The 215,539-nt window shown below is 39.2% G+C and overlaps 2 protein-coding genes and 1 long non-coding RNA gene across 3 annotated transcripts; 1 reads left to right on the top strand and 2 right to left on the bottom strand.

Annotated features, from left to right (window-relative positions):
• Positions 1 to 13,534: 13,534 nt before the first annotated feature.
• On the bottom strand, positions 13,535 to 37,863 carry sim1a (SIM bHLH transcription factor 1a). The gene is made up of 12 exons (XM_067602506.1): positions 37,776 to 37,863; positions 37,116 to 37,574; positions 31,635 to 31,717; positions 30,139 to 30,228; positions 29,945 to 30,053; positions 29,760 to 29,845; positions 28,442 to 28,641; positions 28,092 to 28,198; positions 27,547 to 27,694; positions 21,778 to 21,943; positions 18,044 to 18,455; positions 13,535 to 17,636 (listed from the first exon to the last, which is right to left on the bottom strand). Exons 2-12 carry the CDS (start codon positions 37,288 to 37,290, stop codon positions 16,918 to 16,920), a joined length of 2,295 nt encoding a protein of 764 aa, XP_067458607.1. The 5' UTR covers positions 37,291 to 37,574; positions 37,776 to 37,863; the 3' UTR covers positions 13,535 to 16,917.
• Positions 37,864 to 41,868: 4,005 nt separating this feature from the next.
• ascc3 (activating signal cointegrator 1 complex subunit 3) lies at positions 41,869 to 215,249 on the bottom strand. Its single transcript, XM_067602507.1, has 42 exons — positions 215,164 to 215,249; positions 214,313 to 214,453; positions 209,968 to 210,118; positions 200,353 to 200,930; positions 192,713 to 192,830; positions 180,623 to 180,824; positions 179,879 to 180,014; positions 177,768 to 177,893; positions 155,680 to 155,883; positions 153,023 to 153,163; positions 135,860 to 136,024; positions 121,537 to 121,713; positions 120,794 to 120,865; positions 115,898 to 116,032; positions 101,627 to 101,818; positions 99,671 to 99,895; positions 98,001 to 98,120; positions 97,651 to 97,815; positions 96,152 to 96,238; positions 94,686 to 94,862; positions 91,927 to 92,152; positions 90,451 to 90,605; positions 86,477 to 86,575; positions 85,995 to 86,163; positions 84,124 to 84,344; positions 83,361 to 83,446; positions 82,974 to 83,140; positions 81,073 to 81,218; positions 78,264 to 78,384; positions 76,433 to 76,575; positions 72,893 to 73,030; positions 71,362 to 71,482; positions 70,905 to 71,037; positions 70,541 to 70,666; positions 65,489 to 65,600; positions 65,263 to 65,397; positions 59,160 to 59,384; positions 48,261 to 48,412; positions 47,977 to 48,127; positions 46,057 to 46,263; positions 43,999 to 44,174; positions 41,869 to 43,703 (listed from the first exon to the last, which is right to left on the bottom strand). Exons 2-42 carry the CDS (start codon positions 214,400 to 214,402, stop codon positions 43,556 to 43,558), a joined length of 6,618 nt encoding a protein of 2,205 aa, XP_067458608.1. The 5' UTR covers positions 214,403 to 214,453; positions 215,164 to 215,249; the 3' UTR covers positions 41,869 to 43,555.
• On the top strand, positions 50,042 to 50,825 carry LOC137191982 (uncharacterized). The gene is made up of 2 exons (XR_010930475.1): positions 50,042 to 50,134; positions 50,366 to 50,825. It is a non-coding gene; the product is annotated as an uncharacterized lncRNA (long non-coding RNA).
• Positions 215,250 to 215,539: the final 290 nt, after the last annotated feature.

Raw genomic sequence — 215,539 nt, forward strand, 5'->3', positions numbered from 1 at the left:
TCGATATTGTCAAGAGACCTCAAAATGAAAGAAGTAACAGCTCAAACTCTACTTTTCAGTTTTAGAAGGTCTCACAATATAGGAGACATTGCTACATTGAGCATGTTGCCCCTTAAACCAAAGATCACCTGGTTTCCTGATTCACCTCTGGGCAATTTACAAATGTCGTAATTGTGTGCACTGTGATAATACAAGCAACAACAGTTTTCTTTCTCCCTAAAACATTTCAAATGAATGGCTTCATATGCTCAGATGCTGCTGTGCCATGGCTTATGTATGCCAAACACAGAGAGTTTTGAACTTATGTATTGCAGAACATAAGGCAGCTATTTGGCATATGAAAGCAAACCACAGATCAGTCGCCTGATTACAATTTACAACCATTGAACATGTTCAGACTTAAGCAGAGATATTATTAGATAAACACACTACACACTATGGAACCCAAAGCCTTGAAAGTTGATTTTCTTTTTCTTGATGATTTTCCTCATTCCTATGAATTACTTGAAAAATCAGAGAACAAGCTGTCAAAGTAGACAATAAAGAGAACAACACTCACATGAAGCCATCCGCCATTGTTGTTATTGTTGTTGTGTTTCTTCTTCTTCATCTTCTTCCAATGAAATGCCGCACTACTGCCACCATCTGCTATGACAGTGTTTCTGCAAAGTTCAATTTTTCCCCGTACACACTACAATGAAGATTTACACACTCTGGAGGCTGTTTTGGAGAAGGTCTCGTTACAAGGGAGAAAAACATTGTTTCAGTCTGAACAGAGGGCCAAAACATTACTGTGTTGGTTCCTCAGTGGGACGTCTACTCTAGATTATGTAGGGTTGAAGGATATATGAGCTCTGCTTGCTTCATAGTGTAAATAGAATTTTGTAAGATCTTATTAATTGTAATTGTCTTTTTTTACATCGGCTTACTTGCACATCCAGTTGTCCCGGAAGCTTTATATACTGTAAATGATTTGGTTTAGTCTTTAATCTGCGAAAAAGTTTGCACTGCATAACTGCTCCTGTCTTCTAGTTTTGCAGTTTTGAGCAAATTTTCTGTTTCAGTTTTTCTTTGTCTCCATCTTCACTTAATTATCATCAAATTGCAAAGTTATCATAATTAGTTATATTATAATCATTATACGGAAATTATGAACCAGGAGAATAAGAATCATCCTTTGATGACCATGAATATCTACAGCAAATTTTATGGGAATCTGCTCAGTGACTGTTGACACTCTGTATCTTTTGCTGGACCAAAGTGTTGGGTGGACAGACTGGAAGCGAGAAGGGACAAACACTTTGTATTTTGACTGGATCAAGGGGAGAAAGTATGGATTCCTGAAATGTACAAATCGTTAAGACTTGGGACTCACAGATGTTACTACAATAATCTATTGCTGGTAAGAGTTTGTATGTGTGCTGATTGTCTGTTGCTAATGGATGGTGGAGAGAAAGGACTGAGTAGCTGGCTGGCTTGTCCCCATGAGAACCACCTGCTTCAGAGAATGTTAAAGTGTAATCCAGCCTGCCTCTCCAAGGCCTCACAAAGAAAGCAGTGTGGAGTAATCTCCAGTGCCTAATCTCTAACCTTAATCACTGCGACATGGTGGAAAAAAAAGGCCTCAGTCTTTTTGAACAAGCACCGCCAAATGGTGTGTGCAATTAATCTCCAATTCAGCCACACAAAACAGCCAATTTGTATGTTAAAGAAGGATGTTGGAGGAGGTAGAGAGGGGCAGTTGCAGACATTAAGGTCTGGATGTAACGTATGTGGTCTCCTTCGACAGCAATCTGCTGCCTGGTGAATAGTGGTGTTTTGATGGTGTGCCATGTGGTAGGACGTAAACGGGGTATGAGGCCTTTTTGGAGGTTTTTGATAAAGGCAGAGGGGCAGACAGAGCAGGGCGGAGGCTGAGAGTTTGGGGCGGGTACATGGAGAGGTCACAGGTCAGAAGAAGACATGAGGCACGATAGCTTCCCCTTTGTCCCCCATTATCTCCCTAAACACACAACTTGTCCCAGAACACTGCTGTTACACACTGCCATGGTGGTCCCAACAGCAGACAGTTGGCCTAGAGGCTCTTACTGTGGTCAGTCACATACAGTATTCTATCTATTTTCAAATAACAACATAACATATACAAAGTTAATCACAAGACTTTGTATTACTAAACCACAGAGAAAACTGTCACCTCTAACTAATGCTGGATTTTGCCCATGAATTTACAAAGGTTGTGCTTTTTGGTCAGTTTTAATTTCTAACGGACTGGAGAACAGAATGTTTTTATGTTATGTTGTAGTATCAACTCTATAATTTTAAAGAAAACTGTGGAACCTGGATATATGTTGAAACTATAGTCATGTAGACCCACTAGGCAGGTTCATTAAAGTTTTAACGCTCCTCTTCGTTCAGATATTGTCTTTTTTGATCATACTTAGTACAATCTATGCTTGCATGCATGATAGTCTCCTCAGCCATCTGGAAAAAAATATGTGCATATATCGGTATCAACATCAGCAGTCGGCCACAGTGAGTTGGAAATATAGGCATATTGGATATCGGCAAAATATCCAATATCGTGCATCCTTAATATCTACTTGATTTGACTCATTTGGACACTGAAGCTTCATATTAGCTTCAAATTAAACTTTTAAATACATTTTTGCATAGAAGGAGGTCTGTAGATTTTGTCCCCCATCACTTACATTGTAACTACATTATGAAGGGATCTTCTAATGGTCAGTACGAACAGGAAGAATGATTACAACAATGATTGTTGCAATGTTCATATGTTAGACTTGAAAAATTGTGAACCCATTTTTTAATGACAAATGATGTAAGCCCAGAACCATCACACAACTGGAAGAAAAAGCTTTTGTTTTTCAGTGGAGAAGACAAAGTGGTGCCCCCACCTTAACATCAGCATGCATGAACGTTGGTCAGTGTGCCACTTAGCAGACAGAAAACAATCACAGCAGAGATCTCCAGACTAGATGGGTTGTGGAAAATGTCATTTCCCAGTAATTGCTCAGCAATTGTGGAGCAGTATGAGCCTGATTTGCCGCTGTATCAATCAAACTGGAAGACTACCACAACATAGAAATATACATTGAAATTTACAGACACTAATATTATGGCATTTCTCCTTATACTTAGCTTTGACTTGATGGTGCTCTTCTTTGCTTTGTGGGTATCGGTTGCAGATGCCAACCAAAGGCTCTTTCTGTCTTTTGAGCACATATTATTGTCTTGACTTAAAACTATGGATGTTACATGGCTGATATTCTCAAGCAGTCATGTTCTAACTCACCCCAATCAATCACTTCTAATCAAATCTATTACTCAAATGAATCTACACCACTCAGGTAAAAGACCAAAGCAGTGAACAACAGCGAGTTCTATGAACAGAGGAACAGATCAGTGAGAAACAAGGCATTAGTGTGCGTGCTCATGCATCTGTGTATATGTCTTCTGGGTAAATATTTAAATTGTGAAAGTTAACTATGTTTGAAAAAATTATTATTTGATGAATTAGTATACAAGTTGTTTATTGAGTCTCCATAATCACATGACTCTAAAAATATTATTCTGTGTCAAGATGTAATTCTGCTGCTCTAACTGTGTCATTGAAAAATGTTTTTAAATAGGAGTGGACCAAATATGCTGGGGGTAAACCCAGTGTACTTATATACCCAGTTGTTAAAGTCAACATCAGTATAGTCATTCACCTTGTTTCAGAGACTTAATGAGAAGACTGGTACACTCTCATGTCTGAGCATTAAGTATGGTGCAGGAATCTCAATACAATTAGCCTAACTTAGCATAAAGACTGGAAGCAGGAGGAAACAGCTAGACCCTAAAACCACTTATTGTCAACTTAACATTTCTGTTTGTGTGCTAATTAAACCAACACTAACAAGATACAATGTCTTAATTAGTGAGCTCTAGCTGCGCCACCGCCCCCCCCCCCCCCCCCCCCCATTTTTTTTTCCTGCGAGCCACGCTAATAGCCTCCTGGCAGCTCTGTTCTCTGTAGTTTTGGCCAACCTTTCTATCTGTGAGTTAACAGTAACATTGTTCTCATCAGGTTAATAGCTAAGATGTGGAAACTCTGAAGTCCAAGTTCAATTTTATCTCCAAACAATGGAGCATGGCTTTATTTTAGTCAGAGCACTGGAGTCAAACCCATTCATTCATCTTCATTCAGCTGCTTGGCCACCAGCTGACTAGTAATGTCCAATCATATTAATACAGGTAGATGAAAACCACTGAAACCTGACACTTGACACTCACTGTTCTTCTACTGATACACTCACACTAACACCATTTGCTGCTGCAGCTCCCTCCTTGAGTATGTGCATGTGCTTAGATTCTCACAGAGCTCCCTCAAAGTACAGAGCCCTTTCCACCAAATCTCTATAACCATAAATGTTCAATTCCTTGATGAAAATACCTCCAAACCAAAAGGTGGTTTAGATAATCTGGCTAAACTGTTGTCCTGTTTTCAACATGTCTGATCATCTGACAGCTTGAGTTTCTTAACCCATCTTACCTCTTTTTAGTAATGTCACCCTGTTCCCAGGTCTCAGACAATAAAGGGGCCCTTAAAGTTATATTTACATTGAGTGTTACTCACCAAATGCACTGTGGGTATCCTTGAAGTCTAACAAATGTGTTGAATGCATTTCCTTCCTCATAAAACATTAGAAAAGCTGATTTTAAAAAAATATTTTAAATGCTTTAAATCCTGCATTATTTACTGGCTTGCAGTCTTCATCTTCCTTGCCTTTGTTGGCGTAGTGCTGCTTTTCTTGGTGCATTACAGTCACCTGTAGATCAGTGGAATAATGTGAAACCATTGGCAGGACTGTGTATCATACCAACTGTGTATCACCAAAGTATATGTGTAAGTGCATCCTCTTCTTGCATGCATGAGACAAACAAAACATGGACCCGCTCATAAAACTCTGCTCCATAGTGCTACAAGAGGTCAGAAACTAATCTATCATAATGATTGAAATGGTGGAACATACCTTTAAAAAGTAAGACCCAAGTTATAAGAACTTGTAATTATCTTGTCAGTGATGACTGCATATTCTCCTTTGTTACAGCCTATTAGTGACACCATTCAGGTGACAGTAAGTAATATGATTGGCTGTTGACTCACATGAGGTAATTAAAGTGTACGTGTTGTTAGGCTGGCCAAATGGCATGGACATTAAGGTCTTACATCAGATAAAAATATCACCATGTGTTTGGTAGTCAGCTGTGTGTCATTCTAAGCGTGTGTGTCTATTGCCTTGTCTGTCTTCCATGGTAAACATACTTCCTTTGAGTCTGCTGACCACTGAAACACAGTGGAGCCAGACATTAGCACGTTCTGAGCGCACAGCCGGACTCTCCTCCAGGACTCGTAAAGATGCAGCCCAGGACAGGCTTTTCATTCCTCTTTCTGCCTTTAGCCCGGCTTTGATGAGGGGAATCAGAGATAAAGCTGTCTTTAGTCGGAGAAAACAGAGACACACATGCAGCAGGGAGGAGGAGGAGAGAAGGTGTTCTGTTTCAGGATTCACAGGAATTAGTGGTGAAAGGTTGTGAAAATAACACCAAGGCCCAAGCTGTGCGTGAAATTGTGAACAGAGGGATTAATGGGACTGTAAAAAGAGCATTAGAGCCTACCCCCACCCCCCAGACACTTCACAGAGTGTGGGACAACACACCGCTGTACAGGCTCTCTGCTAGTGTGTGTGTGTGTGTGTGTGTGTGTGTGTGTGTGTGTGTGTGTGTGTGTGAGAGTGTGTGTGTGTGTGTGTGTGTGTGTGTGTGTGTGTGTGTGTGTGTGTGTGTGTGTGTGTGTGAAAGATGGATAGAGACCATCTCCTCTTACTCCAGGATGACTTTAATGAGAAAAACAGGAAAAAAGCATCAAGTATTATCACTGTGTTTGAAGAAGTGATCTGAGATAAAACAATAGTGATACAACTTCTAACCAGCTCTTTTTATCTTTGGTGTTCTCTTTAGTGTCTGCTATAGAGATGATTTTGAATTGTATTTGTTTCCAGGTTCTTTTAGCACAAATAGAAAAGGTTTTATGGAAAAATCAGTGATAACCACTAGGCATAGACTAATATGCATACATTATTTGGATATGATAATGTGCTTTGAACACATACAAACATCCAGATTTTTTGCAGTAAGTTCTCTTGACACCTGCTTGACAAAATGTGCCACAAATATCATACGACTTTTTCTTAGAGTCAACTCAGCCACAATAACAACACTTGTATAATCAGCAGAGCTCACTCTTTACAGTGGTGTCAGTGGATATTGGATGTACATCAAGGATAAACGTCCATAAAGATAAAAATTTAGACATCATAGAAAAAGGGTGCTTCTCATAACTTCAGATCTTGTCTCAAAATCATCAGATTCAGTATCTGAAGTAATCCAGGGTATTGTAGCCAAAGCAGCGTGTCTTTCTATTATTCAGATCTGCTACAATGTAGACAAATAGACTAAAAACACACACAGGTGTACTTAGGTTTAAGTTTAAAATTCAGACAACTTCAATAATTTTTTTATCAGTTTTCATCAGGTGTGTTGTTCAGTGCAGGATAAAGCTTTACTGATGGTGATGTTTTTATCTCATGATCCAATATTGAAAAATGTGTGTATTTTAATTTGGTTGTTCTTTTGTCTTAACTGATATGGTCCCAGTAGGCAGACAATGGATAAAATGTTGCCAAAATCAAAGCACAGATGAGGATTTATACTTAAAGAACTGAACACTGAACACTGTGAAGCATGATAAACAGAATATATTCTTGTGTTCTCTGCTCTCAACTAGCAGGCAGATATACAGTACCTACAGATACAGTATGTGTTCTGCATTCTCTGAGGTATTGCATTCTGGTCAACATTGCTGTGTTTGTGTTGTTTAACCTTTTTCTCAGCAGGCGCATCAAGCTCAACTGTGTTGATTGCAGTGACATTTTCTGACATTTGAGCATATGGACACACATCTCGAATGGGATGGGAAATACCGAGTGTGGAACGAGAATCGAGATAATCCAAAAAACTAACACTGAAGTCTGTTGTCTGCTTTTCAGGGATCAATACCACAGACACGCTGCTCTTTCCACAGCTGAGCTCCAGGTGCAGACAGAAAGATGCTTTAAACGCCAATAGAGCAGCAACTCAGCAACTCAGAATCTGGCTGCTCAGACACATGGGCTTTCCATTGGTCATATGGCTGTACTATGCAAAAAGTTATTCTATCTATAGATCTAAGTAATTCTATCTAACTATCTATTATATATATATATATATATATATATATATATATATATATATATATATATACCGAGTGTGGAACGAGAATATCAAAAAGATATTCCGTCATTTGGTGTTTTGATGATGGTGGTGGAGAGCGCTGTCTAACACACACAATATCAATACAAAGTAGAGGACATTGATGGACTTGAAGCAATTATCTTTCATTCTCATCGCAAAATATGGACATTAAAATTACAATGATATACTGATGTCAAAATCTTCCTAGTAGCACCTTTAATGTGTAGAAATTGCAGGAATTTTGCAAAATTTCAAGAACTGGAGGGACTGAACAGTGGCAAGTTACCTGAAAATTGTAATTAATTATGGATTGCTTTACTCATTACTCAGCAGCAAAAGTTAAGTGTTACATGACTTGTCACTTTTGTTACTCAGCCATCAGCTCTGTTTAAATGACCTTTTAACAGTTAAAAATCCTCCACACCCACATGCTGCATCTTTTGTGTTTGACATGTAGAAACAGAACATGAGATGTTTGTCGTTTAATTAGCAGGCAGGATACAGTTTGGAAGGATTTACTAACCATCCAACAGCTAGCGTTAGCATAGCCTCAGTGACTGCACACAGCACTCGAGAAGTCCTGACCTCAGCTGCACAATTCACACACCCTCCAATTCTGAACTAAACTAGTGTAAGGTGACTCCTTAATGTAGTGATACCCGTGGTTAATGTTAACAGGCCAACTAAGCTACAACACAACTTTGGAATTACTGAAAATCATATTTCTCCTCTTCCAGAGTGTCTGTCAGCTGATCACAGAGACCACACTGATATCAACCTTCCATTAAACCCAGTAAGACAGTGAGCATGCTGACCCACAAGATAGCATTACTGGGATTAGTAACTGTAATGTGATTACTGAATTTCAAATTGTAATCCCTTACATTACTTGTTACTGAAAAAAGTAATTATATCACTGTAACGTGTTACAAAGTAATGCGTTGCTGCCCAACACTGGTAATCATATATCATTAAATATGATTACAGCTGCATTATATGGTGTTAACAATAATTCATTCATTGTGTATACACCAGTTACAGATGTTTCACTGAAGAAGTTATAATTATTGAGTTAAAGTTGTTGATAATGTCATGCATCACGTCTGTGTGTGATGTATTTTGGCAGTTAGGCTTCTCTTATTCAGTTTATGCCACAGGCCACCCCCGTGAATGAATGAAGACTGTTTAAGAATCCTGCTTGTGAAGGTTCGTTATGAAGGAATTAATTGTGAGCTCCCGAGTAAAAACTCAATAGCCACACTTTTTAGATCAGTTTTGTAAGATGATTCTTTAATTTTAGGGGTGAAAAAGGGTAATGGTGAGTAATGGTAAGATAATGATGAAGTAATGAGGAATAACTAGTAACTTCTCAGTATGATGTATCATTACTTAAGGGGCAAATAGTAAGCTTTTTTTTCAGTTTTATGCTCAGCAGCTGATTATGAGTTGATCATGCATGACTCATTATAGATTCACAGATATCTAGAAGTCAACATTATCATTTTTCATTAGCACAGTATCTCCAAGTCTGTACACAATTTATTCATCATCATTTTGTCTTCAGTTCAGTTATTCAGGAATAATTTATTAGCAAGTCATAGATTATAAAGTCTTTTCTGATTTGTTCCTTGTACATTATTTGGTAACTACTCAGTATTTTGTGTACTGTATTGTAGGGTGTTAACAGATGTTGATGTGTAAATTCTCAAAAATGCTTTTCTAAAAATATACTTGACAGATATCAAGAGACAGCAGAAGGACACAGGATAAGAACTTGGTAGTATTTGTCTATTTCCCTGAGCCTTTTAATTTAGATATGTAAAGAACTGCTGGTTAAGATTTGTTTTACACTTAAACTGAACTGGTTTGGGTCATGGTTAAATAAGAAAATCTTTGCTGAAAACAATCACTCAATGTGTCTGCTTTGAGTTTGGGGTGGAACTCGGGTCACCAGAGTTCAAGGCAGAAGTATCTGTCCATCACCCTCCGCAGACCTCCACACTCTTACTTTCCACTGTGCTGTTTAGAAGCTGCCTGACTGTCTAATCCAATCCTGCTGGGGAAACCTATTTCACACAATGTTTGCATTTGATGACGTCATGCTCATTTCACAAAGTTCCCTGAGCCCAGGCTGCTGTTACATGCTTGTTAGGTGAGCGTCTTGATCTGAAAAGCATCTGTAAATGATTTGTCAGTGAGATGGCCCACACTTATGGACATGAATGGGAAGCCAGAGAGAAAGGCTTGCAAAACAAATGAGTGCAAAAGTTAACCTCATGGAGCCTCCATTAAACATGCACTGCTACCTCTAACTGCAGAAAGGGTGGGGGGGGACAGGGGGAGCCGAGGGGTGAGGGAGGTGCTGGGAGCAGAGAAAAGAGGGAAGCAAAAGATTGATCTTACATCAATTTCAGGAAACACTCAGACACGTTAATCCAATTAGAACAACCAGTGGTTGTTAGCGACCACCGTTTTGGACTTGAAATGAACAACATCCCTCAGGCTAAAGTGGTTCACCTATTCTGTGCAACAAAGACATTGGTCACTGCTTTACAGTGTTGATGAAGGCCTGACAAGGCAAAAATGATGCCTGTTTTAAAGCACTAGTCATGCAGAGAGTTTTGAGGTTATTTAAAAGTTTATTGGTGTTTGAGATATTTATTATTGAGTTTTTTGCCTCCATGTTAATATAACAGAGGTGAATAGAGTGTATGGTGCTCACAGCACTGGAAAATGACCTTTGAAAAATGTAGCAGCAGTGTGTCTAGAATGAATGTCACTGGATAATCCACAGACTTCACTGTTTTTATTGAAAATACTTTATAGAAATGAAAAAATACAGAAACTGTTCACGGGGAGGTCTGTAGATTATCACACTAAAGGGGACACTGTTTCTGGAAAGCAACAGAGAAGCCTTTAAGGGACAACTAATAGGAGGCATTTAGTATTATTAGTTTGAGTTTTAGTTTCAGTCTTAATATTTCTGGCCGTAATATTTCATATTTTTTATGGTGACGATAAGGTGCAAATCACAGCAACATTAGACAAAATATCCCTGACATGCTTTCCAATTAGCTAACGTGGCTCCTCGAATTTAATTCACCAAATGAGACATGCTCACTTACTCCAGCATCATTTTGAGGAGGTGACAATTCATCATGACACAAAGCATGTCAACTGTCAAACATGTAGAAATAATTAAGTAACAGTAACAGTTGAACAGAACAGCTGCTCCAATCATATAGATCATATATCTAATGCAGCGTCTTGCCATCACAGAATGTGACTAATAGAAATAACACAAATAGTTAGAATCATAGAATAGTTAATTATGAAAATCCTTTTGGTTTATGAAGACAGTTATAAAGTTCTAAGAGTGTTTCCATGATTCATTCATGACTCAAATTCTACACACATGTAAATATGTTTATTTTATTTATAAATATGATGATGTTAGAGCAGATGTTGGTGCATTCCTGCTTCCACATGTACTGTAGTTTGATTAATCTACCGTGTTACAATCAATATCAACAACACCAACATCAACTGGCCAATCAGTACACAGAAGCATTATTAGCTAAATGAAAAGCATCTTGTCTTGCTTGTGACGCTTGTGAAAAGCATCTTGTGTTATGTAGGGGTAATGTTAGGTCAGATCAGTTGACGTCAGCTCTGACCCTCCATTCTCCTCCTCGACCCAGGCCTGCAAACACAAGTGAGATGAAAAAGGTGACAGTTTTGATTGACACTGTTTTTTCCTCGACACTTCTCTCCTTCTCTCTGCGGCGCTTGAGGACATCTGGCAGGGAAACCCCACTGACCTCATCATGTGGTGTTGTGTTGTTCACCAGTGCCCATAACAACCATATAGTCCATAAAGAATAACCATAACGACAGAAAAAGTAGTTAAGCCAGAGTAGCCGCCATGTGTTCCTGGGAGCGAGTGTGATACAATTAGTGTTTTTCTGTAGTGAGGTGTGACGTCAACCCTTACATTGGAGATGGTTTGAACATGGATGTATTAAAGACCCCTCCAATTAAAGTCAAGTTTTTGACCTTGTTGACATGTCCATGTGGTGTTTTTCATATGCTACAAGACATATCAGGAGCAAAGAAGCTGTCAACACCATGGCTGAGCATTTCTACTTTGATACTGCAGTGTACTAAGGACAGTCTCAAAAACACAGATTCAGTCAGGCAGGATTTCCTACGTCACAAATCTAAGGAACCAGTCATTTATAATTAAAGATAATTATATGCAGAGTCTACCTCCTCAGGTTTTCACCAACAGCTGATTCCGATCTGCATGGAAGAGTAATAACCTGTCAAGTTGAAAATCCAAGTCGGACATATTGCTGTTGAGCTAATTTTCCATCAGGAGAAAAACACAACAGTTCCTTATCTCCCGATTAACATTCAGTCAGATCAGATCTATTTTGTCATCCAGTGAGTGAACACTGACCAGAAAGAGTGATGGAATGGCTTGCCTGGTCATTTGCCTGGACACGGGCCAGTCTGTTAGCTCGGCTAACTGCTGTCATGTTATCTGCACACTTACTCACGATAAGAGTCCTTAACACTCTTTACACCATAACCAGGAGCCAGAGAAGCCGCAGCACTGCTCTGTGACTCCATGAATATATTTGCATATTTATAGATTATGGAATTTCTAATGAGGGAGAAGGAATAGATGTCATTTTAAGGATTTTAAAGTGGTGATTATACTAAACCATATCAGACACACTGCAAATTTGTCCCAGTGGCCACTTGTGGTACTGCAAGTACAGTCCCAAAAAGCATTCCCTCCATAGACATCTGTAAAACTGTTGACACGACACCTCAAACTGCAAGCACAGTAAATTATTACTGGTTGTATCATACATTTTTAAACTATGAAAAACCTTTTCTGAATAATTTCGAGTAAAATTAATTTATGTTCACAGTTAATATTCTCATAAAAATACATTGAGATTGAGCATCAATCAAATCAGTGAAGTGCAGAGCTCTTAGTAAAATTGTAAAGACAACATGATCAATTTTAAAGTATCAAGTATATATTTTATACAGTGTACCAGCATCAGGCAAGGGAATAATACAGTGGGTGTGACTTTACATTTGTTTTTTATTAAGCCACTCCCCCTGAAAATGTCTTTGTATTTCCTGGTCGAATACATAATCTCAGATGTAAACAGCACTACCAGCACCAGATTTTTTTTCATAATACCAGGCTCATATCAGCAACACATTGTACTGGCCTAACCCTATAACCTTTCTAGGCTGCCTTGCTGTTGACACTGCTTCTTGCTGCCCTGCTGGTTTCTTAGCAACATGTTTGTACCTAATGGGCAGAGTTATATCAGCCTCGATGGCAGTGAGTGAAAAACCTGCTGGAGAGGACAGACGCTGCTAAAAGAAGTGCTAAAGTGTGGAATAACTAGCAGTATGAAAGGCTTTTAATATGGAGGTAAGAGGGAGCCTCCGAGGCTGAGGCCTGGGAAGAGTTCAGCAGCAGAGCAGACTGAGATGACTAAAGCAAACAGTAAATGTCCATCAGGCTGGAGAGAAGACAGGGCCACATCTCTGACCCCCACACACCACAGAAATCTTCAGGCTTAATGGGAGATTCTGCCATATCGATTTCCATCAGCGCTCTTTATTTGCCAGTGCAGCCACACCTAACCTGTGCAAATTTTAGTGTGCTTTCAGCCTGACAAAAAAATAAAGTGGAAATCTAAAATTCATCAAATTGAGTCCCAACCAGACTGCTGTATTGGAAATATGTAGAGCTGCTGTTTCTTGCAAAAGAAGTGCATGTGAATTTCTTGTTTTCATATGAGAAAAATTCACTTTCACATTTAAAAGTATATTTCATGTGTTAATGTATTGTGATTTGTCAAAAAAAGTGAATTTTTCATGTGAAATGGTGTTCCCCATTTCATAAACAAAAATGTGTTTGATATAAAAAGCATGTATGAAATTCATGGGAAATGTTGAAAAAATTTCAAGTGATGACGTGAGGAACTGATGTTTTCAAGTGTGATGTCTTACATTTATTATGTGAATTAATTACACCTGAAATACCTCAAATGCATGTTGTTTGATTGTACTATTTGAAACATTAGACGTCTTAAACAAACACATGACCCATCTCTGCAAAATGATTTTTATTTTGTCTTCTTTTAGAATTTGCCTCAGTCAAAAACACACTCAATATACAAGCACTTAGACTGGATTTGATTGCAGCTATATTTCAAAATCATAAAGAAACATTTACTCAATAAATACAGTTTTGCCCATGTGCTTAAATGTGGTGGGATTTTCCTTTTCTGAGCATATTTACAGGACACCATAAATAACTTTAAGAGATGGAGCACATTTCAGCCTTTGACAAAACAAAACAAAATCCAAACTTGTATAAATATAGGTTCATCTAAGGACTGAAGAGGACATAAAGAAGAAAATCCAAGAGAAAAATTAAATCCTGTTGTACAAACATGCCCACATAACAATAATTAGCATTTGCTTCAGGGATCCATCATAATGAATGCAATTAAGCTGTCTTACCCGGCATTCTAACAGGTCAAATTGCATATGGTGACAAGTGTCAGTCTTCCTGCGATCACTCAGAAATGATTACAACACCTATCAGGATGTAAAAAGTACAGTCTGTCAGTTCCTATGAGAAAACGCTTCTAATGAACAGAATGTTGTAGAAAATATATTAGGTCCTTTTGTTATCCTGTCAATCATCATTTCCCCTCCACCATGATCACTGAACATGTTCTGAAGCAGCAGACATCATGTGCCACCCATTAAAATATTTCCAACAATCCAATTAGTATCCATGGTTCTCACTGTACAATCATATTAACCATGTACGCATGAGAGTCATGAATGTAACTGTGTTTGTCTTTACTGAATGTACTTTCCTGCAAGATACCAAAACAGAGAGATAAGAAAACATCAGAAGAATGGCTTTGCATATTAGTTTGTGAAGTTTCAAATGTCATACTCTTCATTTCACTGTAAGAGGTTTCATCTGCATCACTACAAAGTGCACCACACCCGACCCTGTCATTTCACCTCATCCAAATGCATTGAAAAACAAGGAGACCTCTCCACAAAAACTCCATCTCTTATAGTGCAAAAGGTTACACAGCTCAGTAAAACCAAAAGTGATGGAATAGTTGGACACCTGGAAGAGAGGCAGTCAGGGATGGATGTTAAAGCAGACCTGCAGCCATTTTCTACTCTGACCTGTTTTCCAGATTTTTCCATCATACTGATTGATCAAAATTCACTTGAGTGTGACTTGTAGTGTGTTTTGCTTTCCCTGTTGTAGCCCTGAAATTCAACTGACCAATGGACACTCTGAAAATCAAACCAATAAACACTCAGTCTATGATAAGACGCTGGCAGAAAAAGGATGTGCTGTACTGTACAGTTTTACTGCTGTTTTAAATGTTTTTCTCGATCACTTTCTGTTTTCTGTTTGCCTGAGAGCTGTAACAGCAGTCATGAAGAGATGCTGGTCAAACGTACATCTGTCTAACTACTAGTGTCATATCATTAGGTATCTTTCCATCAACATTTTTTATGTACATTTTGAGTTTTCACATAAACACTTTTTGCACACTTTTTCCAATGTGGAGAGATGACTAAAATGTTTCCAGCAACATTTTCGTATTCTTCTTCTAAACCTCTTTTTTCTGTGAAGTGTGCTCATACGAGTGGTCCAACTTGTTGTAATTTGCTCGTTTCAGCCTGATGAATGTCACCTGTTCATGAGGGTGTGAAAGTTCTAATCAACACACCTAAAATTGCCATATAAGGCTCTGTTTGTAGGCAAGTTTCATTCACAAAATGTTCCCAAAGAGTAAAAAGAAGAATTTCACACTGCAGAACTTCATGTCCTTTTGTCAGAAATCAGACAAAAAAAATGACAAGTTTATTGTTGTCAGTAGCCTAGTTGAAATGTTAATAGAAAAGAGGTCAATGACATGTTATCAGAGCAGCGCTGTATGTGACGTTAATTGTTTAAAAAAATGTCTTTCTAATGCAAAGTCCTCCATGACTAATATGAGAGGTGGTCATGTGACAGTCACAGAGATATAAGAGGAGAGAATATTATAGCCTACAGTAGGAGATGTTACAGCAGCAGCAGCAGTAGCGAGTGCTCCATCTGTGTGTCTACACAGGAGGCGTTCAGGTACAGTGTTGAGTGTAGGTACCCACGTTTTGGAAGTGCAATACAGTCCAATACACAATGACTGAGTGCGTAAAACTGAGGAAAATAGACTTGAAGCCTGAAAATATACTTTGAGTCATGGTTACGTACATATAGCGTGCATGACACACACGCTGTTACATGGGCTGTGTTGACAGCTGTATTAATTAACATGTATACTCATGCTGAAAAACACAGCTGAGAAGCTTTCAGTGCAGACACAGTGTAAGCCAGCTGTTTACAACTACTACTGAAATGTAGAAGCTTCTGTGCTGAAATATGACAATAAAAATCATCATACCTAAAAAATATCTCAGTAAATTGGCAACCATGGTGACGATGACATGGTGAACAGATATCATATTTCAGCTTATTAAGGCATTAAGATTTCAGGTCAAACTAGTGTGTTTAGCCCCGTGAAGAAAGTCAGACTGTCTGTTCATGAGTTGTATGACAGGTCACTTAAGACGTGACATTAAGAACGAATATATTCATATGAGTGGTTCTTGCATGATGCTCATTGTATTTGCATGTTGCTGCTGACCATCCTGACATGTTTCTGCTCTGCCAGGAAGAATGAAACATAAAGAATTCAAATGGAAGCTGACATAAAGAATACACAGTACAGGTCTTTAAGGGTTCACTCGGTTCTTAGTACTCAAGACCATGTCGGGTTGAGGTCCAAAATATGTTAAATTTAATCAGATGTGTGTAAATATATCTAATACCTAAGTGGTTCCAAGCAGACTTTCTATCAGCTACTCCTGACTCTCTGGTTAACTGATGGAGCATCATGCTGCTACCAGTGTCTTTCTATTTGGGTCTGTTTGGGTCAACCACATTTCAGAACAGATCTAATTTTCCTTGGGGCTATTCAGATCAGGTCTGACTATTTTTTGGATCGGGTCTCACTTCTTTGAAAATGAATCTATGAATTGGTCCAATTCAGATCAGTCCAAATTTTGGATCTGTGAAGAACTCTACTACACAATGCATGTGGACAGAGTTACAGAGACAAATATATAATCAAAGTCATATAAATGTAGTCTGTGGCATGTTGTGGTTCTCTCAACAATATTCACTTGGCACTCGCTCAGAGAAACATGCAGTGATTAGCATATTCTTTTGCCGACTTTGTAAAAACTGAAGTTTGAGAAGGATGGATGTGTAGCTGAACTGCAGCTCTGTACCGAAGCAACAAATGAGACTCTAATCACAATTGATCAGTATGATGGAAAAATAAGCTAAGAGGATCCAGAATGACATGGCGACATGTTATACAGGGCTAACCAGCTCAGGCTTTGTGACTCCAGTCCCAGTATGTTACATGACTGTTAGCTGCCATTAGTGATAATGACAGAGGTGCCTTTGTGTCCGGGGGTCTGTTCTGCCGGTATGCGGAGGTGAGGGGTCATATCGTAGTGGGTGGGGCCGGTGCTGGTAGAGGTGCAGTAACCCCGGAGGCTCTCTGGGTCATAGAGGTGCTCCAGAGCGTAGCCTGTCAGGGAGTAGGCTGTATGCTTGTCCAAGTAGGGCCGCGGGTGGGTGTGGGCGGGGTAGAGGGCGGGGGCTGGGGTGGGGGGAGCCGAGCATGTGCCCGGCCGACTGAAAGGGTGGTGTAAAGGCAAAGACAGTGGGGACAGGTCTGTCTGGAGGTAGTCTTTGGGTTTGTGGAGGCGCTCAGACCCTGGACTGCTGAGCCTGGATAGGGGGGCGGGGCTAGGCGCAGGGCTGATCACCTGACTCAAACCTCGACACACCACGGTCTGTAGCGGCAGGGGCCCTTGAGTGTACTCAGGAGTAAAGCACAGACCAGGGCCCTTAGGCAGTCCATTGGCTGGCCCCAGAGGGCCATCTGGAGGACCCTTGCGCAGCTGAAGTCGACTTTCTTCCTCCTTTATCATCTGCTGTGTGGCTCGGATCAGTGTCTCAATTTTGCTGGGTTCCTGCGGGCTGGAGCGGTAGTGGTCGGCTCGGTATCGATCCCCTGAGTCACTGGCTGAGCCAGCATCTGGAGAGCTGACCACACTGTCCTCGTCCCAGTGGCCCCGGCCTGCAGGACACACAATGACACCAGTCAGTGCAGAGAAAACTATTAATTAATTAATATTAATACTAAACATTAATACTATGTCTGTCTGCCTTCGCTCCCATAGGTTTCTAAAAATTTTGGCAGGAAAAAAGAGAAAACAGGCTAAAAGCTCATGCTAATATTACATGGCACTACAGATGCTCATAATGCATTAAGTGTAAGTGTTAATTGACTGCCATGGATTGAGGCAACATTACCAGTCAACAGCTCCAGTCTTAAAAGAAGCATCTTGAATGAAGCTTTCAGAGGTAGAAAAATACTGGCTCTGAAAACTAGCTGCAGGCAGGTTCAGTCTAAAACTACCAAGACATAAACTCCCCATAAGGGTCGGTATCTGCACTAGATGTGGCCCAGGTGTTAGTCCTCACCATTGTAGCTGTGGATGGCTGTGATGTGTGGCATGCTGCTCTCATAGCCCTCGTGGTTCTCCAAGGAGCCCTTACTTAAGGGCAGGATGGACCGGGTGCTACCCCACCATGTGTCCCTGCCTGGAGGAGGTGCTCCTAGAAAATACCGCCCTGCCTCACATCGACCCCTCTCACAGCTCTGACCATGAGCATGCGTGTGGAGGTGTGCATGGCTGTCGCTGGTGGTGTGATGCTGCTCTTCAGACAGACTGTAGCAGAGTGGGCGATTATCAGTGAACTGCTTGTACACACACGAGGCATCCAGGCCTTCACTCTGCTCCATCAGCAGAGGGGAGGCTGAGCCAGTGAGGGGGCTGCCCCCCCAGGGACTGTCCTGGTCCGACTCTGACCGCTCTGTCTGGAAACTAGAATACTGTAGCATGAAAGACAAAAAAAAAAAAGAAGAGACAATAAAGAGCCTTTAAATGAGGTGGCACAGCCTCTGGGAGCCATACTTGAGATCCTCAGCTTCAGTCAATAGTGACAATGAAAAGATGACCACATTTCTGAATGTTTGACATTTACATCTTATTAACCGCAGGCAGAGGCAAACCAAGCCGCTAAATGTGAGCATCTCTGTTTAGTTTTTCTCTGTTTAGTTTTTTAGGTATATATGGATCATATAAAAAGACAATAAATAAAAAAAAAAATAGGGTGCAGTTCAGAGTCTCAGATCTTCGGGAACTCTGGTTTTTGATTCAAATCATACAGTAAGTCAGCTTCTCCAGCAGCATCAGGGCAACAATCTGTGCCAGCCACATTTCAGCAGAGCAATGTACTCCATAAAAATAATATAATATATTTCTTAGTCAAAAAATAAAGAATAGTTAACAAACATGATGAATCTGCATTTAGAATAACCTCAGTCAATGAATGTATGTCTCTCATCACACGACCAAAACAGATTAATTAAAGTTCCTCTGTGACACTTATATTTGTAACAAAGGTTTAAAAAAACATTTTCTGGAGTAAAACATTTTCTGTGAAAAAATTAAAAATTTTGTTCATGCACACTAATAGAAGAGCATTTGGGGAAGACCCCACTCACATATTTCAGACCATTCTACTGGACCAAATCATGTTTCCATAAAGAGTCATGAAGACTGGCTTGCATGTGCTAATATGGCATATATATCTGAAATTTTGCCTTTGAGTTTTTCAGCAGAGATAAGTAATTTTTCAATTTTTGCATGCTGTAGGTGTAATTTACTCCTTCAATTGAAAATGCTTAAAATGTCATAATTGAAGAAACATCACTGTTTGAGAATCTGAAATCAATTCTGATTAATTCAAAGGATTTTACAGAATCTTTATAAGCAAAGCAAAGTCCAATTAAATAAGCCAGTATTCCTGATCTAAAATGGGGAATCTGGATTAAGAGCAGTAGAGGACCACAAAGAAATGGTACTGGGAGTGTTTAGATATTTCCCAACGTCTCTCCAAACCAAGAGTGTATTGTATCTAATTGTATCATTGATTGAGGACTTTAGTTGATTGGTATTGTAAATTAATGGAAGCATTTTCAGTGGTCTCGGATGACATGTGAAGGACTCCAAGCCAATCCATAGAGAATCATGTCTCTTCAAGAGGCAGCTAATCATATTTTTGATTTGAGCTGACCAGTAGTAACATTGTAAATCAGACAGGGATGTCCCTACTAACTCCCTTGGCTTGATGAGCTTGGAAAATTTCACTTTTTGTTACTCCAGATATCATGCGAGATATGGGTATTTAATGACATAAAAAAGGAATTTGTTTGATAGCATGGGAGATGCAGGAAAAAATAGGCAAGGAAATATATTCATCTTTGTGACATTAATTCTTTGGGTCATCCATCCTGCTAAATCCTCCTTGATTTATTTTGTTAGTGGAGCATAGTTTGAATGAATGTATGAAATAAATTGTTAAAATCTGGAATTATGAAGATGATATATGAAAAGGAGATTTCAGTGGTAAATCCAATGGAATGTTGAAAGGAAGTGCCAAGATTTATCTAAGTTAATTTTATAACCAGAAAGATTGCTGAATATGGCAATTAATATAAGACCACAGGAACTTTTGTAAGTACAAAAGAATATTGTCAGTGTACAGTATAAAGAAATGCAATGATGTTAATCCCCCAGCTTTATTCCAGAAATGTCATGATTACTCCTGACAGACTCAGTTCCTGCAGCCTCTGTGTACTGAAAATCTCTCAGACAACAGGCCATTTGTATCGACTCAGGCAGAGGGGTCACAGTATAATGACTTTATTACATTAATAAAATTAGTACCCTGGTTAAATTTTTCTAAAACTGCAAATAAAGAGAACCACTCCACGTGGTCAAACGCCTTTTCAGCATCCAATGAAACAATCAAGGCAGGGTTTATAAGTATTAAGGTAATGTATTATGTTAAGAGCCCTGCAACCATTATCTGTATCTAATCTTTTTGACGCAGTGGCCACAGATGAAATTCCAAGTCATGTGACACACTTGGGTCCAGAGAGGTTTTTTCCTCATACACAGTCATTACAACAGAAACACCTGTAAAACAATTAACACATACACTGCAAAAATACTATTTGTATTATTGCAATTTGAGTGATAAAGTCTGACAAACATTTAAAAGTTAAGAGCCATTTCAATATATTTTTTTCATTTGTTTCATATCTCTAATGCGCAAGTGAAAAATGCAGAAGCCTGAGGAACTTTTTTGGTTAATGTGGATAAGCAATAAGCAACTTTAGTTGGAATGAATGTTGCACTATCTTAAAACAAATTATCGATTTCTTTTTATTAACACTCATTATCTTATTTTCGTAGGTCTGGCCTTCTTTTCTATTGGTATTTATCGGTAATTGCTGAGATCTGGAAATTACTAAAAAGAAACCTTGGACATGAGAAAGAAACATAAGAAACTGTAGTTGTGCAAGCACACAGTTTTCCTGAGCAATGAAGGATTATTACCAACATTTCTGGTGTGCTCTATTTTGTTTTTACCACCAAATAAAATTGATCCATCCATTCCCTGCTGCTTGTCTGAGTACAGGTCCCAGTAGTCCAGACATTTTTCTTCATAGTCACATCCTCCAGCTCAAACTAAGGAATCCTGAGGTGTGCCCAGACCAGATGGGATATATAATCCCTCCAGTGGATTTTGTGTCCACCCAGGGGTCCAGGAGACATTCTAATCAGATGTCAAAACTACCTCAACTGACTCCTTTCAATGTGATAGAGCAGCCATTCTACTTCCAGATGTCTCCTCATCCTGTCCCTCAAGGGAGAGTGAATGAAAACCGTTCCAGCTGCTTGTATCCATGATCTCATTCTTTAGGTCATTGTTTAAATAAAGTGGTTTAGATAATTGTTGGTTTCTTTGCAACCTGTCTGACTGCTCGTGTTTTTTTTTTCCCACCCCATCGTATTCTGTAGCAATTTCTTGTTCCCAGATCTCAGCACTTAACTTGGTGAGTACAACGTAACTGAAAGACATGACCAGAAGAGAACCTGAGGAACCACTGTATGCATCAAAATGAACACCTGAATGAGCAAGAACATTAAGAGTCATGAGTTGACTTCTTACCAGGAAATGCTACCTTAATATGAAGCTCCCATGAGATTGAGACTGCTGTACTAAATATTAAAGTGTTAGTGTCACTTATGTTTGTGTGATTTGGAGCTCAGTGACATTCCAGTAAGACATTCAGTCCTCACCTGTGTGTAGGGCGAGAGTCTAGCTTTGGTTTTGGGCCGGGATAATCTGCTCTTGGGGGTTCTGCAGTTCTCTGTCAGGCTGCTGGCTGTGCTGCTGCTGTAGGGAAAAGAGGCCTTGGTCGTGACCTGGTCCAGAGAAAGCTGGAGGCCTTTATACTCCGTCTCCCTAAAGACACAAGCATACATTCCATGTGGTGTATTCGCAGCAATGTTGTAGATATTTTGCATTTGCATGTCATAGATTTAATACGGAACATAATTTCACTGGGAGAGATCCCAGTCCTCTGGAAAGGAAAGCAGTGGTTCCCAAATTGGGTCCAAAACAAGTTGTAAATTACTTGCACCAAGCTGTGCAACAAAAGAAGTATGCCTATACTATTTGAATCTGGGGTTACAGTACGTAACCAACATTGTGTCCATTACTCCCACCCACATTAGCTTTGGGCCAATAGAAACTCTGATATGATTGTGGCACATCACATCAATTTGTCACAAATCACTCAACTTCACGCAGGGTGCAACAAATTGTTCCTGCTGCTGCTAAGCCCAAACTAGCTAAAATGAGAAAATATGATGGCAGTTATATCAAGTTTGTTTTTACTGAAAACAGTGACGGGAGACCAAAATGCATCATGTGTCTTCAGTTGCTAGCAAACAAAGCCATGAAGCCAGCCAAGCTAAAACAACATCTGATTACAAAGTACCCAGAATATGAGGGCAAAACAAAAGAATTTTTCGTTCACAAGAGCGAGGAATACACCCACCAAAAAACACGGATGGTGGCCCTGGCCACTACTTCAGAGAAAGCACAGAGGGCTTCTTATTTGGTGACTCAACGGATTGTTAAAAGTAAGAAGAAACAGAAAGCTGTACCTCTCTCAAATGACACCATGAGGAGGAGAACTGAAGAACTCTCGGATGACATTCAGTCACAGCTACAGGATAGATTGTGTTCCTGTGAGCAATTTTCTATTCAGTTGGACGAATCAACAGACATTGCCAGTGTGGCTCAGTTGATTGTTTCGGTTTGCTATCCATGGGAGGGGAATATTTTGGAGGAGTTTCTGTTCTGCAAAGAGGTGCCTGGAGGACAATGTGTCAGTATAAATACTGTCAAGTTGAATCTAAATGCAATTTGAATAAAATGATCCTCTGGTCAAAAGTATATAAATGGTATTAACATGATTCAAATTGAAACGTGTTTCTGTTAATCACTATGAAACGGTCTGAATATTTAGGTTGAAAAGTTTTAGAATAGTTCCAATGGCACGTAAGAATACAAATAGTAGTAAGTATATACTTAATCAGTGTTACAATTATGAGGGGGTCCTTGGAAAAAATTCTGTTCTGTAAGGGGTCCCTGGTTTCAAAAAGTTTGAGAACCCCTGTATTAAAGAACACAAACAGCACATGTGTACCTGCGTGTTTGGTTTTTCTGTCGGTGCAAAAAGCCATTAACATCTGTTTAGCAATTAGAGCCTCATCATGGTGCTGAGAGGGCCAGCATGTGCAGGGAGATGTGTGTTTGTGTGTGAGAGCATGAATGTTTGGAGGGATGGGGTGTGCTAAGAGGGCTGGAACGGCTGTTGGGATGCTTGTTTTACCAGAAGGATTGCAGCAAGGCCTTCAACAAACACTCTACAGAGGGAAAGCTGTCCAATCAAATACACAGGGAGATTAAAGGCTATGTCTGGCTAAATCAGGCCCGTAGGAGAAGCTTGGACGTCTCTCTACTGGGAAATGGGAATTGATTTCTCACTAAAGTGCTCCACGGATCTTGCCATGGATGATGAATCAAGTTTGAGACGACAGAAAACCTGGACAGGGTTTACTTGAGACAAATAGTGATCCATCCTCCCGTCTCTACACAAACACATACAACACACACAAATTCATATATACAAGCAGAAGCATTTCACAGGATTTGCAATCAGTTACAGATGCAGAGTCCTAAAACATTGTATTTATCATGTACTGTCACTGTTATTAAAACGTTGGCAGACCAGTATTTATAACTTGCCTTTGTTAGCCATGTTGGCATTTTGTCAAATGTCAAATCACTCCAGCGTGGAGTTTTACATAGATGTATTTAAAATGTCATGGTTGATTAAGGTGAACTTTACACACATTTGTAAGCATTAACTCAACAGCTGCCTTATATTCTTTGTATTTCATTGATGGCTATTGTCATCTATTGTATTTTTATCTTATGAATACTGATATACAGACGGATGACCAATTAAAGGTTAAACTTGAATAGAGGTGTAGAGAAACATAACAAATACAGATACTGACATGAGGGCTCAATGAATGGTTTGATGAGTATGAAAATGATGTGCATCATATGCCATGGCCTTCACAGTCACCAGATCTCAACCCAGCTGAACACTTATGTCAGACTCTGGAGTGACGTGACAGCTCTCTCCACCATCCTCATCAAAACAATCTATGATGAGGAGCACTGAAGCTGTTCTGGAGTCTACTAACACACTTGATTTATCTTCAATTTGTCACCTATCTGTATGCGGTTGATGCTAGAGTAATTCAGTACCCTATTTACACTTCAACTATTACTACTTGACTATTGACTACATAAACAGCATCACAGCAATATACACTAGAGTCATTTATATAAGACACCTGCTGAATACACATTGGGGTTACATGCTGGTAATTGAGATCCAGATATTTCCTGGGAATTCTGAAGGCAAAGGCCAAAACATCCATGTGTAAATGGACTGTTGCTATAGAGTAAAAACAGAAAGGGATATGGAAGAAGAAAGTTGTGAGTGCTCACTTTGCTTATTTGTGAATTCAATGAACTAGCACTCTAAAGGACCAGAGGTAACGACTAGAGTCCAGACCTTTCTTTGTTTTGTCCATGCATACGTGGAGTAATTTTAGCTCACTAAATGTGTCAAAATGTAGATACATCAATGAAAGTCTTTGTATGGGGCAGCAATGTTGTGTTAAAGGATTTCAACAGAGTGTTGGTGTGTATGTGTAAGACAGCAGAGAAACGAGTTTGCTCTGAGCCCGAGTAGAGCGCAGCAGGACTTATCAAACCAACAGCGTAACTGTTGTGAGAGACAGACAAGTAAAACATATGGTAACGTGCTTTTGCTGTAGACATGCTTTTATTCAAAGCATTGCAAAATCACTGTCAGGTTGTTGTAGCAGTGGCAGGTCCACAGGCCCGGGACAGCAGGTGCAGAGGTTATCAGAGCTGAACACACAGTGGGAGTTCACATGCAGGTGAAGTGCCCTTATCACCTATGTTATCCACGGCTGTATACACTAAAGCTACCGGGCAAGCCAACTCTGCTCTTGATAACAACACTTGACAAAAGCTTACCTCCTGACTACCTCAAACTGTCTGTCTTTTGTTCTACGTATGACACAAAAAGGGAGCCTATTGTCTCATTTCCAACATCACAGTGTGGCTCGGAGCATGCAGTGCTTATTGCATCTCAAAAAGATTTACAAAAGCAGAGCAAGGAGAAAGGGAGAGAAATAAGCTTGATTCCTGTCACAGCAAGCTGGAGCCCATAAACGCTCATCAAGTTTACAGCCTATTAATTAAAAGGCCATAAACACAAAGCCATTATGGATTTGATGTAGGAGGTAGAGGAAATGTGTGTCAAGCTGTTCTCTGCCTATGCATGCAGCCAGCCGCGCCTGCTTAATGGAGGGTTTAATAGGCTTTATTCATTCGTGTACATCTGTGAAATACACACATCAGGGGTAATAAAATAATGGGATAACAGGCAAGTAAATGGTGTCCCTCACTCACTTATAAGAGTATGACTCATAGCAGGTAGAGTCTCTGCCATGATTATAGTTTGATTTTATTGGAAAGTAGTGAAAAGTAACAGCTTTAATGAGGATTTTAGAGGCAACCTAGTGCTGTTAGACTGTTTGTGTAGGATAAAGGTCGACAAATGCAATCCCAGCCCTTTCTCTGTTTATAAGGTCTGCAGGCAGAGCTGCCAGTCTTAGATAAACTCTACCAGGTGACTGACGCCGCCACGGCGAGGCCGCCGCAGGTAGCAGCCAACACATGAGCACACTTGGCAAACTTTGCAACAAAGGGCTCAGACAAGCTGACATAACTGGCATACAAGAAAGCCGATACAGTGATAGAACAGGAATGTCTCCTACCATCAAAGGTAGAAAGAACAGGAAAGTTCTGGTGTTCCTTAAAGAAATCAGATTCACATTTCCTTTGTCTCTAACTCTCTAACCCCAACAATAAAGACAAAAAAAGAGAATATGACTTAAACTTTCTTCATTGCCAGATTCTGCAAACCAGGCTTCAACAAACACATGTCATATTGCCAATTAACCTTCAGTTAATTGCTTCACAGCAACTGTTTGCGTAAATCTCAAGTACCAATACTCATTATCTTATCAAAGCAGAGAATGACAGCACAACAGAGATCACAGCTACACTTCTCTGCCCTGGAGACGTCACGCCAAACCATCTGACTGACACCTGCCAGCTGTCTTCCAATCTATATGTATCACCACAGATCTTTAAAGTAGTAATCCATAACATTTTCATAGACATAAATGTTTGGTTTTTTTTGCTTCTTTGTATCAATAAATGATATACAATTCAATTGATTCAACCTTTAGTGTATTTGTACAGGGTTTTTACATCTGTTTGCAGTTTGGATTAAAAAGAGGAAAACTCAAGCATAAGCACTTGAATTCCTGGAATGTGTCTATGAGTTACTGTGGTCTGGATGATCAGCAGTGGGTGTTACATTAGCAATCATCCATCCATAAATTCCCTAAACCACTTGGGGTACGTCAGCAGTCTTTATTTGTTTTTGAAATGTGCAGTTACACCCTGTCTACACCGTCTACACTGGACATGTTTCAGACATGTTTTTGAGTTGTCCACCTGCTGGAATTGACATCCATTTTAACCAATGTATATATTTCTACACCTGCCGCTCATACTTCATTTGTGTCTAACATGTGTTGCCTAAAGCATACACTTTCAAGAGGTCGTTTTTTTAATTTTAATTTTTTTTAATGCTGGTGTTATTTTGTATTTTTCTTACTGTGAACAAATCCACTGAAAAAACTAAACCCAACAATGTGTTCAGTCTGTCTCTCAATACTCTCTGACTTCCCTATCCTGTCTGTCAACCCCAAATACAAGACATAAATCTGAGTGGGTCACAAATATATACTTTCACTTTTTCCACTTTCATGTTTGTATTCTATCAAGACACTTTTGTATAATTTACTAGTCAAAGTCAAATATATTATTATAGTTTTTGAAACACTGAATTACCACAGATGGATTTTGGAGATGAACACTATCACAAAGTGGTAATTATGGTAACTTTTTTATGACATGAAAGCACCATTAGCTACACAGCAGAAGTAAAAACAACATCTCTAGCCAGTTCGCATTTTACTGATGATACTGCTACTTGTGTCACAAACTGGCAGTTAGTATAACTATCATTTGCAGTATTACTATGGCTGACAGTTAAAGTCATTGAAATATAGCAATAAACCAAAAGGAAAACATGTCTGTCACACTTCTGACCACACTGTTTGATTAATATATGATCTTTGGGAAATTAAGTTCAATGACATCACAGCACTGACCACTTAACATCAAGACACAAACATAACAGTTTGTTTCAAGTCAACCTTTTGGATCTCTGTTTGGTGGTCAGATTCATCAGCGTATTGATAACATAAAGGTAACCCTGGTAGCATTTAGGAGTAGAGAAGGATACTCACGTGAGAACATAGTTAACACTGACGATGCAGTGAGGTCTGGAGGAACGGCTGTTGTGTACTATGGTTGCATAACTCTGAACCCAGACCCAGCCACCATGTTTGGCCAAGAATCGGTAGTACTTAGTGGTGACCTGACCTTTCACCAGCACTACAAGACCGAGAGATGGGGAAACAATAAAAGCAAATGATTACTGGGAGAAAGAACATGTAAAACAAATGAAGCATATACTAAATTACATTATCAATTCAAAACTATAGCAGCAACTTACAGCGAAAGAAGATTTTAAATTTGGACATAACATAACATACATTAGCATGGCATAACATGGCATGACATTACATGACAACATTACATAAAATACCATAACATAACATGACAAAAATTAAGATTACATAATATAACATAGCATAACATGACATGATGTAGTAACATAGCATAACATATCCTGTTGTACTGTGTGTGTGTGTGTGTGTGTGTGTGTGTGTGTGTGTGTGTGTGTGTGGAGAGAGAGAGTTTGTAGGAAGTTAAAACAAACCTAACTCACACAAGTGATGTGCACAGCGCAGGTGGAAGGAGTCACAGCTGTGAACATGATGATAGAGAGTCTTCTCAATTAGATCCTGAGGCTCATAGCCTGTCAGCTCTGCAACCCTGAGCAACACACACACACACACACACACACACACACACATTCTCAGTGGTCATTAAGCCATCCCATACTTACACATAAACAAGCACACACGCACACACATACAAAACCACACACAAAATACTGCATGTACAGAGTAAATATGTGGAATAACTCACACCCATACAAACACATACTGCGCTGCATATAAATGCATATGAACTGTGTCCAGGTGAATACAGAACAGTGTGTCATACACAACGTACCGTGAGTCGAGGAAGATGAGCTTCATGTCCAGGCTGGCTCTGAACATGAACATGTTGCTGTGCAGTTTGATCTCAGTCACTGCACTGGGTGGTAAAGAGTGACCAACGGCCACCAGCCCGACGTTCTGATAGCAGCCGTCAAACGGAGACATGTCCAGGCTGTACTGACGGATCTTCAGGTAGCCACTACAGTGAATCACCTGGGCCAAGAGTTCAAAGATGGACATGGACAGTGTGAAGACACATCCTTTTATTTTCTAATACCCTATTGAGGGTGATGGGGTCAGGAGAAGTCAGGTAAACATGTCTGGTGGAGTCAAATATGCCTCATATTTGTGACACATTGCCAATTGTGTCACTTTGGCCAAAATATTCTGGTTGTGACTTTTAGACAGTGTGAGATACATTTTCTTGTCACTCTTTGACAATGGAATTTGAGCAGTGTATGTCAGTGCATGTAATGTAAGTTCTAGAATTTTCAACCACATCACACGGCTTCATCAATAGATGGAACAGCTGAACCTTTAAGCCCACATGGATAAGAAGTCCTATAAGTGCTTTGAATAATGGAAAGCTTGAACAGCTACATGTCCATGACAACTGAGCAAACTCAATCTGGTGCTGAAGATGATATAGCCTTTGTGATACAATTGAAGTCTCCAGAATAGACAAGTAAGTGGACCATGAATTGAGAATTGAGTTTGGCAACTATTACCGCTTGCATGGTAAAGAATCAAGTTCCATTTTCTGTTGTGTCTGTGGTCCTAGTCAGCAACACTTTAATCCAGAACAACATACTGACCAGACTGACATGATATTAGCCATGGATATTCAATGTCCCCAGAGGATAACTCATAAGGATTTGGGTGACCCCCAACCTTTCAGCTAGTGCCACCATTAGGCTAAAAATTCCACTTTTGTAGAAGAAATATAACAGATCAAAACCCTTGTTGCCATGAAATTTAATCACAATGCTAGCAACATCAAGACAAAATTTAAACTTTGTACACAACATTGCACATAATCTAATAAACAGATAGTTGAAATTTGCTGAGCAGATTCATGCTTGCTGAAGATGAACCCTTTGAATTTTGATGTTCCCATGAACTTAAACACTTTAACTACTTCTGCTAAGGTCAAGTTCAATCATCAGAAATCTATTTGTAAAACACACCAAAAAAATCACATTTGAGACCAATGTTTCTTGTAAACGGCTACTCTGATGATGAAGAATACTATAAGGCTTCTGATATTGACTTTTATGTTGTTGTTGTTGTTTTTTGATTTATTGCTCTGACTTGACATTCTGACTCCCCACCTTGTAACCTCCACAGGTGAGACCAGCGTTTCTTTTAGCAAGGACACATTTCATTCTCAGAAAGAAGGAGCGTTCCATCTCATATTCTGCAAAGAAAAACAGACAAAAAAATTATTTACTTCTGCTGTTAGATGATTCCATGTCATACGTCAAATACAGCACAACATATGTGGGTCACTGATTACCTTGGACGAAGTGTGAATGGTACGGCTGGTGTGCAGTGAGGACAGCTGTCATTTCATCGTGGTCTGCTGGATGGATGTATTCATAAATGCTGTTTCCCGTCAACTCTACCTGTTGAAATGAACATTCATCTCAGCACTGTGACACATCAGGCCCAACATACCAGAACAGGTCACATGAAGTTTGTCAAACCAACCTGTGACAGGCCCAAGTGGACTGAGGCCGTCTCTGATATGTACATTATTTTCCCGTCTGGAGCAACCACAAAAATGAAGCCGTCTAATGTCTGAAACAAACAAAGAAGTTACAATAATAAATATCAACAACAGGCCAAAATGATTGGCCTTGCAATAAATTATGTAATACCACTGTCTTTAGTGCACTCCAATGGACAGTGTGTGTATATGCACTATTAGTGTCTCATTATTATGACTGTATATAATTAGACTATAAATAAATGTGCAGATCTACTGTAAGAGCAGACATTGATTGATTGGTGTCAACATCAACTCAGGAAATAATAACCAATGTTGCATGTGCTTTTAAAAGAACAATATAATTATACACTCAGCTGCCAGTTTATTAGGTCCAATTCACTAAAACTAATGCAGACTAATACAACAGCCTTGCGGTAAATCCTACGTTCATAAAGGTTTGAATGCTCCGTTTTTGTTGAAACTGTTTTAGGGAGCTGTTGATTCAAGTCTCATTTAAGGTTGTAGTTTGTGCTGCTCTTGAATTATGTTGAAAAGTGTTTCAGAATTTGTCCATCCATTCATTTCAATGAAATCTGAACATCATGACCTTTATGAGGGTGGGATTTATTGCAGGTCTGTTGTGTTGCACTGCATTCATTTTAGCTAGCTATACTTGATGAACTAACTGTGTGTAAGTGTACAAGTGAGTGTGTAGGTATACATTTATTACTAGCGGCCTATTTGTATTGTTAATTGATAAGAAAAATGAAAAATGATAATGATGCTAATAATAATGATCACAAGGAACCGTGCTGATAATAAAAATTCTCAATGTCTTAAGTCATTCATTATTTAACAAGCAGGTTATTTTCATAGCTGCTAGCTTGTAGCTCTGTTTGGATAGGTCTGCCTAGCTAACTTGTAGCCATGCTCTGTTGTCCTGCTAGCACTGGATAGTATACAGTCCTGTTTGTCCAACCAGTAGACCTGCTTAATCATTCTAAACCCTTGTAGGCCATCCTGTCACCCTATTTGGCTTCTCTGTTCGACAGCTTGTAGCTCTGTGGTCCTCTTTTGCTACTCTGCAACTCTGACGAGCCTGTGGAACTGATTGGCTATCAAAAAGCTCTGTTTGGCTCCTTCTGTGCCTGTCTGAGCAGTACTAGCCAGCCTGTAGCCATGCAGCCCTGCTCCATTGTGTTGTTGCTGATGTGAGAGGGGCTGCAGGACAGACTGAGGCTCTGTGCGTGACCAGGAATGTGTTCAGCTCATTTCACTCTTCAAGCACAAGAATGAAGGCAGCAGGAGGCAGACGGCAGCAGCCACTAAGCCACACATACTGTCTACCTATGGCTGAATAATAATAATAATAATAATAATAATAATAATAATAATAAACAGTTGACATGACATTATGACATCTCAAACAGTAATTTGCAAAAATGTCTGCCATTGCTTTTGAGGTGTGAATATTAATAACAGCAGTAATGAGTACCTGTAAGAGGTGGGAGCCTAATTCCTGGCTGACCCCATCCAGAGAACTGCTGCGGCTCACATGACCCCAGGACTCCCCGAGGCCTGGTAAACAAATCACACACATGAAGCAAAAATATATTAATAATTAAATGAAAGCTATTTTCATTTTACATTAGGAGCAGAAGGGAGATAATACGTTTAAAACCTTGTGCTTTAGACCAAGAGGATGTAATCCTCCAAACTTCATTCTCATACAAACATCATTCATTTATAGGTGCATTATTATTAGAAGTGAAAAGGCTTTAATTGCAGTAAGTGTGAGAACAAATAACGGTAACAATAATGTCTGTGTCACTTAAGCTGGTTTTAAACAGTCTTATCTCTACAGGCTGTTTTATTCCTCTATCCTTCAGCACACGTTAGTTAGTGAATAGCCTTTCATTATAAAGACTGTATGCACACATGTCACTGCATTATATGATCAGAAAAAAAAGAAATATGCCGACAACACTGAAAATATAGGACTGAATGAGAGTATTTACTTCAATAAACTACAACTGTTCACACATCAGTATCTGCAGCGAACATTTTCGGTGAATTGAAGGGTTCAGTGGTTTACAGTCAGGACTGTAAGGGATCATTAAACTGCAACATTCACCATCCTAAGTCTAAAATCAACACAGTGAAAACTCCTACAATGTGTTAAGCTTCCGGCCTGCAGCTCTAAAAATACACCAAAGCTAAAAATAGACTCGGAGTGAACTGATTTCTATATCGAATTCTCATCATGGTAAATGTTGTAGCGAGGAAATATTTTCATAAACCCTTCACAACAGTCGTAAAAATAACACGTCGGATCGCATGAGGCACAAAACCCAAAGCGGACAGAGCAAACAGCAGAGTGTGCAGCAGCGCTGCGCATTGAAATGCAAATCCCGCTCTGCAGAGTAAACAGGCGGCATGCAGGGATCACAGCGCTGCGCCGCATCCATTCACTGTTTGCACTAAACACACAATCACACCACTCCCCAAAAAATACCCACAGCTTCAAAAAAGAAAAAAAAATCACTGGCTTCCACTTCATATTAAAGATACATAAAGATGAAGAAGAGCATTTGAATAGTGATTGAAGCAGAGTGATGAAATGAGCGCGTGGATCTCTTCTTCGTGGCTCCTCAGTCAAACACTGAACTCAGGAGGTTTGATCGTGTCGTCTATTCATGTTTCAGTTTGTCCTTCTGATTTCAAACTTTAATTTAAAGATAAAATATTTACAAACAACTTTTTCTACAACACATATTACATAGAATAATAACTCTGAATTGCTAGAAGGAGATAAAGAAGTGAAGTTAATTAGCGAAAGACGAACTGTAATATTATTTACAGAAGATATTATTATTTACATGCTCAGCTGATTCTACAAACGAAATAAAACTATCAACTGAAAAAGCTACAAAATGACGCATTTGCAGTAAGAAATATGGCGACAAAACAAGAGAGAAGAGTAGAAAGGCAGCACGTGCTTCACAGTAATGACGCGCTTCAATAAGCACGTGCTGATACTGTGCCTGTATGATGTGATTATTGTGTGTGTGGCAGCATGAATAAAGCAGATGCGGTTGAGTGTGAATCGTGTGTGGCATTTGAATCAGTGTGATCCAAACAGCTCAGCTCACTTCAGCTGATCAACACAGCTGGACGTCACTGTCAGGTTAGACTCAAGACTTGATGTCAAAAATGATTTTAATGTTATTCTATGTATTTATTATTGGTTTTTTTTATAATATACATAAACTTTAGTTTTTTATTTTATTGTATTTTTTAATTATTCGAGCAGCGCATCTCACAGTGTTGGACTGAGATTCCTGATAAACAGACGTGTGAGCCGCATCAGCAGTTATGAGGAAACGAGCTGTAAAGCTTTCCTTCCCGGTTAGTTTCACGTCAGTACAGACAGCGCTGTGAGTGTTAGTATGAGTGTTATGTGTTATGTATTATGTGTGTGTTGTATTCATACCTGTATGTTTCTGTGAAAACAAATCACCCTCGAGACAATAAAGACTATATCTAATATCCGCACTCACAACAAGAGAAATGAAGCAGCTTTTTCCCTCCTCTCATCTCTTTAATAATCTTATGACCCATCAGATTTATAAGTTTGTGAACCAAAAAATATATATATATTTCAAATATTACAAAACCAATAGGCCTATATCTTATATCAAAGTATTATGAAATATTAAAAATAAAACCAGAAATCGCCAGAAATTCATTAAAGGCCTCGTGTTTAAATATATAAATATTTAAATATTTAGAAAGCAAACACAATGAATTTTGTGTTTGATAAATATGTTTGATAAATTCCACATTCAATAATTTTGATTTCGATCGCAATGATTAAAATAATTCATCACTCAAACATTTATTGATTTAATGAGCAGAAGCAGAACTGGAAGCTCTGATGGCAAATAAACAAATTCATCTGCAGACTCAGAACCAGACCTGAAACTGATCACACAGCGTCGCCTCAAGCGTCATGTTTCATCAACATCATCATCATCTAACAACAACAATAATAATAATAATAATAATAATAATAATAATAATAATAATAATAATAATAATAGGGCTATATCGGATTAATAATCACAATAATAATCTCTAGTCTACATTTCGGGGAGCAGCGCGTGCAGTCACAGTTCTGTTTGCAGTTTGAAGTGTTTAAAATGTGACTCAGCCAATCAGAGCTGAGCAAATGAAATTCCGCGTGCGCAATAATAAACAACACAGTACAGTAAAAAAGTCACAGGCATAAGAACTAAATATGTATAAATAAATATTACACATCACATTAAACTGTTGAGTCCACGCGGATGAAAAATCTTTAAACTGCCAGAAAAGACAACGGAGCTGAAAACACCGGATGTGCTGAGGATCACGGGATGCGGTAGAAAGGCCCGGGAAAAGACACTAAGTGTAAACAACATTATAAATTATTATTTATTTTAATTGATTATTTTGCTCCTCATAACTTGCTTTGCTACAGCTTAGTTATGACTGAGCAGTGTTTTGTTTCAAGCTATAAATAAACTATAACATGAATTGTTTTAGAAAAAAAATTATATGTATTTTTATATGTATTTTTTATTGCTGTTTAAATCTCTTTCAGAGCTTCGGTGGAGAGAATTCATCAAGATATTTGTGGTGTGGGGTGTCATGTAATTTAAGCCAGTATGGACAACATGGCTGAGGTCAAAGGTCATGCTTCTGACCACTCTGAGTGCCATAAATAAAAGAGACCCCCCCACCAACCCCCCGAAGTCACAAAAAAAAAAAGAGAGAGAGAGAGAAGAAATGCTTTGTTGCACCCCTAAAACTAAGAGCAGGTTTTGCTTTTCTTCTCCCCACTTATGCAAAATCACTAAAGCCCTCTCAGATGGGCTCCTTCATGACTAAATCATCACATGTGGCTGCTGCTGAGTGTATATGTGGGTCCTTGGAGTGAAAAGGTGTGAGCAGCCTCAGTGAAGAGGTCCAGCCTTTAAAACAGCAGCAGTGATTTAATGGAGAAAACACAACACGCCTGGAAAGGACAGAGGAGTAAAAAGCCTGCAGGCTGCGTGAGGAAGATTGTCCCTTTACATTATTCACAGAGCTTCCCAACATGTGTACGTTACCACACATGTGAAGCAGCACCGTATGACAGCCAGACATCTCGCACTCATGCAGGAAATGCAGAATATAGATGACTGCTGTTACTGAGGACTGATACAGTCCACTGAAAGCACAATGTATAACAACTGATTTGGTATATTCGTGCAAAATACAGTCATGTGCATCAACATCTCTCTGCAACTTTATGAAGCTTTAACATGAAATATATATTGACAATGTGAGCTGAGCCTCCAGCCTTTCATCCTTCCTTCTCATCTCACAACAAATATTTCAAGCTCATGTTGTAGTTTTTTTTGGGATTTCCTGGTTAAATAATAAACATATTCTTTAACCAATCACTATTTTGTTTTATGCAACATTTACAGCATAATTGATCATAATAATTTTCTCTCACTTTTTAGTCGTAGGATCCATATAATCATTTTAGAATAATTCAATCATTTGGATTCTTCTCAGCTGATTGTCCAGTATAATAACATTTATTTATGCAACATATTATATGTAGTTCAAACATTTTTGTCTTCTCTTCTCCTCTAAGATGATTTTTATGTAATTTTAATAAAAAGATTTAATCAGCAATATAACCTAAACTAGATAACAACAGCCTGAATGCGCACTAACACACGGATCACTGTCAGATAATGTCAGGCTTCTTCTCTCCAGTCTGCTGCTTTTATTCAGTGACTGAAGAGTATTTGAATATATGTAAGTAAAGTATAAAGTGTAATATTCCTGCAGATCTGTTCAAAGCGCGCGCACACACACACATACACTGTTAAAGCTCTACTTTCACTGTGTTTGCTGCTCTGCTGTTCTAGATCTCTTTTGCAGCACGTGAATCCATTGATGGAAATGATCAATATTAGCTGGATTTATCCGCGCGGCTCTCAGAGTGTAAAAACACAGTTTTCCCTCCAGGTTCTTTGTCTCTCCACCTTCCCTTCACAACAGCCTCCTTTACTGTTACAAGGAGCTCCATATGTTGAGGGATCAGACGTGCAGATCATACTAATATCCGCGGCTCTGCAGCAGTCACGCAGGATGGAGGCTCATCACAGCTAATCTGCTGGCAGGGGCCGCCAGGGGCCCCGGAGAGAAACCACATCACTGACAGGGACAGACAGGAGGCTTCCGCTGCTGACTCCACACACTCATTCACTCAATATTCATTCCGCACAAATGTCATTTTCACTGATCATATCAAGAATATTTGACTGTGTTTTAACGTCAAAGCGATGAGGAAGATGAATATTATGTGATGAAGGCAGATGCGACACAGCGACTGAAACTATGTAAATAAATGATTTGAAATGTGCGCACTAGTCTCCCTTTCCTTTATTTTACGGTCAATTTATTTTCAGTTTTTATATAATAAACTGTGAGAATAACAACTAATAACACGCACGCGATAATAAGACGAGAAAATCTTTTATACGGGAAATGAAGCCGATTTTATTTTTCGCGGTAAATCAGTCAAATATTTGAAAACGCGGTTTAAGAGATTTTTCGCTCTTTTAAATGTATGAAAAAAAAACTTGAAGTTTTAAATTTCTACCCAGGAAATCAAATTTAATTTGCAAAAAAGGAAAACTAAAATTAAAATAGCTTTGTAAATTTAAATATTAATATTATTTTTTAAAAAAAATTGAATTATTAAAAAATCTGAAAGGAAAAATCTAACCGGTTAATAATAATAATAATATTAATAATAGTAACAACAACAATAAAATAATAATAATAGTATAGCATTGTGATAATGATGAATTATGATGAACTTATTTGCTGGCGTATATTATCAGACTATCTTCATCAGTGTGAATCTCACCTTCAGGAAAGACTATTCTCATTTTCAGGTAGCTTGTTGTGAGTCGGATGATGGAGGCTTTATCCAGCTGGGAGGTGATGGCGGAGGGCAGCGGCAACAGTTTGGCCAGTTCATAAAACTCACTGTTCTCCTTTTCCCGCCGAGTCCGGGCAGCATTTTTAGATTTCTCCTTCATGTTGTCTGTTGTTGTCCGGCCGCGGTCAGTCAGTGCAGGTGTCTCATCGCCTCCTCATGGACATGGAAGCAGCGTGTGTGTGTCTCCTCTGCTCGGCCTAAAATCCACAACTGCAGGAAAACATTCCCATATTTCCAGGCGGCTGTGACGCGCAGGACGCGGCTGGATCCTGGATTTGTGGGGGTTTAGCTGCTGTTTCCAGCCCATTAAAGGGCTCCCCGCACAGCCGGACCCATCATACCTGATGTTACAGGAAACTATGGAACCGCTGGAGACATTCGGCCCTATAGGATGAAAAATGAACCGGACAGAGTTTGATTTATATTCTAGTTTGGTGAAGGCATCACCGCGTCTGCCTATAAAAAAACATATTGATTCGCTAGCTAACATAAAACTAAAACACTTGTTTGAATCTTTCAAAAGAAATGTAGCGGCTGTAATTAATTCACATTTAACTACAAATCTCTATTTGCTTCTTTGCTTACCTCAGCGCAGATACAAGCGACAGTGAGCTAAACTAAAGCCTGTTGGGCTTGAAAGTGTCAAGACAGAATCTCCAAAAAGCCCCGCATATCTTCCACCCTGAGATTTCACAGCAGCGCATCCAGACCCCTCAATGCCGCAGGCTAGACCCGCCCACACGAGCCAACTCTGCTCCTATTGGACGATCGGATACTCCGTCTATGTACCCATTGGATACCCTGTACAATGACGAGCTCCCTGAGGAACGGGGATTGGCTGGTGAAAATGTTCACCTCTGGCCCAAACTGGATTGAAAAATCCCACAAACCCGTCACTCCGTTTACTTATAGAGAAAGCTCCTTTTTAATATTAATTTCTACATTATTGATCGCTTATCAGCTAAATGACGTATTTACTAAACTGAAGTGCATGTGAGACTTTGGAGCAGCCTCTCCTTCATTCTGTATTTGGCCTATAGCATGGTTGACTTTAATACACTTTCAGTTTTCCAAATTTGTAGGCTTGTTTTTGCCACATAGCACGACAAAAACAAAAAAACAAAAAACAAACAAACAAACAAGCAGAAAAAAACAGGCCTACTACACTTGTTGCTGGTGTGAAGCAGCGTGTTTTAATAAGCTATCAGAATCAGAAGAATCATCTTTATTAGACAAGTATGTTTACGTAAACAAGGACCCCAGTGTACTTACACACAATAATAAAACACAACAATCTTCAGAAATATACACATACACACATGCATTATATACTGTGGACTGTAAACAGGATACAAATAGTACAAAGCAGTGAAGAGTGCTGAGATAAATATGAAATGATAGAACAGTGACATGTTACTTTATATACATACAGTAGAAACGTGTATTTGTACGGTGCTGAATTCAACAGTAGATTCTAACGACTTGTTGAAATTAAGAAATAAGAGTTTATCGGTTATAAATGAGAGATTTTTGCAGATTTTGGAGTAGTTTGTTGTACATACAGCAGCGTGTAGGGAACATACACACAGTCCTTCACACGCTGCTCAGCACTGCTGATGACTATGGTGTTTAGTGTGTAGCTACTTACATACTCAAGGCGATGTTTATATGTTTATACTGACTTTACAGCTAATATTCAGTTCGACATTAGTTTTAAACCTGTGTGAAATGAAAAGTGAAATATTATGCATATTCTAAAGAGTTGTTTATCTCATCAGCTGAAGCAGGACGCATGAAGACCTTCATGTTCTGTACACAGAAGTAAACAAATGTTACATCTGAATTTCTTGGCAATATGTTCAGAAACATCTACAGTATATTATCATCACATAAGAGAATATAATAATATATTATTTATTGTGCTCATTATGACAACATGTAGCTACAGGTCTACAGGTCAGTATCATATTCATATTTTCAGTGTTTTTCTAAAGCGACCTTCAGACTGTACATTTTAAATCAAGTTTGTAAATCAAGGAATTCACACTGTATTACATTTCACATGGACCATAATTCACCATATTATTGAAATGTGTATGTATATAATTCTATTTTTTTTTTTTTTTTAGAGCAAATTGTTTTCATGCTGATACAAAGTAAGCTTAAATTCCAGGCTGCTGTCTTTTCTCTTCCAGCCCGCGCAGCGCAGGATGGAGATGGCAGAGCTCTCCCTGCCTGTGCTGCAGTCAGTGCGGCAGCTCGGTAATGGGATCCAGCCTGCGGTGAGAAAATCATCCGGGATGCTGCAGGCGCACGGAATGGTTGACGCTGGTTTAACCTTCGCTTCAACTCTAAATTTACTGGTAATTAGACTGAGTCTGTGGAAAATATGATGATCGAAAAATACTCCATATGATTAAGTTCCCAAGCAGTCAGGACGGACTGCTTGGGGTCACAACAAGCTGTTTATATTGTTAAGAGATCGAGTCTTCACTGCCTTTTTCTTAATATTATAGATACACATATAAGAACACACATCCTCACTGCAGTTATCTTCACGTGTTTCTGAGATGCCTGAGGCTGAGAATGATGTTTCATCAAAGTAGTTAGGCCGAAATGAAAAGTAAATAAATTCCTTCAGGATCACAACACCTGACATCATATTTGGATTTTCATGAACCAATAATTTAATTGATGATGATGATGATGATGTAATCCCAAGGCTGGACTTTCCAAAGGGCAAAGCAGGCAACTGCCCTGCAGCAGATGAACCCACTAGAGACCCTGTATCCCTGATCCCGACACACACATTTCCTTCCTAGTGCATTTTGTCCAGAGTCCCAAAAATCTAACTCATGCAGCTAGACCAGAATGCTGCCTTGCCACTTTTGGGGCCCCTGAGGGTCTAAGGGCCAAAGGGCTTTGCCTGGTTTGCAAATCCAGAGGGCCCACAATCTCCAGTCTTAATGTGTGTCAACTAGTTTTTACTAATTTAATTACACTGTTTTTGGGGAAATATGCACTACTAAACCTTACAGAACATAATCATCATAAATAACAACATTTTTATTTCAATTGAAAGTTAAAAGATGGGTTCACAGTTTTTCAAGTGTGTCTTAAAACAACAGTCAGGTGTCCATATAAACACCTCGCTGTAATCATTCATCTTGTTCATACTGACTATTAAAAGATCCTTCAAATTTGCTTTCAATGGAAGTGATTGGGGGACAAAATCCAGTGTGTCCACACAGTCATTTAAAAGTAGATGTGAAGCTTATATGAGTCTTCATCAGTCTGAGTTAGTCATATCAAGTAGATATCTGACACATTTAGTCTTTTTAGCATCAAATTCCCTCTTTGTGTTTCCTCAGTTAGTGTTTCCCTGTTGAGTTGTGGTGGAAGTATAGTAACAAAAAGAGGAACTTTGGCTCTAAAAAGACTGTAACGTCTCTGTGTTAAATCCCAGTACCCTCATTAATTCAGTTTGTGTTGCCTATGTCTAAATGAATGTGTTTAATTACCAAACAGTAAACCTGCTAGAAGGCAGTATTCCAGTTTAGAAAACATGTATCAAGTGTACATTGAGTGGGAGAAGTGGGGGTTTAATAGAGGCCCCCAGCAGGTTCATGTATTAGAGGTTTCCCTCTGTGCAGATGGGACATCCTGCCATACTGAACTCAGCTAGAGTCATTTGATTGGTCTGGGTTTAACTCTGTTTACACTGCCTGGTGCACATGACAATGTTTTACTCTTTATCTGCTTATCAGGGATGTAGCCAGGATTAGAATTTATTCTCCCCCAGTGCATCCAACCAAAGACAACCAAAACTACAGCAACCACAACACCAAAAAAGTGTCACTTTTGTGAGGAGGGATAAATCTTTTCTGTAAACTTTATCTCTCAACATTATGATCTACATGCTATTTCATTTCATTCAAGTTTTAAAATTTGAATTCTGAATTATTAAATTAAATGATTAAAAAAATTCAGTTTGAATTTTTTAATGTTTTATTTTAGCCAAAATAAAATAATGACCATATGTGTTTGTAAAGCTCTTCCTGGGGGCGTTCACATCGAAAATTACTGCTTCAAAAAAAAAAAAAAAAAAAAAAAAAAAGCCCAGGGCTGAGTTGGTGTGGGCGTGCTGTTTGAGTAGAAATACACCCCTGAGAGGTTATCGGACACCAGACCTCTGACCAGAGGTTTGTAAAACCATGACAGGATTTTACAACCCTGGAAAGTTATCACAGTGACAGTCGTCCTCCATCTGGACCACTGCCACGCAAACAGTGGAATTATCCTCTTCCTATTACAAAGTCATCTTCCAGAAATGTGCGCTTGTATGGATTGATTGGTTGAGAAAGTATGTTGCTGGATGACGTAGCATTGCATTGTGGGAAAAGCTGAGCCAGGTTGGACTTTTTTGCTGAGTTTTTTTTTTGCTGGAGCTCTCTGAATTATGGTTTATTTTCTGCACACAGTGCTACTGACAGTCTGCAAGACGCAGGTAGCTCACCTCTGACATAGCCAATGTTTTATGGTCGGTCTTGCCGATGAAGATTCTCAGTCATTTAGGTCAAATGATATATATGTGGTGAGAGGCAGAAAGGCAGAACCTCAGTCAGACAAAAATGGACAAATAGCTCAGCTGTGCAGCCAGAAGAAGGATCAGGATCAGTTCAAGTGAAGTCATGTTTTTATTTGGGAGATGATCTACACATTCAAAAGATTTATAAGCAGTAGACGAATCAGATGATACACATTTCAAAATTCCAACCATTGCACATTTGTGTTCTCAAAAACTCAAGTGGGAACACTCATCTGTTCCGTCATGCAGTTTGGTTCTGCTGCCTCATGTTTGTTTGGTCACATTTCTCTACATACTGCCTCAGTGACTGAAGTGTCTGATCAACTTCTGGAGGTAGTTTTCAGTTGAAGACACATCTGAGAAACTGAGGAAGATTTCTACAAAGGAGGAGGAGGAGGAGATTTATTTGATGAAACAGATGTGACAGTTTGGCGATCCTGGGTGAAGACGCATGTTTCACACACCTGCACTGAAATCTACTCCAGGAGATGACATAGACTGTCCCCCCAAACAACCAACAACACACTGAGTGTTTTATCTTTGGATCAATGTCTCAATTAAGATTTTATAACGGAATCAGACTCTAAATATGTTGAATCCACCAAACCCATTCCACCCATATAACCCTTTTTTCCCATAAGGCCATTTAGTCTTAGTCCATGAATGTCTTTGGTGTGTTTCTGTCTCTTTTTTTCAAGAGTCTGTTTCTGTTTACTGCTGTCTTTTTAAAGAAAAGTCTGTTTCCATTCATCAGTTTGTGGTCATATAAACAAAGGCTAAACAACAGGTAACATCCTCATTGAGTCACATGGAGCATTTCATTGCAGCTGTGTTGTCAGTGAGGTTGAAAGTGTAAAGCATGATGCATTCTGGCCACATCTCAACACTCTGTTGTCATGAAACAATGTGCAGCAGTAGTATGGACTGACACTGAAGTACTGCCTAAAAGCAACTGCATGAAAGGTTTATGATTGTTGAAGTTCATCCATTATATTGTCAACTTTTTCTTACTCTTTTGTGGGAAACTTAGCGTACCGTCTTCTTTGTTAGTCTCACACATGAATTCTTCACATACTATAGCAGCACATGATGCATGAGTGAGATTTAATTATTTATTTTTGAGTAATTGTTTTGTTGTGAGTCTAGTTTGCTATGACAGGTTACAGTAGCATACAGATAGTAGTGGCTGCTCTGCTGGTTAATGTCTGTCACACTTCAAGGTAGTAGCTGAAGCTGTACCTCCTACCCACAATGCAACATAGCGTCATTCCTGACCTTAATGCTTCAGAGGGAGTGCTTGTCAGATCGTCTAACAGAGTCTGAAACACACTTTCACACAGTTGGATCTGGGATAAGGTGGTTTCAGACAGATCCACTAGGTGATTGGCCAAGTGTTTTCATTTGACACGACATCAGGAAGGCAGTGGGACGCAGCCAGGTAGAGGTTAAGACAGTAGACAGTAGTGAACTAAAACATTCAAATCATGTTATTGTTTTTGCTTTAATAGACCAGAATGCAATGCAGTTATAAAATAGAAGTTTTAAGCAGGGAGAGAAAGTCACTGCAAAATGATGGAAATGACTAAATAAAGCAAAAGTAGACCAGGCAAGGTGAGAAAAAGAAGAATGCAACAAGCATCACAGATCAGTGACATGTAACAGAGCGAGTTCTTCTGGAACACAGTCACTGTGTGTCAGATTCATCACACTCATCTGCTGATCACTGATCTGTTCTGCTGCTGCTGCTGTCTGTGATGATGATGATGATGACGAGGCCTCAGCTGAGGGACAGCTCAGTCATTGAATCGAACACTTCTGTGTTGACCTGGGCAGCGATGCTGGCAGGTCTGACGTTCAGGTGGATGTCGTACTGTTGGTCCAGACCCAGGTAGCTGTCACTCATCAGGTAGAGTGTGTAGATACACCTGAAAGCACAGTGTTCACAGATCAGGAGGCATAAAACTGACTGAGATTTCTGTTTGTAACAGACCAGTAGGAACCACGTCACTGCCTGCAAACTTGTCATAAAATGTGAAATGAAGGTGAAAGTGTTTGACTATAAAGATGTGAGATCTATCTATCAGGATAATGAGTTCAACCAGTCTGAGCTGAAACTGGCCCGCTGGTGTTTCCTCTCACTCTGTATAAATCCACAGTGAGTGTTAGGAGAGCTTGTGTTTATGTAGGACTTATTTCTTTCCTTCTGGGACGGTTTCTTACTTTCCAGTCTTCTCTGGTGTGTAGAAGGCCAGGGACACGGCTGAGTGGTTGTGCACGTATCCCACTCGTTTGACAGCCAGCAGCGCTCTGTGATCCACCTCACCCATGACCAGGAACCAGCCTTCATCTTTCACCTTGGGGAACCTGGGAGCCTGAGCCTTACTGTCCTGCCTCCTCTGAAACACACAGACACACTATGTACAGTTACAGTGAACATGATCCCAGCTGACGTGCATTAAAGTGATTTCTGGATGACACAGTAATGCTGTGCAACATTACACAGCTGATGAAGCAATGTGATTCATAAAAAAGTGTGTGGTTTTATGGTACATCACTGTATCATAGTTGTTATTTGTTTAAACTCAATAATAACTGACTGATTCATAGAAATGCTCCTCTCTACTGAGGACAGTATATCTTTCAGAACTGCATCTGAGGTGAACATACAAAGCAACCTGAACAAAGAATTCTATTTTTATTTCACGGAGGAGCAGTGCATGGAATGTTGTCAAATTCTTGCTCCAGTTTAACTTCTCCAAAGGTCTAAACTGGTTGATGTTTGATGACAGCACATATTTGCGAGTCAAAGTTCACCAAAGTTTAATTTGAACATAGCACTCCACTCAGAGATTTAAGAGAATAATGGCCTTCTCTGCAAACTGTATGCAAGTCTGATGTGAAAGCCAGGTCACAAGGCTGCTACTGTGGCTATAGAATACATTTAAATTTGGGAAACAGTTTCCCAAAGGCAGTGAACTGGGCGAGCACAAGGTAAACGCGTTGAAACATCTGTGAGAGAAGCAGACTCAGTTTTTTCGAAAATTTATGAAGCTCGGTCACAATGGCATCATATCAGGTGGCTGGAACACTGCTCATACTAAAAAGCTGTACAGTGAAGGGGAATTTGTGAAGAAGTGCCTCAGAGATGTTGTTGCTGTCTTCACTCCTGAAAATGACAATTTGAAGTGTTCTGTGTCAGACCTGCAGCTGTCACAGCACACCGCTGAACACAGAATATGGGATATTAACAACTCAACTGAAACATAGTTATATATGAGTCTTGTGACATTCAAGATAAGCCACAGTTGGCGATATTTGTACGGTCTGTGTTAGAAGACTGCACAATTAAGGAAGGAGGAGCTGCTCGACATCGTGTCGGAAAAAACTAGACAGATTTGGGGTTTCTGGTCGACATGCTGCATCATCTGAACAAACTGAATCTAGTCTGAATCTCTTTAAAGGGATGCACCTGGTGCAAAGTGTTTTCACATTTGTCAGCAAACTCAAGCTCTTCCAGACCCATCTTCAAAAGGGAGAGCTCACACATTTTCCCTCCTTGTTGAAGGCGAGTGGAGAAGCAGCTGAGGTCTCATAAGGGAGCGCTGCATGCTACGCAACACAGGTTGAAAATCTGCAGCTGCAGAGTTTTGAGGACAGATTCTGCAACCTGAAGCGAAAGCAGCCACAGTGGCATTCCTCATCAACCCTTTCACTGCTGAATTGGATTGTTTGAAAGCCCCCTTTAGAGGCAAATGAAGCAACATCCCAGTTGGAGATGACTGAACTTTCTGCGGATGAAAGAATTATATGTGATTTGAGAGAAGGAACCACAGAGTTTTGGAAAATTACATCCACAGACAGACATTCCAGTGTTAAACAGGCTGCACTCAAGCTAATGTCAATGTTTATATCAACTTACGTCTGTGAATCCGTTTTTTTCTACACTGAAACAAGTCAAATCAGAACATCGCTCTGCTCTTACAGACACGAGTAAAAGAGCTGTTCTGAGTGGCCACAACTGAGTACAAGCCAGACCTGAAAAGGATTATGGGAAACACAGACTGCCAAGAGTCCCACTGAGTAAACCAAGGTAAGAAAAGAGCTATGAAAACTGTTTGGCAATGTATTATGTCATTAGGCCTATAAGTCAGTAGTGTAGTGTGCATGGTGTGGGTTTTTTTTGGCTTTTTATGCTCGACTGGTTGGCCACCCCTGCATTATAATGATACATTACAGTCACTTGATAGAGTGTTGGACTGTCTAAATAGCCATACTGACCCTCTGCTGGCCCGTGTTGATGCGTCTCAGTGACACCTGCAGAACGTACTCCTGGTCAGCATGGACGTCCAGCCAGCTGCTATCCTCCCTCAGGTTGGCTCCTGCTGCGGGCAAGGGGCGCTCCGTCTGCTCCTGGCTCTCCTCCCACCAGCCCTTCACGCTCATCCCGACCTCCAGCACTGGGAGATGACTCAGGAAGGACCACGCCTGACCAGGGAGGAAGAAGAAGAAGATCACAGATAGAGTCCAGACTCAAGACTCAAGTATTAAAGCATTTTTTTTCAGTTAGGACTGTATGTATCATTCAAATGAGCTTTTTTAGTAATATATGTTATGAAACAGAAGAATAACTATCCAACTTCTTCTGATAGAATGACAAAGCTGCAACAGCTGTCTCCAATACAATACAAGTTTCTAATACAACAGAGAAGCTGACACACTATAGTAACAAGTAAACCCATCTGACTTCACTGTAACTGCAGCACTTGCACTAAATCACTTGGAATTACTTATGGATATACTTTACCTTGTTGCATGAATGACCAATTATGTAAAACTTTTAAGTGTATGGATCAAATTCTTAAGGTTTGTTTATTGTTTGCATGTCTGGTGTTAAAAAATGTGTACAAATAAAGTTTATACGAGTCACAATTAAATGTGATTGTGTCCAGAAATGCATCTCTTATTGTGTTTATTATTCATTGTGTAATATGTTAAGACTGTCTCTATGTTGTGCTATTGACACTCAGTCTTCCCATGCTGTATTGAAAACAAATTACACAAGCTCTGGTCACATGGCCATTAAAGTAACATGAAGTAAAGTGATAAAGGGCCTGTTACAGTATCATGTAACAGTTATTTTAAAAAGTGGCAGGTGATTTTATTGGCTGGTAGAATTCAGAGGTTGTATTCATAAAACACATTAAACCTAAAAGTAGCTCTTCACTCATCAAGTTAGGAAAAACTCATAGATGTTTGATGTAATTCACAAAGCATGCTGGTAGTGAAACCAACTCTTCAGCTTTTAAGGCCATTTAGCTACGATATGATATTTTGTGCATATGGCCTCTGGATTTTCAAGTACAACTGTGTCAAATTAAAAATTTAATGTCCCACTTAGCACATAAATCTCAAAGCTGTAGTAATGAGATGTCAGCCCATTCCTCCAAGTTTCTCATATCACAGGCTGCTGATTGATAAAAGCTTGATTCCTGTGTTTTCATGGAGAATTGAACATTTATTTCAAACGGCTGCCCAAAAGCTCCACCACTAGAAGTGCATAAGATATATAAAAAAGATAAGGCAGGGAGAGTGACTGAAAAAACACACAGGTGAAAGAGGATGTGTGTGTGCATGTGTGTGTGCATGTGCGTTTGTATGGCAGTGTATTGAGAGCTGGGAAGAGAAAAGCCTCTCTGATTTCCCCGGCAAAAGCTATTTATGTGAGGATTACTCTGCCTGAGCAAGTCAGACAGGAACGCTGCTGCACATCTAATTATTTAATTAGAGAGGCCGCCACACTGAGGGAGGGGGGGGCAAGGGTGGTGGGGGTGTAAAGGTGCGAAAGGAGGGAAGCAGGGATACTGATTGGGTGAAGCCACAGGGCCTGCTGTCGTGCCCGGACACTCTCATTACTGCTGCAATTAGCACTTAAATTGGAGCTGTAAACCCTATCAATGGAGCTGTAATTGGGGATCCTGGAGGTATCTGGGACCGCAGTGGCAAGACTGCTCACGGCACGTCACTGATAAAAGTGTGTGTGAGAGATAGTGTGTGTGATTCGCATGCACTAAATGTGGGAACAGGCGTTTATGATCTTGTTTTTGTGGTTTCCTTTATTTCCGTAGTAAATCGACATACTCAAGGATGGACACTCATATTACCAATGTGCTCCTGTTCTGATAATATTTGTCATCTTACCTGGGAAATCTGACTCGATTGAAACTCTTGGCCGACTATAGCAGCAAAAAGGCTTTCCTTTCCGTTGCAAGCAGCTATCAGCTCAGGAAGTCCTTCGATTGGCCCGTTATAGCCTCCTGTGTTGCCCCTCCCCTTCCTGTTTGCCCATTTCCTATGGCGTGATGAGATGAGAGAGAGAAGTGGGAGATTCTGATTCATGAGGCAGCATCAAAACAAATCCTACCCCACGCTTCCTGCCATCTTGTGAGGATTGTGTGGACATTATAGCTGTACCAGTTGCTTACCTGAACAGATAGAGGTCCTGTTGCTCTACGTGTGGCAGTGTCAGTAATGAGGAGTCATGCAGCCAGCGGCCTTGGACAATCATCTGCACCAGGTTGCAGATACTGAGAGCTGTAACGAGCCAGCCCTCATTGGCAGCTACATCCAACATGGCCTTAGGATCAAATAGAAAAGAGTAAAATTAGTAAAATTAAAGCGACGCTTGTAATGATTTCTATGTGATCTCAACCTAAATCATCACGTAGGACCCTACTATTTGCCAAAAATAAAATTCCAAAATCATTAGTTGCAACCATGCTCCATACAGAAACCTGAGACTAAATGCCTCTGGTTGTGGGATCAGTTTCTGATGGTCACACTCCAGGGCAGGGTGGAAAGCCTGCCATCATAGCCTCTTCTCAGTTGTATCCTGCTGCCTCCTTGATTTCCCTCCAAGAATATTGTATCTTTTAGAAAACATTGTGTTGACTTGATAAATCATACAAATGGGGATAATGGCACACACTTTCTCACAGTTTTTTATATGATGCTGCACTTGGTTTTAAACACTAAAAGTGATATAATTAGAGAGCTTGAGTGAGAAATTCAAACCCTGCCTTCTTTTACAACTCTGTTTAGCTGATCAATCTCTGCATAAAGCAGGCATGACTGTTTTGGAAAGTTGCCCTCTGATTCTGCTGTCAGAAAAGGGGACACTGTTAGACAATCCCATAAGCACACTGAGGCCTTAACACTGCTGCAAGTGGCACCCGTTCAAATGCTGCAAGAACCTTACCTCACTGTCAGTTAGGCAAAATGCTTTTCAACTGTTCAGTTTTGTTTATGATGTCAGGGGCCATGCTCACAAAACACTTTAAGGCCATTTAGGGCAAAGATCTACATTTAATGGAGGTGTAACTTACTGAAGTTAGGCAAACAATGCATTCAAGTAAGGAAACTCGAAACAAAACTGGAAACAAAAAAAACAAACAAAAAAAAAATCCAAATATGAGTATGGTGATAATGTGTATCTGATGCAGGTTGCGACAGTGAAACTGGGAAATAAAGAGTTTTGCGTCTACGACAGGTGGATCAAATCAAAAAGTGGCTAATGCAATGGCAACATCGGGCCAATTGGTTTAGCTTTTGTTGCCTTAGTAGGTTTGGCTGAGGTGGATCTAATATTCAGACACCTTAAGAAAATGAGAAAGTGAAATAATAAGGAGGAGAAAAGTTAAAAAATTAAAATATAGAGCATGACATTTCCTAGCCAGCACTCAGCTGATTTCCTGCACTGTGATTTTCCCCTTCACCCATCAATGAGGTTTGAGGTTGCTGAACACAGCTCCTCTTGAACAAACTTCATTAATCTAAAAGTCATTTCCTGAGAGTAACTATGACTAAAAGCGGCTGTGAGTACACAGGCAAGGCCTAGCAAAGGTAATCAAAATGCTAATTCAGTACAAATTAAGGGAGTGATTTACATTTCACAGTAGCTGCTTGAGGAAATTGATGACAGAATATGGCTGCAGTCACAGGAGTGCTTGGGCCCAACAGCAATACGCGTAATTGATGAGAATCACAGCATGTTAACTCATATGAAAGGGGATAAGTGTCTAGAGATGGGACCTTTGTGATGAGACTGAAGCAAAAGTGGAGAGCTATTTGAATGCCAAAGTAAGTGTATAAATGACCATGTTTTAAAGGAAAAGACACAAAGATGGTTCTCTTTCAAACCTCGTTCGGTATCTCACTACTGGGGAAGTGCCTTCTGGTGTGACCAAACATGGAAGCTCCAATACCACCATGTCTGTTGGGAGACAGACCAATCATCTTGAGTTGCATGGGCCAGCCCGTCCTGTTTTGCAATGCAAGGTAGTCTGAGAAAGGACTCAAGGTAGTCACCAATTGTGGATAGCTGGTGTCAGGTTTTGTATTTCTTTCTGTTAAGAAAGGTTAATTTATTATTGGTTCAGGTGGGTGGTGTTGTGTTGGCTGACTTCTACCTGATTCTGACTGCTTACAGAACAAGCTAGCACATTGAGGTTACTGCATAAGTCTGTAAGTGTGGCTTTTTCGGAGATATGTGTCGTTATGGACATTACTCTCTGTGTGTCTAGAGGTTCAGTTCAGGGCTGTGGTGGGGTGGAGATTGCTGTGGCTAAATTTCTCCAGCCTGCTGGACCAGGATAAGCAGGTCATAATGGATTCCCCGTTTGACTCGTCATGGGCTAAGGACTTATTTGGGTAGGCTGTTACCTCTATGCAGCAGGCTAGAGACCTGAGGAAGAAGCAAGGGGATGCCTTCGATCCTTGCCTTTCCCGCAAGACAACAAGCAATGGAAGTGAGAGGGTGCAGCGAGAGCTTCATAAGCCCCTAATTCCAGACACCTGAGCAGCCAACAACCCACCAGCATGGTGCCCAGGGCCAAAAGCACTGGGGCAAAAAGTCTTCTGCCACCCTTGCTGCTACTTCCGCTGCCAGGTCGCAGAGCACAAAATTAACTTTTGTCCTGCAACTGTCCCAAATTGTACTTTCAACTTTCATTCTACATAATAAATATAGTTTAATAACTTTGCTTCAGTAATTTGCATCACTTCATTGACTCAAGACTCAACTGAAACCCAGACCTTAAATACAAACTAAACTTATCAGACAATGAGAAACAGGTGACAAGACACTAGGGCAGGATGGGAGCTGATAGGCTGGGAAGACACTGGGAGCAGGGCAGGGCTGAAGAGACTGATCTAGGGCGGGTGTGGGGAAAACACAGCGCATGGCAGGGCTAATGAGGGTAATGCAAGGCAGGTGAGAGGAAGAGCACATGAACACAGAAGGAATGAAGGAACACAGGAGGGGAACAGAGCAAACAGAAAACCAAAACCCAGAAAACACAACCAGACTCAAGAAGGCCCCAAATGCAAACAAAACATACTGAGCCACTGCACAGAGCCAAATGGGCTGCAAGATAACTAGGACATGCAAACCTATACTGAATCATGTGAAGGCAAAAGCACTACTCCAGCTCTGCATGCTAAAATGTACACAAACTCAATGTCAGGACAACGGTTAACTGCAATAAGCAATAATATCTCAAGGGGTCCTTCAATACAATACTATCCTATCTATCTATCTTCCACTCAGTGCAGACTTAACATCACAGGGAAAAAGCTGAGGGTCTCTGGTGGACTAGTGGAGAAAGGCAGCTAGGGACACAGGGACTGCGAACAGAAAACTTAACAGGCTCAATAACCATGAAGAAGAACTGACATCAGTAGACACACAGAGTGAACACAGGAACCCAAAAGAACAAAAACACAAAGAGTCCAAAAACAACAGAAAGTCCTGGCAAGATGTGACACCTTGGAGTGTGGTGACTTAAAGTTTCTCTCTAAAACCTATCTTGTTACTGGCACTGACATCAACCAAATGGTTTAGTGAATTACATGCATTGTCTGTGCACGCATCCTGCTTGCAGTTTTCCCCTGATTATGGGAAGGTGATGTTGTGTCTAAACCCTGCTTTTGTGCCTAAAGTTAGCGAGTCTTCCTCTAGCTTCCCCACATTGGAGCTGCTTGCCTTTCATCCACCACCTTTTGCAGAGGAGAGTGAGAGGCAGCTTAATTCACTCTGTCCCATAAGAGCCTTATGCATCTATTTGGACAGTACTAAGGAATTTAATTAGAGGAACCAGCTTTGGGCCCCTTCTCACAGAGGGAGGGCTCTGACTCGCCAGCGCCTGTCACACTGGGTGGTGGAGGCTATAATTCTGGCTTATGAGAGTTGTGGACTGCAGCCCCCTTAGAGCCTGCGGGCTCATTCCACCAGGGGCATGGCCACCTCATGGGCCCTGTTCAGGGGCATTTCTGTGAATGACATCTGTGCCGCTGATAGTTGGGCATCCCCACACACATTTATTCAGTTTTACTGCCTGGACATGATGGCAACTTCACTGGCACACTCAGTCCTGAGTGTAGGTTCATGTTAACTGTGTGCAGGCCCATGGGGAGGGCTTGTGGTGTCGACTCTTCTGGGTTGAAGTGATATGGGCTTTGGAGCATGCAATTTGAGAGTGGGCCACATCTCCCATATTGAGATACAGAGCAAGGTTTGAAATAGGACTTTTGGTTATCAAGGTAACCCCAGTTTAGGAAGAGGCTGGTCCCTGCTACTCAAGATGACTGTTCTGTTTCCCGATAGACGTGGTAGTATTGGAGCTTCAGGATTGGTCACACCAGAAGGAGCTTCCCCCATAGTGAGATACCTCACTCGGTTTTCAGAGAACTGGGGTCACCCTGGTAACCAAAAGTTATATGGGCAGTCTCCTCCTTGTAACCAGCACCTTTAATGACCTTTAGTGTAGTTAAGTTGGGCAGGGTATCTTATATTGCTGTGTGTTCATACCCAAGTGGGCAGCATCATCTCTGATCACATGGTGTATCCAAATCATCACTGATGGTGCTCTCTCTCTATCTTGGTCTGTTTGGATCTGGTCTGTTCTGGTCAGTAAGGTCTCATTATCCTCAAGTCGATTTGGATCCAGGCCTGCCTGTGCTCAGGTTCCTGTTGGACTGAGTGTCTCTTTTTTAAAATGAATGAATGCACATCAGGTCTGGGTTGGCTTTGGCATGGGGTCTGTTTCAGACTGGGTCTAAAATTTTGGACCCATGAAGACCTATACCTCCGTAGTCTTGACAAAAACGTAGTTGTATATATTTTGTGTGTATTCGTCCCACGTTGTCCTCTTTCTTCTTGTGGTTTCATATTCTAAATGTTTTTGATGTTTACTCTTTGTACACAGTACATTCTTACTGTGTGCATTTACAGATCATAGACTGTGACAAAAATAAAAGTTTCTAGAGGTACTGTGGGATTGATGGATTGGTCCACTACCTCCCACTGACATCTAAGTCTGCGTGATACAGATTATGCAGCAGTCTGAAGAATGACTGGACAGAACTGAACATGTAGAGGAGTGACTGAGTTTTTTGTCATCTTAGCCAGACCAGGATGCTTCCTGCTCCTTTTCCGGTAATGCTTCAATGGATGAGCAGTCCAGATAAATGGGGCCATTCTGGAGTTGGCAGACAACACATCCAAGTTGAGAAACTCAAACTTCAGCCAGTTATGATGTGGCTGGTGACATTTAGCATGAAAAAAAATTGCAGAATTGTCTGCCTTACAAACTAAATTCTTTAAAAGGCGTGGATTCAAAAAGGTGCTCAAACAAACCTTATTAAGGTTAGTCACACCAGCATTTCCTGCAGATTTGTATGTTGTCATGTATTCATGCTGTGAACCTACAGTTCTATCTCATCCTGGGGGGAGAGACCTGGAGGCTGTGCAGAATATCTCAATAAACTGAAGTCATTGGACTCATCTCAAAAAAAAAAAAAAATTCTACCATGCCTTCTTTGTGACATGGCTGGCTACTTCATCCTGTTGGAAGTATCCATTTGAAAAAGAATAATTCTTTCTAAGAGGAGAGGATCTTGTCCGTTAAAATGTTTTCTGCTCTGTCAGACTTTTATATTCACTTTATGTGTACTGTACTGTATATATCAATAAAAAATATACTTAATTTGATAAAAACCACCATAAAGACACTGAAGGTGAGAGCCATTCCAGTAAACGGTAGCAGCAGGACACCAAAGAAGTAACCACATCCATGAGCCATGCAGTATCACTCCCAGATACACAGCATGGAAAATCACAAGCACATGTACCTATTCACACACACAAACACACACCCCAAGCTGTGGACAATGGTTTACAGACGTTCAGACATGGTCCTAACTTCAAACAATACACCTAAAGAAACTAAATAAACATCAGCTATCACTTCACACCTTAGGCAAAAAATTATATGAAAAGACAATCTTTGTTAGACACTTTACTTTTATGACTTTGGATGAATGTTTACATAGTTGTAGTCCATACTAATGACCTTGTGATAACTTGACCAGGTGCTGCGATGAACACTGAGAAGCAGACCAGTGTGGCTGCCAGACAATGAGAAACCTGGTTGTTAGATCTGACCTCTGAGCATCATGTTATTTATGAGATGGATCGGCAAGTTCAACTACAAATCACCTACTAATGTTTAACATTCCCCTTATTCTCTGTTTCATCTATGGCACAGCATTGCCTCCCACGATGTGCTCTCCTTACAGCACATAATCTAAATGTGTTACTAATGTATTCCTCTTCAACCATTTATATGATTTTGCCATTGTTAAATAACAATACACTTTTATTTGAATTGAAAGTTAAAGGACAGGTTCACAATTTTTCAAGTTTGTCTTGAAACAACACTCAGGTGTCCATATGAACAGTTTTTAGCATCAAATTCCCTCTTTGTGTTTCCTCGGACAGTGTTTCCCTGTTGAGCTGTGGTGGAAGTATAGTAACAAAAAGAGGAACTTTGGGATTAAAAAGACTGTAATATTGAAAGATATCTACTTGATTTGACTCATTTGGACGCTGAAGCTTCATATTAGCTTCAGATAAACTTTTAAATACATTCTTACACAGAAGGACAGTGAATTTTGTTCCCCATCCCCTTTATTGTAAGTGCATTATGGAGGGACCTTCAAACTTATAAAAACTGTGAACCTGGAGTACCATGGTAGCTGAATGGTTACAGTGCATGCCACATAACCACAATGTCCCTGGTTGGAATCCACCTGCGGACCTTTGTTGCATGTCATACCCCTCTCTCTCCCCCTTGTTTCCTGTCTGCTTCATTGCTGTCAACTGTTGAAAAAAGGCAAAAAATGCCCAAAAACATATATACAGTTGTGCTCATAAGTTTACATATCCTGGTAGAATTTGTGAAATATTGGCGACTTTTTTGGAAAATATGGCTGATTACGCTGAAAACTTTTGTTTTATTTAGGGATAGTGGTCAGGTGAAGCCATTTATTTTCACATAATTGTGTTTGCCCTTTTTAAATCATAATGATAACTACAATCATCAAGTTGACACACACAGGTTCAAATGGCTTTGAAGGGTAAGTTTCCACACTTGTGACTTGTCTGATTATAATTAGTATCTGTGTATAAATAGTCAATGAGTTTTTTAGCTCTTGAGAGACCCCTGCACATTTCATCCGAGGCTGCTCTGACTGTACTGGATACTGAGCCATGGGGAAAGCAAAAAAACTGTCAAGGACCTCCGAGAAAAGGGAATTGAACTTTATAAATCAGGAAAAGGATATAAAAAGATATCCAAAGATTTGAAAATGCATATCAGTAGTGTTCAAACTCTGATAAAGAAGTGGAAAATTAAGGGTTTTGTTGATACCAAGTCACAGACAGGTAGAACAACAAAGATTTCAGCCACAAGTGCCAGGAAAATTCTTCAGATTGCAAAGAAAAACCCACATGCAACTTCAGCTGACAGTTGCAGTTTCAAGATGCACAATAAGGAGGTACTTGAACAAAAATGGGCTGCGCTGTCAAGTTGCCAGAAAATAGCCATTACTGTGCCAACGCCACAAAACACCCAGCTTACAATATGCCAAACAGCACCTAGACAAGCCTCAAAACTTCTGGAACAAAGTTATTTGGAGTGATGAGACCAAAAATGAGTTTTATGGTCACAACTATAGACACTAGGAATGATACTCATCTTGCAGATTCTGCTAGGGTATGTAAACTTATGAGCACAACTATATATAAAAAATTGTGAACCCATCTTTTAAGTTTGATTTTATACCTCTGAACCTGTGCTAATATTGTGTTAAAACATGTTATCTCTTGTGTCAAAATGTCTCTCTGAAAGCAAAATATGTCTATGTATGTAACAAGTGATGTCACTAATTACTTCTGCCAATGAGTAAATTGTTAAGTAGCATTAATTCATAAAAGTAATTTGGGCCAATGACGTTGACTTGAAAGGTTCATTTTGCATTAGTTATATCTTAACACAACATTTACTGATCGCAGCTATGGCAAAGGATCAGAAGCATTGAGGCTGTTATCAGTTAGCAAAAACATTAGGAATCACTGACTGTATATAAATATGGACGACGTGATGTGACGTGACGTGGACTTCCTACTGCTATGCAAAAGTGAAGCCAAAATATCTCCTTTCCAGGAGCTGCCATCTTGCTTGTGTGACGTCATTTGGAGCCAGAGTCTACGCAGTAGAGTCAGGCGGTGGGATGATGGCCTGCGGGACACGCCCCTTCAGCAGTCCTGCCACCTGACGGAGGTTTAAGAGTGGCTGTCACAGCTGTCAATCATGACGCCACACCCCCTTTTTATATTGTCAAATAACTAATTAAAAACAAACTTATCAGAAAAATGAGCACTTGGACAAACATCAGCGTGAGAAAAACTACCTAAAATGACAGAAACCATCTTTGGGAAAAATTTAATTGATGTGTACTTTGATTTTTTTAGTTTGGCTCATGTCCCATCCACTAACATGGAGAGGGCGGGATTTATGACCTATACTGCAGCCAGCCACCAGGGGGCGATTGAGATGGTTCAGTCTAGTTGATCTGGTTAAATCCCTGGTTACCATGGTAACAAGTGTAGCAAGTGTGGTTTGATAGAATTGCAAAGTGGGAGGGGCAGCTGGTTCTGGAAGTGTTTGTCTTCCATTCCGCAGTTCTTTAAATAATAAACTTGATGTTACAAACTACAATGTAACAGGGACTGTCAAGGATAATGTTTTTATATTTTACTTTTATTACAGTTTTTATTATTTTATTTATAATCATTTTAATTTTTTCAACTTTGTTTATAAGAAATCAAATTTTATCTATCATTTTGGTGGATGGGTCTAAATATAGACCTGCTGACAAAAAACAGGTATGGCCAACTAACAAACAGGTTTTGTCAATGTTTTTTGGGTCATTATGTTCTAAATAACAGAGTTTTCTTTTTGGGAGACAAATGTCAGTGTTCTGGTACAATAGTTGATCCTGAGAAGTGTATGAAGTGTTTTGGTTGCATTACAGCATTTTGGATGTAAGATTAACTGAGCAGAGCTGCATGCTGGTAAAGAGAAAAAGTTTTTAAAAATTGTTAATTTGTTTTTTAAAGGATTGTGATGAAGATATATGGTGAGTGGGACATTTTTTGGTATAAAAATAATCTTGTCAGTACTGTCTGGTGGACAAAGTATGTAATAGAGACTTATAAACATATCTTTGACATTTCTTATCGGCCTACAGATGCGCAAATTGTGAAATTTTACAAAAAATATTGGTATATTGATATATAAACTAGGCCAGTATATCCATCAGGCTACAAAACAAAACTTTAAACAAATTATCTCACTTGTGGAGCTGATCAGTTATGTGCGACTGTTTATTCAGACAGAATGTGAAGCGATGCAATGCAATTACATACAAAGTCAATGCCAAAATGTGAGTAGACACAAATTTGCTCGGGGCGGCATGAAATGACACAAGTAGACATAAATTTGTGTTCGCCAAGTTGAAAATGTTTAAACTTTAGCTAAAAATCTGCATGTATCACAGGGCTTAATGAATGTATTTCAAAAACTTACAGAGAGGAGAGGGAAAAAGGGAGAGGAACTGGAGGGAAATAACAGAAAGAACCAGAGTCTCTGGTGAGTTCTGAGTTCAGTCAGAGGCTGAACTGAACACAAACACACACAAACTCTCCCACAGACATGGTCAGTGCATCCATTGCTAGCCAACTTAAAGCAAATGAACAGTAATGTATTTTGGCTGTTTGGGGCGAATTAACACAAGTGATCCAGTGGCCAAACCATAGACTGTAAAAAATAATGGATGTAACCACCATGACATCACCCATAGGCTTGTTGACTCCCGTTTTGAAGCATTGTATTTGACCGTCACCATCTTGGATTTTTGGAGCCAGAAGTGACCATATTTGAACGAGAGGGTGGAGCTGACCCTAATGCTAGCTGCTAGCTTGGTTAGCACAGTGCATTTACAGTCTATGGTTAACTGCGATAATGCTAATGCTAGTTCTCGTAAGCAAAAAACAGGCTTAAAACCATTAAAACAAAATGTACTTACCAGAATAAAAATGAACATCCGACTCCTTAGAGGGTCTTTTAGTACAACCAAACATTGAACAAGACTTTTTTAGGGGACCAAAATGTTACAGTTAACTTTCATACACACTGAAATAGCGACAGCTACGGCTATGCCTATATTCTGTGAATCTGGGGTTACGCTATGGTCACGTTACCTAACCAATGTTGTCGCTGTGGCAGCAACTTGCCTGTGATGGCACCCACCTGTCACTCAAAGTGGCTATGCCTTTAATTATGCATAACTTTAAGCTTTAATAAAATTTAAATGGGTGAGTTATATAAAAATTCACCCCCTGTATGGTTGTCATGAAAGGGGAAATTAGCTATAGAGACCAAAACCATTTTTTGTACCAGGCTGTAAACATGTTTATTTCTGCTGTAAAGTTGGGCATTTTAACATGGGGGTCTATGGGGACTGACTCACTTTTGGAGCCACCCTCAAGTGGCCATTTGAGGAACTGCAGTTTTTGGCACTTCCGCATTGGCTTCATTTTTCAGCCATGGAGGTTGCCGCTTGGGTCATACGCATGAATGACACAAGGCGAAAACTGTCTTCTTTCTGAACACACCTTAAGGACATAGCTTGGTTGAAGGTGGAGACATGATGTTTTGGCCCTGCTTGCAAGCACAATCAAATTTCATGGGTTAGCACTACAAAGCGTTGTACACCGGGACAGTGGAAAAGGGTAATTTGTGAAATTCCTATTTCCTGATGAAGTCCATTCTAATCTACAGCTATGGCACAACTGTTCCTAAAGTAGAATCATTATCATTTGTCTTCTTGTGTTGATACAGTGATAACTCACAGATTCATTAACCAGTTATCACATTAATATCTGCAGTGCTGTATCTTGACAGCTGCCCAGTGAAGCTCACCTGACAGATTCGGATGGCATTGTCCAGAACCGTCTTGGTATCAGTGGTGTAGTCGCTGCATGGCAGCTGGGCGTGGCTGAAGTGGGCCTGTAGCAGCAGGTGGGTCTTGGTGTGGGCGCTGTCGTAGGAGTGGGGGTTGACCTGCAGGGGGAGCTGCTGAGCCAGCTGGCTGTTCAGCTGGTCCTCGTTGTGTCTGACGGGCAGCTCGGCGTATTCCTCCGCATCCTGAGAGACAGAGATCAAAAGTGAAACAGGAAGTCTGAAGCATAGTGCCGTCAGACCTTTTTAATCCAAGCATCTGTACAGCTGCATTTACCTCCCCGTGCTCTCTGGTTTTCCCTACATGGAAAACCAGCTGTCCCCCTTCTTCACCAAAGACTGCGGGAGAATGTTTTCAGCAGGCCTGCTGACCTACAAACCCTGCACATCTGCTTATAAAAATCTACCAAGGGATGAAACAATATTTTGAGTTCTTTAAATTCTTTGAAGTAAATTTTCTAGAATGCCAGATATTGAATGAGAATGATGCAGTGATATACACTGGGTAGGTAAAATGATAATAATGGGCCATCCCTCTCCTCTTTGTGCTGAGGTTGTGTGTTCAGTCTTGTTTGTAGTTGTTTTACAGAGAGATGCGCAGACACGCATGGCTCCTCTCCCCTAATTCACTCCAGTTCAACTATGGTTAATGTAGTCCCATCAACAGGCTGTGCTGGGGGCATTTGTCACAGTCACACCCCCCTCCCCTGGCTGGGACTGTTAAGGCTTCATCCATCACTGGCCAAAGCCAGTGTTTTAAAAGCCAGGACCTGAAAAAGGACCTGAACAGGGTGGGGGCTGAGGTGAGGGATAGGAATAGGAATCATCTCTGAATGATTTATTTTTCAGTGCCGCTGTGTCTGCATATGGATGTGATGGAGAAAAAGACTATAGATCTTTAGGCAGACATCATAACCAACAACTCCACACCATTTCACTCCCCTCTAGTAGTAACATTTACAGAGACAGAAGAGGGGGGATCTGATGGAAGCTTTGAAGCAGTAATTGCAGAGAGAAAAGCTAAGCAAACAAAACAAGAAGCAGGAACACACAGCTGAGACCCACTGTGGGGGTCAGGTCCACAGTACAACTGCTACAGAAATAAATGTGTTCTAGTCTTACAAAATTATATACATATATACACATATATATACATAAAATTATATATATATATATATATATATATATATATATATATATATATATATATATATATATATATATACACACATACATATATATATATATATATATATATATATATATATGTGTGTGTGTGTGGAAAAAGACAGGACACTGGCTTGCCGCTATTTAGAAAAAGCTCTTCATTCTCTTTTTTACTTTTTTGCTCTTGTTTGTTAGTATTGAGAGTCAATTAAATGATAGACAGAAAATTGACAGACACCACTCAATCAATCCTTCAAGTCATTACTAAGCAAAAATGCATGACAGTTTCTGGCTCCTGCTCTTCTAATGTTTGGATTCAATAGTTTTCTGTCTCATATGACTGTAAATGAAATACCATTGGGTTTTGGACTGTTGATCAGACAAAAAAAACACAAACTGGTGATGAGCATGTTTCACACAGCATTTGCTGCCTTTAATGTAATAAGTTCCCAGTCAGATTCAAACCAAGGACATTGTGATTACATGGTCAGTGCCTTAAACCTCTTGGGACCCTGTTTCACAATTATCTGAGATTTTATAGACTTAAAGATTAACTGATTAATCAAAGAAGTAATAAAAATAATTGATAGTTTCAGCTGTGTTTTAATCATAGTTGTATTCAGTGTAGTTGTAAGAAATTGCTGAGATCAGAGAACAGGGTGACACTTCACTTCACTGGAGTCTGACGGGGCAGGAAAGACAATTTTACCATGTGACTTTGTTTTCCCCTCCAAATAAGGGGGTGTTTCCAACCTGTCAGATCATTCCATGTTTAATACCCAGACCATGCCAGGTTTCTTCTTTTGATGTACTGTATGTAAGCAAGTTTGTATATAACAACACATTTGACTGTCTTCTTTGACAATGTTTTTCTTTGGTGCAGTCTGACATCACTATGAGAAAACTGCCTTCTTCAGAAGCAGAGGACACATACAGCAGGATAGTAAACAGAGACAAAGACAGGCTGAGTGGTGTGTAGTGCTCAGAGAGAAAAACAAGTGTGTAAGGAGGGAGATGGTGGTGTAGCGAGGTGTGGGTGTTGCTCATTAGTGGCCACGCTGCAGCAATTAGGGGGAACTGGAGGAGCATGCCAGTGCTTTGTAGCTAACAGAGGTGGAGTGGATGGGGCGGCAGGGTTACTGGCCTATTGTAGTGCAGCTTGTTGGGGGGGAGGCAGCCAGGCATGGCATGCTTTGGTCTGCTTCCAACTACATGTGTGCAAAGGAGAGTGATGTTAACTGCCTCAGAGTATCCTCCCCTCCATATGTTAGCATCATTATTGAAGTCAGGTTCAACCACTGAACACACTGACTGGACTTACTACCTTATGGTAAAAATATTAACATGATAATAATGTAATACAAAAAAAGGCTCAATAACATCTAAAAATACCCAAGTAATCATTTAACCACATTGTGAAATTATTTCTTCATGGCATAAAAAGCTGTCTTAATGAATCATTAAGCCTTTTGTGGATTATTTTTCTCCAAACACTATAATATTCTGCCAGTGGTGTGAAATAAAGCCTACTGCAGTTTTTTTAATTTCCACTGGGGCAAACATTCAAAGGATAAGGCTTGCTTTATGTTAGCAAATCCAAAGCCTGATATTTCTTATTCCCCTGTGCCATAGGGCTCCACTGTTGTCCTAAAACTATTAAAAATAAATCAGTGATCTACACTGTTGCATTGGGTGACATGTTCCCTCATTACCACGGACACACACGCTATAGTTTATTTTAAAATCAATCCCACACACACTATCCTGCTGCTGGAAACACTCAGTGCACCAAATGTGTAAAATCCACCTCTGAAAATAGTCCTCAACATAGATACTATTTCCTCCTGTTTGAGTAACAACTAAAAACTATGGTGACCAGCTGTTTTTTTAAACATTAAACTATGTTTTTGAGGCATTTCTAAAGATTGACATTTTTATAGGAACTAATGTGTTGGAGCTGAGATATACGCTCAGATGGATCAACACATTGTTGGTCATGGTCTTTTTATGGGATTTTTTAAAACTCTGCCATGGTTTTGAATAACAGAAAATCTTTTTAATTTGTTTGAAAGTTTTATTTTGTCTTTTGGCATTTTTACTTTAAATGCAGTAGTGACAGTGTAAGAGACAGACCAGAGAAAGGGGTATGGCATGTAACAAAGGTCCTTGAGTGGGATCAAACCGGGCATGTTGAAGTTATGAGATATGAGATGCACCTTAACCACCAGGAAGCCTGAAGTTTTTTTTATCTTTAATCTGCAACTGGATCCAGATCTGTATCAGAATGTTAACATTGACATGTGGCATTTATTAAAGGTAAGCACAGGCTTTTGCGATATCCTGCTTACTAACAAAAATAGGACATTATAGTAACTCAACTTGCCGATCTGCACCGAGAAGATGACTTCAAACAAGTTTATTTTTCACTTAATTTATTTGTTATAATATTATTTGTTATAAAATCTGATTTTAGAACTCAATGGTAAACTTCCTAACTTGATATATTTTTTTGTTGAATTTTTTGTTTATGAATCATAACAGGCAAATACACTCTATAAGCCCACTGAAAGCAGTAGTAAGAATGAGTTTTCTTGACACAGTATGTCATCGCCCCCCTTCAATGAAAGGTGTGAAACCACTATGTCTTGTGTTGACCCCACCAATCAGGAGCCGGGAGTGTGGATGACCTCACCGCTGGGACGCACAAGGTCAATCGGTAAATGGGAGAGGGCGACAGATCACACTAAACCCCCATACTGAGAAGAGTTAATGAAGCTCAGACAAAGGTGCTAATTTGAGAGGAGGGAGTAAAGCATGTGAGTGTATACTTTTGTGCGTCTGTGTGTGTGTGCACTAATGTACCTTGATGTGCCAAAAAGAGAAGAATATCACAAAATATGTTACTGATCACAGATTCTTAGTGGAAAAGTTGCAAGAATACTGTGTCATGCCTTTCAAACAGCAAAGATTTCCAGCTTGCCAGATACTGGGGCCAAAAAAGATGCTAAAGTGTGTACTGGCTCAAAACAATTTATTTAACAACAAATTCTTGTTTATATCCAACAAAATAAATATTTAGAGCACTGTACTAAAATAAGTGCAGTCTTATTATTTTATTTGCACTTACAACTAATTTTCCTTACAGACATTTAATTGGAAACAAATTTGAGGAAAACAGTTCTGTTTAATTTGTCTGACTCTCACTTAGCACACATGCACCTGTGCATGCACATAGCAAAAAGACTTCCCACACCCTGAGCTAAAGTGAAAGAAAGTGTACTGAAACAGCCTGCAGGTCTGACTGTGTATAGGTGTGTCTCAAAATACAACAGTATGAATGGCAGACTCTGTAGCTTGAAAATTTAACCAGAAAATAATGTGCAGAGTCTGATCCAAGTCAACTTTGGCTCAAATCTTCTGATCTGGTCCTGTCCTATCTTGTTTCAGTTTGCAGGGCTTTAGTGTGTGTCCTCATGCTCTGCAGAGACTATTACTACAGTGCATTCCTTAGATCATTATTCTATTTTCTGTCACTGACCTTACGTGAATCAGAAGTCTTGCCTTTGCTTGGAGGCACCAAAGCTTAAATAATCCAACTCTTCTCAGCTTGGTCATAATGTAGATTTAGACCAGGCAGGACTTTTGCCACCTCAGTAACATCACAGCAACAGACAGCACCCAAGCTTGATTATCAATTTCTAAATGAAAGCATCAAGCACAATGTGCATAGCTGATGATTAGTGTTACTTAAATTAGATCTTAATTAGTAGATGACTTACACCCCATCATGCAGGTAAGCCAATTTTGGTATTCTGAGAGTCTTACAAGTAATAGGGTCTCTTACTAGAGACAAAGAGGTCAATAACATCAAAAAGTCCAGTTCACGGGAGCATGAATGTGTTCACAAGATGTAACAGAAGTACGTTTATTAGATTTTGAGACATCTTAGTAAAAGGTATTGGCTCCCATACGTTTTCCCAAAAGATATTTTTGGAGTAATGTACTTATGTACCTGTACATATTTTCATCAAATATTAAGCTTCAGCGAGAGAGCAGAGGTGCTGTGTGAAAGAGAAAAGAACAAGACGAGATGTGTCACAATCTGTGTGATTCAGTTCAACAGGTGACATGAGTGTGACTGGTTGATTGATCACTTTGTATGTTTGCTTTGTGGTAATAAATCAGAGCAGCACATCGCAATGCTGCAAAAAAAGGAAGTCTCATGAGTTTTGAAAAGTTGTGAAAAGTAGTAACAAATCAGTCACAATCAGGTGGGGATGTGTGAGGAAAAAGTCAATGCATAAGCAGAAGAGTGCACAATGTGGTGAAGGTCAAACACCACGTCCAAGGTTTGATAGTCACACTAGTCTGCATGGAGCCTCATGATGTTTTATCTTTGTTTTCTTACTTGTGACTTTTGAGCAGTTGGAGTTGGTTCATCATCTGCTTTACATCTACTAGACAATCTTTATGAAACTGTAGTAAAACAACATCTATTCAGCCTTCATCACACCTCCCAGTGAGGGAACCGCTATTGAAAGTGGTCGTTTTGGCGTGATCATGGCATGAGATGAAAGGTCACAAGGTCAACACACACATAAGACCTATCTTCATCTTCACCATAAATATCCACAGAAACTGGATAGTTTACTGTGGATATTCATGGTGAAGGCACGGATATTTGCTGACACCAAATATTGATTTCATCTAGGTTTCTTCTGTTTACTCAACTTTGTATGAAGTTAACTGATAAATAAAAACTATTCATGGCATTATTTTTGAAAGCATCTGTGTGAGCTTCTGCACAGTACTGTATAAAAACTTTGTCATTGATAAGGTGCACTTATTAAGTGGTGACAGAGCAAAGGTGTCCGTATGTCCACAGTGTGAAACTCACCGTCAGGATGGAGAGCAGCTCATGGATGGGCAACTCAGCCCTCAGTCGCTCTTTAAACATGCGGATAGTCTGGTGTTTCAGGTAGTAATATGAGGCGATGCGGCCGTAAGTCAGTGGCTCAATGGTTGAATCATCCTACAGCATCAATAGAAACAACAAATTAACTTGATTTCACGTTAGTCATTTTACAGACTACATAACTGCTTGAAAAAAAAACTACACACACCTCTTTTATCTCCATGCAGTAAGAGCACTCCAGGTCACGCAGGCTTCTCTCCACCAGGTTGGACAGGTATTTATTGATGGACTCGTGGCTGATGTCTTCTAGGCTGTAATAACTACAAAAGCATAAGACCAAAGGTGTGATTAAAGAAAAGACAATAATAGGAGACAGAGGGAAGTCCATTTGACATTTTGTGCATTTTTTCTGTTAAACTGAGTACTTATTTTGTTGTCTACGCTTCATGGTTGAATCATTGCATTGCTTTTATCTCCTTCTCTCAACAACCTTTGGAAAGGAAGGGATAAATACTGTTGGACATATTTAAGATGTGCTGAGTGATGAAAAGCTAAATCCAGCAGATTGGTTACTACAGCGGAGTCCAGATAGCCAGAAGCCAAGCTGGGTATATTTTCAACTGCTGAAGTAAATCAGTTGGTATGAGCCCACACTGCCACATGTTGTGCATGTAAACAGTTTCATTGACTGGAGTTTCCTTGACTGAGGTTTTCTCTCCTTAGTTATGTGACACTGATGAAGGTTTAACATTAATTGATTGAATCACATGTGCTTATATGACCATCTGATAGACAACACATAAAAAAATGGTAGAAAATATTAATATTAGGAATTTCTACTGGTGAGAATCCTGTACGCACTTTTGTGCTACAGAAGAAAAGGTCCAGCTGAATGGAAAATGGCCAGCCCTCACCAGCAAATGATTCCCAGGTTAGACTATTATTACCTGAAGTAAGACAACCAGTGGCCAAAATGGGTTCCATGCTCAGCTCTGTTTCGTAAGAGTTACCACATGAGGCTCAGCAGAAGTGTAATCAAAGACAATCTTCATTAGCTCATAATGCCAATATTTGTGCATGGTGTGTGAGAGCCAAATAAAAGAGCAAAGGAAACCTGGCATTGCTTTATTAAAAGCTGATAGAAACAGATGCTAAACTCTTGAAGGTATGTTTGCTAGAGGGAATAACCTGTGTACATTTGAATGGGAGAAATATAAAATATGTTTTGGCGAAACTGTTGAACTATTGAACTGTGGTTATCTGGGTCCGGGTAGCAGCAGGCTAGGTAAGGTACCCTAAAAGTTCTTTTCCCTAGCCATGCCCTCCAGCTCCTCCAAGGGGGTCCCAAGAAGTTCCCTGGCCAGATGGGATTTATAATCACTCAGTATGCTCTGGATGTGCCTTGTGGTCTCCTCCTGGTTGGATGTACTTGGAATACTTCCACAGATATGCATCCATGGCTAAACCTGATCAGAAACCCGAACCAGCTGACTCCTTTCAATGACAAGGAGCAGAAGTTCTACTGTGAGCTGCCTTTGGATGTCTGAGCTTATCACTCTGGCTGCATTCGAAACCACCTACTATACTAGCAGTGCATACTGATTTGGCCAAATTGTAGCATGTAGTGTGCAGTATGCAAACAAAAGCAAAATCTGCAGTATGCCAAAAATACCCAGATGTCATGCTGATTTGGAAAAAATGTATGATGAAACTACAGATTAATGCATTTTAAGATTTATCAGACACCAAACCACTAACCAACCAAGTGTGCGCTGGAGCTAACAGGTTGATGAAGCCATCATCATACGCAAAAAGCAGAGACCAAACCTGACGCCACTGTACTTGGCACTCAACCGAATGGCTCTGAGGGACACTGTCATAATCCTTCTCCAACACCACAAGACACATGTAGACTGGATTGCAAGACTGGATGCATCATTGCAAGGCTAAAGAGTTGGTCCACTGTTCAATGACCTGGTTGAACTAGACACTATTTTTATTTAATGCTGTGTTGTCCATTGATCACAACATTCTGGTCTTCTGTCCAAACACAGATTGAGAAATTTCTTGGCATTAAAATAATAATGGATCCAAAACAATGTATTCTTTTTGCTAGCTTCTCATCTGGCCAAAATGCTAAATTGTTGAAATATCAGGTTGTATACTGCGCTCCTTTTAATCTTGCATGCTTGGCTCCATTCATGTCCATCAAACTATCAATGTGGTAAGAAACTACTATCCAGTTTTCCCTATGAGAGATTATCCCATGTATTACAAGAAACTTAAGATGAGTTTGAGAAAGAATTGTCTCCCCTTAGCATTTTGATTGTGAGTGATCTGTAATAATCTTTATTGGAAAAGACTGAGGTTATTGAGCTTACTAAGCATACTATACTTTGTTAAACTGTGCTTGTGTTCTAGTATTTCTCTCTGTTTTTCTGTGGGAAACTTTTGTAGGCTCCCTCTTGTTTTGTGATGGCTGGATGGGAGGAAGCATATGAAAAGTTGCTTTCTGTTTTGAATGTATAAAGCCAGGGGGATCAACCAACATTAGCCACGGCCATTGACTGAACATTCTGAAAACAAACTGTACCCAAGAAGAGCTTAAAGTTGTAGAGAAAAGTACAAAAATGAATCATGGAAAGGATGAATACCAATAAGTCAGTTAACAGGTGGAGGAGGAATATTAGATGGAGGTTATTTTAAAGTTGTCTTCATAATGCATGCAAAATTGCCCACTTCGCATATTACATTAACCCAAATGATATCTTCATCATCATCATACAAAATCATTTATCGTGCAGCTGGGAGCAGGTTGGAGGAAATCACATTCACACTGCCGTACTGGAGCAGCAGTTGAGGCGGGTGATGGCCATATTTAATGTGTGTTTAATGTTAAGTATTTCTTTCATTCCCATTGCTCCACATGTTAACAGCGTGCAGTCCTGAGCGCTGAATGTGTTTATTACTGAACACATTTTACAGGTCTTTACCGGTGGCATGGCCTGTCTGATTAAGTCATGGCCATTAGCATCATCACTATTAGGCTCCTGATGGCGCAGGGAGTCGGCCTGCAGACATTTACGATACCCATGGGACCCCGTGTGTGTGTGTATCTGTGTATGTGTGTGTGGGTGGGGGGGATCAAAGCCTGAGAGAAGTAATGATAGATTAGCTGTTCAGATATAAAACACAGCTGCATGGAGACAATGGTGTCAGGGGATTTGCACATTCATATGCAACATTTAAGACATTCAGTATTCTTGCATGTAACATGAAGCTGAATTTAAGGGTGCTGATATTAAACAACTGTTGTTTAAAGAGCATGCAATAAAGGCAAAATATGTTGGTCACACTGCAACCAAATTCTGTTTTGATTTATTAAAATGTCTGTGGGTTTAAATGCATATAATGTAATACAAAGAATACGGTCAGTCCCATCTACTTATGTGAATGGGATCATTGTATGTTATTTTCGTTTCTTGCTTTATGGTTAAGTCTTACCTAATGTACAGAATCTCTTAAAACCACTACAGTTACATCAAAATAAGACTGAAGCAATAAAACAAAGGGGACTTATACGTCCAGGGGTATCTTATGGTGTTGCTGTGGTCCATCTGGTCCAAGTATAACAAAAATGAGAGTTCTGTTTGCATGTAAGTTAAGCGCATTCTTAGTGAGGGTGTCCTTTGACACTGATTTGCTGATTGATATCACAATGGACAGAATCTCTGGGTGCAACTGTGGAGTGGAGAGTGTCCAGTTTTGACATTTAGTAAATGTAAGTCGATTGATCTAATAATACTTCTGAACTTTTGCCTAAGTACATTTTTGAATGCAGGACTTTTAATATAGTCTTGTTAGTGTGGTATTATTAGTTCAAAGATTTAAGTACTTTATCTACCACCACCACTACCAATATTCTCAATTAGAGAAAGAGTGAAAATAAAGTGCGAAGGAGGCCCCATGACTGAGTTTGCCTAGGGCCCCCAAATCACTAAATCCACCCCTGATGACAGTGACCCGTCCACATATGTTCCAACCCTCACCTACAAGCATGAGGTTTGAGGAGTGACCATTGATACTAGTGGCTGAAATGAGTGTCTTTTGCAGGGTGTCTGGGCACATTTTTAAATGCAGGGTGAAGAGTTCAGACATAAAACCACTCCTGATATGTTGAAGTGGTTCAGGCATCTGATCAGGATACCTCTTAGACACCTCCACCTCCATGTGGAGGTATTCCAGGTACATCTAAATTGGAGGAGGAGAGCCTGGGCCAGACCCAGAACAAACTTGAAGGATTATACTGTAATGTCCCATTTGACCTGGGAATGCCTTCATTTAGTGCAGGAGGAAGTAGAGAAGGGTGGGCATAGGATAAGTAGAAGAAAATGGATGGATGGATGTAGATTTAATTTGATGTAATTTTCATGACTTTTAAGGACCTGCAGATAATGAAGATTATTGTAAAGTACTGTACATATGTTGTCATGTTGTAAAAAGCTCACATTACAAGTATGGACATTCATTAGCAGTCAGTACTGACTCAGTGATTGAGTAATAGCACTATTGTTAAAAAGAATAAAAATACAGTACTAATTCTACTACTACTAATACTACTGGTGATATTACTTCCACTAATAAGCTTGTAATGGTAGCAGTAGAGGCACTAGTGTTCTTTTCGTGGGTCACAGCACTGTTAGAGAGATTTAAACTATTTTGTTAAATTATAGGAAGAGATGGAAAGGTTAGTAGAGATGCAGTAGGGGGATAATATCAAAGGTCCTGGTCCAAATTCAAAACCAGGATGTTGTGTTTACATGGTCTGTATTAACCAAAAGATAATCAGAAATGTTGTTTGAGACTTTTCCACAATACAGTCCTGGTGGAATACCAAATGCGTGTCATTGTTTTGATGAAAATGGTCAGACACTGAATATAGGCATAAAGTCTTAGCTTTAATCCCAAATGATCAGTATCAAGTTACAGAGACCTGTATTGGTAGAATCCTACAGCCAGGCCGCAGTCATGAGCTGAATGGTAAATGTGCGCTGACAGCCGTGTAAATACCAACAGGCTGGAATGTTCTGGAATGGTCTCTGTCTACACAGCAGATGTTTGACTGAAGCACTGCTCTCCTCTAACCAGGTTGTGACAATCAGCCAAGAATGTGTGTGTCTATGTGTATTTGCTTTAGTTTTGCTCTGCATGAACTGCTGTTCTTGTTAATGATGTGAGGTGTGAGCAGGTTTTTCCTGACCTGGGGTTCATCACCAGTCGTCTGAAGAAGTAAGTCCAGGTGATGTAGTCCATTGCGTCCTGCTTGGACGCGATGGTTCCTGCAGCAATCTCAGCATTCAGATGGTCTGACAGCACGCTGAGGAGGCTGAGGATACAACATACAATCATCACAGACTACCTTACACAGAGAGGAGATGAGCATGTTTGTGGACTAGATTGATGTAGAACAGGTGGGATTTGTCATTATTTACAGCCTACAGGTGGGTGTACCCATGTTTGTTTAATGCTCAGTAAATATTCTTGCTTGTAAAGGCAGCAAGATCCTCAGTCTTTTATACAATGCTGTGAGAATATAAACAAGACAGCAGGCATGTGACTGTTACCTGGACTCAACAGGGAAAGGCTCGTAGAGGAACTTCTTGTAGAAATCCTTCTTGATGTCGTGGACGAGGATGACTGCTTTGCCCTGGTCATCAAACTGAGGTCGACCTGCTCGCCCCATCATCTGCAGAACATCTACACACACAGCACATAAACACAGTAAAGAGAACTGCATCTTGACTCAATGCTCCATATTCATGAAATAACCTATAAATACAGGGTGACTTTTTGTTGTCACCAATTCTGTTCCAGGATTTGAATCAGAATCCAAAATTTAACTACAGCTTTTTTAAAATTATTGTTCCTTGCTGCCTTGTGGCCTTGCTTCTGGCACCAGTATAAATAAGTCTTTCCCTCAGTGTATTTACAAAGTTTAACTGTTGCTTAAAATACACGATTATAATGTAAACTTTTGTTATGTGATGGTAGGTTAACAACCTACAGGACTGGGCTGTGTACCTGTAATGGGGTAGTCCACGTAGCGCCTGGATTTTCCATCATAGTATTCAGTTCCCTTGACAACCACCAGGTGAGCAGGGAAGTTCACCCCCCAGGCCAGAGTACTGGTGGCAATCAAAACCTGAGAAAACAGGCAAGAAACAACATACATTTGGATAAACTTGGTACATATTAAATGAACGAAAAATATACGAGAACTGAAATTTATATGGAATGAAAATATCAAAATGTATTAAGTTATGTGTAGTTTAAGAGTAAAGCAAGTGTTGAGTGTTGTAACATGGGTATTATGTAAATGTATACACAGTCCATCTACCAATCTATCAAGAGTGTGCTTATGTCTGCTTAAGAATTTACCATTATGTGCTACTGCAGGTGAACACATCTTTAGAGGGAAGTTATTATACAAATATTTCAAGGAATTTTACGTTTTTCTCTCAGGTTAATAGCATTGACATTGACATGATGAAGCTGAGTTGGTCAATCACGGTGAATGACGGGGTGGTTAGAGAAATACATATGGGAACTAAAATAGTGCACTCAGTGGAGCACAGATCTCCACCAGGTATGTTTGGGGGCCTATTCTCAGTTTTCTTTAAGATGCATAGAATAGTGTAATGGTGTTGTAAGAGAGCATCCTTCTGGGTTTGCCTAACTGTATAAACTTAATAAGGAACCAATAAATGGAACGATCAGTCCAAACTTCTAAATTTAAACATGTTTATTTATTTAGAACATTTTGTTATAACACACACCACACAATAAAACCCCTCCCTACCTCCCTCTGCCCTCCCAAACAAAGAAGAGTCGAATCTCACTCAATTGTCTCTTCCAGCTCCCTTACAGCAAAGATGGCAGCGAAGCTAACAAAGACAGGGATTTATTCATCTGGTATCATGTTTAACTTTAATGGATCATAACATATTGGCTATGGGATTAATCTCCAGATGCTCTGGTTCAAGATGAGACCAAACTTTTCTAAGGATGTCAGTTTTTGAGCCACGACAAAGGCCAAAATGTGGCCTGGAACAGACTAGGTAGCCTTGTTTTTAGCCCAGCCGATTGCTGGACATGCCTTTTGCTCACTTGCTCACATGCTTGGTTAAGAGGAGTGAAGAGTCAGTAGTCAATGGCAGTATAAAACGCGTTATAAAATAGGTTTTTAAACAACTGTGAATCCCTGCAACCACAAGAGATCCTTGAGAATAAAGTCATAAAAAAAAATGTAAGGCTGACGGGTCTGGTAGTATGTGAGATTAGCTGCAGACACACACAGACACATGGACACACACAACGTGTGATCATGTATTTACTTTTGTGTATTTTGTTGAAGTGATACAAATTTAAATATCCAAATAAAATTACATTTGTTTCGAGACCAAGGAAAGGATGTTAAGAGCTATCCACAAAAAACTGTACTGATCATTTTTGAAATAAAGTGTAAATTGCACAACATTGATATTACTAATATCAAGGGTACTCAGCATTTTCTAGACAGAAGTCAAGCCTGGTGTACAGGGTGAGGTCGTACCTGGATCTTGCAGTTGACAAACAGCTCCTCCACAGTCTTTCTGTCTCTCTCGTGCAGGCCGGCGTGATGCATGCCGATCCCGAAGGCCAGTGTTAGCTTCAGGTTGGAGTCCCTTACCGTGGCAATGATCGCTTCGATCTACAGGCAATCCAAAGCACAGACAATTACAAATCTGTGTCAGTCACAGATCAACTTACAAACTGATTGAATGCTGAGGACAGATCTGCCAAACCATGCCACTGTAAACTATACATATCAGAGGCGCTAAAGGTAGAATTACTTAAAAATAGTGAGCTGCATGAGTTGCCCATTGTACAAACCAAATCAGCTCAGATCAGCTTAAGATATGTATGATTTCAGATTACCACAGAGATCCATCAGCCCCCAAACACTTGGTTCATCATGTTAAAAATGTCAGCCACACCATCAAATATGTATCTATCTACTACACTGTAACAGTAACAGTGTTGTCAATCACCTCTGCCATTTTGCCACCATGCTTATGTCTCTTTGTAAGCCAGAAAGGTAAAAACAAGAGCATGGGACTGACTTGAGATGCAGTTGCCATGTTTTGTCAGTATGCTAAGGAAAGACACAATACCAGACACAGTACAGTATGGTTTGCCCATTACTGTTTTTTCCAGGACAATACTAATATTCCTGGAAAATGATGATAGCAGAAACTAACTTTTCCAAAACTAGAGGTAACGAGTGATTTATCATCAAATGTAAACTTGTCAGGGTGCAAAACTCAACAAAAACAGGTTACATACAGTAGCATCTGCCCACGGCACACCCACAGCCACATGTTATTCAATTGCAGACATGTGGCTGAGTTGCACAGTTCTCCTCTGGTATCAGTAGGACGGTGCATCTTGTCTTGTACTATACAGATCTAACATCTTTCAGCCAACACAAACAGCTTCTGGATTGAAGGATAAAAAAAAAGTGTAACCTGAGCTTTGCCAGAGAAAACATGGCTAGAGGTTGAAGTCAGTGGAGCAGAGCTGCACTAAAGGAGTAGACAGAGATGTTCACAACGCTGACGTCTGGTCTAAATATTTTTCTTCTTTGGATTTCAAAAAATATATCCTTTGAAGCTACAGACTGGAAAAAGACTCTTAAAAATGTTTAAAATGTTGTTTTGTCACACAGGACACATGAAACATCTGTGTTTTGAATTTCATTTTTCTAAATCTTTCAGTTCAGCAGTAAATTTAAGTCTTAAACACAACTATAGTACCTGAGCAAGAGTAACCATTTCAAACAGCATAAAATGCAATGTGTCCTTCAAATACTCAAACTAATCAATTCACAAACAGGATATGAGGTAATTCAAGAGAATGGAAAGGGAGAGTGAAGATCCAGCCCAGAGAGCAGGAGCAGGGGGGGGTTTCAGGCAGCAGCAGAGGGAAGAAAGAGCTGTCAGGTCAGAGAGGGGATTCGGGGCAGTGGGTGACCCCCGGTGAGAGTTAAGCAGCTATCACCAGAAGCCTGTCAGTCAAACAGCAGGGAGCTGAGCTGCTACACGGGCCAGCGCAGAAGAAGCAGCAGGCGGCCGCATACATCAGCGGAACACACACAGAGGCCGGGGACGCTCTGCGCACACATAAAGAAACTGGGCCTATGTTATAAGGCTGTACATATTTGCATTGAGGCAGGGTATCTGCAGGCTTCAGGAAAGCAAATTCAGGACGCTGGAACAGTTGTCCATGTGTCATTTTTAAACCTGAATGTATCATGGTAAAATGAATAACGCTCCAGGTACAATTACAGTAAACAGATGGTAATGATTGAAATGATGGTCAGGAAGTGATTTTTTCCACTGGCTTTTCACTATTTCTGCCAAATCATAGACAAGATTAGGTATCATTTCCAACAAAAGATCAGGCCTCAACCTGTATGGAGCTACAAAACAAGAACCTTTTGTGTCATAGAGCAATATAGAAGATTTATTACCACATTGGACACAGTGAACAGCTCAGTGATGCTTTGCCAAAATGACAGTTTTCTTATGTCTCAAATATACTGATCAACTTAAACTGAATTTAAGACAGATTCAACCTTTGCTTATTTAGTGTTAAACAGGTAATTAAAATGCATGTTGGCACTAGACTGGTGCATGACAAATCAGTTCTAGTAGTTGCTGGTTTTTGGACGTTTTTTTTGTATTTTTCTGGGTATTTTATTTTATTATTACCAAGTCGACAGTAGAGAATGGACAGGAAATGAGGGGGGAGAGAGATGAAGATGACATGACATGACATGCAACAAAGGTCAAAATTGGGATGCCATGAGTGCCACCTTTTACCCTTAAAGAACCCCCATTTCTAGCTGGTCTTTAGCTTGCATGCAGAATAGTTCCGAGCTCTGTAGTACTGTAAGTTTAAGTGTTTTTAAAACTGTATAAGATGGCAAAGACAAACAAACTCGCAAAACTGAAATATGTTTGAGCTGGTCTTGGTCCAATTATGATGTGGTGTGGATGCATCCTATTTTGCAGGCTTACTCCCATGAGAATCAAAATGAGTGCTATTGGTTGCCGCCCCTATACATCAAAGGACCTTCAAAGTTGGAAATTATAAGTTGAAACTCTCTGAACTCCTCTATGTTGTGCTGCTGGGCCCCTTTTTCACTGTGAGTCTCTGCAACTGGTGTCAGCATGTGTACTGATGGCAAATCCACAATGACTGGCATCCTGACACTTCTCTGGTCTTGGAGTCTGTATGTGTGAGCAAGGTGTTACGCAAATATAAAATATATAAGTAATATATAATATATAAAAATATAAAATACAGTCTAATGGCAGACAAGAGTATATATACCTGATGTAGACTCTACTAGTGCTGGTTGAAATTGTATTCAACACTGATAACCTTGTATCTGACAGATTCAACAATGAATTCTGCTTTATTTTCAATCCCATTAATAAAGGGCACATGAATGATTAAAGATGGAAGGTAATGTTTTATGTGGCTGGGCGTCTTTTACACTTTCAATAAAAATAACAGAGCTGACATTAAAGTATTATAAAATGTTCTTTACTCTCAAATCCGCATGCACACACACACACATGCAAACAGACATGGGAACAAACGGAATAAACAGTCCATTAGCGGATGAATAATTTGTGTGATTCCTTTGTGCCATGTTGCTGTTCTCTATCTGTGTGTGTGTGTGTGTGCGTGTGTCGACATGCATGTTGAGGTGATTACAGTCCATGCTCTGTCAGGCCTGGAGCCATTTGCTCCCATCTCATCTTGAACTGATCCTAAAGTATGCAGAGACAATATAATGGAGGATGACACAGGCTTTTCCGGCAAAGTTGGGTTGAATTCCATCTGTAATTACGCTTAAACCAGCACTTACACAGAGATACGGAGGGAGAGCAAAAGGGGCGGTCGTGAAAATACACAAGACGTGGTGGACGTGCATTAGAATGAAAAGCAATCACACAGCTACTGTACATGAAGGTGGATTTTCTCATTTCTGCTGTGGACAACTGTTACATTTTGCAGTAGCTGCTGTGTGTTAGCGTACCTCTCTCTCATCTTGATGTAGCCACTGTTTGGGGTTGTCCTCTGTGGCCAGGTAAGCAATGAGGTCCAGGGCGGTCAGTCGAGTTTGGCGTCGGGATGAGACAAAGATCAGCACTGGCTTGGCTGGGGAGTGGCTGCGTATTGCTGGGAAGATAAGTTCAAAATATATACATTCTTTTATTCTGTATATGTTATTTTTTTGAGAAGTTTTTGAGAGGTAAGACAAATGTTAACATAACTGTTGTTAAATTATTTTGCCATGCTGCAATGATGCATGAAGCTAGTGTTAAACATTGCTCTTTACTGTGAAAAAAACAAAAAAACAGACAAAACACACATACTCACACACACAAACACACATGACCACAATTATTTGCACCTACAATATGACACATCACACGGTGTAGTTAATGGGTTTTCTCTGTCTGATATCCATTCAGTACTATCAATTAAATGGAAATTAGGTTTATTTCTATGGAGAAACTGTAACAAAACAAAAAAAGAAAAAAAAGGAAAGAAAGAAAGTAGCGTGTGCAAAACGTTCGTATACCCCTAGTGTGATCATGTGTGTCGGTGAGACATTTGTGATCAACATTTCATATCTTATGCTGGTCAGATCTCATATTAAGGTTGTTGCTCGATTTCTGAAAAGTTAGTACTGTTTTAAATTGTAGTAATTTTGCAGTTCTCAACAAAATCATCTCACTTGATTGCAGAATGTAGTATGTACTCAAATCTACACTTGTTTAAATGTGCATAAAACATGTATATTGTTTGTACAATACGTGGAAGTTGAGCAGTACCTTTATAGGGTTTTTTCCTGTCTTTATTCAAGAGTGTGGTCTTTTCAATTTGAGGACATGATTTCTTGATTTCACATTCAGATTTTGTTATTCTTTCCCTCAAATCCTTCCCTCGCTCTCAAATAGCCTCTGCTTGTGCTTAGACTTGCTCTGCTTTTGCTCTAACTGTATGCTTACATTCAGATATATTGTTGCTTGCACAGATTTCCTGCTCCAGCTTCAGCCCTTCTCCTCACACTCAGGCTGCTTCTGTGCACTTGTGAAACGTCTGCTCTCAAATTTCTACTCTGCTCTTGGATTTTTTTGTGCAACAACCCTGTCAAAATTCCCCAACCGACAGAATGCCAGGTGTTGTGTTGACCAATGAAATGATCCCTGCCTCCTTGCGGGCACGTTCTCTTTACTTTTCAGTGTCCCATATGGGCGGTTACTCTTTAATCGGGTTCATCCACTCCCACCCTCCAGGGCTTTATTAAATGTACTTCCCTTGCTTTCTTTATGACTTTTGGAATAAAAGGACAGTTATATATATACCAGTGTCCGTACTTTTTCTTTTACTATAATAGCTACATATAATAGTAGCTGTATAGCACACCCATCGGTGTGATAGAGGAGAAACTCAGGAGCTGGAGTCTAGCAGATTGCCGAAGTCAAGGACCTCAAGTAAGTTTTTTACTTTAATGGTGCTATTACTTCCTTCAAATTGAATTGGTTAAGACATATTTGTGGCACAAGAATATATCCATAATATGTTTGGCTTTCAAGTGTTTTCTTTCAATAATAAATGGTAAACAGCATTTAAAGAAAAGGAAAACACTTTGATATAACTACACAATATAAAACCTTAATGTGTTAGCTAGCGTTAGTTGCTTTTGCTGTTGGTACTTGTCCCATTCCTAAACACTGAAATACAGATGAAAAAAAGAAACATTGGCATCCATTTTGTTGTTAGTTGCCTAGCAACAGTGTTTATGTAATGTACAACACTGGAAAACCAAACATAATATCATGGATGATATATCCATATACCTTGGAAGGTGGGCTTATTCATGGTGGCCATGCGGGGGCAGTAGTGCTGTCCTGGGAAACCCTGGATGTGAACCTCCAGCGGGACGGGCCGAACAGAAGGACGGAAGTTAAACAAACCCACCTGTTACACAGACACGAGGGGAGGAGGGGAGAAAGAGAAAAAAAAAGGAGAAGAGATTTAATGTGTGCAGCTGGCAACATGAAGCCCCATCTGGCTGTAATGTGAACTGTCTGTCACTGTCACTGAGGCGCTGAGCAGCAGCCCACTGCATGGTGGACTATATGGTGTTCAAACTGTGCCACGTCCACTGTGTTTAATGTGTGGTGATGTCGTGCAGCAGTGTCTGAATAGCATTGGAAGCAAAGTGTGCTATAGGATGTTGTGATGAGTGTGTTGCATTGTTTAGCGTGTACTATGTTCAGATGTCTTAAAAGCCTGGATAATGGATTGGGCAGCTACAAATCTAATGGCTCAGTCAAAACAGCAGCCAGCCAGTCAGATTTATGGATGGCAGACAGCCAATCCAGTTTGCCAACACTCCGTAAAGCTTTGGCAGCAGAGAAAAAGTTAAGCTACAATATTCTGAAATGTGTCTGTGATGATAAAAAATATGATTAATACCTAGAGAGGTTACTATAATTTGATAATATATTGGTGTTGCCAAAAGACCAAAACAGGAACAAAGAATCATTGTAATTTGAGGGGTAATCACTGTATATCGGAACGAGAGTAAAAGTGTAAAGCCCTGCTAGGAGCACCTACAGGCTGCAATCTCCATAACAACCCACAATGATAACCTACTGGATGGACTGAACAACACAATAAAGATTTTATCATTAGTAGTGGGACTGTGCATTTTGTCCTGAGGGTGGCACTAGGGATCATTACATGTCTTAATTAAAATAAGCACATTTTGGCACTTGCATAAGTTCAAGTGTCCTGTATGGAAAAGGGTTCATCTGCTAATATTTCTAGTGTACAAGCGGATATTTTAGTCTAAGGAGTGACCAAAAACATATGGAAACTTCTTCTGAGGACCGTGAATAAACACCCACAGTAAATTTCATGGACATCTGGCTGCTAGGTCACCAAGACACCTTGAAATGGACCCGAGTGGTAAATTTTGACCAGTGGTTAAGGGGCAGGGGCTCAGCAAAATCATTAGCAAATGAGGAAACACCCTTCCCAAACTTCACAGAAGTCTGGCCAGCAGTAGGGCTGGCTGTTAAAACTTGGTACCTTAATAGTACCCACTGATACGCTTCAGTGCTACCTTGTCTTAAAAAAACCAAAACATTCAGTACCACACTGGTTCTATATCAGTAAAAATTATTCTTAAGGTTGTTTCATCTGTTTGTATCAAAGAAACCAGAAAGCGAGTAGAAAACATGGTTTTAGTGTGATTTGTGGTTGCATGTTTGGTCTTGCTCTCTTCCACTCTGTGTAGGTGCCTGTTTCTGCACAACAACCAGCAGAGCAGAAGCCACAGCAGAGAGAACTAAATATTTTAAAGTGTGGTTGTATTTTACACAACCCAACGACAAAGCTTGTTACCCTAATTGAAACAAAATCCACCACTATGGGAGGCACCTGTTGAAAAGCAGAACATATATTTGAAGAAATGTGCAGTCTTGGACTGCTGTGCTCATAGTCAACTTGTTTTCCCATTTACTTCAACAGCCTGTGTTCTATACAGCCACACTGAGCTTGTTGAAGCTAACCTTGTGTAATTGTTTAGCCTAAACATCCATGTATCTTAAGATATGTCTAATTCCAACCCCTTCTTCCTACATATTTGACACAAGGTTACAATAACATAATCTATTATTTACTCTAAGTTGGCGAAGGCTCTCGAAACAGTGCTGTTCAAAAACTGTATTTTGTTATCTAAAAACACAGAGGGTCAGGTATTGTTTGGCACCAGTATTACAAAATAAATAATATCCAGCCCTAGCCAGTATTACTCAAGATAACTCGCTCTGTGTTAGGCTGGCTATTGGATTCAAATGAGAAATATGTGAGCAAAATAATAAATTATTATTTTTTAACCTATTTCCAACATCTGTTTGGTCATGGTCATATATTAAATAGTGAACGTAGACAACTTTGATCCTAAAATACTGGTTAAAATGAAAATAATGAGTGCCCTCGTAACCAGAAAGCAATTTTCATACATGTTGTAAAGAATGAGGAATATAAAAGAATGTAACAATAATCTAGTCTTTACTGCAGTACTCTGCTTTGATACAGTTTTTTCACATTGGCAAACTGACACTGCTCATATGAGCCTTCACTGAGGTGTTTTGGCTTTCAGTATAAGAACATATCACATCATTTCAGTCAATCTTCTTTGTATCATTTTGATGTTCATCTCTGCTTCAAACTGACAGGCCAGCTCATCCACCCGCAACGCTCCAGTCATTCCTGGTGATTAGAACCTAAGCATGGCATCCAGACACAGACTGCAGGCGATTATGGAGATAAACTACGACAGTCACTCCAGGCCAAAAGTATCTGTTTATCTTAATTGCTATTATTATATACATTCAATCAAATTTGAAGAGGCAGGCAACAAATGAACCATAAAGACATGGAGCTAGACAAAGACTGTGGTTTCTGGCTGGCGGGGTTCTTGGTATACAAAGACATTCTGACTATTCCTGAAACAAGAGGGCTTATGAAGATGATCCCTCTATCTGACCAAAGAACAGAGGGCCAGGAAGTAAGAGGAACACACTGACATTGCATTTTCTTTAAGCCATGTTCTGATATTCGGGAGTAAAAGAACTACTGTTATGTGTTTCTGACCTGTGCGATTCCCAGCCAGTCTGCGAGGTCTCGAGCGTTGGCCAGAGCAGTGGACAGCCCGACTACTCGAACACTCTTAGACGTGTGGGAGGAGATGAAGTTGGTCCTGGACACAATGACCTCCAACACAGGACCTCTGTCCTCCCCTGGAATTACACACAATGGTACAGTCCAGTCAGAATGTTTATATGCAACAAACAGGAAGTGTTGCAGTTAGGTTTTTAGTGCCTTCAGAGCAGAAGCTGCAATTAGGTTATGGGTTATGAGTATAAATACAGTATAAACTATAGCAATATTAGGCTTTGACCATCTAACCTGAAGTTCACATCAGACTCAAGATGTCAGCAGTGTGTAAGCGCTTTAATCAACACCAACTCTAACCTCCACACTGCATTCACAGCGCTTTTAATTGACTGATCCTATTTACTGCAGCTTTTCATGCCCATAGTGAAACCAGAGAGCTCACAGAGAAATTGAGGGACTGTATCATAGTAGATATAATTAATATGTTTAAAAATTGTAGAAGTAGATTTGTGTAAATTCACTGGATGCTTGTGTTGCTTCACCAAAAACAACAGTGGATTTTTTTTGTTTTTTGAGTGTAAAAGACATGATGGGTCTCATCGTGATGCATGTGGAATCAAGATGCTTTCAGACAGCAAGCGGTTGCTGCTGCTGCTGAGTCCATTGTTTTCAGTGTAAACACAATGGCTGATGTGCTGCTGAGGTCATCAGTGGCTGCAACGGTAAGGAGAAGGAGGTCAGCTGTCGCTGTTGTGAGCATGCTCAGCTCTTTGCCACTGCTGTTGGAGTTTATGATGGTTTACCCTTTTCAACTAGCTGCCATGACTCGCTGTGTAACCATGGCAACCACAGAAACTACAGTGTGGGAAACTATACAGGAGCTGATTTTACTGGTATCTGAGTTTCCTGAATGATACACCTTTTCACCAGCAGAGACCAGACAGATTAATAAAGAGAAACAGTCCTGGAGCTACATCAGCTTCACAGTCTGATGATCTGGTCTGGGACAATTAACATTTATGATAGAAGTTACCAATACATACTATGTATTGCTGGCCATTTCCTCTATTTTAAGCTACAACCCGCTCTATTCACAGTATGATGAGATTGTACTAGGTGGGTACAGGTGGTAGCCTACAGGCTGGTAGGGTCATAGGTAGCTGGGAGGCATGACGGCAGCATTGTGTCCTGCTGCCGCCAATTGAAAACACAGAACATTGTGGGGCAGCAGCTGCGGTGGCAACTGCTCACTGTCAGAGAGCACATTCAGTGTTGATTGATACTTCTGTAAAAATGGAAGCCTGGAAATTTCTAATAGACGTTAAAAATGCTCCAGAGACCATTCATGAGCACTAGCAGTGTGGACTGCCCTTAATTATCTGTAACATTCTGTAACATTATACAGTCGACAGTGTTTTTATCTAATACATGAGATTTTGTGTCACAAACCGATAACAAAGTGACTAATTCTCTACACAGTTGAAGAAATTCTTCATGTTTGCTCTTCTCAATAGTGACATAAAAGTAGCTGCAGGAAGCTTGTAACAACAAAAATCATTTTTATAGTCTCTCACTGCAATCATTAATTTCATTGTTCAAAATGTACTTTTTTTTGAAGAAAAAGTCAAAAGATTAAAGGGATTTGGAAGATTATTAGCACATTATCCACCAGCAGCTTCAATCTAAGAAAAAAAAATTAAATTAAAAAAATTATCAAACGGTAGTTGTTACACATAGTGATTTTTTAATTAGGTTTATTTATGGATCTGCAAAACATACCAATCAAAATGAGAACACATTTCAAATTGGTCCTAAGAATAGAAGAGGTTGTGTATCCCATTTATACACACTGCTGTAGGTGTGTTGTGGTCACTTACCCAGCAGGTGGATCTCATCGATGATGAGGATGGCTACTTTCTGAACGTAGCTCCTGTTCTGCCAGCTTCTGCTCACTCCGTCCCACTTCTCTGGTGTGGTGACTATGAGGTCAGCCTGCGCTATAGCTCTCATATCTGGAGTCACGTCACCTGTCAGTTCCACCACTCTACACACAGATAAACATGAAGACAACAAACACCTCAGCCTGCACATGTCTGTCATATTTTCTTAATTTACATCATTTCATTTGCATTTTGGTAAGGAATTACAATAGTACCTTAGTAAAGATTTTCATGTGTAAACTCAGTGTACAGCAGTTCATCCCAACTAACAACCAACTGCCATCAACTAGCTAGTGAACGTAAAGAGTGTTTGTCTCCACTCACTTCCTTCCCAGTTTCTCCTCAATCCTGATCTTCCAGTCCTCGATCCTCTCTCTGACCAGAGCCTTCAGTGGGGCGATATACACCACCTGAACACACAGGGACAAAAGGAACTTATAAAACATATACTGTCATCTAAAGAAAGGAAACACTGCCAAGTTTCCCTAGGTTTGATGTAAAATTGTATTACTTTTCAATAGCTTTCCATATTGTAAGTATATTAGAGCACCTCTACGGCTCTATTAACTGTGCTTTTTTTAAAAAAAGGTTCTTGAATCATGCAGAGAAAATGTTTCTGTGGTTAGTTCAGTATACAGTCAAGAAAAAACTCAATGGTACTCCACTCTCAATGGTAATGCTTGAAGGTACATAATGTTAAATGACTACTTCTATTGATTGTGTATGATGTGTGTTCTATTATGAGTGAGTCCCTATTTTAACACCGCAGGTATCTAGAAAAGCTTATGCAACAAAAACAAAACATTTGTTAACAATAACTTATTTTACTCTCATCAATCTACACCAATGACACAAATGTCTGCAACATCAGTTCAGGATACAGCCTCACAACTTTGTATTTCTTCATTTACCCTTACATATTTACACATAATTGCTGATCAAAACATAATCTACAGTTTAGTATTACGGGTCAAATTTCTGGTGGTTCTCAGTTTCCAATGTCAGCAGCTTTTAATAATAATGTTAACCAACAGGAAAAACAGGAGCAAGTCAGTGCATTCAGTTGGAGCAGGCCTGCTAGTCTAACCTTAGAGCCTGGATACTTGTTGAAGACTCGGAACATGGCCATCTCTGCTGCGATGGTTTTTCCAGAGCCTGTTGGCGCCCCCAGCAGGACATTGGTGTCAGTGTGATACAGCGTGTGGAAGATCTGTGTCTGGATGGGGTTGAAATGAGTGAACTTGTACAGGCTCTCGTACTCCCGGTTACCCAGAGCTGTCACCGGCAACGGCTGCAGGTCCAGCAGCTCTGAGAAGGAAAGAATAATGGGAAAGATGAAACTGGATCAGTGGTCAGACGACTAAGCATTTTATATTTACAGTTATGCTGTCTCTCTTCTCAAATGCAACATATATCCCATGTTTAAGCACTCTGAAGAAGAGTATTCTGGACTTGCTGTGTTCTCCTGTTCTTCATGTGTCTCCATTTAACATCAAACGTCAGATTTATTTTTTTACATACTGTATACATGATAAAACTTGACAAACTGAGACTTTTATATAAGTGGCTGTTTTGTTAATAATCAAATGATGCTTTTCCATCAGTCTGTGATATGATCTGGTCTGTGCTGTGGGGTTTTTCCCTGATAGCTGCTGTAATTGTGCTCTTGCTGAGGGGAAATGTGGTTAGAAATAATATACCAGTTCATTTCTTACAGTCTGGAAGGAGTGAATGAAAGGAGTATGGGAGGATTACATGTGTTTGTTCTCCAGTCTACATGGGGTTTTGATGTCTCGTGAAGCTTGCACACAGCTAAGCCATTTTGTTGTGGTGAGCCGCTGTTTCAAGTTGACTGGAAGTTATTGTTAGTGTATTTTTAAAGAATACTTTTGCTTGTGCCAACTTTACATGTTGGTAAAAGAAAATTGCATATAGTAAAGCCTCCTGTGTTATATAAAAAAGATGCCTAATCCATCAGTCTATGGAAAGCCTACTCAATATCTGTGCTAGTTTAGTTTAGCTCATTTATACTACAATGAAAATTTATACTACAATGAAAATGTCTCATGTGACAAAGAAGTCACGTCAGTTTGTATTGACATCTCAACAACAGCCGGTTACTATGGCATCCAGAGTTTTGTCTGTCTGCAAGCTAGTTGCAAGTCTAATTTCAATAATATCATTTTTTGTTTTGTTTTGTTTTTTTTCCTTCTTCTCTTGCAGATGGGAACACAACAAAATTGTGAATTACAGTCATCACCTGATTCTTTCTGCTGATGCTGATTAACCTCCAGTCTGTCTCAGTCCATCATTATCTATATGTTTTTGTATGAACCTGTTTAGCTCCACCAACTTGTTTCACCATAAAAGCCATCCTGCTGATTCGCTGGGAGAAAGCTTTTAATGTGAAGCAGCAGCAACAGGAAATCTTCAGTTTGCATCAGCAGTAACTCTCTCATATGACTGAAAGCAATTAGTAAACATTAAAATGAAGGCTGTTGTCAGCAAGCGCAAACAGGAACGCAGGAGTGAAACTAAACTCCAAACCACAGAGATTCAATTAGAAGCTACAGAAACAGAGATTCTAGTCTCCAGCACAGCCATGAGGGGGAGAAAGTCATGGGTTAACGGTGATGCCAAGAAGGACAGTCATCTCCTGCTGTGAGGATGCTGTGTGATTACAGTGGACTACACTGGGCCTGTGGACATGTGGCTCCAAAGTAAATAAATGTGCAGACAGGGAAAAACAAAAAAAGAAGGACTGGAATAGTCGGCAGTAGTCAGTGTGGCTCTTAACAATGAACTGCAGCAACTGGAATCTTACAGCTGGAAACATTCAACTGTGTCAAACAATCGTGTTGGTGTTATTCTAACAGACTTAGTGTCAAGTTAAGTGTAAAGCTGTAAATTTCTGCTATCACAACACAACTTGTGAGACCTGAGTGTGAGAGTGTGTACCAGTGTGTGGGGGGTGTCTCTCAGGTAAAATGAGGTTCTGGAAGTTGATGATGCAGACGGCCTCGGCCCCAAGCCAGCGGTCAGAAACAGCCTTGATGTAATACTGGGAGGGCAACGGCTCAAAGATGGGGATGGTGAACACAATGTGCTGAGGCTCTCCTGTTACCACCTGGAGGGAGGAACACACACACACATCAATCACAGATCAATCATAATGCTCTCTTTGGGGGATATTTACTAAGGTTTAGTTGCTCTCTTCTAGGCACTAAAGAAGTAATACACCAGGAACATGTATTTTAAGGTGTTTCTGTTCAGAACTGTGGCTGGGCTCATTTACATATTTAGTCTTAGTTATTACTTCACTAAGCTGAAAAATTGTGGTGATGCAGTGATATTTTGTGACAGGCTTAGTAAAGGTTTGGGCTCTGCTTTATTGGGTTGTAAAGGAAACAGTCTAGTAATAGTGGTACCATGAAACCAACCTGTTTCTTCTGCAGGAGGAAGTACTCAGAGTGATAGATGTGATCATTGATGGGATCCTCCACCCATAACCACCATGGCTCACCCACTGACCCATGGACCTGAACCATGGAGGGAAAAAAATGTTTCAATTAGACATTTTTTAAAGCTACACACTATCTTATATTAACAATGGAAGTTGCTCGTAGGCCACTCTCGTCCACCTTGTTTCCAGCAGCAGCAACAGCAGCAGCAGGCAACTGTTTTCAGTGAAAAGGCTCTGATAAACACACGGTACAATGTACATTACCTGCTCAGCACCAAATGGTTTGTTGGTGGAGACCAAACCAGAGCTAAAAAAAATACCATTGGACTTACATTCTTCAGGTGGGTAGAAACATGACTCAAAATGAATGAACGTTGCTCTGTATGCTAGATGTGTAAATAAGCAACTGTTTGCTAACACATTAGCCATAACAACTTTATAATGATGGTATGCCAGATGATGTTTTAAACATACACTTGCAGTAGTGTTTAATTCATGAGAAGATGATTAATTTTCAGGGAAAAACAAACAGACAAGAAAACACACACAAACATGAGCAGATGTTCATTATATATACAATATAATAGAAGGTCAGCAATAAATTCTACAGTTGTGAAACTCATAATGTAAAATTTTGCTAATACTGTGTGAGAGTTGACTGTTGGGCCAATATGAGTTTGTGTCGTAGTGGTACTAGATTCCATTATATTGTTTGGCTTTTATTTTATTTCTACTTACTAGTGGTGTTACTAGTGACTTTAAAGGACAGGTTCACCATTTATCAAGTGTGTCTTAAAACAACAGTCAGGTGTCTGTATGAACAGTGAAAGAGGTTTTCCTCATTATAATCATTCCTCCTGTTCATACTGCCTATTAAAAGATTCCCTTCAAATGTGCTTTCAATGTAAGTGAGGGGGCCAAAATCCACAGTGTGTTTTTGATCACCGTCATGCTTTAGACAGCATTCAAAATGTTTAAAATACATGTTAGAAGATCAAATGGTGTTGAAAGACCAGTATGTCTTGAATACAGTTTTAAGGAACACATTTCAATGCTCACCTGACTGTTGTTTTAAGACCGACTTAAAAAATTCTGAACCTGTCCTTTAAATCATAAATATTCCAGAAATCACAAATGTCAACTGACTAATCAATACACTCAACAAATGCACAAATACTAAGACAGTTTGGCTAGGACATGATATTTTTGAGTCTAAAAAAATGAAAATATTTTGTTCACATTTGCTGGTTTTGATGTGGCATCAGAATGTGACGTGAGAAGGGTAACTATTTTAAGTACTGCATACTGCTGCAAAATATGAGCAGAATATTAGCTTTTCAATACCATAAACAAAATACTGGTTTTCAAATCTGCTATCAGTTTAAGTGTTTAATAAACAATACTGCAGGGGAATGGTGAAAAGCTTTGTACAAGTTTCATAATGAGCGAGTGTGGTCTTGTTTCCTGGGTGCCATCGGGGAGGCGGCTCATGTGTCAGTACATGTGTCCTGGCTCTGCAGCTGGATCAGGGCTAAGCCAGCCCGTGTTCCATTACCACTCTCCCATGATTAGAGCATGCATCGCTAATCGGACATAAACATTCATCTTCATATTCAGCCATGCTACAATGCGCTTCCTATTCCGGTCAGATTCCATGACAAACTCTGGACGAAGCTTCCCCTGATCCCCTCTGGCCTCTCTGCTCACTGAGGTGGGACATGCTGGCGAGGCCTAGAGGCATTCTGGATCTCAAGGACATATGGAGATTCCATGGCCATCAGAAAAACAAGGTGGGAGGAGCAGCTCTTCTTTTCTCCATTCTGAAAATGTAACCATGGCTGTATTGGTTTAGTCAATAAGTAGCATTAGTGTGAATGAGGGGGTGCTGCTCTAGAGATGTGTGTAGGAAGAGACATAACGCCAAATTCAAAAGTCCAGTCTTCCCTGGACTTTCTGACTTGCAATTCCACAGGAGAGAAAAAAAATTCATTAAAGGATTCTTTTCATTAAAGGAATAGTCCACTGAAAATCTTTGAGTAACCCCCCCTGTAGGCTTGAGGGTGGCTCTGAAACATTTGTAGCTTTCCCCTTTGTGGAGCACAGCAGCTGTCAGCTTGGATTCACGGCATAATCCACCTCTTCACTGCTGATCAGTGTGGTCGACATGTTCCAAACAAATGCTCCCTCGCCAATAAGTGGCTAAATATGCTGTTGCTTTTGTATTGCTTTTAGTCATTATTCAATCTTTTGACAAAATCTATACAAATGTCTTTTTTATATCACCTATTAACAAATTATTAGTAGTTTCAACCAAACTTGATTTTGTGTCCTTGAATAATTTTATTGCTGATCCTTCTCTACTTATATATTTACCCTCTGATTTTTGCTTCATCTTAAAATACTCTTTTAACTTCATCAGTCATCTACCCTTTAGATTTTAGTGGGGCTTCACACAGTTCATTGCATGTTGGATTTGATGATGAGTGATTGAAGCTCATCCTATTACTGTTCAAGTTCACAGTTTTCACTGAGCACTTAAATCACTATCCGGTCATGTTAAACCACTCACCTCCACTGTAGCTACTACTTGACTACATTCAAGACCTCTTGACCTCCTCTGACCCCCAGTGTGATGGGATACCTTCATTCTAAACCTTGCATCTTACACAGAATGTATGTATACTACTCCTGTAAGGACCTGTTCACCCAAATCACACAAAGAAGAGGGGTCTGGTTATCCAGACAGTTTGGCTTGATTTGTCCAGGTTTTGAGATATCAATATAATGAAGGTGAATGGAATTTCATTTACGGTTCTCAAAGTAAGGAAAAGTAATTCCAATGATCTCAATGTGAAATGTTTGTATTGGAACAACTTTCTGCCAAAAATAGCCCAGATAAACGATACTACTATTTCTATTATACACAAAAAAAGGAGCAAGAAACTGTGTGAAAATACTTGTGGGACTTTGTACACACAAACACTGAGGGCTGTTTCGCCAGTAGCTTGTGACTTGAGACAACAGAGTTTGTGCAGTGGGATTCACACTTCCACTTATTAATCTGTCTCTGTCAGCAAGAGAAGCAGGAAAAGCACAGCACAGCCCACCCTGCTGACACACTGCAGCACACTAACACACGATCACATCTGTTCCAGCCTTCAAGGCAACACACAGGTGCGCTGAAACACAGCAGCTCTGCTTCACTGTTGGCTTGGACATGTGTTGCTGAGTATATGCAGTCTAAACTGAAATAGAGCCGCACTGAGTCCCATGCTGATAAATAACTTATCAGTTTTTTAATCAATCACTGTAACTGAATGTGATTTCAGTGCTACCTCAAAGTCTCCCTAGTACATCAACTGCCTTCACACTGTCTTTGGCAAAAACTGATAATACAACAATGTGATTCGTTGTTGTTTATTACAATATGTGTTTTAATTGGAGGTACCTGTATATCTTGCAATTATAAGTTATTATACACTGTATAATTATAAAAACTTCCCTATTTATACCGTATAATCATTCAAATACAACAGCTCATACAACTGTAAACTATCAGTTGAGAAACCCAAATGTATGTTCTATCAAAATAATTCATTTTCATACTATGACATTTTTTGTGAAATAATCTGTTAAAAGCCAACAGCTCCAAAATTCCCAAATATCTGAGCATATGGTTCATATTTTTGACTCAACTGTGTAAAGCTTAAAAACATCAATAATTTGAGGGTGCTGCTGTGTGCTGGCAACAAATCAAGGAATGTATCTTTTAGTAATAGTGAACAACTGGTAGACTGACAAATGTCTCTGCAGAATGCAACATAATAAACATCCTGAAGACTGACATATACATTCCATTCAAGTTTATCATTTCAAGCTATTTCAAATACACAGAGAAGCACAGCAGCGGTGTGGCTCCTCCTCACAGTACAGTAGGTCATCCATGTTTACCTGGTCATTCCAGCGAAAGTCAGACGTGACGATAAGACGGACGCGTAGGACGGTGCGTGTGATTGGCTGGATGCTGGCCTCCATTGTGATCGCAGGGATCTGGTGGACACACTGTTTGACTGTCAACCCAATGTTTACATGGTGCAGCATGTGACCTGGGAACAACACACTTGGCGTTAACAATTCTTGTGTCACAAATACAACTCATTTGAATGTATAGAGATTAATATCAATTCCCAAATAAAAGCCAATATTCAAATAATGGCTGCCACAAACAAATAAATGTAATTCCCTAATATAGGCCAGGGGGGGCATTGAAATACCTTTATTGACTCACATGTTAAATTCAGTGTAATGCACATTTCCACAGAGTCATGTTATACTCACAAATCTGCTGCTCTCAGTTTCTATTTTTAACCAAATACAGTTTTTATTAACTACTCATGTCCAAATGCTTCTACTTTGCAGTCTTTTTGATCACTGATAAGTTTCTGTAAATGGAACTCAACACTCTCTCCAGCTGTTTCACATTTACAAAAATACTAGGAGAGAAAAGCATTATTAATGAGGTGTTGGAGGGCTTTTAATCTGTGCTTATTTGACAGTAACTTAAAAGGAAAATTATGCTATATTTCAAACTGGTGTATTTCTCATAAATATGGCCATTATGACTCTATAAGTCGTGCTAACTTTGAAATGATTAAGGTCAAATAATATTTATCTGGAAAGCTGTAGGAGACTCACACAGCTTGCCCTGATGTACACTGTTCTGCATGAGTCCTTGTTTCCCAGAATCTCTACGAGGGAAGTGGCAAGTGCAAAGTTAGCATGAGCCATATTCAAAATGGCCATATTTATGGGAAACACACCAGGATGAAATACACCAGAATTTGCTTTAACACCAAAGAAAAAAATGTCAAATTTAGTGAATGACAAGAATATTTCAGTTAAGAAGAGAAACTCGGAGCAGCAGAGAGACTTGCTGGAGAGTTTTTAATGTGAAACATCTGTGCATGAAGTATCAAGTTTCTTTGACAGTAACTTAGTGGAAGAATATTGGTGACTGAAAACTGCATTTAGAGAAATGAGTGTTGCACTGATGGAATTAGTTCTGTGGAAATGCACTTAATTTATCAAGACAACATTATCAATGCAGGAAGTGTTGAGTTTGCAAGAATAGAAAACAACAGAAGCAGATCAGAGATCAGAGAGGTCTCTTACTAAAATATGATTAAATATACTTAAACATACTGTTTTAATATATTTTAAAACAGGAACAATTTGAAATAAAAGTCTGATATAAGACTCTCTGCAGCTAAGGTACATAACGGCACTGGCCACAACTACTACTGCTGCTGAGAATTTATGGTAAACTTACACCTGACATTTGGGTGTTTTATGTGCATATTTTAACATGGTTTATTTCTACTACACTGAAATACACTATCAGTGTAGCAAGGATCTAGTTGTCTTTACCGATCTCGTCCTTTCTCATTTCCTTGAGTTTGTCCACAGTGAGCTTCTTCTCCTCCAAACGGTTCAGAACAATATGGCTCAGGTTGGGGAACTGGCGGAGAGGGTGGGCAAAGCCCCACAGCCGCTTGTCAATCACCTTACAGAGCGTGAGCAGTCGGTAGGTCATGGTTGGCCACCGCTTCCTCAGAGCAATCTCAAACAAAGCCCGGACGATCCGAGCAGCATTCTGCGAAAAGAGGCAGGACAAAGAAGCTGATTCACCATTACAGAACCCCAGCGCTACACATATTACTGGTGCATTTCTAGACTATTTCACTTTTCCCAATATATTTTTGCCTTTTTATCAGAGAGTAAGTGTTAAGAGACAGGAAACATAAAAATGAGGGGAGAGAGGGATATGACATGCAACATGGGTCCCCCAGCCAGAATTGAACCGTGGATGTTGCAGTTATGTGGTATGTGCCAAGGCACCCCACAGCCAGTGTTTTTAACGTCAAACTTTAAAGTTAGAATAAAATAAGTGAAACACATTTGTACTGCAGCAGAAGTCATTTGAAACAGCTGGATGGAACATCATGCTGTATACTGGTGATTAATCATGTGTGATCAAGAGGAGGTCTGGCTGGGTTTAGACATTCAGGTTGGCCACAGCTGTGCACTGATGGATTGCTCATGTCAGTCCTGGAGGAGAGGTCAGGTGGCAGTGTTGTTCGCTGATAGACTGCTCAAGCCTGGTCAGGCTGTGATTGTTTTGGTCAGGTGTTAATATGATCTGATTGTCTGGTGTGGTCTGAACGCACTCTGGTGGTGGATTATTGAAATCTGGCTGTGATCACTGGGTGAGACTGAGCAGTCTGGCTGGACACAGGAAGGGCTGACGTCCAGGCAGAGCAGACTGAAAAAGATTCCTGTTAATTCTTGTTCACACTTCTCTGCATCATATTAAAATACTGCCTCTACCTGCCTGCTACTATCAAGTAGTGCTGGTGCCCATCTGTTAAACATTACAACCAACTGCTACTGGCATTGCTACCTCTACTTTCTTTTAACTCCAACTTGTAAGCACTTAAACTATCCCTCTATTTTACACTGCTAATCTAACTGCAAACTAGGCAGAGTAGCTCAGACATCTTTTTTTCACATTTGTGTTGCCAAACTTCTCCTGCGGTGGTTGGGCACACTGACAATGGGACCCCTACAAGGATGATGGGGAGCTTCCAGGCCTTGCCATGACCAATCAGATGATCAGACAGGCTGTAAACAAGCCAAGGTTTATCCAGATTAGCTAGTTTGGGTAATTACTTCCTTGTTCACCTATGTTTTCTGTTCCAACTAAATTTGATTAACCTGGAGGTTTGTTTACATCTTGTCTGATCATCTGACTCTGTTGTTCAACATGAATGATGACCAACAAAAATAGAACTGTGGATTTCACTTTAAATTCTCATTTCTCCTCTACAGTCGCCATCGCAGACTTCCCAGCAGACACTCACCTGATATGAGACCTATTTAGTGCACAGAGGGAATCTGCCTGAACCATTCCACTGTTAAGTTTTTGACTACTATGGAGTCAATTACTGAGGAAAATTATGAATTTTGGATAAAAACTCATAATAGGAAGAGAGGGAGAAGCTTTAGAATGTGGAGCAATTGTAAAATAAGTGTATCTGTATGTGTCATTTTAGCTTGCAAACTCAAGTTGGATAAAAAAGGTGACAAATCTGAAAACGGCTTTGTGTCGGATTTTACACAGAAAACAGTAGGTGAGGGTGTTTTGATGAACTGGACGGGTAGGGTTGTATACATCAACCGCAGGCGCTAGCATGGCTAACTGGCTAACTACAGCAGTCCAGTTGATTCATAGTTGATTTATACAGCATTTTATCAACCATTTTACTGTCATTAACATCTATTACTGTAATGCACTTACCAAGCAGCATCTCTTGTTCTCTGCTGCTTGTATTATTTTGCTGTGCGGTTATAAAACAACAATATTAACAAACAATATTTTCCGAATTAGAAGTCAATCCCATCCTCTTTCCCAAATGGACATTGGAGAGCTTTGAAATTTTGCGAGTCAAAGTACAATCAGATTGAACTCCAGAGGCCAATCGATTCATGACTGGAAACAAATGTGTCTTGCAACTATCCACAGACAAATGAATGTGAAGTGAAATCCAGACTAATTGCATCATAAGGACGAGGTAATGGTACTGTAACTCAGTTAAACGGCAACATTTAAAGTTACAGCAACCGAAAACAGTTGCACTCGTGGTCAAACAGGATCCTGCATCAAGTGTAGATGTATCTGATTTGCCCAGACTGAGCTAAATACTGAGCTATCTTATTCCTTCCTTCCTCAAGAGCATGGGAGTTGCTGTGGTTGGCTGAACACCCAGACTCTTCAGAAAGGGTTGGTCAGTTAACTTGTATGTTTATTTATAAAATTTTATTTCAGCGCTCACTGGTACCAAGACGTACCGTATTTTTTCAAAAATAATTCAAGCATTCATTCATAATCTATTAGACAGTCTGAATATCTTCATCTTCCTTGTTCTCCATGTTCCAGTAGTGTGGCTAAATTTTCATTTAGATACAAAGGCACCATTTTGTCACACTCAAACCAATCGGCATCTACCACGGCTCGAAGCTGAAGCCAATGTGGTATTTGTTGTGGGGTTCAGAGCCTCTATTAGATGTATAACTTAACATTTATCTATCCATCGCTGTCCATGTGTGCATGTTGTTTCTGTCCTCACCTGCGCCACATAAGACAGGTCTGAGATGAGAGAGAAGCTGTCAACCTCTCCTCGGCCGATGTATGTCTGCAGCAGAATGTTGACCTTGCCGTAGCCGTTCTCCACCCCGCCTGCAGCAGGCAGCTCACAGTAGTTACACAGCAACTGATCCAGCTCCTCCATCTCCTCATCACGTACCTGAAACATATATCAGACACATGATAACTTATTGTTTTCATGTCATATTTTCAGTTTTTAGTTAATAATTACCATTGATACCAGTTAAAAGGCAGGCCCAATTTAGGGCACTTTTAAGGGCTGATAGATATTTTAGACCTAGACAGAGCAGATGTAGGAATGCTGGCATTTCCTGACTTAACAGAAACATGAAGTTGTGTGACATCTGCATAGCAGTGAAAAGCAATGTTATGATGATGCACATGATTTGGCCAAATGAAAGCAGTACATGCAAAATAAAGGGGACCTAAAACACAGCCTTGAGATATTCCACTATTCAGAAAGGCAGAAGATATAAAATTACCCATAGCAAGAGTAGACTGTATGCTATGAAGGTAACAAATAAACCGTGTCTGCAACTTAAACAGTGTTTCTTGGGTAACAGATTAAGATATACTGTATCAAAAGCAGAACTTAAGTCAAGTAAAATCAGAGCAGACCAGTTCACCAGACCATTGGTTATTCGTTGAGCAGTGTCAGTGCTATGCTTTGTTTGAAAGCTGAATGGAACTTTTCATGTAAGCAGTTATTTATATACAAGATTTTCTAAAATCTTTGTTTGAAGCAAAGATTAAGAAATCAGTTTATAATTGGCTAAGCCCTACCCGTCTTTGTTACTGTTGCTATGCCTGTCCAGCTTTGCACTCCAGCACTGTGCATATGCAGGCATAGGGTGGCAGATTTACTTTTATTTATAAATGTATTTATTCTCAGTTATTTTTGAAAAAGCAAGTCCTTGGTATCTGACAGAAGCAGACAAAAGCAGGCGTCCTATTTGTTAATCAGCTAACACTGATTTTCAAAAGGGAAACTGATGAAAGGCAAACTTTTACTTACTAAATTAGTTAGCAATTTCAACTCTAAGAGTTTGTGGCTGGCTAACTTATTTTTAAGAACAAAGTAAAATATTTTTAAAAATGCACTTAATGACGACATACATGATATTATGCTAAAAAACCTACAGCCTCCAGACCTCAGGCAAAACGTCAGCATTCTCACCATGATCCATATAGAATACATGGAAATAAAGCAGCAGCATTGTTCTTGTATTACAGGTGAGCTACTCAGCCCAGTATGATCAGAATAGATAGAGATTGTTATGTTGTTTAAACGTGGCTCTGCTGTGATGCTTACAACACATTTGGACAAGACATACAAAGGATAGATTTAAGCTATTGTTAGATTTTCAGACTAGATGTTGATATGATGTTGACAGCCTTAGCAGTAGATTATGTTTGATGCCCTCTCACCTTGAGCTGTTCAAACTCCTCTGCCTTAGACACAATACTGAGGATGTCCGCTTCTGTTCGCTGGGAGTTGAAAAGTTCATTGAACGTCTTCACAGGTGGAGGGAGAAGAAATATAAGTGGTTAATGTAAAAAAGTTTTGATAATGACAAGTCGTTCTGTCTCATACAGTGATACATGTTAAATAGGGTGTAAATGCACAAGAATTTAGCACTATAACTCAGATACATGTGGCAACACACATAAGGTGATCACATTTATAAGGTTACAGTGTGATAAAAGAACTACATGGAAAAATACACTTACATCCATATCCACAGTATTTAACCACATACTAGTCTAACCAACAGGAGAAGGTCAGTATGAGAGATTTTGATCCAAGCAAACTTAATCTATAATACAGCTACTTCTGATCCAATTTTATCTGCATCAGACACAGTACATCTGAGTAACACTGCATGAGGAGCAGTGTCATAGATACCAATCATTCGTTTTTCCTCATAAGGGTTAGAATGGATGACATTCAAAATAATTAATAATCATAATTCTGGGTCTGTTAGTCCCAGACTGTTAGTGGGAGTACCAGCCCAGAAGGGTCTACTGACCAAACCTTAATGAATGCTTTGATATCATCATGTAGAGTGTAGGTCAGTTTCTCCAAAGGTAATATTATTAACACTCCATACAATGATCCATCTTAAACAATCAAAAAATTGAGAATGGTCTTTCTTGACAGTTTTGCATTATGTATATTTTTTGCATCATCCATATTTGTCGCTGATATATATGGAAGGGCTGAAAACTTTAAATCTTATGCAATCAAGGTGATCACTATATATTTGACTTTTCTCCAAAATGCCTGTATCCTTGCACATTTCCAAAACATGTGTGCATACGTACCAATTTCTGTGCTACATCTAATACTTCCTCTAAATAACAGTCTATATTGCAACCTGTGTAGTCATTTAAATGAATAGTGAGTGATCCTATCTATTATCTTCTATATGATGTACTGCAAGAGTCTGCCATTGTCTTCTATAATGTAACCTGTATCATCAGCAAATTGTAAACAGAGGAGAGAAAGGAATCTATCTGGCATTGCCTGTGTAAGAATTTCCTGCTTGTATGATTTTTGGAATAAAATGTTGTATTTGTAAGTAGAGATTGCTGTAATGAATACATATTCTTCGTGCTTCTTTCTCACAGAGTTTGACAAGCTCCTGTAATCCCCTTTCCTGCAATAATTGGATTCTGAACTGGCTTTTCTCTATTATGTTGAGAGACTTTCAACACTACACAGATTAGCCAGTGTGACATACAGTATACTGTTATGTTACCTATTGTAATAAAACATCACTCATAGTGGAACTGGGAGTTAGTTTTTAAAAGTCTTGACATTTTAAGTATAACTTAAGTATCAGCTTAGAATAATGTTTATGGGTCTAACACTGAGAAACTCCGGCTGAATAAGTGTTCCAGTGATGTGGTGCAACCCTGCCTACCTCTATGGTGTTGTATCTGATGTAGAAGTGGCTAGAGGTCCTGCCCAGGTCAGTGGAGGCAAAGTAGCCAGTGCGCTCCTCAAAGCGGATCATCCTGGCCTTGTCCAACTTCCTGCCTGACTCCACCACCAGCTCCTTCCTGTACAGCTCTAAAGAGGGATCCATCTGAAAAATTTGATATCTTTTGTTTGAATCCACAAATTACATTCAACCACACAGGATTCAAATGTTTATTATGTATTTGTTTCTACTGTTACAAATGTACACACTCAAAAAATCCTGACCAGATTTTTGCTTAAGGTAAGAAAATTAGACATACAGAATAAAAGAGATAACACTAGACCACCAACCTGAAAAGCCTTGTGGTTGATGCCATATACCAGTGGGTTGGCCCTCATACGAACGTAGAGGTAAGTATAACTGAGCCACTTCACTGCCTCCTCCACGTTGGTGACTGTGCCCAGAGCAATCTGCAGCAGCAGGAGAGAGAAACACTCCTCAGACACTGTCACTAGCATCACTGGTCTCTGTCTCCATCTAGTGGACACTTGATAAACCTGCAGCCTAAAAACAAAACATCTACTACACTGCCAGACGTCTTAACAGTACAACACACTTTGGACCGCAATGTTAACAGGCATAAACATTACATTTATTTCATGTTATTTATTACTTGTATGTTTATTTATTTTCTTTCTTTTTTCTGGTATACAGGTAGCAAATGCTTTTCTGCTCTTTGTTGATTTACAGAATGAGTCCTTCAGATCACACACATCAGCAGATTTCACTTATGAATAAAACAAAAATGATCATGAGGTGAGACTTACTTTTTCAATTACCATTCGAGTGCCACTCTTTTTCAAAGTCCACAGACCTCGTATTGTGTCAAAATATATCCCAAAGTTTATCTGAAGCTCCAAACAGTTGCAGGGGAAGCTCAATAAATGGAAGTGAAAAACTATTACATTAGTTATTACATTAGTTATTAAAAGGAGATTGCATAGAATAGCCTAAATGTGTGTGATTTGGTTAAAAAGATAGTTCAGAGATACAGTAGTTTGGGGGAATTTTACTGTTTTTCCCATCTTCTCAGAATCAGAAGGCATTTATTTGTATAAATGCCTTGAGACAGACATTTTTTATGTATTTGGTGTAGTCTGAAGTATGTGGAAGAGCAATATCAGGCTATTTTGGCTCAATTGTTGAGTGTCTATGGGATCAAATAACATAATCATGATCCCATAGGCATCTAGGAATTGAGTGAAACTAAGCAAGTAAACTGGGGGGAGGGGGGTTGAGAGGGTGCCTTTTCCCAAGATTTGTCTGAAGGGAGGCCCACAGTCTCAGACTTTGAAAACCACTGAGTTAGACGAATTAAGCGGAAATCTTCCAAAGTTACAGTCTTTTTAGTACAAATTTCCCTCTTTTTGTTACTGGAAACACTGTCCAGGGAAACAAAAAGGAATTTTGTACTTAACAGACAGAAGATATCCACTTGATTTGTCTCAGACTGCTGAAGACTCATATTAGCTTAAAATAAACTTTGGAATACATATTTACACAACACTAAAACTGTGGATTCCTCCATCACTTTACATTGAAAGTGAATAATGAAGGAATCTCTTAATGTCCGGTATGAACAGGAGGAATGATTACAGTAAGAAAAACCTGTATCATCTTTCATATGGCCAACTGAGATTTGGAAAATTGTGAATCGATCCTTAAATCAGGGATAGACAGCAATGCAGAATGCTCTGGGACATTTTCTCACACATAGGTCTTCATTTCACAGTGAACTTCTGTAATTAAGTAACCACCTATATCATACAGGATGATGAAACCTGTTGAAACTTGCTCCAGTTAAGTCAGTCAAGATTTGACTGAATTTTGTTTCACTTCCTGATGCAGAAAAAGCTAACAGTTAAAAAAATACATTCACATCTTTCTTTTCCACGAATGCCTTTATGTTGTTTATGAATAAGTTTTTCCAAAGGACTGAGTGAGACTGAGTGAGACTGACCTCAGCGTTCAGGTTGTCTGCCAGGCTGTCCAGGAACTGACTCTCGATAGGGTTCTGCTGGGTGAGCAGGGTCAGGTAATGACTCAGCTTGTCATGGGTGGTGATGATGGTGCCCTCACCGTACTTGTCGAACTGGGGACGACCTGCACGTCCAAAGATCTGCATGACGTCCAGGATGCCCAGATCCACCAGGGCACCGCGCTTGGCATCATAGATCTGTGTGCCCTGTCACACACAAAATAAAAAATGCATTCAAGGACTGGAAACATGCAAGTGAAAACATTTTTGTGAATACCTGATTGTGTTCAAATAACAAGCAGCTTGTTTTAGATGTATGTAGAGTAAAAGTTACAAAGTCACTGTTACACATGGCATTTCCCCTGCAGTCCAATATCGATGAAAGAGCTCAGTAATTGATATGTAAACCATTTATAGACAATGTTATGACATTTTAAGTTAAATCCATTCAACATTTTATCTGTCATCCAAAAAAAAAATAGTTTTTCGATATTCACTTTATAATGACATGCATGGTCATAATGGTAAATGGACTGCATTTATACAGCGCCTTTCTAGTCTACTGACCACTCAAAGCGCTTTACACTACATACCACATTCACCCATTCACACACACACTCACACACTGATGGCACAGCCTTCGGGAGCAGTTTGGGATTCAGTATCATGCCCAAGGACACTTTGACATGTGGACTAGAGGAGCCAGGGATCGAACCACCGATCTTCTGATTGGTGGAAAACATGCTGTACTTCTTACGCCACAACCGTAAATAGGTTTCTTCATATGCGACAGACAAACTACTTTACTAGCTAAAAATGTTAACATAAACTAATGCTACTGTAATTGTATAGATGTTAAAAAGGCTACCATCATGGATGAGGCATCTGCATGTAAGATTTTGACACAGACTTGAACAGATTTAGTGCTGATACAGTTTCAGCTAACATTTAAAACTCGACTATTTATTATCAGTTTCTTACATACCACCACTTTTACAATTTTATATTAAAATTTAAAGTCTTCATTTTAATGCTAAGCTCTGCTTCAGGAAAAAGGAGGCGTTTGACTAAAAGAGCATATCGACAAATTCACCCACTAGGGTCTCATAGGGCAAAAATTAGGCATGGACCCTAGAGATGTATTACAGAGAGTTGGATAACGCACAGGGAGGTAACCTGGCTGTCAATATGTCCTGCTGGCCAACCCTAGTACTGCAACATCAAAATCCCCTGCAGCCCAAAAAGCATTTTCCCATAGAACACCATAATAAAAGAGACATCTCTAAAACCACACACAGGATCAGTTATAACTCTTTGTATTATGAATTTCTAAACCATGAACATATTATATTTACTAAACTTTCCCAGAGCCTAGAAAAGCTATTTTTGTGTGGGTGGTGTCATCTCAATATAAAGTCTATGGGCTGAACAGGCAGGGCCAAGAACAGAGACACTAATGCACATTTGCAGTGGGCTACACAATACGTAACCGACTGAAGCATATAGAAGAGGGAAACCTTTTTCTGCTTATATGGTGAAAGAGCAACTTTCAATGGAATGAATGGGTGCCGCTTGGAGTCTGTTATTAAGTTCTCAAAATACATCCACAGCAGAACCATATTGCACTCCCCCTTTTGGTTAGTTAGTTTTGGTTAATTTTTGATAATTTTATTACATAAAAATGTATTGAAGAATATACACTATGTAAGCATGATATTAAGTAAAATGAAGATATGATATGTATTTAAACTTCATAGGCATCATAGGTATTAAAACTAGATTTTGCCTCAAGATCAGGTAAAATTGCAGAAGCCACCTTAAGGCTCTTATTATTTCAGTGTTTGCTTCATGTTTAAAGGAGCAAAAGACAAAGCAAGACAACTAAAATGCAAGAAAGAAAACAAGAAAGCAAAACAAAGAAAGTCAAATAGTGAGAACCTTGATGATAACAGCATGGGCTGGCAGGTTCACTCCCCAGGCCAGGGTGGCGGTGCAGACCAGCACCTTCAGGTGCCCTTTGGAGAACATGCTCTCCATCAGGCTACGGTCAGACCGCAGCATGCCAGCATGGTGGATCCCAAAACCTTCGGGAAACATCTCCTTCATCTGCTTGTTTCTGGAGCGCTGGATCTGAAAGAGGTTGTAAGACAGGTCAGTTTGTAAAACATAAGAAAAGAAAAGTGCTTGAGGGAGTGTGAGGGAAAGCAACGAGCACAGGGTTTTTGAGTGTCAAAACAGGGAAGTAAGCCCAGATCCAATATAATGTTTGACTGCAGAGAAACAAGAGAACCCTCACAGAAATTGACCTGAGTTATTACTGTTGCTGTTATATTTTGAAAGAGTAACAGCAACAATAACATAAACATCTCAGAATATAATGCACTCTGGAACAAGAACATGACAATGTGCAAGGGGCCCATAAATTATAGTTGAATCAGCAACTGTCAGAAATCTTAACAAAAATTGAACACAATAAGCTTCACAAAGGCAGCATTAATCATCAGAGCTATTGAGGTGTTTTATAATAAAATGCACTAGTATTGACTCGCTGTAGATTCCAACGGATCTGCAGCTAGCGACCACACACACAGACAGTCAGATTGAAATGTGTGCTGGTGACTGACAGCAGGGCTGTGACCTGGCCGGGATTGAGGGGAGTCCTCATCATAAAGCTTTACCTCTCTCTCTGGGTATCTAAATGGAGGTCAGCACCCACCAGGCCTCTTCACCGCAAAGAGAAAGCCCATTACTGCCGGCAGCTGTCTGCCTCGCACACACTGACTGAGTGTTTGTGTTACAATGGACCTCTGAATTTGTATGCAAACCTTGTGGATAAAGGTGGAGGATTGAGACTTTAAGTAACCAATTGCAGCTCCACTGTTGTCTGACTGAACACAGGTAAAATGTCACACGAGTGCAATGCAAGTTTTTCTTCCATGAGGTGAAAATAATACAATGGTTTAAGTAAAGTGGAAAACAATCGTCCAATTTGGGATAAGCCTTTTAAAATAATTATTTGTACTGGAGAAGGTGCTTTTCTTACTTCAGTGTTGGCTAATATTGATATTAGCCATTACTAACAGCTAAATGACAGATTCCCTTTATACATGTGAAATAGCACATTTCTAAAATGTCCCTCCACAGGCTGTCTTACAGTCCAAATCTGGGTTTAAAATGTTGCAATGAGGGCAACAATAACAATCCTTTGTAAACTGACTGTTTTGAGGAATGCTTCTATCTCTATTTGACCAAAAAGTCTTCCAAACAAAATATATTTCTCACTGGCTTTAAAAACAAGGGATAAGCCTTCTTTAATGATTTCAGTATCTCAGATGCATGGCGCTTTTCTCACCTCACTGCATATTAATATTTATTCTTTTACGCCATTCATCACTCTCATTCAAGAATCGATTATTTTTTCATTGACCACTTAGTCTAAAATTAAAGCCTGCTTATATGAAAATATCACTATATCTGACCATTGTCCACTATTGTTAAGCCTCTATTTTTCAGAGAAGCCAATGACTCAAAGTATCTGGTGACTGAATCCCCTCCTGCTGTTCAACAGTGAATACATTCACTCTCTTTCTGAGCATATCAACATGTTTTTGGAGATCAACTCTACTCCTGTTATGTCACCATATTCTATCTGGGACTCAGTGAAGGAGTTTGCCCTAGGCAAGATCATCTCTCATACTTCATATGACAGTAAACCACGTAAATCCAGGCTGCTGGAATTACTGATGTCCTAAAACTCGACAAACAATATGAAACTTATCCTAACCCAGAATTGTATAAGAAAAGGCCTTCACTCACTTATCTGGCAGTTCAACTACTGCACAAATCTCAGAAAACATACTCTGAATTTGGAGATAAACCCGACAAACTTCTAGTTCTACAACTAAGACCACAATATGCACACAATTCTATCCTCCAGATCAGATTCCCCCAACAAGATGTCCTTACCAATACCTCTGATATCAATAACTGTTTCAAAACTTTCAGAATCTTCTGCAGATCAGTCTCTGCGTAGGTTGCATTTCTTAGCAACCTACCTATCCCCTCCATCAGCCAAGACACTAAGTCCCAACTTGATCAACCTCTCTCCTTATATGAAGTAACCCAGGGCATCAGGTCTATGCAGAGTGGCAAGTCCCCAGGACCCAATGGGTTCCCCATTGTGTTTTTTAAAACCTTCTCAAATATCCTGGTGAAATCCATGCTTGACATGTACAATAAAGCCCTTAAAACCTGTACATTGCCACAGTCCCTCCATCAAGCCTCTATCTCAGCTGATGCCAATGTCCTGGTTAAGGTTCTAGCTCGAAGACTGGAGTCCATCCTACCAAAGCTAATCCACAATGATGAGATAGGTTTTTATTAAAAACAGAATGTCTTTCTTCAATATTAGACAAGTATTAAACATATATTCATTCACCTTCCATTCCAGGGTCGAGGGAGATCCTGGCCCTTCTTGATGTGAAAAAAGCATTTGACTGCATCAAATGGGATTATCTCTTTACCACTTTGCATAGATTTGGTCTTGGCGAGGGGCTTTATCTCCTGGGTCAAGCTTCTGTATACATCTCCCCTAGCCTTCCTTCGCACTAATGATGTCTCCTCTCCTTATTTTGAACTGCAACAAGGGACCAGGCAAGGGTGACCTTTATCTCCAGCTATCTGCACGGACAACATGATCTTGGGTATCACTGGGAGGGACTGGAGCAAAAAATCTCCTCATATGTTGACGATGTCATACTTTACTTTACCAGAATCAGCCACATTGCTGCCTTGAGTTCTCTACTGTATTGAATAGTTTGTTACCGTTTCTTGTTACAAACTAAATATGAGCAAGAGTGAACTGTCATCTCTAAATGTTGCTGTCAAGGACTTCCCCTGTCAGCTGCCCCATTCAAACTGGGTCAAAATGAGTTTAAATACTTTGGAGTTAGAATTACACAACAATTTGCAGATTTATATAAAAAGAATTTTATTTCTACTCTAGAGTGCGCTAGACTCAACTTTGCTCGTTGGTCCTCTCTCCCCATCTCTTACAGGTCATGTTAACTCAGTAAAAATGATGTGCTGCACAAATTTCTCTATCTTTTCCAGACGGTCCCAATCTTCATTCCCAAGTCTATTTTTAAAACATTAGACCAAACCATTTCTTCCTTTATATGGAACAAGGCCCTGTTAGAATACAAGAGACACTCTTACAGATGCCAAAAGCATCAGGGAGGCTCGCCCTTCTAAATTTTGTATGTATGGAAACAGTTTAAATGCCATTACAGAATTCAAGCAATTCCAAAAGTCTCTCCCTGTGACAAAAACCCCATTTTCCTCCGTTTCTGAATGACAATACCTTTGGGATGTAGCATGAGAGAGGTATTACAGCATTTGAATATCTGTATATAGATAAAATGTTTGCTTTCTTCTCTCAATTGTCCCTGAAATTCAAACTCCCCAAAACTCAACTTATCAAAACTTTCATATTTGTGGCATTGCAGGGAAAGACTTTAAAGATTTTTCGTTGCTTCCTCCCAAAATCTGCTAGGTAATTACTGGTAAGTACTGGAGACCAGTGTCCACAACAAAAGGGTTGTTTCCCATCTATATGACCTTATCACAAACTTCACACCATCTCAAGACCTATCAGTAAGACAGCAGTGGGAGACTGATTTATACTGTGAGTTTCACGATGAAGAGTGGAATGAAATTTTAGACAGAATCCTTTCCTCCTCTATCTGCGCACGTCACAGTCTTATCCAACTTAAGCTCATTAATCAAATATACTAGACCAAGGTCAGGCTGTCTAAAATGAAACCTGACATCGACCCCTTATGTAATAGACGCAAGCAGGCTCCAGCTACATTGATGCACATGTTTTGGCTTTGCCCCACACCATTTACCTTCTGGAAGTCAATTTTGACTCTATTTCTAAAGCATTAAGCAATCATTGACCCTTCCCCACTCATTGCTCTCCTTGGCCTCTCACCCAAAAGTAAGTAACTCCCAGAAAGATGCTCTGGTCTTCTCCACCCTAATAACCAAACGGTTGATTCTCATGGGCTGGAAGTCAACTCAACCACCTTCTCATATGCACTGGATGAGAGATTTAATGATACATGATAAAGCAAGGCAGAGATGTTTCATTTTATTTGGGACCCATTTATTTCTATCTTCTCCTCTCTCAGTGCCGATGAGCTCACTCCTCTACTAATTCAACAAATCTAACTCACTCTTGACTTTCCCCCCAACCTCATACCAACTTCCAGAGACATCACCTTTCCTCCTTTTATTTATTTATTTTCATTATTATATTTTTTGTTTTGTGTGAGTTTTGTTAAGCTTTAGGTATGTGTATTTCATCTGTTGTGATAGTCTAGTTGTTGCTGTCAGGGTAGTGGGAAGGGATTGTTATGTTAAATCTAAACTATTGTTATCTCTTGTCTTCTCATTTACATGAAAACAATAAAAACTAAGTTAAAGAAAAAAGTATATGAGCATTTTCTGATTTTTCGCCCTTATTGACAGGACATACCAGTTTCTTAGGAATTACACTTATGAACAACTAGATTGCAACAGCAACAGCCAGGAGCCCCAGTCAATGTGCTGCCTTAACTGACTTTAGTTAGTGCACCTTTATTGCAGGCCGAATTGATTCAGTTTTAAAAATGAATATCTGGAAGTGTGTGCTGTTACACAAGTGTGCACAATTCATGGTGTCTCACCCTCAGGTATAAACAGTTTTGCCTTAAGACATGGACAGATGGCACTTTGTACGACCCAGTTTGTTTGAAGCCTTCACAAGTCTAGCCTATGCCATCTTCACCTAACTATGGATGTGGAAGTGGATTTGTTATGCTGGTACCCTTCCACTTCTAGGTCTATGCTTTGCATAGTGATTTTATTCAGATGACCATCCAACAAAAATGACGTAATAAAACAAAAAGCAACCCTTCTACGCCGTCTAAAGCGATATATGTCTGAAAACCAGTCCTCAGGGCCGGCTTGTGCACTGTGCTGGTGAGATCCATGTGAGTCGGGGAAGGGAGGTAATTGAAATGCTACGGCTGAGGCTTTGCTTTGAGGTGTCAGAGTGTGTTACAGCCATGCTTCCAGCCTCTAATCTAAGGTGAGTTAGCGCTGATGTCTGCTGTGCCATGGCTGTATTTGAGATGGCAGTGACCTAAGCTCCTGATCAGGTCCCATTAGGCCCTGCCGCTCGCTGTTGCTCCTGCTGCAGAGCTCACTCTGTCCACGGACAGCCACCTGCCAGCTCTACTCACCGTCTATCATGGTTGGAGCTTACAAAGAACATCAGCTAACACCAGAGCTGAAATAAACTATTCAAGAGGCTGTCAAACTCTCTACAAGGGCCACAAGATAGATCAAGGTGTAACTAACTGGTTTTACATTTTTGAGGATTTAATTTGGGACTCATAGATCTCTGATCCTTTATGTAACAGTGTGCAGGACAGAGGCAACTGCATTTTTAGAAATGTGGAAGCATCAGTATTTTTTGCAGCACATCACAACTTCAAAGCTGAGATTTCAAAGTGTAAAATCACACCAAAATGTGGCAAATGATACCTGGGCTCTGTGGTGAAGATGGGAACATCGAGGGCTTCTGTTTCACAGCATCACAACCAGCACAGACTCCCATCAGCACCAGAAATACTCATTTACTTTGTTAAATTGAGGCAGAATGGCTAATTGTTGATTTCACTTAGTGGCCCTTTATAGTCATAATGTTTGGTGCTCTGAGAGGCTGACTGTTAATGCTGGATAGGCAGGAGAGAGTGGGTGGATGAGTTTCCACTTCCACCCACTCTAGCCCACTTTTCTATCATGATCTGCCTCTATCTCTTAATATCACATTCAGTTTTAGCTCCATGTAAGAGGGACACTTACTATGTCTACCTAAAATCACTGTCAGGCCTGCAAAAACTTTGTGTCACTGCAATTTATCAATTCATCAAGGTATCAATAAGACTAGATGTAGAGCACAGTGTATTCCATCTGATCTGCATGAAGTGTTGCTATATAAGATCTGATGCTCGGCTATTCACGACCCATTTTTCACACGTCTAGAGAGCAATGGAGTTCAAAAGGAAATGTTCTATGCTTCTGAACATGGAATATTGTTTGAAGACACATTTAGAGCTGCAATAGTGCATTCTTTTTGCATGACTAAGGTAATATGAGAGAAAATATTAGTTAAATGGCTTAATGTCTGCTCAAAAAAAGATAACTGATTCAATAAAAACAAAAAAAAATCAAAAATCCAACAAGCCCATTTAATTAGTAAATGAACCAGGCTATAGTCACCTCTCCCTTCGGGTCTTTTCTATAAAACGTTGTAGATTTTACACCTGCTTTCCCAGAATTTCTGATGCAATTTCCTCAGCCACAGTGGTAAGCTGGAAATGATAAATCAGTTGCAGTAGCTATTTGTATAAATTTCCACTCTCTTGTTCTATAATTTGTGCCTCTTAACATGAATGCTTTAAAATATATTTTACATGAGCCCAAACATGCAGTGTTTCAGTGGTGCTGCTGGTTTTCAGTTATATGGTACCAGGCAAACAAAATGTGGCTGTTTAGCAACAAAAGAAGGGCTGACAATTCTTATGCACTGTCAGGCTGTGTTGAAACCCATGAAAGGGTGACCTACACAGCAGCTGCAGCAGTAGCAGCAGCAGCAGCAGCTTCAGTCCTCTGTCTGCACAGGATGCGTTCAGGTGCATTAGTTGTGTAGATCATCTGTGTTTTGGCAGTGTTAAGAGGCCAACACATTATGACTCTAGTTACGTGCATAAAACGGAGGAAAATAGACTTGAATGCAAGTAAAACACAAGCTTTTATGAGGCCAGTGTAGACAAATGATTAAAATAGAAGTGTATCTGTTCCATCAGACGTGCCTGAGACAGATGACTGAAAAACACATTTGAAACATGTCCTGTGTAGACAAGCCTTTTGTAAATATCTCCCTTACCCCAGATGGCCACCGGATGTATGCTGCAGAGTGCCTCACATGCCGCACACGTCTCCACTTTACTATCTTTATGCACCAGCTCTATTTTTTGCCAGAGCAGCTTGCATCTCTAAAACGTGAAATTCATTAGTGAATGTATAGAAACGCCTGTGTTTTTTGATAATTGACATTAAATAAATATTTAAAGAAACATGTCATGTTATTCACTTTACGTGCTTATAGCAGACCTACTTTTCTTATTCATGTCATTTCTCAAACAAAGTCTATGAAGCAGAAGTAGGAATGCTACAGTTTCTCTCTACTAATATACAGTGTATATTAGGATATACAGATACAAAATAAAGACAGACAGCATGCTGCCTACAGTGACTGAATTGAGTAAAGTGTAGTCACGGAGTATCTGTTACCATAGCAATCATAAATGAGCTGCAAACGTGTTTTCATTATGTCAAAAAACACAAAATGTTGGCAAAACAAGTCAAAACAATCTTGTCTGGTGAAGAGCAGATTGCTCCACTTCTGAAACCCTTCCAGTAGAATCATGACAGAGCCGTGCTGCAACCAGAATGCGACCTAGCCACCAGAGTCTAAATATTTCTGGAGGTTAATTTTAAAGTTTAACATAGTCTGAATATCTAGAGTAACAGTGGAGGTCATATTTGTGTGCATGAGTATGTACCAGTCTTTTGTTCTTAAACTTGGTGGGTGGCACAGCAGGACAGTTAAAACTCCAGTCAGCTGTTTTAATGCTGATGAAGAAGCAATTAAAGAGGAAAATGGACTTGCTATGCACTACCATGATAACATGCAAGGCCGCTCCCTGAGGCAAAGACACTGCAGATGAGCCATAATACCAGAATCATCAGACTGGATGGAGAAGTACTCAGACTTTTCTCCACACTGTCCCACTATTTTACAAAGCTGTGTTTCTATTTACAGCAGTATTTTTGTTGTACGTGTGTTTATCACTCCACTGTGTCATTCCTATTTCCACCAGCCTTTGAGCTGTGGCTCATTGTTGTTGATCAGTGTACTGGGGAGCTGCTTTGGCACGGTGACAGGCTGTCACGGATCTGACACAATGAAAGGACCGGTGGTGGACTAGACTTGTAAAAATAGCAGCAAATGAAAGCAAACAGAGACATTAATGAGCCTTCTCTGGTGTTGCTGTGGAGTCCCTGGAGGCTTCGCACTCACAAGCATCAGTGTGTCCGCATCGGTGTATCTTGTCAAACAAAATGACATGAAAGCTGCACATCTGAAGACCACAGAGATGGAGAGTTTAAAGAAAAAGACGTCCTGACAAGCAAAGAGAAGGTGTATCATCAGCACATCTGCACTGTCTATCTCTGCTGTTAAATCATAAGCAATTTAACAGTGGTTTCTTAAACGCTGTGCAGCCTGACGTCAACAGAAAAATCTTAACTACGGCGTGCCATGAATGTCCACCATCTCAACCATAAGTTGGTGTTAAAGGTATTTCTTCACAGCCCTTACTAACCCATGACAGGTCTGTAAAAACCATTTGTGTAATGGACCCATGGGACCACAAGGTGTCTCTTAACCTCCACAGTAGAATGCCTTTCTCCTCTGCAAGCAGCTGTATGGTTTCATCTCTGAGAACTGGATATTAAAAAGCGGGGGAGACAGGGAGGTGAAGGGAAGAGCGGGGATAGGAAGGTAGAAGCTGGATTGTCAGAGTTGGAGCAAATGAAAGTCAAACGGGCTCTCACATACAGTTCTCTCTGGGGAGAGCTTTATAGCAGAGGTTTCCTGCACACGGCGACGATACGATACGCTTTACATGCTCACTGTTATCTTGCTTCTTCTTTACATTCCCCAGGACATCATACATATTTGTAGCCTCAAATCCATGTTTACTTATGATTTATATATTATGATATTGTTGTTTTAATACCTTTTTAATACTAAGTAGAGATTAATTTCAAACCCAGAGTCAAACTGTACAGTATATGAACAGTTTAAATGATGAAACTAGTGATATCAGTGATTTCTCTCTTTGTCAAGAAATCGCATGTGCAGAGCCAAACCAACAACAAATTGATCCACTAACAAGTATTGTGTGTGTATCAAAGTCTGATATATCTTATTCCTCTGTGCTATTGAAAACACATCAATGAGCAACATCATTTCCCCGGTTAATGTGTTCCTTCATGTCCACGCTTTCTGACCTCCCTATCCAGAGTGTGGCACTCAGGCCCAAGCTCATTGATTCTGACTGAAGATGTACATCTTTAAAAAACACCTCACAAACAGTTTCATGTTTAAAAAAGGCTCAGTAAATTCCTGTAACAGCTGGTCACTGTAGTTTTCAGCAAACATTCCTCAAACAGGAGGAAATAGCGCATTTGTTGGGGACTATTTTCAGCGGTGGATGAATCAACATTTACTGCTATTAAATAGTGAGTATTTCTGGTAGCAAGACAGTGTGTGTGGGATTGAGTCTAAATAAACTACAGTGTGTGTGTTCATGGTAATGAAGGAGCATGTTGCCCAGTGCAACAGTGTGACTTATTGACATCTTTTTAAGTTTTTTTTAAACATATCAGGTTTGGTTAGATCACTAGCCATATCATCAACATCTACAAAGTCCAATTTTGTTTATTGAATTGTGTAGAAAAATTTAGTGTAGACAAAATAATTAAAAAATACTATTTTTTCCATTCCCTTCCTATTTTCACCTAAAGCAATTATTTGCCTATTCTTCCAGTGGGATTAAGCGATGAACACATGAAGGAGTGATAGGCTGATTTTCTTCTTGCTTTAAAGTGGATATGAAGCAGTCAATGAAGTTAACATAATTTACAATAAGGATTTCCACTCTAATCAACAATTATATAACAAAAATGACAAATATATTCACATATAAAAGAAAATAGAAACTGCATTTTTCATGGCAAGGGTGCCACTATCTCACACCACTATGAACTGTCACTGGGCTGGCTGGACGGGCTGAGTTCCACACATACACCGATAGTGACAGTGAAAGATGGCGACAGGGGAGCCACAACACAGGAAAAGACAAAAAGGAGGCCACTATTGTATTGCTCCTAGATGTCCAAATGAGTTTTATCAGGTCAAAGCCAAGGACAAAACAGTCCATTTTCATAAACTGCCACTGAAACAGAGAACAGTAGGCTACTGCTGTGCTGGCTATCGCAATTGAAGAGAGAGAGCCCTCTGATGGGTACTGACCGCAGGGTTTGCAGTCAACATTTTTTGGAGGAAGATCACATAGAGGAGAAGACCTTTGAGTCGGGCAAACCAGTGGTTCACTGGACCAACAGACTAAAGGCTTAAGTTGTCCATCTGTTTTCAATTTCACTGCTTATAACATTACCAACACCAACACATTACAGACAACACAACACAAGTGTTTCCAGAGGACACCTAAAAGTTATGAACACATCTGCAACACCACTGGTGAATAGCCAACTTCAATAACATCATGAGTTACAAATCATGGCAACAAGAGGCATTTCCAGATGTGTTCATCATTTTTAAGTGTCCTCTGTAAACACTTCTGTTGTGTTGTCTGTATTGTGTTGTGTTGTCTAAATTTGCAGCAGGTTTTCTAAATGCTGCATATGTGTTGTCAAATTGATGAAGATGTGTTCTGAATTTGCTTGCGTTTTGTTCATTTGCATGTGTTTTCTTAAGCTGCAGTGTGTTGAGCTCTCAGGGCCACCGTAGTAAATTATCGTTTAAGTCTTGATCGTCTGACAATCCATCCAGGAAACTGTTTGAGGCCTGACTTGTTGTTCTGTTTTTTTTTTACCATCCTGAAATTGTCTTACAACTAAATAAGCATTTTTGATTGGCCAATGTGTGCTCTACCTGCTCACTACTGCAATGGTTTTATTCATGACAAACATGTCCATAATACTAATGAACCAATAGTAGTAGCAGTAGCACTCTAGCTTTTGCCTTTTACTGAACATACATTTTAGATTCTGTCAGTTGATCAGTCTCTAAGAACTAGTATTAATAACTATTACAGCACCTAGTAAAAATAGAAAAATCAAAGTAAAGACCAGAATAGAAACTAGACATTAAAAAGATAAGAGCATAGAAATGCTTCACTGTCTTCACTATCCAAAGGAACCAACCAACCCCGTACATAGACAATGGTGTCACTCCAAAATGGCAGAGTGTCAGCTAGATAGCTAGCTAGAAATTATGAAAATAAATTTGTCATATCGGTGGTTTTAACAAAACATGCTGGTTTCAAGTCCCCTTTAAGATCTTTGTTTCTGATGATTTCAATTTTTGCCTCCTCAAGCAGTCAAGTTGTCGAGCATTAGGCAACAATTAACATTTAAACACGCAATTTAACACACACCATAAACACTACTGTTTCTCAGTAGGGAAACAGTGCTAGCAGTTCACTTACAGTAATTACACTATAATTACAGTGAATGTTATGTTCATTAGATTGGAAATTCAACAGAATTTTTTCATTATAGCGATAAAATTATTTCTGGGCAGCATTACGTTTCTAACCAAACACAAATGCTATTGCTGATTAGCTGTACATGAACTGCATATTACCCCAGATTTTAGGAAACCTGATGGTCTTATTACGAATATATCCTCTTGTTATAATAAAAAATCTTATATTTTACTTTTCTTTGATTAACCTGGTCAATGGTTCATTGAGATTAAAATCTTTATCAAGAGAGACCTGGCAAAGAGGGCAGCATTAAACATGCTAACTTGATCTATATGTCTATAATAAGAAAACTTGCATTTATATCAAGATGTGTGTGTGTGTTAATTTTTACTGAGTGTTTCACCTCTCTTCTACAGAGTTACAAAGCTTGAGTAAGGCTGAATGAGGCTCTGGGTTTGTGCTGAGTGTGGACCACAACATGTTGCTGACATTAAGCACATGTAAAGCACATGTAATCAATCAACACCAATACTCTAAACTGTAAATGACAGAGATAGTACAACCAAAGAATCCTCTCCCACCCACCAAAGGCAGGTCTGTAGGACTGTTTTGTAAAATGCCCCTTTGGAGAGTGTTTTCTGAATGTTTTCACTCTTTAACTAAACAGTACTTTATAATCACCCGCTCACCAAACACTGTATTTAACAAGAATTGATTTGAGCGGGTGCATTAAGATATCTAAGCTTGATTGACAGCCTCTCCAACCCCCGAGATAAAGCCAATTAAATAACATTAGGAGAGAGGAAAATATAGTGGAATCACTTCTGACTTTTAAAGCTGGATAAATAAACGCTAAATTATATGACTGACCTTAGAGGTGCTTAGAGGTGCTTATTTCACTGCATATGCATATTGGAGATTAAAAAACACCTATAAATATTAATGTGGGGCAATTTCCAGATTGCAAATATGCAGTGCATTATCTCTGTGTGGGCTTAGAGTGGAATCAGCCTGATGCCCCTTCCTTCACCAGAGCAGACCGGACCAACAAACACTCAAAGATGGACTAATGGAGTGGATAATACTCATTATATTGGGACACAGGCAGAAGAGCAAGTGAATTAATGTACAGTTAGTGCATATATAACGGGATTAATTTATGAACATATATTGTAGGAACAGTTGCACAATTGCTTTTAAAGTACTGTTTCAAAGACTAACCAGGCCACAACGCACCATTTTTAGTCCCCTGACGTAATCTCTTGTCTCTATTTCCAGTTTTAGAAAGCATGAAAAGTGATCTGATTTGTATACATATCCCATTTAAATAGAGGGAAGATTAGAGACGCATCAATCTTGGCTCAGCCCCAGGGAACGAAGGAAAAGGTTACTAAATTTATCACTCTGCCTTCTGTTGCAAGAGATTTAAATATGGGACTTGGAGTCTGACTGACCGTCCTCTGAGGGAGAATATAGCTCCACCTCTGTGTACTCTCACAGCACAGAGACCATTAATTACACACACACACACTCAAAATTGCTGTTCCGCTCTCATGCCTGCACACACGCAATATAGAACCACACCCATGTTGTATAAAGTTAAGTGATGATAGGATGTGGATCAGGAAATCCAGTGCTCTCTTCTTTAATCTGAACCTATTGGTCTTTTTGTGAGGTTGGCAGTTCAACTCCCAGGACCACACACTGCATGGCTCCAAGTGTGAATGTGTGTAAAAAATGTAAAAATGTAGAGCAGATTAGTCCCAGGAACACTGGCTGCATAAATAAAAATTGAAAAAAAAACATTCATAATTGCTAAGTCAAGAAGAACAAGGATCTCTTCTAACATACAATGTTTGTATTATTTGTATTTTATGCCTTGAAACATTTGGCTACATCTTTAATTACTTTCTACAATTATGAGTTTATACGGACATCATTTTTAATCCCACATTTGATTCCAACCAGAGTCCAAACCTAATGGCTCACTTCTGTTGTTGTTTTTGAATCATTTTCTGTGTTGTGTAATCTTATTTTTCCATCATTTATGTCCTGTTTGTGAAGAACTTTAAAAGTCCAGTGATACAGTATTGCACTTGTTCTGGCTCTTGGTATTGTTATGGGACTGACTGAAAGAAAGAATGGTGAAAATTGATAAACTAGAGGCTGATATATCTTGATTCTCCGATCACAGTGTGGCAAGTTAGTGGTAAACACCATAACCTCTGAAAAGTGTTGTCTCAGCCAGCTGTGCTGCAATCTCAGATGAAAAGCCAGTATTCTCCCTATAATTGTACAGGCCTGGCAGGCCGCCAGGCCAACGAGAACCCCCACCAGGCCAAAAAATGTTTTTTTAAATGCCAAAAATAATGTTAAATACCCATTCATTTGGAAATCAATAGTGTGGGAGCCTCTGAGCAGAGCTGTTTCAAAACATGAGTCAACGTCTGTGTCATTGCCTGGGAAACTCCTGGTAGCGTAGCTCCTTCTAAGGAACAGGGCAGTGCATAAGTGAATGAGTGGTTAAGTAAGAGAGTAAGCGGCAGAAAAGTGATGGTGAATGTGGGTGGAGCAGAGGAAAAGGTTAGCAGTAAGTTGTCAATCTGCCAGTAAATGTACAGTACAGGCAAGAGGGTTTCAGTTCATAAATGCTGCAGCTTCTCAAGAAAAGTCTCGTCTGTTATTTCCCCATCTGCTGGAAAAGTGAAGGGGGTTAGCTCTGAAGTTAGCCTACAATGGGTTAACCTAACCTGACAACACTAAACAGAGAAATAGAGATTGTTGAATGCTTTTCTACCTGTTTTTCACACTGGCCGTAGTCTGGGCCCTGGTCTGGTTGAAAGAAGCATGTTTCCCCATGGTTCTTCGCCATCTCAATCAGCCCCATGGCTGTCTTCACTGTGGCGTTACGAGCATGGACGAACACCATCACCTAAGATGGACAGAGATACAAGGTGAAGAGGTTCACAACATCATCACATGAGCACACCATTCAGCATATTTCTTCTTCATTCTTCATTAAGTGCATTAATAAGGTGTAGATCCACCAAGAGCTTCTCTGTTCCTTGTCATAGCTTCTCAAGGTGAGTTCAGCTTTACTGGAGGGATGAACAGCAATTCTCCAAAGATAGTCTCTCATTTGCTGTTCAGGCAAGACACCAAATGTTGTCTGGCAAATAATAATAAATAAGGTTATATTATTCTACTACTTGATTAGTTGAGTGGTGCCAGTCTTACTGCTCATCACATGTCTATCCCTGAGCAAGCATTTTGACTTTATATGCATACTGTAGGCTTCTTTGTCCTCTTCTTCTATGGTAATTTTTGGACTTTTTAGTATTGGAATTTGACTTGTCCTGGGCTGATCCTAAGGATTGGTATGGAGGCAATCTGGGCATATATTAACGCATCAGTATTAGCTAAAACAAACATAAAATAATATTGATTCTTTTGTTACTGTACTCTACTGTGTTTTGTCCACCTCACCCTGCTGGTACTGTAGTGCTGCTCTGCTTTTCGACAGCCTACAGTGCAAGCTTTTCCCTGCATGGATGAGTGAAAATTAAGGCTGCACTGGCATGCGCGACTGAGTTCTGACATTGCAAAATGGCAAAATACACATATTTGCTGGACTCTGATGCTGACAAATCTTTCATCATGTGTTTTATCTCTCCTCTCTGGAGCGCTGTGGAAAACAGTCAGGTGGCAGCTTCTCGTTTATGGCCAGCAATGACGGTCGCTTTCACTGGCAGCAGGTCAAATAAGCTGTCACTAATTAATGTTAATTCTGTGAGTAACTTGATGGCAAGCCAAAATTAAATCTGTCTGTTGTCTGGTTACAGTGCTCTCTGGAGCCGGTGTCTGTACACGACCAAAGATCATGAGGGAGGATACTCAACTCTGTAACACCTCTGTACAATTTCAAGTAGTGTTTTTGAAGTTCTCACAACTCCAACAGAGTGATACCTCTTCTCTGTGGCTGATCACGTAACTTCATATTTCAGGAGTTGCTTTTTCCCAGTTATGCTTTTATTCATATTACACCTATGATTTGAGTGAACCCGGACCATCAGTATTTGGATCATGAAGCATGTTAAAAATGAAGTGTGCCATATTTGGTACAGTACACTACACCTGTTATTTCACTGTGTCAGATACAAACTTAATCAACATTTAGTAAAAAACTTGATCAGGAAATCCCTAACTGAAATATATTATTAGACCATACAATATTGCATGGCTGCGACCAGCTGTGTGTATGCTCCAAGCATACTGGGTCCGAAGAGACCACTGCAGCAAATGTTATTTATTGAAGGTGTTTTATCAGCACCGCTGAGCTGTGTGGAAGCATTGTCGGCAGTAACCGCTGGCTTCTCAGCTTATTAAACTTCTCTGGCAGCATGCTTTCCAGCAGGAGGGCGGTGAGAAAATCATAAAGGAAATTTCATCCATCAGATCCTCCCAGATTAAATTAATATATGTCACAGACACTTCTTGACAAGTTAATATTGAGCGAAAAAGACGCCTCCTCGGCTGAGCTGTGGCCTCAGTGGCCTCAACCTACGAGCCAGACCGGACCATTGTATCATTTCAGCCAAGGAGATAAGAAAGTTGTCAGTGGTGCAGGAGAATCAAGTTGGTTTACAATTTCTCAAGGGCTACAGAAAGGTTCATATGAAGTGTGTCTCTGAGGGAAAGAATGGGCAATGGAGAAAAAAAAAAAAGCAAGAAAAAGTGTGTGTATGCACTTGCAATAAAATGATGCAGACAGGATAACAACCATGCTCAACAGGGAGCTCAACTCCTGTAGCAGATGGGAGCTAAACGATGAAGTCTGAATTCACAACTCTCATGTTCCCAATAGGCCTTCTGAGGCTGGTGGAGTGGAAGCAGAATGAGTGGAGGGTGGTGGTGGGTGGATGGAGGAAGGAAAGGGAAGGAAAGGTGTGGGGGGGAGGGGGGGGGAGGTGGGGGGGGGGGGACAACACCTGGGGAGATAAGGACTTCAGAGACTTTAGATAGCAGGTGTTCATTCCAAAAGGTTCACAAAAAATATTTACTGCAGGAGTTCCTATTCATGAAAAAGTTCAGAGAAATATTTTCAAGGGAAATAGGAGTTGTATAAAAGATGTACTTTATTCGGATGCTACCAACATCGCTGTGTGCCTCCTCGGGTCACTGTCCAAACATTTAACAGTGGCAGTTTTAGTAAAATCATAAAAGAATACAGTGATGTTTGAGGTAAAAAATAATTAGACTGAACACGGTCTTATAAAGGTAGAATCATTTGTTTTCAGGACATTTAATCGTGAGGGGAATTTAAAACCTTGATAAGGAAAGGTCACAGCAGCTAAAGTATCTGAGGCATACAGGTTTCAATGAGAGCACTGAATAAGGCAAATTACCTCAATTTAAGGAGCAGGGGAATTATTCAGTGGGAATAGCTATAGTCAAAGCAATGTGCCCCGCTCTCATTTATGGGACTAATAGACTGAGTTCAGATTCCAGACACAAATTAACAAAACATAAATAAATAAATCTCAAGGCAGCAATAGCAGAGTCAGAAAAAGAAGGACCAATGAAAGACCCACATGAAACTGAACTGAAACAGACTTGCAATGTCCAGGATTGAAGGCAAGGTGTTTATAACATGGCTCAGCAATTTATCAATTGCTTATTATCAAGCTCCTGTCATACAGAAGGATAAACTGATGTAATACTACTTGATACTGTCTTTAACAGAACTGTTCAACATTTTGGGAAATGTACTTATTCACAAGAGTGAGATGAGAAGATCAATATCTAGGGTATCTGCACAATTCTCAACTTCAAATTTAATGACTTTTAAGACTTTTTTTAATACATGTACAATATAATAATATTTCCATGGCAAAAATCACTATACAGTATACAATGTTGTTAATTAGGGATGCAATGCTGCATGGTCTATATATTTAAAAAAGAAAATAGGCCTACATTCACCAATACCAGTGGTTGGTTGTTTATGTCTATGTTTGTCAATTTTCTTTTCAATTTTCAATTAGGCTACACAACCTGCAAGTGATGTAACTACCACTAGTGCTGAATTGTTGCCCTGAATTGTTTCCATTGTTGCCCTTGAAACTATACAAGTCTGACCACAGCCTATGGTAATACAACTGTGGTTCTGACTATGTGTCTGACATTACATTAAATGGTATAATGAATATAATAAAAGAGATGGCTAATGCTGAATATCAACAGTGGATGGGTGCAAACAGTTACATCCCTCTTTACCTTGAAATTATAGACTATACAGTGCAACAATCACTCCAAAAGCATTTCTACATAATTTGATGTGATTTTATAGAATCTCAATCGTTTATGGTTAGAACAGCTGTTTTGTCAGTCACATTTTAATCAAACCATGGAGTGCTATACTGTACCTCCTTTTGTTTAGAAGAATGACACCTTTCCAGTCAAATTAATCTTACAAGTAAACAGAAATATCTGAAAGTGTGACAGCTGAAATAAAAAATACCTAAGTTTTGCTGAATTGGGAGGTTTCCTGGGTAAACAAACTTCACATCTCGCTCCATCCAACTTGCATTTAGATGTTGTTTTTGCATGTCCAGACATGGCTGCCTTGCCCGCAGGTCATAAGAGGAATAATGAATATATACATAATGACCCTAGGTGTATAGGTGCAGGTCTGTTATTCTTCAACATGTAAGCTGTGGTAGTTCTGCGAGAGGGCACTTGTTGTTTTTATTTTTGCAGTATACTGCTGTTTGGACTCTCTCGCTTCCTCTAGTTGTTGGATAACTGACAACACGTTTGCAGGTGTTTATCAAATATAATTATACAGGTTTATCCTCAGTCTTTTTGGAAACATTACAATATCTATCCATTTTAAGACACGTTTAGACCTTGAATCACTAAATAATATTTTAAGATGGATTAAGACTTTTTAAGGCTCTGCAGGAACCCTGAATATCAAACCCATTAAGCAGCGAGTTGGAAGACGATCAGCCTAGCTTACAATTTGTATACATGGGCATAGTTTCAAGTTAAAGGGGACATATGCTTTTGGGGATTTTCTGTTATTTTTATACTGTTATGGGGTCGGATGTGTTAAACATGGTCAAAGTTGCAAAACCCAAGGTCAATATATGTAAAAAAGCTCCCTGCAAGTCAAATGCCAGTGCTTCAACCTGCTCTGAATGCTTTGTTTGAAACGTCACTTCTACTTCCTCCTCATAATGACATCAGATTGTTCCTGTCTGTTCCGTAACCTTTGTTGGGTCAGTGGGTTGTTCACGTTGTTCACTCACATATTTTGGATCAGATTGACTCGAACATGTATGGATGTATGAAAAAAAAGTGAAATCCTACTACAACTATGTTTATGTAGCCTCTGGAACCACTAGACGTCTGCCATGGGGCAGCTTCTGAGAAGCAGCCAATCAGAACAGAGCGAGCTCTTTAGGAGGGTGGCCTTAAAGAGACAGAAGTTAAAACGGCCTGTTTCAGACAGAGGCTGAACTGAGGAGCTGCATAAAGGGCCAGTATAAGATAAATAAGGAGTTTTTTTTAATATAAATCATGCAAAGATATTCCAGTAGAGCCCCAGAATAAAAATACCTGGAAATGCACATGATACGGGTCCTTTAAATGCAACTTTTTGTGGTCAAACATAAAAGAGATCCCTTACCTGATGACCGGCTTTAACCTGCTCCAGAACTTTATTGTAACAAACCTCCTCCATGTCATGAAGCTGCTGGATCTGAGCAGGACAGAAAATTCACAATGAGCAATTTAACTTAAGTCATGACTGCAACATTTTATCTTAGATTTTATACATTTCATTTGATGAATCTCAGGGACATACAGTGGTAACCTCTATACTGTCCTTACCCTGTTAACGGTCTTATTCAAGTTTGTCCATAAATATCAACTTTTATTACCCTGCAGCTGAACCTCTACTATGATATATCAGGGATTGAGCTAGAGCACAACACTGCATGAACTAAATAAGGAAAGAATAATAATTCTGGCTATGCAGTGATTCCTTCAATCCATACTGAGCAACACCATTTGCTGAAGAAGGCCGCGAGACGTGATCGAAAGCCTTGTAAACACTTTTGACCTTTTGTTAAGAATTGTTTTGGTCAATACCTTTAACATGTAATTTCTGAACTCGGCTGTCATACACCGATATGGATATATCTGCAATAATTTCGCCCATTCTGGTGCATCAGTCTCACTCTACTTTCTAGTTTCCACTGATGATAAAAGCCAAAATTATGCCCTGCAATGTAGTAAAGTCTTTTTAGATGCATTTATCTAGTTAAAACATCTTTGTCAGAGCTGCTACATTGCCTTAAGAACAAAATTACATATATACATCAACCAGGTATGCACTGGTTTGTAAATATACCTATCAGTGTTTGTTACCTTGTTGGTGGATTTGATGCCAACAAAGGTCTGTCCAAGGGGCACTGGTCTGAAGCGACTGTCGAAGAAGAAGAGGCCAATATATGGGTTGACATGTAGGAAGGAGGCCACATCCAGGTAGTTGGGCAGAGTGGCTGACAGTCCCAGGATCCTGATCATACTCTGGGTGGACTCCACCTGACCATCAGACAACAACAGTGTCAAAGTTAGACCAAACTATGCATTTATCCTGGCAGCAGGAAAAGTTGCAATTGTATGGAATCTGCTCCTAAAATAACCTTTCAGCTTTGAGGGATAAATTATTTGCGATGAGATGAAGCATAAGAAACAGCCATTTAGGCAGGGGTAAAAGCAAAAAAGAAAATATCTGCAGTGAGGGGGCTTAAGTTACACAATGTAAAATACCTACCTTGACAATGTTTATGATTCTGCACCAATGGGACTCTAAATCATAGAAATCATAATCATGTGATGTGCACCAGGGTTGTGCCAAACGACTATCACCAATTGCTGATGCCTATGCCAATTTAATTTATTGTTTATTGTAGGCCTATTTATTTATTATTTTTGGGAATCATACTATTTAAAGTAATTCTTATTGTATTAGAATCCTCATCATTCTGCTGTGACAGTGCAATAGTATTTTTACTTGCCACTGTATGATGGTACTTTTGCACATCTGACAGAGGGAAGACAGCTGGATGTACCTCTGCTGTAAGAGCTCACATGGTGAATTCAGCATCATTTCCACAGCTCTAATTTTGTTGATAAAGAGTCATTCCTTACTCACCACTCTCCTGCTCTGAGTCCCTCTTTTTTAAATAGAAATAGTGTTTTCATTCATCAGTTATTTCCAATTACTTCTACTTTGTTGTGTTTTTCTGCTGTTCTGTTAAGCTCTCTATGAAACTCAACACCTCCTGCAGATGTTTCACATTAAAAGCCTACGAGGAAAAAAGGATATATTAAGCCCTTTGAGTTGTGGAAGTTACTGTTCAGATAAAGGCCCCGGCTAATAATAAAAGAATTTATGGTACATGCTTAAGGCCACAGCTGAGTCTCTTTGACACAGCGATAGCTACAGTAAGCAATAAAGACCATGGGTGTGCCACCCATTGCCGCATGATATTGAGTATCTGTGAACTAACACACTGATGATACGATGAGGTGGATATACAGACGAGCCCAAACCTGATTTATACAGTAAAGGCCTCAAAAAGATTAAAAAAAAAAAAAACACAGATGGTACTGTGGATAAGTCTGTATGTCAACAAAAGCTGAGACAAAACCTCAATGGAGGAAAGTGCAAAAGGAAATCAAATTCAGAAAACATGAGCTTACTAGGTAGTGTGGTTTTGGGGCCTGTGTTTTCGATTTTTTTGTTTTTTCAAAATAAATGATCTCACTCATGTACTGTTATGTGTTGATTTTGTCTTTGAAACTTGAAGAAAATTCAATATGTTGTGTATCAACGTGGGTGATAGGAGAGAAAATTAGAAGGTGGGGGTTGTTAAAGGAGACGGGGGTTTGCCCTATCTGTGAGCTTCCTACTGGATGTGACAGGGAAGATTGGTAAGGCCTTTAATGTGATGCAGTACCTGTCAAACCATCCCATCAAGATAAGACCTAACCAATCCCTGCCGACAGACCAGGCCTGTGCTACACATTCACACCAGCACTGCTGAAACTCCATACTACACATGTGCGCCATATTCACCTACAGGGAGGCAAAAAAATCTGCAGGGTTTTGTTCTTTTATGTTACATTTTATTTTACGCAGCTATGAGTTTAACAGCTTCTCTGTACGAGAGATGAAGAATTCCTGTTTCAGGTAAGTTTGTGGCATCATAAAATTTTATGACAACATGAGGTAATTGTGATTAACAGCTGAATTTACAATTACCCAGAGGAGAGAGGGTAATGAGCTGAATAAAATAAAAAGAATAAGTCTCAATATTAAAATTAGACAGTGTGGTGATCTGTGAAGTCCTCTGTGGCTTTGTATTGAGATCCATGCTGTTCACTAAGTTACAGAGCAATGCTACCATCAAACAAAAGAAAAAAGTATCTATCTATCAGTAACCTTAAGTGGATTTGCATGCACAACTAAAATGTGAATCCCTTATAGCAGTAAAGATACCTCTACAACTATCCAGTGAGTTATAGAACTTACCCTTTCATTTGGAATAAAAATAACTTCATTTTTATTTTTACCTTAAAATATGACAGTAATTGGGATGGCAGCTGTCTCCATTTAAATACCACTTACATATTGTACATACCTGTATATTAAATACTGGTATATATGTAATGTATATACTGATTCATTGTATAGCATATCTTAGACTCATCTATGTGTGTTTGTGTGTGAACACCTTGTCATACCAACACAAGAGCTCAATATACATGATATATGCTACTAGATTTAAACCAACCATGTACAGCATATTATCAGGTATACTGTATATATTTAGACTATGATCCTAGTTTTTAATTCAGTTTCTATTCAAATATTTTAATAATCATGTTTTTATTTTATTTCTTTTATGTTGTATGTTTTGCACCAATTCTTTGACTACCAAAGTAGAAAAATGTGTTGGTTTTAACTCGTTACCTGACTGTACAGTCAGCAGTGATTCGTCAGTGGTGTAGATTAGAAAGCAGCGACAGGATTAGGAATCAAATGTCCCAGATGAAGGATACATTTACTCTAATGGAGGTAGGAGCAGGCAGTCAACATCATTACTGCGGGATAAACATTTATTTATGAAACTATGAGAGCCTGCTATTATTGAGCTTAGCCATGCATGTAAATGGACTGCCTCTAAATAAGGTACCAAATAAAGTTTCTCTCTCTCTCGTCTCTCTGGCTTGCTCACTCACTCTACACATTTTAGACAGTAGCTGTTGTAGTCAATTACATTAATTTCATTCAAATGTTAGTAAAATAAAATAAAGTGCCATCTCTAATGCAAATCTAATTTGTAAGAAATAACCCTATCACTGTTAGACTAAAGCCTGACAGTGCTGCATCTTGGTTGTATCAGCTGATATGGGAAACTACATGAATGATCAGAGAATTAGGGTCACAAGTAGTAACTTTTTTTGTTTATCTACTTTTAATTTCCACTCCACTGTTGTTGTTTTTTTAAGATCATTAATAAGGCTTATTTTCAGTTTAAGCAAGCACTAGATGTAGAGTTATCTGTAGATTTAAAGCCCCCCTCCAGTGTATTTTTATCATTTCCTGACAATGTTGATTAACCACACTGTTCACCAAATATTTTTTGACAAATAACTTAATTTTGCTCTCAAAGTTAAAAAAAATTTAAGCTGTTGTTAAAACAAAAAATAAAATTTAATGCGGTCAAAGCAGATAAGTCAGTAAATCAGTCTGCATTGATCTATAAATGAATGTGGGTGATTCTTACAGTATCTGCTGTCCACAGCTGCTTTATACTGTATGAAAAGCTTCTCCTTCACCTCATTCAATCTCTGCAGCATCTGAAAGCAGCAGGACTGATATGTTGATAAATCATCTGATGACACCAGGCTGCTACAGTATAACCACACACACCTCTACAAAAATCAGACTCAATATTCAGCTTTTTATGAAGGAGGTGTTGGTTAGCAGCTCATCAGCCTCTTTTACAACTTTCTTTTTAGCAAAGTAGAATCTCATGTTTTTGTCCTTGAAACACATTGTGGTGCAAATGCTGTTATGTAACATTAATTACTAAACTATGTGACCATGTACGAGGTGAGATACATTAGAATTATTGCTGAAATAGCGTTGGTCCAATATAATCATATAAACGGCTTCACCAAATCAATTTCTTTATTTTTTATTTCTGTTATTATTATAGTAACTAACTGATGAAAAAAACTACTCCATCTGTGTTTGGCTGCAGATTTGTGGTGACGTGTGTTCATGTCGTGGTGCTCTGAACTGTCCAGACATTTCCTGAAGAAAAGCTTCCCGTTTGCTGAACTGTCGTTATCACGTTTAACTGTTTCAGAGCTATGAGAGCAGTGATGTGACTGGCTGAGAGAGTATTTATTAATCACCACACCTGCTGATCTATATTCACCTTCACTCAGCCCTTTAGCATGTTGTGCTGCTGCACATACATGAACCAAAATAGCAGGTGTACATGGAGACACTCACACAGTCTGTGCACCTAGAAAACACAGCTACACCATACCTATGGCATCAGCGTAGATTCAGAAGAATAAATCAGGCTTACACCAACATATTAACCTAGTCTATATAGTTAATGCTGTAGTAAGTGGACAGGTTAGGCCATAATATCACTATCATTCTGACACATCACCAGTGCGCTACAATGGCAGTCTGGTTGCCATGGTAATGGATTACAACCAACTATTAACCACATCCCCATTTTCTGTTTGAGGAAGAGCGTTAACCATTAAACAGTGTGGGGCTTTAAAACAATCACAAGGGCTACATTTCCCAATGGAATTTGGCATACACATTGTTAAAGGAATAGTCAAAAATTTCGAAAATATATATGTAAACATAAACATATTCACTTAATGATTGTATAGTGATGTTAGAGCGGAGTTTCTCCCTCACAAATGATCTACACTGAGTACAGACAGCGGTTGCAGAGAACACACAAACCTGACAACAGATTAAACTTAATGCTGGCATGTATGCTCATGGAATCAACATTAATCTGTGACAGCTGATGGTGCCGCTGGTGATGTTTCTCTTACATAGCTCTGTTATAGGTAAAAGTCCTTTGTATTGATCAACAACTCCATTAACACCCCATGTTATAGTCATTTTCTGATCATTAAAAATCATAGTCAAGGACCTAATGCCCCATTATAAAAAGCATGCCTTATGTAAGCTTAGGTAAAGCACAAATGCTCCTTAAATTCCAACCCGTGAGGCAGAAGCCCTACAACAGAGCGACATTAAAGGCTTTTGTTATAAAGGTTAGAGGGACTTTATCTTGAATGCAGTGCATAATTGGTAGCACTACACCCGGCCAAGAAAATGTGGTCCAAACCAAAGCTCTTCCAAGCAAAACATCAAAGTGATAACTGGCTCGGTTCTAAAACATTTGCATAAAAAGGGGGACAAATATCATTTAGTTTACAGGGATTTCCATATTAATGCGTCTGAAGACGTGAACTTAAGCACCTAGCGCATCAGAAGCAGCCGCCGTAATTCCTTCAGCACAATCAATTATAGCAGTCTGTCAGGTGTGGCAATAATTGGACAGAGAGATGAAGGAGGTGGGGGAGGGTCTGCCAGGCATGCTGCTGGCACCCAGCATCCTCTGTTGGAGGGGGGACTAAGAGCTGTTTACAAGTTCTCACATAAAGACAAACAGAAACATGCTGCTGTTGTGCCAGTCACATATAGATCTAATTAGTGGGACAAACAGTGGTTCAACATGTTCTACTCAAGTAAAGTGACATAATCCTCTGTAGCCTCTGCAACACAAGCAGCATTATGGTTCAAATATTCTGCATTATTCAGTCATTCTAATAGCTTGCTATTCTTATTAGAGAAACACTGCACTGACTTTTTTTCTTATACCTGCGTTTACATTCTAGACTAGGCCTTTTTCACACAAATGATGGCTGAATTCTTTAGTGGGACACTTGAATGGAACAGAGCCATATTGGAGAATAACATCTCCAATAGTAATTTAATAATAAATGAATATTTACCAGGATCTAAATGGAGCTTCTCATTCAAGCACATTAAAGACATATTTTTACAGTTCTATCCCTGTGTGCCTTTGTTAAATGTTCAGTTGTCTATGCCAAATATAACAACAATTAATCAAAATCCCTCTTTCCTCTTCCTGTAAAATGTTTTGATGACTCATCACGATTTAGGGGTGTTTACAAAAATTCATCCAATCAAATATGACTTTGGGCGACAAGCTAACCACACGCATCATATGAAACCACACTTGCCTGCTTGTGGGTGGTAGTTCCTTGCAGAGCAATATGGAGAGATATATGGGATAGGAAGGGTTGGATATCAGCAGGCACAATCTTGTGGTTCAATTAATTCATTTCTCCCTAGTTGTCCTCCTGATCTAACAACAGGTGAGGGAGGTGCATGTAGAGGCCAACAGTCTTCAACAGCTCAGTTTCTCTCTGCAGCTCCTTATCAAGTTATATTTACTAAGCCCCGCCCGCTTTTAAATGGTCCAATGACATCTGAGGATTTGATTTAAACCCCTCTTGTAACTGTACTCCCCCACATATTTCTGTTTCTAGGAAATACATCGCAGTACATAGTAAACTTCTGTTTCACTGTGACTTTATTATTTCCAGGGAACTTCTTAGGAAATGATGTACCTGTAAAATTACCCAATCTGTGTGCTTTTCCCTCTTTTTCTACTCCACTACTCATCAGAGCCTCTTGGAGGGGTCACAACTCCCAGGTTGGTGAACCACTGCACTAAGGCCTTAAAGAACTATAGAATTTTTAAAAAATCTACTCATATTTAATGTGTTTGTAAATTCAGCAATTCTTTTATTTTTCTTTTGTCCTCATATGCCTTCCTTCTACTACACTTTGTTCCTTTCCTTCTTTCACATTACTCCTTCCACTCAACTCACAATTCATATACATTTCTTAGTCACATTTTACCCTTTTCTCCCCTGCTGGCTTTCCATTATCTTCTTTCCTCGCTTTCTTTTTTCCCCATTTTTCTTTCCCTTTCTGCCCTCTTTCCATTTTTCTCTCCTTTCCTCCCTTGCAACAATACTCCTCCTAAGGTCATTCTCCTTCAGCTGCTGCTGCTGTTTACAACTTTGCAAGCAATAACTTTCTGCTGTCAGCAAAGACATATTTTCCAAAGAAAATGCAGTTTCTAATCTGTATCTGTTACCGCACTGAAACATATTACATTTTGCTGCTACAACAACCTGTTTTCTACAAACTACTTTTCAAAGTTTCATCTTATCTCATACTGGTGTTGATGTGACTGTTACACACTTCTTTGATATGAATGTGCTCATTTAGACAGGAAAATCATAGATTATCAGAGCCAGTTAATGACCAGATTTGTCACAGTGGTTGAACAGAATGACCAGTATTTAAGCCAGACAGTCTGATTATGTGAATGAAAAGGATAAAAAGCCAAAGTGTATTTTCCAAATTTATCCGTACACTGCAGAGCATATTATTATTCAGTATGGTAAACCCTTCACAAGTCCTCACACCTCTGCAGTGTGTTTGCTGTCATCATCCATCGGTGCCAAAGATCAAGGCTACAGAGAAAGGAGAAACACAAATCTACCTGCAATCATTGCCAAGCTGAAAGGTTGAAAGATTGTTTACTTCTTTTTTTTCTGAGCTACCCATCACAAACAAACAACTTGGACATATCCTTAAATGACATGAAAATATGAAAGTGAAAAAAAAAGATCTAGACTGAGTGCTTAGACTTACGGTGCATGTTTGATGTAATGGTACAGAATGGTTCAGGTTCAGTATATCATGTGCACTAGGAGAAATAGAGAAAAACTGCATACTTCACTTTCTTGTAATCTCACACCTAACCTGTTTTTTTCCCCCTTTATAGATTCACAGAGCCATTCCTGAGGCAGCAGTGATTTTCCTTTTCTACCATTATATCCTCTTAAGGGCATAACTCACCCTTTTACTGTAATTCCAGGTAAAACAAACAAACAAACAAACATGAAATCAGTCATTTAAAGGGACACTACACCAATTTTGCATGTCTGAGTAAATTAAGAGTTATTAAGAGTAGTACTTGGCCTGTGAATACAGTTGTATAATGTCTTCTGTGGCTCTGGAGAGACTTTCTCAAGTCTGAGAAAATAACCCTGATAATGTTATAGTGATGTCATCAGCTTAATACTTATTTAGCTCTACGTCTACATCTTAACACATGTATAACAGTCTAAAGAGCCAATGAACGCACGTATGAAATCATAGCTGGAATGTCTTCTTGGATGTGTTATGGTTTCCCAACAACTGGACATAGAGTGGAACAAAGACTATGTGGTGACTTGTCCAACTGAAGTTTGGTGATATTGTTAGCCCTTTTCCATTGACACTTGTAGCCGCACAGAGTGAAACGATGCCGTGTTAATCTGCATTTCCATTACCATTTTAAATGTGCCAAGTTGTCCCCAAGATGGACCATTTCCAAAGTTGGGTCAAAGCATGCCTGATCACCTCCTATGTGGGTTGTGTTGACACCAGATGGGCTTCATCATCATCCAGTGACGATTCAGTGACAATGGTAGCTTCCTCCTCTAGGTCCATTTCCTTATCCTGCCTCTGTTTTTCAAGAGGGTGGTAGATGCCAAACAAAACCGTCACAACAGCCTAAAAACCCATGATGACAACTAGCTGGCTACCAGCAACTGTTGCACAGTGCAGTAGAAAACCACACTAAAGAAGGTGCTCCTTTTAAACATCATCAACTCAAGACAAGCACGTCATTAGTTAAAAAACACCTACAAGCGGGTGGCCCTGTTGTAATGGAGATGCAAATCCCTGCTGCTTGGCTTCCATGCCAAGTCAAACCGAGTCAAGCCAAGCCAGCACATGTGTATGGAAAAGGGTCATATGTCTCTGGACACAGAAACAGTCAAACACACTACAACACTTATGATTCCATCACCTGAATTAGGCTGTTACAGGACCTGAGCCACATTATACGTTCCTTCACAGCCACATTTCAGTCAGTTTGTTGTAGCTTGTCTGTACATGAGCACAAGCTGTAGCATTCCAGGAATTATCCATTGTCTTCTGCTGTCACTGTTTGTGCAAGCCTCAGTATTTATTGACATGCTAATGGTAAAGTCCAATGCCAAAAGCTGTGGCAGCATGTGCAAGGCTGCTGGCAAACAGACTGGCAGTCAAGAAGCTTCAAACTTCTGCACTGCAGCACAACCTCTAGAGGTGTTAAGGTGTACAAAGCGCCCAGTCAGCCCTTCTTCAGTAATATCAGCTAAACGTGTAGATAAATGGGCTGTGAACCGAGTAAACAGCGGTCACATGTACAGACCAGTTTTCAATTACCTTGCGGTTAACCCCGCCAAGAGGTCTCAGTCACTGCACAGCACAGCAGCTCATCCCTGCGTCCATGCCTCTCTGTTTCACTCTGCCTTCCTCTCTCTGGTCTGTGCTGGTCTTTGTCCTTTAGCATCCAGCTGCTATCAATGCATCTTAACCAGTTCTCACAATGATGAGCTTTTAATTGGTGAATCACACTCTGGTGGCACATTTCCACACAAGTTTTATTTTACTTTTACGAACCTGTAGTTTTGCAGTCTACACACCTGGGCGCTATAAACTGACTTGGTTGTGCATATGGATGTGCTCAAGCCTTGTTGCCAGTGTGACACTTGGTTAATTCCACCTTGTCTTTGCTGTGTTTTCATTGCTGTATCATGAATGATGAAGCAAAACTGCTTTATCTGTCTGTGTATGCACATTTCTGCATTTTTTTTACACACAATGTTTAGTCTTGACCCTATATAGACTTATGCACTCATTCCCAGGTGTTTAGAACACCAAATCTGAAGTTTTCAGGATCAAAATTCAATTCACAGAGCATGCTGCCTGGCTGAGTCAGCAGTGGTCTGTGCTTTTTTTTTTTTAACCGACTCACAAAATACAAACAAAAACAAAAGATACACAATTATGACTCCTTCCATTTCTAACCCCCTCCAAACCAATTTATTAATCCAAACAAGTCCTTTATCTTCACCATCATGCACCATTTAATGCATTATCAGTCATAAACATTATTACTATCCTTCAGTTCTCACTGTACTTTCATCCTACAGCACAGGTAACATGCAATGTTAATACTGTAGAGCAGCACTGACAGAAAAAGAGGACAATTATCTTCAGTCAGAAAAGAGAAAAAAAATAAAAAATAAAAATGGTGGTCTTGGATTTTTTTTTTTTTTTTTAAATAGTAATTAGGTACTTTTCCACTGGTTTCAGCATATTGTGTCTCTTTATTTTGCAGTCTAAAAGCTATCTTTTCAGACTTAATCATTTCTATTGCTTCAGTGATCCATTCTTTCTGAGTTGATGTATATAGTTGGTGTATTCATTGAATATATTCTGCTGAAGATATGCAAATCTCCCACTATACATGATTGAGGTGTTAGTGAATTGGCTATATTAGTGTGGATCATCGCTTGCTTTGTTATGCCACACCAAAGATCTTTCATTTTACTGCAGTTGGTCTGTGCATTCTAAAAATATCCCTCTACATCTCTGTCCTCCCCATTTATTAATCTTCTCCCTGAGAAGGAGACGCGACAGCAGCTCATCACAGTTGAATATGGGACAATACGGCTCCTTCTATCTATTTGCCTGTCTGAGTTCACATAATCACTCTGATATCTGATATCAGGGTGATTCCGCTCAGACACCTGTCAGTCACCATCAGGGTAAATCATAGACTGTAAAAAATATGGACGTGTCACCATGACGTCACCCATTGGTTTGCGAACTGCCATTCTGCAGCCTTGAGCGTAGCAATTTGACCATCACCATCTTGGATTTGGCCGTCACCATGTTTGATTTGTGGAGCCAGAAGTGACCATATTTGGACGAGAAGGTGGAGCTGACCAAAGCGCTAGCTGCTAGCTTGGTTAGCACGGTGCATTTACAATCTATGGTAAACAGTGATAATTTAATTTTTGCTAGCGAAAAACAGGCCTAAAACCGTTAAAACAAAATGTACTTACCTAAAAAACTGATCATCCGACTCATTGATGAGTCTTTTATTACAACCAAACGCTGAACAAGACTGTTTTTAGATGACCACAATGTTACAATTAACTTCAGTGAACTGAAAACACACTGTGAAATAGCAGCAGCTACACCTATACGCAATGGTTACATTACATAAGCAACGTTGTTGCCGTGGTAGCAACTTGTCAATCACAACGTAGCCACGCCCTAAAATTTACGCTGCTTTATCATCTATTTTACTCTAAATGGGACCATAATTTACTAAATGAACATCATGCTGTATTGAAGAAGACTTGAAACTAGTGATCGAGACTATAAATTCATTAGGAAACTGTTAACTGAGGTAATAAATCAAGTAAGAAGTAGTAGCCAGTGGAGTCGCCCCCTGATGGCAATTAGATAGAATGCAAGTTTTTGGCACTTCTGCATTGGCTTCATTTTTCAGCCCTGGAGGTTGCCGCTTAGGGGAAATGGGGAAATACCAGCACACTGAGCAGGGAGCTGTTTCCCTGCTTATTATTTCTTGCAATTGCAGCATAGTCGCAAGAGGGTGGCACTCATGTTGTCTATGTTACATGTACGTTTAGGACCTGACAATTATACATTAAACACAGTCTCTGATCCTTTCATTGAGACAGAGGACCTCCTGAAAAACTCAAAAAAAAAACCCTAAACATTACTGTGGAAATGTTTAATACATTTCATAGTAACATAATGAAAAATATATTGTATTCATACCATTATAGTGAACAGAACCAAAACTTGAGTAGACTTGGAAATCTTCACTCCAACAAACCAGGCCTGTTTGTCGTTTCAGAGAGCTGCTCTGATGGGGTTGAGGCCATGGCAGCTGTAGTTGAAAGTACCAAGCATATTCACCGGCCACAGGGTTGGACATGAGAACAAAGCTCAAGTCCAATGGACGACACACAACAGCTGGCTTGATGTCAAGAGAGGAAATCTTGGATGTTGTATGTGCAGAGAAGCTATAGGTAAATAAATGGGAACAATGCTCCAGAGAGATTTTTATCTGGTTGTGTTTATTTTTGCTGTTGGTAATGTTAAAGTATATTGTGTTTAACTTACAAGGCCATGTTCAGTTTGTTTAATGTAGAAGCCAGATGTAAAAAGCTCATTAGTCAGCAGATTTTGAAGGAAGGAGGTTGCCATGTTGTCAGTTTGGCTCTATACAATATTTCTAGATTATACAGTTTTCGTTTACATTAGTTTATTATATCTATGGCTTTTGCAAGATGCATTCCATTTGTGAAAGACAGATTATTGCGGTCTACTTAAAGAAACATTAAGAAAAACCTTAAACTAAAAATCTGAGTGAATTTGTAAGTAAGAAACTGAAATTTGCCTTTACATTAACCAAGCCTAAGCCTAACCCTAACCATGGCTATGGCAAAAATACTAAAATGCTAACTTAACAGAGTAATAACTAGATGCATTATATTGTTTTGGATGAAACAGCTGGGTTCTGTTTCCCATGGAAAACATAAAAACAGTCCTTAGATGATTTTTTGAAAACATGTCTTGGACTACATGCACATTTAGTCAGCGGTTGGTTTCAGAAAAGCTCATCACATTTTTAAACCTGTTTTAATTGATTGTTGTAATTGATTTATAAATGTCATAAAAACATCTGAATTAACAAGATGCATACACCTAAACATACAATATGACTCCCTACAGTAGGGAGTGCTGGTAGTGTCTAATTGCTCACTCTCCCACACACACATGTAGTCTCTCTCCCTCCACTCTGACGCCCTTGTTTCTTCTCTCCCTTTGTGGCATATTTTGCAGCCCACAGTTGAGTGTTTAAGAGAGAGCTAGGGAGGTTTTGTGGATAAATGTGGGTAAAAGTGGGAAATGACTGGTGCATGATGTGCACAGCTGCACTAGGTATACGATGAAGAGGAAGTACAGTACGGTCTGTGTGCTTCTTCTCTCTGTCTGTTTGTTGTGCTCAAAATGTCATTTGTTACAGTGAAAGTAAATAAAAAGTGCACTTTGGCAGAAATACACTGGATTGGGGAAAAGGAATTTTCAGCATATTAGTCCAAGTAGAGCTTGGTGTTTCAACTCAACACTTTCTGAGTACTGATGGAAGAAAACTATCCCAGTATCCAAAACTGTCAAGCACTGAAACTTTTGATTAGTATTGAAAATTGTCCAACAATACCCAGCCCAAGTTGTCAAACAGTCCCACACTGATAATTTACCCAAGACATTTAACTCATTGAACAGTGAGATTCAAGACATTGTTCTCTACAAAGGACTGCAATGTTCTGTTTCAAGTTGACAAAAGATCTGAGTTGTACTGATAAAGGCTCCATAGGTTCAAAAAACTGAGGCCTGTCCTTTTGGGACCCCTGTGTACCCCCCAATATGGACACAGTGTGGGGAGTACCTCAAAGCTACATACGGTGTTCTACATTGATACTTGTAACTGATATTTAAGTCAGATTTAATCAAATAAGTTAAAATGTTATTATCATTTCTATATAATACATTTGAAGCTCAACTGTATGGTTGAGAAGGTGCATCTTATGGACTGATCAGTTTAAATTAACACGACAGCTTGGCGACAAAGACAGTTTTATGTTTAAATACTGAAACCTCTGGATAACGTAGATTTTAAAAAATGTTGCTGCGATTGCAGTTGATACTAGTACACAACACTTGTTTTTAAAGGAATAGTTTAACATTTTGGGAAATATGCTTATTAGCCTTCTTTACAAGAGTGAGATGAAAAGATGGATATCAATTTCATGTCTACATGTTAAGTACTGAGCTGGAATCAGGAGGTGATTAGCCTAGCTTAGCATAATGACTTTTTGGTGCAACATCAGCCACATGCAATGACATGATATGTGCAGTTTATTGAAGTCTTGTCTTGTCACAGTGAGGTTGCTTGGTTTTGTACCAACTAGGAATGCAACAGATCACAAAACTCACAGTTCGGATCGTATCACAGTTTGGATTGGATCATTTCTCGGATCAGCAAAAAAAAAAAAAAAGGGGCACATATATAACTTTGTTTTCCATTTAGTCTGTAAAACACTTGAAGCAAAGAACTTCCATGGTCATCCTCCATGGTCTTAAATGAAAACAACATTCAAGATGTCCAATGTTTAAATAAAATCTTAAAATATATAAAATATTCAATACTCAATTGTTAAATTAAAGTGCAATATGAGGCCTGATACCTTCTTCTCTTAAACATTGTAGTGAATGAAACAACAGCCTGTGTCCACATCATCAACACTTGATGATAACTTACAAACATGAACACACGTCTTGTCCTGCAGCTTAGCGTGTTGAACGAGCCTCCAAACATTCACCGGGGAAAAGTGCACCGCTAATGTCAGTTAGCCGCAAGTTGCCAATTAGCTGCTCAGCTGCAGCACATTAAACAGCATGTAATGGTGATGATGATATCTAGTCTAAATTGACAATCAGACAGTAATTCAGACCATCATAAGAGAGGATCTATGGAACTGAGGGAAGTAACCTGTACATACATGCATTGCTGAGAGAAGGAAGCAGAGAGGTAGCGGGACTAACCTGTCTGATGGTCCTGGCCACCAGGCTCTCCAGAACCGGTCCTCGATCTTCATGAAGAAGGTGAACTTCATCCAAGATCAGGAGACGCACGATCTGGGAGAGAGCAACATCTCCAACACTCTTCCTGGTTACAACATCCCACTTCTCTGGAGTGGTCACCAACATCTGGAGACAAACATGAAGCCATTAGGAACAGTATCCTGACTTTCTAGCACCAGTTCAACACAATTCATTACACAAAGTCAGTGAGTAAATATAAGAAGAATATACTTGTACGCAACAACACAACACTAGCAGTGGTTCTGCTCCATTCATGTAGTGACCAGCTGCAGCTCAGGACACGCCTGTTTAGACTTCCCTTTGTTTATTTGATTTATCTCTATTGTGTTGAATGTCTTTCATTGTGAAGCACTTTTCAATTCTGCTCTAGAAATATATTATATAAGTTAACTTAACATAAAACTAATCATGAACCATATAATAATATAATATAATAACCATATAATAATTGTATAATAATTGACTTTTTTATACCTCCCATTGGTAAAAAGGGCCATGAGTCATACACTGTTCACAAGATTTGGATGAGAATGCTCAAAACTCCCTATAGTCATTGTTTTATTTCAAGTACATACTTGTGGACTGCACTGTAGACAAAGCATATTAAAGATGAACAGCACAGAAAACAACAAGGATCAGTGTTACATCTTATGAACTTCAGTTAACTGTTAGCAACTGAGTACAAGTTACAGACACAACATAGAAACTACAGAAGGCAGTTCTGTTGAGCAAAAAATAAGAAGAAGATGGAGCCATGCACAGATGGATGAAGACGTGCGCACATTTTCCAGCAAATCTCAAACTTCCTACATGTAATGAAAATGAGCAAGGGCTTTCCATCCTGTAGCTGTCCTGCGGAAACAGCATGTCTGCAGCATACAGAAACAGATTCAATTGTGAAACAGTGGCTATAATTCAGTAAACTGAATATGTGAAAAAATTAAAGTGGGGAATATTTACTAAGTGCCACAGTCACCACAATTTTTCAATGATCAGTTTATTTACCAAGACTATAATTGTAAATGAGCTCAGCTGCAGTTCATCTGATTTACATTAAGTGCAGCTCAGATCTAATGCTGGGCTGTTGTGCATGTGTGGAAAGGAAGGAAGAGTGAGAGAAACTGAATACTGGTTAAAGAGAAGACACTTTCAGAACTGCAAGCATGTATTCTTCTCCATAAGAGCAAGGCAACATGTGAAGAAAAATCAGTTAGGGTTCCCTCAAAATATGTTTTAAGAATATGCTTTGAATAATAATTGATTTCTAAAAATCTCCTCCTTCTCCCTCATGTAAGAATCCAGAATCTATAAATATGGAAATATTGTTCATTTCAGAAGTTTAACTTCTGGACATAAGAAGTCTCCTCCTTCACTGTAAAGTCCATTCTCAGTGTTTGTGCACTGGAGGCTTCAAGTTTCCACATCACACTTATGTAAGTTGCATAATGGACCAAGATTGGCACCAGACCAGTTGTAATGTCACAAATCCTGCTCGTAGGTGCACGCCTTAAACTCTGATTTTTGGTGAACACAGAAAACTTTCCTCCTTCAGCAGCTGAATGTGAAAACAGCCTTCTACTGTCAAACTCTGCACATACATCATTCTGCATAGAGAAAAGAACATCCAACTGTAGGAATAAGAAGGAAAACACATTGAAATGGACTTTAAATATCCTGATATTATCATCACAACAAAGAGCTCAGTGATTGAATGATTTATGAATAATCAGGGTGGGAGATTTTTGATAAAACTCCTTTGATTAGGTTCTTTGAATAGCTTCTACAACTTGTAAGTATTACTGGCTGCTTCAATCATATGGCAGTGTACTGAAGTGGCAGTGAAACATAAAAAGAAGATAAAAAGTCAGGACAAATAGGCTTGTGTGGGAAAAAGAAAGGTTAAGTCATGTAAAAAACAATAGAAGAAAGTTGCATTCTGACTCTTTTGCCTTCTGTTGTAGTGCTGGGCAGAGAGCTACTGTAAAGTGCCTGAACTTTATAATGCATCTTTTAAGTTGTGTCTCACTCACTGTTTGGACCTTCCTTTAGTCTCTCTCCCTCTGAGTGTGTCTGATAGAACAGTGCTGCAGATTTTACACCTGCTTTTTTCAGGAGTTAAATTTCAGACACAATTTCCTCTGCTGCAGCGATCATGCTGTGTTGATAAATCAGGTGCTCAGGATTTTTCTTTAAATTTACATGACCTCTGACCATATTTTGTGTATCTGAACAGGAACGCCTTAAAAACATGCCAATCATGCCATTTTCAGCAGTGTCACTTTTCTTCCATTTTTCCTGTGCAAAACTTTGGTGTGGTCCTTAAGTAAATACAGACAAACACAATTTGACTCTTTAGAACCTGAAAAAGGGCCACAATCCTTGATAACTTTAATAATAATAACCTTATTTGTATAGCACCTTAGCAATAAATGAGAGAAAAACAAACAAACAAAGTCACAATAGAATAAAACATGAACAATGATACAAGTTAACCCAAATTAAAAGGCAAATTAAAAAGATAGGTGTTGAATTTCCTTTTAAAAATTCCAAGGGAGTTTGCTGTTCTAAGATCCAGGGGAGACTGTTCCACAGTTTAGGGCCATAAAAACAGAAAGCAGCCTCACCAGATTTCTTGTGGGACACTTTAGGGACTTGTAAAAGAACAGCAGCAGCAGATCTGACAGTTCTAGTTGGGACATAAAAGGAAAGGCAGTCGCTGATATATGAAGGTGATAGATTATGTAAGGCTTTATGGATAAGTCAAAGGACTTTAAAATTGATTCTAAAAGATACAGGTTGCCAGTGCAGTAATGTGAGCAGAGGGGTAATATGATCTTTTTTTTTTTTTGAATTGGTCAAAATCCTGGCTGCAGTGTTCTGGATTAAACAATTTTTTAAAGACTTTTTAAGGAGACCAGTAAAAAGAGAGTTGCAATAATCAGAGCAGCTTGTAATAAAAGCATGTATCGGCATTTCATCATCATTCTGAGTTAAAACGGTCTAATTTTGGCAATTTTTCTCAGATGAAAAAAATATGTTTTTCCAACCCTGTTAAAATGACGAATAAAATTAAGATCAGAGTCTAAAATCACACCCAGATCTGTAACATGTGTTTTAATTTTCTTGGACAGGCTGGCAAACGCTGACTCTAGTCTCTGCCTTTCTGCTTTTGAAACTGTGACTAGAATTTCTGTTTTCTGCTCATTTCTTTTTAATTTTTTTTTTACTCATCCAGATGTTGATATCAGGGAGACAGGTAAAGAGCATTTAAAGAACTGGGGTTGTCTGGTGAAACAGATATAGAGTTGTGTATCATCAGTGTCACAGTAATATTTGACATTATGTTGACTAATTATGTTGCCCAGAGGAAGTATGTATAAAGAAAAAAGAATAGGACCTAGAATGCTTCCTTGAGGAACACCGTATTCAATGTCAAATGTCTGTGACACAAAGTCACCTAAGCTAAGAAAAGATTTTCTTTCTGACAAGTATGAGTGAAACCTGTCAAGTACTGCGCCAGAGAGACCTACCCATTTCTCAAGTTGATTGATTAATATCCCATGATCAATTGTATCAAATGCAGCACTCAAATCTAACAAAAAGAGGACAGCCACAATATTTCAATCAGTCAAAATTCTCAGGTCATATTCTACCTTTAATAAAGCTGTTTCAGTTTTACTAAATATCCTTCACTTATGCAAAAACAATAAAAATCCAATACTGCCAACAATGAGCACTACTCACTTATATGTAGTATTCTCCACAATAGTCTAATACATCCAGAAATATTATAGAGAGATATTAGCAGAACATTTTCTCACAGCAGAATTTATATTGTCTCACAGTATGCATCACCTAATCCTATCTGTTTCTATACCAAATACCAGTAATCCTACATGACAAACTGGGCCTATAACAAGCATCAGACAAGTAAAATCAATTTTCTGTTGCTATATGATTGCTGCTACATAATCTGTGAATTTGTCTCAAACTCATTTGCTTTATTTCCAAATCTACCTCAACTGACTAGACCACAAAACCTTCTCTTTCACTTGGAACAAAATCTATTATGTCAAAACAAAAACAGAAAAACAGAGATTATTTTATCCAAAATAGGACAAGACTGATCACACTAGGCTTTGAGTGAGTCAGTTAAAACGTTATACAAAAAAAAAACCTAAACTAGCATTCTCTATTATTTCTGCAACAATATTAAGATTATTGCTGAGATAAATGTCTCAGCAATTTCTTGCTCACATAACTGAATGACACACACCGTAAAACTCCCTCTAGAATACTATGTCAGATTCATGCCTCATCAGTGCCCAATTACCCATAGCTTCGCTCATTACAATACAGATAGAGGCACCTAAATCACAACACCATAATAACAGACATAACATTACTCATATCTTGTGTTCTAAAGTCAGTTCTAAAGTCTACAGTGTTTACCAGAGATCTGTGTCAGTCTATGATCCACTACATCCTCAAAAACACTCATAAATGATCCTATGAGGTTTGAGTCATATGATTTACAGCAGGATACAATCTGTTGCTTCATTTTTTTTAGACAAATTATATTCAACAGTATCAACAAATCTCACCTGTATCAAATGACAACAGACATCTTCTTTGCAAGTTGCTTAGTGCCTATAATTACAGTGCGATTCTATTCTCTTCTTTTCTTTTCAAGAAAAATACCACAATGCATAATTAATGGTGTGTGAACTGTTTGGCAACCTGTCCATGGGTGTGAAAATTCCTACTAAACTCTTTCTATAAAGGCAGTTCATTAAATCCTCTCTAGTTTGCATTTAAATCAATCTATGCAGCCATTAGAGACTGGCATGCTCACAGGAAAGGAAGCGCCGGCTTCTAATTGGAGCTACTGGTTAATCTAAATGGAGGCTCTGGCAAATGGAGCACAGGCCAAAGTGCTTTCTTAATTGCCTCACAAATACACACAAAGGAGAGCAGAGAAAACATGCCATTGTTCGCTTGAATGGTGTTATATAGCCTATTTATCAATTGATAACAGCATGACTGAAATCAATCCTCTAAATCCAAAAAACGATTCTTAGTTTTCATAGAAGATTCATGTTTATTAAAGGTGACAATTTAACCAAGAATGAGTTCATAAAAAACACTGTAATAGCCTGTAAGAGTTGTTCTCTCAATGAATTCATTGCTAAACTAAAGAGTGGTTCATTAATGGGCCATATCATGAGAACTGATGTCAGAATAACAAGTCCATACGGCTGATGACAGAGTACTTTTGGTAGCTTTTTCAAGAAAAAGAACTATCTATCTCACACCTTGGAGGTCATATTGTCCTTGAACCCAGACAAGAAATAATTTTCAAAACCAGTTCCTACCACATACAACTCCACCATGAGAAATAAAGTGGCAGACTGTGCACCGTGGTACAGAAAGTGATGTCACCATTGTCTGGGGAAAAAACAACAAGAATAGAAAGGTCAGCCCCCACAAGTTTGAAGCAAACTTATCCCCCAACTCACACAAACAGACTGAAACACTGGAATTGAACCTTGAAATAACATCCTGGCACTGCTCACTGCAACTCAAGACTCAAAGTCGCACTGCGATGCAACTCTGGGAAGTTTGGAGAGAAGTGACACCAAATGTCCTCTAGACTTTAGGTCTGGGTTATCACTGCAAGTCTGTGACTGTGAGGGTATAAAATGCACAAAGAGACTGGACTTTAGACTTCGATAAAGGCCCTACCAGACTTGATGAATTGTGCAAGTTTGAACCTGTAAAGTCTGTAAGTGTGGGGCTTTGGACATTTAGTTAGTTGGTTAAGATTAGTTTGAGGCAGGAAGTGCACATAAATGGTTTATTGTAGTCTTCATAATGTTTTGATGTGGTAGACGCAGACATTTTTTATATTATGTCAGACATTTTTTACATTACTGCCACTGCCTGGCATGTATGTAGATGGATGTATATTTTCCCCTTTTTAATTCTCTGTCTGAGACATGTTCAGCATATAGGAGACACCTGTGACATTTCCTGCAGCACTTACAGGAAAGCTTGTTACTATATGATTAGTGGGATATTTTATGGAGGTGGATTTTAAGGTCTAGCATTTATCAAGGCAGATTATTTACAGATGTTAATATGCACATTTCATTGATTCCAGAGTCATTATACTTATGATCATTTAAATTTGGAAAATGTATTTGTTTGAAGTGACTGTTGAACATTACTTAACTTTCAAGGGTTTGTACTGTACTGTTTTTGAACTTTCCTCATACAAGAAGAAGAGCTTTCTGTAATATTAGCAGGCTAAATGTTAACAAAAGCAGTCTGAAATGTTCTAACTGTAGACATACTGTAGCTAGGAGCATCAGGGTCTGTGGGGTTGGATTGTGAATGTACAGTACATGAAGCATTCAAAATGAATACTGGCTACTGTACTGTAAAAAGGGTGAAAGAACAACACTTGAGTTTAAGCACAAAAATAGCTTTTTCAGCCAATATGGAGCTTATTTATACAAAGTCTGGTATACGTCATAAGTATTTATTTTTCTTTAAGCACACAAATTAGTACTTTATGATCTCAAACTAATAACTTGTGTATAAATGCCACTATTTGTACTCAATTTACTGACAATACTTTATCTCTCTACTAATGGAAGGAATCTCTGTCTGTGTGTCTGTATGTCCTTCGCTAATTTCTTAAAACGTTCATCTTATCAAGTCCACACTTGGCAGCTGTATGGCTGGGGAACAAAGGTAGTGCAGTGTTGAATTTGGTGCAATTTGGACACGCGATATGTTTAATATTAATAAACTTTGAATGAACCAGCTATCAGTGAGCTGCTCCGCTCTGTGCAGGGGCAGGGCGGAGTTTCAGGACTCTGCCGACTGACTCCAGCATGTCAGAGAGAGACCAGAGACGAGGAGTGACACCAGTCAGGGAAAAGTGCTTTAAAAAGAGAAAAGTAGACAGCGAAAACAGCTTTTAATCAAGAATGGACACTTAGCAGTGAGTGCCTACACAGGAGGCATTCAGGTACATCGTTGAGCGTAGGTCACCCACGTTTTGGAAGTGTTCAGAGCCCAATACACAATGACTGTAGTTACGCATGTAAAACAGAGCAAATATTTCCACAGGCAGTTCAAAACCAGCTTGTCTTATATGTTCTGAGACCAAGGCGACTGTGAAGCGCCACAACAGACAAAGCACAGATCTTTTGAGCACACATAGCGTGAGCGGCACGTTTAGCGGATGAGCATTAAAATACCCACTCAAATCCAAACTGAAAGTCCAATAAGATCAGTCTACTTTATTTTAGGATGCACATTATTTTAGTTTTAAATGCAGCCCTTATTTACTTGATATAAGAAAAGAACATGTATTTACTATTAGATTACTTATTATCTATAACATCTGTGTGACACAGAATGTTAGTTTATTTCATGTTGTTGGTGTATATACTCATTCACACCTCACATCAACTGTATTCATTTTTCTATGCATTGAAGTAGCGGCCGGAGGCCAAGCAATTAGCCTGTTACTGAATGGGCAAATGAGTAAATCATGCTCTCCAATTACTTAACTTGTAGCCAGAATTAGTCATTCATGCTCACAAATAACTACATTTGTGTGCACACATTAGTCTAAAATCACTGTTAAATTACTGTGCACTAGTCAATATGGGAGGAGCACTCAACCTGCCAATCCTTCATTTTAATATTGACAGGTGCACGTTCATACATTTGTCATTTTCCCCTAATTTTTATGGCCAGTAGCAATACTGGCCAGCTTACATTTAGCTGCACATATACAAGTATGTATTCTGATGCAGTCAAAATGACACATGGTTTTTTCTCAGGCTATGACAATCTAATACAAATAATCTGGTAGGATTTAATGCAGTTTTAACTTGATTTAGGACAAAGATTCATGTATATACTTTAGATTTTGGATGGAGACACAGTATGTGGATATACTTTGGATTTTGCCTGTTTGCTTTGAGATCCCTTAAACATAACATAGTTAATGTTCTGTTGACTGATGTGCACAATTATTAATATTAGAATATAATTTTGTTTCCTCGTGATACCTGCTGGGTTCACAATATTTGAAAAGTATTTGCTTCTAAAACATAAAGATAACATTGAACATATCCACAGATGGCTACATTTCCCTTTCAGCTTTACACTTTTATGTTAATTTATTGTGTAGTGGGAGTAATGAGCTTGTTTCTCAGTGGTAGGCTTGGCATGGATGTGTGCAGCCATGCACAACACAGGCCATGGCGGGCATCGCTAACTTTCAGCACTAACCAGCTAATTATCAGGTTGTGTTCTGTTTGTTTGAGTAGCAATCAATTAAAAAAAATGACTTGTAATAACTGTTTTTGAGTTAACTTTTATGGTTTTTGCTTTTATTCATTTTATTCTTTAGTGTTCTTTTTTTTAATCTAGCATTATGAAACCAAAACTGGCTGAAACACACCAGCAGCTATTTCAATTTCTCTGCATGTGACTTAACTTGATCCAGAAATGTTGACTGACTCCCTTCGTCCTCCCTTGACAAGAAAACTGTCTGGCTGTGAGGCAGCTCCATCTGGGATGTCATTAACTGATATTTCCTCTCTGGACAGAAAAGGAAGAGGACCGGGAAGTCCCAGGATGCCACCCACCTGCACACTGGCATCCACATGGCAGCATCCCTCCAAACCCCCTGTTTCCATGGTAACTACTGCAGCCATGTAGAGAGAAGGATGTGGGAGGAGGAGGTAGGTGGGAGCAAGATGGAGCAGGGAAGGTACAGGAAGACATTTACTGGACTGTGATATATGAACATCTAGCAGCTTGTCAAAGCAAACTGTAATGAAAACCTTTTCAATACTGTGTTGTCATGTGCAAGGGTGTGTGTCTTTATGTTCAGTCCTCGTGAGAATACTACTCACAATTGGCTATATATGATAAAAGCAATTACTGCAAAAACTGCTCTTCTGTTCAGTGGATGATGCTGGCATTAAGAGTGAGCGTATACACTTCAATCCAGGAAAATGAACTCATTGTTGAATGGTAAAAAGGTAAAGAAAAATCATTGCAGCCTCTTGAAAAATGTAGGAGCCCATAAACCCAGTTACTATGATTTATAACTCTGCTGCTTAAACGCTGTACTCATGTTTCTGCTCACTAATCTAACAATCATCATTCCTTAAATAAACTCGCTGATTTTGAGCTACAACACTATAAAATATGCACATATACAAGAATTGAATGGAATCAACTAATACTTTGTGATTAACTTTACTTAAATATATGAGTTTCATCATTTCAAGTTAATTCAACCTAACATTTCTAGTTTTTATTTCAATACTATTTTGAAGTGTCTTGACTTGAAATGATGGGTTGAATGAATGTAATGCTAAGAGTTCTCTCAACTCATTGAATGAAGTTTCTAAAGAAACATGGTCAGCAGATTAGGAGATTTCCCAGGATGCATTGTTTGAGAGTTAAAACTCTCCAGGGACTCTTCTTTATTATAGTGTAAGGAAAACATACATCATGGAAAGTTGCTGTGTGTCTTTAATTAATGTTAAAATAATGTTTGTTTCTTTTCATAACAATAAAAGCAAGCCATGATGAAGGTCATTTAATTCCTAGCCCTGTACACTTGAGTGACAGTCAGATCTGTGAGAGCAGCTTGATTGTACTAACTCTACAGCACAGCGACTGAGGCTGCGAGTTCTTAATGTCAAATGAAAAAATGACACTTCAAATTAAGAAAATGTCAATGAAAACCAAAATAAATTTGAATTAGATTTACAATTTCAAACAACCAAACAAAGGCAAGGGTTTAATCAACATGCAATATTTAGTCAAGATAACTTTTGGTGGTGTTATTAACCTAAAATGTTAAGGCAGCCCTTTCACTCATATTTTTAAATTGAAACAACAAATAACAATTTACAGTGAAAGCAAACAACCAAGCAAACTAAAAGAGAGAGAGGAACAAAAAAGCAAGTCTCAACAACACCTTCTTTATTTATAATGAGAGACTTTAATTTCCTATCATGTGTCTGCTCAAGCAGCCCATAGCCCCAGGCTAATGTCACTCTAATCAACCATTTTAAAAAGGTACAACAACTGACCCATTTCTTATTTAGTACTTAAAACAGACTACTTAGTGCTCCCCACCATGTCATGCAGCCCCACCAACAAGCTTCATTAACTAAGGTTACCTTATAGACACAATTCAGGTTCAACAACAAAAAAGGTTACAAAGCTAACTGACTACTTTTCTTGGTTTACATTAAAGTCAATTGAATACTTTGGAGTTTTGGTCTGTTGGTTGGACAAAATATGACATTCAATGATGTCATCTTGTACCCCAACTGGCCATTTTTCACTGTTTTCTTTTAAGTTATAGACCAAACAATTATTCCAGAAAGTATTTGGCAGATAAATGAAAATAATCATCAGTTACAGCCCTGATCATATAATCTCCACTGTAATATACCCTACATCTCAAAATTCAAATGAAATAAAGCTTCACAAGTTAACAAATCCAATCCTCCAGTTAGCTTTCCACTACAATTATTTTAAAATGACCAGCAATATATTGTAAATAATACTGAAGATGTCAGATTTTTAAAGAATAAATGTAAGGCTTTAGCAGAGAGTAGAAAATGTATGCACAATGTATACATACTGACTTCAGTACCCCCACCTTTTTATTCCAGGGTTAATATTAAATCCAATCAAATTAAATCAAAATTAAACAGCTATTTAAAGTTAATTCTTTCTCAATCCTCTCATCTATACATGCATGATGATCCCGATGAAGGCCACAGTCTAAGAATAAACCTGTTCTTGATACTAAAACAGTTTTTTACCCTTTTAATCCTGCAAAACGCTTTCCCTCCTTCATGCTCGTTGAAAGCAGGTGAGTGCCAGTGTTTCCACTCCACTATGTACACCACACAGCCACAATGAAAGAAACAGTGAGAGGGGACTTTGAGGAGAGACAGAAAACAACCAAGGTTACAGTGCGTGGCACCATTCTGGTCTATTAAATGTGGACAGTCCTTTTCACTCAAGCACTTTGTGCAGATGTATTGACACTAACAGAGTCAAATGAAGACACAAGAGAGAGAAAGTGAACACAAATAAGTAAACAGAGATAGTGAAGTGCTGCAGAGTCGCAGTGAATCTGACTAATCATTCTCTTTGTGAAATCTTTTCACATGACCTGATAGAAATGCAACTTTAATACACCTTCGGATTAGCTGGAATTGGCCTCATTTCATAGGAATAAACCCACCTCCCGCCACCAGCAACCCCCCCCTTCACACACACACACACACCAAACCCAAACCTTTCCTTTTCTCTATTCATAAGTCTCACAAGGCTTATAAACTTTAACTCTAAGCTGTGCAATCTCTCAAATCCAACTCTTTTGGATTTAATAGATATGTATGTTTTCTCAACCTTCTCAGTCTCATAGTTCAGTCTTTCATTCTGGATCCACCACCTCAACTTCCCTCTGAGCTGCAGGAGCCAGGTTCTCTCACTAAATATCTTCTCAACCAACAGCTTTCATCCCCTTTTCTTTGGCCTCATTGAAATGAATCTATCCTCCCTCTACAACCCAGAAAGAAACTCCTGCATAGGGGAATTTCTTTCTAAGATACCTGAGGTTGAATTCACATACCATCATTAACACCTCATACTGACTGCTCAGTACTTAAATACTAGAAAAACACATTGATTACTTGAGGAATTAAACATCTCATAAACTGACAAATTGAACTCAACAACTAAACATAATTGGTTAATTCTGTCATCAACAAAATGACTCTCATCACTTTGAGTGTTTAACAAAGCATATTGTAATAGAGTAGTTGTTAAATTCATATTTGGGAGAAAAAATAGGAAATGTTTTTCAACAACTGTTTTGGCCCATATAATGTACTTTATGTAAGTATGTATTTGAGATTTCTGTATAATAAACAACTGATACACTATTCAATTATGTTTTTATAGGTTAATCCCTCATTTAAAGGCAGTTTCCCTGCTCATTAACTAGCTGAGCCATGGTCCTTTAAGAGCAGGTCACTTAAAGGTTCAGGCTGGCAACAGTCAATATTTTTGTTATTGTCAACAAATCCCATGAAAAGACCAAAACCAACAATGTGTTAGTCTGTCTCTCATTACTTTCTGACCTCCCCATTCTGTTTGTGGCACTCAGCTCCAAGCCCATTGGTTCAAAACAAATAAATAGTTTCATAATTAATAAGGGCTCAGTCATTTCCTAAAACAGCTAGACACTGTAGTTTTTAACAAACGTTACTCAAGTAGGAGGAAAAAGTGCATTTGCTGGAGACTATTTTCAGCAAGTCAAGTCCATTATCACAAATCTGCATCAGGGGGCTATATAAATCTGTACAGCAGTACAACATCCTCTGTCCTTAGACGCTCAATTCAAATTTAAAAAAAACCCTTTAACAGGAAAAAATGGAAGAAAGCTCAAGAGGAGCAACAGAGGAGGGATCCCCCTCTCAGAACGGACAGAGGAAATAGATATGTGTACAGAAAAATTACAAAAATACAGCATGGACAGACAGGATGCCAAAAATTAGCAAAATTGGTATTCTAGTGAGTATTTCTGGCAGCAGGACGGTGTGTGTAGGATTGAGTCCAAACAAACTACAGTGTGTGTGTTCATGATAATGAAGCAACATGTCACCCAGGGCAAGTGTGGCTCACTGATGTGTTTTGTGGAGCTTTATGGTAGAGAGGAATCTGTATAATGTAAATATCAGCCTTACATACAAACATACAACATACAAAAATACTTGTTAGTAGATCAATTCATTGTTGGTTTGACTCTGCACATACCTATCCTTTAAAAAACTGCTATCCTGATGTTGACTCTCTGTCTCAACAGCCGTGTCACATAAATGATATGAAGGGAAGGGAAACAATCAAATCTCACAAACTGGCACGACATGTCTAATGACAGCTTCAATTTAAAGCAACTGACACTGGCTTTCACAAACCACTTCTCTGTCTGTTTACATTTCAATCAAAGCAGCACTTGGTCTAGTTTTCCCATGAAGAGTCAGATTAAAAAGAATATTTTCTTAAAAACTATATGCTCACTACCTCACCTAAGAAGTACATTTCAAGAAATCATTATGAGCTCAAATATATAAGCTCCAACAAGTAATGTGATAAGATTCTTTAAATCTGCATCACTACTGAACCTTACAAATGAGTTAAGTTAATAACATGATGGAAGATTTCTTGTGTCGATGACTGAATTAGACTGTGATTTGCAAAGGTACTCTGGAACGTTTAGTGACTGACAGCTGTCATGTTACAAACCTTAAAAATGCAAAAGAGCAAGTTCTCTCCTCAGTCCCTGTTCAGTTCTCTGCCAATTTTGATTTAGTCTTTCCTATACTTTAACCATAGTAACTTCTAAGACAATAGTGCTGCTTTGAACATGGAACCCAGAGTGATACATAAATATCTTAATTCTTCATTAAGGTCTATGACCACTGTCCTAATCTACTTTATTATGCCTTAAATCACCCAGGGGCCTGTGCGGTGACTCAACGACAAATCATTTAATTGACGGATGACATATTAAAAAATGTACTTGTGTCTCAGGGAGACTACAGATGCCAAGTTGGAACACTATTTGGAAGAATCAACAAGCTTATAAGAGCTATATCAGTATCAGAGTATATGTCTGCTGATAGGCAACAAGAAATTGTTCAGACATGTCAAAGATAAGATGAGGTCATTTAGAAATGGTGATTCATCACATAGTTAGTCTGCCAGAAAACACTGACAAGTTTATTTTTACACTGTAAAATGGATCGCTCACAACATATGTTTGTCACAATTTTTAACAACCAAATCTAAAGGATCCTTATCAAAAGTATGTTTATGTTATGTTAAAAGTGAGTATCAGATGATATACTGCTCTATGATTTTATAAACTCTAATATGCGGTGTCAGGCTGGCTGTCTCTGCACTTACTGGGATGTAAACGAGGAACAGAAAAGTGTTTCTGCCAAACCTGATTGATATGTATCCATTTCCGCCAACACACAGTCCTAAATGGAAGGCTGTACATACAGAGAACAAAAAAAAGAAAAGCTCTTAAGAGAGACAGAAGCTAAAGCTAAACAGACCGTGCTAATATGTAGATATCTATGTTTCAGGTCATTTAGAAACAGTGTCTCCATTAGTACATAGTTATCCCCCAGAGAGCACTGAAAGGTTTACTTTTGACTCAGTAAAATGTCCCGCTCAGTACATATCGTTTCCTTCGTATCTTGGATCCTTTGAACTCTTAAATATTGGTATCAGCGTAAAATATCCAGTATCTGACAGGTTAATGTTAGGGCCACCAGCTTAGATAAAATACCCTCCAGACCGATAAGTGTAGTTAAGTGTTGTTAGGGCTCTAGTGGCTTGGCCAGGTGTATAATTCTGCACAATAAACAGTATATCTGCAGTAATAGGGGCGGCTGTGGCTCAGGAGATAGAGGGTCGGCCACTGATTGGAAGATCGGTGGTTCGATTCCCGGCTCCTCTAGTCCGCATGTCGATGTGTCCTTGGGCTGTGCCATCAGTATATGAATGTGTGTGAATGGTTAGTTTCCTCTGATGGGCAGGTTGGGACCTTGCATGGTAGCCCCTGTACCCATTCAGTGTATGAATGTGTGTGAATGGGTGAATGTGATTTGTAGTGTAAAAGCACTTTGAGTGGTCGGAAGACTAGAAAGGCGCTATACAAGTACAGTCCATTTACCATTTAATACACCAGTGAAAAACAACTCTGAAACTGAACCTGTCAGTCTTCACCAATATCTTTGACAGCAACTCTGTCTCTCAACTTCATGAATCAATTTAACATTTCATGATGGTTTTTATGATTTATGATTCTGTGGGGAGAGTGGCAAAACGTGTTTTTTCTTCACAGATGGTCCTAAACATGGAAAACTCCAACGACAATAAGAAATACTCATAGGAGGAATACATTTATTTTTAAGGTTTCTCAAAGACAAGTGAATTATTGATCCAGTAGTAAATAAACAATCAATGAAACTCTCTAATATCTATAATATTACTATCAGCAGGGCCTCAGGGGACATACCATTTGTTAGAGAAGAAAAGCTAGTGTAACAATAAGAAGAAATATGGCAAAATATGAGAGAAAGAAATAGAGAAAAACAGTTTCCCTGGGAAATCAGATGACTCACTGTATTGCACCATCTTGCTCAATAATCTAGCAGTGCTAGACTGTTGAGATCCTCTAATTAATTATCAACTGCAGACACAAAAACACTGATAAAGATGTTCTCCAAGTCACTGTGAAAACATTTGACAGCTGACCTTTGACCTTGTGTGACACAGTTTAATTGCCAGAATTGCTAGAAGAAGACAGTTCCCGCATTATCGTTAGCATCTATATGGTATTGTGGAGCTAAGCAGGGCCTCTCTGTAGGTCCTGTCACAGAACAAACTAGTGCAGCACACCACAGCCAGATAAGGAACTGCTGTGGTCAGCTGGAAAAAAACAAACCTGAGGAACAGTGTGTATTTGTGAGATCTTAATAAAGGCAGTGAGCTGAAGCAGAGAAACACTTCTTGATGTAAGAGAACATATTCGGCAGAGAAACTGCATCTCAGTGAACACAGCAACACAGTCACTGTACAATGAATTCAGTGGAAATACAATGCTTCATTAACAAGGTAGTGCAGTGTGTGGTCTCTGTATTCACCAAAGCATGATGGACCTGTGAGCCCCCTTTCATACTATTCTCCTCTTCTGCTCTTTAAACCATCACAGCAAGGAACAGCTGGATGTGAGCATCAATGCATCCACCGGACTCTCTGTGGTTTACAGTACATGTATCTACATACATTCTATCCACAACACCTTGCATTTATAGGTCATTTCATGTTGAATAATGTGTTAGTCAGTCTCTCAATACTTACTGACTTCCCCAACTTTTGACACTACACTCAGCCCCAAGACCATTGGTTCTTACTGCAGACACAAATATATTGTTTTATTTTAAAAAAGGCTCCGTAAATTCCTTAAACAGCTGGTCACTGCAGTTTTAAACAAACCTTACTCAAACAAGAGGAAATGAGGCGATCGTTTTTTGACAAAAACGGAGCTCTATGGCACAGAGGAATAAGATATACTAGGCTTTGGATACAGATACAATATTAATGTTTGGGTCTTTTTTATGGGATTTGTTGACAGTAAGAAAAATACAAAATATTGCCAGACTTATCCTTTGAACTGTTACCCCTCAGCACAGTTCCACACCACAGTGCTGTTGGAAATGTAAACTGTATGGTGTCTATGGTGTAGTTATACAGTTCCTTACATGATTTAATGTAGCTTTTCAATCTTTTTAATGTTAAGTGTAGTAGTCAGTAGTCTAGCACAGTGGTTCCCAAACAACAGCACCCCATCATAGTGACTTTTTTAAAAAAAAATTATCTTTCATTGACTACCTCTGCATCACAAATCACGGGAGGACCTCACGCGATACACTAGTCCCATCCAAACAGGGCTTAGAAGGGGAAAAAACCATTAAAGCAATAAAGGGACTGAGTAGATGTATACAGTGACACAGGCCAGTGAGACTACATGAAAATAAGGACACCAGAATTCCATGCATGGTGGTTTTTTTGTTCAAACAACAAGCTTTCACTCATGAAGACAGCAGATGTCTAAGTGTTTATGGTAGGGCCTTTTATTATTTGTTTTCCATTTGAAAGCAACTATACATTCATAGCTGATAAAATTATGCATCTAGTTAAGCTACACTTGTGACTTGTAATTGGTAGAATTGTGGCTGATGGGTTTTGCAGAATAACTGATGCAATGGCTTCCAATACAATGTCACAATCTAATCCACATGGGGGTGCTAGAGAATGAACATGTGTCAAAGAGGGAGCCTGGAGGAGGGAGTGCTTCTGGCACACTTGGTTTGAACTCTTATTTGGAAACATTATAGAGCACATAGTGCGTGTGCGTGTGTGTGTGTGTGTGTGTGTGTGTGTGTGTGTGTGTACCTGTGTTCGTAGGATCTCTCCTTTGGTTAGCTGCATGTCTCCAGTGAGTTCTTTAACAGTGATGCCCAGTGGCTCCAATCGCTTACTGAAGTAATTAGTCATCTCAGCTGCCAAGGCTTTCATAGGAGCCACATATACTATCTACAGAGAAAGAGAGAGAGACATGGAAATAAATAGGGTAGACAACAGAGAGGGGTAGAGGATGGGGAAGGTAGAGGATGAGGGTGGAGGTGGGAAGGGAAGGGGGGGGGTACAGGAGAGAGGGACTGGAAGGACACTTTGGTGATAAATGAGCAAACAGAGGCAGGATCATTTGTTCCCTGGCAACCAGCACAAATCACAATTTATTGAGAAATATGATGCCAGCCACTTGCATGGCTAAAGTTTAATGGTGATGTATGAAAAGTGGCTTTCGTCACTGGCTGGCACTGTGCAACACTGTGTGTGAGCGAGTGTGTGTACGTGTATGTAAGCCTTCATGAAAGAGAACAAAGCCTTTTGGATGTCTGAATTATTTATCTGAGTATGTGTTAGGATTTTGACACTATGGGTTTTAAGACAGGTACCAATATTTATAATCACAAAGGTCACAACTGCTGACTTTTTGTGCGCATTAAAATTTATATTTTCCGGTTGTTGCTATATTTAATTTCGACCACTTTTGTCTTCTGTTTTTCAAAGTCAAGCAGTCATCACACTGAAATCTAACTGTCCGTAAAATAATGAGGTGAAACAACGGACAAGCATGAAGTAAATCACAGTCAGAATTTGTAATAAAAGTAGGAAGGAAGGTAGACATTAACGTAGGTGAGGGTGACATTGTGTGTGTTGTATTTTCTTTTTTGGTCCAATCTGAGTATCTGTTATTTTCCTACACAATACAGTAAAAGGTGGTTTGCTATCATATTTATTGTCCTGGGATGCTTTATGTAATATCTATAGAGGAGAGTAATTGCGGATGTGTTGTGGTTGGAAGGTTTAGACACTTCTTAAAGCTTTAATTTATTTTAGAAGAATTTTTGGTTGAAATTCTCTTTACATCCTGACAGCAATCAAGAGAGAAAATCCAGTATATGTAGCTGTTCATTGGGTCCGCATAAAATGATTGGATGTCCTACCTGCCTGTCACACTGTGTGCACTCTGCCTGTGTGACAGAAAGTTTGGAGGCCAGGGCAGAGCAGTGGATACAGACAGATAGGAAGTGATGGGACTGCACGGGACAGCAGAATGAAAAGCAACATGTGATCATCGGACTGTTGCCTGTAGTGCGGGGGAAACTGAACGACGTATAATCCTAGCAACGCTGGAGTGAGAGAGTTTCAATAGAAGTTAACTCCCTGAAGTGAAACATGATATCACTGGAATTCAAGCAGGGAGATGGGACACTTCATTCTTTTGTGGCGGACTGTTTACTGAAGGTTGTTGTGTTGCATGTGTGTATGAATCACGTACATACGCCCATGCTCGTCTGGTGGGAGGGGCTTAGGACAGAGAGGGGAGGGGGGAAAGCTGCAGGAAGAGAGCTGTATTTTAAAATTCTGGTGTTTCTTGTTTTTTTTTCTCTTTTCCAGAAAACTGCTTACCCCAGATTTATCCATGACAGCAACACCTGTGATTTGTTGCTAAGATAGATGCAAAAAAAACATGTTTGTTTAATTGACTCAATTCATTTTACCATGTCACTAAATGAAACTGCTGCCTTTTTGTGCATTCAGCAGTCCTTTATTTGTTTATTCTTGACCCTGCAGATCAGCTGCAGACATCACTAACTATAGGTAAGAACATAGTTTGTGGGAAGGTATAGGTGGGCAGGAGGGCAGGGCAGCTTGACATTGATGTTTAATCTGAATAGACAAATTCACATATAGTCCCATACATGAATTTTCTCTTTGAAGTAGGAACTCTAGCTATATTTAGTGGTTCCAGGGTTTTAAGGGGGTGTTTTTGGCAGTTTGTGTACAGCTGTCGCAAAACTGTGACCCAGTAATTAAAGGTATTCTGTTCATCATTCTTTGTTTTAGTTTTTAGTGTTTGGATTATTTTAGTAGACTTTTGAATACTGTAGATTACTGCAGATGATTTTAGACTGGCAAGAAATAAAGAAATAAATACTGAGGTTAAATGACAAAAACTCTGCACAAATCAGCAAAACTAACAAAGCCTCTCGGAGGAAACATAATCAAGTAAATCCAGCTGTCCTTGACTCAAAACTATCAGATAGCTCCCATTTAAATGCTGCCTGAAATCTCAGCATCCAAAGCTCTGAGGATCAGAGCTGAATCTCTGCATGGGGTGTGTGAATCTCAGCAAGGAGCATGCTTAATCTCCATGAGGCATGTTGAGAGACTCTGTGGTGGAGCAACACTGGAAACATTCAGCAGTTTATCGCAGACATTCTTCGACATTACACAGAAATTGTTTTAAATTCTGACTGTGATTCTACTCGACAGCCGCACAGATATTTTCATGCATACTCCAGTTAGCATGACTCATTACAGTCAGTCCAGGTGAACGTCGTTCTATTAACAACCAGTGTAATACGTATGTGATCATAGTGCATCACATCCACCGCAGCGGCGAGAAGCAACCCCCTATTTTGTGTCTCTAGTTTGTGTGTGTGTGTGTGTGTGTGTGTGTGTGTGTGTCAGTCTCAGACCTTGAATTCATCCTTCTTGATGACACCGCCGGGCTGCAGGTGTTGACGGATCTCGTGAAGGACGGTCAACATGGCGATGTTAGTCTTGCCGGCGCCAGTCGGGGCGCAGATCAGAAGGTTTTCATTGGTGTTGTAGGCTGTCTCAAACACCATGGACTGAATCCTGTTCAGACGCTTCATCCCTTTGAACACCAGCTGCCCGATCTAAGTGCAAACACAAACAAAGAGAAGGAGAGACAGGATGGATAACAGTTAAAATCATTACAATTTACTCAGCAAACACAAATCTATATTATATTCAAATCAAAGAAAGAAATAAAGGCAAAAGACACATTGCTATATGTTTCTCCTTCAATACATACATTTATGGTTACCATTTAACAAACTATTTCTTTTCTTCCCTCTACTTTTTTCATCCATCCATTAGCTATACCGCTTATCCTTTAAAGGGTCACAGGGGGGCTGGAGAAATTAGAAAGAAAGGATCCTTATGGTTTTCAAAATCTGATTAACTAGAAGTTAAGTTTGCATCATTAATATTCATGAAGGGTATATTGTCCTATTTTGAAGGGAGGTCGGCTTGCTACAAGTCTTTAGGGCCCGAGCACTGAGTGGTGCAAAGGCCCTATTGTATTTCAAAGAATTATCATTATTTTATGCATTAAATGTATTTTTGAGGTGGTAGGAATGCTTGAAAACTCACAAAACTTTACACATGCATCAGAAGTGACAAAAATGTATATTTGATATGGGTCTTGGGCTTGGGTGTGGCAAATTGGCTCGATAGCACCCCCTAACAATTTTCAAAGTCAAAGCCCTCACCTTTAAATTTGACATAGATGAATGAAATTTGGTAGGCAGATGTAACATCTCCACACTTAAAAAAAAGCCTCTTGGAGCCATATCCTAAGCTCAGAAGGAAGTCAGCCGTTTTGATTTTACTGTGCAATTTTTGCGTAGTTTTTGCCATTTATAGGCATTGTACTTTAACAAACTCCTCCTAGAGAATTAACCCGAGCAACTTCAAATTTGGTCGGTGACCTTTGTGATGCTAAATTGCAAAGCTTTTGAGTTTTCATGGAACACTGTTGCCATGGCGACGTGGCAAATTTCAGTGTTTATGAAACAAAAAACGACCTGAGCACATCTAGATGTCAATTTTAAGTCATAGGCATTATTCATGAAATTTGGTACGCACGTCGCTCTCATCATTTTGGACATATTTCACATTGGCTTTCATTAGCTCTGCCAAGCCAGAAGTCGGCCCATTTGAATTTTGACGATGTCATAGGTCATTTGACAACACGCCATTTTACGCACTTTACAGCTATGGAACTTTTCAAAACTCCTTCTAGAGGATTCAACAGGTCCATAATCTCAAGACCTTCATGAAGCCAAATTGCGAAGCTTTTGAGTTTTTGTAGAATGCCGTTACCATGACGATGTGGAAAATTTGCATGTTTCGCCATGACAGAAGAAGCTGTTGTAACTTGACTTTACATTATCCAATCTGCCCTAAATTCCACATGCTGGATAAGAATCCAGGCCTGAAGACATCTACATACCATATTGGGTCATAGTCATAGCGCCACCTACTGACAACAGGAAGTAAGCTTTGTGTGACAAATATCATTCAATTTGAAATTTACTTGATGTTGTCTACACATGATATAGAGAAACAAGACGTATACAAAAAGTGGGTGTTCTCCAGCGCCACATAGTGGACACAGGAAGTGACATTAACTCCTTCGTGCAATGTCTGATATTCACGACATTGCATATGCATGTCAGGCAACCTCCACTAAATGTACTGCTGCATTAATGCACTTGTGTAGCACCTACTGGCAAAAGAAAGTGAAGTCCTATGTTGCAAACTTCCTCTGATTTATATGAAATTTAAAGTGTGTGGTCTACATTTGATATGCAGCAACATAATGTACATTTAGTGCATGTTTTCTAGCACCACATAGTGGACACAGAAAGTGATATTTATATCCTACCTGCAATATGAAAATGTATATGTCAGTTGCCCTCTGGTAAATGTATTGCTGCATCATGTTGCTCTGAAATAACAGCGCTTTGACTGCACGGTATGCCGCACCGTGCACAAAGGTGCAGGGGCCCGGCCATCGCTGCTTGCAGCTTTAATTTTAGTTTGTAATTTCATAATCACTGTTTTTACATTTGAACATTTTTGCATTGATTACATTCAAATCGCTGTTATTAGAGATATGCTGCTTTGTCAAAACTAGAGGTGGAATGTGGTGGGTTCATTAACAAATTTACTGTGGTTTTTGCTTTACTATTGGAATTTTCTCTCAATTTCAAGGACAGCTGTGTAATGCTCTTCTTCACTGATACCTTCACACAGTCAAATAGACAAACTAGTAAGGTTTCAGTTAACTGAAGCTTCCAGCTGTCTCCACAGGTCACCTTATAGGTCACAGCAGTCCCTCGAGACTATTGATTCTTTTTTGAGGAAGGCTTGTATTTAAATACATACTGTAAATCTTCTATATATTTCCTCTCTAGCATATATATATACATATTTCCATCTCCACCATCTCCATCTATTGCTTAATTTTATCTTGATCTGATATCTAAAAAATCATCAAACAAAAACTTAACTCAAAAATAAAGATGTCTCCTTGATTTATTAGTTATATCCATGTTTGTACAAAAGGTTCCATTTAATAATTTCTTTGCATTTAACTGTAAAAAGTGAGAGTAAAGTTAATGTAGTCTCATGTGATTGAAAGTAAAGATATATTTATACTGAATACAGGTACCCTTTTCAATAAACAATATATAAAAATATTGATACTCATGGATTATTTTCTCAAAATATATTGTTTCCCCAGCACTAATCACATCATGATGTTATTTTAATAATCATGCACTTGCAATTTGCTAGCTAACAACGGTGGGAGAAATATCAAAAGGCAGCAACAACAAACAGAGTTAGTGTATCTTCAGCATCATCGTTGTGACATGACTCTACCGCATTGGTTGCTAAGTTGCCCCTGGCAACGAGATTTGGGCCAATGTCAACCTTTAGGTGATGTTGCCCCCATTTGTGACCATATTTTCTATGATCAAACCACGGTGCTGACTCTTCAACCCAGAACACTGACATGAAATATAGACAGGTGATCAGTTACAGTATGTGTCAGTGACTGAGCCTCTGTGTACGAGGTGACTGCAGGGAAAGTGGAGCATCAAGAAGTATGAAGGAGGGAAAAGTGTGTGTGGTGGGATTAGCTGTCAGTCAAGCTGCCCTCTGTCTGCCTTCACTATGGCAACAGAGTGTGGGTGATGGCCCTCAATCTCACACTGCCTCTGATAAGTAGAGAAATGGCCACTGTGAAGGACAGTTGGTGCCACCCACCCACACACACACACATACACACACACACACACACACACATACATACACACACACATACACACACATGTGCAAACACTGAAACACTACTCGGAGAGTGGAAACATCCAGCTGCTGCACAGGTGAATCATTTCATTCTGGAACAGATTGTCTACAGTCCAAAAGCACATTTAAAGACCACATAAACACCTAAATATATTGTGTTCATGTCATGGATCAAGAATGCAGATTTTTATCTTTTTAGATTGCTACAAACACCCACATTTTTTTCAAACTAATAACTTGATTTAAATTGATTTTGTGAAAATGTAAATAAATAACTTTCTTTTGTTCCTGATGTATGATCTGGCTCTGAACATGCTTTACCTTGTGGGAACTGAATAGAACAATTGGCAGGAAATGCAAAAGAGCTGCTGATTATGCTGCATGATCAGCCAGTGCCCCTTTAAATAATCAAATGCAAAACAATAAGCGACAAAACTGTCTGTGGTAGAGTGGAAATCTTACAATTTCATTTAAACATGGATTTTTGATTTCCATCAGCCTGATATTATCTTATAAATTGTCACTTTTTTCCCCCAAAAAACTAAACAATGAGCCACATATAAAAGTACTCTGGATAAGAGATTTGAATCTAATGTATGTGTTGCAGGCAGTGTGGAAACTGGGTGAACAAAACCAATTCACTTTCAATGATAACATAAAGAGCTAACTGTAGAACCATATTAGTTATTTTAACATTCAAATTTTGTTTAATTTTGTTTTGTTTTTTTTCCTCCATCGTTTTACCCTCTCCCTGCTCTCTCTTCGTTCCACCTCTCCCCCACTTAGGCTGGTTCAGGATGCCTTAAGCTTAGACAGCAGTATTATTTATTCAAGGATTCATTAGAAGTATGTCATCACTTTCCTGTTCCCCTCGTTCTGCTCCAACACTCATAGAAAGAAATAATTAAAGAGTGCATGTCAGGCAAGGATATGCGGGGTGCTGTTTGGAAGTTGGCCCCGCAGCTCAGAAGGGAGGAAGAGGTTATTAATGCATCAAAGAGCAACTTTATTAGAGTCCACTTAAGCTGGAAGGAATGAAGGGCGGCGGTGGTTTCAGCTAGGTGCTGTATGTGGCCGGAGGGGCTTCTGATGAACAGCTTGGCACAGCCACTGATGTACACACACGATAGTTGGGTGTTTTGTGTTGGAGAAACACTGCTGATTACCAGTGATGCCCACTGCCAGCAACAAGAGCAACAACTTCTTCTCTACAGAGAGAACACTGAAACTTGACTGATGTGTCTACGGTCAACAAATGCATGAATGAAACAGCTCCACCTGGCAAATGGACAAGAAGTTGATTAGAGCCATTCAAGGCTTTTCAGTTTTGTCAAAATATTATCTGAAAGGATGCAGAATTAAACAGCTCATTAATTAGGACTGAGGAAGTGTTACACTCATTGTGATAAAACTCTGAAGTAGTTTTTTTTACTGATTGTCAGGGCTCCAGACTGCAACTACTGAATAGCATTTTTGAGGCAGGCAACATGTTTTTATGTTAGTCATAAGAATATGAAAGCAGAGCAGCAGCACCTGTACAATGAAGCAAACAAATGATTCACTTATTAAATAAAGATAACTCAGACACTTCCATGCCACATCCATAGATATAAAACACTAAATGAAACGTGACATCATAACTCATGAGGCTGGCATCACTTTCCACATCTTAGTATAGAGTAGATGAGATTTATTTTTTACATATGGGTCAACCAAAACCACAAGAAGTTGAATTATTTGACTTTACCATTAGCTACCAAGTAAAGGACCAGCTGATTGCTGGCTCTCAACAGCATTGATCTGTTAGCTTAACAGATAAGTTATAAACAGCAAACATTGTTTTGATGTTAGCTACGCTAACTTAGAGCTGAAAGGTAACATTTAGTAATGTTATAATAAAGTTATTAATATTACCCTAACATTTGAGCGCTAAGCAGCTGATTCCATGCGTATCAAGTATAAAGTAAACATATATCATGTTAACAACAGGGAGAATTCATAATATCTCAAGACAAATCCAGCAAACCAGTTATGTGACAATCTACACAAAAAATGAAGCCCAGGCAAATCAACACAAAGATAACAAGCACAAGGATGTGGCTAATCCTTGACAGAGAACATACTGTTATTTGAGGCCGAGGTGTCGCACTTAACATTACATGTTCACCACATCTAGCTAACCCCCAATTAGCCGCCTTTAACCCTGCCGTCACCATATATTAACATCACTTGTTGTCAGCTAACCTCGTGCCTCTACACAATTTCCCTTTCGGTAAAGTGAGTGAAAAATAATGTCTTGATCAGGTAAAGGAAAGGAGATTTGTATTTCGGCAGTTCTTTTCAAACTCTCACATGGTAACATGATGGCTCAACAAACTACCTTGCCATTTAAGTGGGTCTAATACATGAATAATAATAGGCCTCAGTAGCCTGTATCGTGTATGATGATGAAATTGGTGTAGTTGAGATAAAATAGGACTAGACATTGAAATGCATACCATACATATGGTAGTTAAATATTATTGATATGTGAAAATAGGCTATTGCATACACATACACATGTTAACATGTTTTGAAAGAGTGCAACAGCTAAAAAATAAAAAATAAAGGCTCTACATGAATAAATGCAACCTAATAGGCATACCCATTTAAGATTTTATAGACCTAATTGTTATTTGCCACAAGTTCATGTTTTGTTCTGTTCTGTAATTGAAGCTTTCCACGAACGAGTATAAAAAACAAAACAATGAATGCTTTAAATAAACAGTTACAATTTTCAGTTGTGTGTGTGTGTGTGTGTGTGTGTGTGTGTGTGTGTGTGTGGAGGTGGACTGTGTGTAGATGTTTTCTGCATTTTGTTTCACCAGATGATGAGAAAGAGATAGATTTTGGCTGTAAGGAGGAAGGAAGATTGGTTAGTAAAACCATGGAGCATGCTTCACAGCAAGCATTTCTTAGCACAGGACTCCAACAGGACAGGTCAGACAGTGAGGATTAGGAAAGGAGTAATACCCTCTGTCTTTCCAAATCTGTCACATTATCTTCAGAAGGTACAGTAGCATAATGAAAATAACACTTCACTTCACTTTTTAATTATTTAAGAAAAGGGAATAGGCTACTTGTACACTGTCTCTACTTGACTAATGTTCTTTCTTTGAATGGACATTAGATTCCTGCCAAGCCAAGGACCAAAACAAATTCCTAAGTGCCATCATTCATATCCAAGTAGAGGAAAGGTCCCCAAATCTAAAACGGCAGGGAGCAATGATGCCTCCTCCTCAAGACACTCTCTCCCCTCACTGCCTGCTTAGTTAGATATTGGAATATACTATTTCAAAGGAATCACAATTGCAGCATACCGTTCTGTTTGAGGTAGTATATAACCTAATGCCTTATCTTCAGAAACATTAAAGCTTCCTATTTCATTAGGTATACAGCATGCTACTGTAGCATAAACCTCTCTGTCTATATTGCTCTCTGCCCAAAAATTTAAGAACCACTGAGAGACAGACAGACAGACAGTGTGTGTGTGTGTGTGTGTGTGTGTGTGTGTGTGTGTGTGTGTGTGTGTGTGTGTGTGTGTGTGTGATAAACGTATCTTGCCTTATGTATAATTCAAATAAATATAGAGTAGGTGTGTTTCTCTATTGTGTTTATGATTGTAATTGTCTGCTAATATAACACTGAATCTATTTAGGATGTCTACATAAAAGGTATTGCTTGATGTAGGATATTAGCTATTCAGAATACCAAAGACAGTTCTTACATATCCAATTCAGGCAAAATTGAAAAAATAAAATCATTGTCTGCAATATAAATCCAGAATTATGAGATTATCTTCAGGATTGATTTGTTCTCTTGGAGCTATAATAATCAGAATTCTGCCAGAATCTTTGTTTCGTTTTATTTATTTATTTTTTGGTTCATTCTAGACAGGCACAGTTGTCTTACACTCATTACTTTGAAATAAAAAACTGTATTGGTGTATTGGTAGAAAAATACAAGAATTATAAAGTCAACATAAGCCTCTTTCACCATAAGTTCCAATTACAGCAAGTTTAAAACTGGACCCAGGTGAGATGGCTGCCATTCAGTTCCATCCCAGAATGGCAAGTCATTATGACACGTGGCATCTAGTGTTTTATATTTATGGCCACAGCAGTCAAAAAGTTCTAGAACAACATTGAAGGATTTCCCCTTGGAGAGAGGAACGTGTAAAGGTTGTCCCCTCCCTCCACTACTGTTCACACTTCAGCTGTTGAGCCACCTGCAGAAGCTATTAAGAACCCGCTATGATATTTGGGTTATCAAGTTGCCAACAAGAGATCATAAAATTGCATAATAAGCAGATAACATTCTAATGTTGGTCTTAAGCCCAGGAATCTCTCCATTTCAGATGCTTCTCAGGTTATAAGATGAACTTGGAAAAATCAGTTTTGCCTCTTGGCTAAATGATAACTCTGGTTTTATAAAAAACAATTTTAGCTGCACTTTAATGATTTTCTTTATGTGAGAGTTTGCCTGATATGTGGGAATAAAAGTTCTACTTAAGAGGAAAATTGAAACAAGAAGTCAGCAGTAGGTTCATCTCATACTGATAAAGGCAAGGATTTACTCTTGCACTGCACCAAATTCAAGACGGATGATAGAAAAACAAAAGCTTTGCTGTATGGCTCAAACACTCCAAATGTGCTAAATATAAAAGCAGTGCAAAGCCTAAAATATTACAAATAGTTTCAGTTTTTGTTTTTTATTTGTCTAGATGTGCTTCTTGATTTGTTTCTCTTGATTCTAATGTAAAATCCATCCATGAGTGAGTGGGGTTTACAACATTGTGCTGCTTATGGCACCAATGGAAGAGCTGCCATTTAAAAGAAAGAAGGCCAATTTAAACTACTAACAAAGATCAGGCTGCAAGTAAAATCAACTTGCAGCAATGATACAAGCAGATACAATGAAAAAGAAAACTGGTGAAACTGGTGCTTAACATAATGTCAACACAGGCTGTGTAGTGAAGGCAGCATGTTAGCAGAGCAGCAGCTTCAGCTTCAGCGCTCCGTCTGTGGATGCACAGGATGCGTTCAGGCACAGCATTGAGTGTTGGTCACCTACGTTTCGGCAGCCCTCAGAGCCCAATCCATATTCACTGTGGTTACATATATAAAACTAAAGGAAACATACACAGCTGAAATGCTTTCTAAATGTGGACGAGCTGTTATTTGAAGTCTTAATATTTTCTGTTTATTTGTAATTAATACCACATGATTACTTGTTGATAGCTTGCTTTCTTAACTGGCGTATTTGGAGCATCATGTATAATTCACAGCTGTCCAAAACTCAGCCAGCTGCTTGCTAGTATGAGAGCTCAAGCTCACACTTTTCCAAAAAGGCTTTTATAACTCAAACTCCACATATACCTCTGCCAGCAACTCCCCTCTTTCCATGACTAAACAAGTAAAGATTCTGTATGGATATTACTGAAGCACACTCTCTTCATAATGACTGCAGGGCTTCTTCTACTCTCTGTGAACAGAGATGGTGATTCCAGTCTCCTCCTGTCTACCCAATTATTTCCCCTAAGGCCAAGTCCACTGAGCTCCTACTTATAAATATTCATTTTTGAATTATGGACCACTGAGTTTCACCCTATTTTACGAAGCTTCTGCACACTCATTCCTGTGTCTCTGTGGTGACCAGAGAGCCACAACAATCACTTGAGCGGCTGGCCCTCATTTTGATTTATCGACTTTGTCTGTTTGTAACGAAAAGCCAGTGTCCCCACACTCCTTACACATGCTAATTCATGCAAATGTATGCCTGCCCCTGTATTCACCTTGAGGTAAAGCATACATGTTGTAAATAGAAAGTTGCCATCGTTAAATGATCTTTGGAAATCTTCAGTGCTTTTTTATTCTCTCCTTAAAACCTCTCTGGCTTAATTGTTATGTTAATGTATGCACACATATCTTCCAATTGGAAATCCAGCTGTGCCTGCCAAAACTTGTCTCGAGGGTGTGATGTCAGTGTTGCGGGGAGGTAGTTACTGTACTGCATTGGGCATTTATGCAGCTGTTAACATATAGGATCTACCCTGCTTTGCCTGAAACTTTGCTCATCATGAATGTCAGCAGCCAGAGAACCTCTTGGTATAATTGTACTCAGCTCCAGCTTTCAGTGGCCCCCAGGTGCCCTGCCTGCATCAAGCAGGTAAGTGGGGCTCATTATTTTTAGTTTTTATTAAAAATTAGGGAATTTATCAGCATTTATGTTGAATATTAAAAACTAATGAAAATCAAATAAAAGAAAAAGGCACAATCCAGGTGAATATCAGACTATCAAATACCATCTGTGGCATTTATTTTGTCTGAGACATGAAAGGACCTGGGCAGCACAATCGCCATGTCCTTTGCTGTTTTTTGACATTTTTCTTCCTTGTGAGTGGAAGGAAATTCTCACCACTTTGTTAACTCTGCTGAACATAGGAAACAACCTGTTGTGTAAAAACTAAAAAAGACAAGCCTTAAAGGTCTATATTATAAGGCAATATTCAATATTTTTCTTGGTCATCAACTCCCATGAAAAATCCAAAAAGCAATGGTGAATGTATCCTACTAGTAAGTATTGTGTGTGTGAATTAAAGTCTGATATATCCTCTTCATCTGTGCCATAGAGCTCCATTTTTGTCCAAAAACAATTCAACACATCACTGAGTCACACTGTTGCACTGGGCAACATGTTCCTTCATTACCATGAACACACACACTGTAGTTTATTTTGACTCCATCCCACACACACCATCCTGCTGCCAGAAATACTCACTAGGACACCAAATTTGGACTAACCCGCCACTGAAAAAAGTCAACAACAAATGCACTATTTACTTTTGTCTGAGTAATGGTTGATAAAAACTACAGTGACCAGCTGAGCCTTTGTGGACAGCCACAGACAGGGTAGGCACAGACAGTCAGTAAGTACTGAGAGATGGACTAACACATTGTTGGTTTTTGCTTTTTCATGACAGTGACAAATGTTGAATATAGAACATCTTTGACAGCCTTTAAGTATAGATATTTGTATTTGTGTCAGTTTCTGGCTTGATAAAATTATTGTTTCATCTCATATAACATATGGAATCAGCTGGAATCAATATTGAAAATGTTTTATATTGGAGAATGTAGGATAACGGCGGGATAAAATACTCTCATCTGATTAATAATTACGATTAATTTAAGCTGTGATGGCAGATTATTTATCATTATCATTATTATTGAAATTCAAACATGGCATGCACACAGACTCTCTGTGTTCACTGACAATAATCATGCAATTCACTGATGAAATTGATGATTCATGTTAATTCAGTAAAATGTTCACCTTCCCTCATTCATTTATTGACAAACATATCAAGCATTTTGATGCGTTTTTTTGTTGGTTTTTTTGAGATTTTGCAAGAGCAAATATTTGAATATTAGTTTGGAAACACTATCTCTTCCTCTGCTGCCAATGTCTGCTGTGAATGTTGGCAGCCCCATGAAGACCTTAGACAGATCTATAAATTGAACAGTGACTAGAGGAACAGCCTAAATCACTCATTTAAAACTTGACAAACATGAGAGCAGTGAGAGTGGAGCTTGTTGAGACTGTGTGGGAGGTGTTGAAGTCTTTGGTAAATCTTGAGGCTGTGGTTGGTGGTGTTGTCATAATGTCTTCATTTTATCACGCAGATATTCTCTTATTTTCTATATTTTCTCTTCATTTATCAATGATGATTTCCAACAGAGTCAGAACAATCTTTAAAAACAAATTATTATCTTCAGGTTATATGCTGTTTTACAATCAAGTACATACCACCTTATCCAGCTGAGGTGACTAGACATCATCATTATCACATTAAGTCAAACAAACACAACGCAGACTTTGAGCCAAAAAGTCAAATTGACACACACAGGCAAGATGCCAAGTTAATTAAGTTGACCGGAGTTGAGAAGACTTTATCAAGTTGAAATTCAAAGAAAACACATCCAGAGCCAAAAGGCTCATTTGTTCTCAGCAGCTATGTGTGTTATGTTCCAAGTTGAAGTCAGCTTCCAAAGCCCACTAAAATATGGCCCAATTGTGACAACTACCTTGCTGCTTTATTGCAAATCAGTCCCCATCATTGCAGCTGGATTGTCCTGGCTACATTCAGTCAGTCCACCATTCCCACCATTTATAGCAAGGCCCCAGCATTTAAAACATGGAGAGAAAGCTCTGCTGAGCCCAGCTGGCTAATATAGGACCGTACACATCTGTGGTCAACCTTTCAGCAGCAGGGTTAAATAAAGTTTCTAACAAGAGCAGCTGTTTGAGTCTAGGGCAGAACCAATCACTAAAACCCAGCTGGCTGCCTTGCTACACAACATTTTCAACGAGGCAATGAGCAATATCTGGCTCTATGTGAGAGAGAGATTGAGAAAATGTTTCTGTGAGAGGGAAGGCATACATTACACTGAGAGAGTTAGCTGTGCATGCTGTCTGTAAGTGTAAGCAGTCGTCCTCAGCAGTATACTGTGCGCATTGGAAGGTGCCCATAAGCCCATCTTGGGCCGCTGAGTAGGATGGAAGCTGACAGGCTCATTAACACAGCGGATACAACGGCCTACGGCCATATGGGCAAACTGGGAGGATTGGGAATATCCTGCCAATCCACCAGCCACTTAAAACACACTAATTGGACCGACATAGATCGCACTAATGATTCAACAGCAATAGCTAAACAGCAGTCTTGTGCATATCTATTGGCCTCCCTGTTTGTAAGTTTAATAGTGAAACTGAGATGACCAGCCTGTGTTTATATACACAGGAAGAAGCCACCTATTTTTCTGTGGTGACTGCTATTTTGTGTTATTGTGTGTTTACTGTATGAGTCACTATATGAGCACCTAAACTAATTAAATTCCTCTGTGCATCGGTAATGGGAAGCTAAGAGATATAATTGTTGTCATTTTCATGCCATCCTTTTAATTACTTTCTGGTTCCATTTCATTCCATTTGAATTGACAGCCTGATCAACTTTTAATTGCCAGTTTTTGCAAACAGCTTATCAGCCTGCTCCAAGCCTGCATGCAGAGTACTAAATGACCTGGCCAAACACACCCCCGCAAACACAACTCACAAACACACACTCTAAATCCCAAAAGCCAATCCTATGGATACACACACATGCCCGAGCATTACACGTGCACACGAACCATCAGCACCAGATGCATGGTGGAGTTTGACAGAGTGAGATGCGGATGCAGCAAACAGGAGGCCTATTCATTTCCCTGCAGAACAGCAGCAGCAGGAAGAAGAGGGGGGAGAGGGCACAAAGAAGGGAGAGGGAGAGCTGGGAGTTGGATGAAGATAGGAAAGGGTGAGGTAATCCATCACTTCAACCATAGGCACCTGCTGAAGAAGCACCGAGAGCCTCGTGAGCCCCGAAACCTCCATTAAACACAGTACAGCCCACCCATTAAAAACATCCCACATAGGTTTTTTACATTTCAAAATAAACAAACATTAACAGTACAAATGGAATTTTTGGTTTTTTTGAAAACGGTGATGGCATTTTTAATTGTGGTGACAAACTTGTTAAATGGGATGTTAAAACATTCATCATTAAAATGTATTAAAGACAGTTTTTGCTTTTTAAAAATACTCTTAATGATTCTTTTGAAAGGACGGGTCTAGAATGGATACAGTGGATGGTTCCCTGCTCCTCACCTGAGTAAACAACCAAACTGGGAGCTCAGTGAGTCACGGTTCATTGCAATTATTATGAGGTTTAAAATTCAAATCAGGGAAATCTATTACCATTTCTGGAATACCCACAGACTGCAGATAAAATAATAGGGACACCGTATAATTTAGTGAAATCCAATACAACCTCACCACATATTACGGTAAATAACAACGATAGATTTGACTCAATGACACTCAGACATTATAAGAAAACATGTTGCAACAGCTGATTATCCCACAGGCTACTGCAAGGTCATTGGTGAGTCATTTCAATTTTAGTGCCTGACAGATTTACTTGAATCTGAATACAAACATCCATAACTAATTCTAATGCAGGAGCATAGATGAAGACTGTAGGCAGAGATATGTCATGCTCTGCAAGACAGCCTACTTTTGCAAATTGTGGGAAAGTATTTTTTTTTGTTATTTCTGCAGAAGAGAACCTAAAACATGACTTTCACTTGAAGTCACTGCAAGGATTTTGCAACTTGACAAAGATTTGAAAATTTGTGGCAAAAATGATTCATGCAATTTTACAGAATCAAGCCAAATTTACTAAAATAACTAACAATAACCAACTAAACTGAGATAAAAGAAGCTTTTATCAAAATAATCAAACTTACATAATAAGTCTAGTTTAATTATAGACTGAAGACAGCACAAGGCACACACCCTTTTCAAAGGCTGACAGACAGTAAGTGCATTTTCAGGTGATGTACTGTGCCATTTGAGAATTCTGCCACTCCATCAGATTGGATTGTAAAAAGTCTTGAACCTTTGAATCCTTCAAAGAAGCCTTGAAGACTGGAGGCTCGTGCTTAGCAAGTCTAAGCAAACACACAGAGCCACGTGTGTGCTGTGGGGGGAACCACATCAAAACTGGATTAGGAAATGCAATCAAGGTGGATTAATTATGGATGGCGGGCTGTTCAGTTCTGCCTCATCTTTGCAGGCCTGTGCATATACACTGGCTGCTTCCTGCACAGGAAAAGGAGAGGGCAAGCTGTCAACAGCCAGGAGAATCAAAGGATGTTGAGTGAGGGTGGTGATGGAAGCCAACATACTGCAATGATGACAGCAGTAGGCCTGTTCACCTGTTACTATCCCCTCAGACTGTAAATACCTGATGGCAGACCTCTATTTGAATCCTCAGACTGCATGTTTCCTACGTTCTAGGACACAATAAGCTCCAAATCTGAGTGGACTTTAAATGTGAAACATCAGGAAATGTTGAGCTTCATTTACAGTAGCTAACCGTATTTCTGTTAAAAAGAGAAGCAGGTCTTTATTTGAGACAACAGACCTTTCTTCCCCCTCTTTGCTGTTTTATAAGTATACTTCACTGTAACTAAGTAAGAAGCCTCCTTGTTTCTGACCTGATCCTGTTTTAATTTGCTGTTGATGCTGGTAATGATCATGTCTTCATCACCACTCTCTCGCTCAGGGTTTCTCTTTTTTTTTTTTTTTTAAATATTGTTTTTATTCACTAATTAATACTTGGTTCTGCTTTGCTGTTTGCTCAGTATTAAGCTTCTGTCAATGAAACTCAACAGTGCCTGCAGATGTTTAAAATGAAAAGCCTTCAAGCTGCTCAAAAAGGCGTAATCCCTCCTCTCTGTGTGCTTTTTGCTGTTGTTGCTCCTCAACTCTGGTACAGTTTACCATAAAGTCTCAGAGAAGCCAAATCAGTGCATATCTTTTTCTTCAAACCCATTTGTTTTCTCTGGATTTTTCTTGATTTTACACATTTTATTTTGTCCTGTCTCTATCTTCTATCAGCTTTTTTTCTCCCCCTGTCTTCTTCCCGTGAAGCATTTTAACTGTAACTGTTCTGTTTGACAAGACTAGGTCAAAGACTGTCAGTGTCGGAGTTTTTGTGCTGCTGTGGAAACACACATTATGTTGAATTTACCATGTAGCCATTACAGCAGAGATAATGCCACCCCCATTCGATGTTTTTACCCACTCTTTAGGGGCAAGTATTAATTTGTTCATCACCTATTATTTGCAACTCTGCCCTTATTTGAATACCAGCATTTATTTAAGCATTTAAATTGTGTACGACAACTGTATCTGACACAGCAAATTGTCTTGGTGAGGGACAAACAACACGGTAGAAAATCATGCAATAAGAAAATTTTAAGTGTCAAGCAGCAGAGAGATATACAGTACAAATTGGGAGGGAAGAGTCATTCATTACTTATGCCTTTCAACCCACCAACCCCCACCACGGCTCTCTTGTAGCAACTGAAGAGCAAAGCTTTCTTTCTGTTCCTTAATCCTTCTCCCTCTACAGACTGTTTCCCTCTGGGGAATGTGTCATTTCTCAGAATGTGTTAGCAGCCTGAGTGGATTCCTATCAATTAGTAGTTCATAGGAAGTGCAGTTATGTGTGCTTTCAAAAGCTTGTCAATATTTGAGTTACAGTGTCCATTCTTCTGCTGGTATTATGAGGTACATCAGCAATGTGGTAGTAGTGTACATTTCTGGGCATGTTTAGTCCATCAGTACTACTAAAGAATGGCACTTGCTCTCACTCACAACACACTCAGTAATATATTTATTCGGATAAATTAGGAAGGCTTTTACCACAGTGGCAAGTGCGGGATGCCTAGACCCTGATTCATTAGTTAAAAAGCACCCTAATAAATTCCCCACTTTTAATGTTTCACAGAGCTATTAAAGGCGTACCAAGGCTCGCACAGCCCTGTTTCCCATTACAGCTTTCAATAAATGACAATCGGCACTCAGTGTAAACGGGGAGAGGAGGGGGAGTGTCAGACTTTTCAGCCTGCCTTTCAAAGCCTTCCTAATAGCACGTAAAGACTTATTAGGCATTGTGTGTCTGCGCTTTAGAGGAGTGAGGCACTTTGTTCCAGAGTTGCCCAGGCTTAAGTTAATGAATAGAGCCGCTGCTTGAATGAGGCTAATTCACATCGCTCAGCAGAAGAGGTTCCATATCAATCTATATCAGTTACACAGGGACTTTAAAAGATGAAGGGAAAACTGCTAGTGAGCTAGGGAGAAACTCATGGCAAAAAAAAGATAAGCCTTTTAGAAAGTGAGAGAAGACAGAGATGTAGCCTCAGAGAATTTACTTCAGTGCCTATTCAGATTATTTAAGGTTTCAGTCTTTGCAGGAGAAGCAAGGACAGGAATTCTGTAAAAGCTGAATGTCTTTTGAGAGCACAAATAAGTCAACTGATAACTCTCAACAGACTCAAAAATATCTTCCTGTGATATTCATAAATTGTTATCTGTTCTCCAGGAAATTATCCTTACTTCAAAGATTCCTCAGATTCTTCATTAATCCAATGATTCTGGTTTGACAGTAGACAGTAGACTTACACCTTACCTGAACCCTGCTGAACTAAAATAGCTTTCTACTGCCGCTCCACTTGTTGTGTGGTTGGTCCCGCTCGCTGTGATTCTTTTCTCATCTCAACAAACATGCACAGACCTTAGGAATGGTTTCCATTCATTTAGGTTAACGAGGAGATGTAGACAGAAACTAAAGCAGAATACTTTAGGGATAAGGGTTATCATTAGGACAGCCTGAGCACATTCCAGGTGACAGCACCTATGCAGCACCTAACCCTGGTGTGTGCTGCCTTCTCTGCTGCAGCTGCTAATTAGGCACCTTTCTTTTGTTCCATTCTCATAAAAATAATCATGACTTTTGACTTTTTTCTTTACTTTGTAAAAAAATGTGACTTGAAATCTAGAAGTACAATTCAAAGTACAACACTAATACTAATACAAGTAAAAGTACAAGTAAAATTCCTAATTCCTAAAAAGTACACACACACAAAAAACAAATTCCTTACAGTAACATGAGTAAATATAATTCGTTACTTCCAACCCTGCTAACAACTCTCACATGACCTGACCTTGACTGAGCTTGACCTCTGCCAGTGGCTTACGTGGGCTGCACTGACTCACTAGAAAATGTTGAACTGACTCAACGCAACGCAGCGTCATCCAGTCAAATACAGTACATGGTACTGCATATTCCTGGTAGATTACTGTGTAAAATGAGCAGTGTGATATGAAGAAAAATGCCTCCTTTATCTTTTTTACGTGTTTGATGTTTGTCTAAAATATTAAAAGGTTCTGTCTCTCTGTTGTTGTTTTTTTTGTTTTTTTGTTTTTTTTTACAGGGTTTGTGATGATGTGATGATTTCAAAGCCATAAAAAGTGATTTAACGGAGGTTGAGAAACTACACTGTGTCCGCAGGCTGACAGTTACTGGGTGGAGGTTGCACCCTGGTCGGCTTATTTGTTAGTGGGAAGTTCCGACATCTGACACTTGAGTGATGACTGGAAAAAAAAGCATTGCACTGACAAGCATGCTTCTGATTTGATAAGTCACTTTTCCAGACTATATGACTGCACATGTATCACGTTTTAATTACTGAAATACAAAACTGACCTGTGTAACAGAATGTGATGGTAATGCCATAGCTGACAACATGTTGTGACCTGCAATCATATCATCCTGTCATACAGTCTGACAGCAGAAAACCATGTCACTGTCAACATGTTTGTTATATGCTTATATACATAGGTTTATATACTGACTGTATTTCAACATGACAGTATTTTTACCTCAAACATAATTGTAAATAGTTTTAGTTACATGCAATATCAAATGATGGTCAATATTGAGAAACTTGTTTTGATGTTCTTTTCACTGAAATCCAGTTCATGGTTTTTTACATTCCGTGAAATTGTAAAAAAATTGTGACCTTATAGACACTCAACACATAATGTAAATAAGATGCAGGTCTGAAATGTTTCATCTCCTTAAAGGAAAATTCCAGTTTATTTGAAGCTGATGTATTTCCCATATATGTGACCATTGTGGCTCTATGTGTCATGCTAATTTTGCTCCGTTATAGAAATTCTGGCCATTTACAAAAAGACGCACAAAGATCATCAGGGCGAGCTGCTGAACCTCCTACATATATCATACATGAATCACTTCAAAACTTTGTTTCTGAGTCTGAACAAAAGTAAATACAGAAACTACCCACCTGTAGCAGCCATTATGGCTAGCTGCATAGGGAACTTGCTTAGCTTGCCCCGGTGATCATCGTTCTGTGCTATAAATGTCTTTGTGATCGCCAGAATCTCTATGATGATGTGATATGATATGACTGATCCACATCAAATACTGTTTCTTTGTTAATGTCATAAAATGTTGTGTTTCTGCAATCAGCATAGAGCAGGTTAGAGCAGGTTAACTCAGTTTTAGTGCCTCCGAAAATCTCTGGCCTCATGTTACCTTCCATAAAAATGATGCCACCCAGTGAGGTATCCAGGTTTTACACTATGAAAAAAGACAGCACTACTATTGCTTACTACTAGTGATTATCACTATCAGTACTCGTTATCAGCAGATAACCTGAGTTGAGATGACGGAAACAGGAGAGAAAAAGTTGGATCGGTGTATCTCAAGCTTATTACTGCCAAAGTTGTTAGCACCTAGGTAACAGCAAACGGTCTGAACAAAATCAAGGGAGCCACAGACATAAAAACATACACTGATGTTGTCATTCATACAGTACATACATAATGCTATGTGACTGTACAGCACTGTTGTTTCTGTGGATTGATCACTGTCACTAATGAAAGGATTAATGGTCAAATCTTCATTACCCTGATGAGGATTGATATTGACAGGCACTGAAGAGACAGTGCCAACACACACACACAAACACACAAACACACAAACACACACACACAAAGACACCTGAGCCAGTAGCACAAACTGTGAAAACAACAAGAGCAACAGCGCAGATGTAATTAAACCATATACAGACACATGCGCACACTCAACCACAAACACTCAATTACACGCACACACACATACACCAAAGCCGGATCCAGTTTATTATGATGTCCATTAGCATGAGTGACAGGAAGGTTAAGAGAGGTGAGCAGTTACACTAGTCTCCTGAAGTGTGACAAAATGCTTCTGAGGTTTACGGCTATCATACTTCAGGGCCTTCATTAACAAAAGGCCAGATTCAGAGAAGAAGGGGTGACCTTTTGCACTGCTGCATCTTCACTAGCGATGCAGTAATGATGGATTACAGAGCCCACTCCCGCAGACAGGATGGGAGCAGTGCCTTTCAAAGACAATCATGTGTGTATACTCTGCTGGGGTGCTCTCCATCGCCCCAGCCATACCTCCACCCCGAAGCCTGAGCAAACTGGACACTCTCTAATATGGCCCGGCGGTGGCTGGGTAAAGTCTGCTGCAGGCTAGGGGGAATGTATGTACCTGTATGACTGCAGGTTTGTCAGTCAAGGTGTCAGTCAAATTGACGGGTCATTGTGTCCGCTGACAGCCAGTTGAGAGCTACAGCACTTCCATTAAGAAGGAACATCACTCATTGTCCATTACAGCCACAGTCCTCTCCTGTTCACTGAGATGGAGGATAACAGGGACCACATATATACACCCGGGGCATCAGCAAACTCTCTTGGCGACTGAACAGACATGCAGGCAAGTCCTATTTATGGAGATGTACTTCAACAATCAGAGACATTATTATGTAGAGCTGGAAAAGTAATCCATCACTTTATTTGGTGGTCCAATAACTGCAAATTTGAATCCAGCATTGAATCTGCTACTCAGATCTGAATCCTGTCAAATCCCTTACTGAAGTCATTTGGGCTCATTAGGGACAGGTTCTGATAGCTGGTTCTGTTTTGGATCTGGTTCCCAGTTGGCAAAATACCTGGATTTGTTAAGCTCTGACACTAGTGAATCTCATACCATACATTCACTCTTGTTTTATTAACAAAGACCAATAGAGGTAGCTGCGTCTCATTTTTAGCTGACAATCGTTGTCTCTGGTTAAAATGACAAACATCACCAGCTAGTTAATTAATGTTAATTCTGTGACAGCTACACTAAAAAGTTAGTTTGTTTTCTGGTTAATGTGCTCCATGCAACAGCCGTCTGTATTCAGACAAAGATTGTGAGTGAAAAGACACATCACTCTGTAACACCACTGTACAACTGCCAGTGGACTTTGTGTTTCTGTAGTTTCACAGAGTGGAGTTTCTTCTCTAGAGAAATGATCAGCTGATCGACTCACCTCAATTGAAGAATCTCCCAGTTAAACAACAAGTATATTATGCTTCTCATCTCATTCTGAGGTTGTAGGTACCAGTTGTGAACATTTATTAGGCCACTAAAAACTGTGAGCAACCTCTGAGCCAACGAAAAGTAATTTGTCTTTTTGAGGTGTAGTTATATTAGCCTTTAGCTACTTGCCAACCTTGAAAAATAAACCTAATAAGATTCAATTGCATTCCACAATGGACTTGTAACAAGATCACAACCCTGGAACTGTACAGAAATCACAAAAGTAAGAACATAAAGGCCACTGAGATAGCTGGGCCGTGTGCTTTCAATGTCAACAGTTTGTATTGCAAAGTCTGTTTGAAGTTACTTCCAACACTAAAGGAATTTAATGCTGGAAGTAACTTTGACATTTTGGGAATGAGAAGGAGGAGCCTGGCTCCCTCCAAACTTTTAAAATCTACCAACCAACATCTCTGAATGCTTACTAATTAACACATTTATCTCACTGGTTGAATCCAAACATAAACAGAAATGTAAAAACAACAAGTTGTGGTTTTATGGGGAGTTAAGTGCTAGAACTATTTCTTGGTCGGGCACAGTGACTTCCTGGAATCTCCGCTGGTTGTCTGGCAACCTCACAGTGACAACGAGAATCCAGCATTTCTCTTCTTTTCACACCCTTCTCTTTGTCCTCTACCTTTAGCTCAAGCAGTCACTTATGGTTCTTGGTGTTGCAGCAAACGGCAACCCCCGGGGCTGAAAAATGAAGCCAACGTGAAAGTGCCAAAAACTGCAGTTCCTCGAATGGCCACTAGAGGCTAGCTCCAAAGGCAAGTCAGTCCCCATACACCCCCATGTTAAAATGCCCAACTTTAGAGCAGAAATAAACATGTTTACAGCCTGGTACAAAAAACGGTTCTGGTCTCTATAGCTAACTTTCCCATTCACGACAACTGTACGGGGGGTGAATTCTTTATAACTCACCCGTTCAAATTTTATTACGCAATCAAGTTATGCATAATTAATGGCGTGGCTACTTTGAGCTACCAAGACGACAATGTTGGTTAGGTTACGTAACCACGGCGTAACCCAAGATTCACCCAAGATGGTTTTAAGCCTGTTTTTCACTAGCAAAAATTAGCATTAGCATTATCTCAGTTAACCATTGACTGCAAATGCACTGTGCTAACCAAGCTAGTAGCTTGCCGCTAGTGTTAGGGACAGCTCCAGCCCCTCGTTCAAATATGGTCACTTTTGACTCAAAAAATCCAAGGTGGCAAAAGTCAAAATGCAAATTCAAGGCTTCAAAACGGGAGTCCACAAACCAATGGGTGACATCACAGTGGCTACGTCCATTGTTTTTATACAGTCTGTGTGCTGCAGTGATTAGAGTCCATGAACTGTGGTTATAAAAATTACATGATGAAATCAAGCTTTGAAGCAGAAAATGTGAATCAAAGATCAACAAGATATCGCTTTGAAGAAATGAGCAATAATTCTGATAAGAGGAAAGCTAAATGTTTTATGTCAGCTATGTGTAAACAATGTTTGTATATGGTATATATGTAATAATATAACATTTGCTGTATATGGTTGCTATCATGGCTGCTAAACATACCCCGTCAGCAGAGTGCATACAGGTATATTCATTGTTTTGACTGACTATTCCTGACATCAGAAATGTCACTGTCAGTCTTCAAAACCACACAGTAATCGAAACCATGTACAAACACACACATATCCACACAGAATGTACACACACAAAAACAAATACAAGTATACCGTGTCTCCTACCTCATCTAGTTCAGAAATGTAGACAGGCTTCTCTTCAAAGCCGATAGGCATGGGTTCGTTGGGTGGGATCTCCACCTCTTCATACATCTTACAGTTCTCTCTGCGGATTCCCTCAGGCAGCAGCATCTGAATGTCACATACACACACACAAAAAAAGATGAAGAAAACCTCATAAATGACCTCAAACACTCAAAAAGTAACAAACCCATGTTTTAAAATATATTCTAAAAACTCGGAAGGATATTCAAAGTCACAAAAGATACTATTTCAATTTATATCCTTATTGCTCACTTGGAAACACAGAGATCTCATCAGTAACTGTTTTAAAAGTATGAAAACATTTTAAATGATGCATAACAGCCATATACACAGAACATAATATAATGTACGGCCATACTGTATAAAATCTATGCAATAAATCCCATAATAAGAGTCCAATAATGTAATAAATATTGAAGTTTTGATGGAACTTTTTTTGGCAAACTGTCTGGTAAATACAGTGAAAGTTAGATTCACGGCATGGTTGGATGAGTTTTACATTTTGTTATAGTTTGTGGTTCTCACTGACGTACTATGAAGGTAGTGAGCTTTCATGAGGCAAGCAGAGTTCTGACAGTAAACAACGTAGCAAAAAGGACTTGGACTGACGATGTAATCGCATCATCCGGGGTTTGAGTCTGCCAGGGGACCTTTGTTGCAGGTGATTCCCCACCTCTCTCTCCTCCAGTCACATCACTGTCCACTATCTAATCTACCTAAAAGCAAAAACTGTCTCAAAAAATATTTTAAAAACTTTGCTGGCAATGTTGCTGACGGCAGGGTGTGAGACTTGTTAATCCATTCACATTTGGATTTTCGATCAACTTTGGATCAATTCACAAACTTTGATCTTGTGTTCTGTTCCTGATCACAACGCTGAAGCATTCTGAATAAATGTCTCTGGTATTTCATGCCAGTCAACATACAGCACAGGAACAATCTAATAGAAAAAATGTAGTTTCTGATGAAAAACTAAATTAAATATTTATTAAGAATGGAAGAGACTGCATGTTTATGTTTTAAGTAGCATTAATGATTGAATTTAAACTGATTGTACAGTGGCAAAAATACTTCCACAATCAGATGCACTTACTTGACTACTGTGTTGGTATGAATTCAAACTTTATCATTTTATTTTCCTTTTATGTAACATTTAATGAACCTACAATCAAATGTTAAAAGGACAAGAAGTTATGACACATCAAATCAATTTGAGAGCGATCTTGTGCTTGAGCCTGACCTTTGAGAGATGTCAATGTTTTTAAGAAATATACAACTTAAATAAATATTCCAAAAACCAGATAAAAGCAAAAGCTTATGAGTCATATGTCCTTTAATGGGCTAATGTAGGAGGAGAATAAAGACCCCCACACAATGCAATTCTGGGCTGTCCTAGACCAAAGTTGACAATAAAGAAAAATGTTGTGAAATCCTTGGCCACCAATTCAAGACAGTAGTCCTGGATCTCACTGTGAGACACATCTGACAGCCGATTCAGAGCTTTGGAGACCAAAGACAGTTAGCATCAAGATGCTGACAGCGTCAGAAATTTAGGATCAAATTCTCACAATGTGACTGCTGCTCCAACCCATGTTTAGAAACCAGCTAATCGGAAACACAAAATAAAATGATGCAATATTATAAGTACAATTTTGGAATGACGTATCATAGCAGCGCTGGGGCCAAACAGATGGATGACGGGTTAATGATGTGCGTCTGCTTGCATATATTTTTTTTTTGTTATTTCCATCTTTGTGCTACAGTTCACCAGACATTTATCTCACCGACTGACATGACTCAAAACTAACATGGTGCAGCCACAATGTTTTAGACCCATCTCACTCAGTGTGACATGTAATGAACCTGCAAGATGAAGGCAGGCTAATCCCTGCACAAGAGATAACTCAACCAACCTTCTTCTGAACTAGTCAAAACATTCAGAGAGAAGGTCATCCAACATCACTTCAACTAAAGATTTCAATTGTGTTAACTATCCAAGCCAAAAGAAGCATTACACATTAAGCCGACTGAAAAAATGGACCCTTCACACATACAAACTATTCAAGGCTCACCCTGGCTCCTCCAACAAAGGCAGGCGTCTTTGTGGCCTCAGCATAGCAGTCGTAGACATTGGGATATCGAATCCGTTCATACACTCTTTCTCGGCCCAGTACGGGTTCACGGCGTGCAGTCAGGAGGGCCTGCTCCCTGCACAAGAAAACACAAGACACGTTTAACATGAAAAACTCTGAAAAAGAAAGTAACTTTATATATAAAAGCTTCTTGATACAGTAAAACTGAATACGTGAAGATGAGGAGGAAGACGTAAAGAAAGACAGGAATAAGCAACAGTCACATCAGCACAATGTCACATCTGCATCCACTTTCTTCCATACATGAACCCTCATCTCTATCTTTTTTTTTTTGCTTTAGAATAAATAGTGCAGTTGATGGATGATTCAAATGAAGAGGCAAAGATTTGAGGCATTATGTTCCTTCCTAAAGTGGCTTACCTCTTTACTAATCTGTTCCTTCACACTGTGCTGGATTTGGCCATGCTAAGTTTTTAATTAAACAGATCGCTGCTCTTTTTTTTTCATCCTCTGAAATTAAACTTTCAGAAAAATCCTCTACAAGAAAAGGTGTGACAAGCTGCAGCTTGGCTGAGCTTTTTTTTATTTTGTAAAGCTCCAGCCAAGTTGTCATGAAAAATGCAGAGGCTTGTTGGTTTTTGTGAGAGCACAGGTGGAGACAGACAGTGAACAAAGACAAATGAGGGAAAGAGGACCAAGAGAAAGTTTAGACAGCTGATATACCGCTGGGCTCTCATCTCTCTGGGGTCAAAGTTCATGACAGGATCTGAGGAGTCAATGTCCTCAGTTCCCTTCCCTCTCTTCCTCTCCCTCTTCTCCTCCCTGCGGTACATCTTCATCAGCTGTTTCTCCTGCTCTGACTGGATGGTCACCTGGCACCCATAGGTGGGCTTGGTCACTTCGCCACTGACTTTTCGGCTGCCATCTGGAGGAAATGCAAGCACAAATACGCAATGAAAAAGGTGTCACAATGTGTAAAATATGATCAAGTCACAAAATCATCAACACAAATGGACCTACATTAGAAAAAACAATAAAACCATTATACTACAATGTAAAATCATACCATTGTAGCAATAAACTGATGACCTACTGAAAAACAAAACACCAAAAAAGTGAAGTTTCACAGGAATTTTTAAATGAATGCTACCTGTACGTTCAACAAAGATCCAGACTTTAAGAGCTTTAACAGTACAGTACGTGTGTTTGTCCCAAACCAAGTGAACAGAATATTATGTCCAGTATACTCAACTTTGATTAGCTTGGTACTCCCTTTGAACCAAATATTTACTGTCAAATTGGTCTAATAAACACTAATTCATGTCCATGTTTCAGGACATGCAGAATATCATTTATTTCCCAAATATGAGTTTCACCTGGAAAGCTTGACAGTGGAACAGTTGTCCATTATGCTAGTCGGGTTACCTCACTGATGTATGGCTCATACTGTCATCCGTATGGCAAACGCCAATGAGAAACCAGAGCTGGAGGAGCTTACCATGACCTATTATTTGGGAGTGTTATGGTTTCCCAGTAAGTTACAGCAACTCTGGACAAACAGTGGTGGATTGGACGGAAATGTCAAAATGTCTCTAGAAACAGGAACAATCAAACATACAAAACCATTTAATAATTTTTGTGAACATGTCTATTACAGGTCTTGAGCCCAGCTAGAATATTCCTTCACATGTGTATTTCAGTTCTGTTGACTTTGGACAGAGTTACGTGGAGATACAAAGGATGTCCCTTCCAAAGCCTTTAAACATATTAAAATGTTATCAGTATTGTTTGATGTTATGTTCTGTTTATTTGTGCACGCAAATGATAACTCAAATAATTAGAGAAGGAATAACTTAATACACAGGCAAAAATGAATCAGTTGAGAGCAAAATTAAATAATTTGAGAGCATGAATTACTCATTCTTGTGTGCAACCAAAAGAATTAAGGAAGCTCTAGTGCACAAATTAAGTAACTCAAGAGCACGTATGAAGAAATTCAAGAGAACTAATTAAGTCATTTGAGAGCACAAATTTCTAAATTATGCTCAAAATTATTATCATTTTTTTGTTTTTCCATGACACCTGCTAGGATCCACACTTGAGTAAGGGATCTGAAAACAGATATCATACTAAAGATTTGAAGTATTTGAAGTATTGATGCAGACAGCCTAAAAAAGGCTTTATCCACAGAGGAACAGTGTTCACATTGAGAAAACAACATGACATCAGCCATGTTAATAAAAACCAATTCATATTTCAGCAGTGATCTTGATAACCCGTAGATATCAGGTGCAGGTGCATGTGGCATCGCATGGGTTAATGTTCCCCATTGCAGCCTCCCTGTTTGAGGCACAACAGCTCAATAAAAGGCAGAATTGCTCTTGAAAACAGATGAGATCTGATGATTGCACCGCGGCCTGGGCTGATTGACTGAATGATTTCTTCTTTATCTCGTCTAGCGGCTCTACCTGCTGCACAGCCTCCCTCTTGTTCAAGCAGCTCCCCTCTTCCTGTCACTCTTACCCTCCCTCCCATTACCTCTCCAACTCCCAACCCCTTCAACTCTGTCACCCTCTATGCACCAATTCCTCTGTCTAAACCATTCCCCATCCTTTACTTTCCCTCTTTCTCTGGGAACTATTGTGCCTAGTTATGTGTCTCCAACAGTGATTGCCTCCAAATCTCCAGGATTCTCATTTCCACAAGTGAACGTGGTGCAATAATCACTGTGAAGAGTATTGCCAAAATGGATTTTGTTTGTTTACAAGATGATTTCAAGGTATTTTCCTACGTGTGAAATTGTTGTCTTTTACATCATTATCATACTTTCAAGATATTCAGTTTACTGTCACATAAGACAAAGCAAGCAGCAAATCTTTACACTTGAAAAGATGGAACAGACTTCTGTCATGTGCTTGTGGTTCTTGTTTTTTCCTATCTATACATCTTTTTTTGTTTCTTTTAAAATGCATTAATTACTGATGTTTTATCGTCAAGCCCAGCCCTAGATGGTTACCATTAGTGTTGTAAATGTTTTTTCCGTGCAGATTCTCTTTAAGACTGGGAAATAGATGTCATATATTGGCTGGTAATCTAATCTGAGGGTTTCACTTTGGAATCACGCACAAATCTGCACATTTTTCTTTTTTTATACACATACCATTTCATTCAGCTACAGCTAAACAACTGTGCCAGGGCTCATAAAACACTTCTGCTATCACAAGGTAATGCAAAGAACTCTATAATCCTCCCTATAATTCTGTCTGCTCATAGTGTAATAGTTTGAAAGTACAGCTCTCATTTACATGTGAGCTCTATGATGGTGAAGAAAGATGGTAAATGATTACAGAGCACTGAATTGAATTCAGTATTAAATTTTATTCATTACTTAAGTTCTAGCCTGCTAATGCCAAGTTGTTGTCAAAAACAGTCCCAGCATGCACTGAGTTCCTGTTGTCTGTGTTGCTTGTCAAACTCACAGCTGTGAGCTGTGAGTTTTTACTTGATTGGCAGAGAAAAGCCTCTGTTCTGATCATGGCCTGAGGAAATTGTCTAAAATGCTTGTCAGAGAAACACCGGCATCATTTTCTTGGTAATTTCTAGACAGAACCATTTGCTAAGGTACATGAAGTCTGGGATCTTGATTTCTGCGCTGTTTTCTACACATATTCCTAGACAGCTACTGTACTACACTTGAACAGAAAAAGAAATATCCTTAATGACCCAGTGAAAGGTATGTTAGACCCACACACATAACAACATCCCACAAATGTAATAAACCACAGACGTAATACAAATCTGCAGCTTTTAATGTATTAATCCCATTAACGTAATAAGTTTCCCAAAAACGTAATAGCAGTTGCCTAAACAAACATAATACGTAATTTCCCACAAATGTAATAACTATTACGTCTGCAGGGATTTGTTATGTTTGCAGGAAGGGGAAAACTGTAATAACTTCCTACAAATGTGGAAAACCACTAACATAATCAAAATCTGCAGCTTATACAAGTTGGTTATCAAAATGATAACGATTCATTTTCTGTCATTCGACTAATCTATAAATTCTGTACTGCACTTCTCTGCCTTCCTTTTCCATCACCTTCTCTATTTCCATTAAATTTAGACTAGAGTTAGAAAACTTTGACAGCAAGTTTGGCCACCATGGCATTTTCCTGTGTTGCTCTGTGTACAACGACGCAGTAAAAAAAGGCAGATGCTTCAAACTAAGACCATGGGGTTGGAATCAGAGGTTCCTCAACTGATTCTTTGATTCATTAGTGTCTAGGGGCATGTTTAGATACATTGTAATATTTATGGAAATGTGAATGTATTTTCTGATCTATCCAGCACCTGTTGAAACCTTTTTAGGACGTGTGGACACTTTGTCTTTTTAATCGTCCCTTCCATACACTAGTGTTTGTATCTGCCACTGAAATATGGAGGGGAGCCACCAAGAGAATCAGTTCTTTGATAAACATGCAAGTGCCAAGCTGCAAACTGCAATTTAAAAGCTAATCAGCAAGAGACAGGCATTCCCACTAAATCCCACTCTTCCTGATGGCATGCAAATAGTGGAAAATTTAATCAGGCTTTTTTAACCCCTCCTGACTTCACCCTCTGTCGTCAAGGCAACGCTAATCTTAAAAGCTGTCTGGCAAGTGAAAATTTTTAACGCTGATCAAAAGTTCTTCACAATGGGAATAACATCAGCTGAGGTTTGAGGCAGCATATGGGTGTGACCACAACTACAGCTCATCGAAATGTTTACATTGCTGGATTTTTGTCAGTTTAATTACACACCGACTGAGTAAAGGTGAGCCATTAACTTCATGCTGAATAACAGGTGCCATGTTGTTTTTTTTCTTAGAGAGATTTGTCTAAGATTTGTCCAGTCCATCAAACCTGTCATGCTGCCAGGTTAGAGGATTTTGGCAATGAGGGAGAGTCAGATCAAAGTCAAGTCCCTGTGTATTCAGCTACACATAACGGACTGTACTCTGCTATAACTTCCTTCTAACATCCATAAAGCAAGAGCAACAGCTGAAGGAGAGCACTCTGTCAAACTTTTTGTTTGGGGGGGTATCTCTTGTACTTATTTCAGTTTGCTGTATATTCACTTAGCCTGATTAGTTCATACACAATTATTGGCCAATCTATTTCACAGATATATCGTATCAACCAAATAGCTGATGGCAATTGTTTGTTGGCAATCTAAACTGTACAGAACTCTAACGAGCACAATGATCTGCAGTTTCTCATTAAGTAGTTTACATGTTAATACAACAACAAAACATTTTTAATTTCATTTTTCCCTAATAACAAATATAGCTAAGAATTTCAATTTTTATGAAGTTGATCTGTAGCATTACTTGATTTGCAATTTAGCAAGACACTAAAGTAGAAGTTCTGGAATTCTTCACTACTTGGTTTGAAAATCCATAATGATCAGTCAGATGAAAGTACAAAACAATCTCTGCTTGGAATAATAATATGTGTCAAATATATCTTCTCCTCAAAAAAGGAAAATTACATCATTAAAAACCTTAATTTTTCTAAATATTCCTTCTCCCTCATTGAAAAATCCAAAAACTATGAATATGTAAATATTGTTAATTTCAAAGTTTAACTGCTGGACACAAGCTATTTCCTCCCTCACTGTAAAGTTCATTCTCAGTGTTTGTGCACTGGAGGCTTCAAGTTTCCACATCACACTTGTGTAAGTTGCATCCCGGACCAAAAGTGGCTCCAAACTAGTTGTGATGTCACAAATCATATTTATAGGCCCACCGCTTAAACTCAGATTTTCAATGAGCACAGAGAAACATTCCACTTTCAGCAGATGAATGTGAAAATAAACTCTGCACATACATCATTCTGCACAGTGAAGCTCAAAAACCCAAGTGAAGTAACAAGAAGCAAATACATTTTTTGAGTGGAGGGGGACTTAAAACATATTCTGGCATTTCTGTACTGACATTTCTTCTTACTTATAGACCTACAAACATGTATACACTGATACAAATACATATGTATATCATATGGGTGACAAATTAAAGGAAAAATCAACATAAAGTGTCTTAGTAGCCACCACATGCCGCCAGAACAGCTTCAATGCGCTTTTCAATGCCAAGGCACTGCTGGGGCGGCTCTAACTCCTGTGGCTCAGGAGGTAGAACAGGTCGTCCACTAATCAGTAGATTGGTGGTTCAATTCCCGGCTCCTCCAGTCTGCATGTCGAAATGTCCTTGGGCAAGATACTGAACACCAAATTGCTCTTGATGGCTGTGCTATCAGTGTAGAATGTGTGTGAGTGGTTAGTTTCCTCAGATGGGCAGGTTGGGACCTTGCATGGTAGCCCCTGTACCCATTCAGCGTATGAATGTGTGTGAATGTAACAGGTAGTGTAAAAGCACTTTGAGTGGTCGGAAGACCAGAAAGGCACTATACAAGTCCATTTACCATTCTACAAATCTCTGACCTCTTCTAGAGGGATGAACACCATTCTTCATAAAGATATTCCCTCATTTAGTGTTTTAATGATGGTGGTGGAGAGCGCTGTCTAACACGTCAGTCCAAAATCTCCCATAGGTGTTCAATTGGGTTGAGATCTGGTGACTGTGAAGGCCATAGCATATGATTCACATATGATTCAAACCATTCAGTGACCCCTCATGCCGTATGAATTGGGGCATTGTCATCCTGGAAGAGACCACTCCCATCAGGATAGAAATGTTTCATCATAGGATAAAGGTGATGACTAAGAACAATTTTGTATTGATTTGCAGTGACCCTTTCAGGCCTGTACCTGTTTTTCCTTTAATTTGTCACCCGTCTGTATCTGTTACAATCCATACTGGTAAATATATTGGTAATACTGGTGATATATTGTATTGCTGATGTAGTGGTCTAGCTCTAGTTTATAATAAATTCATGAATACGAATGTTTAAAAATTGACAATTAATTAGTTAATTTTGATTTTTTTACATCATAACTGAGCTCTTTTATTGAGTACAGTTAACTTTGTTTTAAAATGGACTTAACAACACTGGCTACACTAATAATATCACTGTCTAATATTAATATGATATATCTGAATTAAAGGCAATGGCTTACATCAATGATTTAACCTGCTAAATGACTTAACAGTGTAACTGGTCCACATTAATTAGTTCTTGTTCTGTTTCACATCCAGCATTAAAATCTATATTTAGGACCTGAGAATTTCAAATTATTCCAAAAACTCTAAAGGATGAGTGTGCTTGACTTTAAATAGTTGCAGGGATTATTCTGACAAAGCAGGAGCTCTCTCTTCTAATCTTCAGCCGTCTTTGATGCCTACCTTGCATATGGATCAGAAGACAGCTCCAGCAATGATAAATTATCCATCCCTATCTTTACACCAATATCTTCAACTACTTGCAACACTCTACACTTTAATGACGGGGAAGCAAGAAGAGGAGTCTGCCTCCTCAGGACAAAGGAAACAGGGGGTCAAGACACAACACTGGCTTGGGGGAGAGGACAGCGTTTGAAGTAGAAAACATGCATGGAAGGCAGGTATATCACTAGGAGGGCCACCTTAGCTCAGCTCACTATCAAGTCTCCTGAAATACAATCTCATACAAAATCAATGAACTCAGCTTTAGCCACCGAGAGACCCAGATAACTACAACAAAAACCAATGTAAGCCTATTCCACACAAAGCCTGTGCTTATTTGGGCCTTAGCATCAGCATGCCTGTGTTGGGCTTTTTCTCTATTAGTATGGCATGATATTCTATTATTTCTCTTATTCATGAGAGGTGTTAAAGCAGGGACAGAAATAGAGAGCCTGCCCGCAAGGGAGGCTTTAGTCTAGTCTTCATCATTCCTGGTAGATGGCATAAAAGACGTGAAAGAAATAATGAAGAATTGAGTTGAAGTGAAAGGCCAATCTTTGGGTAATAGCCTTTCAGTGGACTGAGCCTTACTAGCATGTAGAGAACAGGAGCACTACATAGCTCGAACAATGTACTGATACACTGACCATAATAGGCAGTGGGAGTGTAATGTAAAGTTACTATCCATCTCTGGAGCTTTTAATTTCACAGAAATATCTATATTTGGATTTATACCGAAGGTGAGTGAGGCCTACCCATAAGTTAAAAGTTTCCTGTGGAGTTTCTGACCTCTAGTAGCGCTATGGAGCAGTGTCTTTCATGAGTGGGCCTCCGTTTTTCAGACAGAAAAGACTGGAGCACTGCAAATAATGATTATTTTCATTACTGATTAATCTGCCAATTATTTTCTTGAGTAATCGTTTAATCACTTAGTCTAAAAACATGCCCATTACAATTTCCTACAGCCCAATGTCATGTTGTTCTATCAGATGTGTTTTAGATCAGTCTAAAACTAGGGGTGTGACAGTACACAAAATTCATAGTTCAGTACGTTTTTGGTACAGCAGAGAAAATAAAAGAAAGATAGAAAATAACATTTTGGTCCTTTATTTTGAAAAAATGTAAACATCCAACAATGGGTCATTGGCCAAAACTATTACTGAAGTTGTTGCGGTGGAAACAATTACTGAAACGGGAAAAAAACCTTTCTGTTTCTTGCAAGGAGTCAGGACAGAGAGGGGAGGGGGACAGGTAGATGTGATATAGTTTAAATATGGAGATAATGGCACATATTTTAATATTAATGACGGCAGCAATACTACATGAGCATGGGTAACCAGGGTAACCAGGGTAACTTGGGTAAGCCGGTGAGCATACATCCATGAGCATGCTGCAGATGAGTGGCGCACTGCCAAAACGTTCCGGGTGGAACTCAAGCTCTAGAATTATTGTTCCACATGTTGGAGAAAGTGGATTATTCAACTATTTTGACAGTAATTGTTTGGGTCACGTAACGAACTGAACATCTGTTACCGAATGGTTCGGGATGAATACACAAACCATTATACCTCTATCTAAAATGCAACGATACACAATTTACCATAAAGGAAGAATTTCTGTAATTTAAGAATGTAAAACCATGAAATGTTTGGCATTTTTGCTTAAAAAGTGACTTAAATGATTAATCAATTATCAAAATATTTGCCAATTAAATTTCTGTTCGACTAATCATTGCAGCTCAAAAACAGACGGATGTTTTGCCACTACTGTGTCTTCATCAGAGTCAAAACGGACAAAAGCAAACAAATATATAGTCAGCCTACAACATGTATACATTTTTCATTGGGTAAAAGGTGGAACAGGAATTAAAATCTATTGGATAATTGACCAAAAAAACACGTCTTGTTTGTCTCATGCATGAGGACGAACACATGGGTGATGCCATACACCGTCCTCTGGGGGGAACAGAGAGAAAATACTTGTATACCAGAATAGGTCATTGGGCCAATGGGTCAAACATGGCCTTTCTGCATGCACTTTAAGAATGGTCCATAACTTCATTTTGTAATTTTCTGTTTACAGCGTACTGTCATGACATAAAAATACAGTAACATCCACAAATCTGTTGAAAATTGGTCATCTTATTGATGATCTTATTAAGGATTAATCATGACAAATGTCTCAACTTACAACCGTCTGAAACGTTTGTTTACATGATGGTCATGGATGCTGCATTAGCTACTTGCAGCTCCTGTTTGAACTGGATTACTTTTGATTAGGGAAGCAAATTAAGCATTTGTTCAGACCGCATTAGATATTCATATCCAAATACTGTATTTGTATTCAGGTTGCAGACAGAGAAGAGAATGAGAGATACAAACCAACAAACAAGAAAATACAGAAAAGAAGGACATTTTCAAAGATTGCTGTGCTCCAGATGGAAAATGATACAGTTTAGAATTGGCACCTCTTGCCTTATTAAAAAACTAAACTAATTCAATTTTTCATGACAAGAGGAAGAAAGGAAGTGTCCCCACATTAAAGAAATCAAAAGTTAAAAACAGATTCCACCTGAAGTTATTTCAATTTACCTTGGATGGATATTTTTGGCCACCTCTGTCTTCACCAAAATACAGAAGGAAATTGCTAGCTGAATTTTTATTTCTCTAATTACACACATGGTGGATCTTCAAAAGATTGAAATAACCAGCCATCAGCAACATTATTACAAATCACTGGACATTGTCAAATGTTATCAGTCCTATGTGCATGGTCTTAAAACATTTGTCCATATTAAATGTGACTCATCATAGATGCCTATCATTGGGACAGTAATGGCAGTGTTTATCTATAAAAGCCAGAGCAGAGGGAACGGAGTGTAATCTTCCAGGCTCTTGAGTTCTGAAAGATGAGTGCTGATTACAACATCAAACAATCAGAGATCTACAAAGATATATAGCTTGATTGCTTTGTTTTGGTTGTGGCAATATCGTAATATGGATTGGCAGAAAGAAGGGTAAGACAACCTTTTGTAACCCCTGCTTACATTACACATTCACTTCATCCTAAAGAAAACCACTGACAGCAATCAAGGAGCAGCCTGTGAGGGAGGGGGACCGGCAGATGGCTGGATTAGCTAACTTTGAGATATACTAGCAGTTATTGTCCTTACAGTAGAAAAAATACATTTAAAATGCAGCAGTTTCTACGTCACACAATTTGGTTCAGAGGACTAAAATAGCCTGAGAAGCAGCCATTCAGGAACACAAAAATAATTAGTGTAGAATATGTAACAATTTTTTGACTCCACCATCAGAAACCTGGCAGCATTTCAGCCACCTCTCAGAAGAACGTATGTGTGAAGTGCTGTTCTCCTGCCTAATGTGACTGATGTAGCCCTGACATGCTGGCTGTTACTTTTTGTTCTCAGCAAAAGAGGACTATATGAAGACTTAGCTTACAAAGAACACGCACATAGCTTATGCGCCTAGTAACAAGAAGTTGATAACGGCTAATATATTGTATATTTGTCCAGCCAATTTAGGACAAAAGACTTCTTTTCTCTCCATGTGGCCCCTCACATGAAAAGTTTGGATACACAAGATTAATATCTACTGGTAGGGCTGGGCCATATGACCAAAATCTCATATATGATATAGGTCATTCCATATCCTGATAACAATACCTATCCCGATATAGCACATTTTAATTCAATGGATAAAAAGTTGTTCCGTGTACCCCCCCAAATGACAAAAAATATTGCCCTAAAGAGAGTGATTTGCGTCACGATATAAACAATAGCGCATAATATGAAACTATAGACATTCTTCACTCGTCACATGACATATATCATCATATTGCACAGCCCTATCTACTGTGGGTTGCACAGCTGAGACTTCAACAGGATGTTTCAGAACAGTGAGATCGTGTCTAAGTTTCCTAACAAAGTTTAAGTAATTTTTTCAAACCTAGTCGGAGGTTGCTAGCTTAGCTTTAGCACAGGTGTATTATATGAGTAACAGAAAGAAACTTTTTCATCCAAAGATTGCTGATGAAAAGGTGAAGATCCTGCAGCGTACTGAGTCTTATTAAGCAGACAGCAGGCTGTAAATTGTGCGGAACACACACACAACCACTCGCTGATAACAGAAAGAAGATCCTGCATATTTGATTGGACTTTCTGGAGTGACGTAGTAACGAGTTCCACCTCAACATCGCTCGCTTGCAAATTTCAAATTTTCAAATAACATAAAAAGACGGAGGATATTTTTGAGTTATTTTACCGAACAGGAGGCCCCACCATCACCCTAATCCTTCTCTTAGATCATTTTACTTGTTTTTCACCATAGCAGCCCTTTAATGACTGATGAGTTTTAGTATTCACTTACGCTTTATAAAAATTCAACATAAAACAGCGCAGAGAGGCAATTTCAGCTTTTGTTTTTGCTATATTTCAATTTTCCAGCACTTTCACATGCTGGTGGGGATGACTGGATTTTCCTCTCTCCTGCTTCAGATGCCACTGTTTTAAGTGTTATTTAGCATTACTTGCATGTGGCTATTCTATGTGTGAAATACACAGAGAGAATACTGCAGTACTACACAGCTGAAGAAATATCTATGTGTAAATATATACTGTACATGAAATGAGAGATTTTAAAAATAACCTAATGTAATCTGGTAATGCTGGCTAAAATCGTATTTACCATTCAAATACAACTGCCCACAGTGTGGACTCATTAGCATTTTTATAGACCATGTGTCATATGTCAAAATTGGTTCAGTGATTCAAATAGGTCTGGTGTTGTGCTCATTGTCAGCTGTTTCTCTGGTTGGAGAAACAATCAACTGATCAGAGTGTTGTGAGTAGGATTAAGAATGAGGACATTTTTGCCAGAAAAAAAACTACATCCTTGAGAAATAGTGATAGAAAAATGGTGACAAGCATGGATGACCTTACAAAAACATCAACTCTTCAATCAACACGTCTTTGATCGTCACAAAATGTTACATTAACTGTTCCTACAAACCACCACTGCAACTGTTGTGTCGACTGAAAATGACAGTGGCATGCATACGTTACTCATTTAGGGCAAAACAAAACAAGATAAGAAATCATGAACGTGAACACAATGTCAGGTTGAACGAAGTGAAACAAATCAGTCTTACTGAGAAATAATCCAATAATTATTGTACATATATACAAATTATTCTTCCATTCTGTCTGAAAGTAAGAGCAATGAATAAATAGCCTTCAGAAGTATTTGTTATAAGACCTTCAGTGAGAGTGTCTTTACAATTCAGACTCATCTTTGCTCTATGCTTGAATCTACATGAACTCATATCTGGTATTCATGACTGTTTCAAAGCAGAGGACAAGTGGAGTTTGTGTTACCATGGAGATGACCTGGTTGCCATGGGGCTGTCTCACCTGGTGGGTAGCCAGCCCTGTCAGGTGGGATGGCGAGGAGGGAGTCGACGATGGCCGCCCTTCGCTGGAGGAGGGTGGAGATCATCTCCAGCCCCTCTGGGCCCAGCAGTTCGAACAGCTGGAGGGAGAGATGGGGAGGGAGGGGAGGATGAAAATCAGTGGCCGCAATCCAAAAATACAGTCACCCATGGCAGCATATAGATATATATATATATATATATATATATATATATACACCCCTGGCAAGTATATACACACACACATACAAACATGTATACACATCCTATGGCTCACACCCCCAAACACTCTGCTAGCGCCAAGGCTGAGCACCTGGTAATTACCATCCGCCTGGTACAGAATATGCTCTGCCGCTTAGCCTCCCAAACATAACCACCTGGCATTTAGCAAGTGACAGAAAAACAACAACAAGAAATGCTGTGCACAGCAGCAGTACACAATTAAAAGCATAGTGGAGACAAGGCTGCATCAATATCATTGTGAGACAGAGTTGAAAGTGATGATAAAGTTTGTGTTTCTAATTGGAAAATAGTTGACCTGAAAGCCCAGGGTATGTTATTTCAACCTGTAAAACAATGCATTTTTTTTCCTTCTCTTTTCAGGGTTGCTTTGTGGATGGAGGTATGATTGCTCTTTCAGTCTGTCCTCCCATGGGAAAGCAATAGTCAGCACAGCAGGGAACTAAAACAACAGACGCACTTTGATGTCAGGTCAGCCGTCCCCTTTGTTGGGGTTATCTTAGTTTCCCTCGGTGGTCTCTTTTATATTTGTTCTAAACTTCTATTGGTCCCTGTGAATGTCTCTGTCTTATTGGAGTGGAGTGTGCAGTATGTTGGGAGAGAGTGTGGAGGTAGGGAGGGTTGAGTTTTCACCTGCTCAAAGGGATTTTTTTTTTATGAACTCTCATGAATTCTCTACTTGGAGTAGACTGATTAGGTGTGGGCTCCACTGGGACTAAGGGGCAGACTTTTTTTTCCTTCAGATGGATTCTCTACAGTCCACCATCCTGCAGGCAGGACCATTGCTACAGCATTAGCTGCGTAATAACTCCAGATCTGCTAAGCTAAAGGTCAAGAGTGCAAATGTTTGTGTCCTCTGGCTCTTAATCTTTGATAAAATATTCAGCCTTGCCTCCTAATTTTTCAGCAGGTAAATGGAACAAGTGAAGCACTGTTGGAAAGGGGTCAGCACTGGGCAGGCCTGTATCTCCACTGAGACCGTTCCAACATGAACCTCAATATGGAAAACACGCTGTTAAGAATCATTTAAGCAGTACTTTTTAATCATGCCAGACGTGTGCTGTATAATACGCAATATGAAGCAACACAAGATAATTGTGCAAAAAGTTCCACTTTACTTGCAAAAATACACATCTAAGGCATAAATCTATTTAGTTATGTGCAATAAACAACACTGCACATTGAAATGCAAGACTGTAATCCTTTGTGGAATCTCTTGTTGACATTAAGATAAAATATATGAATAACCTTTTCAAACACAGCATTGATTATTAATAACAAGCTTCTTCTCTGTTCATTCACATGGGTCCCCAGGTGCAGAATGTCGGCTAAACAGCCGACCACTGTTCTATCTGAATGTCACAGCACTTCTAGAGTTACAAGAGATGATATTTCTAAAATTCAATAACAAAACTTTTCTGCATCTAAATGAGAGTAATTCTCTGATTAAATAACCTATTTACTTTTTTTTTTACCTCACATGTAACGTTGTATGTAAGAAGCTACCTGACATACTTCTCATATACAGCAATTATATGAGACAGAAATTCATTTGAACAGTAGTATTCAAGGCTTAATTACCCACCATCAAAGTGGGAAACAGATTAAGTCATTAAAAATTTACCCAACTTAAACATACCCATAGCCTAACAGATACAGTGTATTGCCATCGTATATTAGCTTATCACAGATATATCAGTACCTGTCAGCACAGAAATGCCAAAATTGTATTTGAGGTTACTGAGAAACACTGTTACCCTCACATAGTTTGTGCATCAGAGAACAATAGAAAGTCCTGCTCAGAACACATCTAATATGTGTTTATTATGATGTGACACTTGAGGAATGATGTGACACTTGAGGAATATTAGCCAATACGCTGCTGTTAGATCTCTCAAATATCAATATCAGTATCTGCCTCAAGATATGATGCAATACTTTTCTTCTTGTCTGTTCATTTAACAAAGTATAAGTCAGGCTTCTTAAATGTATCACTTTAATGTTTCTCTTAACACAAACAGCAGTACAAGCTAAAATACAGTATAGTACAATCAGATAATAACTGATCAGAGTGTAAATAAATAAAACTAAAAATCTGACCATGCATCTGGTGCCAACTTTCAGTGTTTGACATTCCCGATACTTTCCATGGACACAATTCAGAAGATATTTAAACTGAATTGCAACCTTAGCTATTTTCTGTGCCTTACCATTGTTAATCTTACATTTTTATATAATGAGTTGAGTCTAGTTGAGGTGTGCCAGAAATTTCACCTGGTGGCAACCAATCAGCTTGCACGTGCAGGATGACAGATCAGCAGAGGTTGTTTTGATGTGCACCAGTGTTAATTTCATCCAGGAAAACTATGTGTTGATGACCTTTGTTCACAACAAAAACAAGACTAAAACTAAATAAAAAGAAACATTTGAAAACGAGAACTATGACAAAATGTATTCAATTTTTTGTCAACATACATACACACACACACACACACACGTATATATATATATATATATATATATATATATATATATATATATATATGTATATATGTATGTATGTATGTATGTGTATATATATATATATGTATGTATATATATATATATATACATATACATACATACATACATATATATATATATGTATATATGTATGTATATATATATATGTATGTATATATATATGTATGTATATATATATGTATGTATATATATATGTATGTGTGTATATATATATATATATATATATATATATATATATATATATATATATATATATATATATATACACACACATATATACATACATACATACATACATACATATGATAATGTGAAGGAGGGTCAAATGGACAATTGAACTAATCACTACTTTATTGTTAAGTCTTGTTCAATGACCTGCATGCATCTGCGGGATCACAAACACTGTAGCTCCTGATTAGTAAAACACTATCCTGCACTTGAACTGTTGCACTACTTAATGTTATCTGACATTAGCTCAGTTTTGGAAGAATACAATTTATGGACTTAATTAATCTACAATCCACTGAGACTTAGAAGAGAAGCAACAACAAAACAGGAAGTGAAAACATGCAGGCAGCACAGCTACATTTATGTATGAACCAGAACTGTCCGACACCTCCTGATTATAGACACCTCGAAGGGCATTATCACGCTTATACTATGGTCACCTGCCAAAGAATGTAAAAGTCCATTAATTTATATTTTCATGTGTTTAACAATCAAAATCTAAAGTTTTTCACAGGCCATAACTCAGTTTCCCTGGTAACACCTGACTAATACCTGGAACAATCATTACCATCCCATATGGTTCTTACAGTTACATAAAATAACACAAATAATATAAGAGCTCAGATAAATACACAACTCAAAGACAATGATTCAAACATGTAAGCTACGTGATAGCAGTGCCCATAGCAACCACCATAGCAACGACAGATAGCCTGAAAAAATCTTTGTAATAACTGACAAACTAAACATCGTATACATTCACTGAACGATGATTATGAAAATAAAATGCACATTTCTCGCTAGAAATGTTATCAAAATGCATTTTAAAGCTGAAAGTGTCTTATAATATTGCATTTTCCACTGAGAATAAAAGAATTAGCCATTTTTTTGTTTTTGCAGACAGAAACTTGACAGTCAGGTGACATGGACACAGACCAATAGAGAAGATTAGGCCCAAAAAAAAGTAGAGATTCCACGTTTTGATGTGAGACCAGGTTGGCAGTGGAGAGCATATGCAGCCATGCTAATGCTAGCAGGAATGTTCTGTTCAAACACATTGTTTACTGAGGAGCGGCAGTATGTTGGATTACTGCAGAGCACATTCACATGGACATTGTGTGTGTGTGAACAAGTAAACACTGCCTTTTCCATTAACCTTGCCACAGACGACAATGACACATGTAACCATGGTAACAGTACACAACAAAGACGCCGACAGCTGTAGCCTCAAAATGCTTGGAAGACAAACAATTTAAAATGCGCCAAAAATATCTTTAGTTTTTCCTTTTTTTTTTTACTAAAACTAATAAAAATCAAATGACTAAAATTTTGAATAAAACTAATACACGTTTTCGTTTCAAGTAACGGGTGCGGCAATAAGCTTTGATTTACACAGACATATAAGCACACTGCAAACATTAAGTTAACATAAACATCACCAAATTACATTAAAATGCCATTACAGCACCTGTAGACACTCTTCCTTTTTGAACAACTCACAGTAGGGTTTTCGTGTTATTTAGAACACCTCATTAATATTAAAGTGAGGCTATTTAAACCTACAATGTGAAATTCCCTTCCCAATCAGCTACTGTATATAATCTAATAGCTCCCCACTGTCCCCCCCCCCCCCCCCCTCGAGCTCAGCTACTGCCACAAAATGTCAGCAATCCAGGGTTACCAATGAGAAATAATAAGAAGCAGGTTCTCTCCATTGTCAGCTTTAATGGCACTGAGTGCACAGCCTTTAAACTTTACTGTTGACTTTGGAGTCACACAGAGGTAGATGCATGGAGAGTCTGCAGGTGCCCTCACACACACACACACACATGCACACACAAGGCATTCTACATCTAAAGATGTCAGTGGGAGAGTTCGCTTCCAAATGTCAACTACGTGAGGAACATTGGAACCAACTGTAACCGGCTGAAGTTGTACAATTCTGCTTCTGCGGTGAAGCAATTGATGGAAAAGAAAGAGATGGAAGGAGAAAGAGAAAAAGAGTGAGAGAGAGATACAGCTATATGGACACTATAAAAGCCTTAAGAGTATAAGGGAAGCAGGGAATGGAGGTGGATGATAATGCAGGAGGACAGAATTATGGAGCACTTTCCTGATTCATAAGTTAATGTTAAGGATGGCAAATAACTGCTGGAGGCTTCAGCAGGGTTGAGACACAACAGAGGCCTACAGAGAGCACCCTGATCCTGGCCTTTATTTTATCATTTCTTTCTGTCTGTTGTTTTCTCTCCACATGAGGATGGGAAGGCAGATGAAAACAGGAGGGATAGCCTTCTGTTTAGCTTAACTTAACTGTAGTGTAATACCAGCTAAATTAAATTTAGAAAATGTAGGGTTTCCTGGGACAATTCTACTTATTCATCTCAGTATCCTGCAGCAGATTTAATTATTATATTGCACTGCCATGCTTGGAGTACTATTTTGTGATTAGAAGCAATCAAAGGACTTGTAAATACAGCTATTTTTATGTGATTTTAGCATTTTTCAAATTATTATGATGGCTTAAATTTTTGTTTGTAGAAAATGCAATAATCTTGATGAAAATTGAAAATCCTGTCTATTTGCTGCTTTCAGAGTGAAATCCATGGGAAGCAGGGGGGTACCAGAATGCACTGCTGTCTGCCACAGTGTCTCTTTTGATATTACCAATGGGAGTGCCAATGTCAGTAATCTTCAGTTACTACACATAGGGACAACATCAACATGTCAAATCAGAACATAATGCAACATTAAAACCTTCCTGGGGTGTCAATGCAAGGCCATGCTGACTCTTCTACCCTCTGCTACAGCAGTTCTCCTCAGCTCATCCAAATTAAACCTGTGCTTAAGAGGTCTATCCAAATTGTCAATTAGGGCAGGTCCTGATTTTTTTTCAAACATGTGTCGTGTCTCGTGTTGTGTTCACTGACAGCTGTTTCCCTGTATGGAAAAACAACCAAGCAATTCAGGGATCAATAAAGTTGACAGAAAAGTTGCAACAGACAACTGGACAAAAGAAATGACTTCAAGTCATGATGAGATGGTACAGGTACTTGTAAGTCGACTTACAGAAATACCAACTCGTGTTATGAACACGAACATCGTGTCACACTGAAAAATAAGGTGAAAACGAAATGGCAATGAGGTCTGATTATCAGGATAACACAACTCTTTACATTTGTAAAACGTCAGTATGGACAACAGAATTCTGCTTAATACACCAAGTTGATAATCAATAATGTTGAAAAGCAATACCATCTGTTGTATCTCTGACCTAATTGCTATTTGCTGCTGTAATGTCTTGGTTTCCCCACACAGTGCATTAACATGGCCTCATCTAATCTTTCTATTAATACAATGTTAAGACATTAGGGATCTTAAACTGCTGTCTTAAATGTTGACCTCTTGTTTTATGCGTACATGTTGAGTTGTTAATATTTCCAAACAGTCTTTATTTCCAATGAAGGTCAAAGCCATGCAGAAGTTGGAAATGTCTAGAAAGGTCTGGAGTTAAAGGCCAAGGATGATTTGTCCTAACAGCCAGGCCACAATGAATCCAGCATCTGGATGAAACCCAAAAGGCCAGCTGTTGAAGGTCAAGGTTGATCAATAGGAACACCAAGATATTAAACTCACCACTAGGACAGGTCAACCTTATGTCGCACAAATACCATGTTCAGAGTTCACTCGTCCCTTTTCAGTTCAAGTTCAAATTGCTCAATAAAGTTCTTCATGAGTTCTTTATCATAAGCAAATCTTTGGAGGATGTACAGTATGTTCATACTCATATATTCATTGTATCGATCAGACTCTGACCCAGACATTGTAAATTTCTCAAAGAACTTTAGTACAAAGTCAAGAGGTTGTGATATTTAGTCCAACAAGCTAGTGAAGCTCTGTTAACAGAACTGCGTTCTTGCACATGTGCAGTGGTGCCTGCCTTACACAGAACTACTCTCCTGAGACTGAAAACATGATTACTGTTATTAATCTGTGGAAGTGTTTCTTAACAAACTAATGTTCCCAAACTCTTTGTGATGAAGGAACATGTCACCCAGTGCAACGATGTGGCTCACTGGTGTGTTTTTAATAGTTTGTGGATAAAAACAAGTTCTACAGCCCAGAGGAATAAGATATATTTCAGGCATTGGATACACACACAATACTTGCAAGTAGATCAGTTAATTACTAGTTTGGCTCTGCACATGAGATTTGTTGACAATAAGAAAAATGTAGAAAATCACCAGCCATATCCTTTAAGTATCAGAGGAGGCTGAGATCTGTCAAGACCAAAACCTCACGTCACAAGAACAGTTTCCCATCAACAAGGCCGGTGATCCCCACTGACACAGACTCTATCCCCCCCCATGAACATTACATGTTGTATTAATCTTATATTTGCACACCTGTGATCTTTGTTATGTTATGCACCACAACACCAAGGCAAATTTCTTGCATGTGCAAACCTATTTGGCAAAAAAACCTGATTCTGATTCACATAAAAACAGATGTTAAGCTGAACTAAGCAAGTTTCAGCTTCGCTTAACCTGCGTAAAAAATATTCCCAAGAACTACTATATTTATTGAATAGAGTTTCTCATATATCAGATTTTGCTTCCCAGTGACACAAACCTCATTCTGCAGCTCATCGTCGCTCTTGTGGGAGGCCAGCATTTCAAACAGGGAGGTGCACAGCTCCTCTGGGCTGGATGAGATCATGTTGCCTCCCAACAGATATTTCTCCACCTCTGTTCTAAGAATGGTTCCATCCCCAGAGCTCAGAGATCTTCCTGAGCTGGACACCTCTTCCTCATTGGTAGTTTTCCTCCCGCTCTGCTGGTTGTTGAGGAAGTTAGTGAAGTCCAGGTTCATGTTATCCTCATGGATGCCGGAGCAGGGCAGGTCCTCCAGTGGGTCAAGTGTGTAGCAGTCATACGAGAAAGCAATGTTGCGTCCGAAAGTGGAGCCTCGTTTGGGGTTGTGACGGGAGCTCTGGCCTTGGATAAAGTCCTCAACTCGGGAGTCTCCAAGTGGAGCCACCAGCCGTGCTACACAAGCACAGGAGGCATCAGCTGCAGATGAAGGAAAGGGTCCAAACATCTGCTTAATGGCCCGGGTCTCTTCTGTGCCCACATGATCTTTGTTGTGGAAGGTCTCAAAAAGAAAGACAGCAGCATGTTCGATGGCCTCCTGACCATGTTCAGTCCCCACTGTAAAACAGAACAAAAGGTATTTAAACTTTGATGTCATGATTGCAGTAATCACTACAGCCAATGATTTGTGAGGCCCCAGGCAAGCCCAGCATGGGCCTTCCTCGTGCCTTTTTCTCTATCAAAAATGTTGGTATACAGTTCTCACATCCTTTAAGTAAAGATATAACAATTGTGAGTAAAACATTAAAAAAAAATACCACCCTCTTAATACCACCACTTGACTTGAGTAATATCATTTCATATTGTTTTATATTTCTACTCCACTACATTCAGACAGGAATGTTGTACTTACTCCACTACATTAACAGCTGGCAACATTAGCAACTGGTTACTTTGCAGATTCTGATTTTACAATAATATGTGATCGAATAAATAAATAAAATACAACACAAAGTTCATGAATAAACAACCAAACAATGTATTAACATTAAATGCTCATTACAAGTTAATATGTCAGTAATAACCCAATAAGATAACCTATATAATAACTATTATTCTGCAAAATGCATGACTTTAACTTGTAATGCAGTACTTTTATATTGTAGTATATAAAGTATTTAAATACTTCTTCTGCACTACCCAAAATGATGTTGCACCTTCCTTCTCCTTCTCTGTCCTTGTTTCCTCGTATGCAGTTTTCTTTTCTGGTATTATCATCATTATCTTTGTCTGTTTGTTCTTAACAACAAGGGAGATTCAAGGGACCACTGACACCTGCAAAGCAAGGGTCACCAACTACCTGCTAGCATGATTACTGTCAGCTGACCACTAGTGGCTGTGCCCGCTACTACTACAATATTATCTTTGACCACACTGGTTGTAGGTTTGACTATGCCGTTTTATTTTCTTTATGAAATCTTTTACGTATATTAGTATTTAATAGGAATGGATTATTGAAAATGAAGATTGTGGTCTTCCTACTACAGTGGCGTTGAGCTGAGCGCTCTTCATTATCACCAGACAGACCATGTGACAGACCCACGCATTAAAAAACTAAAAGGGAAAATTCTGTTGATAGAACTGCGAAACAGGAATTGAAAAAAAAATTGAAGGGATTTTTACATGTAAAGGAATAGTTTGACATTTTGGAGTCTTGTCCTCAGCATGAGATTCCAGGGAGTCCCTGCACCCAGCCAAGAAACAGTCTGTACATAATCACTGTAAAACCACAAATCTGTTTTTATACTTCAGTTTTTGTACAGATTAATCAACGTGGTATAAAATGTTAATTGTTAAGCTTTAGGGGTGTTGGTAGGCAAATTTTGTTACTGTTGGACAAAGCAAAGCTAGCTTACTCCTGCTTCATCTCTTTATGTTATGCTAAGCTAACTGGCTGGTGGCTGTAGCTTCATATTTATATATTTATTGTACAGACATTAGACATGTTTTCTGGCTTCCCATCAAAGCAAGCAAATAAGTGCATTTCCCAAATTGTGGCACTGTTCCTTTTAATGTGGTTTAATTCTGATTAACCAAAAGTTATGTTAGCATGAATATTCATGAGGAGTGTTGTTATGGAATTTTACGTCTTTAGGGGTTACAAATTGGGTTACATGAGTCAAGCCTGGGCCTTGAGGTCACACTGTAATTCTTAAGTAGAAAGGAGACATTCTCTCCTCTCCTTGAGACTCCAGAACCCTCTGTGATGTTTTGGGAAAGTAGAGGCCTCTCTGATAAAGGGTAAATCAGCATTGCCATGGTTACCAAGGTTGGAGGGGGCCTTCCTAAACAACACAGATAGGTCAATGTGAAGATTCTACTGACATAATCAGATATTCAAACCGGAATGTGTTGACAGTGCCCTGAAGTTCCATGCAACTCGACCTGAACTAACATGGGTAAAATGCAGTTCCTTGTTTAGAAACTAGTGAACCAATTAGACTAATTTTTCATATTATAGTCTGATCTGTTGAGGTTAAAGACTAAGAGTCAGACTTTCAGGGGGCAGAACGGAAGGAGACAGCATCTGAGTGCAGAACACTCTGATGTTCACTGTTTTCAGTTTTCCGCTTGGCCAGGTGCTTTCAATAACCATTTTCAGCATTAAGACATCTCCACTGAGGTGCTGGCCATTGCTCAACATCTCCACGACAAGAGTCATATTTTGGAAGGAGGTTGGCTTGCTTCAAGTTTGCATCTTTCATAATCATTGTTTTTACATTTGAACGTGTTTTACATTGAGGGGTGGGTGAACAAATTCACATAAGAATCACAAGTAGTGTTAGATAGAGGCAAGAGTCTCCATGTTCAGATTCATTGGCTAACTGAGCAACAGCCAGTCTGGTTCGGAGACCAAATGTCTGGTACAGTAGCAGCACAGTTTTTCTGCTCAGCCTGGAGAGAGGCAGATTTCCTTTCAGAAGTTTTTAAATGTTCTGTAGGAGTTTGACAGATTTGGTTCCTGTGTGAAATGCATGTGCAGCTATGAGTAAGACCAGTGTTGTTCTTATTATTCAAAGGAGTTTAAGGCTAATTGTGTGTGAGAAATATGCAGATTTGAAGTCAGGATTTGATATGTCGTGTATTGCATGTGAGCTCATTTAATAGCTCACTGGTTTATTTAACAGTAGTGAAATCCTGTATACCTTCCTGTATATAAGTAGTTTTGTTATTGGGGGAATACAAATGTCAGTAACAGTAATTTATCTAGATTATACATTATAGTTGATGCAGTGTAAGTGATTTGTTTCTATTTGTTAGAAACTATTAAAGACTCATCTGTGGATGTGGGTATGATAAGTAGAGTTAGAATAGGACCATCAATTTATATGTATTATTATTAAAACATCACAAATCCGTAAGTATTATCTTAGTTTGGGACCTCAGACAGCTGTGTAAGTTGCCTGATGATAAGTCCGCCCCTCACTACTGCAGGAATGATAAATTCAAACTGAAGGGACAATTAAATCTGATGTACTGGTCATCATTTTAATGATGATGATTAATAGGATTGCTGCAACAATCAACTTCACCCTTTCAATTATCATTAGTGGTATCTAGATAGCAGTGTTGTTTTGTATGGCCATTAAATGTGAGCTGTGCACTATTCATAGCTCCAGTGAAGAATCAGCAGCTGCTCTTTTGAGCAGTAAAGGCTACACCATGAGCTCACTGTTTAAGGTCTCTGCACTTCATTTAAATAATATTCCAAACAATTCATGCTTAACCAGAACTGCACTTAACAAAAAAGGAATCCAGAGTAATCGTCCAATTAGAGGGAAAAATGTCAGAGAGACAGAGAGAGAATAGAGTGAAGAAGGTTGGAGAGGCGGAGGAAAGTGAAAACAGATGAAAAGGATTTAAACCAATTAAAATGGTCTGAAAGCATCTGAGTCGTTGCTGCACGTAGCAGAGCAGAATGGCTGCTTTCATCCCCTCCAGAATGTGCTTAACAGCAACTTTTTATTTGGATCCAGTCACATACTGTAGGCTGAGGGCAGGCTCAACACATAAAGCAGCAGAGAGCATCATAATAAATACTGTTACTCCTGACTGTTGAACGAGAAGAGAAATACTGCCATGAACGAAGAGAAAAGAAAACTAAATGAAAATCATCACAGGCTTTCATGAGAGAGAAGTTCAGCTAACACATGACGTTACAGACTGAGGATTACAGCATGTACAGCAGGCTACAGTATCCAACACATCTTCTGTGTAGGTAATCTAATATGTTTCCATTTGTTGGTGAGAATTTTCACATGAGAAGACATTTGACATGAAAACATAATTAGCTCCATATTGTTACTGAACCTGTGCCAGTGGTCTATTTGCAGTACTACTAACTACTAGCTAGTGATAAACTAGTGATTTATTAAATCAGATTGCACCATTAAACCTGCATTAATTGATTTATTGCCCACTAGGGCCGGTGGAAACAAGTTATGGTAAATGGACTGCACTTATATAGCGCCTTTCTAGTCAAAGCGCTTTTACACTGCATGCCACACTCAGCCATTTACACACACGTTCATACGCTGGTGGCAGGCTGCCAAGTAAGGTATCAAGCTGCACATCGGTAGGATCTAATCATTCACACATATGCACACGCCAATGGTACATCCATCAGGAGCAATGTGGGGTTCAGTATTCTGCCCAAGGACGTTTTTGCCCAAGGACACGCTTAAGTCATGTCTTGTCTAGTAAACACTAACAATATAAGCATAATGTTTTGTAATTTGAGGTATAATGTAACTTAAAATATTCCCTGTTTATATCAATATTAAACAGCATTTTGATCAAGTGTCAGGTTAGATTTGGTGGACATTTAGTCTTCAATCTAAACATGTCATCTATTAGTTCGCTACACCTGGCAGTTATTCTGTGTAAGTATTCAGCAACAACTCTCTCACTCTGTAAGCAGTAGTTTGTGTGGGGCACCTACACTTAGTAAGTTATGACAAGACTAAGTTTGAACTTAGAAACAGCTGGTGTACTGGATCATGGATACTGTGTAATGGTTGTCTATGGGAGGAAGTTTTTTGCAGCCAGTGAGAGTTGTGTGACCTACACTACACATCCCAGTGCTGTTGCTAGGGGCTTAGAACATCCCCGTCTAAGCTGAAAGCTGTTGTCAGCTGCTAAGCTAACCACATTTAACAATCACACCCACAGAAAATGTGGTGACAGCTATTACCCAGACCACAACCATTTTTTTAACAACTTGTTTGTAAAATTGCATATATTTTTGTTTTAAATCAATTAACTGTTTAAAGGTAAAACTCCAAATATTTGCTGCTTACAAGGATCATGGGATTTTATTGTCATGTGCATTAAAACGCCACCTGTGCATTTCCATCCAATGAAAAGAGAGCAATGCTTCAAGAGCTTCAATGTTGTGAAGATTTTTTGTATTTCTCTCTTTCATATTTAATGGTAAATTAAAAACGTTTGGCACTTAGTGAAGTTGATGATAACATTTTAAGTCACTTTGGGCTCTGAGTATATGACATTCTAAAAAATAAATGATTAATCTAATGATATAAAATTTAAGCTCCTGTTAAACACAACAACAAACCAGGCCACAGTTACTACAGAGAAGCTGATCTTGCTATTAGTGGGCAACAGGAGCACAAATAGCTCTACATGTACAGTATGTTCCTAGTACTGCTGTATACTATTGTATCATCAAAGTGTTGCATATCCTCAGTGGGTTCTGGCTCAAACAAATCTACTCTGACTCTGAATAACATGTTCTAAAATGTACTATCTCCAGTCAGACTGGATGCAGCAGGCCACAGAAGGCACCAGCTGCATGACAGTCCCATTAGCTTCAGCCTGAGCCTTTGGCTACCTTTGCTGCATTGGCTGTGTGGTGGACTACAGCTCATACATGCTTTGACCTTAACCTGCTGTAAAATGTTCACAATGTCCAGTAGGAAGATTTTTTGCCCAACTGATGTGGTTCTGTATAAAAACTAGATTTATTTCAGTCAAAGTCTCTCTATAGCTCTTTTGCCACCTATTAAGATTCAGAATATTTCATGACATGAAGCTGAAGCTATAGACCTTTTTCAACCTCATTGCAGGAAAGCACAGGTGTAATTGATTACATTAATTATGGCTCCATTCCAATTAGGTGCCCTTTAAGCCAAACTAGTTAGTCAGCCTGCTTCACCTGTTTTTCTCCCGCTACTATATGACAAGTCAGAATATCTGCTGTGAAAAAAATCTATAGTGTGTTCCTTTAAGGAATCAGAACAGAAATGGAATCGATACATGAGCCTTCACATAGAGCCCTACCATCCTTGACTAAACTTTCCTGAGCTCTTAATCCATCATATACATTATACAGTACTGTAGGTGGACTATCTTTGCTGTAAGAATTATCTGTAAGCCTCCTGTACTTCAGACCTCCACCTTTCCTCACGCGCTGCTCTGCGGCTTGGAGGAGCTGCAGAGGGCTAGGGGCTGTGGAAGTATTCTGAAATGAATTCATTGCCATTTCTGTTGGCAGTATGTGAGTATGTTCGAATAAGTAACAAAACTTCATTTTCACACATGGAAATGGGTTGTTCATCTAGAACAATAAATGTATCTTCACTATCAGCCAAAAATGATATCAAAAGCTTGACTTTAATCAGCCACAGATGCTTGGATCACATGACTGACAGAACAGAACCTCATAGGCCAGAGGTCTGTTCCAGCCAGGCTCCAATGCTTATCCTCAATATCAATGTTCAGATCTGAATTTTAAATCTTGAATTTCAGGATCTGAACTTGACCAGGTCAATTTGAGCAACCAGATTTTAGATCCAAATTTTCTATTTGAAGGTATGAACCCTAAAAATATGCTGCAAATAAAGTTTTTGAAATTTCATTGCTTGAAATTTACCACTGAAATCTCAAAGTGGGAAATTCAGACCACATAAATTCAGATAGATGCTTTACAAAGTAAAATATTTCAGTGCTATAAATTCAGTGGCATTTATATTTCAACATTAAGAATTCAATAGTGATGACAGGATCCAAATCCTGATCTTACAGCATTTCTTTGATTCCATATGAGTGGCATTTCTCATATATGATGAAATAGAGCTGCAGGAGGAGCTATTTTGGGTGCCTCTGGTTCCCGAAGTAAAAATCACTTTCATTTTTCCCAGAGACAATAGGCTGGTTTGAGATGAACTGCACCTCGCCTTGGAAGAGGACGGGATCAGGCGGCAGCAGCAGGAGGAAGTGACGAAATGCTGCTGACAGTTTCCAGCAGCCTTCCAAGAACATACAGGAAGTCACAGAAAACGTTTCATCCTGTTAGGTCTGATCCCAATTTAATAAAATGTTATCAGATCAGTGTACTCGAGCTTAGCTACTCACTAACATTGTTTTAATGATGTTCTGTATGATAGAGTACAGCCTATTAAAGTTACCTGCTAGCTTGTGATAATAAAAACACCATTTATTCTGTAATCTCCAATATTAGGCTATTAATAAGTATTTTACATAGAAATTTAGCCGATAGCAGGCGGACCACTACCTGCCAGTCAACATGCTGACCATAAATCAGCTGACTTGTCAAACTCATTCGCATCTCATTCCCAAAATAAAGAAATTCAAATTCATATTCAGTGTGATTCTGTTTATCTTGCCTTGAGTTTTGTATAAGCTTTTAGCTTCCTGCCTCTCCTACACAAATTTACTTTAATGTATAGCCTAGCCCAGTATATGCAGATAAAAGTGTGCTTGTATATGTGAATGTCTTTGTATACACATCAAATCTATAAATATTGTATAAAAAAGTATTTTGTAATATGCAAACAAATAAAGCAAAGCAATCAATAGTCAAAATACAAGAGAACATAGACATAGGCAGATTATATCCTTTACCTGTCAAATATTTAAACCTTTAGAGTTTCACATCTGTACAGAGGTGAGAGAGATGTCACACTCGTTACCAAAAGTTTTATGTTATTTCAGTTCATAATGGTAACAAGAAATAATGACATGAGCTTCATATTGTGTCTATCTGTAATATTTGGTTACTGAATATTTTCTGTCTCTTTGGCTGATAAAAGTTCTGAATTCTTAGTACAGGATCAGACAACTGAAATCAAAATGTTTACAATTAAACAAAAAATGAAGAGTTTCTATAAAACGTCATATTGTTGATCAAACACCTGAGCCAATCAGTTCTTTGATCAGGCGACAGCCAGGCGTTTCCCATCATGCCCTGATCCTGGCAGTCAGTAGAGAACATGGATGTATTATAAGATACAGATACCAGACTCAAAGATGGCTCCTATTCAATCCAATAAGAACTGTTTGCCTGGTGCATGAGCCAAAAAAGTTTCTAACTTCCAGGGTTTGTTTACTTCAGGGGGTGTGCAGCCCACTGATGTGCAGTAGTGTTCCTCCTGCCAGTTCCTACTCAGTCCATTACTTTACATTGTGATGACGTCACAGATTTTAAAATCACTTTTCTAGGCTCTGAGAATGTTTTGCAATTATAAAACCTTAATGGATCAAACATTCATAATAGAAAGAGCCATAATGAACCTTGTTTGCGGTCTTATTATACATCCATGTGCCTGGCTCCAACAACTGCAGCCACCTTGATCTCATAAGGTTATCATTGCCCACATGTGCATGACATCAAGAGCAGGTCAGGATCAAGTCGGACACAAATCTAACCAGCATGCATTGTACAGTGATCACCAGTGATCAATTCATCGCATACCTGGCTCATCTCAAACGAGCCTGATGTTATGTTGTGACATGACTCATAGTCTGAGCACTTCTACAGCTTGGATCAGTGGAAACTCTCTTGGTTTAATCATCAGTACAATAGGTGAACAACTGCGCTAGAAAATATCTGGTTCTTTACTAAAAAGTTGAAGGAACTGCGTACATAACAATTTCAGGGTAGAATCACTCCCAAGGTGCATTTCAGCAAGAAACAGCCAATCACGGAGCTTAAAATTTGGTCACATGCGCTGCTAACAGTAGGCAGAAGATTACAATGTACAATCTATGAAGTGAATCAGTTCACTTTTAATTTCTGGGTCATTTTTAACTGAATTCAGCAACTATGACTTTTGTTTATAACTTCAGTGACAAAGTGATGAGCGCCCACAGCTTCTTCTCCATAGTGACAGTGGTTAACGCTCATGGCTGTTGCTGTATTCATAGCCATCCACCTAAATCACGGACAACGTGATTTCTCAGAAAGTAAGTTGAAATAATAGAAACTGGTGGTCATAATATAAATCTGTAGGATCATTATGTTATCCAGGAGAGTGCTAAGTTTTCTGCTTCCACTGATATCTCAAACACAGATACCTCAAAATCTGGGCAAATAAATGAAAGCTATCTGTATGTATTTGTATGTATGTTGTCATTTGGGTGTGTGTGCTTTTAATTGGACTGTTTTCCTTTAAACTCACAATCCTTACAGCGACTAGTAAGTGTGTCATAATCACTTTTAGATGACAAATCTAAAAACAGACTACAGCATTCTTTTATTTGATATACACTATGAAAACACATGAAAATAGACTGAAAGAAATTACAGTGGATTTGAGGCTGAGGAGTTAATTACCAATCTGTTTGGCTGCCAGAAGGAGGCTCTTCAGTTCCTGATTGGCAGCTTGCTGCTTAACTTTGTCCTGATGCTCGGTGCAGAGATGGACGATCTTCTGCCACGTCAGGCCCTCTCTGGCAAACTGCTCCTGTCTCTTCAGACGTTTGGTCTAACATGAGTCACAGGGAAAAATGAAATTACATTTCAAGAGAGAGAACAGTGGCATTCACTGCTCTAATAACCACAGTTATTTCTAACTGAGTACTGGAACAAGACCAATATACCCTAACAGCTTGGCAATATATTGCACAGATATTCTGTCCAAAATCTGAATGTTGTGCAGTCAGTGTGGCACATCTACGATATAAGTAATAAGCTCATCTTATGTATTTACTGTGGAATTGATCAAGACGTTACTTGCTGTGATGTTACTTGCTTGATTCAAACTGAAGGAGGGCTTTCAGGTCATCCCTGACACAGTTCAAGTCCATCTGACACCAAACTTCATTGACTCATTCAAATGTTTAAACCTGAATTATTTTCTATGGGATGAAGCATGTCCAGATGAATTTCTACCAATAAAGGTGTACTTCAGTGATTTAATATTGCACATAAAGTTGGGTATGAGACATGGTCAACATCGGCACAGCAGAAGCTGAGATATCCTCGATTTTAGTGTCCAGCATGGATCAAGCTCCAGAAAACACTGGATCCTACATTTCCCATAATGCTTTCTTTAATGTATCTTGATAGCATTGTTTCGATAAACAATCAATGTCAGGTTAACTCTTCAGTCTTTCAAACTTCACATCCCTGATGGGGGTTATTTTTTAGACTTGACAAAGCTCCTCAAGAGCCACAGAAGACAGTAGTAAGTTCAACAAAGACCCAACAACCAATAAAAAGTAAACTGAACTGTGACTGTATCATTCAAAAGGTTTTGATACAGATACAATACCTGACTTTTAGCACCAATATGATGTTTTTTTAATGACTCACTTTGAGGAATTTGTCATTTAAATCAAAAACTGTCTAATCAAGATATCTGATAGGAATCTGACCAGACTATGACATCTATCAGTACTCAACAATTTTCAGTATTCAGTGCTATTGATGCCTTTCAGCTGGTATCAAACAGTACTGAGGTTCAATACCCAGGCCTGCTCTTCACTCTGTAGTCAGACATGCTTCCTCAGCATTTTGTAGGAAAGTCAGTGTAAATGAGCATAAATTGTCAGTTTTAAAACAACATTAAAAGATTTGGAAAGATGCTTCTCCCATTATACTGTAGCAGTGAAGTATTAAATCTGAGCAGGTCTGACAGTTCAGGTTCTGAGGTCGGGAGAGGAATTAACACAATGACTCCATTACAATCAGCACCTTCATATCTTCTAAAACTAAGCATTTTAACGCAAGCTGTGAGATTATCACAGAGTAATTTCAGCCATCTTTTCCCTAGAGAAGCACTTTTTCCAGTTAGAGGATTTAACTGGAGGTGAGCCAGGTAAAAGTGGACGGCTGAATACCAATTCCAATTTCATTTGAAGTCTGAGGAACGGGCGACTGATCTGAGAAACGCATCACTGACACAGAGTGAAAGACAGGAGATTTAGATTTTAAACAGATGAAATATGACTGGCGAGGTTGTAAAATAGCAAAAGCAAAAAGAAGATATGAAACATGTGAACAGGAAGGATGTGAACATAAAGGAGAACCCCATTCAGATATTGTCAATAGGCAAGCAGTGGGCATTGTGGCAAAAGCACAAGATTCTGGAAACATGGAAAGCAGAAGAGCTGAAACCTCTTCCTTCTCAGAAACAGTTTGATGTCCACTAAATAAATCCATGAATTTTTTGGATAGGGACATCCTAACAGAGTTTTTTGCCAGCTACCCTGATTCTTGAACACTGAAATCCTTTAATATTGAGTATGTGCATCATAATTTCCCCTGATGCCTTCTTACAGTGTTTACTTTAAATAGAATACAGGAGAGCATGAACATTCAAAAAAAGCTAAATTAAAGCCTTCAACAGAGGGAAGAAACAAAAATAGCATCTGCAGTGTAAACTGTGTTGAAAGCTCCCAATAAACTGAATAAAGCACCATTTTGATCTCAGAGAGATCTCCGTCAGGCTTCATCAGGCAAAAATAGAGCCCCAGATTTAGGCTGGAAGGCATGCATAGGCCTGCCAGATGAACTTCTGAAGTTCATCTGGCAGGCATGAAGTTCCTGCAAACCAGCCTGTTGTCTCTGGTAAATCATAATTGATCTAAAACAGACCTGAAAGTCATTCATTAGGCCATCAACAGAAACATTATCAGCAACTATGTTGATAATTAAAAAAATGTTTAAAATGGCTATTGTTTATATTTTATATGAAAAATGCATCACATGACAAACCCTACTGGCTGCAGTGAAGAAGCTCCAGTAAACCAACTGAACATTAAACCACTATACACTATACACTACCTGCTCAGCACTAAACAGCAGACAGACACAGTGGAGCATTTAGCAGCTACAGAGACACATATCTTTTTCTCAGGAGTTGTTGGTAGTAAACAAACCAGAGCCTAAAGGAAAGTGACTATCGGACTTAAATTCATCAGGTGGACACAGACATGACTCAAAATGAATGCTAATGTTGCTAATTGTTTGTGAACATGTTAGCCATATCAACTTAAAAGGTGTTAATATGTCAGTGATGTGTTTATAGCTTGTTGCGCTGCCCCCAAGTGGCCAAAAAAAAACCCGACACCACCACCAACACAGAGCACATAATCAGCTAGCTGTAACTAGCAGTCTGTTCACAATGGATTTTACTAACATGATGAAGGGTTTTACATAAAAACTGTTTCATGATAAGAGAGCTCACTGTGTTACTGTGTGTTTATGACTGGAATAATATGTAAAACAGGTGTATAGCATATGTGTGTATGTCCAGTATATTTTGATGGCAAACAGGAAGAATTTCATACACACTAACATTACTAATATGCAGTATGAGGGAGCATTCGTGCTCTCATGCCCTGCTGCCTGTCAATGCTCTGGGATACACTCATTTCTCAACTACCTGCAACAGCTAACTTTGCGTAGTGTTAACCTTGCTACTAGGTGCCATTAGTCACTTGAATTCCATGTGTCATGTTTCGCGTGACACACATGACATTGTGGCAACATGTTTTCTGCACCAGAGTGTCACTCTCACACCGTGGACTCTAATCACACACACTGATGCTACAACCTATCTTGAAACTTGATGTTGAAATGTAATCTTAAATAAAAACAGTCCAGAGTAGAGTCTACATCTGTGTTTTTGTAACAGAGACTGAACTGTCTTTTTAGGATATTCCATGCATCCAAAATGGAAACATTTGGAGTTTTCCATTGTAGCAGGGAGAAGGGAGCTGGATAAGCGCCATACAGTAAGCAAGCTGTGTCATCAAAGATAAAATATTTCGGTAACTGAACTAACAGGCAAAATCACATTACGCGCTTCCACAAAGTTGGAGGGAAAACAGCCTGCTGCAGTTGATGCCAAAGACAGAACCTTCCAACAAGTTTCAAAGCAGGACACATTTCTTGCTCTGATAGTGTGGGAAAATGTGCTGATATGATTCCTCTGACTATTGTCACGATGGATGTTAATAACTTTATTAAAGTTTAAGTTAACCCTGATGATGTCGTAGCCAAAACCAGACATTTCTCAATAAGTATAAGCAAAGTAATGAAAGAATTCTGCTCATATGTTGCTATAAGAGGTTGCCATAATGATCTCAAGAAGACCTAAAGTTCCATTCTGATTCAATAATAGTGCATATTGGTAAATGTAACATCAACTGTATGCACATTTGGTCCTTTCATATATTTTCTCCAGCAAAATTTGATTTCATTTCACTGAAGGGCCCTATAGGGATGGGTGTTGCAATGGCGTTATTCTATATACTTGTCCCTATAAACGTAAATATTCAACGAATGAATTAATAGAATTTGATTAGAAAGGGATTCTCCCCACATCTTACAGCATTATGCAGCTGAATCAGGTGCTTCTCAGGTCAGGTCTGATTCATTTGCAGCCTTTAACACTGTTTTGACACTACTGAGTCTTCATCAGAGCCTTGGACTCTGTCAGCACCACATTCAGTGGGTGTTAAGAGATGGAACTGAATACTTAAACATGAAAGGACAATTAAGAAAAACAGTGATGCTGCACATGACTTAAAGTTTTGTTACAGTTTCTAACAAAATTGCTCTATGTTACTCTTGAAAGTTAAAGTTCTGTTATGACAATGATTCCAATGATCCACCGTCATTTGAATAAATCCTCAAACAACCCCTGCACTCAATTCCAAGCCTCACTCACCTTCAGATCATAGACCTGCTCAGTGAAGTCCTCCCTCCTGCTGACATTGGAGAAGGAGCGCAGCGCACCAGTGAGCCGTGGAGGAGACATTGTTGTCTGAATCTCTCATCCGTACACTGGTTCTCCGCTTTATTTCTATAACTGAGACAGACAGACAGACAGACAGACACAAACTGTAATCTTAACTTTCATTATTGTAAAGTTTTTAAAAGCTGTCAATTTAAAGTTGCCTTTCTAAGCAGACATTATTAGTAACTGTAAAACATAACAATATACCCTAATGATACACACAATACCAGTTTACCATCTGTAAATGCAACCTGTACCTACAAGGGACGTTATGTTGGTTGGACAATGAGTAAGAAACCTGTTCTAAAGGTCAGATTATTAGGGAAATAAAGACTGTTTGGAGAATAAAGTTTATGCAGAACTGAAGACCGGAAACTATCAATTTGTCCAGGAGCCAAAATATCTTCTTAAACTTAATATAGGCGACTAAAATGATGGTGATAACAAACCAGGTGTTTTTAACAACCTAGATATTCTCTCCACACAGGAGAATAAAGGTACACGCCAGGGACAATGTGCTATACCTAACAATGAATTATTGTACAAACGAGAAGTTTTATTCTGTCACTTTTGATAACTTTAAACACAGCAAAATGAAATATACTCTCCAACGTGTGAGACTGTGATGCTAGCTAATGTTAGCTTGTCAGCTGTGCTGCCACTTCCCCTAGCCGTATTATCTATAGTCTTGTGAAGAACTGTCAACACCAAACGAAGGAATAGGTTGCAGACAATTTGCAGAGCCTGTTAAACATTATAAAACTTCACATTTCAGTAGCTACCTTCCGACGTGTCTGGTAGAGTGAACTGTCCGGTGGCGTGAGTGGCCTACCGGCAGATGTCAACAGAAGTGGCTTGTTCGCTAAGAATTGTGGGGGTTGTTGTTTTCTCGGAGAATTAGTTGGTAGGGCCGAGAGCAAAAATGACTACATTGCCCATACACACAGAGGCTTGCTACATAACACACGGTTCGCTTTCAATTTTCACCGGCGTACACCGATCTATGTGTGGGCGGAACCTCTCTCAAATGAAACGGGGGTAAACTGATGTTTGTTCAGGTTTGTGGAAGCTGACAGGCGGTTGTGGAGAAGTGGATATCGGTGGTCTGTGCATACACTGATCTGTGCATGGACTAAGGATGGCAGGGAATAGTGATGG

The sequence above is a fragment of the Thunnus thynnus genome, chromosome 10 (genome assembly GCF_963924715.1).
Source record: "Thunnus thynnus chromosome 10, fThuThy2.1, whole genome shotgun sequence".
Taxonomy (NCBI): domain Eukaryota; kingdom Metazoa; phylum Chordata; class Actinopteri; order Scombriformes; family Scombridae; genus Thunnus; species Thunnus thynnus.

Excerpts from the sequence above, each read along its gene's own strand:
- sim1a (XM_067602506.1), bottom strand. The coding sequence starts at position 37,290 with ATGAAGGAGAAATCTAAAAATGCTGCCCGGACTCGGCGGGAAAAGGAG. Across the intron at positions 30,229-31,634 it reads TAGGCTCCCACCTCTTACAG|ACATTAGACGGCTTCATTTT; the intron begins GTACTCATTACT and ends TGTTTGTTTCAG. Across the intron at positions 28,642-29,759 it reads TCACCTGTGGAGGTTACAAG|GTGATTCACTGTAGTGGCTA; the intron begins GTGGGGAGTCAG and ends CTCTTGGCCCAG.
- ascc3 (XM_067602507.1), bottom strand. The coding sequence starts at position 214,402 with ATGTCTCCTCCACGGCTCACTGGTGCGCTGCGCTCCTTCTCCAATGTC. Across the intron at positions 98,121-99,670 it reads CAGACAACCTGAACGCTGAG|ATTGCTCTGGGCACAGTCAC; the intron begins GTCAGTCTCACT and ends CTGCTGCTGCAG. Across the intron at positions 46,264-47,976 it reads AATCGAGTCAGATTTCCCAG|GCGTGGTCCTTCCTGAGTCA; the intron begins GTAAGATGACAA and ends CTCCCTGGTCAG.